Source organism: Cavia porcellus, unplaced genomic scaffold (assembly GCF_034190915.1).
Source record: "Cavia porcellus strain 051 isolate PalLab524CR breed Dunkin Hartley unplaced genomic scaffold, mCavPor4.1 scaffold_13, whole genome shotgun sequence".
In the NCBI taxonomy this organism is placed as follows: domain Eukaryota; kingdom Metazoa; phylum Chordata; class Mammalia; order Rodentia; family Caviidae; genus Cavia; species Cavia porcellus.
In genome coordinates, this window is record NW_026947496.1 from 9,358,612 (window position 1) to 9,643,603 (window position 284,992).

Below are 284,992 nucleotides of genomic sequence, written 5' to 3' on the forward strand. Positions count from 1 at the left end.
TTTTACCTTTGTGTAAGTATTAAAAAATCTTAAACCTTGTTGTTTTGATGACCCTTTTCTTGTAGGAGTAAGGTTCTTACATTTATTACTGACATTTCACTTTTCATAATGAGAAACTGGCCCAGATTAAAAGAGAATGTTAGCATTATTTTGACAAAAACAATTTATCCCATAGAAGCATTTTAACTCAAAATCCATGGACTCTGCAGTCCTATAATTCCTAGTAGTTGGGTTCAAGTTTTAGGTTGAGGCTTGTGTTGAAATCTCAGATCACACGCCTGCACAATTAAAGGTGCAATAAACTGTGAAAATTATTGTGGCTTGCCTATTTAAATTCTCCAACAATTCTGAATTCATAATAACATAGTAACCCAAATGAGATTAGCTTAAACACAAAGTTTGTAATTATACTATAGGCAGGATTCTGGGGGCAAGTTAACGGAAAATCAACCTGTTTATAAGTCTGTATCTGTTCCTAAGTACCGGTGATTAAATTGGCTTAAAAGGCATAGTATAGATCCATTGGCAGAATCCCACTGTAGAAACTTAAAGCAGAGCTATTCTCCTGTGCACAATGATATATGCACAAAACTATCCATTGTGCCAATGTAAGAAAAAAGTATAAACAACCTTAGTGTCCACTGGCAGGGAAGTGGCTAAATAAAACAGGGCACAACTACATGATGGGTGCTGTGTATCCATGCCAGGAGGGAAGCTGTTTCTCCAAGATGCATCGCTGGGCTGGGGTACAGCCTCAGTAGAGATGTGCAAAGTGACACACAGCACTTGCCTATGTGTGCTTACACACCCACACCCTGTTTACACACACATGGCTTAGTGGAGAGCGGGGCAGAACAGCATGAGTAGATGACAAATGAGGAATAAGCTAGAAAAATTTAACATTTGTGCAGTGTATCTCTGCAAGGATGTAGGGAAGGTAACATCTGAGGAGGAAAACTGTCAAGAAACACAAGGGGGAGGGAAACACTTCAGAGATGCGTGCTGTGTGCACGTAGGAACTATTCAGAAAGTTGGAGCTGGATTTGGGGGTGCATTTGTGGAACCCCAGCACTCTGGGAGGGGAGGTGGAGGCAAGGGGACAGGAACTTAGGGAGTCATTGTCTCAAAACATTTTTTTAAAAAAAGGGGAGCAAGGATATAGCTCAATTTGAAGACCCTGTGTTTAATCCCTGCTATCAAAAAGGGGGGGGGGGCCACAAGATTTCTATACATTTAGTGTGCTGGTGAGTAGGTTGTCTTTCAACTAATTAAACATGTACTTACACGCATTGTTGATCCCCTATTCAATTTGCTAAGACTGTCACTGGTTTAACTTTCACCACACCCAGTAAGTGCAGGCTTTGCCTCACCCCCCTCCTTTTTCTAAAGGGAAGCCTTTATCACCACGTGCTGGGACAGTTAGATTTCAGCTGATAACAAAGAACCCAATCAACAGGAAAAGGTAGAGAAAGAAAAGAGGACACGATTAAGACACAAACGTTTATGTGATTTTCGCCATGACAACAGTAGTTCAGAAGTATCTCAAATGTTACATCAATGGCATCAATGTTACAAAAAGAGAAAACAAAGTGACAGGCAACAGTGAAGAGCACCGATAACCAGCGCACACACCTAAGTAGACCATGCTTGCTCCTTCTCTCTAGGGCATTTTCACAGTGAGCCCCCCACCCCCTCGGCTTTCTCCTCCGCTCTCCCTAAGCTGCTGTGCAGGTGACCTCAAGCCTCGTCCTCACCCTCCTCCTCCTCGAACTCCCCCTGTTCATCGGCTGTGGCATCCTGGTACTGCTGGTACTCGGACACCAGGTCGTTCATGTTGCTCTCGGCCTCGGTGAACTCCATCTCGTCCATGCCCTCGCCCGTGTACCAGTGCAGGAAGGCCTTGCGGCGGAACATGGCCGTGAACTGCTCCGAGATGCGCTTAAACAGCTCCTGGATGGCTGTGCTGTTGCCGATGAAGGTGGCTGACATCTTGAGGCCTCGAGGCGGGATGTCGCACACGGCCGTCTTGACGTTGTTGGGGATCCACTCCACGAAGTAGCTGCTGTTCTTGTTCTGCACGTTCAGCATCTGCTCGTCCACCTCCTTCATGGACATGCGGCCACGGAAGATAGCGGCCACCGTCAGGTAGCGGCCGTGGCGTGGGTCACACGCGGCCATCATGTTCTTGGAGTCGAACATCTGCTGGGTGAGCTCGGGCACGGTCAGGGCACGGTACTGCTGGCTGCCCCGGCTGGTGAGGGGTGCGAAGCCTGGCATGAAGAAGTGCAGGCGCGGGAAGGGCACCATGTTCACAGCCAGCTTGCGAAGGTCGGCATTCAGCTGGCCCGGGAAGCGCAGGCAGGTGGTCACCCCACTCATGGTGGCTGACACCAGGTGGTTGAGGTCGCCATAGGTGGGCGTGGTCAGCTTGAGGGTGCGGAAGCAGATGTCATACAGGGCTTCATTGTCGATGCAGTAGGTCTCATCTGTGTTCTCCACCAGCTGGTGCACGGACAGGGTGGCATTGTAGGGCTCCACCACGGTGTCTGACACCTTGGGCGAGGGCATGACGCTGAAGGTGTTCATGATGCGGTCGGGGTACTCCTCTCGGATCTTGCTGATGAGCAGGGTGCCCATGCCCGAGCCGGTGCCGCCCCCCAGCGAGTGGGTGAGCTGGAAGCCCTGGAGACAGTCACAGCTCTCTGACTCCTTCCTCACCACGTCCAGGACCGAGTCCACCAGCTCAGCACCCTCTGTGTAGTGGCCCTTGGCCCAGTTGTTCCCGGCACCACTCTGACCTGCAGAGAGAGAAAAAATTCTTAACTTGCTGTTGATTGGTTTGAATTCCTTCTCAGCTCAAACCCCTTAATAAAGCAGTCAGTGCTCAGATAAAATTATACCTGGTTGTCACCAAGCTTTTGGCTGTTAAGTGATGTGGTCATATGAGTAATTACAAGTCAGGAAGCTTGGGACACCTGGCTACTAGAAGCTGAAAGGCAACCTATGTGTTTTTTTAAGCCTATATTAAATCTCAGTTGCACACAACTGGACATTCTTCATTCTTTCCCTCAGGCAGTCACCCTTCCCCAACCTAAGCAGAAGCTCTGCATACCATCAGGGATGCCAGGTACTCACCGAACACAAAGTTGTCTGGCCTGAAAATCTGGCCGAAGGGTCCAGACCTGACTGAGTCCATCGTGCCGGGTTCCAGGTCCACCAGGATGGCCCGAGGTACATATTTATTACCTGCAGGGAACCGAGCTGCCTTAGAGCCCCAGGCAGTGAGCTCTGCGGAGAAGGGCTTGGTCTCGCCTTTCTTCTTGGAGGCAGTGATGCTGCCCCAGACAAAGAAAATCCATGGCCAGATTTTCAAAGGGCTTGCCTGGCTCTCGGGAAGGCTTTCCCGTGTGGGGGTGTCCAAAACTGGCTAGTCCACCCTGCCCTGGGACACCCCAGGGAAAAGTGGGTAGCAAAAGGAAAGGCGGAGGGGAGGTAAAGGTTGTTACCAGTGGCTTCATTGTAGTACACATTGATTCTCTCCAGCTGCAGGTCACTGTCTCCATGGTAACTGCCGGTGGGGTCGATACCGTGCTCATCACTGATCACCTCCCAGAACTGAGACAGAAAAAGCCTGTATTTAGCCCCAGGGACGCTTCGGATCATAACGAAAAGCCCCCATGCAGTTCTGATAACCCAGCATTTTGGGGACCTTCAAGGGCGGCGTGACCCCAGTCTTGAATCCTGCCAGGTCGTAAAGTGGAAACTGGGCGTCTCCCAGGCGAACAGCTGCAGGCAGTAGGCTGAGGTCGAAGGGGGTTGGGACCAGTGGAAGCCTGGGACTGCGGGCTCCAGCCCTCAGGGTCACAGCCTGCTCGCGCAGCAGCAGGCGGCGGCGCCCCCCAGGGGTCCAGCCCGCGGGGAGGGGCGGCGGGGACGTGGAGCCGGTTTAGATTCCAAGCACGTCCAGCCACAGCGAGACAATCGCTCTCCTCCCTTCCACTGCAGCGCGACTCGGGTTCAAGCCAGTAAAATCAAGTTTTTTCCCGTCCCGGTCCCTCCTTAACCCGGCCGCACAGCCTCCTGGATACCCGCGTGCCTGGTCAAGCGTCCAACAGGGAAGAAAGGGACGGAGGGGCGGCTGGGATTGCACTCGGGCTGCGGCGACAATGAGTGCGACACTCCCCCTCCCGGAGTGGCTCCGAGCCCTGCCCTCTCCCGAGCGCAGAGGACCCGGGAGGTCCGCACCCGGCGAGCCAGGCACTGCGCCGCGCCCGGGACCTCGAGGGGCGCTCTGCACAGCCCCACCCCGCGGCCGCCGCCCCCAAAGGCTCGCCCACCTTGGCGCCGATCTGGTTGCCACACTGGCCAGCTTGGATGTGCACGATCTCGCGCATGGTGCCTCGCTCGTGTCTCCCCCGGCTCGGTTCTCTGTCGGTCTGTCTGTCTTCCCCTCCACACCCACCGCGGGATCACCAGGAACGCGATCGGGAATCGACGGGCTGAGAGCGCCGGGCGCGCGGAACCGGATTTTTATGGAGAGAGGGAGGGGCGTAAGGCTCAGGCCGCGCCCTCAGCCGGAGCCCCCCCAGTCCGGGGCGCGCGAGTGCTGCCCGGCCCGGCTGACGTAATGCTCCGGGCCCAGGGACCGTCCGGTGGGCTGGACTGGGAGCCCGCGGCCAATCAGCGCGGGCGTGAGACTGCGCGCGGGGGGGGGGGCGGTGAGGAGGGGGGCGCCTGGGGGGGAGGGGTGAGCATTGTCCGGGGCTTGGGGGAGGGGCAGCCGGGTTCGGGGACAGTGGACTGGGGGACCGCAGGACGGAGGCAGCTACTGCCGCAGACTCGGGTGGGGACCGAGCTGGCGGTGGCTGGGTCGCAAGTGGGACTGGAGCAGGTGGCGAGACCCCGGGTTGGGGCGGCGCAGGTTTAAGGAGGAAGGGTGATGCCTTCGGCCCCGCCACTGGCCCGCGGCACCTGGCGTCCACCCCGCTCCTTCCGCAGCGCTGGGGCCGTCGACGCCCAACACAGAGTCCTACGACCCAGTGATGAGCCGAGCGCAACCCGCTCGGAGAGGCCCGGGGGCCAGGTCGCCGTCTGACACTGCAGCCTGGGAGCGCCACGTGCTCGCGCCTTTGTCTGCGTCTCGAGCCCCGGGTCCCTCCTTGCAGAGCCAGGGTGGGGCGACCTCAGTGTGGCCTCCGCGGGGCCAGGACACCCCAACCGATTCTCCTGACCGCGCCACCTGCGCTCGGCCTTTGTCCCCGCGAGCGATGGGTGGGCGCGGCTGCTCGCGCGTGGCCGGCGCTGCTGGCCGCGGAGGGTGGGGCCCAGGGGGCGGGGCCGTCGGCGGAACAAAGGGCTCCGGAGGCGTGGGCCACGCTCCCGGGCTCAGGGCTTAAAATCAGTCGGACGCCCCTGCTGAGGGTTCGGTCCCGCGTTCGACCCTCCTCGCCCGCGGTCCCAGACTGCGCTACGGATTGGGGGCGGGGGCGCCTCCAAACTGCAGTGCGGCGAGGAAGAGGCCACCTCGACCCCGCGCGGCCACGCGAGTGTGTGCGCAGACGCGGAGCGCTCGGACCCTCCCCCCACTATCCGGGTTCGAGGACGGAACCGAGCTCTTTGTTGTGGCGAGTGCGCGCGTGTCAGGCGACCCAGCCCACGCGTGTTGAAGGCAAGGAGGGCAAAGGGTGGCGGGAATGCGCGCCGCAGAACCCGTTCCCTAGTTGAACCTCTCTCCCCAGGACCGGCAGTTTGCGGGGTGACATGACCTCTTTTCATCCTCTGGCAAGAGAAGCCGAGTGTCCTAGGGTCCCACTGCGGCGCTGAGCTCGCAGCTGTCGAGTGAGGCCCTCCCAGAGCCATCAGCTAGCTGTCATCGCCTCCTCCCCCACCCCAAGAGGCGAAAGGGGGCGTTTAACTCAGTTCCGATGTACAAAGAGAAGCAGCGAAAACAAAAGCCCAGCCGCCCGCTGATATTTTGGGGGTCCGAGTTCCCCAGGCGGCTTTGGGTGCCAGCCTGGGGTTCGGTTAGGCGTTAAGCGAGGGATCTGCCTCTGCACCCCATTAGCGGGGTTTCAGGCCCTGACTCCCCTAATCCGGATCCTACAGATGGGCAGGCGTTGAGGGTGAGCAATTCCCAAGGTTAAAATGAGGGTGCAGACTGGACTCTGACTGCCAAGCACCCAAGGCCCGGGGGAGATCACCGTGTCCAGCTAACAGGGCTGCAGCAAGTGTCAACCTCGCGGTGGCGGCACCAGTGGGACCCAGCGACGGCCACACCCGCACTGCGAGTGTGGTGGACCCCCGAGGGGCGCCAGTGCCTCACCGTGGGACTCTGCCCTCCCCCTGGGACATGTGAGCCTGCCCCCCTTCACCTAACGGGTTCATTTCTCAGCTCCTGTGGGAGTCAGATCTGCGCTCAGCGCCCGGCGAAAACGCGTGATCCGGATTGCATAGATGAACGGAGCCCTTTCTGTCCTCTGGGGGAGAGATTTGGGATAGAAGGAGACTGGAAATCACTCGTCTAAGGGCGGACGCCGTGGAGATGCAAGCTCTTGGGCCCAAAGTCGCCTGCCTTTCAGGAGCGTTGTCCGGCGTCTTGGGAGCCATCATTCCTAACCATCCTGCGGGGATTAACAGGGTGCGCGTTTCCACCTTTCACGGGTACCCGTTTTGGTCTGAGTGTTGTTGACAACCACGTTTTCCCCTCAAGTCTTTCGGCGATGTTAAAAATCAACCTTATCCTAGGTAATTTGCAGGGGGAGGGCGGCAGTGTTCGCAGTAGGAGCCCCAGCAAATTCTTTTTGTCACGCACAATTTCTTTCAGTCTGAAACACTGTATTTCACACACGAAAATTTGGAAATGGTGCATTTCATGATCTGTTCCATGTAGTGACTTTTAAGAATACACTAACATTTTTAAATTATCCCTTCTAGAGACAGTTCTTGAATACTGCTGTGTAAAGTAAAATTCGACATTATTTTTATGCATCACTGTGACCGAGATGAGCACGAGCCACTAAATTATTAAAATCACCTTCGCTCTGGCAATTTTCAGTTTATTTTCAATGGCGGAGTCTCAGATGATTGTGCCGCTATCTCTAGCACACAAAGAATCATTGTTTTAAGGAACTGAGGGAGTCTCGAAGAAAAGGGGCTTTGTATAAATGCGCAGTAAATTTTGGAAGCCTTTTCTTAATGCCAAGACATTAAGGAAAAGGCTTGAGACATTGATTGCAATTACCAGATACTTAGCTGAAGCCTCCTCCGCCTTACACACACGCAGCCAGCCTATTCACCAGTCGAAGCACAAGCTTGCAACCCCCAACGCCTCCGCCTCGCTGCTCTGAGCTGTCAGCGGTTTCCTAGGCAACCCCCACTTTGCCCGTGAATGAAAAGCAAATAGAGCTGGCGACGGCTGTGCATCCGTCATTATTTCCTTTTTTTTTTTTTTTTTACACATTTCTTAATGCTCTGCAGTTAGGCATATTGGAAAGCAACCAATCCTAACATTTATGTGAAGAAGTCAGCTGGCCGGGGAATGGTGGCCGGGGAAGAGTCGCACATTGTTCCTGTGGGAGGGGTCTCAGCCTTGTTGCTCCCCCACCCCTGGTTTACACCACCACCACCACCACCACCACGCCCTCCTCCTCCTTCCCGCGGGGTGGGGACGCCACATTGCCCGCGAGCTCAAGACCGGAGGCGCTGCTCCCTGGGTGGGAGCCTGGAGGGACCCTGAGCCCGGTGCCCAAAGACTGGAATAAGCGGTGACGGTGCGGGAACACTGGCTTTCTGGGGTGCGGGCTCCTCTTTCTAGGCAGCCTCCCCTCCCCCACTGTGAGAAGCACGCGTGAGGTTCTCGGGCGGGCGGGGAGATTGGCGTCTCACCCGGCCGAGGCAGCCTGCGGGGAAAGCTGAGGCGGAAGGGAGTATTTACATGCAAGCACTCTACCGCGGGCAGCCGGTGGGGCCTTTGAACGTGAGCCCGGGGCGAAGGGGTGAGCGCGCGTGGGAAGACCCAGGGGAGCCTCGGAGAGGTTTTCAGTTGAGGCTGACACACCCGCGAGTGTAAGAATGGTGTCCACGTTAGAAACTCTTCCCCAGCCATCCGCGCGCGGCAGGCAGTGTGCAGCTCGCAGTATCTTTTCGGAGTGCACGCTAGACCTTTGCTTGCCATTTAAATAAAATTACAATGTGTACTCGCGCGCGCGCGCGCGCAGACACACACACACACACACACACACACACACACACACACACAGGCATAGGCACACACCCTGTCTCCTGGCCCCGGGGAGCACTGCTGTCCCCTATCTCCGGAAAGAGGAATGCTTTCGGTTTGAGGCACTCAGCCTGCTTGAGTGTGGCCCCCACCGTTCAGGGTAGGTTTTTAAGGAAATAATGCTTTAAGAGAACCTCTGCGAGAATACTGTCTCTTTCCAAATAGCCCAAAAGGGAAACTTAGCAAAAGGCTTAGCCTCACACAGTTCTATCCAAAAGACCCAAAAGCAGGATTTCAAAGAGCTATTTGGTGACCCAGATTCATACCTGCATTATTCACAATAGCCAAATAGCAGAAGCAATCCAGGCAACCCAGGGTGGATTCACAGATAAACAAATTGTGGTCTCTACTTATGATGAAATTTATTCAGCCTTTTAAAAAAAAGAAATTCAAGGGCTGGGGATTTAGCTCAGCAGCATAAGAATCTGCCTTGCAAGCAGACTATTGTGAGTTCAATCCCCGGTACGGATTAAAAAAAAAAAAATTCAGGTGCATGTACCACATAGATGAAATTGAGGACGTGAGAAGTGAAAACAAAAATCAGTCTCCCAAACACAAATCTCTATAGTTCTACTCACAGGGTACTAGAGGGGTCCAGTACATGGAAACAAAGTAGCACATGGTTGCCAGGGGCTGGCATTTGTGTATGGAGGACTTTCAGTTTTACACGATGGAAACAACCCTGAAGCTAGACAGAGGAGACAGTTGCACAATTCTGTGAACGCACAGATCTGAGGGTGACAGGTTCCCGGAGTCCCCTTCCTCTCCCCATACCAAATCAGCAGGTGTAGCCTTTGCATAGAGTCTGCAAACATCTCCTGTTGATTTTGTGGTCTCTAAATTACTTACAATATTGAATACAATGTAAATGCCATGGAAATGATGGATACTCTGTGTGATTTAGGGCAGGAAGTCTATCCATGTCCAGTACAGATTCTTTTTTTTTTTTTTTTTTTTTTTTGCAATGCTGCAGATGGAACCCAGGGCCTTGTACACATAAGGCAAGTGCTCTACCAATGAGCTGCTCCCTGGTTCCAGCTGCAAACAAAATGTCTTTTGAAGAATTGATCTGTGGTTAGTTGCCTTTTTGGATACGGTCCCTGTGCCAACTCTACTTAATAATATTAACCTGTGAGCACAAAAATGATCACCATAGCAAATTTTACGTTATATATTTTTACGTATTAATACAAAGTAATACATGCAAATGACATTCATCTTTATTAAGGTTTGTTTCTCAATATTTCCTAAATGTGGAAATAAAATTTCATTTTAGTGTTAATCTATTATTGAAGGTTTCTCAGGAAAGAGAGAGAAGGGGGGAGGGAGAGGTCTTTAAGAAGTCAGCACTACCACTTAGTGACCTCCTCTTTCCCTGGCCAATTCATCACTGAAAGTGACATCCGAGGTGTCTACAGTACAGCTGGGGAGTGGCACTTCCCCCAGGTCTCTGCCCATCCTGTGTCACCCAGAATGACCCTCTCCTTTTCCCTGGTGGAGTTCACACATCTGTGACATGGTCCCCTCACTGCTTTAAACAATCCAGAATCTGCTACCCAAGGCTTCCTGCCTGTGGGGCAGCACAGGTTTTGCATTTAATACATGTGAACATTGGTGACCGAGTTTCACCATTACACATCTCGACAGGAAAAGGGGACGCACTTCCTGTGTGTGCCTGTTTATTTGTAAATTTCACCATTTTAATGAGGCTGTGTCTCAAGGCATGATATGCTTAGGATGCGCTGCATCTTTAATGATGTCAGATGCTCATATTTCAAAGACATCTTGCCACAGTGTTTCTTTTCCTTCTGGCCAACATTGCCTTCGTGACCTTAAACTGATCTCAACAAAGAGCCCAGATGAGGACCGGAGTGTCCGTCTCCCGCTTCCTTACTGTTGTGAGTTTGGCTCATTAGTGAGTTTTCACTTGGGGATTTCTTTCCTGTAGACTTGTAGCTGCTTGCTCCGTTGTGAAGTTCGGTGGAACAAAAACTGGGTAATGCGCCAGGTGAACCTGCCGTCTGTTTCTCTTCATAGATTCCCTTTCCAGGAGAAAACTCGATACTCATGTGACTCATAAGCATCCTGTAAAATGCCCCCATCACTCTGAACAGTCATCCTCACCTTCATCACCATCCTCACCAATCATTTCTTTCTTTTTTGGTACTGGAGATCAAACTCACGACCTCACACTTGCCAGGCAAGTGCTTATGCCTCTGAGCTAAATCCTCAGCAAGAATTTCTTAATTTTTTTTTTTGTCTTTTTCATTTTTATTGGTACCAAGGATCGAACTCACGACCGCCTGCTTGCAAGGCAGGTGCTTATGCCACTGAGCTAAATCCCCAGCCCCAAATTTCTTAATTTTTGTATGAAATAAGTAGAATTCTCAAAGTTTCTTTCCACATTGCAAAGGACGCTCTGGCCCGCTCCTGCTGGAGCCCTGCAGCTTAGGTTAGTTACGGCCTTGCAGCCCTTTCCTGCTGGCTCTGACCCCTGAGTGGTGGGAAGTCTGAGCCTCTAGGACTGGAAGGGCCCCAAGTCTCCTGTGTTCAAGGCTTTGTTGGGGCAGGAGTCATGGAGCATTAGGAAGCAGGGCCCTGAAAGGGAGCTGGGGCACAGTGGGGATGCTGGCCTGGAGGGGAGCCTCAGGTGCGGAGCCCACTAGCCCACGATTACTTCCTGGTGACTAACAAGCTCCCACCTCTCATATTGCTCATCCTATAGGGCCATGCGACAAGGACAGAAACCTCCACAGTTAGAAGCCAGAGTAAACCTCCCCTCCTTATAAAAGGATTTGCTTGGCCAAATCACCCGTGGCCAAAAGCTGGCTAACAGCCCCCACGCATCGCCCTTTCCCTCTCCCCCATTGCCTAAAACTAAGCACAAGCAAGCAGGCGCTGCTCTTTGAGTAAATAAAATGCCACAAATACAAGGTGGCTAGAAACAAAAGCAAATGACCAGCATTTCTAACCCAAAGTAGGTTTTCTCTGCAGATTAAGTACAAAGAAACTCTCCTCCTGCCCAGGCCCTGGACCCTGCCCCTTTGGGTACTGTGGGACCTGGAGAAGCTCCCACTCTGAATTAGCTTTGCATTCTTGAGAAGTAGCGGCCCTGGTGCCTCCTCCCTCCCTCCCCCTTCCCTTCCTCTGTCCTACACTCTGTGTCTCTCTTTTCTTCCTTTCTTTCTCTCTTCCCTTCTTTCCCCCTTTACTCCCCAACCTTCCTCCCTTCATTTCTTTTCTCCTGCTGGGGATTGATCCCAGAGCATTGACACTGAGTTATATCCTACCTCTTTTCTTAGGTTACTTTTCATTTTGAGACAGGTCTTGCTACGACTCTAAGGCTGGGCTTGAACCTATGACCCCCTGCCTCAGCCTCCCAGAATGTTGGAATTACAGGCGTGTGCCATCACACTCAGGTTTGCCTCTTCCTTTTTAGTGATTAATTACTTCTCCTCTTAGAAATCACCACAAAAGAAGGAGAAACAGAAATTCAAATCCTAGCTTTCGTGGCACCAACTTCCTGAACCTCGCTTGGGAAATCTAGAAAAAAGATCAAGTCGTTTTTACCTAGGAGATCATGGGTCTTTTAGACTTTTCCAAATCAGTACTCAATGCTAGAAGCTGTAAATTATTTAAAGAAAAATGTCCCACAACATATTGATATCTACTTACATTGCTTTTAATTTTAAAGGAGGACTTAACGAAAGAGAATCAGATCCCAGGAGAAAATCCACTTCTGACTTTGGCCAATAAAGTCAAAGAGCATGTTGAGGGAAGAGTATAAAATAAAGCAAGATAAAACAAGATAAGCTATCAGAAAGCCAGAACTTACTGGAAAATCACATTTTTATAGACAATTTTAGAAAACTTTCAAAAGCAGGAATATCCTGCAATAAGTTAAATGAGTAAAGACAAAGCCTAAAATTCCAATAGACTTAAGGAAACAAAAATAGGTGGCTGGGGATTTAGCACAGCGGCATATGCACCTGTCTTGTAAGCACATGGTCATGAGTCCGATTCCCGGTACTGATTAAAAAAAAAAAAAAAAGAAAGAAAGAAAACAAAAATAACCAAATTGCAGAGGTCATGGAACAGTTACTGCAGAAGGACCACTAGAATAAGAGGTACACCGACCTCATAACAAAATGATGTGAGAAATCTTGGATGGACGAGGAGCGTGGAAACTGGCAGAGAGAAGGAAACTGAGTGTGCATGTGTGTGTACGTGGCTCTGGAGAGTAAACCCAGGGCTCATCCATGCTAAGCTGGGGTAAATGTCCTACCGTTAAGCTACACACACTCAGTCTCCAATTCGAGTGACATTTATATAAAATTCTACTGAACAGATGAAAGAACAAAAGCCAAGCACAGCAAGTGGAGATCCTCAGCGGCCTCTCTGCAGAGAATGGAGAGTTTGGGAAGAGGCAGAGTCAGAGCTGCCATAAACAGGAAAAGCAGTGGCAGAGGCCAGCAGCTCAGAAGAGGTGGAAACAGACACAGAGGAGAGTGAAGAAGCACTGGCTGCGTGCGGGCAGCAGGGAGGTGGCACAAAACCCCCGATGGCTCCTCGCAGTGGAGAGCGAGGGACCTGACCTGCTGTCCTTGCTAGAGTGAGACACAGGGGACACAGTCCAGCCGGGACAGACAGGGACAGTGACTTCAGAGTGCGGCCAGGCTCCCTGCCCTGCCCACTGCACAGGGCGGGACACAGGGCCCTGCCCACCACCCGCGTGGAATATGGGCACAGCTCCCCAAAGGACCTGTGCACAGGAGGCAACTTGACCGGCTCCCCTTGAATGCAGAACAACCCCTGCAACACGAGGTAAATTCCATATACTGATACGTGCAGAGCTGGCTGCAGTATTCCCTTCTCCCTTCATTTGCCTCTAAGCATTGCGAATAAGGCCAAAGCACTGATATGTAATCTCTAAGGCCAATCAGACAGCCTCCTGTTTCCTGCATTCTGCTCTCTGTAAAAGATCCGGGCGCAGTGGGATGGCAGAGCCACTCAGCTCAGAATGTCGGCTGGGTACGAGCCTCAAAGTAAGAGGCTATGAGTCCCCAGGGCACAAAAGTTTATGTATCAGACACTGAAGCAGCAGCCTCCTAAAACTATTCAAAGGCTACCTTCATTGAATTATGCAGACTGATCCTTCTGCTTGTCATTCTCCCTGCATATAACAAAGATGCTTTTCTCCCCACCTGGCTAGCCAGCTCAAGTTACAGTTCCCACCATCTTCCAGGTAGCTCATCCTCATCCTGGAGCCACCCCCTTCTTCACAGGATAATAAACTCTGGGACAGGCCTTGGGCCAGGCCTTGTCCGTATACCCTCCCTTGGATCAGGCTTAGGAGCCTGTAACTCTGGATATGTCTTAGCGTGTTTATTCTTGCCACAGGTTGCATTGGAGGTGGTAGATTGGAATTAACTTGCTGGGAGTCCAATAATGTTTCTATGGGATTATAAACATAACTTCATGAATTGTGAGGAGGACTAAAAAGTGTTACAACACTTGGGTTACAATACTTAATTTTGGGGTTTCAATACTGTGGATGGGCCCAGGCTGGTTCTGGGACATCAGCAGTTGGGTCAGCCTAGGATGTGGATCCTGGAGTGCAGCCCCCAGAACAGGGAACACAGAAGGGAGTGCTCCGGAGAGGGCCTGGACTTCCAGAAATGCCCGCCAGGACCACCTCCCCCAGGGGAGGCCCACGGAGACCTCGCCATGGGGACTTCGGGCTCCCTGCTGTCTCCCACCTCTCCTTCCCACTGTGCTTCTCTTCCACACTTGTGGGTCCTGCACTTCTGAAGCAGGCTTCGTGGGGAAGGAAGGCCACGCCCTCCAGCACTGGGAGAGCTCAAGCTCGGAACTGAGGCTGCTGGCCCTCTGCTCGTGACCTGTGGTTGCTGCTCTTCCCTCCGTCATCTTGGCACCCAGGGACTGTTCTTCTTGTGCTCTGTCAGATGCAAAGTGGCTCCTTGTCTCGTGGCTCCCTCAGGAAGCCTCACAGTCCCCCACTGGATTTCCAGGACGACAGTGGATGGACTTCTGGGATACCCATTATCACGCTGTTATGTAGGAGCAAACCTGGCTGTGGGTTCTCTTTGACTTGCTGTGTTGCTGGTTGATCTCCTCTTATGCTCCTGTTCCAGTGCCATGCACCAAGTTATGCAGTCAGAAGGTCCTCACCAGAGCCAAGCAGAGGCAGAGACTACGCCCTTGGCCCTCCAGAACTGTGGGCTTATGAAACCTCTTCTCTGTATAAAGTACCCAGCCTCGGGTATTTTTTTAGAGCAACATAAAATGGACCAACAGACCTATGCATGAAATCCATTTCCATTTTCCAACATGGAACAGACTAAGATGTGGCCATACTGATGATTTCCTGGGTGGACAGACCTTCTAAGGAGAAGGGGGTAGCCATGGCTCGCCTCCTTCTGGTGAACCAGGCCAAGCATGGTGAAGTCCTGGAAGCCTTGGATACGTCGTCTGCCTACTGGGCACGTCTGGCTTCCATCCTTGCCAGGGGCATCAGGCAGTATGGCATTCATCTCACGAATGCTGGTGGCTGTCAGGTACTGCTGTGGGCATCAGTCAGTTAGCAGTGGGCAAATCAGACCAACTCTCTACCCTTCTGGAGCTAACCATGCAGACACAGTTGTATAGTCGAAAAGCAACAGCTCAGGGCTGCAGTTTCCTGCCCATTAGTGATTTTTTTCCTTATTTCCCCCTTCCTCAGACGTGTTCTTTTCTGTGCTAAACGGAGTGTGCGGTGAGGCTGTGTAGTTAAGTCACAGACAGCTTGGGTGCTACTGCAAGGGAAATGTCTGCTAGCTTATTAGGCAAGGCGGACTCCGCCCCAGGTATCTGAGTGGCACCGCACTTGCAGCAACGACCCCGCCCAGCCCTGATCTTCCTCTCTTCTCCCTTTCTACTGTCTCACTGTGTGTCAGCCTCTCAATCAGGCTGCCAGGTGTAGGAAAATTGCCTGGCTAATTCTAGATTAAAAAGAAGAAAAAGAAAAAGGGAGAGGAAAAGGAAACTCCTGGACTTAGAATTGATCACTGAGGGCTCATCACTGGGATGATCTCTAGGTCCAAAGGTCAAATTGTATTAGCAAATCCAGGCCAACCAGTGCTGGCTTTCCGTAACAAAAACAGCAAAGTTACTCCTTTGCTTGGTAGCTCCACCCAGGGAGAGGTGGAGTCTTTCTGTCCTGTGGGTTCTACCCTCCGGCCCTCCCCTGTGTTCCTGTGCAAACTACCCCGGAAGACCAAGGCCCGCTGATTTGCCCCGGGGATGTTAGGGAGGTATGTGGTCTAGCAGGCCTCGGTTTCTACCCTGACAGTCTGATTTTCAGTCACCGCAGATATGTGCAGGGGAGGGGCTCATCCAAGTTTGCATCCTTGAAAAAAACAAAACAAAACAAACACATTTGCATTCTCGGCCTTTCAGAGGCTTTGGCTTATGGGCTGTTGCCTGAGCTGCCTGCCATGCACTCATCTTGCATTCTTTTCTGGTGGATAGAAGAATGACCAGCTGGTTTTCTTTGGCACCTGCTCCTCCAGAGGAACTGCAAGAAGAGGTGGATCAAACCGCTGCAGTGTCTTTGAACTCCTCCAAGGCTGGCATCGTGGGAGCCTGGGCTGTCATAATGGGGATAGTGGTGACACATCAAAGCCTGCACCCTGAACCCGGCTTTCTGAAGATCCTGGGCATTTTCACGCCCCTTGGCTGCCCCAGTAGTGCATAGAATATATCCAAAACTGGTTGGCTGAGTGGTACTAAACTCTGCTCTTTTCTTTTCTTCCCCTAGTTTTAGTCACGGAGTACCTGCTGAGGCAGAAAGAGAGGAAGGTTATTTCATCAGAGCGGAGGTTCTATTGCTAATTTTTCATTCTCCAGGGGACCTGGGAAAGGGATTTTAAGTGAAAATGGAGCACAGAGGATGAGCCTTTTGTACCTGAAAAGCAGAACTGACTGACCATTCACTAAGGTGGTATTAACTGTATATACCTGGAGCCTAGATTTCATTTTTTAAAAACACCCTCTTCACCTCTTGGTCCCTAGCATGTAACAGTGAGTCTGTTGGGTCTGCGCTGGCTGGATTGCCACCTCATTCCTCTGAGACAGGTTCCCAAAATCCACATCCTGCATCTCTGAGTCACACTAATACCCAAGCTGGCTGGTTTCACTCACAGCAGAGCATGCCTTTATTTTCTATGCTTCCAGATTTTTGCATGGGGCTGCAGGGCCTTAGAGAAGCACTGCTTTGGTGAGCATGCCTGCCGGAGCCTGTGAGGACCATCCCCACCCTTCCCGTCTCTCTTACCAGATATACCAACTGCGCATGCAAGTTCTGTAGCTATGACAGTCCAGATCTTACACACCCTCTGTCCCCACCACCACTCCACCCCTCCTTTGTTTTTAATGATTTCTCTCTGATCTTTAAGCGTCCTTGAGGGGTGAATGTTTTTATTTTCAGTTACTTCAAGTTCTGGTAAGCACACTGCCACCATCTTGGGTGTGGCATGTTGCACACATGAAATGCAAAGCCTCCAACTTGTTTCTACGGGGAGTCAGCAGCTGTATTCTGGGAGCCCTTGAAGCTGGAAGTTGACCACATGTGCAGAGCAGTGGCATGGCCAGGGCATGACCATCCTCAAAACAAAGAGCACCAGGGGCAAGCCAGATTAAGAAGGTGCTACAACCCAGAAAAACATGAAGTCCCTAGACAATCCGGGAGATGGGTTGCTAGGCAGCAGGGTTGAAATTGACATCATCCTTTCCAGGTGTATAAATAAACAAGCCACATTGGTTGAGCATTTCTTTCCTCCCATCAGGAGGATAAGGGCTCCAGCTTTGTCTGGCCTTTATTTTCTCATCCTCCCGTAGTCCTTCACCTCAAGAACCTCAAGGGCCACATAGGTCCCTGCAACTGTAAAGATCACCACATCTCACAAGGAAGCACGAGCTGCGTGCTTGGATCTGGAGACCTCAGCAGCACAGCTACCTGTTTCAGTAAGTGAACCCGAGGCACCTCCTGAGTCTCCTGGTCCTGGTTCTGTTTTCTGGAGTAGCCCAGGAAGCAGGCATGGAGGAGGCAGTGCTAGCCCAGAAACATGGAGACTGGACTGGCGCCTGAATGTCAGGTCTGTGACCAAGGAGCAAATATGCAATGCCCCCAGCCTCAGTTTCCCCGGCCTGATCTTCCAGTTATAGTACAGCTTTTAGGTCTTCAAATATTCAACAGTGATAATCACAGTCTTTGCAAATATTTGATATCTAGGGTCTTGTCATGACCTCCCAAGCTTCTTTGTTCTGCCTGAAATAGTTATTTCTTTGACTTTCTCTCTCATTTGTCTTAAGAATGTATGCATTTCTGCAATGTTTATTTTGAAGGATGATAACTATACCTATCGAAAGAACTCCAGAATTCACTCAAGAAAGGCTGAATATAAGTGAAGGTGCATTTCTCTGCCTTTGCCAGGAACACAAGTGTAAAGTGTGCTTGTAAGTGTATACCTGTGTGTGTATATGAAGGTATATGTGCACATATGTGTACATATATGCATGTATATGATGCATGTCTATATATTATGTGTCAATCAGCTTTCCTTTGCTGTAACAAAATGCCAGAGACAAACAACTTGCAGGAGGAAACGTTTATTTTGGCTCACAGTTTCAGAGGATTCAGTCTATGGTTGGTGAGCTCGTCGCTTTTGGACCTGTGGAGAGGTGATGTGTCATGTGACGGTGCTTGACAGAGGAAACTGCTTATGTATGGTGATCAGGAAGTGAAAGACAAGAAGGGGCTGGGATCCCCCTTTCAAGAGCAGAACGTCTGCTGTAACCTAATTTTCTTAGCGGGCCCCTCTTCTAAAAAGGCTATCATCCACTAAAAGATCCTAGGCTGGTCACCAAGACTTTGACACACACATACCTTTGGAGAAACTTTCAAGATCTCAACTCTATGTGTGTGTATGTGTGTTTGTATGTGTATGTGTTTGTGTGTGTATGTGTGTATGTACATGTACGTGTGTACATGTGTGTATGTACATGTGTGTGTGTGTGCCACAGCAAGCTGCATGTAGTTCTCTGGGGTCCTGTTTCACCTGCAGTTGTGTTTTTGGCTATGAAGTTCCTTCTCCATATTTTCTCTTACGTGTGAGGTGCTCACATTGTCTTTCCTTTTTTTGTCTTTCCTGAGATTGAGCCCAGGGTCCTGATATGCTAAGTGTGTACCCTAACACTGAGCTACACTCCAGACCCCCAATCTTTCTTCTTAATAAGCTGCTGTTACCTTAAGCTGTGTTGCCATAAGTGAATGCAAAGCCTAAGACTGCTGTTTCTGCACATAACTCAATTCCGACCTTAGTCTCTGCTGCTGATTTCTCCTATTTATAGTGATCTCCTCCCACTGTCTCTCCCCCCTCTGGTGTGTGTGTGTATATATATATTTTTTTCTTTTCTTTTTTTTTTTTTAACCTGAATGTCCCTAATGATACCTCCTGATGATACTTTCAGGATCTGTGCTGGCCAGACCCAAGTTCTTCCTGCATCCGTAAGAGGTGTCTGTCCCCCTTTCTTCTGTGTATACTGAGGGTGCACGGGCAGAGGCCACCAGAAGAGGAATCTCAAAACACAGACCACCACCACCCCGGCACCTCTCCCTCGACAGGAAAGAGCACCTGTGTGGATTTTAGGTCTGGAAATGAACCCCTCAGGCTGTCCCTGACTCTGTACCCTGTGGAAGGTCTTCATGCCACCATCTCTGCCACACTGCCAGTTTCACTGTGAAGCCCATGTGGCACTCAGCCTGATGGAGACGGGGCTGAACTCGGGGACCTCGGCTGTGTTGGAAAAGCTCCTATTCACAATGCCCTGAAGTCAAGATGACACCACAGCGGAGGCAGCCGAGGACACCGGCTGCTGGCACCCTCTGTTCCAGAGCAACAGAGCTGCCAACCTTAGAGATCAGACGGTTCTCTTAACTGGCAAAATGTATACTTGGAGAAGTCTTTGAACTGACTCCCAAGGTCCTGCTGGGTTCCCACTCTGGCCTCAGTGTCCCCTTCCTTTGTTTGAAAACCAAATAAATAAGGTTGCCTGGAGAAGCTCTTTGTCTCACCCGCAGGGAATCTGGAATTCTGTTAGAAGATTGTTTTGTTTTGTTTTGTTTTGGTACCAGGGCTAGAACTCACCACCTCTCACTTGACAGGCAGGTACTTATGCCACTGAGCTATATCCTGGCCCCTGTTAGTGGGTTCTTAACTTTCCTGGAGCCCTAAAAATCATGTCACTAGCCTGTTTTATTTAGGCCACTTTCTGTGCAATCTTTAAAAGGTTGTTGGCCTGAGCAGTGCACGGTGACACCCCAGCCACCCACTGAGACAGGGAGAACCTCTGGTCTCTAACACAGATTCCCAGGTGAGGGATCTTGCCTAGTTCCAGCTTCTGGCTGGAGACTCAGAATCTTCAGAGGCTCCTGGATGAGAGCTCTGAGGTGGACCCTGTGATACATGTGGGATGGGGGCGCCCAGGGGAGCCTGTCCTGGGCAAGTGCATTGGGCGGGGTGGGATGCGGGGAGCGGGGAGCTCTCTGACCACCATGGAAAGATTCTATTTCTAATTGTGAGGAGACGCCCTGTCCTTTCGCACGAACTGGACCAGAGGTCATTCAGCTGGTGCCTTCGACAGCTATTAAAGATTCGACCAAGTTTAATGAGCTCTGTTCTCTCTGCCCTCACTCTGATCTCAGCCAGTTAGGTTCGAGTGATTAAGAGCAGGTGACCATTTCCTTCCCATGGTGCAGGGGAAGGCAGCTGGCGAAAAGGAGGATGCAGGTAGTGACTGGGCCCCTTTTTCACCCCATGGGCTTAGAGCCAGACATAGGACAGCATCTGGGAGGCCAGGCTCCTGCAGTCAGCAGACACCTGGGGACACTCGACGTATGCAGAAGTGTCGGGTTGCTGTTGTTCTTGGTGTTGATGTTGTTGGCCTGGAAACCCAGCCCCGTAGGAGGCCCAGAGGGAAGGGGTCAGCAGAGAGGGACACTGGAGAAGTGCCAGGTGAAGAAGTGGGCATGTGGACGTGTCCTCTCTAACCCTAGGAAAAGCCTTAGCTGCCTTCCCCAGACCGCCCTGGACCGCACAAAGGAGCAGAAGAGCAACGGGGAAAGAGCACCGCACTTGGAATCCAGTGACACAATGCATGGTGACACCAAGGGTTGTTCACGTCCCCATTGCACAAACACAAGTATCGCCCAGTTCCCGACGTGTGGCAGTGCCTGGTGCCGCTCACTGTGGTTACAGGATAGGACGGGAAACTATCTTCATCTGTCCCAGTGGCTGTGACAAGGTAGCTCAGGCTGAGTAATTCATAAACCGAATTTATTGCTCACACTCTGAAGGCAGGAAGTCCGAGATCAAGGTGCCGGCAGATTCAGGGCCCAGCGAGGGCTCTGCTCCGCCAGTGCAGCCTTCTGCACTCTTACGTGGTGGACGGAGAGGACAGCTCGGGGGGCCCTAATTCCATTCCAGAGGGAAGAGTCCTGGCCACCTAAGCACCTCCCCGCAGCCCCCCCTACTCCTTCACCTTGGGGGGGTTAGGATTTCAACATATGAATCTGGGGTGATATAAACATTTGAATCATAGCAGAGCCGTGCGGTATTACGCCAAAATGACTGGGGGAATAAATCTGGGAGTCAGAACTGAGAACAGGAATTTGAATTCCACTGCTCTTGAGATTAAGGAAAGTTCAAGGAAGTTCCGGGGCCCCAGTGGGAGCTGAGGATCTTAGATTTTTGTCTCAAGCCACCCAAACACTGGGCCCAGGGCAAGGTCTTATCTGTTCTGACCTTGGTCCTCCCTCACGGGGCTGCTCTGATGGACAGACAGGGTGCACAGGACAGCAGTAGTGGAGGGTATGCTACCACCCATTGGCCGCTCTTCCTGTGCCGAGAAGCCGTGGGTGGTGGTTTTGAGTGTCCAGAGGCTGGCCCCAGGGGGACTCGTGGAAATGAAATGGATTCAGAAGAGTGAACAGCTGTAACACAGAGTCTTTGCTAAGCTGAGGCAGTAAGGTGCCCAGAACCTCAGTAGCCTGATGGGGTTCCTTTGCTGGCCTTCCAGGTTAAGGCTGCCTACTGTTTACAATTTTTAACTGGTGAAATGCGAGGAACTCAACTTTAACCCTTTCTAGGCAAGTAGCCAGGGCCGTCATGCACGTGGACACTGCTGGGCGGCCCTGACCACTGCCCGTCTGCAGGACTTTGTCATTTTCCCAAACTGAAACTCTGTCCCCATGAAACAGCAACTTCCTCCCCCACCCCCAGCCGCCATGCTGCTTCCTGTCTCTCGGGACCTGGCCACTCTGTGTCCCTCTCAGGAGTGAAGTGCTGGGGCATCTGTCTTTCGTGACTGGCTTACTCTCCTTAGCATATTCTCTTCCAGGCCTGTCTGCATCATAACTTCCTTCCTGGGGAGATAAGGCTACTTTTCTGCACCACCCTCCAGGCATTAGAGTGACTGTTTTCCTGGGATCTGGGCAGCTGGGAGCATTGTGGGGTGTTCCTCTACTTTACCACCTTTGTTTCTTTGTCTTTTTCTTGTCTTCTTGAGACAGTGTTTCCCTGTGCAGTTCAGGTTGGCACTGAACTTGTAGCGATCCTCCTGCCTCAGCGTCCCGAGTGCTGCATTTACAGGTGTGCCCCATGCCTAGTTAACCGTCTCCTTCTCTGTAGGAGCCTCCCAACTCACTCCCTGGCTCTGAGCTCAGTCCTGCCACCACCTTCTCCTTGCAGTTCCTGAACTGGCCTGACTCCTCCTCGTCCTCCAGGGGGCCTGGCCCTGCCCCTGCTCCTACAGCCCCATCTGTGCTGGGCAAGCCACCCAAGTCGCTCTGTTTATGTCTTTTAACTCTTCTTTTTCGTCTTTCAGGTTAACAGGATTCACTGTGCCCTGGCACTGACTGGGCACTGGTCACTGCCCAGGTCCACTCACCCTTCTTCCTTCGGGCCCCTCTCCATCCCACCACCAGCAGCCCCTCTTCTCTCTGGCAGATTCTTCATCTGCTTTTATTTTCTAGTCTCCACCTGTGAGTAAAAACATGTATTTGTTGGGGCTGGGGATTTAGCTCAGCGGCATAAGCGCCTGCCTTGCAAGCAGGCAGTCATGAGTTCGATCCCCGGTACCGGGAAAAAGACAAAACAAAACAAAAAAACAAAAAAAACCATGTATTTGTCTCTCTGGGTCTGGCTTTCATCCTCGTTGCTCAAATGACAGGATTTCCGTCTTCCTTATGGCTGAATCACTCTCCGATGTACAGAAGTCCTGCACACGATCCTAACACAGTGAACCCGACAGCCCATCGGCGAGGTCACACACGATGACGGAAGTGGCTTCACCCTAGGGATGCAAAGGTGGCTCAGAACAGCTGTTTCACAGAGATGCTGCTTCAAAGAAATAGGACAGAGGCTGGGAAATCAAAGGACCATCTCAACAGATGCAGAAGAAGCATCTGTGAAACTTGAGCATCGCTTCATAATCACAAGTTAGGTACACAGGGTCACACGCAGTCAAGGCTTCCTGGTTCACCTCACCACATGGTAAATGGGGAAACAGAAAGTGCTGCTTCTGAGGTCCAGGACTGGACAGTGCTGTCCACTCGGCGCTCCTATTCAGCTGTTCTGTTCATTTCCAGCTCTTGTGGTTTTGCATCACTCTATTTGCTTATCCATTCGTCTGCTCCCTCTTTGGACAACTCCAGGTCCTGCATGAAAAGGTAAAAATCTGGTAGGCAACACAGCTATTGGCAGGCGGGTCTCTAGAACCAGGTGTCCTCACTAGAATCAGTGAGCTTGACTGACCTTTAGCGGATGGAGAGATCTTCGGAGAAGTAGTTAGCGCTCATATGTATAAGTGTATGTAAATAGATTTTTTCTTTTTTTGTCTTTTTCTTTTTTATCAGTACTGGGGATTGAACTCATGACTGCCTGCTTTCAAGGCAGGCGCTTATGCCACTGAGCTAAATCCCCAGCCCGATTTTTTCTTTTTTTTTTTTTTGCAGTGCTAAAGATTTAACCCAGAACCTTGTAGTGAGTTACACTTCAAGCCTTTTACTTTTTTTCAATTTTGAGAAAGGGTCTCACTCAATTGCCCAAGCTGGCCTTGAACTTGTGACCCTCCTGACTTACCCTCCCATATCGCCAGAATGATAGGTGTGTGCCTGGTTTGAAAAAGGATTCTCGAGCCCTTTATCAGCTTGGGTTTCCACTCCTCCTGCCTCCCTACCATTCCAGCACAAGCATAAGAGCCACACCTTACAAGTGGCCTGTGTCCCTCAGCGGGTGGCTAAAGACAAGTGGCATTGGTGCACAGTGTAGCACAGCTCTGCTAGGGAGGAGGACACATTTGAGTCATTTGCGGGAAGTGGATGCACCCTGAGACCTTAAGCTAAGTGAGATAAATCATGCGCACCAGGAGGCGATGGAGATGGGCTCTGTGCGCACACCCACTCCCCACGACGACGGCAGTCACTACGGCTGCAAGCATGAACTCATCAAAATAAAAAGCGAAGGCAGATTTGATTTTCTTCAGTGCCAACACCCTTCCCCTGAGACGCACAGGCTGCTGTGCATTTGCATCCTGCGCACCTGCAGGTGCAGTGGACTGGGAAGGGCTGATGGCCGGGCCTTCATGGTCACCACCTGCATCCACAGAGGAGGTGCGTGCTGCAGCCGGGCACCTTGTACCTTCCTGACATCCAGCCTAGAGGGGCGAGTGCAGCCGCTTCCATCAGGGACTGCCCTGCCTGCCCGATGAATGGGCGTCTTGTCCCCAGTCTTTTCGTTTCTTTTTTGGCTTCTCCTGGGCTCTACTTAGATGAAAGCTCCTTTCATCAGCTCTCTCTTTATTCGTTGGCTGAAAGTGCTTATTTTTAGGGTCAGGAAGGAAAAACAAGCGCAGACACCCCCAGCCCTCCCCAAAGCCACATTCTCTCCCCAAAGACCCTCTTTGTGTAAGCTGGGAGTCCGCCCAGCGTGGTGCAGGCCCAGAGACGCCTGGGGCTCAGGGGCCCTGTGTGTGGAGGGTGTGGCGCATCGAGGGGCAGAGATGGGGCCTCCTAGCAGGCTGGATGGTGATGGTGCCAGTGAGGAGGGTGGGAGAGGCTGGGTGGAGCCACCAAGATCTCCTGACAAGGGAAGGTAGGTTGAGGCAGGAGGGGAAGAGCCAGGGATGCAGCTGACTGCCAGCTTGGACACCGGAAGGAAGGACCCAGGGGCGACATTCTGTTCTGGGGCCACGGCAGGGAAGTGGGCTTCATGGGGACCCAGCTTTCATGTGCAGGTGGAGACACAGTATCCTGTGAGTCAAGTGCCACCCGCCTGGTGCAGAAGGGAGGACAGAGACTCAGCTTGGGGATGGCTGGGGAGGGAAACCCCACTGAAGTGAGTTCAGGAGAGAAGGGGGCAGGGGAACAGGGGGCAGCACACAGAACCCCTTTCCCAGGAGTCATGGGTCAGCACCCAGGGATGCAGCTCAATCTGCTCAGACCATCTTGGTCACAGCCACCCTGTTGCCCACCAGGATGAACCAGGCCTCGGAAACAGCTGGCCAGGCCTCTGTGCCAGCCTCGGACCTGGACTGTTTAACTGATGCTTGACATGCTCATAGCTTTTGAGAAAGGCCAGGTCCTTGTCAGCCAGCAGGGTTAGCTTTGTCTCTCTTAACACATAAACCCCTGCCTCTGCCTCGGGGTGCAGGGACCCTCGCCTCACTGCTGCCCAAGACCCTTTCCCGTGCACATGTCCCCAGTAAGGGATACTCTGTGAGACCTTGTGGCTGTCTGCCTGTTTCTTTGGCTTCCTGGCCACCTTAGCGTTATTCACCAAGTCTGAACCAAGAGGGGATGCCCGACTGCCAGTTGGAATAGTGAAGCAGGCAGGTGGCAGTAGACGATGGAGGAGAGGGGGACACGCGGCCTGTGTGATGCCCCTGAGGAGGCGAGGGGGTGGGAACTGCGGTTGTCTTCGGATCGCCCATGCACCTGTTCTCCAAGTGCGCAGGCGCGCGGGGCACTTCATGCGCTCCCGTGCAGGTATGCAGGTGGGTTTGGTGGGAGGAACAGACTCGGAGCAGAATGTAAATTATCATTCACTCTTCAGGGGAGACAAAGACTTAAAATTGTTTGATCCTTGAGGGGTGAACACAGGTCCTGGGGACATTTCTCGGCCCCCCGGTTATTAGGAGTTCTTCATAGAAAATCAAGAGACGCTGTAGGTGGCAGGTTTAATCTCTCAAGTGTCTCCTTGCGTGCGCTTGGCACACTCTTGCTACTGAGCTAGGCTCCGTGTTGTCACTGTGTTACTCTGGCCAGCACTGGGTTGGCTCCCCATATTTGCAAGCCCCTGCTGGTGGCAGTCGCAGGTGATACTACTCACCACTAAGAATGTAATTGATCTTTGCTTCCAGATCAGCGTAGCCAAGGCCCAGGTCTGAGCCAAGACCCAGGCCTGAGCCAAAGCCCAGGCTTGAGGCCTGTGCTCTGCTCCGCTCCTGGAACCTGTCCAGAGGCACTGGCTCTGTCAGCCTGGGCTCCTAACGGAAGCCACAGAACCTCATGTCAAGCGACATTTATGGCATCATCGAGAAGCCAGACTGTCACATCCAGCAGCTGACCTAGCAAGGTTCAATGTTTCCCACAGCTTGGGCTAGTTAGTACACATCCCCAACCCTGCCATTTCACTGAGTTTGATTCTTGTCTTCGAAGCCCAAGGAGATGGTTCTTGAGCAAGCCCTTGATGTCATCGACATCCAAGAAGTCCTTAGGGCTCACTGCGGGCAACGTGAGTGCCCAAGGGGATGGCGCCATTTGTAGATGGTCTTTGTAGAAGCAGAAAGAAAGGTCAGCCCCACGGAGCAGGATTCCTAGCATCTAAGCCCCTGGCCTGGGCTGGGCTGGCTCTGTGGGAGCAAGTGCTTACCGGGCACGCGTGGGACCCTGGGTCCCATCCCCGGGCCTGGGGGGAAGTCAGTCCTTCGACTTTGGATTCCCAGTGAGATTCATGCCAGACAAAGGCTCAGGTCACCCTGCTGGGAGAAAAGGGTCCGCTAACTCAAAACTCCAAGCCCTGCTCACGCTCCCTTTTGAAACTGCTTTTTGCCACCTGGTCCCGGGTAGCTTTGCATCTGTGGGCGTTGGCGTTGTCAGGTAACAGGACCCCGCTCCATCCCAGCAGAGCCTGGAGGAAAGACCAGGGACTCTCGCTGATTCCCAGTGCGGCTTTCAGAAAGCAACGGCCGCCGTGCATCCAGCCCGCTTCCTTCCCACCCGCCACCTGGCGGCTACTTGCGGAATTACATCCGTCGGCTTGGGGCCGAGCCGGAAGGGCTTTCCTTAGCATTCTGCATTCTCACCTGATCTTCAGCGTTAGCTCTGTGAGGCGCCCTAGAGACCATGTGAGCCAGTCCTCTCAGCTTTTTTTTTTTTTTTCTTTTTCCTTTTTTATCGGTACCGGGGGTCGAACCCACGACTGCCTGCTTGCAAGGCAGGCACTTATGCCGCTGAGCTAAATCCCCAGCCCCATTTTTTTTTTGCAGTCCTCTCAGTTTACAGTGAAGGTAATGGAGACGCAGCGTAGGAGCATAGAGCTGGTTAGTGGTGAGGCCACGGCTAGAGCCTAAGCCCCTGATAAGGCTCCTTCGATCCATAGGTCACCATTCGATCAGTATTTCCTTCATGCCTATTGTTATAAACAGGGTCCTAGGTCACACCATCAGCTGCAGATGAAAAACCCTGTCGCTATCCGGGCCTGCAAAAAAGCCATTCCATGAAAGTTCCACCCCAGGGCAGGTCAAACCGAAGGGTAGGAGCAGTCCCGCAGCAGGCTGCAGCCAGGACGGATGCCTGAGGGCCAGGGCAGGGCTAACTTCACCCCACTCATTTCCCAGGCTGGCAAGGGGGTGGGGTGGGGCAGGCCAGGTACAGGGATGCCCAGGGCAAGAACCAGGCGGGGTCTGCCTGCTCTGCAGAGCTCCGCACCCTCAGGACATCAAGCCAGGAGGCGAGCACTAGGGGAACCAGCTTGTGTTTGTAGAGCTGTCCAGGCTAACCACCTGAGAGGAGCTGGTGCAACTGAATTGATTACTTCGCTGCGCGCGCGTGCGCGCACGCGCGCACACACACACACACACACACACACACACACACACACACACACACACAAGCACACGCACATGGGAAGCCGAGGAGAAAAGAAGAGCAGAGGGGTCAGAATGACACAGCAGCAGTCCAGGCCCGAGGAGGGCAAGAGCTGGTTCTGGACAGTGCCAGTCCGGTGCGGGGACGAGCTACGGCCATGCAGGAGCGTCAGCAGGTGGCGCTGTCTGCAGGGAAGAAGACCAGTCCCAAGGGTGCCGGCTGGGAAGACGGAGTGGGGGTCCCTTCACCGCTGTACGCAGTGATCGGACCGTGGGGCGTCCCGGGTGGGCTTCCCAGGACACAGGGCCACACTACAGTCCCCTGCACATGGGTATGTGTGTGTCTCCAAGGAAGCGCTGGCTCGGATTTATACTTCAAGACCACCTGGATGGTCCATTGTTTCCACGCCACGGTTATGCACATGCTGACCCCTCAGTCTGCACATCCAGAGTATACGCAGTTACTGCACGATAATTACATTTAGTAAAGCTTTACAACTCGGCCTGAATGTGAACTGTGTTACTGAATCACTTATCATTACCAAACAACAAAACTGTAGAAAAATACTTAACCTCTGTGCTAGCGCTGTTACTATAAAAAAGCATCTCAGACAATGTGAAATATATATATATATATATATATATATATATATATATATATAAAGAGAAAAGGTTCTAGAGGCCTGAGGCCCAGACCATTCTGCATCCATCGGGCAGTTCTGGTCAGGACCCACAAGGATGGGTGGATGGACACAGCAGGGCTGCAGATCCAGTCGAGGGGCCACATCCTGCGCCACAAGCTGACAGTGATGGTGGGCAAGGCCCTGTTGGGAGCCATTGAAGCTGGAGATTGACCACACATGCAAGGCTGCAGGATGACCATTCCGAGAACAAAGAGCACCTGGGCAAACCACCTGAAGACGCTGCTTCAGCCCAGAGAACACCTGGCCCCAAAACAATCTGAACAGTGGGTTGCTAGGACAACAGGATATCATGTGACATTCAGTTGCTAAAAGGTTTAAATAACTGTCCCTGCAGTGAGGAGCCAGTACCTTCCCTCCCATCAGGAGCATAAGGGCTCCACCTGAATCAGTAGTCACCCAAGCCACCAAAATGGGCGCTGTTGGCCTCCAGCTTTGTCTCTTAGTTTTCTCATCTCTCGCAGTCCTTCACCCCAAGAACCTCAGGAGCTGCTTGGGTTGTGGCAAGGCACGGCCTGCTTCTTCTATAGCGACACTACAAAGCAGTCTGTGGGCCCATTCCTGGGGGCGCCCGGCCCCCTCCCAAAGGACCCCCACCTTCCAAAAGCACCAACTTGAGGGAGCAATACACCATGGAATTGGGGGTCACAAACCACATTAGAATCACAGTAATCAGCTCCACAGAGTTCATTAAGAGGGACCTTTTACAGTTCCGACCGAAAGCCCCTGGATCAGTAGTCATGGAAACCACCAAAATGGGTGCTGTTGGTCCTTCCCATGTCCTCTGCACCCGTGGGCCTCCTGCTCCATGTCCCAAGCCCTCAGAGTACAGGGACCCCGTAGGGCCCAAGGCCTCCGCCCAGGCTGCTTCCAGCACGTCTTAGCACCGGCCTGCGGCCCGCGGCTGAGAAGGCCCGTTCTTATCTGCACTTTGCAGATCAGGAAACTGAGCTTCCGGGGTTAGTCTGAGGTCCTTGTGTTAGATGGAGCTCCCGGGGACCGGAGTCCAGCTCACACAATTTCCTATCACAACTCCCCGTGCTGCTGTGCGCGTGCGTCACTGGCGGCTGAACCCAGGACCTTGGCAGTGAGCTGCAGCCCGTGTCCTTTGAGATAGGGTCCCCCCAGGGAGTGGCTGTCCTGCCTCAGTCTCCGCAGCAGGCCCATCTAGGCCCAAGGCTTCCCTGGGGTTAGGGAAAGGATAGTGGGAAGAGAAGGAGGAAGTCCGATCGGGGAGGTTGTCCTTAGGTTAGGGATCGGGTAGGAAATGAACACAGCCGTGCGAGTTAGCCCAGAACCGCTCCTCTTCTGCAGCGGGGCGCTGGGGAGCGAGGGGACAAGGACGAGGTCTCCCAGAAGTCACCCAAATGGACTTCCTCCCGCGGCCAGAGAAATAAGGACTTTGATGGCCCCGCCCCTGCCTCTGACCCCGCCCACTACGGCCTGGCCCCCGCCCCCGACTTCGTCGTGCAAAGCAAGCGACGGCGCGCTCCTCCGCTCGGCGCTCGCTCGCTCAGGCCTGCCGGCGGCTGAGGCGCACAACATCGGAGACGATTCGGCTTGCGGCCCGGGGTGGCCGGGCGCGGCATGGAGGAGCCACAGCCCGCCGCAGGCGGGGATGTGTCCCTGCACAACTTCAGCGCGAGGCTGTGGGAGCAGCTCGTCCACTTCCACGTCATGCGGCTGACGGACTCGCTCTTCCTGTGGGTGGGGGCCACGCCGCACCTGCGCAACCTCGCCGTGGCCATGTGCAGCCGCTACGTGAGTGCGCGGCGCTGGGGCGGGGCCTGCAGTGGGCGGCCCCTGCAGTGGGCGGGGCCCAGGGGCGGGGCCTGTCGGGGGAGGGACCCCTGGAGCTTGGGGAACCCTACGGCCCCAAGCGCCCTCGGAGCCTGCCCTGCGGGCTGAGCCCCGTGTTCCCTGGGCCGGTGGGGATCCCGGATAGGCACACCGCACCGCTGAATGCTGGCCGGCCCCGTCCCCCGCCCCCAGATTACCTCTTCCTTTCCTGCTGCCTGGAGGCTGGGTTGTGGGATCTGGGGACCTCTCTTCCAGTCACTCACGCTCTGGGGTAGGGGCGGGCTGTCATCAACCCTTAAACTCAGGACAGCTCGGTTTGCCCGCTGTGGCGTGTATATTTCCGTCTCCAGTATGGCCAGCTTCTTCCTGGGTCTGATAACCATCGCATTCTGAGGTAGCCGCGCTCCACGGACTACTGTTGTTTCCCTTATCCTGCAGCGTCCAGCCCACCTCGCTCTGTGATGGTAGCTGCACCTTTCTGGGTTCTGGGTGTTTTTTTCCCATCCAGTAAAGGGAATTGAACCCAGGGGCTTCAGACTGGGCTACATCTCCACTTTTTTTTTTTTTGGTACTGGGGATCTAACTATACGACCTCGTGCTTGCCAGGCACATGCTTATGCTGCTGAGCTAAATCCTCAGCTCCAACATCCCCATTTAGTTTAAAATTAATTTTATATTTTAAAATTGTGAGCCAGCGTCTCCAAATTGCTTAGTTGCCTGAGCTGGGCTCACATTTACAGTCTTCCTGCCTCAGTCTCCTAGAATACTAGGATGAGAGGTGTGGCCTACATGGTCACCGTGCAGGGAACTGATTGTTCTTTCCCCTTCTTTCTTTTACACTTTGTGTGCTCAAAGTCAGTGTGGCTCTAGTTGCTGCTGTCATAGTATGCAGCTCCTCCCTTGCAAATCTGCAACCCTAGGTCAACCCTGGCTTCTGTCTCCCCTTCCAGCCCTCCCCTCCCTCACCCCTGAGTTACCGTCCTGGGGCTTCTGGAACAAAGCTCCATAAACCGGGTGGCTTAAAACAACAAAGCTTTACTTTCCCATGTTCTGGAGGTCAAGCTGTTGGGGGACACCATCCCATGCCCCTGGGCAGCCTCAGGCCACCAGAGTCCCTTGCGGGCCTTGGCTTGTAGATGCATCACTCCTATGTCCGTCTGCATGTCATAGGCCCCATCTTCTCCCTGAGTGTTTGCCTTTGCCGCCTCTTCCTCCTCCTCCTCCTGTTTCTCTGTTTCCCTTTCCTTTTCTCTTTGCCGTGCTGGGAATCAAATCCAGGGTGTCACCTAGATGCTAGCCTAGTGTTCCACTACTGCACTGCACCCCAGCCTGGGTCTTCTTACAAGAACATCGGTCGTACTGGATAAAGCCTGCTCCACTGTGGCTGCAGCTTGTGTCTTAATTACAGCTGCCAGCTGCTTTCCCAGTAAATTCACCTTTGCAGGTTCCAGAGGTCAGGACTTCTCTTATTTAGGGGCCATAATTTAGCACAGCACTGTCTCTGGTCATGTCTCCACGGGGCTGGGCAGATAGTTGTAAGCTTGAGGAGATGAACTGAGAGCCTGCTGTGGAGACTTTCAGGGTCTGTTTGCTTGTGGTCCTCCTTCCTGCCTGTTCACCCCACAGCCGGGCCGCCTCTGCCGCTAGTGTGTAGTGCTGCAGGGAGGTGTCTCAGGAGTGCTTTCCTCAGGCTGCTTGGGAGGTCTGTGCAGGGACTGAGTGAGGCTGCTTGCAGTGTGCACTGCAGCCGGCCAGGCAGGGGGAGCCAGGGTGCGTCCCCCAGGAAAGCCTGGGGAAGGAGACAGCATCGCATCGGGACGGCTAAATATCCTCTCCTCATAGCCTCGGCCCTTTGCATCTTCCCTGTTCTCTGTTCAGTACTTGGTTTTGCTTTTTGGGTGACCAGCAGACAAGTGGGCCTTAGGGGTAGCAGCCCGTCCACACAGCTCTTGTGCTTTGATGGCCGAGTTAGGTGGTTATGAGAGAGGCCTTTTGGCTCCTAAAGCCTAATGCTTTACTCTCTGGCCCATCCCAGGGAAAGTCTGCTGGTCCTTTGTGGAGCACCAGGGTCTGTGATGGTGCCCCCTCCACCCTACTCTTTTGGGACAGAGCTGCAAGGTGCCTAGAGAGACCAGAACTGGATGGCGCCTGGCCCACCTGTTAGAGGGAGGCTGGCCTGGGACCTAGGATCCCCTGACCTAAGTGGAGTGGAGGTGGTACCCTTCTCTGCAGAGCTACTGGGGCTGTGACTGGCTCCTGTCCTTAGGGCAGTAACAAGCTGCTAACAAGCTAACAGGAGAGGGTTTTACATTTCATTCTGCGTAGAAAAGCCCCTCTGGGAAGTTAGACTTGCTTTTTTTCAGGAAGTTTAATATAAACACTGATTCCATTCAGCTAAACGTTAATCTTGGAATCAGTAAACAGAGGGGCTGTGTGTCTTTCACACACCAGAGATGTTTCATTCTGTTTTTTGCTCTCACCTTTTGTAAACCTGAGCGAGTTTGGGAAGTGATGGCCTTGAACCCTCAGGAAACAGGTGCAGGCTCTGCCACACCATATGGCACAAGTAGGTGCACAGGCCACTTGTCCCCACCTGGAGAGGGCCCAGAGCCGCTCTCCCTTAGAAATCAGCACTACCACCAAGGATCCCCAGAGCTCCATTCCCTCTCTGCCTCTTTTTTTTTTTTGTCTTTTTCCTTTTTATCGGTACCAGGAATCGAACTCACGACTGCCTGCTTCCAAGGCAGGCACTTATGCCATTGAGCTAAATCCCCAGCCCCTCCTCTCTGCTTCTTGAAATCTGCTGGGTTGATAGCCAGTAGTCCTGGCTATATCCCAAGTTAGTAAGTGCTCTTCCCCTTTAAGCGAGACTTCTTAATAGCGAGGGAGATTACCTGCAAAGGAGTTGGGGTGAGACTACAGGGGCCCCAGTGTTTACCTCCACCTCCGTCACTCTCCGCCCCTCATTTTATTGTCTCTTCTTTGAAGTGAGATTGGCCAGGCATCAGCTCTTTCAGTTGTTTGGTAGTGGCTGTGCCCTTCTCAAAATCACAGTTGAGTCCTTGCTGACCCACAGGAGCCCAGACAACCTTTGGGGCTGGGGCTGGGGCTGGGCATGCTCACAGGCTGAGATGAGATCGGGGTCCTTCTTTCTGCTGGGGACCAGGACACTAGGCAGCCACACTCTGTCTGCTTCCTCCTTGCTGTGGCCTTCAGGGTCCTGCCGCCTTCCTGACACGAAAGCCCTTTGGGTGAGATCCAACCTAGAACTTGTTAACAGCTCTGCCAGGTCCACCTGCAGATGGCTTCGCCTGGCCCAGCTCCACCGACCTTTGTGTTGTGGGGCTGGCTGGCATCAGCCTTTCAGGATGTGGACAGGTGCGAGCTCTTCCCAGCAGCACCGTCCTCATGGAACCTGCTCCTGCCCGTGCTGCGGAGCCGGGAGCAGCGGGAGCACGGCTGCTTGCACCCAGGTGGGAAGCTACAGCTGCGCTGTTTTCCTTCTAGGACCCCATCCCTGTGTGCACCTCCCTCTTGGGAAACACTTCTGACACAACCTCCACCGGCCTCGCCCAGCGCCTAGGTAGGTAGCCAGGAGGTTGCTGTCCAGTGCGTGGGGCAGGTTGCTTGGGAAGTGAGGAGTCTGTAGTGAGTGCGGAAGGTACACCCCCTGTGTGTTGGGCCAGGGTGACACTGTGCTCTTCCTTCTCACCATCTCAGGGCCAGTGTGCTCCCAGGCACTCCTGTGTCCCCTGGCCGTGTCTGTGAGTCCATGAGCTGACTTCCTTTTTTCTCCTTGTGGAGGGTACAGTGAGTGATGCCCTCATATCACATCTCCACCCTAGTTCTTGTAGGAGGGGGCAGCCTGCAGAGCAGCTGACACGGTGCATCAGGGACTGTCCTGTAATCTCATGGGAGGGTCAGGACCTGGTGGCAAAGCTGTGGCCAGGCCTCTGAGCGTGTGCGGAGTGGGTGTTGAGCAGAAAACATGAGCCCGCAGGCTGCATCCTCTGTGATGCCCAGCACACACTCCTGTGCACACTCAGCTTGCTCAGGTAAGCATGGCACGTCTTCTGCAACCCTCAGCTCTGGGACCCATGTGCATGGACACCCTGTCCCTATCAGTGTGCCCTGGGTCCTCAGTTCTTCAGTTCCAGGGCCAGCACATGCGGGCAATGTGCAGAGGAGCTCGCCTCTCAGTTGTGCTGGGTACTGGACACAGAATTCTGTCTGCCTGATCCCTGCAGAGTAGGAACATCTTTGGAGCCAGGAGTGGTGGCACACGCCTGTAATCCTAGTACAAGGGAGGCTGAGACAGGTGGCTCACAGGGAGTTAGAGGCCAGCCTGAACTACGTACTCCATGGCAGGCACAGCTGTCCCAGGGAGGGCGCTTTGCATGAAGGCCAGGCAGGAGGAGTGTCACCAGCTCCTCAGACCCGGCATGCCCAGACAGTGGAGGTCGGGGAAGGCTGTGTCCTTCCTGGAGGAACTGGCAGCTGCTCCTGCAGCTGGAGTGGGAGAGACCTGACTAGTGCAAGATTTAGTAATTTTTTCTCAGAAGTAATTTTAAGTTCACAGAAATGTTACAAAGAAGACAGAATTCCTGTGGAGCCCTGAATCTACACCTGGCTTTTTTAATCCTTCATTCCCACTCGGGGCTGGTGGCGTCTTCTCTGAACCGCGTGTAAGCCGGCTCGAGACCATCCTGCTTCTGTGCTTCTGAGTGACTGACTCCCTGTATACTTTTTGGCTTTGAAGGGACAGTGCCAGTCTGTGTGTCCACACCTGCTGGTCACAGCCACAGGAAAGCATCCTGCCTTTGGGGGCGGAAAGCTGGGTCACCAGGAGACCCCGGTAGGAAAGGGGGAGGGTCTCATGTAGTGAGCCACGAATTGGAGTTTTATAGAAGAGAAGTTCAGCAGGCTGGAGAGCAGCCAGAGACGGAGGCTGACTGGCCACTTTGTCTGCAGGGCCAGGCAGAGTTCTCAGGATCTAAGAAGGCCACTTGCATTTCTCAGGGCTCTGCCACTGCACTGTGTTCAGATCAAGCAGGGGCTGCCAGGTGACATCCTTCTGTCCCTCTGTCCTGTCTGCTGTGGCCTGGAGGACACTCAGTGCTGCAAAGGGAGTGGTATCCTGCTGTGGGGTCCCCACAGGCAGTGAGAGCGAGTGGGGGAGCACAGACCTCATGCATGCAGGCCTGGTGTGGATGAGTAGACCCTGCAGGGCGGGGCTGGGCCTGGACGAGACAGCAAACCCGCCACCCTGGGGCCAGTCTTCGGGAGGTAGAATTGCAATGGGCTCTGTGGAGCGGGTCCCTCTTGCCACCAAGAGCTGACCAGATGTGCAGCCTGGTGGGGATCACAGCAGCGCTCTGCCAGCCATGCTGCTGTGTGGATCCCTGGGATCCCAGTGCCCCCAGGCTGCCTTCTGCACCTCGGAGGAGGGGATGGGGGTGGGGGGGTGGGGGGTAGGATGGGGGGTGGGTTGGGTGCAGGGGGGACACACGCACCTGTGGCCGCCCTCCTCCCACACCATGATCACGCTGTGTGCTGTGCGCTGGTAGAGGCTCTCCGGGAAGGACTGTGAGCCCCGCTAGGCTGTCCTCTGAGCAGCAGCTGGGCTGCTGGCTGGTGGGCTGGCTGTGGAGAGGGGTGGTCAGGCTGACATACCCACGGCCTCTCCCCTCCTCACACAGGGGACTGCAGCCTGGACAGCTGCACACAGTGCCTGGGGGACCAGGCCTGCCCTTCTGGAAAGGGGGAGAAGGAGCTGGAGCCTGCAGGGCTCTCTGGGTGGGTGGGGGCAGGAGGAGCCCGGCTCTCCTAAGGTATGTGGCCACAGTGTCAGCCCGTCCCTGGTTCCATGTGGACTGTGACCAGGACAGTGGCCAGAGCACTGGGCTGTTCCTGCGGGGGTCTGGTGGCAAGGCCTGAGCTGGCCTGCAGTCATCTCGAAGGTGACTTCATTCCCTGGGAGGGGACCTCAGAGGGTGGAGATGGGCATGGAGATCCCAGTGGCTGCAGACAGTGCTGCTCCTGCTCTGCCTGCCTGGCGGGCAGCGAGTTCTTCCCAATTCTGGGCAGGGGTGACTCAGCCTAGTGTTTGTGGTAGGGCCAGTGTAGTCATCCTTTGTTCTGTTGAAGGGAGCTACTGGTCTCAGGGCCAGGGAATCACACCCATGTGCTGTATGTGTGTGCGCTCCCATCCGTGCACCTGTGTGGGAAGGTACTTGTGTTAAAGCATAGAAATGCAGAATTAAAAAAAACAATTGCTCGGGGAGGGGTGTGGAACTGGCAGAGACGGCTGGTACTCAAGGAGAACTTTAATATTCTAAATACTTCAACATGTTATCAGTGATTTTAAAGAAACAAAAACCCCAAAGTTGAAACCCTGTGTGGAGCAGAGGTTCTTGAACATTATTAGCATTTGGGTCCCTGGCAGGCTGGCTGTCACTGGTTGCTAGCCGAACCCCAACTTTCCGTCCCTGGAAGGTGTGTGGGGCTGGCATGCATGCCAGGTTCTGGCCTTGGGCCTCTGGACCTGCACTCCCGGAGTCTCCCCGGCCAGGCGGGGCTCTGCTCACAGTGCCAGGGCTGTGTACTCTTTTCCAGCCCGGAGGACCCAGAAGCAGGTGTTCGTCAGCTACAACCTGCAGAACACTGACAGCAGCTTCGCCCTGCTCGTGGAAAACAGGATCAAGGAGGAAATGGAGGCTTTTCCGGAGAAGTTCTGAGTGGCAGCAGGAGAATCTGTAACTTATTTAAATAAATGGATTTTTATCCAGCCATCAGGCTGCGTGCCTGTTGTACTTTCCCGGGTTGATGACATGGAAAAGAGCTGCAGGTGGATTTGCTGGGATTAATGAGCAGAGTTGAAAAACCCCAGACTCAAACCGGCCACGACACTGGTACCTGTACATCCCTAGGCAGCGTGACAGTCCCTGGTGTGCTGCCCTGTGTGTGGTACCTGTACATCCCCAGGCAGCGTGACAGTCCCTGGTGTGCTGCCCTGTGTGTGGTACCTGTACATCCCTAGGCAGCGTGACAGTCCCTGGTGTGCTGCCCTGTGTGTGGTACCTGTACATCCCCAGGCAGCGTGACAGTCCCTGGTGTGCTGCCCTGTGTGTGGTACCTGTACATCCCCAGGCAGCGTGACAGTCCCTGGTGTGCTGCCCTGTGTGTGGTACCTGTACATCCCTAGGCAGCGTGACAGTCCCTGGTGTGCTGCCCTGTGTGTGGTACCTGTACATCCCCAGGCAGCGTGACAGTCCCTGGTGTGCTGCCCTGTGTGTGGTACCTGTACATCCCCAGGCAGCGTGACAGTCCCTGGTGTGCTGCCCTGTGTGTGGTACCTGTACATCCCCAGGCAGCGTGACAGTCCCTGGTGTGCTGCCCTGTGTGTGGTACCTGTACATCCCCAGGCAGCGTGACAGTCCCTGGTGTGCCGCCCTGTGTGTGGTACCTGTACATCCCCAGGCAGCGTGACAGTCCCTGGTGTGCCGCCCTGTGTGTGGTACCTGTACATCCCCAGGCAGCGTGACAGTCCCTGGTGTGCCGCCCTGTGTGTGGTACCTGTACATCCCCAGGCAGCGTGACAGTCCCTGGTGTGCCGCCCTGTGTGTGGTACCTGTACATCCCCAGGCAGCGTGACAGTCCCTGGTGTGCCGCCCTGTGTGTGGTACCTGTACATCCCCAGGCAGCGTGACAGTCCCTGGTGTGCCGCCCTGTGTGTGGTACCTGTACATCCCCAGGCAGCGTGACAGTCCCTGGTGTGCCGCCCTGTGTGTGGTACCTGTACATCCCCAGGCAGCGTGACAGTCCCTGGTGTGCCGCCCTGTGTGTGGTACCTGTACATCCCCAGGCAGCGTGACAGTCCCTGGTGTGCCGCCCTGTGTGTGGTACCTGTACATCCCCAGGCAGCGTGACAGTCCCTGGTGTGCCGCCCTGTGTGTGGTACCTGTACATCCCCAGGCAGCGTGACAGTCCCTGGTGTGCCGCCCTGTGTGTGGTACCTGTACATCCCCAGGCAGCGTGACAGTCCCTGGTGTGCCGCCCTGTGTGTGCTACCTGTACATCCCCAGGCAGCGTGACAGTCCCTGGTGTGCCGCCCTGTGTGTGGTACCTGTACATCCCCAGGCAGCGTGACAGTCCCTGGTGTGCCGCCCTGTGTGTGGTACCTGTACATCCCCAGGCAGCGTGACAGTCCCTGGTGTGCCGCCCTGTGTGTGGTACCTGTACATCCCCAGGCAGCGTGACAGTCCCTGGTGTGCCGCCCTGTGTGTGGTACCTGTACATCCCCAGGCAGCGTGACAGTCCCTGGTGTGCCGCCCTGTGTGTGGTACCTGTACATCCCCAGGCAGCGTGACAGTCCCTGGTGTGCTGCCCTGTGTGTGGTACCTGTACATCCCCAGGCAGCGTGACAGTCCCTGGTGTGCTGCCCTGTGTGTGGTACCTGTACATCCCCAGGCAGCGTGACAGTCCCTGGTGTGCCGCCCTGTGTGTGGTACCTGTACATCCCCAGGCAGCGTGACAGTCACTGGTGTGCCGCCCTGTGTGTGGTACCTGTACATCCCCAGGCAGCGTGACAGTCCCTGGTGTGCCGCCCTGTGTGTGGTACCTGTACATCCCCAGGCAGCGTGACAGTCCCTGGTGTGCCGCCCTGTGTGTGGTACCTGTACATCCCCAGGCAGCGTGACAGTCCCTGGTGTGCCTCCCTGTGTGTGGTACCTGTACATCCCCAGGCAGCGTGACAGTCCCTGGTGTGCCGCCCTGTGTGTGGTACCTGTACATCCCCAGGCAGCGTGACAGTCCCTGGTGTGCTGCCCTGTGTGTGGTACCTGTACATCCCCAGGCAGCGTGACAGTCCCTGGTGTGCTGCCCTGTGTGTGGTACCTGTACATCCCCAGGCAGCGTGACAGTCCCTGGTGTGCCGCCCTGTGTGTGGTACCTGTACATCCCCAGGCAGCGTGACAGTCACTGGTGTGCCGCCCTGTGTGTGGTACCTGTACATCCCCAGGCAGCGTGACAGTCCCTGGTGTGCCGCCCTGTGTGTGGTACCTGTACATCCCCAGGCAGCGTGACAGTCCCTGGTGTGCTGCCCTGTGTGTGGTACCTGTACATCCCCAGGCAGCGTGACAGTCCCTGGTGTGCCGCCCTGTGTGTGGTACCTGTACATCCCCAGGCAGCGTGACAGTCCCTGGTGTGCTGCCCTGTGTGTGGTACCTGTACATCCCCAGGCAGCGTGACAGTCCCTGGTGTGCTGCCCTGTGTGTGGTACCTGTACATCCCCAGGCAGCGTGACAGTCCCTGGTGTGCCGCCCTGTGTGTGGTACCTGTACATCCCCAGGCAGCGTGACAGTCCCTGGTGTGCCGCCCTGTGTGTGGTACCTGTACATCCCCAGGCAGCGTGACAGTCCCTGGTGTGCCGCCCTGTGTGTGGTACCTGTACATCCCCAGGCAGCGTGACAGTCCCTGGTGTGCCGCCCTGTGTGTGGTACCTGTACATCCCCAGGCAGCGTGACAGTCCCTGGTGTGCCGCCCTGTGTGTGGTACCTGTACATCCCCAGGCAGCGTGACAGTCCCTGGTGTGCTGCCCTGTGTGTGGTACCTGTACATCCCCAGGCAGCGTGACAGTCCCTGGTGTGCCGCCCTGTGTGTGGTACCTGTACATCCCCAGGCAGCGTGACAGTCCCTGGTGTGCCGCCCTGTGTGTGGTACCTGTACATCCCCAGGCAGCGTGACAGTCCCTGGTGTGCCGCCCTGTGTGTGGTACCTGTACATCCCCAGGCAGCGTGACAGTCCCTGGTGTGCCGCCCTGTGTGTGGTACCTGTACATCCCCAGGCAGCGTGACAGTCCCTGGTGTGCTGCCCTGTGTGTGGTACCTGTACATCCCCAGGCAGCGTGACAGTCCCTGGTGCGCCGCCCTGTGTGTGGTACCTGTACATCCCCAGGCAGCGTGACAGTCCCTGGTGTGCCGCCCTGTGTGTGGTACCTGTACATCCCCAGGTAGCGTGACAGTCCCTGGTGTGCCGCCCTGTGTGTGGTACCTGTACATCCCCAGGCAGCTTGACAGTCCCTGGTTTGCCGCCCTGTGTGTGGTACCTGTACATCCCCAGGCAGCGTGACAGTCCCTGGTGTGCCGCCCTGTGTGTGGTACCTGTACATCCCCAGGCAGCGTGACAGTCCCTGGTGTGCCGCCCTGTGTGTGGTACCTGTACATCCCCAGGCAGCGTGACAGTCCCTGGTGTGCCGCCCTGTGTGTGGTACCTGTACATCCCCAGGCAGCGTGACAGTCCCTGGTGTGCCGCCCTGTGTGTGGTACCTGTACATCCCCAGGCAGCGTGACAGTCCCTGGTGTGCCGCCCTGTGTGTGGTACCTGTACATCCCCAGGCAGCGTGACAGTCCCTGGTGTGCTGCCCTGTGTGTGGTACCTGTACATCCCCAGGCAGCGTGACAGTCCCTGGTGTGCCGCCCTGTGTGTGGTACCTGTACATCCCCAGGCAGCGTGACAGTCCCTGGTGTGCCGCCCTGGGTTGCCGCTGTGTTGCTCAGGCTGCCTCCCACCCCCCGAGTGGGTGTGCTCATCTCACTTGCACGGATTCCCTGCCTGGCTCCTTTCTTCTTGCTGTGCTGTTCCTAAATCCTTCCCCCGGCCCTTCTTTCCTAGTGTGTTCTCTCTAAATTCTTCCCCCATCTATGCCAGTTACTTTGCTTGTTTGGTGACACTTGACACTACTCATGTGGTCAGGTTTCTAGCTTCTTTGGGCTCTTGTTTTCTCATCTACAAGATGGGACTAATTCCTACGTGGCTGGTTATTGCCGGGGTTTATATGTAGAGAGGCTCTGCCCTGGGAATTTAGGCCCTCCTGCAGTCGTACTGCTTTCCTGTGTATGGATCCAGAGGCCTCGGGTCTCTTGCTTTTCCTGTTCTCTCCTCTGCTTCCCTCCTGTCTTCTCTAGTCTCCTGTGCCCAGGTGTCTGCCTTTGGTCATTTTTGTTTAGCCTTTTTCTACCACCCGAGTTCCATTCCTGGCATTTCCCCGGGGAGCCCAGGGTCCAGGGCAACTGAAGGCCTCAGATGCCCCTGTGAGTAGGAAGGGTTGGGCACCACTGGCAACAAACCCTCTAATCCTTGGCATCCCCGGGACCCTTCCGTCACTAGAGGAGGCTCATGAGGGCCCAGTCATTTCTTTATCAAACCAGGGTAGCCAGAGGAGCGTGGCAGAGCTGGCCAGGACTCGGGGCCTACCTAGGAGCTTGCGTGTGTGTGCCTCCCTCCTGGCACACGTCCCACTGCGACCTCTGCTGCCTCAGCCTCGATACTGTGGCTTGGAAAGCACCGTGGATGCCCCTCTGGGAATAGAATAATAAGTGACACAAAATCAGGGCTATGGAGAGAAGAGTTTGGTATAAATACTTTATTAAAGAAATATTGTTTTCTTGTTAAAAAATACTACATTAGAGAAGAGAGTTTTGGGTTATCAGTCTTTGCTCGCAGAATCACAGTGTAAGATACTTATTTCTCGATCTCTCTAGGAACCTTCAGGCCACGGGTTACCACAACATAAATGGGAAAAACAATTCCTCTTCAGTGTGCCGAGTGCTCCGGTGCTCTGAGCGCGGTACTCCATCAACAGTTCCTGCGGAATCCATCTCTGCGGCTGCCTGCCTTTCAAACTAGGGCTCTGGGACGGCCCTCATCCCCCGGGGCAGCAGAGACGCAGCCCTGTACGGAGGTGTGGAAGGGAGTGGACAGGGGGGGTTTTTATTACTTGTCAGCAATGGTAGTGAAATGCCCTTTGTCGGATACCACCAGGTGAGGTAGGGAAGACATTCCAGAGGAAATCTGTTCATGGGGCAGCATTTTTATTTCTGTACATTTACATACGAATTTTCCCCGAAGTACAACAGAGGTGACACCATGCAGACATGTAGCTGTGCGACAGTTCAGAACTCAGAGTAAGCTTGTGCTATGAACGGGTACCGCCAGAGGGACCCTGTCAACGCGGACAGTCACACGGTTCTGAGATGCAGACCCCACCTGACTGGGCCGCAGGAAGGACAGAGGTAGGGACGCATTCCTCGTTAGACAACACACTGCTGCTTCTCCTACACACATGGTACAGTAGAGAGGTGGCCTTCAAAACGAGATAACTGCAACTGGGTCCCCCCGGGCCCCCACCACCTGGGGCTGGGCGGTGTAATGGTCACAGGTCACTGAACGGCACATCCAGCTCAGGGCTTGCCGCTGGGCTGGGAAGTGGCTGTGTGAGGGTGCCACTTCCTTCACCAGGTCTCTTTCTGTGGTCAAACTGACCTACCAGTCCCGTCCTCCTGTTGGAAGCAATTAGGGTCTTAGAAAACAAAAACGCTTAAAGACTTCTTTTTCCTATTGGCCTTGGGTGCTAATTAGGATGTCTGATAAGAATTATTACTGACTTCTGGAAAAGAAAAGAATGAAGAAGTACTCAGTCCCATCTCAGGTGTTCACATTTGTGCATAACTTTTATCAAAAAGGGGGGCACAGGTGCAGGGCTGGGCGAAGAGGGTGGCAGGGAGTCCAGACCTAGGAGTGGGCGGGCCGGGTAGAAAGGGCAAGAGCCTGAGGAGCATCTGATCACAGGACACAGAACCCTGGGGCTCAGCCAGAAGCCTGGTGCTGGGGAGCCAGGGCAGAGGCCCCCTGAACCCGAGGAACCTGTCAGGCCACACGTGGCAGGCCTGGGGGAGCTGCTGCCTCTTCCCAGTGCTCACATAGGGCTCGGCCCCCAGGAAGCACCCTACTGCAGCTGCCCTCCATCAAGAGGCTCAGGTACCTCTGCGGCCAGCGATACCTTGCAGGCTCCTGTGCGCTGCTAGACTTTGGTCCTGAGCCTGGGCCTCAAAGCGAGGTTTCCTCTGATGGCTCGGTCCTGATTGCTGAAGCAGGGAGCTCTGTCTTTGCAGGCCCAAGGTTTTTATCATTGTCCCCAGAGGTGGAGATCAGAGACCCTGGGGCTGAAGCTTGGAAGTGCCCTGCCTCGACCCCACGCTCCTGGTGATTTCAGCTTTCTTTGAAAAGGCTGCATAGACCTGGGAGGCTGATCACAGCTTCTGCAATGTCTTGTCCTGTCCTTTTCAGGGTTTGCTGCTGGGGGGCTGGTGGCCAGCACTCTGGAAAGTGTATAAGGTATTCTGCAAGTTTGGCACGCGAAGGCTGCACGGATCTAACAAAAGGCCTTTGGAAAGGAGTAACAGGAAACACGGAAAGAGGGTGACTCAGATACAGAGCACAGAAGGGCAAGGACAAGCCGGACTGGGAGCAGGTCCTGCCATGTGTCAGGCCAGACACCCGAGGCTTCAGTGACCTGAAACACAACTGCGCGCCTGGGGCCTGTCCAGGCAGCGGCTCCTGTGATGTCTGCACCCGATGTGGAGGAGAGGTGGGTGGGGATAGTGAGAAACACCAGGGCGAACTCAGCCCCTCTCTGGCCCTGTCCTGGGGAAGCCACCTCATTGCCGCCATGGCCCAGGACGACTTGGCTGGAAGAAGGCTCGGTGGAGATGCACAGCAGAGGGCTGAGGTGGGCAGCTGAGTGAGAGGCCGGGGAGCAGGCCTGAGGGGCTGCAGAGCGGTGCCTGCCTGTGCTGAGAAGGCCACTTTCTCAGTGTCCTCTGCAGACACCGGACGGAAACCTTCTGCCTGGGGCAAGATGAGGTACAGATGAGAACCTTGGAGCCTGGTGGGCGGAGCTGAGCTTTGGTGAGTTATTGCTTCTCTCAGTTCATCTTGCTGTGGCTGTGTTGACTAACCCAGGAGGAACCTCACTCCTGCCTGCACCCGCACCCCACCTCTGGCGATCGAGCGACAAGCGGGGGTGACCGAGGGAGACGGGACCGCCAGCCTCTGTGTGTGCTCCGGGGATGCGAGTGTCACCACCGAGCTGGCGGTCTCGGGGTGTGTGCTTGAGATGTGGGTGACGGCCACAGTCCGGGGGAGCAGGGCCTCCCTCCCGAGAGTCGCCTTAGTCTCTGTCAGTTATTTTCCTAGTGTTTCAGTTCAGAAAGTAGCCATGGTTTTCAAGTAGTGCCGGAGACGAAGCGGGCTGGAGAGGGGAAGCTGTCCTGCTGGAGCTAATCTGGGATGGAACTTTAATAAAGTGACAGTCCCAGACCGCAGCCCACCTGTCAGCTGTGTCCAAGCCTAAGCGAACCTGGCGTTGGAGAGCGGTGATCCTTACTGGTCAGCTACGGTTCCTGGTGCAATATGGAAGCTGCCCTCGGACAGCGCCCAGTGTCAAGTACAGAGGATGATTTGGAGGGGAGAGACTAGGCTGGTTTCCATGATGTCCGGAAGCCGAGTTCCCCCAGCATACGGCATGGAAGCTCTTACCTTACACACGGAAGGGAAAACAGACAGACTTTAAAACCACACACAGCCTCTAGCATAGACTGAGCTCATGTGCGCGTCACCGTCTGGAGTTCCGGTCAGGGGAGGCTCCACATGCGTGTCATGTACGTGTGCCACAGGTGGCCACAGCGCCAGGGTCCCCCTCAGGGTGACCGTGCCTCACTCACTGGCATGGGTCCACTTCATGATCAGTGAGAGGAGAGGGGATAAAGTGCTTCTCGTAAAAATGACCAAAATAAATACAAACATTTAATGGCAGAAAAGAAAGTCTTCGAAGGGTTATCTCCGAAGAGTCTGTTCCTCCAACCCATTCCTTGGACTTTTGGAAAAAGAATTTCCCAACACCAGCCAAAAGCCTCGCGATGCATGGGGGCAGCGTCCACAGCAGAGCTAGACTCTGACCCCGGCCGAGCGTCCACCTGGCCCGGCCTGTAAACCTGCACCTGAGCTCCCCACAATGCCTGCAGCCCCAGAGGCTTGAGGGACAGTGGCTCAAGGCTACATGGACTTCATGCCGTTGGCGGTGGCGCCCTCGGGCAGCCCGTCACTGGTCGTGGCCACGTCATGCAGGCCTGAGTAGTCCTTGAGCTCAGCATTGGTGAGCAGGAGCGGCTGCTCCCCCTTCCGGTGCGGCAGCAGCGGCTGGCGTGTGTAGTGCTCCCCGTTGGAGATGTTCTCAGGCAGGTTCTGGTCCCGGCTCTCGGGCAGCAGGAGGATGCAGATGATGCAGATGAGCGTGCAGCAGGCGAAGATGATGTGGTGCAGGAAGTAGCCTTTCTGGTTGTGCAGCTCGATGATGGGTGCTGTGAGCATGCCGAAGCCCGCACTGGCCAGCACCAGCCCCAGTCCGCCGCACCTGCAGGGGAGGCAGAGCACGAGGGTTAGCAGAGTGGTGCCACCAGCATAGCAGTCCAGAGCAGGGCAGATGACCACAGCAGGCCACAGCAGAGCCACTGGAAACATGGCCCCAGATTGCACATATTGCAAACCCGACGCTCACGTTCATTTGTTGGAGGCTGAGCCTTTGGAGAGGGACTGCGGTTAGAGGTGGCCCAGGTGGGTGGGGCTCCGCCAAGGCAGGAAGGGAGGGTCCCAAGGCCGCTGGCCTGCTCTGTATTGCCCAGAGCTGCCCTGCTCTATGTTGACTCTTGGCAGAGTCCCCACCCATGAGACTTCTGTCCCTGATTGCAGACTTCCCAGGAACCGAATAAACTTTACCCAGTGGGTAGCACGCAGTTAGAGCACAGGAAGAGACTGAGACCCTGGGAAGCCCCGCCTCTGCAGCCTCTGCCTGTCTCTGTGTTGCAGGTGGGAGCCCCGAACCACCCTCGCCCATGCCCTCTGTGGATCCTCTCTAGTTCAGCAGCTGCTTTTCTTTATCAACTCAAACTATTGTAAATGGAACAACATCAACAGACAAAGACCTATTTGCCATAAGTAATAAACAGAAAAAAATCCCACAGTGTTATCCAAGTGTGCTATAACCCCAAGGCTTTAAAACAGGGACTGGAGGATGACCAAGAGTTAAGCCACTGAAGACACAAGGACGCTGCAAGTGATGTTCCCTTCATTACAGCTGGACACTGAAGATAGCTATATTTCAAAGACAATGATTTCCTTCTGACCAGGCGACCTGTGTATTTCCTACAGTCGTCATGTGTACCGGAGTGGACTGGCCTGCTCTGAGGGTCATTTCAGGATGGCCTGGAAGTGAGACCACTGCTGACTGAGAGACCCTTGCTGTGCAGTGGCCCTGAGCTATCAAAGGACGGAGCCAGAGCAGGAGGCACTGACCTCCGCTTCTCTGCCAAGGGAAGGAGCCCATCAGCTGTGGCTGATGAGCAGACGCCGGCACTATGCAAGTCCCTGCCAGGCTCAGGTGTTTTGTGGGCACTGAAAAGTGGTGCATTTCTGGGATACTGTGTGTGGGTGTGTGTGTGATGCTCAGATGCCAGGCCAGGGTCGAATAGGCTTTCCTGGAGCCTCACTGAGGGGGACAGGTGACAGTGCTGCTGGCGCCAAGGAGCTGAAGGAAAGTTGCATGTCCAGCCCCAGAACAGAGTGTACAGGGACAGGGACTTCAGTTAGTTTACAGGAGAACTTTATAGCACAGCTGCTGGAGGCTTAGGCACCACTCTGAGTAAAGGGACTTCTGTCCCTGGACTTTCAAGGCAGAGGGGCCGAGGGGAGGGCCCTGCAGTGGGCAGAGGTTTGCTTGTGATTCCAGCTATTGATGAGTCTTCAGCTCCCTTGAGTTGGCTCTTGACTCACAAAACCACTGCCACAAGACTGACACCGAAAGCCAACATACTACCCGGGTGTCTATATGTGGCTACAAACTACCTGAAAAGGAGGCTAAAGTGCTTACAGAGAAACACCACAGATAGAACAAGAACGAGGCTGGAAGAGCTACCTTCCCAATTCAAAACATCCTCTGAAGCCACGTTAATTGGGACAAAGCCGTGCTGCTCTGCCCGCAGACAGATCCACGGAACAGAACGGCGGCTCGGAAACCAGCCTTTACACTTCTGAATGATGTCTGCCAAAAGCAAATTCAGTGGGGGAAGGCTGGTCCTGTCAACAGGCAGCGCTGTGTTGGGATAATCACGTGCAAAAGAAGGAAGCTGGAACTCAAAATGAATGTAGAGCCTGCGAGTGAGAGCTAAAATCACAGCAGTTTTATAAGAAAGCATAAAAGGGAATCTGTGTGGCTCAGGGTCGGCCAGTGCTCTTGGCCACGACCCCAAAAGCAGGATTCAGAAAAGCAAGTTGACTCACTGGACTGCTCTGAAATTACAAATGTCGAGCCGGGGATGTAGCCTGTGCATAAGCTCCTGCCTGGCAAGGGCAAGGTCCTGAGTTCAATTCCTAGTACCAAAAACAAACAAAAACCCCAGAAATGAACAATGTCCACCTTTTAAAGGATACATGCCCCCGGAGGGGAAAAGACAGGACCTGGGCTGGGTGAAAACATTTGCAAAGCAAATAACTGATAAATGGTGTGTATCCAGAATATATAATGGGCTCTAAATAAAAATGATGACAACCTAATTTAAAAAGTGGGCAAGAGAGTGCAACAGACATTTTCCCCAAAGAAACTGAACAAACCACAGATGGCCAACAACACACAGAAAGAAGCACGAGATTATTCCTCATTAGAAAAATGCAAATCGAAACCACAGTTCCACACCACTGCGCACCTGCTAGGAGGAGAACTGTAATGAAAGAGAGAATAAATAGCACACTGAGCACAGCGCAGAGAAACCAGAGCGCCATGCAAGTCTCTGGACTGTACTGCTGGCAGCCTCTTCGGAGAGCAGATCAGCAGTTTCTTAAAAGGCTAAACATCACTTTTTATGTAACTAGCAATGCCACAGTGGAACAGGTGGAGAACACAGCCGTAGTAAACAGACAGGCAAGTGCTTGTCCCTAACAGCCTGTGTGCCTGTGGGCTGGTGAGTGGGTAAAGGAAGGCACGTGGCAGCAGGGAAGATGCAGTCAGCTATGGAAAGGAACAGACGCTGACATCCGCTACACCACGGGTGACTTGTAAGAACAGGCCGAGGGACCCTCTGATGCCATTTGTATGAATGTCAGAAAGGGCGGAGCCGCAGAGATGGGAAGCAGATGAGTAACTGCTCGGGGCTGGGGGTGAGGTCAAGGACTGAATGCAAAGGGCCCCCAAGGGCTTTTTGGAGGTGATGTCACAGAACTAGACGGTGGCCATGGATGCCCTGTGTTATAAACTGATTCTGTCAGTGACCTGTAAGCTTTAAACAATGCATGTGGGGTACATAGTTACAGCTCGAAGATGCTGCGAAGGCAACCCCCAAACTCCCAGCTGGCTCCTGCTGGGACAGGGTCTCACAGTGTCCTGCATCCAGGCAGCCATACTCCCAGGGACTGTCCCCATTGCCCTCTCCACAGCCACTGTGGCTGCTCTGGCCAGGGTTGTGTCCTGCTGTACCTGGGATCTTCTCAGTGAGGCCAAGCAGAGGAGGGTCCCTACCTCACCTCCACCAGCTCACTGGTACTGGGAAGTGGCCCGGTGCTGGGTCAGGCTCGCCCCTGCAGGTGTTCCTGTGGCAGCTGCAGGACACCCTGGCATCACCCCAGGACACTCACTGTGCCTCTCTGTGTCTCTGATTGACTTCAGAGGCTTTCAAGGGCAAGACCAGGGTGGCTCAGTTCCTGTCCCCAGCATCAACCCAGACACAGCCTGAGACCCGGATGCTACCAGAGTGTCACCCGCACTGTGGTCAGGTCGCTGAGAAGGTCCCATGGTTGCTTTTCCTCTTGCACCATCCCCTCTTGTGCCTTGAGTGTGGATTGGGCTCGACTTCAAAGGACAAGTTGGTCACTTCCTGACAGTGTAGCACAGCACAGGCCATGAGATGTCCTCTCTGTGACCCAGCCACGGTGAGTGAGCTTGGGAGCAACCTGCTGGCTGCCATTGGCATGTGGCACATTGTCAAGGTTCATGTGACAAGGACCACAGTGGCCCTGGCCGAAGCCTTCAGGGAGCCAACCCCTCTGTCCATGACCCACAGAGAACTGGGTCCTGCCAGTGTCTGTGGAGTCTGAGGCTCCTTCCGTCCCCAGCCCCAAGCTGGGCACTTGGCAAGGCTGTGCCACTGGCCTGTAGACTCTGTGTGGAAGTTGCACTGGTGACCGCTGGCCCACCAAGGATGCAAATGAGAAGGTGTAGTACCTTTGGGGGCATCTCCCAGATGCCAATCCCGTTTCCAGACAGAAGGTCCAGGATCATGAGCCTCTGATGTCCTTACGCCTTCAAGGGCAGGGAGCATTTTCTATAGCACTGACAGGCACCGCTTATTAATAAATGTTGGATGCTATGGATTACCCTGGCTTCTGAGGTAGGCAGTTCCGGCCACCCGAGCAAACGGGACAGGTTAAATATAGCTGACCACAACCAAGAGCACCGAGGTCATGTCCACTTTTCAGGAGAATCATATGCGCACCTAAAACAGCCTCTCCAGGCTGCTGATAAATTTGCCCTATCAGGAAGCCCTGGGTTGGAGGGAGTGAGGTAATCAGACAGTAACGGGTATATTTGTTCAGTACTGTCGGAACCAGTATGACACCCATTCCTCTGAAAGCTCCCTGGTATCCACCTGCCCTTCCTGGCATTGAGTGTGGGCAGCACCCTTGCTGCATAGGAAGGCGGCGTGTAGACCCTGAGAGGAGACCCCGGGTCTCCTGCCACTATGCCAGAAGTGTGAATGCATGCATGGTGTTCATAAGCCCTGGCAGGTGACATGTTTAGTCTGTGGCTCATTTAGAAAACCCTCTGTGTGCACATGGCACATATATTCATCAGCTCACGTGACAGGGATACAGTCACAGATGTGTAACAGTGTCTCAGCCAGTGACAGCTGGACACCGCTGGACTCCATGAGATTATAACGGAACTGGACGTTCCCATCGCCTGGTGACACTGCAGTCACTGTGATGCCACAGTGTGTCTGTAAGGATGTTGGCAGAAATACCCACCATGCCACCAGGGACAGAGACGGATAACACACAGTTACACATAGGATGCGATGCTTAACGTTGCTGGAGGCTCGTAGACTTACTAAGCTGGACTTGTTAGTGTTAATTTGGAGTGGACTCTGGCTACTTCCAAAAGTTACCTCCAGCACAGTGGGCTGTGTGACAGCAGTGGCAGTTCCATGTATCTGTGGTCCCCTCCTGTCTCACGAGTGACCTAGACCATCCAGGCTTTGTCCTGGAACCCCAGGACGTCCACATGACCATGATGTCATCCAATGACACACTTAGAACACTCCCTGTGGTTAAGTGATGCCTGCGAGCATGATTTCATTTGGTTTTCTACCAGAGTCCTTGAAGCTGGGCATGGCGGCACCTAACATCCCAATACGCAAGGAGGCTGTGGCAGGAGGATTACAAGTCTGAGCCCAGCCCAGGCAGTTTAGGTTCCATCTCAAGATTTAACAAAAAGGGCTGGAGTTCAGCTCAGTACAGCAGGCTTTTGCTCAACCTGAAGTTCAAAAAACAAAAAAAAGTTGGGGGAGGGATCCCTCAAAATCCTGGCATATTAGGACAATTTTGATGGACAAAGAACCTTTACCAAAATGCAGACCGTGGCTAGGCATTTTTGCAGGTTGCCACTAGAGGGCAGGCCACACCGTGCTTCTACTGGAGAGACCCCTGCAGTACCTAGGGTTAGGACAGAAGGTGACAGGGAGGGGCACACTCTCCTCCCTGGTGCTTTAGAAGCGCAATTTGACTATGCCATGTATCTGTGTTTTGCCAGTAACACTATCTGGACAGCATGAAGGTCCGAAAGATGATACGCAGGCAGACTTAGAGTTAAGCTCGGCAGAAGCTTCAGTGCTGGTCCACGCGTGGGCATCACCTGACCTCAACCTTTTCTCTTCTGGTTTCTTCCTGTAGGCTTCTTGCCTTGACATTTGTGTGAAGTCAGGAATGAACATATTTGTGACGATCATTGGAGAAATGTAACTTCCCTGTGTGCAGGCAGTGTCCTTCACTACATGCAGTCCCACCTCGGGGACGCTGGGTGTGGCTCTAGGGCCCCCCTGAACATCAAGGCCCTCAGATGCTCTGGTCCCTCGTATGAGGTCAGGTGGGATTTACACAGAACCTACAGGCACCTTCCTCGGGAGACTTTAAACCTCCTGGTCACTTCGACTGCTACATGTCACATGGTGTCACGTGGAAAATAACAGCCCAAAGGAGGCCCCTGCATGTTCGGGACAAACACCTTTGTCTCCCAGTACTCCCCAATCACAGCCGGCAGACACTGAGGGATGCCTGTCCCCTCCTCTCTCCCTTCCTCACCACCTGACAAGGCAGATGTCATCTGCGTCACCAGGAGGCAGAGATATCAGAGCTGGCTGGGGACTCATGTGTGGCCTCTGGGTCCCACCAGCCCAAGACTGGAGGTCCCAGTCGCCGACATCCGGCTTCCTCTTCCTGTGGTGCCCGCACTGCAGAGCCGTGGGTGTGGGGCACGTGTGGGCCTCTCGTGCCCCTCCCCACTGTTGCTTGTTTTTAAGGCATGCACTTTAAAAGCAGGTTCTAGAAGGCACAGTGAGAGGACAGATGCTGAGCCCAGCTGGAGGCGGGGCCTCTTGGGCTGCACAGGTAGGGAAGAAGTTGGGGAGCCCCCTGCACGGTGGCAAGCAGGGTGGGAGGCAGAAGAACCCAGGGGTGCGCAGGGACTGGGCAGCTGGCACCAGGGCTGTATGAGGAACCATGCAGACAAGCACCTGCGGACCCCTGCTGCGGCCTCCAGGTGGACAGTGGACAGTGGACAGTGCTCCTGTCATGGAAGTGCCACTAGTCGCCTCCAGAGCAATGAAGGATCCCAGGGCCACTTCCACCCACCCCAGGGGGGCGGGAGACATGGGGCTGTCCAATGTGGTATGGAGGATGGGAAACAGTGTCCAGACAGGGCCAGGGCAGCAGGCCATGGTCCCTGTCACCAAAACCTGGACACCATCTCAGAAAGCAGGATTCAACTCCACCTGGTCTCTGTCATCTGGATGATGGATTTTTATAAGCACCTGTGCAGAGAACTTTCTAACTTTGCACACATGTCCAATTGCCTCTGGCAGTTCTGTTTAGTTTTTTGAGACAGGGTCTCACTCTATAGTCCAGGCTGGTCTCAACTTGAGGCAATCCTCCTGCCTCAGCCTTCCAAGTGCTGGGATTGCAGGTGTGTGCTACCACACCCACCTAGATATTTGAGAACTTTTTCCTTTTGGTGGTTGGAGGATTGAACCCAGGGCCTCAGCCATGTTAAACAAATGCTGGGCTACATCCCTGACCCTCTGGCATTTTGGTCTCTGTTACTGTTCTTGCTCAGAAATCTTTCTCTGTTATTAACACAGACAGCACTGTGGAAAAGGCGAGTTTTGCATTAAGGGAATGCTGGCTGTGGACTTCTCTGTGCATAAGCGCAGGGAAAGCTTGTGTCCACCCCAGGGACTCCCACAGGCTGTGGGTGAGAGGAGGCCATGGACACCTTCCAGCCTGGCTGGGCCCCAGGAGTCAGTGCCCTGCCCTTCCGGGTCAGATATCTTTTCAAATTGGTCATCTTGGGAAACTGTTGAATCCCTATCCTGAAATAATCTTTCCAGGTCTGCATGGCAGAGGAAGAGGGTATTTCGTTTCCTTCCAACTGGTTTGCTGCTCGATGTCTGACAATGGGTAAGGGGGCCGACAGCCACTGGAGGTCCATGCTGCCTCCCCGGGGGCAGACACATGCTGGATGGCTGCCAGGGGCCAGCAGGAAACCGGAGCCAAGCCAACCCACCCTGGGCTTGGCTTCAGTGAGAGATGCATCTCTGCTGCATTCTTTTGTAAAGGAAGAGGTTTGCCTGGGTGAAGGCCACAGAGGAAGTCACCAAGTGTCCATGCATCCATACAGCTGCAGGCCTCTAATGAGCTCCTGCCACCTTCTTAAAGTGGCTGGGACAGACTTCTGGGCCCTGAATTGCTTTTTTCTTAAACTTACAATACCTCAGCATTTTCGTTGGGGAATGGGGTAGCTAGGCCACACTTGGATGGTAAAAATGCAAGAGAACAAATTATAACGAGGTCACCTGCAGAGCCTGCCTCCTGGAAACTCGGACAGGACCATGCCTCTCTGGTTCCCCCTTGGGACCCCAGCACCCCCACTTGCTCTTCCGAAAGGCATCATCCTTGCTGTCACTGGATTCCTGGGCTCCCTGCTTGCAGAAGGACCTCATCCCCAGGAGGCACAGCGTCTGCAGTGCTCATAACCCCCACGATGCCGGTCAGCTTCTGCCCCCAGCGAGCGAGACACCAACAGTAAGCCCACGGAACACCTTTTACCCAGCGTGCCTGGGGTCACACGTGTTTTAGATCTGAAATGTTTCAGATTGGAAAATTCTTTTTTTTGTTTTTCTTTTCTCTGGTGCCGGAAATGGAACTCAGAACCTTGTGCTTGCCAGGCAGGGGCTGTGTAGCTGAGTTGCATCCCCAGCACACATGGGAATTCTTGCATATACCTAATGAGCTGTCTCGAAGATGAGACCCAGGTCTACGCACCAAATTAATTTATATCTACGTTTACATGCATGCACCAAAGGTCAGTTTTAATAATTTTGTTCATGAAAAGGAAGTTTCATGGTATAAACTTGTGGGGAAAAAGTTTTAGATTTTGGAGCATTTTTGAGTTCACATTTTTCAGATTAGGAATGTTCAGCCTGCATCAGGGAACCAGCTGACTACAGTTAGGTAATAAACGCGCTTTTAAATAAGCACTTTAAATCACATCGGCCGTGTACCCGGCGCTCTGGGAAGGGGAATTCCCTGTTATGAGTTAAAAAGTGCTGAGCACTCGATGTCCACGACACCCACCTGGAAGCAGGGCTAAGGCAAGCTCCGCCAGGCCCGGTGCCGTGCTACGGGCAGGCGGGACCTGGCTCCTCGTGGCTCTCAGTGGATCTTCTCCCTATCTCTGCGGTCTAGCTCACTGGGCCTCTTGGGGACCGTCCTTTAGATTAGTGACCCTGACTTCTCTGGCCAGTAAGTGACAGGTCCTGGCTACTTTCTTAAGTACTTTTGGGCTGAGGGTCTCACTGTGCCGCTCATTCTGACCTTGAACTTCTGCCTCAGCCTCCCAATGGCTAGGATTACAGGTGCCTGCTTCCTTTCTTCTTTTGAAGTAGCTTTGTTCCCGAGGTCTCTTGGAAGGATTAGGAGCTCTGATTTTGGTAGACGTGCAGGCTGTGAGCAGCTTAGACCCTACTCCTTTCCGGTCACTGCGGGGTTTGTTTCCTGACGGAAGAGCGCCCTGTATCCATGGCGCCTGGCTCAGCGCTCACCTGGCCACCCGCAGGGAGCCGTCCGCTCAGGCCTGGCTCAGAAGCCAGGATGGGCAGAGCTGGCGTGGACTCCTGAGGGCCCCGTCACTCACCTTATCACTGTGGGGGTGATCTCTGCGCAGAAGAACACGCTGAGGCTGCCCACAGCGTGGGAGGCGAACATGCCCACGATGGAGAAGGAGATGGAGAACTTGTCCTTCACGCTGTCACTCATCCCTGGAGACAGGAGAATTGGGGTGAGTGAAGGGGACGGGACTGACCCCCACTTCCTGGCTCGGTGGGACCTACACCTGTCCTGTGAGCCCCTTGCATGCCAAGCATGCCCAGGCTACCAGTGGCCTGCCATCGTGCCCAGGCCAGTAGTGGAGCCCAACAAGGGTGCGTGGCCTCTCCATGCTGTCCTCCGGGCCAGCGAGCCTCAGCCACTCAGCCTCAGGCTTTCCCGCAGAGCCAGGGTGGGGGTCTTGGTCAAAAACACAAATAACTGAAACAGAGGACTTCACAGGCCTGGCAGGAAAGTGCTTAGCCGAACCAGTGCCTGGCACTGGCACTGGAGTCCGGGTGCACAGGCGGCTTCAGTGCAGCGCATGCACTTGGGGGCCACACACCTGGGCCTGGCCGAGCACCCCAGGGTGGGGTGGAGGGGGGTGCACAGCTTGCGGGGGGCTGGCTTGTGCAGCAGCAGCGGGAGGTGCAGCCCAGTGGTTCTGCTGTCCCGGGATGGGGACGGCGAGCCTGAGACAGCACAGCCAGCCAAGCCCAGCACTCCTGGGGCTTCTGCTCCCACCGGGCTCTGTCCCAGGGACCAACCGTGCTGGTGCTGCACTGGCTCCGGGGACAGGGAACGCATGCGTGCCAAGCTGCACAGCACGGGCAACGCGAGTCGCTTTCTCTAGCGGCAAGAGGGGCAGAGAATACAAATGTGAGCTTATAGTGTCCAACCTACGGCCAACTTCAGCTGCAATTCTTGGAGGGCAAAGAAGGGAGAAGAGAGAGGAAACGAAAGCAGTCAGTTTTTCTTTCTGCAAACTCCCATGGGACCGCAGGGCAGACAAGGGTGCGAGGGAATCGGGACTCACCTGAGTCTGGGTGCTGGCTGTATTTCCCGATCACTGGGCAGGGGGGAGGGACAGCGCCCACGGGTGGAAGGATGATGAGAGAGGGAAGAGAAGGAGAAAGGGAGTTAGTGTGGGTGGTGGCTGCGTGTGCCCACTTGACTTGTGGCCAAGCGAGTGCCCAGAGTGTCGGGGTTGGTGCCGAGGCCCGAGCACTGGAGTTCACACTGGGCCAAACAAAGAGCTTCTTTAAGAAGGAGGGCAGAAGCCCTGCAGACCTCAGAGCCTGGGAGATACTGCAGCCCTTCAGGGAAGACGCTCTCGGTCTCGGGGTGAATTTTCTGGCATATAAACTTATCAAGGACCCCCGAAGTGTGTGTTCAAGGCACACAGGCAGCGCAGGGCTGCACACGCCAGGCTCTGTCTCTGCCTCCCCTGAGCTCTGTTCTTCACAGCTCCCTGCATTCTGCCCAGAATTCCTGTGGCATTCCTGCTGTGGGCCACCTGGGGCTAAGGGCTCCCTGCCACATCCATCCTAACCTTGTGAGCTGGGCAAAGGCTCCCTGGAAGGACAGCTATCGAGCGACACAGGGAGATGGACACCATTGTCCATTTCCATGACTGGGTCCAACTGCAAATTGGATCAGTCTCTCAGCAAACATGGGAGGTTCAGGAGTTTGCCTGAGCTGGAAAAATGGCTTTGGAGTTTGAAAAGAGCTCATCTGTCACTGTCTGCACAAGGCTGTTTCTCATGGGCACAGAGGGGCAGGCACGAGGTCTAATCCTGGCAACTGGGGCTTGATCTCCTTGTATCAAAGCGGGCACTCATGGTGTAGATTTCCCCAGTGCCCGAGGCATGAGAAGGTGGCCCAGTGATTAGCTGGCGAGGCCAAAAGCTGCTTGCATGTACAGAGGCTGGCATATTTCATGAGCAGCTACCCTGAGCTTGCTGGAGGGGCTGGTTCGATTATTTCTAACATTTACTGAGACATTCTTGGGTTCAAGGAGAAGTTGCACAATTTGAGAAAATCTATGGAAAGTCAGGACCCCATGTGAAATGTTAAAACCGATTCATTTTCCCCTTAAAGTTGCACAAAGGAAACACGTCATTTGTTCTTTGTCATGTGATGAATCCCATGAGACAGACTATTCCAGTGAAGTCACCTTTACTGGACCCTGCAGGCCTGGTGTGCTGGAAGTCACCATACAGCTGGGAGGCTTTGAGCAGGGCTGCAGGAGGGGAAGGAGGACCCAGGACCCTCGAAGGCACAGCTCAGCGATGCTGGTTTAAGCTCCATCTTTGCCAAAGCTGTTTCTCCAAGCTGTGAATTTTGCCTGCTCAGGCCATGGGATACTTTTCGCGGCTACTGTGCTATAGTTTAGATCTCCAGTGTCCACTGAAGGCCCACGTATTGAACAGATCTCTAGTTATTGAGAGGTAGTGGGAACTTTAAAAGGTAAGGCCTTGTGGGAGGAAGTTAGGTGAGTGAGGGTGCCCTTGAAGGGGACTGTGGGGCGCTGGCCCCTCCTCTCCCACTCTCTTTTGTATCTCAGTCACTGTGAGGTACCACATGCTTCTGCCTTGACATGGGGCCTCTGCCATGGGCCCCAAAGCAATGCCAACTGATCATGGACTGATCCCTGTAACACCATGAGCCAAAGCCAACCTTTCCTCTTTTTTAAGTTACTCAACCCTGGTATTTTGTTACCATTAACAGAAAACAGTGCACCTCCAAACCCGCTTCAGTGGTTCACCAGCTCCCCACCCTGTACCCTCTCACCAATCCCCTCTCTGGTCACTCACGGTTGAGGAGCCCAAGCTGCAGCAGGGAGGCCAGGGCGGTGAGGATCATGAAGAGCAGTAGGCCGCCCCTGCGCCCCAGAAACCTGACCACCACGCACATGGCCAGGCAGGACGCCAGCGCGATACTGGCCATGGTGTAGTAGTCGGTGTAGAAGTTCTCCAGCAGTGGCACCTTCACCTCGTGGCCCATCATGCTCCTTGCAAAGCAGTGGTGGATCCCGTACCCCGTCAGCCTGTGGGGGACACACGGAGTGGGACAGTGGGTGGCGTGCATGGACTCCAGGCTGCCCCATCTCCTGATGACCAGGAAAGGGAGGAGCAACTGAGTGTGTGAGGGAGAAGCACGCTGTCCCCATGCATGAGCCTAGAATGGAGTAAAACGTGACAGAAAAGGCCTTGGAGAAGCATCCACTGTGCACGAACTCAGAGCCAGGGCCACACTGTGGGAACCACCCTTGTACCTGCTTCCCAGGTGAGCAATAGCTAGGGAGTGGATCCCAGCTGGGCAGGGCGGCCTCTGTGATGCCTGCCTCCCCTTGGGGCACTCAGTGTCCTGGAAGCTCGAGAATACATCTAGAGAGCTATTTCTTCTGCCCTTATCTGCTGCTGCTCAACCGTGACAGGCGGCAGTCAGACCAAAGGCAGCCCCAGTGTTGCATGAAGGTCTCGGCTCCTACTCTGCCCCTGCTGCCTCTCACAGCCTGCATCCGGCCCTTTCTTGCCGTCGGTGAGCGTCACTTTGCAGGGAGGCCAGCATCTCCCTTGCCACATGCACAGCCAAGCTGAGGACAGGCATGGAGATGAGCCCAGGGAAGTGGGTGATGTGGGCTCTGCCGGGTGCTCTGGGACGTAGCTGGGTGAGGCACACCTGTGGCCCCAGGAGAACCCATTCCCGGGCCAGCCCTAGGGTGTCCACCCAGAGCTTAAGACGCCTCCATCTCCAAACAATCCCCTCATGCTGTGGGGAAATCCGAGGGCTTTTCATCCGACCTTGAGCATGAACCAAGGTCAAATGTAGCAGACCCTGCCCCCTGCCGTGGGAAGCCCCAGGCTGACCTTCCAGGGGGACCCAGCTCCCCTGAGCAACTGTTTTACCCCAGCAACAGAGCCAACACGGCTGGTCTCCTGAGATCCTGCGTGCTTTTCTCTTCTTCCTGGCCTGCTGAGCTCTCTGGGCTGTCTACCCTTTTTTGTTCTGGGAGAGATGAGAAACTCTGACCACAACAGGTAATTTTAGGATAACTGAGCCAGGGAGATTGATTCCCTCTCCTCTCACAGGAATCCCTAACATGGAAATGCACCATCTTCTTGGTGCCAGTTCTTTTTTTACCTCTAAGTTGGAGAAGCCATTCCCTTCCTGATAGCACCACCAGCCTGGCCAGCGCCTCCTGGGACTGGGCCGCAGCCTGGTGATGGTGCTCAGGGCCACCTGGGCAGGGAGGTGACTGAGGGAGCTGCGCCTGACCTCAACGGAGGGTGGAGAGGCCAGAAGGTGACTGGGTCTTTGCTCTGGTGTTGTTTGGCAGTGAGGCTTTTTGTATCCTGCCAACAGGAAACAATCTGGAACCCCAATATCAAGAACTGATTGGAATACTCTGACGGAAAGGAGTTGGGAGGAAATGGAGGCCCCACTCTTAGGCCTCTACCTGAAAGCAGCCCTGAGACCTTTCACAAAAAACTACAAAGCCTTTCCCTTGGGTGACCTCTGACCCCCTGAAGCTAACCACCCCATGTGACCTCTGACCCTGAGAGAGGGTCTGCCTCAAGCAGCCAGGAAGGCAGGGTTGCTGATCTGAGAGCTGAGGCAGGAAGGACCTTGCGGGTTCACACTGAGGCCCCGGACAGGGGCTTCTAAGAACCCCTGAGTGCAGGAGGCTCGGGGGGCATCTGGGCACGTGCTTGGGGTCAGGGGACCAACCACCCTCTACAGCTACTCTTGTGTGGGGGCCTCGAAGCAGGCTGGGCTGCATGGGGAGAGGCTGCCTTCGTCCTGCCCAAGGCACCTGGGAGCCCCAGCCCTGCTCAGGACAGGAAGCTTTGGGGTGGGGGTGGGGCGGTGGACATCCTCAGCCCCTCCCCCTTCGGACCACAAACAGCTGGCTATGGTGGGCAGTGTCACATTCCCTGTCACCCGTCACAGCCAGTTGGCCCAGGCATGTCTAGCCTGGGTGGAAAAGAGGCGGAGACTCGGCCAAGGCGTCCCGGGACTCACGAGTTCACACACAGGACCACGATGTTCTTCCACAGGTTGCGGGTCCCCACCACCTTCACGATGCACACCTTCCTGGGCCTCCGCGACAGCTCCTTCTCCAGCTCTGCAAGAGACAGGGTGAGGCTAGGCAGCGTGGAGAGGGCGCCGGGGCCAGTGTCTAGGCTCCGGGACTCCCAGGACTCTAACTTCACAGTTCATGGAGCCTGGATGGGCACCCCGGCACCCAGCACAGGGCAGCATGAGTTTCCGTTGCAAACCTTGTTACAGAGTCAGGGCAAGCAGGGCGGACTGAGAAAGTGTCCCGGACCAGAGGCCTCAGGCACAGGGGAGGACCCTGCGCAGCCCACTCACGGGAAACCAGCGCCGCAGTCCCTGGAGTTAGAGTAGCTGTGGTCCCCACTTCTAACCACTGCTGCCAACGTGTGGTGGAAACACTGGATCACGGCCGATCCCTGGGGAGGCTGAGCCGGGTGTTCGGGAGTTCTGCGCTGTCTTGGCAACTTCCCCGTAAGTACGAAATTACCCTCCAGTAAGAAATGTACTATAAATAAAAATGTCCTGCCTCTATCTACCCAGGAAAACTTTAGGGCTTGAAACTTATACAGTCCAACCTCCATGTCTGTAGGATCTGTGTTCTAGATTTCACCAAGCAAGGATCTAAAATACTTGAAAAAAAAAAAACAAAAAAAGGCATCCATACTGAGCATGCGCAGACTTCATCTCACGATTCCCTAAAGCACAGACATCGAGTTAGGCTGGCTAGAACAGACTGAAGTCACGCAGGAGGCTGGGTGCAGGTTCCAGGCAAACACGACACCGCTCACACAAGGCCTCAGGCACCAGCAGATGTTGGGGATCCTCCAACCAATGCTTCACAGCTGTCAGGGGTGAGGGCTGCTGCCTTGAAAGGAGCCCCCCTTGCTCCCCTAGGTATGCACCCCTGAAATACCACCCAGGAGCCCACACTGCTGCTTCTGAGAGCCACTTCTGGTGCGGGATTGCCAAGGTTCTCTCTCCTCTCCTGTCGTATCTGTCACAAACCTCCTTCTTTACAGTTTGAAGAAGAAATACATTGCTTACAAATAGGGGCTGAGGAATTTATTTAAACAATAGTTTCAACTTGTGTCACCACACAGGGCTGGAAGGGAGCGGGGGAAGCCTTTCCTCGGTCAGGAGGAGACCATGATGGGTCCTCCTTCCCAGTTCAAGGCATAGAGGACCAGATCTGTGCATAGTCACAAGAGCTAGAAGGCAGCTGCCCATGCCCAGACCTTCCCCGCCCTAAGCCTCCTGGCCGGTCTCCGTGCTCAGCAGAAACAGGCACATCTGATTCGCAGACACATTAACTCAGTAAATACGGCCAGCAGTCACTGGTGACAGGGCTGGAGGAGACAGTCTGCGAATTGTGCCGCTAGGTGTTTCTGTCATCATCTGAACATCACAGAGTGCCCCACACAAACTCAGGTGGTACTCGGGGTCCCAGGGTAATGCAGAGAAACACAATGGGTGTGGCCGCTATTTTGCAGGGGGCCTTTTCTTTCTGATAAACAATGACACAACCATAATACAGTGAGTGCAGAACCAGGAACACGGTCGTGCATTATCACACGTCATGCGCTGTAGAGTGCAGACTCTCGTACGACTGGCAGTGAAGTGGGCCTGAGGTCTCCAGCCTCACTACAAACGTGAGAACTGTGTCGCGCTGTGACTTTATGACAGCACAGTGTGTGGAGAATTTTCTGCTCCATTACAATTCGACAGTCCCACAGCTGTGTATGTGTTGTGATGTGGCACGTGACTGTGTCTGTAAAGAGCCTGGCCTCTGGTTAACAGATACCTTTAGCCCAACGTCTGGGGTCTTTGTGGTGAGGAAATCATCGGAAATCACCCATGATAGTCACACTTCCTTATCAGGCCGACCTTCTGAGAAGGAAATGAAGGTGAGTGTCCACTGGTCTTTAACATGGCCCGCACTCAACTGCTAGTGCATTACTGTGCACAAAATGCCACATTAGATCTGCAGTAATTACATTACGACCTGGATTATTTGTTTAAGTAACACTAAACCCTAGAGCCCAGTCTAAGGATTTACTGTAGACTCCAGCGGTAACCACATTATTTATTCTAAGTGGAACTCAGTTAACCTTTCTGGGGCTGTCGATGTGTTGTTCCATCAGGCAATACAAAACTTCTGCAGCTCCACATGCGTCCTTATGGGGTGAAATCCACTGCTCTGCGTTCTGAGTAGCATCCGTCACACAGAGGCCCTATGAAGTCTGTGGGTCCGAGAGCCCTGTTTGCCTCTCTCCTTAGCTGATGGAAGCTGGGTGCTTTTCCAAACCCATTACACGTAGAAGTAGACAGAGTGGCACCAGGCACCCAGACGTCCGTCAGATGTGTGTGGCAGACAGCCCTGTCAAGGATTGCCCCTCCTCCCCCCTCCACAGTCTTCAATCTTCTTGATTTAGAGCCATCAGAAAGATTTCAAGTCAAAACACAAGCAGAGCTTGTTAATTTGGACCCACCAGGTGAGCCCAGCCCTGATCCCCTCTGTGTCCTCAGCTTCCTGTGGTCAGTGCCCGAGGTCTGGGCATGGGGAAGGTCTGCCTTGCTGGGCTCTACGCCCCTTGTTAGTCTTGCTGGGAAAGCTGTGCATGTCCTCCAACACCCAGTTACCAAGGTCAATTATGGTCTGAAAATATTAAATGGAAAATTCTAGAAATAATTCATGAGTTACATGTGCCTTTTATTACACTGTGCCATTAAACTGTTCTGTTATTAGTTACTGTTAATCTCTTATTGTGCACCTTTTTCTTGTAACTTGTAGCAATGACAGCTCTTTCTCAGCCTCTTCTTCCTCTGCGGGGCCACCTCTGCCTCCTGAACTCAGCAGTCAGCAGCCATGGTGGCATCACCAGGTGCAAGGCTCAGGATGCCGTGACACCTTCCTACATGTGTCCGCAGGGCAGCACCACTCAACACATAGGTGCTGGGCTCAGGGACACAGGGGTCCGTCCTTAGCCACACAGCATGGACAGCAGCAGCTGCCTGAACCCCTGGAGGGCACCAAGACCTGCACATACTCTGCTCCCCTACCTGTCCATACCTATGAAGTGTAGTTTGGAAGTAAGAGGAGGCGCTGCGGCCACTGCCACAGTCAGGAGGTGCGGCAGAAGCTGGGACAGTGGCCCTAAGCCTTCCTATGGTTAGAAATGGAGAAGGCGTCTCTCTCCCCTCTGGTGTGCATCTCGGGCAGTGGCACTTGGTCCTTTGGAAGTGTACATTCGGAGTTTTACTGTGGGTTATATCATAAATCAGCTCAGCCAGCAGGATTTCAATGTCAGTTCACATCTGTATACCAGCCTGGCATGGAGAAGCTCCACCACTGTCTCAGGACACACAGGCTCCCCCATCCCAGCCCTCTGTCCTGAGGTGTGAAAGTCATGCACCAGAGGGGTCAGATGCCCAGACCTGGGTTCAGATCTGCTTCCTCTCTGTGAGTGCCAGGACACTGGGGTGGTTGATCCTGGCACCTGCTTGTCAAGACTTCGAGAGGCAGGTGAGGGTGAATCCTGGCTCCTTGCAGCTCCCCAGGCAGGGGGAGCCCTGTGTGGGCTGCAAGAGGGTGGTTTGCACTACACAGATCCCAACCCTGCAGCCTGGTATTGGGGCTAGGCTTGCTTTTCCAGCAATGGCTCCCCAAAGAGGGCTCAGTGCAGAAGGACACAGCTGTCCCCAAGAGAAAAAGGGCAGTGTGTCTGTCCCCAGCGTGGCTCTTCTGGTAGGGGTACTTTGGCATTGGGAGTCTGTCTCCTCCCACCCTCTTGGGGCCCCACCCCTATCTGTTAAGTAGGGAGAACCCCTCCCCTGCAGGGGCTCTCATCCCAGGGTTCTTCCTCAGTGGGCTGCAGCCAACAGGGCCACGTGTGGGACCAGCGAGACTTCCATGCCTGCTAAAAATGTACACAGTCCTGGGCAGTGTGACCCAGGACGGGGAGCTGCCATACCTGGGCGCCACATGGGACATGGTGAGAATGACTCTCAGAAGCTCGTCCCAGCACCTAGAGCAATTCTCCATTTGTACCACTGCGACCACCAGACAGACTCAGACTGAAGTTGGCTTTCAAAGAGGGGTGGAGACGGGGAAGATCAGGTTTTCCCTGCGCTTAAACCCATGGTCAGGACTCAGTCACAGAGGCGCTGATATGGTGCTCTACAAGTTCTCTGTGACAGGTGTAGGGGGTGGCAGTGTCAGGGTGAAGGGACAGCTGTGACACTGCAAAACTGAGGGTGGACCTGAACTCCCAGGGACTGGCCAAGGAGGGAGCCAGAGAGGACAGGGCTCTCCCAGGGTGGGTGCTGCAGGGAGAGGGGCGGGAGCCGGCCTGAGGCAGGGCCTATAGAATTGGGGGAGGTTGGGCGGGGTCTCCTTGGCCACCTGGGGGCTGTGGGGATCCATCCCACAGGAGGTTACCGAGAGTTTCAAGCAGGTGTCAATGGGATCGGATGGTGTCTGTTCTGGCTGCAGACAGAGGCTGGCTGAGGGGAAGGGAAGAACAGGTGGGCCATGGGGGGCGGGGAGGGCTGAGTGGACAGGAGGGTGGGGGAGGGGGGAGGGGGGCTGAGCTGGAAAAGCAGGTCTGGCTAGGAGGACCCAGAGCTGCAGATGTGCTGCTCTGGAGAGAGAGTGCTGTCATTAATTCCTCTGCCAGCAGAGTGAGCACAGAGCCAGAGGCAGAAGTGAGGGGCCCCCCAAGGAGGGAGAAAGAGCTATCTGTCTCTCCTCTTAAGTCGCCTGTGTAAGCAACCCCTGGCCCAACCTCCTGCCAAGGAATCTGGACTAGAACTAGAGGCTGGAACCAACAGAACCTGGAAGTCAGAAAGCAGACAAAGCTCACTGCCCTTCTCCAAAACAGGAGGGGAACGATGCAGTGTAACTAGGATTGAGAAAACAAGCTTTCCCCACACCGCTTACCGTGAATGGTGAGTGCAGCGGGGTGTGAAGATTTGGTTAGGGACAGCCCGGAGAGGAGTGGCTTGTGAGACAAGAGCTTTAACGTGCTCTCTAAGGGGATGGAGAAGCTCAGGGGAGCCCTGGGACCCCACGGAGAAGCCTTCATGGAATTCTCCTTCCTTTCCAGGCCTATCTCCAAGATCTCCCTCATTTCTGAGAGCAGCTCATTGAAGCCACTCCGTCTGGACTGAGCGGGTTCAAGTCCCAGCTCAACTACTTAGGAGCTGTGTGACTTCTGGCCACACCACTCAGGCTTTATGTGCCTCAGTTTCCACATTTCCATGGTAGCATCTTCCCAGAGGACAGGTGTAAAGAAACGGGAATTTGTGTAGAGCATTTAGGGTTAACTGTGAGCTAATACTTGCAAATGAGGAAGAGACACATTTCCATGTCAGCACCAAACAAGTATCACCTCATCTGTCATCACTGCCTGGGTTAAAAAAGGACAGATGCCCCTGGAGGGCAGAGCCCTGAGCACTGTGGGAGCCACAGCCTGCACCTGACCCCTGCAGGGCTGAAGTATGTGGCAGAGCCTGGCGGATATGCAGGGCCCAGTGACTCCTAATCGGGTCTGGCTGAGAAGCTTGGCCAGGCGCCACCGGCTTCTGATCCGATTTCCGATTTCCGCAAGTCCTTTTCCCTGCTGGCCCAAGTCCTTTCCTCCGGGAGCTTGGGGCCCGGCCACCCGGGGTTTCTGACTGTGGTCACCGGCCATCCTCTCTGGTGCTCTGCTGGTGACTCTCTTCCTCACTGGCCCCTGACTGTGCGCTTCCCCAGAGCCAGGCTGGTCCCTCGCCTCCTTCTCTGCCCTAGGACAGTGGTGGACACAGCAGGCTGAGGAAGCTGTTGTCAGCACAAGGACTCTGACCATCGTGCGTACTCTCTCAGACAAGGGCTGTGGATCGCTTTCCCTGGGAATTTCACAGCCATGATGTCCACCAGGGCTGAAGGTCACGGTGGGGCAGAGCCTTTGGCTATCAGGGTCAGTGGCTACACACAAGGCTCACACTGGAACCTCTACTCATCTGTGCCCACTCAGATCTCCTAGGTGCTGGTGAGGGCCCACCAGCGTGGATGTGAGCACCTCCCAGTGTCATCCAAGGATTCCCTACTTGGAGCCCCATCTGGACTGTGGTGCCAGTGCCTGATTCTTGACATATCCTCGGACCCAAGCACTGCACAAAGACAGTCTTCTAGTCCTTCCACTCCCTGGCACATGGGTCACGGCGGGAGACAGACTGGGACCGCTCTCCGCTGGCCACTCTTGGGGAAAGACTGGTTGTGGGGCCATTTAGGCCTGAGCCAGGGCTCTGGCAGGTTCCCAGCCCCAGGCCCACACCTGGTGAGGGCCAGCTATGCCTCAGGCTCTGACTTCGCTTCTGGACTCAGATGAATGGCGTGTGTTGAATGCAATCATGAAAGAAGCCGGCACTCAGAAAGCACAGTGAGCTGCGATTCACTCTGAGCCTCAGACCCCGGTGGCCGAAGCTGCCCAGCTCGGAGCAGGGTTACAGGGCGTTGCACAGCCAGCTGGGTCGGCTCTGCCCGGTACTCACCTGGCATCACGCCCTTGATGTCGCTCTCTGGGCTGATGCAGTTCTTCTGCGTGAAGTGCAGGATCAGCTTCTTCGAGGCCTCAAACTGCTGGGTCGCCATCAGCCACCGCAGGGACTCGGGGAAAATCCTGCAAAGACACAGTGGGTGGCTGAGTGTCTTCTGGGGCGTGGGTCTCCACTGCCTGCCATGCGCTCGCCAGCCCAAGAAGGGCAACAGCACCGTGGGCGCGGAAATGCATCCAGCTTTCTCTGCGAAGTGTGAAAAGCAGACCCAGGAAGGCAGCTGGTATGAACAACACCCCACCAACTGTGTCAGGGAATTGGTCTATGGCTTTCGCAACAGCGGCTTGTTTCTTAAAAATACTTTCCTAGCGCTGGGGAGGGACCCGAGGCCTCGAAAGCAAGTGCTGTACCTGAGCTGCACCCCAGCCTCGCCCACCTTTGAGCTCTACAGCACAGAAAGCCACTCCCGGAAGGCTGCCACCTTGGCTGTGTTTTGTCACAAAGCATGAAAACTAATGAAATAACGTTGGGTTTTAAACATTACTCCTATCACAGCCGACCTGGTGTCACCCCTCTCAGGGCTCCCTCGCAGAATCATTTCCATTTGCTGGTGAGGGTCATTTCACCCTGGACAACGCCACAAAGCATTATCAGCAGTGTTACCTTTTTTTTTTTTTTCAAAGATGCAATCTCCTGAGGTGCTCCAGTAGGGGCGGTAGAAACCTAGTCCTTTATTAGGAGTTTATTTTTAAATCTGTGCATAATGACAATATTTACAAGAGAATCAAAGAGAATAATGAGACCGTTTGGCACAGTTTTCTGTAAAAGCCCAAACAGTATTTTAGACTCAGGGTGAAACACTCACTGTTGTAGCCCCGTTGGAAGTTGAGGGTGGCTCTGTACAAAACAGGGAGGCTCCTGGAACTGGGAGCGGTAAGAAATGGAATTTAAAATGAAGGGTGTCACCCCAGCCTGTCCTGGCCCCCACATCCCAGCTCCAGTCATTCTCTTTAGTTGCATCCTAACTAGGAAGTCGTAAGGGGCACTGGTAAAAACCTACCGGGCCAACCTGACACCCGTCAGCCCTGTCCAGAACAGTTTCATTCAATGAATCTAGCAGCTGTAAAAAGTATGAATGGTGCTGTGGTCTCAGATTGGTGACCCCAGCTCACAAATGGAAGAAAGATGATGTAGTGACCTATATTTTAAATTGTAGGCTCTTATTTTTCTCTTTCAATAACCAAAATTAATATTTTACTGGCTCTAATTAAAATTAATTTCAAATAACAACTCAAGCAAACAGAAACAGATATAATATCATTTGGCAGATAATTAAAATTTAGCATTTTATTTCAATTTTTAATTAGTATATGCTTTTGTGATACATAGTAAATATGTTCCTTGTGTGAGAATTGGTTCAAATATTGTATCAAATCTCCTTGGCAGTGAAATGACCTAACAAAAATGTTAACTCCTTGAGGGCTGGGGATTTAGCTTAGCTGTATAAGTGCCTACCTTGCAAGTGTGTGGTCGTGAGTTTGATTCCCAGTACCAATTAAAAAAAATGTCAACTCCCCTTATATATTCTCAACTATATTATTCTGTCTTTCTTGATATATTTGAACAGTGTCTTTTAAATTTTTGTTCAGATGGTCATATGGATCACTAATGTCCATTTTAAATATATATATTTTATAAGACTTTAAAATTTCATGCAGCATTTTAGCTACATCTGTGATTTGATTCTAAACATTTCTTGATTTCCATCAGAATTTTCCTTTCTCAATGGGAGAAATATACAATTTGACATCACTGATTATTTAGCAGCTGGTTTCTGAAGCATTAAAACATGATGAGTGACACACGGCAGTTGTGTCTTTTTAAAACAAACATTATTGACAGTGAGTGTCCTTGAGCACCAACTCCCCAGCGAGGAGTGGGTTCTGAAACATGAAGGCCTTAAACAAGCACCAGGTGGGGAAAGAAGAGGGAAGCTCTGGGCCAGGAACAGGCAGGCAGGAGCCTCTACTGCAGGACCCGCTGCCACCAACCCCAGCCACTTCAACAAGCCCAGAGCCTCCTATGTCCCTTGAGCTGCATGCACCAAGGTGCCATGATTTATGTTCAGATGCCCCCCCCCCCATGCAATCATGGACTCTGCCAAATCTAGCATTTGTGATTGGTTGGTTGTCTAGTGCTTGGATTGGTAGTGTGAGTGCTGTGCCCACCCAGGGGTGGAGCCAGTACACAGTGTAAAGGGGAGAAGGAGGCATGTCTCTCTTTTTGCTGTTTGTGCTTGCTGTTTGAGGCCACCATGAAAGGTTCTGCCTCAGTCATTTCATTTTGCCTTGGAGTTAACTGGATATGGATTGAAACCTTCAACCTGTGAGAAATAAACCTTTCCTTCCTTCGTGTTGTGTGTCAGGTATTTTGTATTAGCAATGAGAGAGAAAGGTAACTAAGACAGGATGACAGAGATGCGCCCCACATGCAGTTTTGGTCCCCGAGTAGGAGCCAAGGAGGCTTACAGAGTGACATATATTTGAATAGCATCAGTCTGTCTTCGCACTGATTCTGTTCAGCCCCACCCACACCCTGCTCTCGTCACTGGAACTCCCTCCCCCCAAGTCTGGGCATTGAACCTGGGGCTTCGGGGCAGAGCGCTGGACCTCCAGGGGAGGTTCTTTTTCTTCCCCAGGGCGCAGAGGTGCAGGCAGAGGCCAGAGCCCTGTGAAGGAGGTTTCCACGGGGCCCAGGGCAACTCTGGGATGCTGCTTGATTCTGAGTGGCCATTCACGCTTTAGCAGAGAATGGACAAAGGACCCTGACAGCAGTGGACACTGTGAGCAGTGACCATGCACAGGTTCTTTCCTAGCAGGGGTCTGAGAATCCCATGGCTTGAGGAACCAGTTTCCACATAGCTGCCTTTGCAGGCAGGCAGCCCTCACGGTGCAAGCACCATGCTCAAGCTCTCACTGGCCTGGTGACTGAGTTGAGCCATTATTAGGCAGTACTGGGGCCATGCACTCTGGCATTGAAAGTTAAATGTTTGGGCTCGAGTTCATTAAGTCTGAGTGAGAGGTTTTTGGAGAACAGCCCTAAGGCGGTCTAGGACCGAGAAGTCAGGAGAACTTCGGGCACTTTCCCTGTTCTACTGGTTTGCTGTGTTCAGTTCACTGCACACTGGACTATTACCACCCCATTTTATAGATGGGGCAACTAAGGCAAAGAGAGCTCATCTGTGTTGCTCAGGACCACACGGAGATTGAAGGGTAGAGTGGCAATTTGAAGCCCCACTGCTTGCCTCAAGGGTCTACCACCTGAGCCTTAGTGAGCCTGGCAAAGCAGCAGCCAAGTACCAAGACGGCTTGAGTGACTGTCCTCTGGGAACTGCTGTCCCAGTCAAGCTTCCTCAAGCTCCCGGAATGCGCTTGTTCACAGGGTGCAAGGAATGCGTAAGTTTTACGACATGGATTTAAATTTACCGCAAGGGTGCACAGAACTCATTGACCCGCCAGCCTGTGAGCAGCCCAGAGAGCCTGGGGTTAGCATGGGGATGGGCAGCGTGATCCCACTGTAGGGGTGGAATGAAGCCTCCCCTGAGAAGTGCCTTCTGCAATAACACCAAGCAGATTGAAAAGCTGCTCAGTGGCCCAGAACCTGGGAGGAACACTGCTGAAGCTCAGAGAAATCAATCATCTTCCACCAAAAGTTACAAAGCACACGGCCCTGAAGGTTGAATCTGTCTGTTACTCTCGCACATGCGTGGCCCCAAGGTGACCTTCCAGGTGGCTTCTGGATCCGAGATGATGAGTCATGACCACAGTGGCTCTCCAGCTGGAGAGCATCACAGCTGGCTGCCAGGAGTGGCCGTGGCCAGGACAGCAGCTCTTTCTGTTGCCCGCGATCACAATGCTTGCATGAGGTGGAGGAACAGAGTGCTAATGAGGGAGTACTTAGCTCAGGAGGAGGAAGTTTTTTCAGAGAGCAAACGTTTGGCTGCACCCATGGAAACGGAACAGGAAGTCCCAGGGCTGGGAATACTTAGTTCTTTACTGTGTGGTGGCACTGCTGTCCCCATCTTCCAGAAGGGGAAGCTCAGCGAGGAAGGCACAAGGACATTACCTAGAGTCACCCAGCTACGAACAGGCAGGGCTGGGATGCAAGCTCTGCTGGTCTGACTTTGGAGATTTTTCAGGCTGGTGACACCTGACTTATCTTGACCTTCGTATCTGACAAGTGACTGCTCCGGGCTGTGGTTCATTGATCCCCAGGGCTCTGCGGGAGGATGTGGGCAAATCTTGCCCTGCAGATCCCCGGGCAGGAAGCTGCGGTGCAGTAAGGACAGGAGCTCTGCTGGATGCAGAGTGGGGGATTATACCATTTCCTGAGCAGGGTCACCCTGGACAAGCAGGAGCAGGCCCTCAGAGTAGAGAGAAAGCCTGGCTCCCCCCAAGAGCACATGCATGATGCTGCCAGGACTCATCTGTCCGCCCATGTGTGGGTCTCATGGAAGAGGTCTGGGGATGGGCTGTCCACAGGCTGAGCAATGGGACACGGAAGGGCCACACCCCACATGTACTGCTCTCTGGATGGGCATCCAGGATGGGCACAGATTGCACACACCGAGTGGCTCCTCCACCCCTCTCACCCCTGCAGGGCTCCTCATGCACCGAAGGCAGAAGCTCTACTGAGCTCTTGAGCAAAACACCTCTAAGGGCCTCTGGTCTCCAGTGAAAGATGCACTGGACCTGGGCCCTTTCCAAATATGTGTTCAGGACACCTAGCTAACCATTCCACAGCCAAGGATGCACAAGGTCTTTCTGTTGTGATCAGTAAGAGTCCTTGCACTGGCCCAGCCGATGGAGGCAGAACTGGACCAGAATGTGGATGAGCTCAACCTTCACCCCTCTCTTCCTGGAATCCCATGGATGTGCGTTTCGGGGCAGGAACACTTTACACCTGATGAGGGGGTGCTCAACATGAGTCAGTATTTGGGGTAGGCGATGGCCAAGGTGCAGGTGGGTCATGATGGGCTGAGCACCTGGGGAGGGCACAGCTCCCTGTAGGTCACCATCCCAGCCACAGAGGTAGGGTGATGCTGGTGAGTTCCAGACGAGGGAACTGGTGTCAGAGAGTTTGGTTAATTCTCAATGAAGCAAATCACAGACAAACTCATTCTCTACTTAAAAAATCAAAACACTGCAGACCACACTGATAGATGTGTGCATCAACAAAAACAGCATGGATGCATAATGGAATCTAATCTAACTCAGAAAGGAAAGAAACTTTGGCACATGGGCTGCAATGGCTTGAAGTTGTCCCTAGATTTCATGTGTTAGAAACTTCATCCTCAAATGCATATGCTGCTTGGAGGAGTGATGTCATTAGTAATAAGATAGAATCAACAGCGTGGGGCTTCCACGAAGGGACTGGTGGCCTTGGAAGAAGAGTGCTGTCTCACCATGTGGCGCTGCCTGCCATGTTGTCACACAGCTGGGAAGCACTCGCTGGATGCCAATCAGGTTCCAGGGCCCCCCAGCTTCCAGCAGCACGAGCTCAGTGAATCTGCACTCTTTGTACATGATCTGTACTCAGGTGTTTCATCATAGCACAGAGAATGGATTAAACTGTACTACAGCATGTATTATAACATAATAGTGAATACAGTAATCCAGTGCTGTGTGTTGCAATCCCTTTTCTAGTCCTCCTCACAATCCAAAAAGTTAGATTTGTAATCTCATTGAGACGTTATTGGAATCCCGGCAAGTTAATTCCAATCTACCACCTCTAGTGCAACCCACAGTGAGAGTAAAGACAGCAAGACATATTCCAAGTTAAGGGCAGCCAAGGGGTCTTACTCTGATCCAAGGCCTAGGTTCAAGGCCTCTCTCAGAGTTTATTATCTTGTGAAGGAAGTGGCTCAAGGATGAGTGACAGGGAAGATCCGACGGGAATTGTGAGTAACTTGAGCTGGCCAGCCAGGTGGGGAGAAAAGCTGCTTTGTAATATGCAAGGAGGTAGGCAGAAAGACCAGTCTGCATAACTAGGATAGCATACTGGGATAGCATTTGAATGAATTTAGGCCTGGTGCTTCAGTTTCTAATGTGTAAACTTTTGTGCCCTGGGGACTAATAGCCTCTTACTTTGAGGCTCGTACCCAGTGGACATTCCCAGAGCTGAGTGCCTCTGCCATCCAGAGAGCACCATGCAGGAAACAGGAGACTGTCTGATTGGCCTTAGAGATTATATACCAGTACTTTGGCCTTTAATTTGCAATTCTTAGAGTCAAATGAAGAGCGAAGGAAACACCACAGTCAGCCCTCCACATATCAGTAATGGCAGTAAGCCTCGACTTAGCTAGTGCTGCTGCGGCTGTTCTGCATTCCAGGGGAGTCGGTCAAGTCATGTCATCCAAGCATGGAAGCCTTTTGGGGCCTTATGCTGAGTGAAATAAACCAGTGACTGAAAGGACAAAGAGAGCATGCAGATCCACAGCACAGAGAGCAGAAGGTGGCTGCCAGGACCGGGTTTAGGGCCAGGGAGTTTAGTGGCACAGTCTCAGTTTTACAGGATGACCATGTTCCGGAAAAGGATGGAGGTGATGATCGCACAGCATGATTGTTGCCACTGGGGGAAAACGGTCCAGCTGGTACACTTCATGTTCTGCATGAGGAGACAAAAGGCCTCTGGCTCTCACCTCCATCCAGCTGGCTCCGTGCTGCTCCTCTCTCACCTCTCCCTGGAGCTCATTCTCGCCCCACTAGCTTTTTAGGGCACCTGCACATGCATATCCAGGTGCTTCCTCTGCTGTGTCTCACTGTCCCCATGCCACTGTGAACATGCATCTCGCTCTCAGAACTGCCCTTCCTTGCAGAGCAGTGCACAGCTGCCCACCCGGCTGTACTGAGGCCTCCCTGGTCCTGCACACATACCAAGGTCTTGGGTGGAAGCGTGATAACTTCCCACGTGTCAGCCAAGGACACTGCAGGTCAGCAAACCCTGCAGTGAGAACCACATCCTCACTCAGCATACACTTGAGCACAGAATCTGAGCGACTGCAAGATTTGGCAGGTCCCTTGCCCTGCGGCTTCAATTAATCTTTAAAAAGCCAAGATCCAGAAGCTAAGCAAAAGGGGCCTCTGACTAAAGAGTACGAAGGTTCCACCATCATTCACTTCAAACCCAGACTTGCTGCCCAGACGACCGCTCAGTATGGACCTGGACCAGTGCATTCCAGGTCACAAACACCCTGGGAAGGCAGCAAGGCCCCTAGTGGGTCAGTGATGGGGACACACAGATGCCCACTCCTCTACACACCCTGGCAACCCCAGAGTATCCCACTGGCAGGATGCAGTGGTGCCTGGAGCCAACGTGACAGCTTGCAGTCGCTCACCAAACAGAGCACAGTGATGCAACAAATTCGGGTGTCAGGTGCAAGTCTCTGGTGGGCACCGGGCCCCGCCATGGGTACAGCCAGTGAACTGAGTCCCATGGTGCCAGTGCCCTGCTTGGGAACTGAATGCAGAGGGAGCCTGCAGCCTGGACATCACCCACACTGACAGCAGGGCTTGCGAAGCAGGAAGAGCAGACTTGACAAAGATCCCGCCGAGGCACAGAACCTCCTGACCTGCCAAGCCCATGGACCCACTCCTTTGCACCCTTCAGCAAATATGAGCAACATGTTATCCAGTGCATAAATATAAATGTCACAGTTTGCATGCTATAATTTTCTATATTTGGCACATAGTGTTCTTTAATAAAGAGAATGAATGCAATTTTCTAAAGAAAAAATACCTCCCCAATATAGCTGCCACCCAGTGTGGGCCCTTAAGAATTAGATGGGCAGCTTTTTGCGTGGAAACCTTTTCCTAAGGGTTTCACGTAAGCGAGGTTAGCCCTTTCTGAAGCTGAACATTCCCCAGGGTTTTGTAATCAACACGCTGCCCCATTTCGCTGGGAGTGAGTACGTGAGTGGAGTAAGCATCGGGTATCTCCTCTGCCTGGGCCTCAGCACACAACCTAGAGCCGCGGGCTGCTGGGCACACATTCCCAGCTCAGCCTCTTTCCCAGGGCGGAGACAGCGGAGGCTCGGGCCTTTCTGGGCTCACAGCTCACAGGTCCCTGGTACATCACACTCGCAGGAGAACTGGTCAGTAGAATCATAGCTAAAACTCAATCCTATGATCTTTTCAGGAAATTGTGAAGTGGTTCATTGTCCCTTGATATTTAAAACTACTGTAATAAATTATATTTGGGTGTAGTCGTGTCCTCTTGTAAACCCAGCACTCTGGGAGGCTGAGGCAGGAGGATCACAAGTTTGAGTCCAGGGTAATCTAGGGACTTAGAGAGAACCTGTCGCACACAAAAATAAATAAATAAAAATAAAAAAGCCAAGGGTGTAGTTCAACGCAAAACTCCAAGTTCCATCCCTAGTCCTGACATCCCACTGGGAGGTTCTGCCACTGACAAGCGCGCTGTCTAGGCTGCCATCGCTCGACATTCACTCTGATGAAATGTTACTCAATGCCCTGGGTAAGAAGCATGTGCATCCTTGTTACTGTTCTAGAATGTTCACTTGAAAGGAAAACACAGAAAGGAAGAGTAACTGCTGCCGCTCTGTTGAATTAGTTGTATCTTCAAGTCACAACTTTGTTCTCCACGATACTTAGTTTTAGGGCAGATGGACACACCTCCTGGTCTGTGACCCAGCGTAACATCGCCCCAGTATAAACGCATCTTGAGCACCTTCACTGGACTGGGCCAAGGCGGAGGCGCCACACTGCGCACCGTGCGGGGCCCAGGGAGCAGCCCTGCTGGGAGACACAGGCTAAGTACGCACCGGTTCCAGCACTGAGCCCCAGCTGCGGCAGGAGCCTCCCCAGCAGGCCTGTGTGGAAGGAGGAGGACAGGAAGGTCCAGGGGGAGGACAGTCTGGAGGGCTTGTGGAGATGACTGACAAGGGTGCTGGTGGACTTCTGAGGTGGTCTGGCCATTGATGCTCTGGGTACGGCCAAGTATCAGGGTGTTTTGAAATTCTGAAGGGAGTCTCAAAAGGAAAAAGATCAATCCATCAAAGGATAGGATTAAATTATGTATGAGTTGGAAAAATATCATAGCTTCTGGTTCAAAGCTTCTGTAAAAATATAAGCTTTGTGAGCCATGGTGTAATCCCAGCACTCAAGAGGCTGAGGCAGGAGGATCACCGCAAGTTCAAGAACAGTTTGGGCTACAAAGCAAGCCAAAGGCCGGCCTGAACTGTATAATGAGACCCTACCTCAAAAAGACAAAAAAAAAAAAAAAAAAAAAAAAAAGGACAAAAAGAAGCAGCTGGACTCTAATATATATGATATCATGCTATCATGTGGGGTTTCTTTTTTTAAATTTTAGCTATGTTTATTACACAAAAAGTAAAATGAGAAGGTCTAATTTAGGGCATAGCAAATGTACAATTTTCTATTAAACTTGGGAATTTAAGCAGAAGGGATAAGTATCCTGCAGTTAAACCTAGATTGGTTCCAAGGATGGTTAAACTCCAGGGACTTCCTAAGGCCAACGGACATCTTGCAGGTCCCTTGGTAGAGCAAGGATTTCTTTCATAAATGACAGTATCCTCCCGCTAATTATTCTGTCCCACAGGCTCAGAACTCCCAGTGTCTTTACAGTCATCATGAACCCGCGCTCCGAAAGCCTTCTGCCACAGAAAAGGTACCGTGGAAACACACCAGGAAGGCTGGGTTTATTCCATCAATATCGTGCCCTTGTAGCAGGACAGTTAAGTTTTGTGTACTTTACTCCTCTGTGCCTCAGTTTCCCCTGGGTGCAGAACAGGGTAGGAGGACTGGCAGTGAGGCTCTGACGCCCTCCACCGAGACTGGGGCTGAGCGTCATGCCCTCCGCAAGGCAAGCACGATGAAATAGTCTCAGGTTGTGTTTGGTTCATGTCAGGCAGATAAACTCAGCACCTGAAATCTCTTTGGGGCTGGCCTTTTTATGATGGACCAACTCTGGATGTTTAACAGTTGAGAAAAATTTTAGAAGTCCTGCCAAAGTCCTGGAATGCACTTAACCAGAAGTCACCTGCAGTCTACAACCTTGAATACAACTATATTAACACGGAACAGATTCTCCCTCCTCTGCTCCTGTTACTAATTCACCCACATACACAGCTCTCAGGCCACATAGGGCACTGAAAAAACAATGCTCCAAGGGGAACGGACTTGGCATTTTTGCAGATGATTACAAACGGTGCGAACTGCAAAGCCATGCGAGCTACAGCAAAGTGGGCAGAAGGAATGGGTTTCCGTCACTTCTGTGTCCACCAGGAGCTCCCCGGGCCCCTCTGCACCCATGGCCTATTGTATGGAGTCCTCTCAACCCTCTCTAGGAACCCTGCCTCTCCTCGAAGCCTGGCCCCTGCAGGGTGACAGAGCCTGCAGCCAGGCAAGGACTCAACGTCTGGGTGGCCCCCTGCTGGCTCTGGAAGGTGTCTTTTTCTGTCACCCCCCCATGCCTGTTCCCTCCATGGAGACCTGCCGTGACCCCTTACCCAACTCTGCTGAGTGTGGCATTCTGACCCCATCCAGGTCTGCCACTCTTGGTCCTGACCAAATGCTTTTCCAGAGTCCCTGAGGCTGGGTGGCTGGGTCCCCTTGGTCTCGCTTCACTCATCTGTGTGGACTCTGGGCTGTGCCAGTGCAGTGACCATGTAGTGCTCAACACCAGTCACCAAAAGCCACTGCCTGACTTCAGTGGGAGGCCAGCAGCCCAGCCCCTCCCCTCCCACACAGCGAATGCCTGCCCAACACACATTGTTCTCCGCCTGGTTTCAAGGTTGCAGTGATCCCCAGGCTGCCTGAAGAGGCCACAGCCTCTGAGGCTCTGGGGCGGTGGGACAGACAGACCAACGCTGGCCGTGGGATGACAGGGACTTGACGCCCTGGTGCAGCATGAGCCTTGGAGGACCACACTTCCTCCTCCCTCAGGCCCTTCTCCGCTCCTCTGTGGAAGGAGCTGGGCTGACCGATGGGTTCCTAAAGCTCTCCACAATCCCTGCACTCAGAAGTTAAAAATGAGGCAGCCTCTCATCCGAGTGCACCCTAAAATTCCACACCATCAGCAAACTCCCCAGCACCAACCCAGAGAACATCCAGACACCTTCTCTCGGTCAGTTTTCACCACTGACACCAATGTGGGCTACTATTTGTACGTCTACTTTTCATCAAAATTACCCACCTACTTTTTTTCTCTGTTTCCAATGTATCTGTCCAAATTAACTGTCCCAGATCTGTAAAGTAACTGCCACCTGGGAGTGTCCCTTTCTCTGACCCCGCTACCTCTTCCCTCCCTCTCCCTCGGCCAGGGCTACCGAATGTCAGGGTAACCACTGCTCTCTACCCACTGTGCACGGAAGCCCACCCTTACTGTCTGTGAGAGGCTTTCCAGGTACTGTGGTATTTGGACCCCTTTTGAAATAAAGCTTTTTAATAGAGGAAGGTGTTATATTTCTCTAGTTAGTTTGAGCAGAAAAAAAATACTGTGGGCTGAAAATTGCGGGATTTCACACACACAGGTACATGGGTTTTATATACATGTACTATTAGAGGGACTTCTGAAACCATTACGCATTAAGAAGCAAAATTAATTCATTCATCTAACCAATTTGCACTGAGCTCCTACTGGGGTAGGCAGTAACACCGCAGTGATCTTAAGAAATGCTTTTATAATTGCAATAGATGTAATAAACAGACAATGCAATAAATCAAAAGCAGACACCGAGAAGTCCTCCTGGGTGGCTCTGTGCCAGCAGCCCGGAGCTTTGGGCCCAGTAGCACTGGGCACTGGGATTGGGCCGGGCAGCGGGTAGTCTGGGCTGGCTCTAGAGACCACCTCAGGACTCAGGCAATGGCTCTGACCTGGCAGCCTGGGCCTTCGGCAAGGCACTGTATCTGTGTGGTCTGGCTAACTTTCCCTCACTGGGGCCTCCGAGGGTCTCCTTTGGGGGCCTGTGGGGGTGGGAGGAGTGAGCTGCTTAGTGCAGCTGGGCTAAGGGTCACCCACTTAGCTGAGGGGCGTGTATGGAGGCAGCAGATCTGTGTGACATCAGCCTGGGTAACAGAGTGAGACCTCATCTCAAAAATCTAAAACAACCAAATTGGCCAGGCGTACTGGTCCCACACATGTAAACCCAGCACTCTGGGAAGCTGAGGCAGGAGGATTGCAAGCTCTAGCCCAGCCTGGGCAACTAAGCAACTGACTAAGACCTTGTCTCAAAACCTGAAATGTGAGGCTGGGGATTTAGCTTAGCAGCATAAGTGCCTGCCTTGCAAGCAGGCAGTTGTGAGTTCGATCCCCAGTACCGATAAAGAGGGAAAAGACAAAAAAAAAAAAAAAAAAAAAAAAAAAAAAAAAAAAAAATCTGAACTGTAGCTCAGTGCAAAGGCCCTGGGTTCATTCTTAAGGGATACAAACAAAAACAAAAACAAGGCCACCAAACCAATCAGCCCCTCACTCTATTACAAAACCCCAAATCAAGTCTTCTCCTAGAAAAAACTCTCATGAAATGTCAAAAAACAACTATTGTTCTAGCTAAAGCATTTCTAACGACATTTAGGAATTAGGATATTATTAGAAACATTAGTAGCTTTTTTTTGTTTTTACACTGGACAGCTCTCTAACCTCAGGTCACTGCAATGTTTTATGATGACGTTTCTCTCGAAACTTAGAAAAATCGAAGTTGTTTTCCTGCAGGTTTCTCCACAGTGGCCTGGGCGCTGCTTTGCCTCCAGCCTGGTGGCCCTGTGACAGTGAGTGCCTTCCGGTTGATCTGTCATCCGGGGAGTGCAGCCCATCTTCCTCCCGGCTCCGCATCATTTCCCATGCGCCTGTGGTCTTCCAACTGCCTTTCCTATGCCCCTAACCAGCATGCAATGGTCAACGGCCTTTTTCTCGCATTTGAATGAAATCCCAGCTGGAGAGGGAGCAGCTGGTCAGAGTCAGAGTAGGCTGTGAGCCTGGCCCACGCTGGCCTCTCGAACTCCAGGGCGCGTGGGCACCGAGGGGGTGGTGGTAGTGGTGGTGCTTGTTAACCTGAGGAATCCGACAGCAGTCAGCAGCATCAGCCACCCTTGGGAGCTTGAGAAACACAAATCCTCAGGCACGGTGCAGAGAATCGCTGACTTTTGCAAAGCAGCTACGAAACACTTTCTGTGCACCTCAAGTGTTTTGGCAAAGCTTTTTCTGACTCTTTGGTTTCCTCATCAAAAAATGAGAATAATCTTGCCAATCACTAGTGCTCACTGCCTGGCAGAGGGGCACTAAGTTACAACTCAGAGGAGACTCTGAGTGCATCGAGGAAGGTGAGTCCAGATGACATCACGGTGTGTGTGTCTCCCTCACAGGAGGCATGAGACCCAAGTTAGAGGTGTGGCGTCCCTCCCTGGCAGAGTGGTCCCAAAGGTCACCCCTGCGGTGCTCACCACATAGTAGCTCAGCTGTCACCAGCACAGGCGGGCTTGGAGGAGGTGTCCACCCAGCAGACACCGGGAGCGAGGCATTGCACGGCCAGCACCTGGAGGAGCCCCCTGCAAGCAGCAGGCAGACACCACACGGGCAACCACTCTGCCGGGGAGGGGGACCTTTCGATCCCACCCTGGAAAACCCATGCCACCCTGCCCCTTCTTCACCTTCCTGGTTTTCCATCCTGAATCTTCCTGGTAATTCAGACCTGGACATCTGCAGCCAGGGCCAGGCTGTGCCATGCACAGGGGCTCCTCACCAAGGGAATAGTCCTGTCCACCCGACACAGGATACAGCCACCCGGAAGGGCCAGTTTTTCCCAGTCTGTACAAGCTGCAAGAATCGATCCATCCAGCCAGCTCGCTCTTCCATCCTCTCTCATCACCTGCCACTTATCTGCCCATCCGCCGGCTGGCAGAGCTGCTCTTAGACCTGCCTTTTCCTGGTGCTCTGGGTCTTGACTTTTCCCCCCATTCATTTGTTTCTTGTGAGCCTGGAGGAATTCCACTTCCCTTTAGATTGGCCCGGAAGCCGCCCACTGTCTCTCAGGGGTAACAAATGCCTCCCCCTCCAGCTCCTGAACAAGCAAGGTTTTGCTGTGCTAAGACAAGGAGGATCTTGGCTTCAGGCAGTGGCGCCCACAGGAGGAATTACAGTTCTGTCTCTTCTGCTCCTGCCTCAGTACAGGGGGCTCCCGCTGGACTGTGGAGCAAGCAAATCCCCTCTTTTCCTTCCTCCTGTCCAGGCAAGAACGGGCTGATGAAGGCTCATGCGTGGCTTCCAGCATCTCTAAGCTCTTCTCAGTGGCCCCTCCAGTGGCTCTGACATCAAAACCCTTCCTTTCCAGGGCTGCCCCTTATCTGTCACCCTCCAGACTAGCGGCAGGACAGGCCTCTGGGCTTCATGTCTCCCTGAGCTACAGGGCTCATAGAGATGGATCCAGCCCAGAGATGACTTCCTCTTTCACTCTCATGTGCCACATGGGGTCCACAGGCATAATTCATCAGGGTCACCTTGCCAATCAGACCTCTGCAGGTGACCCAGCCTGCTACCCCCCACAAGCACCGTGGCATCTCACAAACCAGTGTAAGTCACAGCGGCTGCCTCTGCACCAGCTCTTGCAGCTCTCTTTCCATTCTCCACACTGCAGACAGATCCTCTCAGAGCACGAACCACGGCCCCCACCCCTATGCTTGGACCCTGACGTAAGCCCTTCTGCTCACCACCCCACCTACATTTCTGACTCTCCCTCCCTCTCATCCACGAGGCTCTGGCCATTGGAACCCTCTCCCTACCCTTCCAGGGTACGCCACGTAGAGAGCGGTATTCTCCTGCTCCCCCCGACAGAGCCTCTGTGACTTCCTCTTTCCCATCCTTCAGGTCCCAGCATGAAGGTCACCTCCCCAGAGTGGTCTCTCCTGCCCTCTGTGTTACCGAATCTCCTCCCTGGTGCCGATGACCTGAAAGCATCTTAACTGCCTGGATGTGGTTCCCAGCCTGTGGGCTCCATTCCACATACCCAGCCTGTCATGGAATTTCCGGGGCCATCAGAATAGCTCAAGCACACCTCTAGTATCTGGTGTCTAGAAGACTTCACCCTCCGGGACGGTAACCTCGAGGTCCATAGCACCACATTAACTTCTCCCCCGGGTTGCTCTAGTGTCTACTGATCCTGAGAAGCAGACTCCCCAGGCTACAGTTTCTGGCCTCGCAACCCTTTCCCTGGGGATCTGTGACTTCTGCCTCCCAGCTCATCTTTGGTGAGAACCTGCTCTGTGAATTCTGGCGTGGGCCTTGCAAGGGCCACATGTCAGCCTTAGTGGGCAGCTGGAACTGTTGTTCCAGGCAATATGGGAGCTTGGCTGTAACTGCATAAGAAGCCTGTGTTAGTGCCTTTCCCATTACTATAATGACATGCCCACAGCTGGGTACATTGAAGAGAAAAGAGGCTTATTTATTTCACTTTTGGAGGCTGAAAGTCTTAAGATGGGGTGGCCCCCTTGGTTCAGCAAAAGATGAGAAGCTCATGGCAAACAGCATCACGACAGACAAGACCTCAGGGGAACACAGACAGGCTCTCCAGTCAGCCCTGCTCTCACCCTGCACTTTCCTGGGAACTGGCTCACTCCTGGGAACTGGCTCACTCCGTGAGACAGACAGGTACTCATCATTTCCAGGGTGCTACCCTGAAAGCTGAACCACTTCTCTCAAGATCCTGTGTCCCAAAGGTTCCACTACCATTCAGCGCCACTATAGCAGATACTAAGTCTCTAATACCACAGTGCTTTGGGCCAAGCCACATCCAAACCATAGAAGGCTCGAACCCAAGGAAAGGACTGAACCCAAACTCCTCAGGCTCTTTCTGCTTCAGATACTCGAGCTGCTTGGTGAGTGCTTGGTTAGAATCTTTCTCCAAACCCCTGGGTATTCTTCTTCCTTGTCTTGGAGCTCTGCGCTGTGTTTGCTTAAGTGTCACATTTTATCTGTTTGTTGTGCGTGTGTACAGGGTCTCTGTCTGCTCAGTTGCACCCTGACCAGCACGTCCCTCCTGGCCAATCTCCACATCACTGTCTCCAGAGCCCTGAACACAACCTGCACCTTGGGGTCCTTGCTTGGGCAGCTGCCTTCATGGATCCTGCTGACACCTGTGCTCCATGCCTGTTCTTTAGAGCTGCTCTGAGGCCCCGTGTACTGCTAGGCACCCTGGTCCATGTCATAAATACTTGCTCAATAAAGGAATGCAAGCAGCTTTCAAGATTTTGTCACCAACAACCCATCCCTGTCCCCAGCAGCCTCTGCATCCTGTCCACCTCTCAGCCTGTTGCAGCCAGCCGAAGGCAGACAGTGGCCAGGGAGATGGGGTGGGCACTCGACTGTCCTTACAGCCAACATTGCCGCCCACAGGGCTTTTCCTGGCGCTGGGGCTGAACCCAGAGCCTCAGGCATGGTGGGGAAGCACTCGCTGCTCAGCTGTCTGGATCCCACCACCAGGTTTTAAAATTCACTCTCATGACAGTCTTCTGCACTCAGTAGGAGGTCATAGAACACGAGTAGCCTCAGTCAATATTTAATTTTTATGAGAACTTATTATGGGTCTAACATGTGCTAAGCACCTTAAATAATAACATACCTATAAGGTATAAAATTGTGTTCATCACAACCAGTAGCACAGGTGGCATCAGGTGACAGGCACGAGGGCTTTTCATCTATTCAAGCTTCTCCCACCCCAGCCTTTGGCCCCTGTGACTCTGAGCTGCTGAATCTGAGCCCAAATTGCTTCCTGAACTTGTGAAAGGCCACAGAGCTATGAGGCAGCAGAGTCCCGGGCTCTGCACCGCACACCCAGGCTTCGGTCTTCAGAACCACCTGGTACCCTAGGAACTGTTAGGGTCCACTTCTTACGAAGGTCAGAAATGGGGCCTCAGAGAGGTGTAGAGGAGGGTGCTCAAGATGGTACCGCTGGACCACAGCACGGCGAGGTGATCTTGGGTGTGGTGCCCCGGACATCGTCCACACACAGGCAGGGGCGCCCCATCTCTAGCTAAGGTCCCCTCCCTGGCTCTTCAGAAGTGACCACTCCTTATATTAAATCTGTGCATTTCAAAGACATTTTATGAGGTTGGAATGTGCTTAAGTAAATGGACATCTTGCCTTGACTGTCGTTAAACCTCAATATAGTTCTCAAATTTAAGTAAGAAGTAGAAGGAAACAAAAGCCCCCACCTGCCCCTGCCCTGCAGACCTGGAGCTCGCTGGGAAGCTCCTTCCCTGCTCGCAGGCCACCCAGAGTCCTCTTCTTAGGGACAGGGGAGCAGGCCTGGGGCAAGTGCACTCCTACCCCAACACTCAGGGGACAGCGCAGTGCAGCGCCTGGCAGGAGGTGACCCCTGGGCTGGGACAGAAGCTAAGGGAAGGCAGGAGAGGCTGCCAGAAGCAAGAGGGGCTGACATGGGGCCCAGGTCCTGTCCTAGCAGCATCCTCTGTACTCGGGCTGATGAGCCGGGAGGACGAGCCACTCACCGCGTGTGGCAGGGGGCGGAGCTGTGAGCAAGGGCTCGGTGATTCGGTGCCCTAAGTGCTGGTGCAAGCAAGGCGGGACACACTCAGCGAGGAATGGCAGGATAGGGACCCTTAGAAGACAAAAGGAGGATGCAGCACAGCCTCCTCATCTTGTTCTGCCTCTCAGGCCGGACTGCAGGCAGGAGGCGCCTGGACCCCATCCCAGACCCAGGTCCATGCTGGAGGAGCACCGCCCTCCAGCTGTGGCCAAAAGCCATCTCCAGGTCAGCAGCCCTGCTTCCCAGCCATCACTGGCTCTCAGCTGGCCCGGTGTCCCCAGGACACCCCAAGCAAGAAGCACCCAGCCCTGGCTCCCCGCCTCTCTCGGCAGGCGGATCTACTGCTGCACTGAGAAGGGGAGGCAGGCACCTCCGCTCCCAGGCCCCTGAAAGGAGGCTGTGTTCACAGATGCTCAGGGCTGGTAACATTCACAGCAAGGACACGACGCCCTGCATGTGCCAGGCACGCGGCCTCCCCCAGTGACTAAGTAAGAGCAGCGCAGTGGGGTGTGTACCCCTCACTGTGGATATGGTCCTGTGGGTGGGGGGAGGGCATCACCCGGAAGGGGTTGGGAGGAAAAGAACTACTTACAAAACAGAAAAGATACTCATCCCCTCCTCCCAGCATCTCCAGCGTCAGGAGAGTGGTTTTCAGTCTTGACTGGACAGTAGTCCCATGGTGAAATTTTAAGAATCCAGCTGCCCAGGTCTCATCCTTAGCAGGAGCCGACAAACCCTTGTGGCTTGTGCTACCCCTGTTATATCTTCTCAGCTCCACTACCACGGTGCAAAAGCACACACAGGCCGTGCACGTGTCAGCACACGAACACAGCTACCCTCCAATAAAACTTTATTTATACACACGGAGGGCAGGGCAGATTTAGTCCCTGGGCTGATGTGTGGCTGCCCCTTGGCCAGAGGAGACAGGGAGCTTTTTTTAAAGCACATCTTCAGCATCTCTATATCCACCAACATTTCCTAACCTCCAACCCTCTGGAGACCTTGCAAACCGTTCATAGGGTTTCCTGTGGAAGTACCCACTATGGGTGGGCAGAGCAAGGGCGTATATGAAGCCAGGCGGACCGCGTGGACCACTGCAGTTGGTGGGGGGCGCGTGGGGCTCCTTCCGCTGTTCTGTCTACTTTGGTGTATGCCTCAACCACACAAATGGTTAAAACTGACAGTAAAAAGAGACAGAGAGCTCCCTGCAGGCAACGGCACAGGGGAAGCCAGCTGGGGCACCGGAGGGCACCAGGGCGCGCAGTGGATACTCACGACCAGTAGAGCAGCATGAGGAGGAAGGGGCAGATGATGAGGGCCTGCAGCACCTGCCAGTCCCGGCACAGGGCGGCCAGCCCGGGCATGAGGAACTGGCCCGCCATGGCCACGAAGCTTGCCACCATCGTGATCATGAACCGTTTCCCGGGCGGACACAGCTCTATTCCTGGAAGACAGAAGCGAGAGGCAGACATGAGTGCCCTGCCCGATGGCCCTGTGGGGGCAAGGCAAAACCAAGATCGTGGCTTAAGGTCATAGAGCAGGCTCAGAGGGGCCAAGTTTGGAAACACTGCGGCTGTGGGCACAGGCTTTGCCTGACCTGGTACCTCCTTCCTCTGTCCTTTTTTTTTTGGTCTTTCTTGAGACAGGGTTTCACTATGCAGTTCAGGCTGGCCTTGAGCTTACTTTGTAGCCCAGGCTGGTCTCCAACTCACAACAATCCTCCTGCCTCAGCCTTCTGAGTGCTGGGATTATAGACGTGAGCCACCACACCCGGCTCCTCTGTGCTTTGGATGCTGCTGAGCTCACTGTCCATTCCTTGCTGGCCAGGACACAGCACTGGGGACGCTCTTGCTCTCCCTCCCCACTACACTGTACCGCCCCCCTGAGCCAGACCCCAGGCTCTTTGTGAGTTGCGGGCAGCAGGCTCTACCACGGGACCAAGTCAGGCTGAAGAAGTGGATCAGAGGGCTTCTATGCAAACACAACGAAAACAAACAAACATGCTCAGGTCACGCAGTGGTGACCTAACTAGGACATTCCTTGGCCACACAGGAATCTGCTGCCCACTACTGGGCATCTCTCCCAGGCGGAGGCCGTGCCTGATTCATCTTGGGGAAACAGGGTCCAGCCTCCACAAACACACTGTGCAAGAATCCATTCTCTTACTTTAGACTTGAATAAATAGTTGGTCCCCAAATTTTCATCCAAATGACAACAAACACAGACCTGCTGTACAAATCCCTATACTAATGCTGCTTAAGTGTAGAAAACCCAGCTGGGTTTTACTTGTATCATTTCCCTGTAGAGTATGAACATTTCTTTGCCACGCTGCTACAATGTGCTGTATTCCCCAACTCTTTTTTTAAAGCGTGGTTAAAAGAAAACAGAAAGAAAGCTTTGTGTCCAGTGAGTGCCTCAAGGCTGAGCTTCGCAGCTGGCTGTGTCCAGAGACCCCGGGGGAGGACGGAGGCCAAAGGCCGTGGCGAGCAGGTGGATGACAGGGAGAACAGACAGATTACACTGAAGGATCTTATCAGTCCTGATGAGCACAGGCGCCACGCCCCCTGTCTTCAGGAAAAGATAACACGGTCATGGAAACTCCGCTTGGCCACAAACAGTCACCATCAGAGCTGCTGGTGAGTAGGAAATCAACCTGGTCTCACTGAAAGTAGCTTATAAAAAGGCTTTTTTTTTTTTTTTTTTTGCAACTTAATTAGGAAAATAGGATTAAACAGTCGCCTTCCGGCTATTTGCTGGCAGGCCATTCTTTTCAAGGCCAACAGCCAAGCTCACGGGAGAGATCATTGCTGCCCCCCAAATAATAAAGAAAAAGTCTTTTCAGAAAAGACTAACAGCTCTGGGTTCTAGTTGTCACTTATTAAATGAGTAAGCAGTGGATCTGCCGCCATGGAAACCCGAAATCTGCATTAGCTACAGTAGGTTGAGTGTTTGGAGGCTTGGGGCAGGCAGGTGTCAGAGGAGGAAATGGTGCACCTAACCACCTGTGTCAGCAGCAGCATGTCAGGAAGCGTGACGGCTTCCTGCCACCAAGTTTGCTAGTAGAACAGGTATCACATGTTACTTTCTTTTCATTATTTCCTTTATCTTAGTGATATAGTATGTGTGAGAATATTTAAAACTTCAGCAGACCTCCCCTATTTGTGGTTTTGTCTCCCACCATTTCAGTTATCTGAAGTCAATCAGGATATAAATGAAGTGAATAGAAAGCTCCAGAGTAAACAATCCATAAGCTTTATGCTGCTTATGGCAGTCAGGGCAGTGTGATGAGCCCTTGTGCTCTCTTGCTCTCTGAGGAGTGAATTTGTCCCACGTATCCGTGCTGTATATGCTACCCACCCGTTAGTCACTTAGTAGCCATCTTTGATACCAGGGTGACATTTGTGGTTCCCTGTGCTTGTGTTCAAGTAACCCTTGTTTTACTTGATGATGTTACAACTCAAGAGCAGTGATGCTGGTGATTCAGATATGCCAAAAGGCAGTAAAGTCCTTCCTTTAAATGAGAAGGGGAAAATTCTCAATAATAAAAGAAACAATACTAGATGCTAAGGTTATTAAGATAGATGGCAAGAATACATGTGAGGTTCCTGGCATCCACTGGGGACCCCGGAATGTGTTACCCCACGTATATGGGGCTGGGGCTGGTGTACCATTCTATTCACACAGGCCTCCCCTTGGGATGCCCAACTCCGCACACTGATCTACAGTTACATGATGTCACACAAAGGATCATGAAACAACTCTGCAGACCAGGCCTGAGGTTTGCAGATGACCAGGAAAAGTCGTCCCTTGAAGGGGGCTTCAGTCTCTCCTGGCTGCAAACCAGAGACAGTGGCTGGGACCCATGTCCATGTGACTGCTGTCAGGGATTCCACAGGAGGTGCACCCCAGGCCTCGTGTGTTGGGGTGGGTTCCCAATCAGCAGTGTTCAGAGCTGATGCTCTTTGGAAAGATGAATGGGTCGCCAGAGCTCTAACACCACCGCAGATTAATCCCTGATGAGACTTAAGGGACACTTAGAGCTGAGCCCTGGAGAAGGGGGAGTCCTTGGGGACAATATCTCGTCCCAGGTCCTTCCTCTTGCTCTTTCCCTGTCTTCCTGCCTCCCGACAACGGTGAGGCGAGCAGTTTTGCTCCACCACATTCTTCTGGCAAGATGCTCTGCCTGTGCAGGCCTGTGGCCATGGGACCAGCTGACCATGGACGGAAGCCTCTGGAACAGAACAAAGAATTATCTCCGCATTCTGTCACAGGGGCAGAGAGTGGGCTAACACCACATCAATATGACAATTACTCAGCTGCCACCATCTTTCTCCCCTACCTCTCCTGCCAGGGGTCTGAGAGGTCCCCTAATTTCTCACCACCTCAAGTGGGGTCCACAGCCTGTAGTATCAGCTATGGAAAGGCACAGGGCTGGAGTCCACTCAGTCCCACAGAACCAGCACCTGCCTTTGCAGCCACCCCTGGGCAGCTCACATTTTCCTGGCATGGGAAGCAAGGTTCCCTCCCAGACCTAGCTGAGGGGCAGATGACGAGACCACCCTCTCCCCTCTCCCTGCCTGCACTACTGGGACTCCCAAGAGATGTGGTGTCATCAGGTAGAGAAATGCCTGGTGGCCAGCAGGTATTTATTTTAGCATTCCTGTTCTGGGACAATGGAAAAACACAGTGACTTAAGAAGGGACACAAGTGTGACCATTTGCAGAATTTTTTTTTTTTTTTTTGCCTGAGTCACCAGAAATTCTTTCCAAATTGACAGAAACCAACTATGTTCTGCAAGTGGCTGTAATTTTTGTTTTTAAGAAAGCAATTATGTGGAACTGCAGGCACTTGAGGCTTGCCATTAATCACATGCTCCCTTTGGAGGGTGAGAAACTGGATTTCTGAAGGGGGAGAGAAAGAACGCACCAGTGTGCGAAAGCCTTCGGCCCTGGCACCCATCAGGAGGGGAGGAGCAGTGCAGGGAGGCATGGGTGCTGCCCCCAGCCCTGGGCCCTGCCCCTGCTCCTGGCACCATGCAGAACACTGTCATAGTGGCTCACCCACCTTGGGCGTGGCTCTGGCTGGGGCCCCTGGCTTTGGTCTAGAAAGAAGGGGACCCCTCGTGCATCTGGTGATGTACAGCAGCTGCCGCAGGCAGGTGTCCACGGTGCCCTGGAGGGTTCTGGCTGTGTGCTGTGGCTCGGCACGTCCCACACACAGCTTCTCTGTCAATGGAACCAACCTGAGCTGTCTTAGTAGACTTTCTCTGATAGGCAGCAAGACTCTGACCCTTGATTATGTGAAATGATAAACATCACGAAAAACTGTCCTTGTAGGACACACAACAATCAAATTTAGGGGTCCAGCACACAGTACCTGCACCACTGTGGTCAACAGCCCGGACCCTGGAACCAGTGGTCTTGTGTTTGAATCTCACCCCTGGTACTTGGGACCTTGGCTCTATCATCTAGAGGCTCTGGACCTCAGTTTTCTTAACTGCAAAATGGGATGTGTGAACATTAAACAGCACAGTGCCTGCCCACAGGAAGTCGATATGACAGCTTTCAAAAGACCTTGAAAACTTAGGGGGCCTCCTGGAGGACTAGGGTCTGTTACAGAGGAGAAGAAAAGTAATCTGCAATCTGTCATATGCTTCTTCTGCACGTATTTTATTTCATGGAACTTCCTGTACACCCAGGAGCAATCCACTACTGAAATACACAGCAAGGGGCGGGGGTATGGCTCAGGGCCAGAGCCCCTGCCTGGAATATGTGAGGCCCTGGCTTTGAGTCCCAGCACTGCGAAAAAACAAAACAATTCCTCCCAAAACCAAAAAACCAGAATTGGGTGAATCTAAGAAAATCACATCAAAAATCCCCACGGTTAAACTGCCTTTTCCCCAAGAGCCCTGAAGGACGGGGCTCACACGTGATTCTGAGAAGCCGGGGACTTTGGGAACAAGCGGAGAAGCAGCCCAAGGTTCTGAGGACCCCGTCCAGCTCAGCCACAGCGTTTGGTCATTAACACGAGGGCCATGACCGCGGCAGCCTGAGTGCAGGCTGTGAGGTGGGCGGGGGACCCGGAGGACATTCGACCTCATCAGGAAGCTGCAGCTCTGCGAAGATTGGGATTTTGGAAACTTTCAGATTCTTGCAAATTTCCTGGAGGAAAGCGAAGTCGCACTGCCCAGTGCAGTCCCTTATGGTGATGGAGGAGGAAGCCCAAGCGGAAGGCATCCAGGCCGCTCGCACCAGTGGGGTCCTCAGCTGCCCCTTGGGGGGACGGCCAGGAGGTCAGCTTGAGGTGTCCAGATGACCAGGCTTCTGTCTCCGGCATCCAATCGGACACTATCTGAAGGGCTGGGGTGCAGCTCCACGGGAGGGCTTGCCTAGCACACGAAACCCCAAGGATGCAGAAGCGTCTTTTGGGGAAAGTCGGTTTAACCATAGGGATTTTTCATGTGGTTTTCTTGGATTCATCCAGTTCTGGTTTTTTGGTTTCGAGGGAGTTTTTGTTTTGTTTTCTTTGCAGTGCTGGGACTCAAAAGAAATCCTGGTCCCCCAGGCTGGGCATAGCCTGCGTCCACACTCAGCTGACCGAAGGCTCAGGAGACTCCTAGACCACCTGAGAGGGGCCACCTGACCCAAGGGCAGATCTTAAAACCACAGCCAGGGCTCCTCCTCGAAGGGAAGCACCCCACCCTCGACACAGCTGGCAGCAAGGGGCCATTCTGGATTCGCCCACCCAGTTGCCCACCGGGGACCAGCCCCTCACAGAAAATTGCTTTGTGACAGAGACCAAGATATCCCACAGGCCATGCAGGCCTCCTAGGCCCTCCAGCAAAGCCTTTTCAGAAGCAGCCTCTCGTCTCCCGACAGTAGGGGGACAGTAGGTGACCCTTCTACTCTCCCCGCCCCTCGTGGCAGGCTGGAGCAGTGTCCCCACTTTCCTGAGCACCACCAAGCTCTAAGTCAAAACTTGCAAAAGTCTTTAAATCGAAGGCCTCATAGTGAGCCACATCACCCGCCCTTCTCTTGTTTTGTTGTCTTAGGATTGTGTTGAGTTGCTGTCTAAATTGGAATCCATCTTGTGATTCTCCTGCCTCAGTCTCCCAGACCTGCCTGTTATTAATGTTTCAGGTGAGATCACACCACAGTCCCAGGCATCGGCTCTTGTGTTCATTGTGGGGACAAGAAGGCTGGATAGAGACTTCTCCATCCCATCCACCTTCTCCAGAGCAGAGACCTGAGGGCTAGGACGAGGAGGATTCCGAAGGCCCCTCCCTACACAGTGACCACAAAGAGGCGCTACGGGCAGAATCTCAAACCTCACCCCGTCACAGTGCCAGCTGCAAAGCAGAGCGAGCAGATTTACCCACCACACGGCCTGCTTGAGGTTTTAGAGTTCGGGGCCTCAAAGATGGGTCCCAGTGACTCCATCACCCGGATAAAGCCCTCGGGGACAGGAGGTGGTTTGTCCGGGATACCCAGGGTGCTGGCTGAAGCACAGGGAGGAGCCCCCGAGGAGCCAGGTGAGCCCCGCAGAGGAACACGGGTTCCCAGAGACCCTGAACCACCGTGTTGTACTGTGTCCTCCACTGCGTTCTCCACGGGCTGACACCAGGGCTCGGAGCCTCCCGAGTTCCCTCCTTGTCGCTGTGCTCAGCCTGGGGGGCTTTCAGAAGCTGACTGTTCTGGGAGGAGTGTTCAGGGCCAAACCATGAACTTTTTTTCTTCCCTTGCTGGGAACTGAACCCCGGGCTTTGAGCACACTAGCCAAGTGCTCTACCTCTGTGCTGTGCTGAGCCTTTCTCTTCTTTTGGTTTTTGAATGAGCCTATGTTTGCTGCCCCTGACACATAGTCCATGGCACACGTCAGCACTGCGGCACAGCCAGCCCCGTGCCACCTGCTGGGCAGTGTCCCTGAGACAGCCGTGAAGCTGCTGGCTGAGGGCCCTGCTGCGTATATTCGAACCCACACCCTTGGCACCCCTGGGAGACGACCCAGTGACACACTCAGCTCTGTGCAGCGGTGGCAGGTGGCGAGCTCATCTCTGGTTTTGAGTCTGTGGAATCCGCCTGCCAGGACTCCCAGGCAGAGAACGAGCATGCTTGCCCCGTGGACGCACTCCTACCTACCTGTCCGCTGGCTTCTGACATTATGCCTATTAATGGAAAAAGCCACCCTGAACATCGAGTGAGTCTTAAAAAGTGCACGCCCCATCTTCCTGTAACACACATGAATGGAACTCGGCCCCTGTTCTCCTGAAGCATCTTGTTTGTTTTGCAGTGCTGGGGCGGAACCCAGCACCTCAGGCACACAAGACAGATGCTCTGCAGGGGTGCACCCCAGCCTTGGCGCATGCAGACACCACAGTGCGCACTGGCCGAGGGTGAGGGTCACACATCTCCTTGGAGCTGGTACCTGTCCTTGGCTTCCCTGACTGAGTTCAAGGTGTTTATCTGGGTTGGAGTTGGCGGGTCACAAAGGAATACAGATAGTTGGCTGACAACGTTTAAACCTCGAACCAGGAATTCCCTACGCCAGGCTCTGAAAGTAGTCAACTCTGTGCTTCTGTGTCACTGTCTCTGAAGTAGGTAACTGTGGCACATGCAGCTGAGAAAATATACACAACTCAGCTGAGCTGCCTCTAGGCCATGGTGCCTGGGAGCCAAAAGGCCTGGCACAGCCCCGAGGACGCACAGGGTTTGCTGGGGCCGCTTTTCCTAAAGCACTGTCTGCCTCCGGTTCCCTCCTCTCCTCCTGTGGTATCCCAGGGAAGGAAATGGGGAGCAGAGGGAGACCCTGTTTTTCCAAGTGAGCTGGGGTTGCTGACCACACCACTGGCCCCAACCGGCTCCTGCTGGACCTCATGGTATGGAGCTCCCTGCAACCACCAGAGGCTCCCAGAAGCAGCCGATTGTCCCAGCTGCCTGTGCCCCTCCCCGGCCAGCAGAGCAGACAGTGGGAGTCTTTGTCCCCTCCACCTCTCCCTCCTTCCTGCCACTCAGCAAGCTGTGCCCGGAAGCCAACACACCCCTGGGTAATTACTGTCACAGGCAAGGACTGGGCCCCAGAGGTCCTGGAGACAGACCCCGGGCCACGTGACTGGGGGTTCCTTATTATAGAAAAAGGGGCCCACACTGTGGGCCAGGGCGACCCAAATAGCAAGCAAGGACGAGAGTGGGAAAGGCTGCTATTATCCCGGCGGCTTCCGATCTCCCCTTCCCCACGGAGGACAGTGTCTTTGTTCTTCATTTACAACCTGCCAACCCAAAGGGATGGTCAGAAGATTTTTAAGAGTGGTTTGCATTTTTTCCCCTTCATTACAGAAACAGCAATTAAAAGCCAGGAAATAAAAACCAGGAAAATTGTAAGTATTTCCTACAAATTACACCCCAGTGCCTGCCGACAGGGACATATGACATTTAAATGCTCAGACGCAGAAGGGCTGGGTTAACAACCAGTCAAGCACTGCCGGACCCTCAGTGGGAGGTTCCCTGTGGTAAGTCAGCAAAGCTGCGTGGCTATGGGTTGGCCACTGCACCTGTGAGTCCCTTTCCTGTGGCTTTTACAGCCCTGTCAGCCACAGTCGTGGGTTGGTGGCGCTGTGGGAGTCAGCCTGATACCGAACACAGAACTTCTCAGGGTCCACCTCACAGTCCCACGTTCACATGCTGAAAACACTTTAAGCGCACAGGAACCATAAAACTCAGTGGGAGCCACAAAGTTCAGTTTCCTTTCCAGATATAAATTATTTTCAGCTGTATGTCTTTTCTTTAAAACTGATGTTATGACTCAAAAGGAGGAAGAGGGATTTAAACGCTCCTAATATTTCGGCTCAGCGATCTCTCCTGTTTAAAAACAATGATGTTCAGCAGGACGTGCTTAGGAATTTAAATGAATAACACGTTTAAACTCCAAGATTCGGTGGGAGCACAAGACTCGAAGGAGAGGAGTGACTTCCTGTGCTGGAAGGGCCCGCAGTCGCGGAATCCTTGCGTTTCGGGTGGAGAACACAGCGCAGAAATCACCCCCAGTGCCAAGGTACCGGCTCTCCTCTGCAGCAGCTCCAGCGCTGCCCGTTTACAGGTCAAAGTCACATTCTAGGCCGTGACACACTCGGAGCTGTATCAGCCATCTGAGCGCCCGGGAGCCTCCCAGGACTTTGGGTTTAAAATCCCCAGGACTGTGGCCACACAGAACGGCCCCGGTGACTTCCGGCTCTGGCCCCTAACCTCCGTGCTTATCCGCCCCAACACCAGGGCAAGGAGGTTTCCGGGTCTTTCCGGCCTGCATCACCACTGTTGTTATTTTATGATGTCCAGTAACCAGGAGACTGTGGGCTGGGCTTGGGATGGATAGTCTGCACCTGCACAGGAGTTCACCGGGTCACCCCCGTGTACCCCGAGAGATAGTAACAGTCCAGCCAGGCCCCTCTTTCACAGAACTGCCTAAAATACAGAAGAACAGGTCTCAAGCAAGGCTTTGCCTGTTTCTTCTTCTCTTACCATCCTACTTGCTCTGGCATCGTCCTTTAAAACAACCATTTCTTCTGCAAGTTTACACATCCACAGAGGCGAGAACAGTAGTCATGAGTCCCGGGGTGAGATCGGCTGGGTTTAGGCACTTTCCCCACTTTGCCTTTCTTGGCTCTTTTGTCTTATTTTGCCCTCTCCCTAAGTATTTTAAATCACATTCATGAAATAATATCATTTTACTTTTAAATAAAAATACAGGGCCAGGGATATGGCTCAGCGGCACAGCGCCTGCCTGGCAAGTGCAAGGTCCTGAGTTTGATTCCTGGAACCGGCAACAACAATAACAGTAACAAAAACAACAACAAAAAGCCATTTATCCCTCTTAAAAATGGCATCTTCCTGTGTAAGCTCAGTCCGTTATCACATCTAATGAAATTAACAACGCTTCACTATTATTTAACATTCAATCCAAGTTAGAATTACTCAGTTACTTCAAAAAAGTCTTTTGGGTTTTTTTGGTAAAAGCTGGACCCCAGTGAGACCCGCACGTTATCTGTCTCACACTTTTCACTCAGAGCAGACCCTGCCCGCAGTGCTGCCCCTGGCATGGCTGGGCCACCACCCAGTGGGTTCCCGTTTCCTTCAGTTACTTTCCCATGAGGTCGCGCATCTTCCGAGCCTTCGTAAACCCTCAGCCGGAAGTCTGAGTGGTGGCCTGGTTATGTGTGGCTCATAGCTGTCGGTGAGAGGGTCCCACAGGCGCGGTGTGCCCTACGCTGTCACAGCCCCGCTGGGAGAGCCACTCTGTGTGGATTGTGCCACTCTCTAGGGCTCCCATCCCACTCAACGTACAGGCGAAGTTCTTCCCAGAGTCCTGAAACCTCATGTGATCTCCAGCCCTGCACTGTCCCGTCTTCATTCCCTGCTGCCCCTCTGTCACTCCACTTCAGCCACATGGGCGTCCCTGGGGGTCCTCAGACTCAGCAAAAGTAGCCCTCTCAGTTCAAGTGCCACCTACCGGACCTCCATGTAGAACATGGCAGCTCCGACTTATTTCCCCATGTCTTACAGCATGGGGAAAGTCCCTGGAGAGCAGGGCTTTGCAAGTGTGATTGTAGACTTGCAGAAAGCCTTCATTTGGGAATATGTCAGAAAGGCCAATTCCAGGGCCCTTCTCAGCCTACAGAGTCAGAAACGGGCTGGGCCCAGCACTCTGGGGCGTAAGACACGCGGCCTCACTTAAGAACCTCGGGGGGACCCAACTTTATTGTCCCATCAAGGAGGTGACAGGCACACCGGGAGTCTCATTCTGGAGGTCTGGAGCAGGGACCCAGAATCTGCATTTCTATAAAGTCTCCTGAGAATGACCCTGCTGGTTCAGAGCTGCCTGTGGAAACCATCGCTCCCCACTTCAGGGAGAGTCTTACATGCTTCAGTGCTGAGGTCCCACATTAATTCATCTCTCCACAGCATTAGCATATTACAGCAAAGCAGAGCCGCCTTCGTGCTTGTAACACCTGTTGGCCTACTGCCTTGGAGTAACTAGAATACTTGCTTTTTTGCTATCCAGATATGTGATTTTTTTCCACTGAAAAAATAATTCTTTCAATGTCCAGAGGACAAGGCAAGCAGAGGCATAAAAGACCTGGAGGTCTTCAAAATTCCTCAGCCTGTTTCAGATGAAAGGCACCTCAGAGAATGTGGAGAGCAAACGAGGTCAAGTTTCTGCAGATGAGGAACATTCAGGCTGGTGAGGGTGGAGCCCATAGCCAATGGCCTAGTACTTGCCTCCTGTAAAGACCTTCAGGTCTAATTAGAAAATAAAACTCTGCCAAGGTCACGCAAACATGACTAGGGTCGCAGGCTGACCGTGAGCTGCCGGTCTGCAGCTGCTGATTCTTACTCAACCTGCTCACTTCGTTCAAGGGGCAAATAAGGTCACAAAGTCAGTTGGTAGCAAAAGCAAAAGGTGATTTCCAGGTCTGGGGCTCTCTGGACCTTGTCACATTGCCTTTGGAGAACACACGTCACTTGGATTGCTTTAGGTTTATTTTTAAATGGAGGTTACAATAAAGACAAAACTCAAATTTGATAGGACACATGGTGGTTAAAATTAGCTTCCTCCACCACCAAAATGGGAAAACCCCTTTGTGCTATATTCAACCCAGTAGGCCTTGGCCAACCTAACGGAGGGTCAGATCAGGCCAGCAACTGGAAGCGGGTGTTCATGAAGAAGGTCTGTGGTGAGGGAATGTGCTGGCTGGGAGTTGGCTGGTGTGAGTGTTCTCCCAACCCAAGTGAAATAACATGTCTTCAGAAGTTCCAGAAGGTTCTGAGATAGTGTAAGACAGCACCATGTTGTTTGGGCGCCATCTTGTTTTAGCAGAGCTTTTTGTACTCAGCCTTGGAATGTTTGGTGCATAGGGATGGGGACATGAGACATTTGACACTACTGTGTTCAGCCAAGCCCTACCCTGGGAAGTTAGCATCTCTGCAGGGAATTCTTCTTGCCCATGTGTGCTGCTGTGGAGCAAGGACTGGGCAGAGTACTGGGTTCTCAAGTCCCACCCAGGGGACTCCACAGGTTATATCACGTTCACCCCAGCCATGCCCCGCTGTGTGTACAGTGTGGGTTCAGTAGATAGATGCTGAGTAACACATGTGTGACTTTCAAGTAGTAGATTACTCCCTCCTTTAATCCCCCAGCATTTAAGCCAAATTCCCTCCCAGCTGGACTCCACAGACAGGGTCCTTCGGGGTCCCATGTGGCCTTGAGGGAGCCACTTACCCTCTTAAAACTCTGACGATCTTAAAGATGAGGATTATACATTTCATTGGAAGTCAGGGTTCTTTTTGTCCCCTGGAAGGGCTCCATCTGTCCCTCCACTTCTAAGATACATGAACTTATATAGATGAGCTGCCTGAATCTGGACATTGCTGTAGTATCCTAGAAGTGACTGTTGGGAGTTAGAGAAAATGTCCACAAAGAGATTTGTATCTCAACCCAAAAGTTAAGCAAATGCTTCCCAACAATCCAGGGGCACTAGAACTCAAAACTGCCTGTGATCATCCACTAGGGGGGGCTGGAGGAAGGACACAGTGCCTCCATGTAATACCCATTTTAATTTTACCTGGGTGCTGCAATGGCTTGTTTTTGAACTCACTCATTCATTTGTTCATTAATTCATTCTCGAGACGGGGCATTGTCATGTTGCTCAGACTGGCCCCGAACACCTGGACTGAAGTCATGCTCCTGCCTTAGCCTCTTGAGTAGCTGGGACTACAGGAATGTGCCACTACCTCCAGCCGTCAGTCACTTCTGATGGGAGTTATCACTGTCAAAGACCTTCCCCTAACTCATCCAATGCGCCGCTGAAAGGTTACCCCTCCCTAAGACACAGCTCGGCTCTAGTTAACACTGCTAAAAATGTCAAGTCTGAATTCTGAGAACGTCGTTCATGGTTCTCCAGGACTTCACCCCGGCCCACTTTTCCTGGACAGCTCTTCTTGCTCTCATCATGTAATTCAGTGTTTCAGGCAAAGCAGACGGTTCTGAGCCCTGTGCTCTCCTTTCCTCCAAACCTGCCCTAGCAGGTCTCTCTGTCTCTGCCCATCCAGCCTGTACCCCTGTGTAGTCACCCACTTCCTCCTCCTCCCCCAGGCCTCCTCCTTCTGGACCCCTGTGATGGATAATGAGATTGTCCACTCCATTGGACTGAGAAACACCTAGGAAACAGGTGAAGCATACTTATGCTTCTGGGAGTATCTTTGAAGGTGTTTCCAGAGATAAGAGGCCTTGGGGGGCAGTGAACTGAGAGGAGAGACCCACCCTAAATGTGGGCGGCACCTCCAACGGCCTGGGGCCTGGCTGGAGCCAAAGCAGGAGGAAGAGGAAGCCAGCAGCACCACAGTTCTGGTGGGCTCCGTCCCTGCTGTCCAGTCCCCACAAGGCCAGCAGCTAGAAGCCACGGAACCAGCCGACCATGGATGGGAACCTCAGGAACCATGAGCCAAAATAAACCAACTTTCCCTCCTCTAAGTAGGTTATTCTTAGGTGTGCTGTCACAGCCATACAAAGCTGAGTAGTACAACTCCAGGACCACAGTCTAGAATCCAGACTTATGCCCCCTTCCTAGAACCCTGCAAGGAAAATCAGGCTTCTGGGCTGTGCCCTTCTGAGTGTCCGGCACCAAGTTCCCACTTAGCTGTCACAAGTACTTGCTGAACCAAAACTGCACAACTGTGTGAGGCATAGTTTTCAGGGGGGTGTAAATCAAGGACGTGCTGAAGCTTTTATTGACACATCCACACAGATGCACTAGGCTCTACACCCCAAACACAAACTCACCGAGCTCCTCAGGGCCGCCTGGCCATGCGGAGCTGGCAGCGTCTTCCTTGGAGTCGCCAGCTCCACGTGGCCACTGCTTTCAGTGAGCAGCTGCTGCCCGAGGCCGAGGAAGGTTTACAGAGCTGCTCAGGGAGAGGGTGGGGACCGCAGCTTTATGTACAGAGGGCTGAGAGTGCGGCACTGGGCAGGCTCCCTTTATCTTTATTATTATGAGAACCCAGGAGGGAAGCAGCTGTGATCTTTTAATAATTTTTAGGAGAGAAGATGGTCAGGCAGGGGGGTGGGGAGGGCGGGAGCAGCCAGCCTGTGCCTCAGGTGACCCAGCAGAGGTGTGGCTATTCTTTGCATCCCAACTGAAATCCCCACCTGCCTCCTGCCATTCAGGAGCTCACATCCTTCAGAACAGGGATCCCAATTTTGATAAAAATAAAAGCAGTGCGGTTCCTCCCGCTGTCCTCCTGCTCCCAATGTGATCACCCCTGGACCAGCACACAGGTCTCTGAAGCAGACTGATACTGATGCATCTTCCAAGCTTGTCAGGCTTGGCCACCAAGCCTTCTGGGTTCTGTTCATTTCCCGGGTGCAGCCCTCACCCCGTCTGCCCTGGGGGAGAGCTGTGGACAGTGCGGGGAGGCTGAGCGGCCCTATGCAGATGTGTGGAAATAAAAATGACGGTGTCCACGAGAATCCATCTCCCTCTGCTCTCTGCCCTGCAGGCAGAGGCCCCCCGGCATGAGATGACCCAGAGAACAAGCCATGAAGAATGTGTGTTCTGAAATGAGCCGGACTCTCCACTTTTAGAGTGCCAGCCACCGGAGCCTGATAAGGCTGTTTACCGGCCTCTGGCTCCTGAGGAAATGGTAGTCCTATCTGGAAAAACTGCTCTCGAGAGTTTAGGAAAACGACACAAGGCAGAATGCCTGCATGGCCATATGGTGCCCAGGGAAGAGCACATTCTAGTAACAGTCCAAGGACACAGCCAAAGACCCCGCCATGGGCTGGCCTAGGGCCCCGGGGGATCACCACCATCTCAGTGTCTGAGACAAAAATGCCCCTTTATTTCCTAGCAACTATGACAGAAATGAACATTTGTGAAAGTTTATAATTCTTGCAAAAGTTGGGGACTTTTTGCATAATAATGGCAACTTGCAAAGTGACCTCATTTCTAACCGCAGTGTAAGGGCTTTCTGAGTATCTCTTTGTGGAAAGGAAAAAAAAAGACTTTCAAGATTCCATGTGACAAAGCATGCGACAATTGGCATCACACATTTGTAAAGCAACAGAGTGCAGGCCTCCTGGAAAACAGATGGTGGCGGGGGCACCGGGGAAGGCTAGCCCCAAGATGTGCCAGCAACCCGAGAACTTGGAGACTGTCGCCTGGAGTCTGTGGGTTTCAATGCCACTGGCTTGGGAAGAGAAACACTCAACATTTGGAAAAATAAAAACAGAGGTGGTACAGCGTAGGGTCACGTTTTCACGGGAGTTCCTCCCTGAAGGATCCAGTTGAATGGCGAAGCCCTCTTTTATGTCTCATGGGAAGGAGGGCATTACAGTGCACATGGCAGCTGTGGCGCTGTCTAGCCACTTCGAGGCCCGCTGTGAAGTCAGGAGTCCTATGGCTCCTGCATGCAGAACATGCAACACTCTGTGCGGAGCAAATCCCCACCCTGGCGCCTGGGAGAGGCTGTGCCCCTTCCTGGCATCTCTGAAGCCCTTCTGAGTCCAGTGGAAAGAATGTGTGAGAAAGCATTCCCTCTTGTTATGTCGACATGGAAAATGTTAAACACAAAGGACTCAGATGCCGGAGAAGTTCTGTCAATTGTTGTTGTCCCTAAGATTTTAGTCCCAAAGCTGAACTTTTACACGGTGCAAGAGGTTATTTCAAGGTGAAGGGTTTTTAAAAATTTCTTTCTTTTAATTTTATAAAAGCAAAACAAGTTGTAAAGACACATGTGACCTTCCATTTTGGTCAGATGACTGTCAGCCTCCCTGGAAGATCCTAGGATGGATTAGATTTATTCCGTTCCCACTTGCGGTCCATAACATGAAAACACAGAAAATAAAACCCACAGTATTCTTCCACGTAGGACATAAGGCCACTGTTAATCATTTCTAGGGGTGACATTCAAATGGAAATGCTGTCATACAAAAGCGCCCAGACATCTGCGGGCAAGCGTTCCGTCAGCCCCTCTGATTCACACCGGTCCGCCTCTGACCGAATTTACAGCAAAGAAAGGAGGCAAGAGAGCGAAACCGCAGAACAATCCATTTGTCACCCATCGTGAACACAGGATCCTGGGAGCGGGCAGGGAGGGAAGGCGAAGAAAAGACAGGCTGAGAGCAGCCCCAGCCCTGCCGACACATTTGGTTTTTAAAGTAAAACTTGAGCGGCGTCCTGCTTTAGGCCGAAGAAACATGTACATTCTTTAAAAGAAAGCAGATTTTTGATCCAGGGAAACACAGGCTGTGATGATAGTTGATGAGGGAAAATATGACTTAATGCTTGTAGTGTTTAGGGTCTCACTGACTTTGCAGGTCTAAAGCCTGTAGTCTGTTCATCTACTCAGAGGATTACAGTACACAATGCAGCATCTCTGGGGATCTCCTTCTGCAGGTGGTGGCCACTGTTAATTCCCTATCATCTCGTTTTGAAGTCCTGAATCATGCTCATTGTTTGTTTGGGTTGGGTTTTATTCTGTTCTGTCTTGTTTGCTTTAATTATATCCAATGGCATGGGAAGCTATTTCGCAGATAACAAGATACATTATGATAGCTATTTTGGATTTACTATTGTCTTGTTTTGAAGTCCTGTATTGCATTCATTGTTTTGTTTCTATTGGTTCTGTTCTGTTTTATTAGATTTCACCATGTCTGAAGGTATGAGCAGCTATATTGAGGACAATAAGAGGCACTATGATAACCATTGTTGGTTTCCTATTGTCTTGTTTTGAAATCCTGTGTCCCTTGCATTGTCTTGTTTTGATTGGCTTTGTTCTGCTTTATTTTGCTAAGTTTTATTCTCTTTAAATAAAAGTTTAAAAAAAGAAAGCAGGATTTTAAAAAAAAATCAAAATTTGAATCTCCATATTGCTTTCTCTTTTCCTACACAAAGTCTAGGACCTAAGTTACTAAAAAAAAATTTGATTCATGGATACAAGAAGCAATCTGGCCAGAACAGGTAAGAAAGGAATCCCAGTATAGTAAATCCTAAACATCATTCCTCTGGGGAAATAATAGGGGCTTGCTTTGTGGGTGTGTTTGTGGGGAAACTTATTTGCAGCTATTTTGTTGCATGACAGATCTCTGAATTTCAATTCAAACCCAATATGCTTTGGTATTTTAAATACATGTCTGCTTAACACAATTCTACTCGTTTGAAAAGATATCGTGTGGCCAACATAGTGATGGGTGGGAGGAACATCTCTCTGGTTGCATCAAGGCAGTCACAATATATTAAACTTAAAATAGAAATTCATCATGAAGCACAGCCCCCAAAACTATGAGAGTGAAGTCACCCCGCTGGCCTCCTGCCCCCTCCATATGTACTCTTGCTTTTTCTCTTGTCCTGCACACAAAGGTTGCCAATCTTGATGTCCCTGAAAGAGTGGCTTCACTGACCCCTTTACAGCAAGTTCCCCTGGGACCCTGCGCCCAGATCCACAGAGACAGTTTCAGGATGGCACTCAGGGAGCCAAATTCAACAGGGAGCTGAGGTGGGTTGTGGCATATTAAATCTTAAGGCACCCTTATCATCGAGGACTTGGGTCTGGAGTGTCTCCAGAGCCCGTGTGTTAAAGGCTCGGTCCTGAGGGGGCCCCTGCTGGGAGGCAATGGAGCCTTCAAGAGGTCAGACATAGCAAGAGGCATCCAGGTGCTGAGGGCCTCAAAGGGACTCTGGCCCATGCTTCTTCCTCTCTTTTGTTCTCTGGGCAGGAAGTGAGCGCTCTTCCCCACCATGCGCCCTGCCATAAAAGTGCTCTTTTGCACAGCTCCACAGCCACGGGGCCACGGACTGAACACTCCAAAATTGTGAGCCAAAATAAATGTCTCCTCTCTACATGGTGACTGACGGCACTGTGTCAACATGATGGAAAGCTGATGGAGACACAAAGCAGCCCAAGGAAGACCTTAGAACTGGCAGCTTTATTTACCATCTTAACACAGGGAGCAACTGGACTTTCAAAGGGCAGTAAGTGGTGAGAAATGGCTGAGAAGGGGGAAAGACTGCAAGGGCTGGTGTGCTTGGTTATGGCATGGCCATGTGATTTCTCATTCTTGTATCAACCTAGCTCAGTGGCACTAGTCAGTCTTTTCCCCTGGCAGGGGGCACCTCCTTTAGAGGGGAACTTGTGACGGCTGAATGTCCTCCCACACAAGACCTTATCCTGCGTCTGCTGGTTTGCAAACACCACCAGCTCCAAACAAGCCTGAAGCTGGATTCTTTATCTGCAGGTAGCCACTGCATGTCTGCTTATCCTAAGCACACCCTTGCCAGGTCAGTAACTGTGATGTACGGTGGCACCGAGAGGCTGGTTTCCAAGTGAGCGCAGGACCTCCACACACACTTTCTGACCCGAAGCACAGCGATCCTTTGGGATCATATCGAACAATCCCCACAGTACACCTCCACCCCAATTCCCATCAGTTAAGCACACTGTTAAGCACATCTTTCTTCTTAGGTATCTTTTTTTTAAAGTCAGACTCGCATAACTGATTGCCATGACCAGCCTTCAGTCAGTTAAGCTTATCTGGCAGCTCGGGCTCCAACGTTTGCCGGGACATAATTAAACACACAGCGAGCAGCCAATTGTGTGTGGCCCGCAGGTTGCTCGGGAATTGCCCATCTGCTTCCACGCATAACAACCGTGATGGATGTGCGTGGAGAGCAGCTGGAGGGAGACCCAGCTCATTACTGTCAAAGTCAGTGCCACCGGTGAGCGGCCCCCAACACAGGGGTGGAAGATGCCATCCCCACTGGCAAGGAATGAGCTGGCAGGCACGGGGTGGCAGAAGAAGGATCTTCCAGCCTATAAATATTTAGAATAGTGTTGCTGTCAGTAAATTCTACACTGCACTCATTTCTTCCTAAGTTAGGAAATCTTTTAGGAGGATTTTTGCCCAGGGAATGGTATGTGAATTACAATACACAGCCCAGCCTTTGAAAGCACAAGGGAATGTATCCATTCTCCCAGCTTTTTCTTCTAGCAGGACATTGTCCAATACTGTCGTCACATGTGGCTATTTAAATTTAAACTTAAGTAAAAGGAAATACATTTAAGGCTTTCCGTGATACCAGCCACATATCAAGAGTTCTATTGGAGAGCACTGATCTAGGTTTTGATGTTAAGATGTAAAAACGAAGACATTTTGCCTTCTCAAGCTTGTGGAAATAGGAAGGGAAGCCAAATTTTTTTAAAAAGTTACATAATATTTTACATGTGTTAGTAAAGTACAGAAATAATGAACAGTTTTGTTCCTCCCTGCTCACAGTGGTCAAATATTTACACTTAGGTTGTGATAATAAAGGCCGGGTAATTTAGAATGAAAAGAGGTTTATTTAGCTTATGACTCTGGTGCATGGAAGTCCAAAGGCCAAGGTCTCGGCACCCAGTGAGGGCCACCCTTACTTCACCACAAGGCATGGACCAGTGGGAAGGGCACCGGGCACGTCCAGCAGGGGCCAGGCGCAGGAAGTGGCCTCATTTTATAATAACCTTCATTCTCAAGAACTAACTGGTCTTTGAGAACTGCGTTCATCCGTTCCAAGATGGTACCCATAAGACGAAATCACATTCCATCCCCACTGGTCTCCTATAGATCCATCCCTCCCAGTGCCATCACACTGAGGGCAAAGCCTCCATGAACTTGCAGGAGAGAAACTTGAACCACAGCAATACATCAGATTTTCTTTCTCTTTTCCCTCCTTTTTATAAGTGAAAATAAGAAAGAAAACACAACAGATACAAGAGAAGTCCCTGGGTTCTTTAATGAGTCTAATAATCTCTCTACTGAAAAGTTCACGGGTACAGGTGATACAGCCATGTGGTCACAGCCATGTGGTCACAGACCTGGCCTTTGGAGCCAAGGGAGACCGGCTCCTGAGTTTCCTGGAGAACTAAGAGGCTTCTAGAATGTATGGAATTCAAAGCTAATTTGAATGTACAGAATGATGCAGCAATATACTTTTTCTGGAGGCAGAAACAGAGAGCATGTCTTGAAAGAGCCGGACCCAAACTTGAAACATTAAAGTGAATAAGCATTAGTGATCACCAACTGCTTCATCTTCACATTAAGGTTCTGATCATTGGAGAAATAAGCCACTTGCAAACTATGCACCTCCTGCCTCCTTAAAAAGCAGTAAAGGTGCTTTTGCAGGTCTCAGCTAATATGGGTGATGGTCTCTCAGGAGTATGGGGAGTCCAGGTTGAGGGGACCATCACCCTAACATTGGTGAGAACTGTCATCATTTTTAAGCATCGGGAATCAAGTAGACCCTCATTGTCAATTCCCTTTATGCAAAGAATGTGAATCTTTATTGTTCAATACTCAGACAAAAGATCCAATGCTAAGACAAAAGATCCAATGCTAAGGCTGTAATAAATCTGACCCCTGTCTGGGAGTAAGTGTCTGGTTTTGTCCTCATTCTTTGCATCCTTCCACTGTAGTGTTGCTTCCAAGATAGATAGCTCAACCCTAACAGACTCCTGACAGAGCCCTGGGGGGTGTTTCGGTGGCTACAGAGATCCAAATGGATGAGATAAGTGCAGAGATGCATGTTGAATCTCTCCATTCATCCTGAAAGAACAACTCCCCAAAGGGAAACCACTAATTCCAGGTTGCAAGGGGAGTACTGGTGGCCAATATTTCTAGAAACAGGACAAGAGAAGAGAGAGGAATGTGGGGTATGCACTGATACAGACGGGAGACTGCAAGCTCCTCGGGTCAGATCCTGTGTGATACATTTCTGGTTTTATGAGAGACCATTTCTGCCCAAATAATCATGCAGTAAAAATGGCTTAATGGATGCCAAACATTTTTTGCTGTTTTTGTTTCTGTTTTATATGGACAAACCACGTGCATAGAGCCAAGGCTCTGTCATCGGTGTCTCCTGCTCTCCTGGTGAGGCGGCTGCTGGGGGCTTCCTTGGTATACAGACAGGGCCAAGGGACAGTGAAGTGACACGATGCACATGTCTGGTGTCACAAACTGGCTTGCAGCGTTTCAAACGTCCCAACTTAGGACGCAGGTGACTTGAGCTGGTGCTGTGAAAGTGTCCTCCACTCCGGCTGCTCAGGCGTCCCGTGTAGGACAGGACCCTGACTGTCCCTTCAGGACACTGATGCCAATGTGCCCCAACTGTCCCAGAGTTACAGCCGGACATTTCTGTGTCTCTGCTCTCATGCTTCTGCCATCTCTAAAAGCCAGCACTGCATCCGAGAAACTAAATTCACCCCACCGTCTCCACAGGAAGTCACCCTGCACCTTAACTGCCATGGCTGTGAATGACCTAAATGTCCCTGCAGTCGCCCCAGGTTGACAGTCCTCCCCACTTGGCCTTGGCCCTGGGATCCAGGAGGTTCCTTCTGTCCTACCCACTGCCCCCAGCTTGAGGGGATTCAACCCTTCCATTTGGGCCACCCTGCTTACCAGCTGAACAACTAAGGCCCCCCTTAGATGCCACACCCGTGGGCTGGACTCCCAGGGCCTCCAGCTTCCTTCCAGGTGGGACCTTCAGGGCTGAGGCAGGAGACCAGGGCATGGCAAAGTGGGCAGAAAACTGGGCAAGACTGGCCACAGAGATCTGTCAGTCACAGCCAGAATACAGGCACAGACCAGCCTCCTACCCCTGCACAGGATGGCCTGGCCCAGAATGGGGGTACAAAAGATGGTGGCCGCTAAGCTTGTGGGTCCACGAGCGCTTGCACTGGCCCACCCACCCCGTGCAGGGCATACTTCTCCTCCTGCTTTAGCAGGGCCAGGCTTACCCTGCAGTGCACACACTTCTCTCCCGACCTTTACCTTTCGTCTCCCGTCAGCACCTTTAGTAAGGGCAAGTCCTCTGCATCTTTCATTTGTCTTGTCCACTTCTTTGAACAGGACAAGATGCTGGACGGACCCAGCAACCGGTACCAGGGCTTCCTGCAGTGCCCACCTGACCCTCGCATGCGCCTTCCGGATGGTTTTCTGTCACTTTCCTCATCTCGGTCCTCCTGTGAGAATCACTCTGCCCTCATCAGTACCAGGATAAGTTCTAACCATCCTTTAAGGCTCAGCGGAGCCTAGCCCTGGTGGAACTGTCTTGGGTCAGGACTCCTGCCTGATGCATAGCGTATCTCCCCTCTAGCACTTGAAGAATGATGCGTATTTTCCCTTTTCAAGTTAAACACGAATACACGGTGGGAGATTTCTGAAAATACGTAGTATATATGTGAATCACTACTAATCTAAGCATAGAGCGTTGATTTGTATGTTAGAGCTTTTCCTCCCAATCTTTCAAAGAGTTATTTAAAAATTGGATATTGGATTGATTCTGCTTTACTATTTTATTTCACACATTTCTGCGAGTCATTAAAAATACTGGTCAAAACACGATGTTCCCAGACAGTGTGAAGTCCGGTAGGGGGACCATACCCTTCCTGGATGTACCACTCGCTTCGCCGTGGGTTCCCCCAGAGCCCCCATTTTGTGCAGTCACACAGTCACATCCAGCCATGCAGGACACTGCCCTCCTCACCGCAGGCCTTGTCTCACCCGCTGTGGCCCCCGTGGACCTTACAAAGGTAAGTACCTGTTGCCAGACTGACTTGAGCAACGGGCCTCCAAGTCCAGGTTACACTGAAGCATGCTTGAGACTGCACAACTGCAGTGTGGCATGGAACAATGGACGTCCTGTCCCAACTAAGGGAGGCAGGACTTGGCCAGGACGTGAGCACCAAACGCCCTGGATCTGAGGAGGGACCTCCTGCATCTCCTAGTCTGCTTCTCTTCCTATCTTCCCTCTCCTTGGGCAGCATCTCCTCTCACTCACCACGCAGGAGGGACACCTTGTGACTCTTCTCCAGCCTGCCATCACCCTCCTGATGAGATCCTTCCAGATCCTGGTCACCTTCTCCCCACCGTCTGTGCCCAACCTGTCTCCCCCACTCTGCCCTGGTCTGGGTTATACTGTTCCCTCTTGTCTGGACAGCAGCAGGTTCTGGCCTGGTTCCCTCACCTTCCAACTTCCCAGGTACATTTCAGCCAAAGCACACATTGTGGGATTCAGATCTGACACTACCTCACTTCCTCCAGTCCCCGTGGAAGAAGACTCTCACATTACCTGGGAGACCTCCAGGCCCACCCAGTCTGCTCTGCCCTGACTTTGTCAGACCGTGGCCAAGGGCTCTGCACTCCACAGCTCAGAGGCCAAGTTCCTCCCACGTCCAAAATGTACACTGGTGTCCTGGCCAACATCTTCCTCTCCTTCCCCTGGGCCTCCCGGGGCGGGGTGCATGTGTGCCCTCATCAGGGGTCTTCTCTCCCCTTCCTCGAACTCAGACCTCCTGGCACTCTTCCCTAGCTCTCGAGGTCCTCCTGCATTGCACTGTCCCTGCAAAGGGATGGACATGTCTGCTCATCTTATGCTACACGTCCCCTGCCCTGGATGTATGGCTCTTCTTAGATCTCGTATCACTAATCCTTGGTGTGTACACCTTAGTTGACTCCACGCTGTGGAGGAACGCAGGGGAAGGAGGGATGAGACTGGTTCCTGTGCCGCCTGGAACAGCTTCTACCAATTATGGGGTCCTGACTCTGAACCACAGCCCAAACGCCATCTCCCCGGCTTCCCAGGGCCATCTTCTACAAGCTTCTACGTTCTCTTCTCCCCTCGGCAAGTGTATGCTCTGGCTGAGCACAGCCTTGAGGGACAGCAGCAGTCTGCACTGCACCCGTCTTCTGCTCCTCTGAGTCAGGCCCTGCCTGCTTCCCAGGCTCCCTCTGTGCATCTGAGCGCACGCAATCCTAGGCCCAGGCCCTGGTGACTGAGTGGCGGAACTGCCCTTCTGCACTTTTGAATCCATCTCCGAAGAGTCTATCATGTTCTAGACTCTGTGTGGGGCCTGGTGCCCTGTCCACCCCACCAGCTCCTCAGGCCCTGTGCCTCATTCCTGCCACACCCATGCACCCCAAAGTCCAACCAGGAAGCTGTTCAGGGACAATAAGTCTTCAAGCCTTTTTCCGTGTGCAGAAATAGCCACTAGATTGCACGGGAAACGGTCCTTGATGGCGAGGAGATGCCCCTTTCTCAAAACATTTGCAGGCCAAAAGTCCCCCTATCTCCACAGTCAGGGGCCAGCAGGGACTGAGCAGCAGGACTTCGAAAGCCTTTGTTCCGGAGGAGGGGAGTTCAAGGACACTCTCTTCCCTTCCACCTGTTTGCTTAGCTTTCATCAGAGCCCTGGAAATAGAAGCTGTTCTCTCATGACTGCTTCAGAAAGTAAACAGTTTCTCCCTCTGCGTAAACAAGAAAGCCACAGAGCCTGCTCTGAGCAGGATGATAAGGAAGGGAACCTGGCCTGGTTTTGCCTGGGAGTCAGCAGGCCTTCCCAGGATGGCTGGGAGCTTCCCAGTTCTGCAGGGCTGGAGGGACCTGCTCACCATCTCCATGCAGCACAGAACAGTCGGCCGGAGCCCAGACACCTTCCTCTCTGTGCCCCACACCTGCCTGTCCTTTTCCTACTCCATCTGTCTACAGCTGGTCCAAAACAGGCACCTCAGAGCCCCTGCTCTGTCCCCCATGGACATCCAGCCTCCATGACGCCCACCACCAAAGACAACTCTAAAGCCCTGGACAGCCCTGTAGCCCCCACTTTCTGGAACCTTCTGCAGGATGCGGACTGCTCATGGGACAACCCTTGAAGGCCCTAAATTATAGTGCTGAAGCAAGCCTCTGTTCCTCCTCTCCTATCTCCTCCTCCTCCTCACAGTTCCAAGTTAGGGTAACTGTCACAGCTGGCATAAGGCATTTTTGTCACACTCAAATGCCCTCCTCCCACACACTATTGTGTTTCTGTGTGGTGAAGAATACTGAATACTCAGCCAGCGGAGGGCTTTAAATATTACAGAGTCTGATGAGGCAGAAGAGCGAGGGGAGAGGACAAGCTCGCAGCTATTTAGAAGCAAGCTAAATATAAAGTCAAGAAACGTGTACTTATCGGGCCAGCCCATAAAGCTCCCTAATGTATTAATGATAGGAATGTTCTAGTTACTGCTTCCTTTCTCTGATTACAGATCTGGGAGAAAGGGCTGAGGCCAGAGTCTTGATTCCTGAATTTCATGAAGGAAGGTGACCGCTGACACTTGTTACAGCTCGTATCTAGGAATCTTCCAAAGCCTCGTGGCCAGAGGTAGTGCTTTTTGGAGGCGGCTGGGTCTAGCTTGTGTGATGCTGGGATTAAGGATGCCCACCCTGGGTGTGAATGCCACCTGTCCTTGACAGAACATAAGGGACAGAAAGGGCTGCTTGCTACCTCCTGCCTGTCCTGCTTTGTCATGGACTGTTCTCCTCTGAGAGGCCCCTCTGCCGTGCCACCCTGCCCCGAAACCTCTGCAAGCTGAGCTACAGTAAACTTTTCCTCCTTTAACTTTGGGTGTCAGGTTTTCCATCTCAGCAATGAGAAAGTAACTGAGATGCATCTCTATCCTCCGTTGCTGGCTATGACCATGACACTCCATGGATTCCAAATCTTTGTGTCTCTTGCAATACACCTAAGTCTGGGGGATAGAGAAGACCAGGTTGATACAGTTTTCCAAGGACTGAACAGCATAGTGACATAACACACACACACACACACACACACACACACACACACGCATACACACTCACACACACAGTTTCATGAAACCATACTGAAGCCTTATTATCTCTGATACACTATATTCTATTCTTTTCTTTTTAAAGAATGCAAGACTTGTTACCATTCCGTGGACTTTGCAACCGTTTACCCACCCACAAGTGTGCTGTGAATTATTTAAATGTTGGCTCTGAGGAAGGCTGGGGCATTGTGGCCCTCAGGCCAAATCCTGCCCGCCCACCGCCTTGTTTTTGAAGGACCCACTGCTTGCTCCTCTCCAGCCCATGGAATAAGAATGATTTTGACTTTTTTAAAGGGCTTGAAACAACCAAAAGAAGAGCAGTATTTCTGGCATGAAATGCATGTGAAATTAACAGTTTAGTGAACACAGTCTCAGTTCAGATCAAGGGTGGCTTCCAGCAGCTCCATTAGGGACCTGCCGAGCCCAAAATATTTGCTTTCTGGCCCAACACAGAGAGGCGCGACACAGCTGTTCCGAACCTTTGATAGCTCCAGACTCGGTCATCTGGTCAGTCTGTCAAATTGGCTGTCAGAGTAGGATGTGTTAGTCTTCCGTGGGTTTCTAACAGAACAATCAGTGATGTCAATTAAAAGTGCAAATAGTGGGGCTGGGGATTTAGCTCAACAGCATCTGTCTGGCAAGCATGAGGTCGTGAGTTGGATCACCATACCTCCTCCCCCCAAATGCAAATAGTGATTTTTATAATGAAGAGCCGACTCCTCCAGGGAGGCCAAGTCATCTCCACATCAGAAAAAAGGAATGGGAAGTCCTTGGGGGTAGCCAGGGAGGCCTCCTGCCTTCCCCCTCCCACAAGCAATCAGAGGGCAATGCTGGTATCATCAAAAAGCATTTTAATTTTTAATGACCTTTTCTTATTGAGGCATTTAATTTGTGGTACGAAAGGAAGTTTTTTAAGTCTCTTTTGAAATTACTAACATAATTGTGGGCCTGCATTTCCTCTACAAGAAGTAACGCCAGGCCAGGCCGATTTGAACAAATTCCACTTAAAATTCAAGAAACCAACGTGAGATGGAAAGTACCCTCAGGACGGCCGCAGACGAAGGCCTCACACGGCCAGTGCCAGTGCCGTGTGTATGGAATTACAGGAAAGAAAGCGTGAGCCCGAGAGGCCCCAGCTAGAGTCCCCCGCAGAGCCACAGAGCCTCAGCTTCTGTGAGGCTCACATGGGACGGTGGAAAAGAAAGCTCCCCATTAGCATTCTGGCTGGCTGGCTCTTTGTGGGGTGTAATCGGAGGATGGTGGAAAACGCTGGCGATTTAGCTTCTTGGGTGCAAAGGAGGGTGAAGGGAGAGGGAAAGGGGAAGAAACCTGATCCCATCAGCCAGGGCTGGCAGAAACACAGAGAACTCAGGACCCAGCGGGGCAGGGGGCTGAGCCAGGTCACAGACACAGACCCTGGGCTTTGCCCTGAGGGTGCCAGGTGGTACGCTGCCCGGACCAGCAAGCACTGGACACCGACAGGGTGAGCGGCCACCATGGAGCAGGATGATTGGCCCTTCCCGTCGCTCCTCTGCTACCCTGGAAACCTTCCTCCTGGCCTCTCCTGGCCTGGCCTAGGAACCTGTCATCAGCATCTCCTCCCCTACCCTCCGCCACAACTCACAGCAGGCCTCACGGGGCAGCGGCTCTGCTATTTGCTGTTGCCACGTAGACTCGTTGCTTCCTTGGGGACTGAGCTGGGAGACCCAGAATTCCCATCAGAGGTGTGGGCCCCCAGACCAACAGGACTGGACGGACGAGGCCCCGCTATTCTGTGCTGTGTGGAGGGCTTTGCAGAAACAGATGGAAGGTTGGGGCTGGCAGCGGCCCAAAGTGTCAAGGCCAGAGCTCCCTGGCCCCGCCCCTGTGGCCTGCAAGGGACAGCAGGGCCAAGAGCAAAGCCTACCGAGGGTCCACAGAGCAGAAAGGGAGTTGGTGGCGGGTGGAGGAAGACATGTGTCTCTTGTTCTCCAGCTCTCCTGGGACCTGCCCACACACGCACACGCACACGATAGGCAGACACACACATTCACACACAGTGACACACACACACAAACCTACACACAGAGACCATACACGTTCACAAACAAAGGCACACACAAATGCACACACACAAACATAGACATGCACAGATGGACACAGGGATGGAGACGCATACAGACACTACGCACGTACACATTCTACTCAGTCACAGACACACATCACAGACTCACACGGATGTATAAACACACGCACAAATGGAAGAAAGGAGGGAGAGGGAGGAAGGGGGTGGGGGTAGCGGAAGGAGGAACAGGTGAGCCCCCACTCCAAGTTATAGCTGTAATAAAAATCTATAACCATAGGGAAAGAACCTGCTTTAACGATTTAATTTCTCCAGCCTCTGAGCGCTGTCTCATTCTTGCTTTTCCTCCTGAAAACTTGTTCCTAGACTCAACTGAACCACTGAAAATGGAACCACTTGAGTCCTTAAAATCATGGCCTCCCCTTGTATGAAAACCACCCAGTTTCTTCAGCATTCATGTTGCTTATTAGCAAGAAAACGAACAAACACACAACACAACACATGTGAATGTGAGTGGAAAAGCACGCAGTGAGACTCAGCCCGAGTCACGGCTTGGAAACAACTTGAGGCCAGCATGTGGACGGGCTGGGAGTCGGGCAAGACTGGAGACAGTCACACGCCAGCCACCCTGTTGTGTCAGGCGGCCCACAGGACCTGCCTGTCACTGGCTGCACCCTGGTGATCAGCTGTGCTCCAGCCGAACTCCTGCTGAGGAACAGCCACAGAAAGTCTCACTGGAAGATGAGGGCAGGAAGTAAATATTGTCACTGTGCAAATACTGGCGGGTCCCATAATGCATCCAGAGATGTAAGACTGAGACTCATGAATGCTCTGCCTAATCTAAAATACACACGAGAACTGCCACTTCCCTGTTCCAAAGAATAATCCTTTATTTCTGGAGTTCTTGGAGAAAAGATGGCAGATGGCCCCAAAAGACACAATGGGAATCTTGACCTGGCTGCCTAAATCAAGCCCTCGTTTTCTTGGCATTTGAATAGAAAAAGAGAATCTCTGAGGCTCCTGTACCATGGTCAGAACCCCGAGAACATGCGTGTCCAGCTCTCCCAGGTGCTGGTGTCCCCTGCTCTTTGGTATTTCAGTTTAGATGTCTTCCCGTGTCCCCTCAGCACCAGCCCTGACATTCACCTTCACCCTGTCATACCCACACAGAATAGCACATCCCTAATGCTGGGCTCTACCACACCACACTGCTTGGAGTCAGGGTTTCACTGGGGTTTCCAAGATCGCATCTCCATGAACATCAGGAAAATAATTTCACCGAAAACCAAAGAACTGGGCTACTGGGATTTTCGTCCCCCAAATCAACAAATCGGTCAAATGCTGGCTTCCCGAGGAGACTGGATCCTATTAGCTCTTTCCAGAGCTCTATGTGCCTCCTTTTGTCTCTTGCACTGTTCCCCAAATGGACTCATGTGACTTCTCAAGGGGTCCTTCATCATGCCACCAGCGCCCCTCCACAGGCCAGTATTTCCCAGGACTCAGCTCCGGCCATGAGCATGACACACTAAGGAGCCACATGCAGTCACCTCCAATTCTCAGGCCATTGGTTTTCCAGGTCTCCTCTGGGCAGGGGCTTTGCTCTTCCCTATGAAGACACTTGGCCTGGGTGACTCAATTCTCTGCAGTGGCCCTGGAGTGACAGGGATTTATGCCACATTTCCCACACTGGCAAGCCTCCTTGGGAGACATGAATGGCTCTAGGGATCTTGAGGTTGGTCTTCTTCTCTTGGAGTTGGCATGGCCAAGTCCAGAGCCAAAGGAAAGGCTCAGGGGACCATCTACACCAGACACACACACAGCCTCCTGGATGGCACGATCCACACAGCCGAGAAGACAGGGAAAGAAATTTCTCAATGGCGAATTCAACAAGAGATGCACAGCCACTGAACGGTAAAGGTCCTCTGGTCTTTCCTTGCCTTTTGAGCACTGGTAGGAGGTCAGTGGGCTGAAAAGAAGACCGTTTGAGACACATTCAGGTTTTCCACCCTCTCCCCTCTCCATTTGGTCTTCAGGCCCTATCGCAGTGACCAGCGTTGTGGCCAGACCCACAGTGATATTTGGGACTCTGTGTGCCTCAGTGATAGCCCCCTGTCTTCCTATCCTCAGAGCCCAGCTCCCAGGGGGTGACCAAGCAACCATTCATTAGTAGATGAACCACATACAGAAACTGAGACAGGGTCTCTGAGTGTTAGTGGGGCCCCAGAAAAGTGTTAAGAGTAAGAAAAGGATTTGGAAAATCCAATTATCCACACCCTGTGTGTTACTAAGTTTTCTGTCGCTGTCACAAATGCTTGAGGTGATCAACTTGTAAAGAGAAAAGGTTCGTGAGGGGTCACAGCTTTGGAGGTCTAGTCTGGGACCCACGGGCCTCCTCGGTTTAGGGTTGAGGTGGCACATTATGGAAGGAGTATGTGATGGAGCAAAAACATCTCACTTCCTGGTCAGGATGTGAAAGAGAAAGAGGAGGAGACCAGCGTCCAGCACTGCCCTTTGAGGATACGCTCCCCAGAGACCTACAGACCTCTAGTGAAGCCCCACACCAGGACGGCTCCGCCTCTCCCAAGACTGCCACTTTCTGGATAGTCTTAGCACACAGTCCTTTGGGACACAGCTCAGCCTCACACCGTAGCCCCATCTGTAATTTCTTAACTGATCACCAAAAAAATCAGTGAAGCCTTACAAGGCGGAAGGCACCACGCTGGGCCCCGTGGCCCTGGGATCGGCTCCTGGATGTCCTAACTCAGTGCTGCCTGCACTTGTCCGTCAGTGCTGAAGGCGGCCTCGCGGGTCACGGGTAGCCAGTGTGGCCTGGACAAAGCCCTGCTCTGCGGCACAGGGCGCAGTGCTGACTCTGGACGCCCAGATCTGCCCAGGTGTAGGAAACACGAGGAGGCACTGCTCCTGGGCTTCCAGACACGAGTGCTGCCTCCTAGGAGCATGCTGCCAGCTCATCTCTGTGTCCCCACACTCCACCCTTCCTCAGGAAGGTGACTTCCCCAGGTATTAAAAAACACCCGCCTCCAAACTCTGACCAGCAGCTCTTCGAGTGAAGATGGATAGCAAGGCCGGGCAATCACCAGACTCCTCATCTTCAAACCAAAAGCCAGAAACAAGGGTAGCAGAGGAAACACATGAATGTAGGATGGACAGGGAGATGCCCACGAGATTAAAAAAACAGGAGGAGCTGGAGGTCTAGGTCAACGCCTGTACCCTATTCCGGTAACACAGCAAAACTTCTCTGCTCTAAAACAAACTCAAAATACAGAAACAAGCACAAAAATCTCAAAAACACAAACAGAAAAAACTCCAGCAAATAATTAGACAGAGTATGCATTATGTAATAAAGGCACAAGCCACAGGCAGGAGGTCATCGAGAGGTTACTGTGACGATGAGTTGGGGTTTGATGGGGGCCCCCTCCCCACCATGTCCATCAGCTGGGCCTCTGCTGCGGGCCCTCTCTGTTCACAGCCTTCTATGGTTGGCTTCCAACAGGGAAGAGAGAGGATCGAATTGTTTTCTGGATTGGCTCCCACTGTCCTTTGCGTTTCTGGACGTGTGGGACCAGGGAAACCCCCTTATCACAGCAGACATTACCCAGGTCCTCCTCCTACTCAGGCCAACAGGAAGGAGACTCCCAAAGAGAATTCTGAGCTCAAAAAGAAGGAAGTCCGGCAGGCACACAGCCACCTGTGCACAGTGTCTAAGGGCAAACGGCACAGCGCATGTTCCAGACACCCTGGTGACAGGAGCTGATAAACTCAAACTAATCGAGTCATGGTGACAGGACAGTGGGACAGAGGGTGGGGACACGAGGGACACGCACGGGAGGGTTGGACTGTTCTTGTGGTACCCGGAACTGAACTCAGGATCTTACGCTTGCCAGGCAGGTGCTTGTGCCGCTGAGCTACATCCCCAGCCTGGGCTGTTTGAATAAGGCTTTGTGGGTGAACCTGAGGAGTGGATGTGAATCAAAGAAATCAAAGCGTGCACACTGTCCCCGCAGCGCCTTCCCGTGGCACAGAGGTGGTGGGATTTGGACTCACAGATGCTGCTGGAAACTCTGCAGAGGAAACGGTGGCAGCTGGCAGAATTGGATCCTAAACCAGTGTCTGCGGTCCAGCCTCCTCATTTGCAGGGTTAGAGGGCCACACCCCCAGCCCGGAGGGCAGTGAGCTGGGCCAAGGGGAAGGGGAAACCTCTGCCTGGCAGCTCTCACTTCCTCCCTCACTTCTGAACATGAAGCTGACCCTAAACTTAGCCTCCCCGTCAGCCCCTTGCTGTCTTCTCCATTGTACTGGGCAACCCGTCAGCATCAGGGGCAGGAGTATTTGTTTTCAGGCTGGACACGCTGGCCACGACACCACCTGCATGTGACGTTTCCTCCTGAGCTGGGGTTCTGTGGTAACCTTGTCACCTTGCTTCTCAAGGCCTCCGCAGCAAGCGTGGGCTAGCTGGGATCCCTGCGTTTTGAAGCCCACCTGAGAAATCAACAAGCATCCGTAACGAGGTGCAGCATCGCACTCAAGGCCTTCCAGAGACGTGGAGATGCCTAACCTCGGGAGCCCTCACCGAATCCTATAAATAAAGGTATCAGGTACTAACCCCACTTCCAAGATGGGAAATGCCACCTCCCAAGGGCATATGAGAGTCACAGTGATGCAAGTGACACTTCTGACAGAGAGACAGGTTCTTGGACTCCAACGGGAGCACAGAGAACCTGCTAGCACTCGCCAAGCCCAGCGAGACATCCTGGAGGAGAAAACCAAGACTTACAGAGAGATATGAGAAACAGACACCGTGGGACTTAATACGGTGCCCACTTCACCTTCCCAGAGTCCCAGAAACCCAGTGCATTTCCATGCCAGGGCAATATTTACCACTGTTTTTGGCAAACAAATCTTGCCAACATAGGTCAAGGGTATTATAAAACCCCACCCAGCTCATCATGGCCTCTGCAAATGGTCCAGACAGCTTTCTTAATTTTTAATAGAAAGATCATTTCTTTTATTGATTAGCAAGAGAAAGTCACTTTACACACAGAGTAGGCGCACTTTTTCTGGCTTTCTATCCACTGGAGTCACTGGACTTCAATTGTTAAACTCCATCTACTAAGTTTGTCTCTCGAATACCAACAATATAGGGACAAGCCTGTTGTAAAGGCGAGGTGAGAGCTGACCTTTCTGGTTACCAAAGTCAACACTTGAGTCTGGGCCTGTGTTCTTCCTCAGCACCCCATGCTCATCCCTTGGGTCTGCAGAAAATCACGACAGATGGGGCTGGGGATTTAGCTCAGCGACATAAGCACCTGCCTTGCGAGCAGGCAGTCATGAGTTCGATCTCCGGTACCGATAAGAAAGAAAAAGACAAAAAAAAAAAAAAAAAAAAAAAAAAAAAGAAAAGAAAAAAGAAAATCATGACGGATGATGGAAGCCAGCAGGAAGAGGCATCACGTGTGCACCCAGCTCACTGACTCAGCAAGGACCACACAGTAGTGCCGGGTGAGGGGAGAGCCCCGAGGTGAAAGCCACATCACAGGCCTCGGGGCCACAGACTGATGGAGAAGACACAGGGCTGACAGACAACACGACAGAGGTGTGACCCTTGGCCTGCAGGGGAACCACATCCAGGGGAAGACTCTGCCAGGGGAGCAGCATTTGAATGTGGCCACAGGGGCAAGCAAGTGCAAGGGTCCTGTCCAGGGATGGTGCGAGCAGGGTGGGGAGAGGACGCCCCAGCAGCAGTGACCAGCAGCTGGAAGGGGCCACACAGGAGGTGGGGGAGCTGTTGGGTCCGGAGTCAGGCCTAACTGTGGGGGGGCGGTACAAAGCGGAAACAGTAGAGCTGTTTCTCCAATCCAGCAGTCCCCCTTCTGGGACTCCATCTAAAAGCCCTGAAGTGATAATTCTGATATAACCAACATTTATTAGCTCACTGCTCATTACCTGCACTTGTTGCAAAAGCTAAGACTCAAAAACAACGCAAGGGTCCATTGTTGGATGAACAGCTAACACACACACACACACACACACACACACACACACACACACCACATAGATGAACCCCGAGACTGTGGTGCTCAGTGAAACGGGTCACCATGGAAGAGCAGGTGCCACACAATTCCACCCACATGAGACACCTCACAGTGGGCAGACTCACAGCCTGGAAGGGTGGGAGGGTGGTTGCCAGAGGCTTCCTTCCTTCCTTCCTTCCTTCCTTTTTTTGAGGTACTAGGGGGTGAGTCCAGGACCTTCACACCTATGTGTTCCGGGCTGGGCTTCAACTTGCCATCCTCAAGCCCCCACCTCCCAGGGGGCTGGGATTACGGATGTGCATCACGTCACTGGGCCTCACTGGGTATCTTTTAAAGGGCGATATCATAGATCTCATCTTTGTCAAGGACTGTTCAACTGACACCCTGTCATTGTAAGAGCTCTCACTGGAGACTTAGCCAGCTTATGTCACCTCAAATAGTACCACATGACCAAGTAAGGACCAGGACACCCCAACAAGGGAGGCGTGTGTAATTGGCAGCTGGAGAGATTGCACGGGCTGGGCTGGAGACCCGAGAGCGGTGATCCCATCCCATTTCCCAAACTGGGGTTTAGGGCTACAGACCAACGCTCGGGTGCCAATCCCACTGTCACAGCAGGTAAAGGCTGCAGCGCCTCCCTCTTCCTGGAAGCCAGACTCCAAAGTGCAGTCCTGCCAACAGCGTGCCCTGCACGGTCCAAGAAAAAGCACTCCCTGGGCTACATTCCCAGCGTGCTCCTAGCTGAATCACACCATCAGGGCCAGAAGAAACACAAGAGTGCCTCCATAGATCAGAGGGCATGGGTGCTGTGAGCATTTGTGAAGTGAGAAATGGGTGCCAGTTCCCATACCAGCAGCCAAGGGCCCAGAAACAGCTCCTATCCCGTTTCAGTAGTTATAATCGGAAACAGAAAAACATGACAAACCCAAGTATCACAGAAACATGGAGAAAACTGATCAGAATCAGTCCCGGCAGCGCACAGGAAAGACTCTGCTAGTGGAAAACAATTACCAAGGCTGGGCTGCAGCTCGGTGGTAGAGAGCTTGCCCAGGGTACCCTGGGGCCCATCCTTAATACTGGAAAAAGAAAAAAATCCTAAAGCATACTTTAAAAATTAAATGAGTATCTATTTTAATCAGGAATTGAAACACACACCATGGAAACTTTCCTGACCCAAACGGGCACGAGGGATGGTCATCCTGGGCTCGCTCCGCACGATCAGGACTCATGAGCAAGGCGATGCCCTTGTTGCATCTTTTTAAACAGCAGCACAGGACTAGAACTCACATAGGCAGATACCCCCAACTGTCACCTCCAAAGGGGCATCTCAGGGTGAGGAGAGGAGGAAGGGGGAAGGAGGGAGGTGCACAAGCGTTGGACCCCCAGGACCGGGATGGTCCCGTAATGACAGGGGCAGGAATGGAGGGCGCGAGACAGAAGATCCTGCGGGGAGAGGGGACAGGCCACAATGACACTCGGGGCCAGCATCTGCGGCAGACTCTCTTTGTTTCCGTGCCTGTATGTGAGTGAAATATTAAACAGGCTTAGCCAATTAACAGCCTTTCAAGTCCCGAAGCTCAGAGGCCAAGGAAGCGGGTTCTGCGCCATGTTCCCACTTGACCTCGGGCACTGGGCGGGGAACAGACCCTGGCCTGTGTGCACTCTGCTCACCCTGCTGTCCACCGAGCTGCAGCCCCACCCTGTGTCCACCCCTACAGAGGTGACGTCCCACCCACCCTGTGCCTGAGCCTCTGTGCTCACCAAGACCTTTGTCCCACTGCCTGTGACCTCTGGTGGGTGTCATTCATGGGCTCTCCACGCATGCGTCTGAGGACCCAAGGTGCCGCACCCTCAGACCAGGAAGACCAGGACTCCCAGGACTCAGTGCCCTGTGTGCCACCAGGCCTGCTTGAGACACTGCATCACACTGAAAGAGAATGAGCTGGGGGTGCTGGCCTGGCTCTGCCCCATTCCTGCCCTGTGTGCCCTGGGAGAAGGAAGAGGCAGAGGAGACAAACTGGGGTCTTCCCTGCTGGTTGGGGTGTGTGAGCTAAGATTCTGGATTTGGGGCCTGAGGCTAGTATCTGGTGGCTTTGCATTTCAAAACGCCACTGGAGCTGGGGAGTGGAAAGGGACAGAGGGAGATGGAAAAGACCAGCAGTCCTGGGAACAGTCCCAGACCTGGAGCCACAGGAAAAGAAGGACCAGAGAATAATTGAGGCACAGTGGCCAGTTAATAAACAGCTCCCCGCTGTCTGGGCATGCTGCTTTGACAGGGGCAGGTTCCCTACAGCCCCACCCGGGGATCTGTCCAGGATGTCACTTAGTATTTGCTGAGCCCCCGTCCGGGTGCTGGGATGTTACAATGAGCACGGCCAAGGGCATCCCTGTTCCCGAGTACACACGTCCCCCTCTTACCAGCTCTCTGGCTTGGCAGCGTTAAACCCTGACAGATTAGACCCATAACCATGGAAACCATCCACCCTGGGCTTTCCAGGATAATCCCATTAAAATACCCTTTTCTGTTGTTACTGAGAGTTGGAAACACATTGTTTTCCCCCCTAAATTATTTTTTTAAACAGTAAAAGGAATGATGTAGTCAATAATGCAATCATCCTTATTCTTCAGTCCACTGGAACATCAGAGGCAGAAGGCAGAGAGCAGCCCGAAAACTTTCAGAGTCCAAACAATGTACTCATTTGTCCCTCAAAGATGTATTGGCTTCCTACTCTTTCATTTACTTAACTTCTCTCCGGTTCCTTTAACTGGTCCTAGGAATTACGCATTAATCCAGAAACCACACATCAGGAAATAGCAGAAGGATGATTTCAGGGCTGCCAGGAAAGGTACAAGCGACAATCCCACCACCTTAGGGCCGTGCAGCCTGCGGGCGCCCCCTGGTCTCGGCTTCCCATCTGCTTGGTGCTGGACACCACCTAATTCTCTCTGCTGTTCGGGAGCTGAGTTAACAGGGCCTCGGTGTCCAGCACAGATCCTGAATCAGTAAATAACACTTTAGGACTCCTAGGCCCAGGAGCAGTGTACAGAAACCAATCTGCTCTGAGTTATTTGCTATTCAAGATACTCCATGTGGAACATACAGTCATCCCGCTGTATTCTTGGAGGATCAGTTCCAGGATCTCTCAAGGATCCCAAAATTCCCTCACACAAAATGGCATAGTATGTGCACAGATCCATGTGCCTTAAATCACCTCTAGATGACTCGTAACAGCTTGTACACAGGGGATGCTGTGCAAGTGGCTGTCACTCTCCTTTGTTCATGCAGTAACAAGAAAAAAGGCCCATGTGCATGCTCTGTGCAGGTGCATCTGCTCCAGAGCATTCATTTCCGGTCTGAGCGGAACGCTCAGGTCCCAAAAGCTGACTGTACTTCTCCGGGATCTGTACAGTTGCTGAGGTCGATGAAACTGGCTCCGATTACTCACACGAGCAAAACCCCAGCCTGGCCGCTCAGTCTCAGAAATTCACCTCCTGACATCTCCAGAAGCTGCCACACACCTTGCGGAGCAGGCCCCCAGGACTGGCAGGGGGAGTCTGGTGTGACCAAGAGGCCTCTGTCTCCCTTTAACCTCTCCAAAATGAAAACTTCACTGAGGTTTGCCGGTGTCAGTCCGCCCAAAGAACCCCCTGGCTGTCTTCCAGGAGGAAAGTTTGAGGCCCTGCTCTGGAATCTCAGGCACTGAGCAGATGAGTGGGACTTTGCCTGAAAGAAACCGGCAATCGGTCGGTCATTTCAGGTGGCCCTCGAGGCCCCTGCAGAGGCGCCTCCTGCCTCCACCAGCGCCTCCGTACACACACCTGTGGAGGACAGCAGGGCCTTCTGGGAGCTTTCCGCTCTCCAGGTCACAACTGTCTCAGTAGCAAGAGCACTGGGCTCACAGCCTTCACAAGGTCAGTGCTCCTTTATGAAACAGCCCAGAAATCAAAGTTGCCAGTGGATGAAAGATCAGCCTGGAGTCTTGTCCCCAGCCATCTCCAGATGCCTCTGTTTCTGTATGTCTGGTCTTGGGTTTTAGGGAGCCAGGGGTGATGGCACTGTGCACCCTGCAGGGTGCTCTTTCTAATGCCCCAGGACCAGGCAATGTAATGCCCCCAAGTGACCCTATGGTCATTCTACTCCTTAACAGCCTCTCCTTGTCAGCACAGGCGTGTGGCGCCCCACCAGCACTGTGACTCATCTGGGTATTAAACATTAAAGTTCGGGAGCCAGGCTTTTACTCTTTGGCTTTGCAGCATGTGCTCAACAGTCCTGGGAAGACTGTGTTTCCACCTCACAGATGAGGAAACTGGGCTCAGGGAGGTGAGTACAGTTGACTGAGCATAGCCACGCTCAGTCACATAGCTGAGTGTGGCAGAGGAAGGGCTATGAATGAATCTCAGGTACAGTTTTCCAGTGGTTTCCATGTTGGAGGACACCTTATTTATTTGTTAGCACCAAAAAGATTAGCCACATGAAGCGAAAGGGATTTACCCCTCTCTCCCCACCAGTGCACTTCAAAATGCTGCTGGGAGTCACTCCTGTGCCTTCCCTTTCTTCTGCTTACAACAGGGGAAAAGCCTGGCACCGGGCTCTGCAGTGTGCTCACTGGGGTGGACCATGTCTTCCTGCTGCCACTCTGCAGTCTCAGACTCCTCTAGAAACTGTCTCAGACTCCCAGGCAGCCGAGAGGCCCACCAGCATCACAGGACCTGAGTGCGGTCCAAGTGACTGAGGGCAGAGAGCAAAGGTGGGAGGCGTCCACACCCTACAACCATGTTCCCTGTCTGTCGCTGTGCTGTGCGTCTTGCACATGATCCCAGTGTTGGTGACACTGCAAGTCCATTTTGCCTCAAAACCTTGTCCTTCGAGCTCAACCACATCTGTGCCTTGGCTACAGTCTTAGTTCATTCTCTATTGCTGTGCCAAAACATCCAAGACTAGGTAATTCATAAAAAGTTTATCTGGCTCACGGTTCTGGAGGTCAGGAAGCCCTTGAGCATGGATTTTGCTTGGTGTTAGGCAAGGATTCTCGCTGCATTCTAGCAGGGTAAGGCCATCATGCAGTGAGAGAGCAGGCATGCTAGCTCATCTCCTTTCTAAAGCCACTAGTGCCAACAAGGGGACTTATCCTCATGAGCCCATGTAATGCTAACTATCTCCCAAACACTCTTCCTCTAAATACCATTAATGTAGAATTGAGAGACTCAGTTTCCAACATGTAAGTTTTTGGAGGACACATTCAAACCACAGTGGCTGGCTAGTTCTCAAACTTGGATCAACAGAGGCTTCAGGATATTCATGAATTCTCAAATTTGGATCAATAGAAAATTTAGGATATCCATGAATTCTCTGTAGGTTTACATAAACCTGCACACACATACAATATATGTTCACATGCCCACAAACACACACATGCATGTGAGATATGCATGTTTCCAGGGGAAAGGACCCATAGCGTCATGAAATTCTAGAAAGCATCTCTGACCTCAAAGAATGTAAAAGTATTGCTTCAACAGGAGCTTTCATTTCTGTCAAACTGGCCACATTTGAACGAACATTAAAGTGAGTCAGAATGATTAAAAGCTGGAAAAAAAGTCAAAGATGGATAATTTCATCTGTGAGATTTCAGGGAACTGAAAACAAACCATCGGACACATTAAATTATGCAACAGGGTTCCAACAGAAGGAGGCTCATCCGTATGCCACAGAGGGAGCACTGGAGACGGAAATGATAACTGGGAAAAACTGTCAGGCTCAGAGCCCTGCCCAGCAGGAGAGCAGGGACATGGCAGCAGCAAAGCCTTCTCCAGACAGACGTGCTTGGGAAGAGGGGTTCTCCATGCACCTTATTCAGGCTGCACCCCAGTTGCTATTTTTACTTAAATCTCCTGAAATAAATGTGCATGTGGCCCCAAAAGTCCCAGTATTCCCACTGAGCTGAACCTGCTGATGCACCAGAATTGTTCAGAGCAACGAGCTAATTAAAATTCTATGGTCTTTCCCAGAAACGGCTCTATTTTTAACCTAATTCTGACTGTCACTAGAATGTAAGGTTTACATTTTTTTTAAATGCTTCTCCCTTCTTAATAATCCCATGAAAAATTCAGCTTAGCTGACAATTCCTCCATTCTCCTTCGGGCATTTCTTCTAGAGACAGATGGAGACCTTCCTAGGTAGAAAGGAACTCGGAGCAAAGTGAATCTCTGTGCTCCACCCTTCAAAGCCTCTAATTAAATCTAAAAGGGTCAACACAGTGACACAAAATAGCCTTAAATCACTGTCACCTCCCTGTAATTTTTCTGCAATCCTACATTCAAGGAAGTGTCCACGTCACGTCTTCCTGCAGTTCATGTGGGACTTGCTTATTAAAAGCCACGGCACAAACACGGACTCCAGTTCTCAATCAGAAGCCACGTTTTCTTAAGGGGTCCTGAGCTAACCCACACAAGCTTTTCAACGCAGAGACAGCTCCAATGTTCCAAGATGCCTGTGTACACAAATACTACCGCTCCCATAGTAGAGATAATTTCCACACATTGTCAGGATGATTTCTTTCCTTGTGAAAATTTCTCCGACACGTAAGTACATCTTCATTTTCAAAAGCCAAAAGAGAAACTAAACACACTGTAACCACAATTAATACTTGTTGAGTGCCAAGTTTTTAAGAGAAAGAGGCAAATTATAAGGAAATAAATGCCACTTTATGTAAGAGTCATCAGATCCTCAGAGAACTGGCTGGAGGGGACACTGCTGAGCTTCATGGAACACACACTTCCATTTTAAAAAATGCTTTGGTTGAGAATTTTGCTTTTTCCTGTTTTTCCCCCCCCAAGGATTTTCTTTATAAAGCCAAAAGTGTCTATTCACATCTAGGAGGCAAAACAAAAACCAAACCAAACAAACAAAAAAACCCAAACCAACACACACACACACACACACACACACACACGCACGCACACACACACGCACACACACGCACACACACACACACACATGCATGCATACACACACACACACAACTTTTAAGAATTATGCTTTCTTGGGAAATGACTTGAAGAGAAATTATTAGTACAATTAAAATGCTTAAAATAAGTTTCAAAGAATGTTGAACTTGGTTTCCAGTGAAGGCTGCATCTCCCAGAGGCAGAGAGGGTACAGGGGGCCTTCCAAGGACAGGGAGGTGGCCTAGCTCTTGACTCCAAGTCTACACAGGTGCATGAATAGGAACCGCCTTCAGTCAGAACCCTGAACACTAGCCAAAGCCTCCAGAGGTGCAGGGAGAACACCTCTGGGATAGCTGCAGCCAGCTGTGCGGGGCTGACACTACCAAGCCTCAGGGGCACACAGCGCCCTCTGCGCCCGAGGGGCAGCTCCTTCCTGCACCTCGTGGTTGGCGCAGAAGCTCACCCCAGTCATCCCCTGACCGTGGGCCCATGTGCCCAGGCTGGTCAAACTCTGCATTGAGCAAGTCTTCACTGTGACCTGAGGGCACCTGCCTCCCTAGTAAACACTCAGTGCGGAGAAAATATTGATCGTGGTTCAGTTTTGAACAATCTCTTGCACCCAGCCAGGCTTTCAAGCCGGGACACCATGGGCTCCCTTCTCCGCAGGCCCCTTCCTGCCCACCAGCGGGGCTCCGCTGCAGGCCTTCCCAGGGCAGAAAGGGGAAGAAGACCCAGGGCTCAATTTCTCGGAAAAGCCCACCTGAGATTTATTCACCCCTTCAGCTGCTCCCGGCGGGCCAGCAGTGTGGCCTTGCTCTTCAGAGCCACTTTGCTTTGTTTGCTCTTCAAGGCACACTGCAACAAAAACATGAACTCATGTGACAGCTCTGCAACTGGTCTCCTTGCCGAGCTGAGCAGCATCTCCTCTGGATGTTTACCCGGCACCATGGTAACCAGTTCGACTTGAGATTTCTATTTCAGACTTCACAGAGATTAGAGGAATTCTTTAGCTAATGCTGCCTGAGGACTTTGGAAGAGAAAAAGATGAATGAGAGACTCTTTCTCCTCAGAGAGGCAGAAGTCATGGTGCCAGTGCCTGCACCGGGAGTCAGCAAGATTTCCCCCAAAGCCAATAGCAGTTATTTGGGCTCTGTGTGGGGGCAATGGTTTCTGCTGGAACCACTCACTCAGCCCTCCTGCTGCAGCGCGAAAGCCACCAAAGACCCTGAGAAAATAAATAAGGCTGTGTTCCCCAAAGCCTTGCATTTGGGGACACTGAAACTGAAATTTATTTTCACGCAAAACATTGACCTTTTTGTTGTTTTCAACTGTATTTAATGTTTTTAAAGCCATTCACAATTCGCAGGTCACAAAGACAGGCAGCTGTCACCTTTGGCTTAGACTCCTGGCCAATGTGCTGCACATGGCGCCCTCTCAGCTCTGCGGGTGGTGGTGAGCTGCCTCAGTTTCCCCATCTGTAAAATGGTGATGAGAACTTGTGGGGGTTCCAGGTTTAGAAACCCAAGCAAAGAAAACACCAAGAGGATGTCAGCTGATCACTGTCCTTGGTGATGATCAGGATGACAACACCAGCAGTGGCAGCCACAGCCAACCTTGCTGAACGCTGCAGTGCCAGGCAGGGTACCAAGTACAACGGGCTTCATATGGCATTTTATGTAACCTAAGGGGCCACCGATTTTAAGATGCCTCATTATCAAATGTACCCCTAAGACCCTCTGCAGCTAATTTCTGATACAGAAAAGACCCAAGAGGGGCCCAGATTCACTAAAATATGTCTGTGTGTGCCTTCTTTGACCCTACAACTGTCTCAGAAGGCAAGTAACTCGCTCATCACTGTTTTGCAGATGAGGAAACCAAGGTACTGCCCAGGCGATGCTCAAACAGCTAAGCAGCCCTGCTGCTGAGCGACTGAACCCAGCGAACCTGGGGCGGAGTCTGAGCTCCGCCTCCGAGGCACTTTGCTATGCGGCTCAGGTGGGTCACAGCAGACCTGCGCCAGGCGGGCAGGCACGGCGCTCAGGGCTGCAAGGTGGAGTGGGGATGCGGTAGTAGGTAACGGGAAGTGAAAATGAGGGCTAAAATGACAGGATTCGTTAATGCCAGAGCCTGTGCGTTCCTCCCGACAATGGCGTGTTTTGAAGGCAGATGCTGAGGCTGCAACGCGGGCAGGATGAGGAGGAGAGGAGGAGAAGGCCGGGGAGCGCCTCCTTACCCGTGAGCCTTACTTTCTTGTGTGGAAGGGACACACGTGGGCTGAGGGTCTGAGCACTGGAGAGCAGCCGGGAGCTCTTCCCACACTGCTGTCCTGGTCTGTCCTGTGTCAGGCACGGGCGGCCTCCACCAGGAGCCGCACGCGGGACCACGCATGGTGCAGGGAGCCAGAAGCACGAGGCGGTGTCAGGTGCGAGCCTTGCGAGTGTAGGAGAGGCTGGGCCAAAATTCTCTCCAATTCTGTCTTGTTTCCCCCTCATAACTCTGTTCTCAAATCTTTTTGCCTGCTGTTATTTCTTTCCCAAACATTTACCAAGGATTTAAATATGCGAGAGAGAGAGACAGAGAGACAGACAGACAGACAGAGTTCTCTTCTTCCTGTAAGACTCTGATTGGTCAAAATTGTGGGCAATCTGTCCAATCAGCCAATGTGACCATGAAGAATAAAATTGCCCTTAGTGACCATCCCAGCACCGTTCTTCTCAGTCTTGTGTGGTGGGGGCCCGTGGCTGGCATCTGGGAATCTGTGTTCTGGAAGGTTCCTCCATTCCCTACCTGGTACCAGGTACCAGGCCTACATGGTACACGGTGGATCATGCTGAGCACCTGCTTTCCACCTGGGGGCTTTGCCTATCCTCAATCAAAACCCTGGGGTCTCCAGCGAGCTTCTCTGGCAGACAGCACATCCCGTGTGACTGCTCAGGGAGAGGACTTGGGGAGCTCGCTCTTGGCTTTCTCTGCACTTTGGTCCACCTGCCTCGTCCCTAGTTGATTCTGCTCTGTGTCCTTTCTCTGTAATAAATCATCAACATTTGCAGCACCATCTGCTGTGTGCTGTGAATCCCATGGAGCCTTGGGGACCCCGGATGCAGCTGTGCTCAGCTAAATCCTCCCAGAAACTGTTTTTCTGCAACACAGCTGTGGGAGGCCAAGGGTGGGGTGGGGGAGGAGGATGCTTGATGGAGCTGAATGTCCCCGAGAGGCCCATGTGGTCTAAGCTTGGACCCCTGGGTGGCGCTATTAGGAGGTTCTGTGGGCCATTAGCTGGTGGGCCCTCATGGGAGGCCCCAAGGTCACTGAGGTGTTACTGCAAAGAGGACTTGGGACTCTGCCCACTCCTCTTTCTTTTCTGCTCACTGACAAACTGGTTTTGCTCCACCTCAAGTTCCTGCCACTCTGTGTGGCCAATGGGTTGTAGACCAGAACCCACAAAACTGGGAGCCAAAATAAAGCTTCGCTCCTTGTAAGTTACTTATGTCAGGTACAGAGTTACAGCGGCTATGGAAAGCAGGTGAGTCCATGCACTGATCCTGAATGAAAGGTGGTAGAATCCACGTCCCAGGCTGCCCGTCCTGCCATTCAAGCATTGACCAAACACTAATCACAGGCTCAGGATAGCAGCATTCTTACTTCTCAAAGGCAAGCTCCAAGTGGGAGAGAGAGCAGGCCCTCCCGGTGGCTGGCTGGAACAGCACAGCAGGGTGCTTGAGCTGACCTCCCCCTTCCAAATGTTCCTTCTTATTCAAGCATCTGGCGGCTGAGTTTTAAAGCCTCTGTGGTCAGGTGAAGGCCTGTGCTTTGCACATGGTAAATGGTCAGATGACAGCTGGATGGATGAGGACGATGTTCAGGACTAGATCAGTGTCACTGAGATGTGATGCCAGGTGACAGGGAGCACACGGGCATTAAGGGAGCCTTCAAAGGAAAGTTCCAGGGCCAACATCCTGGAGTCAGCAATGTCTGTGTTCATTTGAGGGAACCAAGAGAAGACTGGGGGGGGGGGGATAAAGATTCTGGGAATCAGTGAAGACTCCTAACTGGAAAGCTGAAGAGTTTGAACACAACAGGAAGCCAGTGAACATGACGAAAGTGTCAGTTTGGGAGGGTGAAATGGGGGACAGAATAGAGGGAGCTCGGAAAGGCTGGCGTCCTGAAGCGAGATGAGGAGCTGAGACACAAATGCCAGAGCTCGAACACAATGATGACTGGCAAAACCGTGTACGGGCCAAAGTCAGCCTCAGAGGTGATTCCAGGGCTGGATCTGCTGCTAAGACAAGCGAGATCCTGGTGACAAGCTCAGACATTCTTCCCGGCCGATCCTTTTAGGCTCTAGTGAATTTAGACTAAAATTGGGGCTGAAAGCTGTGGTTTGAAAGAAGAGGAACTGGAGGGACTCTGGTGTCTGCTTCACAGTGGCGCGAGTCTTAGGGGGTGGTTGAAGAATGCATGTAAAGAATTGGATGAACAATAGTTGCTAATGGTGGCGGTAAAAAGCTCAGAAAGAAAAATTTAAAACATTATTTTGCACAAAAAGTATGCATAAGACAAGGCAGTCATCTCAGAGCTACGAGTAAGACTTGCAATAGGCTACGAGGAAAAAGAAAAATAAGGAGAAAAACTTAAAAAAAAAAATCAGCCCAGGAGAAAAGTGAATCACAGTAGATTTACCTACCCTCGTCATCCTTTAACATTTTCAGCACTCTCAGCTGCAAAACAAACCACCCCTGTCAAAATATTGCTTATAAAACTGCCATTAGGTCTGATGAATTTTCATGATTCTGTCTGAGCTCACTCTGTGTTTTGAAATGCGATATCAGCTACTGACCCTCAGGACGCTAATTGCTTTTTAATATATTCAGTACAGTTACGCATCCAGCTAAGCATTCCTCACCGTGCTGGCCGTGCACTACAGTGAGTTTTATTGCCTGTATCAATACGGGCCAGCGGGAGAGATGGACGCTGTCACGGGGGGCAGGGAGAGGAGTTCTGGGGAGACAGTGCTCAAGCCACTCGGAGCAGATGTAATTTACTGCCTTGTGTACAGTCTCCCTCTCTCTCCCGGGAGGGAATGTAAAACCTGTAAGTGCCCCGCCGTATTGACTACCCAGGGCTGGTACTGCCTGGGACAGGATAAGCAGTTCTGCGATTGGCCCCCTTCCAGCTCATTGTCTTCCTTAGATACCTACACTAGGTCACTCTGGCAAAGACCAATTTCTAGTTAACGGGGCAGAGAGAAGGGATACAGACACAAACACCTATCAACTGTCTCTATACTTATTAAAATATTCCCCATAGAGGAAATCACATTCCTATTCTGTTGACTTGAGCTGGCAAATGAAGAACTTTAATAGCAGAAACAGACTTGTTTGGTGCCATGTAGATTTCGGTTCCATTTCTAGCAGGCATCAGGAAGCCTCTTCTCCGTGTCACCTTTGAATGTTTTATTGACATGTCTACTTCCCCGGGAAAGCATCGCCTTTGGGGTAATGAAGACTGCAGGTTTTATTAAACAATCATGCCAGTAGGAGCACGGCAGGAAGTACCAACGCGGCTTTCAGAACACACAGATTCATTGTGAAATCCGCTCAGAGCGACCTATGTTTAAGGAAAGCCTGAGGGGAGGTTGGACTCTGGCCTCCCTCGCCTGCCTCTCCAGTGCACCAGGCGCTGGCAGCCACTCTTCTGACCACCGAGGGGCCCAGGGCCCTCGGAGGCTAGCTTGGATCACGGAGCAATGTGGACTTCCCCCAGGCTCTCTTCTCCTACCACCTCCCCTCCAGTCTGCCCTCACGCTTCCTGTCCCCCCACCACCACCACCACGCAGCTCCCACTCCAGTCCTGTGTGCCTTCTTGTCCCTTCCCTCAATGCGCACCTTCACCTCTGACCTCATCTGCAGGCAGACTGTCCTCCCTTGTGAAGCCTGTGTCCATTTTCCTCTTCTCCTTAGTTTCCAAGGACTCTCAGCCCTCCTGCACCATCCTTAATTCACTCACTTATCCTACAGGTATTTTGGGGCTTACTAAATATAGTTCAGTGTAGCGTGTCTTGGTTCAGTGTACTGGGGCTCTTGGATCCTCCTCCTTCACTGACCTTGTAGCCCAGCGGGAGGGGGACAGTGAAGCTGAGGTTGTACAGGGTGGAGAGGGACCCAGGCCCTGGGCTTGAGGCTGGGGGGGATGGGGGAGAGATCTGTTTTGATGGCTGAGTGGGTAGAATTTGGATATGCAGACGCCGGGAGGGGATGAATGGAGGTTAGGATGAATGGACGGTCAGGGTCAACAAAAGGGAACGCAGATGGAGTACAGTGGGGAGTACTGCAGGGGGACCCTGGGGGGCCAACTGGGAATCTGCTGGGCCTTTTGTCTCCTCCAGGGCTACTGGATGCACCGAAACCATTAACTGTCTGTCTGTCTGTCTCAGACAAGTAGTAGCAGTGTGGGGGCAGGCGCTACCTACCACCTCTGCGACACTCATGGGACCCAGTGAGCACGAAACTACGCTTCTCCAAGTCTTGCACCACTGATGGCAGCCAAGTAAGCAAATCTGTGCAGGAGCCCCAGAAGGAAGCACAAGCACCTCACACGGGAGTCTCATCTCCTCTGAGCATGTATGCTTCCGAGCTGACTCTGTCCTGGGCTCAGAGACCACCGTGAGAACCACAGGACCCCAGGGGTTTCTGTCACGGAGGACATTCCCCCGAGGAACAAGACACACACCAGGAGTCTGTGGCGTCTGCCAGGCTGGCCAGGCGGCATGGTCATGGAATCTGTTTCCCCGGAAACCGGCAATGACAGCACATACCTAAGACAGTTGTGACTAATCTCTGTGCACCCCTGGTTCCCCTTTTAGCATTTGCTGTGACCCACCGCCCTGGAGACTCTGGGCTCCCCCTCCACCGACCTTGGGTGCTCTCTGTCTTCATTGGGCGCACGCTTGTCAGGTGCCAAGGTCAACTTGGCCCACAGCCCACAAGGCCTGGGCAGTGGGAACCCGGACAGTCCTCACAGCTATCAAAGGTCTGAACACTGGAGAATCCCAAGCTGTGTGTCAGCATTTATTTCTGTGAGCCTGGAGAAGCATTCAAAACCATTTACGAGATGACTGCTGCTGCTGCTGGCATTAACGCTTGGGCAGTAGGCGCCAACTTCCCGGAAGGGACACTGTTTCCTTCCTGGTTGTGACATCCCTGACCTGATGGCTGCAATCTCTGTCCTCACGGGCAGACAGCTCTTTGGGAGATCTGGGCATTGGCCCTCGCTGAGACACCATGTGTCGGGCCTTAGGGATGCCTCTCAGGCTCTGGAAATGTCAGATTGCAGACTACAGTGAGCTGGTGTGGGGTCCGCCTCTCAGCGCTGCCTGAGCAGAGCTGGTGTGGACAGGAGAGCCGGGCAGCCTCCCTGCCAGCCTCCCCGCCACTGTGCTTTCCGCTCCATGTGAGCCTGGCACTCGTAACGGGGAGCTCCCTGAAGCGCCCCTCCTCTGCCTGGCTTGCCTCTGAGACCGAGTCTGTCCACAGCAGCAATTCTAGAATGCACTTCCCTACCAGAGGCTCCCGCCAACAAACAGGTTCTTTCCTCTTGGCAAAATTAGATTCAAGGATTTTTTTCTGTACTTCTGAAGGAAACCATCAAGACGGAAGGGAATAGGACTGTTAAGCGGTAATAACACCAGAAGGAAGAAGGAACCGACAAGGGCTCCTGGGGGGAGACAGGGAGTGTTCCTGTCCGATGTGATAGAGCCTGGGGGGTGAATAAGCAGCTGGTGATGGGTGATGATTCGCACACAGGGTAGGGGAACGCTGACTCCAACTTGGGAGGTGAGAAATGAAGTGGAGAGAGGCTGAGTCCAAAAGGTGTTTAGGAAGAAGAATGTATAAGGAATAGGATAAACCTGAGTAAACATATCCAAGATTTAAAGGTGATTTTAAAACAAAGCTTCTAAAAATATTTTTTAAAATTAGGTTTGATGCCTGTTAAGTGGAAAGTGCTTTGCAGAAAAGAACCCTGTTTAAAGATGATCTATGAGCTCTCAGGAGCATGAAACGCTGGCTGAGAAAGTGCCGAGTGTGTGTCTCCGAGCCAAGGGTGAAATCTGTATCTTGAGTGTGCCCTGGAGCGCCGTCAACGCCAGGCAGCCCTGTGAGGTATAGCATGCGCAGGGCTGGGGGGAGAGGGCTGGGAGGAGAGGCGGGGAGGGGAGAGGAGGGAGGGACAACAACTTCTACTCGGCTTTGTGAAAGAGAGGGGCCTGGGGGTTACAGTGCTGCCATTTTCCTCTCCCCAAACACTAAATCCCTCCCCCAGTCCTCCTCTCGTTTGGCATCCACTTGCACACAAGCTGAAGAGCTAAACCTTGGGAATCGGTGCTTACGGAGAAAGTGGTGCAGTTCAAAGTGGAGTCATTGGAGCTGGATTACTGATGAGGACCAGCCCGCCCCTGTTCCCAGGAGAGCTTCAAAGGTTCCTGCAGCTTTATTCACAGGGAAGATGAATCAAGTGCAGAGGTTTCCTGGCATCAGGGATCTTAGGGGAGCGCTGAGTTAAATCTCGGTGAGGGGGAGAGAAAGAGTGACTATGAGGTTGGATGGGAATGAGTAAGTGCGTGTCAGAGTGGGGAGAGGAGGAAAAGGGAAGGTCAGAGGGAGGGAGCAGGGACAGAGGGGAGGAAGGGAGGGTGGGACGTGACAGGGGAGTCGGGTATGGGATTCTAAGTGATATCTGTTCCAAGACATAATTAACAGAAAGCTGGGGCCTAAGCTGGCGCAGTGCTGACACAGGGGCAAATGCAGCAGGTGGAGCACATTCTGGGAATATTTAGACGACAGTTTCAAACCAGGAGGAATTCACCAACAAACAGGAGCCTGAGGCACCTCTGCCGGCCAGCTGTGGTTTCTGATGTAGTTCGCAGGTCCTGTATAAGGCTTTCCATAAAGAACTGCTTCACACACGGTAATGAGGAGCCCGTAAGCAGAACCCTGCCGGGGCTGGGGACACAGCTCAGGGGCCGGCTCGTGCTCTTGCAAGCGCGAGGTGCTGAGTTCAATCCCCACCAGAGTAGCACACTGCGGGGAACGTGGACTTTGGATGTACCCACGACAGTGTTCTAGACAGCCGAGGGCCCAGCAATGACCTCACCCATGAATCAAACACCTCCTGACACTTTCCAGAAGCCGGCTGTTCAGACACTGGATGGATGTTACAGTTGGGGTTTTAACAGCCCCACAGATGCTATGTGCTGAAGGCCTGACTCCTACCTGTCAGGACACAGAGAGAGGGTGGAACCTAATCAAAGGAAGCGTGTGGTGTGGCCTTGAACGGGATGCTGGGTCCCCAACCTTTCCTCTCCCTCTCTTTCTGCTTCCTGGGGGCCATGAGGTGAGCAGTTTCCTTTGCCACATGCTGCCACCATGATGTCCTGCCCTATCCGAGGTCCCAAGGTAGTGGGGCTAAGTGGCCATGGACAGAAACCCTGAAACAGTTTGCTAAATAAAACCTTTCTTCCTTATAACTTGACCTTCTCAGATATCTTGTCATGGTGACAGAAATCCGACCGATAGAGTAGACTTCATATATACAAAGGCCTGTGACACTGGACTGTACTTTAGGAGCTTCTTATTTGCTCCTATAAAACCCTGCACACCCGAAATGTGGGAGACAACTCCAGTGACTCCCTTTGGATCCAAAACAATTGCTGTGATTTTGAATATTTGGAGACTCATTTCCTTATACCGATATGTGAAAGGCTAGCTAGGATATTTCCTTGTCTTCAGTTGGCTCCTAGTTTTGCAAATAAGGCTAGCTGAGATGCTAATATGCAAAATCTATAGCCATTAGACAGTCCTGTTTCCTCACCTGGTGCTTTCCTGCATACAGGATTGAGCTGGTGAGATGTTAGAGCAAACAGCTCCGGGAATGTCACCTGGGTATGAGCCTCAAGATAAGAGGCTCTGACTCCCCAGGGCACAAGAGTTTGCATATCAGAAACCAAAGCATAGCCCCCAAAACAATTGCACTGTTACCTTAATTGGGTTATGTAAATTGATCCTTTTGCATATCTTTATTTCTGTAAATTACAGAGATGCCATTCTTTTTTTTTTTTTGACTTTTTCCTTTTTATCAGTACCGGGGATTGAACTCATGACTGCCTGCTTGCAAGGCAGGCGCTTATGCCACTGAGCTAAATCCCCAGGCCCAGAGATGCCATCCTTGCACCTGGCCAGCCAGCTCAAGTTACTCAGTAAACCGTGACATCCTGACTATCACTCATCCCTGAGCGACCCCCTTTGTTTCACAAGATAATAAATGCTGGGAAAGGCCTAGGAACGAGGTCTTTGTCCACATATCCTCACAAAGATTGTACTTAGGACCCCTTGGCTGCCCTTAACTTGGCATACACCTTTGTGTTTTTACTCTCGTGGACTGCACTGGTGGTGGTAGATTGGAATTGACTGGCTGGGATTCCAATAACGTCTCAAAGGGATTACAAATATAACTTTTTGGATTGTGAGGTAGACTAAAAAGAAAATTACAATGCTTGGATGACTAAACTCGATTTTGGGGTTTACAATACCGAAACACATGGCTTTTGTGTTTATTATCGGAGCTGAGGATGAACAAGGCCCTCACACATGCTGAACATCACTCTCCTCCCAAGCAAGCTGAACCCCAGGGGGCACTAACATCCTTCTTGCAAGTCCTGGGTCACACTGAGTCATAGAGAAATGGCACACAAGCTGTCCTCTTGCACAGAACAAAGCCACAGTGAATTTGCAAATCAGTCAGGGGCTGCGCTGTAAGCTCCAAGGCTTACGACACTGACCACAGCTCACATCCAGCTCACACTCCTGGCCTGTGGGGGCCACCTGGGGCTCTGCTCATTGCTGACACTAGGGGTGCAGCTGTCTTCCCCAAGCCACTGGCTGATGTGCAAGGCGCCCGGGGGTCTCACACAGGAAATTAACGCTCCAGGTCACAAGGGAAGGGTCTTCCCATACTGTACCCCTGGGCCAGAATTAGTCACATGGACCTAGCCATCTCAGAGGAAATGCTGGAAAAATTCTGTCACCTGGAGCATTAAAAATCACTTCCATCACATCACAGTGACAGCCTGGATACCATTTTCGTGAGCCCTGCGCCCTCGGGGAAGGGGCTCAGGTTCTCCAGTCCTCTCCCTGCATCTCCTTAACAGGGCCCAACAGTGAAGTCCCTGGACTCCAGGCACAGTACTGGCTCTGCCCACAGCACCCCTCTGCAGGAACTGAGGGAGACCCCATTTCAGGGGTTACCCCAGCCATGGGCCACACACATGTAGCAGAGCAATATGTGGCTTTCTCCACTGTATACTCAACTTTTCCCAGGGACCTCACACTGAAAGCTTCTGTCTATTCTGCCAACCACTGGACAAGATCAAGCGCAAGATAGCAGAGCCGGGCTGAGTCACCTCATCGAGGGGTCCCAGCGGCTTCAGTAAAAACACCCAAGCTAAGTATCAGCACCATGAGGTGATGACGTGTTGGTGATGAAGGCACAGTCAGGCACGATGCGCTGAGAACCCTGGTTCTACACTGCCTGGCTCAGGGAGCCCCCTGCAGCACCCTCCACCCCCTGCACTGCGAGACAGGGACAGTCACAGCACCGTGCCATCAGGTCACAGGAGAGCACAAAGGAGCAAGCACCATGCCTGGCAGTGCACAGCAAACTACTGGCTATGGTTCTTTTTCTTATAATCATCTTTAAAACTTTTATTAGTACATATTTGCGGTGCATAAGTATCACACATTGTGGGGCGGTGGTACACACCCATAGCACATCTTAATCCTTTTAACGTCCTCCCTCCAGCTGAAGATCTCCCTCTTATTTGTAAAGCTATCAACCTCCAGCTTCTATTTTTCACTTTGCTCTTTAATTTATTTATGCTTTGGGTTTCACATATAAGAAGAAACCATGCAATATTGGCACTTGTGTGTTTGATTTCTTTCACTGAACATTATGGTGGATCCATTTTCCTATGCAGGACTCGTTTGTCTCTTTCTGACAGAGTAATACTCCACCATGCATAAATACCACACTTCTCTATTCACTCATCTGCTGAGGAACGTGCGGGCCACTCCTAAGACTTAGCTCACAGGAGCGGTGCTGCTGTGAACACGGGCACACATATACCTGGGTAACAGGACATCTGCAGCTCTGAAGGAAAGATCCGTAGGCGGGAACTAGCTGGGTTGAATGGAATTTCCAGTTTTGGTTTTTAGAGGAATCTTCACGCTGCTCTCACAGGGGCTGTACTGCATCCTCAGCAATACTGCAGAAGCGTCCCCTCCCCTGCAGCCTCCAGGCATTTGTCCTTATTTCATTTTTGGTGATAGCCACTCTTTCTAGAGTAAGAAGAAACCTCAGAATTGTTTTAATTTGGATTTGGCCAGTAGGACTGTATATTTTTTCATGTATTTATTAGCTATCTGTACTTCTTCTGAGAAGTGTCTACTCAAGATGTCCATTTTGGGATTGGATTTTTAAATTGAGGGGGGTCTAATCTTTTGAGTTCTTTGTATATTCTAGATGTTAGTCCTCCATCTGAAGAACAGCTGGCACTTTTTTTCCCATTCTGTAGGCTGTTCCTTCATTCTGTTGGCTGTTTGCTGTGCAGCCTTTTAATTTGATGCAATCCCATTTATTGATCCTGGATGTTATTTCTTGTGCAACTGGGGTTCTGCTGAGTGATCCTTGTCTGTGCCTGTATCACCACTGAAGTCCGTCAGCCACGCTCCTCTCAAACAACTTGCTACCACAAGGAGGAAGTCACATCCCTCCCAATTCCACAAGACAGGTGTGTGCATCCCAGTTAGATAACGAGAAGACCAGATTCCCATCTGTCCTCATCTGTCTCATGTCCGAGCTCTTTGCCTGTGTCATTATACCTATGCGTTCGGCACTGTGAACACACGGTGGAACTTAACAGAAGGAAATGACTCGGTCAAGGTCGCTTCTCTTCTACATGCAGAACGCTTCAAAGGTGCTGCTCTGCTCAATCCAACATGAAACTCAAGTGTTTTCCCCAAGGAGATCTCCTGTTTGGTCAACACAGTGACAGAGTTGAGTTATCGACTTTCAGAACTTGCCAGCCAGGCTCAAGCCTCAGATACGGACATGTACCCACTGCTCCGAGCTGGAGAATGAAGTCTGTGTGACTTGCATTGTTTTGTACTGTGAATTAAGTATTCGTGCACTGGTAGAGCATGCAGTTGTGAAGAGACTCCACGGTGACTGTGCAAGGCAATCGCTTCTCTAGAATTCAGAATTTCCTGTTGTGTATCTGCTCTACAATGCTAGGCTTTAACACGTTCCCACGGGCTTGACCCACCGGTGGTGCATGCACAACTGTGCCATGGAGCACTTACACCACTGATGGTACAAACCGACTGAATCGCTTTATCACTGCTCTTTTTACTAATAAAATTAACAGAAAAGCTGATGGATGGGACCGTTATGCATGTACCATTCAAGTTGCCTGGCAGAAACACATATGAACTACAGCCCTGTATTGAATGTGTCAAAGCAATACATTAACTGTAAATGAATACTGTTGTCTTAAGCCAGCCATGGAGGCACACGTGTAATCCCAGCTACTCTGGAAGACTGAGGCAGAAGACCACCAGAACTCTGGGGTGGGAGGCCAGCGCAGACAGTGTGGTAAGATCCTGTCTCAAGAAAACAAATAAATAAAAATGAAACAAAACGCTCTTAACTCTTCAAAAGCATAGATAGATATGCGCATACTATGATGGTCCATATTATGAACACCTTGTAAGTATAAATATATCAATGGGAAAATTGCTTTAAAACACAGCTTCCAGGAGGCACGAACAGAAATGAAGATCCTTAATGCTGCAAAGAAAGCACAACTCAGAACAGGGCAGTGTCTACTGCCCTATCACCCACTAGTTCAAACTTGAATCTTAATTACTAAATAATGACCACATTTGTGTTTTGTTTTTACCACTTGTTGCGGTTGTTTTAAATCAGCAAACACTGTTATTCACTAATGCTTATGATAAGTGAGAGCAGAACCTCAAAGAAAGTCCCCAAACCTACAATCCAACACTTTCACTTCTGGGCCTCTACCCCGAGAACTGGCAGCGGGAATTGGAAGAGATACCTGCATCCCCACATTCATAGCAGCATCCTTCACAGTCGCTGAAACGTGGAAGCCATCCAGGGGTGACAGGGTGAGCAAGACATGCTATTTCCGTTCAGTGGGGTGACTCAGCCGTAACAAGGGAGGGGATTCTGACAGGTGGCACCACCAGGTACCCCGCAGGGTGAAACAAGCGAGTCACAAAGGACGGGTGTGGTAGGGTTCCACGCGCACAGCTCCTCAGAGGCGTGAGAGTCACCAAAATACCAAGCAGAAGCATGGTGGCCAGGGCCAAGGGAGGGCGAGTACCGACGGGGTTCAGAGCTCCCCACTTTACCGCAGAGCTCTGGAGGTGGGGGCAGGGCTGCGGCTCAGCCAATGTGAGTGGTCCTGGACTCCTCGAAAAGGGTTAAAACGGTCAATTTTATAGACTGTGAGTTTTCCACAATCAAATTGAAATGTTCCAGAATCTAGATGCTTTCTGGGGTGGGAGTCGCAGATTCAGAACTAACAAGGCATAGATTCACCTCTTCCCGCCATCAGACCCATCACATCGGTCCCTTAAAATCTGTGGGCTTCCTGAAGTCCTCCAAGGCCACAGTGTGCTGAGCCGAGCGTCAGCCCTGCCTGACAAAGGGCCAGGCAGTCCCTGCCCACTTGCTATGGGCCAGCACTCGGGCCTGCAGCTGGCCCCCACGAGAAACAAAAGCTCCCTGTCCTCAGCATCGACTGCATTCCGCAGCCTCGGTTGCCGGGATGAGACATGTCCTCGAGCTGGAATGCTTCAAGGGGAAATTCGGTCAACTTAGTTTTTTCAGCTCATCTTCTGACAAAGAGCAGCCACAGAATAACCCAGGAGGCTGCCAAGACCAGTAAGGGCCTCAGCTCTGAACTGCGTGGACGCCGCCAGATGCAATGCCTCCACGACGCGGGCCTCGGGTCCCCTCCACACACTTGCCTCTGCTGGTCTGCAAATAAGAGCTATCACTGACTTCTCAAAGCAAACGCTTTTCCACGCATGTGCCAAGTCTTTAATTGCCTGGAAAGACAGGTGTATTAAATGACTCGGCTTGAGGTTAGCTACATGCAGCCCTGGAAGCTCCCTCAGCTCTGACAGCAAAGCATCTGGAGTTCAGAAACCCAAGACAGGAAAGGTGAGAGGCAGAAAGGAGGGGTGCAGGTGCGGGTGGTGCAAGCAGGGACCTGGGAAGGCGGGCAAGTGAAGCTCGCTGTTCCACACACACTGCGCTAAGCCAGCGGCACTGCGACCTCCCCTTCTCTGTCATCTCCAGAAGTTTCCCAGTTTGGAACGAGAGGGAGGGGCTCCCTAAAGCTGCCACCCAGAGGCTCCTGGCTCTTCCAAGGCAGCCTTGTCCTCCATGCCACAGAGGCGGCTGGCACCGCCTGGTCACAGCTGTCCTGCGCTGTGTGCTGGGGGCTCTGAGGCCTCTTGTTCCACTGCAGCAATGCCAGGCATTGTAGGGGACAGCCACAGGCTCAGAGTGGCCTTTGATGACCAATGCTCTTGTTTTATAGATGAAGACAGTGAGATCAAGACCGCTGCGGCCCTGACCATGGGCTACCCAGCCTGCTGGTGTGCAGGAATCGGTGTAGAGGTTTTCCATCTGGGCCACCTTCTTCTCCCTCCAGGGTGCCATTGGAGGGTGCTGGGAGAGTCTGACGCTCGGCCACTGGCCTGGGCCCAGGCCCCTTATGCTTAGGAAAGGAGCTGCTTCCCACACAGGCAGGCACCCAAGGGTGTAGGCCGGCCTCTGTCTCATAATTCCCATTAAAATGACAAAAGTACAACTCGGTCCTAAGCTTCCTCCCCAAATCCACCCGAGGTATTCTGCAAAGTGCCAGCCTTCGTAACCTGTCCTTACAAGTGACAAGGCCACGAAAGACGGAAAGATGGAGGGTCTCTCACAAATTGGGGGAGATTACGGAGATCTGACAACCAGTTGCAATCAAGGGTCCCAGGACAGAAAAAGGACAGACAAGGAAAAGCGGGGGAATGACAAACAAAGCCCTGTGGTCTGGTTAGTAACGCGGTTTCTTAGCTTTGGTCAGCACACCATGACTGCATAAAATACCCACACTAGGGAATGCTGGGCGGACAAGGGGTGTGTGGAAATTCTCTGTGTTACTTTCGCTAGTCTTCTGGAAATTGAAACTAATTTCAAAATAAAATGTGATTAAAAAGTAAATATAGGCCAGACACAGTGGCACATGCCTGCTACACTAGCACTCTGGAGGTCAGACAGGAGAATTGTGAGTTTGAGGCCAGCCTGAAATACACAGTGAGACCCTGTCTCAAGAAACAAAAAACAAACAAAAAAATGTTTAAGGGTATTTGCCTTGCACTCAAAGATTTGCAGAAACTCAGGAACTGTCAGCATCCTTGACTACACTCTCTCAGGATGACAGGAGAGAAGGGCTGAGGGGCAGGTTGCAGGCAGAGAGTCCGGGCTACAGCGGTTCTTTTAGAGGAATTCCCACTGCCCAAAAGAAAAACTCAACACGGCACCTCTGAGCAAACCTTCCTTACCAATTGCCCTAAAATCAAATCAGAGCTGGGTGCCTCCTGTCTGAGCAGACACATCGCTTTTCCAGCTCTCAACGTTGCTTCATTTTGTACGTGATCAAAACGGTTGACTGTCCTGGAAGCAGGGAGAGGACAACGCCTCCCCAGAAACAAAGAAAGGGATTCATTCAGCAAACGAAATGGAATCACCCAATATGCGGATTTGGAATTCGGGGAGTGGGAATCAATAGGATGATGCGAGTGCTGCCATCAGGAGCGCCCCACATATCCCCACCGATCTGTGTGCAGAGTGCAGCCATGCGGGGACCATTCTCAAACACAGAACCACCGCGTGCACCGAGAGGAAGATGGATGCCTCCGTGCACGGTGGCAGGAATGTGAAATGTTGCCAATGGGATAAAAAACTGAACCCGGGGCAGCAGTTCCCGGGTGACCCAGCAACCCAGCTTCTGAGTCTGTACCCAAAAGCATCAAAAGCAACAGCCGAGAAAGGTTTTACACTCGTGTTATCAGGTCAGCTAACATGAGGAAGCAACCCCAGCATCCTGGGAGGAGAGAGTGGACAGATGAGTGGATCTTCAGGTGCAGGGCCAGCTCAAGAGCACTACAGCCAGTGAACCCCATCAGTCTGGAAAGGACGAAAGCGACAGGAGGGCGCTTCTGTGAGACACCTGGGGCCGTGGCAGCATTCCCGGAGATAATGAATGAATGCTGGCTGTTGGCGGCCGAGGGGCACAGTTGTTTAATGGGTCTGAAATGCTGTCTGGATGGGTGGTGGTGACGGCTGTCCACCCCTGGGGACATACTTCCCTCTGCTGCAGGGCAGCTTCAAAAACTGGTTATGAGGGGCTGGGGATTTAGCTCAGCGGCGTAAGAACCTGCCTTGCAAGCAGGCCGTTGTGAGTTCGATCCCTGGTACCAATTGAAAAAAAAAAAGAAAAACAAAAACAAAACTGGTTATGTGGGTCAATTGTGTGTGTTTTCTGGCACAGTTTAAGACCTAAGTATATGCAGAGAACTAGAGGAGGAGGCTGTGGGTGAGCAGGGAAGTCCTCTGAGCTGGGGAGCAGGGAGCAGGAGGGCGTCAGGGTCCTGTGAGAGCCCCTGAGCCTCCCATTTCTGCACATGTCTCACGGCCTCACATCACCACCTTCAGCCTCTTTCTTGCAAGCACCTCTTCCTCCTGCCCCACACAGGTCTGAGCTAGGGGGAGGCGTTAACTCGCACAGCTGGTCTAGAGCCCATGCAGTGGACAGAACAGATTGAGGAGGTGGCCCTTCCAGACTCAGCAAAGAACCACGACCCACACTGCAAAACAGAGCATAAGAAAGGGAGCTGGGGTTTGTAGGCCCACTTGCAGCCAGACTTGAGAGTCACAAGCGCCACAGCAAAGCTGTCTTGGACCACGGTCTTGCTGGGACCAAAGATGTGCTCTCCTTTTTCTTATCTCTTTGCTGAGCTGATATGTCCATCCTCGAAAAATTATGCAGCCTCAAAAAGTAATAACGTCCAAGTCTAGGCTAAAATACCAAAGTGATAACACTACGCTGTGTTTCAAAAACAGGCCCTGATTTTGGATGAAATGAGCAGACTTCCGGCTCAGCATGACCGGGCCGGCTGCCACCATCTGTCCGTTTCTCTCTAATAGCAACCAGCTGTCAGCACAGCCTGGGAGGAAGGAGCTTTCTCCACCATCTCTGGGACTCACAAAACCTCACATCCCATTGCACTGTGGGGCAAAGACATCAGGGGGGAAAAAGGCAGGATTATTTTAAAAGACACCAGTCTTGAAGGATGCAGCAAGATCAATGCACACCCCGCATCCCTCTTCCTGTCTGACACCTGCTTTCGCTTTCTCCCTTTCCAGGGCCCAGTCGAGTCCTAGTCCAGGCCTAACATGTACGGGACAGGAATGCTTCCCCATCTGCCGTGATCTTCTAAGTCCCCAGGGCTGGAGCAGAGATGATGCTCCACGGGGCCTGGAGTTCTGCGTGTGCTCAAGGATCACCTGCAAGTGGACGTGTCATCTATGGAAGAACGTGGCCCAGGGATGAGCTGCTTTGGGGACCCGTCATTCTCAGTCTGGAAAGCTGGATGGCGCTCAGCCCAATGTGCATGAGTTGAACATGAGCGAGACTATGAAACGAGTCCAATTCTGTTTCTTTGGTACATGAAAGTTAGCTTTAGAGGAACTCAGGCCTAACTGTCCTGCTCCCAAGCTGCCAAGCCACCAGCTTGCAGCACACACCAGGAGTCTACCGCTGAGGCTGGCGTCTGCCGTCCCTGAAAGCTCACCAACAGTAGGAGCGACCGGGACAACGGCGGCTGATGACAGCTCCACACTTTCAGGGAATGCAGAGGACACTCTCCGACTCTTTACATTGACCAAACGCTTCTCACACCCACCGAAGCAGCCCTGGCAAGACTCCGCTCAGCCTCCAGTGATGTTAGTCATGCATCAATCTCCCTTGGGCTGGGGGTGTAGCTTGGTGCTGCAGTGCTTGCCTGGCTTGTGAAAGGCGCTGGATTTGATCCCCAGCAACACACACACACACACACACACACACACACACTTCTGTTGTACACCTACTGGAAGCACAGAGCCCAAAGCCTAGCTGTGCCCTTCCTCTCAGCAATTCAATGATATAATCATGAAAATAACAGCAGCGATGCTGGGGGAATGAAATGAAGGACAGCCTAGGGTATCATGGCCACCCACCCTTCCTCCTCACACCGCCCTCTGTGCCATGCGACGTGCACACATACGTTTTCACCAAGTCACCGAGCCTCATTCTGACTGATATCAATTCATCAGCCGATGGCTGTAGGGTTGAGCAAGCAGTTTGCAATCCGATCATACTGGCATCCAGCCCATCCCTCTGGGTCACATGGCTTCTAGGAGATGTTTTAGCATATTGCCTCTATATCTGACAACATCAGCTGTCTGGTTTCTTCACTGTTAATACAGCATGATCGTATGATACGCCAGCACAGAAAGAATGGGAAAATCGAGCTCCCTTTCAGGCCTCACCCTGGTAAGCACAGGTATATCCATTCTGCAATGCTGCCACACAGATGTCCACCATGTCCCATGAAATCTTTACCCAACCAGCACATCTGTGGCCATTTCACGCCTGGGACAAATCTAAGGGCTGGTGATAAGGTGTAGAACAACACCTACAAGCTCCCTGCTGCGTGGTATTTTCTCTGGAGTGGGTGGGGGCCCGTGTGGAGACACAAACACGCAGATAAAGGCAGAGTGGGTCTAAAGAAGTGAGACTAGATGGTCTGACAGAGCCCCACAGGTGTCATCTGAGCAGAGATTGCAGGGACACGATGTGGCCGGGTCTGCAGAGATTGGGATGGGCAATGAGGCAGAAACGAGGTGGGAACCAATGATCTGAGAACAGGGGAGCCCAGGGTTCTTTCTGGCTAAGGCCTGCTGTGGGTCAGCTGGGCCTGGCCCTGCAGGATTGCACGGACCACAGCCAGGAGTCTGGAAAACGCACAATGAGAGCTGAAGGGCGACTGGGCGAAGACCACTGGCTGGCTCCAGGGACCACCTTCCCTTCCTCTTGCAGGCTCCCAGCTCAAAGTGAAGCCACACCCATTGGCAACGTCACTGCCAGGCACAGGCAGGTTCCTGGTCCTGCAGTGGGATGCAGGGGTGGGGCCCAGGACAGGGGAAGGAAGGCTCCTTCCTCCTTGTCTTCCTCCTCCTCCTGACACCCTGCTGGTTATGATGCGTGCACAGGGCTGGATGCCTGCTGCAGTTCAGGACAACTGTTGCGTAGCCTGGGCTGACTGTGTTGATGGTAGAAATCAACTCCCCTTTGTTGCAATCTCTGTTGTTCTGGTCATCAGTGTTCACCAAGAAAGCTGTGGCTTCCAGAGCACAGAGGGCTTAAAGGAGGAGAGAATTAGGTCTGATAAGATAAATGAGCAAACCACTCTGATTAGTTATCTGGCAGAGAAATGCAAAGGCTTTACCTTGAGTTTGTCAAAGGCGGGGAGATCAAGGGATCTCCAGTGATCTGGAGTCTTCCAGTGATCGCATCTTCCAATGATCTGGAAGAACTCCTGAGACCACTTGCCGGTTGAGGGGTGGGGAGAAGAAAGGGAGACTCCCCCACACTGCTTCCTCGAGCCACTGCATGGTCACTGGTTCTAGCTACTGAAATCAGAAGGAACAGCTCTGGGATGTGGGAGGAAGGAGGCTTCTATTTTGGCCTGACTCAATCTGAAATGCCCATTGGACAGTCAAGCGGAACGGGCACCAGGCAGTGGAACAGGGGAGTCTGGAATCAGCAGAGACGTCTCTGGTGACCGGGGGAGTCCGTGGAGTCTGGAGACAATGTCATGCCGTGCGTTTTTAGTGGCACTGACAGGAAGAAAGCAGAGGCAGAAACGCTGGGCACGGCTGGCCCGATCTTCTCAGAGACTCAAAGTGGGGAGTGATCCCAGGTGAGTGTGGTGCTATGGCAGCACGGAAAAGGAGCTGGCGAGGCTGGGACGCTGCTGAGAAACTGAGTCAGGATAAGAGCATATCACTGGCATCTTCGGCAGCAGGGACAGCACGAGTGATGCATCACAAGAGCAACTCCCATGGAGCGGACAGGAATGGACGGAGACTGAGTATGAGCTGTGGGTTTGGGAGCTTTACTGTGGGAGGGGGAAACGAGGCCTCTGTCTCTGGTCCATCTTGTGGCCTGTCCTGCTCTGTCCATTATGGGAGTCACCAGCAGCATGCGGTTACCTCCGAGTCAAACTACTGGAAATGGAGGAAGATGACAGGTGCAGTCCATCCGTGACTCTGGCCACGTGTGCCCAGCACCTGGAGGACAGGGTGGTACAGGGATAGCTCAGTCCCCTACCGCAGCAGTCGCTCAGGCAGCTCTGGCTTCCACACTCCCCTGAGCTCCTCTTCAGAAATCCTGGATCATGGTGGTTTGCTTTGCTCCATGGGGTTATGTGTGAGAGATGAACCAAAAGCCTGTGTTTGCCCGTGTGGGCTGTGGCATGGTCTGGAGACGTCTGTCCTCACCGAAGCTCACGCTGAATGAAGTCTGTTGCCAGGGGAGCAGCAGTGCGAGGCAGGTGTTTCCCAGACAGTGAGGTCATGGGGCCCGGGACTAGGTCCATGAGAGTCCTCATGCACTGGATAGATTACCACACGAGCAAGCTGGCGCCTCCCCTCACTGTCTGGCACAGGTGGTCCTCTTGCAGAAACCTGCTCTGCTGTGCTTTTCTGCCATGTAGCCCTCAGCATGCTGTTGGACTGCTAGAATCAGGAGTCAAAAATCCAACCTCTTTTCTTTATAATGACCCAGACCATGGCCTTTTGTTATAGCAGCAGAAAATGAATTTAGAGTTTTATTTTTGGTTTAAATATCGATATAACAACCATTGTTCTTATTCTTTTGCACAAATTTTTCAGGCTTGTGTCTACATAAGTTGCTCACGTTCACTTTCCACATTTGAAGGGACCAGAGGTCTGCACAACTTATCAAAGGTGGTGATTTGCAAGTCTCGAATTTTTCATTCACTCACCCTCTCAAAAAGACGGGTGGAGATGAGCCTTTCTGTCAGTGGGAGGCAGCCCCAGCCTGCACTTGGCACTGTTCTCTCTTGGGGAGCTCTGTGCAGACACCCAAGCAGCTGCGAGGGAAACCAACTGTGCAAACATTCACTTGCACTGTCACAAGGTGGAGAGGAAACATGCCAAAAAGGAGAGCTTGGAAAGATAGCGGGGAGCCCTGACTCCCTGAAGAGAACATGAGAAAAGACCCCACAGTGACCCCACAAAGGAATGGAAAATAAGAGCCCACGTGCACAGGTCAGGGGACACCACTGTGACGGGCTGAGGACTGCAGAGCAAAGAGGGGGTGTGCATACGTCACATCCCAGGACCACCACATGGACACACGGGCTGGCACGGCGCTCTGCAATTCAATTAAACCCTTTCAAAGAATGGGGTTCCTCTATCAGAGGGTAATGCAACATTGCCCTTTCCCCCAGGGCCAAGCACAGAAAGTATTCAGAAGGGGTCCTCCCTGTGGCCGGCGGGTGCCCTGTGCAGTGAGCTCGTGAAGCCCACAGGCTAACTGGGAAAACTGAGAGAGGACCATCTTTCAGAGACAAAACTTCCAAAAGGACAATGGCCTGGGGAATTTTATTTCTGGTAAATACAAGTCTGGATGATTATGTTAAATCTAACCATTTAACCTAGTGCTACCTTCTTCACTAAAGAGGAAACTCCAGGCTGAGCTTGTCACGGGGCAGAAACCACGCCTGTTCCATGGCAGCCCGCTGGACAAGAAGGCACGACCCCCAGCGGGTCTCCCCTGAAATGCTGGCACCGGCTTCCCCCAGCCTGCAGAGTAAAGAGCAAACATCCTGTGGCAGCCAGGTCCCTCCATGTCCCTCATGTGCCCTGTAATAGGCTGGACAGTCACAGTGAGATCGCAAGAGACACGAAAGCACAGGAGGCAGGTGGAGCCACACCACGCACCCAGGGCAGCCCAGGGGAACAGCAGGGCCACGGAGCTGGGGCTGGACGCCAGGCCTTGATCCTGAAGTGTGGACGGAAGGCTCCGGCCGGCTGTGGTGTGCTCTTAACAGTCTAGAAAGTTCTTACATCTCATGCTTCCTACCAGTGAAAATCTTAGTGTCAACACAGACATGTTTGAGACCACCTGCCCAGCATTGAGGTGGACGTAAGGTTTCAGAGGACGCTCATGTTGGCATCCATGTTTACACTCGCTGAAAGCCGGAAGTCACCACGACTGGCACAGACGCCAAAAAAATGGAGATTTCATGTCTGCACAGCGAGACAGCTGTAACAAATGCCATGGAGCCCAGGTGCTGCGCAGAAGACCGACCGCCAGCACTATGCCCATGCATCCCTGCAAAGGCCAAGATCCTAAGAATAGAAACAGGAAATGCGCAGTAACGAATGGTTCTGCCGTCTAATACCACCAATAGACAGAGGAAGTGCAGCTTTAATTAACGCTTCAATAATGCCACAAATCTAACTTTATTTTCAAGAGGTGCAGACAGGGTGGCAGAGTGACTGAGTGATATTCTGCCACTCAGGAGTGGAGAAACAGATGCGGTGTGAGATTTCCGTGCAGGCAGAACCTTTACATTGTTCCTGTCGTTGTAGAGAGCGAAGTTATGGGAGAAAGCAGTTACTGGGATTCGAATGCCAAAAGATACCAAGTGAGAGACAGGTCAGTCTGCCCTTTCACCCAGGAGGGTGCATGGGCAATCCTGTTTCAGGAGATGACCACCATGCATCTTGCTGAGGTCCTGTATTGGAATCGTGCTGATTTTGAAACGGTATGTTGTTAATACTTTGATATTATTATTCATAAATTATGAATTATTTATGTGTTTTCACAGCTCAGCACTATTTCAGTACCACATTGCAAGTCACAGCAAGAGAATTCCAAGGAGCAGCACAGCAGATACAAACACAGGCATCGTGGAGACTCGAGCTTGAATCCTGCTTCTTCACCTTTTTGAATGGGATCACGGGCAAGTTATGGTGCCTCAACTTCATTCATTAAAATGGGAATAATACAAGTGTTGCCAGCATAGGCTTTTTGCAGTTTAAATAAAATGTAGCACACCGTAGTCCCAACGTACGGTGCACAAATTCAGTGTCAGCTTTTGCTTACCAGTGTCACTAGAAAATTAGACAAGGTCTAAGGATTAGAGGCCTTGGTTTCCTTATTAGTAAAGTCGGTTCATTAATGAGTAGGATATATTTTATATGGTTCGTATGCAATCTAAACGCCCACGACCTTATAACTTTGGGGCCAGAGCCTCGTATCGAAAGCACTGCCAGTTTGACAAATGAAACTGATGTCAGGAAAGAAACAGAAGCTCCAAGTCACCCCAGAACTCCTGCACCGGTTCTCCTCCGTTACATAAAGCTGATAGGAATGAGGAATCACGCCAGGACCTCGAGGCCATGAACCCCTCCCTGGCCCCACCCTGAGGTCCAGGTTTGGTTGGAGAGAGTTCTGAGCTCTTTCCCAGCAGGAAGGCAAAGCGCAAGGCAGCTTTCAAAAGGTCCCGGTGAGGAGGGACACAGGTGTCCTTCACCTTTTAATAAGAGCAGGCAGAGCCAGCTTTGGGTGGACACAAAGCGTCCTTTTCTACAGCAGGAAGTCGGGAAAGATGCCTCTGGGATCTGCCTGCACAAGATACCAGTCTTTGCCCCATGAAGGAGGTTTGAAAGACCTGTGTGATGCTCTGCTCCTGCCTAAACTTTGGTGCGCCTGGCCTCTGGGCTGTCCTCCTCTGTCACATGGGAATGCCATGCAAGGTGGGTTCACACCCCAGCTGGAATGCTTCTTCCTTGCTTCCCAAAATTTTTGAGGTCAGTTCCTACGGGTAGGGCCCACAGCTCCAAAACCGCTGGGACAAATTGGAGCCCTTACTGACCCAGTGAGGCCTTGTTAAATAAAATAAAACAAAACAAAATAATAAAAGAATACATAAAAGGGCTGGGACTATCGTTCCATGCAAAGGGCCTGGGGTCAGTCTCCATCCCCCAGTACTGAAAAACAAAACAACCAACATCTGCCCAGAGATCACCGGAATCTGACTTCCCCAAGACAGAATCTCCAGATAGGCACAGCTCCCTGACTGTGGGGTCCTCACAACCTGGAACGGCTTTGTTGAATGTCAGCATGCTCAGCTCCTATGGGCCTGGACACTGGGGTGGGGTTTGTGCACCCCAAGAGGACACTGCTAAGTGGATGGTAAATTCACAGGTGCACTCGAGACCAGGCCCTGCCTGCCTGTCGCCTTTCCGTGGGTATCTGCTAGGTCTGACTCAGCCTTAGGCCAGCCCCGGAGGCTGGGTCCTGCACACTTTTTCCCTGAATTGCCATTTGAAAAGACAAAGAAAGTACACTCTGTTGTCCAAAGTGAAGCTCCTCCCCCGGCAGCGATCCACACCTATCTGGGAGATCCAGTCTCGCTGTCTACTTGAAAATAGGGTCTGTCAACGTCTCCTCAAGAAGGCAGGCAAAGGACAGTATGTGAGAACATGGTACAGGACAGCTGTCCTGGACATAAGAGCTGGCCTCATGAGCTAACACTGAGAGTGCTTGCTTAGCACTGCAAAATAAAAAAAAAATTTAAAAAGATAAAATACATGCATGCATTTTTTTTTTTTTTTTTTTTGGTCTTTTTGAGACAGGGTCTCCCTATGCAGTTCAGGCTGGCCTGAACTAACTTTAGGCCCATGCTGGTCTCAAACTCGCAACAATCCTCCCAGCTCTACCTCTCAAGTGCCGGGATCACAGGCATGAGCCACCACGCTCTGCTGGTGTGTGTGCATTTTTATAACACACAGGCATCAGTAATGGAGGGAAGAGAAATGGAAGACTTTTAAAAGTACCTGTGAGCCTTGACTATGGCGACCCATGTTCTCGTTCTTCACTACTGTTTCTTAGCTATTAACAGGGTTCTGTGGGTGAAGGGAACCCGGTGGACAGAATGACTCATCCAGGGAGTATTTTTCTAGAGTTTATGGTTATCCCTTCCCACCCCCAAAGTGGTTAAGACTTTAGAAGTACAACGCACGGAGCTCCCACTGCAGGCTGCAGGAGAATGATCTATTGAGCTGGTCACTGGAGAAATAATCGGGAAACAATTCTTGCTTCCCCGAGTCCCTGTCGCGGTTCTTCTCCTCGGCCACCTACGCACTCCAGGAGCTGTCGCAGCCCAAACCCCTCCAGTGCCAAACTTGCTGGGAGCAAAGCAGCCCTGGCTGGAGAAGGCCTTGGGAGAAGAGGAAAGGGCTGACTATCCCAGCAGGCTGGCGACCATCGCAACGCATCCCATCTGGACAAGTGCCCAGCACCTAGGTGCCCGTTCTCATCTCTCTGAAATCTACAGCTTATGGCTGGCGCCTGGATTTACCTTCTTTCAGAGGCAAGGAAATGGGTTTAAAGTAGTGAGGACAGCAAGAAGTTGTGTCCAAGCAGGGGGCTTGGCTCTCAATCCAACGTGGGCTCTGCTGCAGCTTCCCACTGGCTGACACATGACCATGGAGGCACGTGCACGCACACACACACACACACACACACACACACACACACACACAAGTTCACTCACATGTGCATGTTGAGAAAGCGGGTCCACATTGCCTTCCAGCAGGGCAACGAGCATCGCACAGAGATCGTGACTGCACTCTACCACAACTGGGCCACATATGTGACTTTCCTGTCACGGGAACATCGTGTTCAAGGGACTTAAAGAAGACAGTTATGACAGACTTGCCTTCCAACCCACTGACAGTGAGCATTCACTCCTCCCGCCGTTATTTACTTGGGCTGGAGATGTAGCTCAGTGATAGAGTGCTTGCCTAGCAGGTGCAAAGCCTGGGCTCAATCCCCAGGGATAAAAGAAAGAAAAAAAGAAAGAAAGCAAAAAGAAAAGAAAACAGAAAGGAAAAGAAAAAAGAAAACAATTATTTTCTTGCAAAACAGTATAGTTGCATCACTGAATTCTGTACACTGAAAAGTGGTTGAAATGGTAAATTTTGTTATGCATACTTTATAACAATAAAGAAGTAACTTCCTTTCTAAAATACCTGACGTAAGGAAAGGACAGGACTCCCCTGGGGCCGACATCTATTAAAACCTATGCTTGACATAACTCATATGAACCACCATACTGGATTACAGTCGCCTTTGCCACAGTTGCCTGCAGCCTACTAGGCAGCCACCGCTACATCCAAAGCCATCTTCCGACACCCGGCTCCATCTGGCGACACACTGGCCCTGCCTGGGGCCCGGGTCACTAGCATTTCCGACTTGCTGCTGACCTCTTGGCCTGTTCCTCCCTGTCCCTCTCACCCAGTGCCTCTGCACCCATTATTTCTCCCACACTGCCGAGGTCCGGGGCAGATTCAGCTCCCCCAGTTGCCTTTGGCTGCGAGCGTTATGCTGAGGATCAGCAGACCTGCTCCTGAACCTCTGAATAACGAGTCACCTACCAAAGCAGTGCACTCAGCAGCTTCAAACTCCGCAGGATTTGAAATCAGAATGCTTGGGGCAAAGCCTTTGCATCACCTTTTGAGAAAGCTCACAACTATCCACATGCCCTGGCAGAAAACTGCTCACGCCTCTATCTTCCCACTCATGGAAATCTTGGTTGTGGACTCTACCTCCTGGGAATCTCTCCATGCCCACATCCCAGGCCTCTGTTCAGGTTCTTCCGCCTCACCTAATGCTGCAACAGCTCCTGGCTTGTTACCTGGCCTTTTTCCTTGGCCTGTTTGGTGTTTAGCATGGCAGCCTGAGCAAGCTGAACAAAACTTGCATCTAAAACTTTTCCTTTTTTGCTTGTGATTCTTCAGTGGCCTGCCACTGTCATCATAGAGGACAGGATCTTTGTGTATGAAGCCCCATTACCCACGGTATCCACAATATACTAGGGTCCAGTCATATTCTAATGACCCACTATATCCAGAATGCACTAGTTCCCGTCAAATTCTAATGACTCACATTACCCAGGATGCACTAGGGCCCAAATGACTCATAGTACCCAGAATGCACTGGGCTCCAGCTAAGCCCCAGTCATTCACAGTACCCATAAAACACTAGGCTCCAGTCAAACTCTAATGACCTGCAGTACTCAGAATACACTAGGCTCTAGCCAAGTCCTAATCACCCACAGTAGCCAGAGGACATTAGGCTTCAGCCAAATTCTAATGACTCACTGTACCCAGAGTGCACTAGGCCTCAGCCAAACTCTAATGATCCACCCTACCAAGAGTACTCCAGCTCCTCCAGCCTCTGGGAAGGCACTGCAAACAGGGAACACAAAACCCAGGCTCAGAGGAGTCTTTCTGATGCCCTCAGTCCTAGTGAAGCCTGGCCTGCAGCTTTCCTCACAATCTCTGAGGGACCTCGCAGACAGGAAGATGCAGCTGCCTCTGTGACCTCAGCAGCTGGCAGTGCCCAGGGTCTAGTCGGCAATCAAGTTGACAAATTGGCAGGCCCTCAAATGTTTACTGAGCAAGTCAGTGAAGAAGCAAACATTCTGGTGCTTCGCTGTGGGTCATCAAAACAAAACAAGACAAGGCAAGACCAAACCAAGCAAAATTCAGACAACCTGAAGCAGAGTTGCCTGGCATGATCTGAGTGGTACGGTTGCAAACAGCAGAGCTTGGTGCCTCTGCACCATTTCGGGTATATTTCACTCCCAGCTGTTAGCCAAGATCGCATCGCTTCACCCTCGTGGGTCTGGAAAGGTCTACGGTGACCTCACTTCCCAGCATGCACTGGGGTCAGTTCAGAAAGCCTGGAGGGCTTCACTTGCTTCTAGGGTGACTGGCCTATTTCATCTTTCTTTTCTTTTGCAAAAGAAAACACAGTCGGGCCCACATTGCTTGTCTCGTACTTCCAAACTTTTTTTAGTCATCCTGTCTTTGTAGGTGAGAAAAGGAAATTCCAGGGAGTGTCCTAGGATTCCTGGAACTCACCTGCAGGTCCGAAAGGCAAACATATGAGAGGAGCTGGGCCACCAGCAGGCCCCGGCACTAACGGGCTGCCACAACATCCCACATTCCTCGAACTGGAGCTGGCCCACCAGGTGCTTCTACTCACTTGCCCTCCGTGTGATGTAAAAATCTCCAGATGGAGCAGAGGGAGGCCCCGGTGGCAGGCAGTGAGGGCCACTCCTTTGGTGCACCTCCATCTACTCCCTTGCTTTTCCCAGTTTGCCTGCGGGACCAGCACTGGGTTTCGGGCAAAGACAATGACTGCTGGCGGAAACTTAACCCAATCTGATTTCCCAGTCGTGCCCATCTGAACCTGGGTTAAACCAACGTTCTTCAGAAGCTAAAGAAAGAACAAAGCAAACCTAACATGGTTTGTCCAGTGCCTATGGGAAACTCCGACTCATTTCCTCTGTGGAGAAGGCCCAGGTAGCTGGGGCGGAAGGACAGTCCCCTCCCTCACGCAAGGTAAACACTTCCTCTCCAGGGGTCACAGCAAGGTAGCCAAGGCCACTCCTCCCTGCAGCGCCACCTCTGGCCCCTTCAGCTGCAGTGCGCCATTCCACACACAGACACCTCGCTGCAAGCCACTGGGGTCTCTCCGTACTTTGTAAGAAAATTTCTACATAGTGGTGCCACAGAACAACCCCACAGACTGAACTGCAGTCTGAGCTGTCCCAAGATTTTAGCAGCTCACGTGGAAACCTACCGTAACATAGCACAGATTATCGGGCTGCAAGAAAACACAGACCATACCCTGAAAATGTACAGGATAGTAAAGGAAAAAGAAGCCATCGGTCACCAGCACTTCATCGATTCTTCAGTCACTTCACAGAGAGTCTAAACCCACTGGTATCGGGTGTGACAGACAGAACATGCCACCCACCGCAACCTGACATTTGTCTATTTACCAGGAAAGTCAAGCGCTGCTTCTCATTCTGCAGAGCAGTCAGTAACTCAGTCACCTGGGAAACTGCAGGTCACTGCTCATTCTGTGTAAAACTCCACCAGTGACTTAGGCTGTCTGGGTTTAAGGAGAGTCATTAAAAGGAGATCATCTTTAAGAGAAGTTTTCCAAAGAAACTGTTCATTTCTAAACAAAAATTTAGAAAGAAAAGAAAATTCTGTCCATGTGGCTACATTAACTAACGTAGGGTCTCTCTGCCAGCACAAAATATTTATTTATTTATGTCTTTTTCCTTTTTATCGGTACCGAGGATCGAACTCACGACTACCTGCTTGCAAGGCAGGCGCTTATGCTGCTGAGCTAAATCCCCAGCCCCTATTTATTTATTTATTTATTTATTTATTTATTTATTTTTATTTTAAAGAGATTAGGATAAAAGAGGATATAACAAAGCAGATCAGATCAGAACAATGTAAGCAACACAGCACTTCACCACAAGACAATCCGTAATTAACAGTAACTACCATAATGTCTCTTTCTTTGAAATAGTTGAGCATAATAACTTTATATACCATAGTATCAATCATAACAAAACAGTATAAAACCATTCAAGAGAATGAAAACATTACAGGGCATTCAAAACCAAATAGCAGAGAACAAACAATGGCTACTATATTATCTCATTTTCCATAGAAAATTTGTTTATACTATCACACATAATAAAATCCAATAAGATATAATATGCAAGAAATATTTATTGTTCATTGTTTCAGCCTGGGAAAGCATGAACCACGAGGACTGGAGGCTTCTCTGGGTGAAAGATGCATCTTAAACAGTGCAGGTTCCCTCACCTGAGATGTTACAAACCCTCATCAGCCTCGTGTCTGCCGGTGTTAAGAAATGACAATTTCTTTTGTCTTTGCTATGACTTTGCTTTTGTTTATGAAAGTGTGGCCTGTTGCTTCTTTTTCTTGGTCTAGATAAATCAAGTGTTCTACTAAAAGTGTGTGTGAGTGTGACTGTGTGTGTGTGTGTGTGTGTGTGTGTGTGTGTGTGTGTGTGTCCAGCAGTAAAGCAGAAGCCACTGATGAAACCCAAATGACCAACTCATCTCAGGGCCTTGCAAAGCTCTCAGGGGCAGGCGGTAGGACCTGAACCTCGGCCCGGCACAAACTCATGGGGCTCGGCCTCTCCGCCACTGTGCACTCTGTGTAAAGACCGCTGGGTAGATGTCAATAAGCTCTAATTTATGCTCTCATTACACAACCACTTCCCTCTTTGGCAACCCAAAGAAAACAAAAGTTTAAAGGTGGAATATTTAACTGACGATGTACCTAAGAAAAGAACCCAAAGCAGAAAAAATAAAGACCTTAGACGGACTTGCAAATAGAGCAGAAATCTTTCACAAGTCAGCAGCATTTCTGGAAATGGAGGGTCCTCTCTTGTGGTAAGCAACCCGAGAAATCAAAACAGTGAAAACCGTTACTTCCCTGCGTACACTGCCAAGTACCTCCAGGACTAAAACAACAAAAATGTCCAGATCAGTTCAGAGGAAGGCCAGGCCTTTCCAGAAAAGGGATTGCGTGCAATTAAAAACAACCAAACAAAACCTGGTCAAAGGAGGAGAAAAATTGGGGACCAGTACAAATACAACTTCCAAAGAATCAAAGTCCAGAGTTTTAAAGTATTCTTTAGACAAACTACTTTACCCCTGTGTCCCAGCTTATCAACAATTTCCTTTAATTTCCCGGGTTACCTAAACAGACATACTGCTTGTATATAAAATGACAGCAGGCATCCCAACTGGAAATTCAGTCACCTGCCCTGTTGCCTGGGGACATCTCCTTTGCCATCAGCCCCTGCTGTCTTCCAACACTGTCACGGCCACCCCACCCCAGCCCACCTGTTTTGAGCTGTCAGGTTCACACATGAGTCCTTTACATCTGTGGGTGAAAAGTTCTAGCCTCTAGGGAAAATCTGGCCCACTGACTGCTTTTGTAAATAAAGTTTTATTGAAACACAGCCACACTCATTTATTCCCATGTTATTTACAGTGCTTTTGTGCTATAATGGCAGTTGAGTAGCTGCAACAGAGATCATGGGGCCCACAGAGCCTAAAATATTTACTACCAGGGGCTGGGGATTTAGCTCAGTGCCATAAGTGCCTGCCTTGCAAGCAGGCAGTCATGAGTTTGATCCCTGGTACCTATAAAAACGAAAAAGACAAAAAAAATAAAAAATAAAAAATAAAAAATAAAGAAAAGAAAAAAAATATTTACTACCTGGGCCTTTACAGAAAAAAAATGTAGCATTTGGCCAGGTTGTATGACTCTGCCCAGATAAGCAAACTCTTTGCAAAGCTCTGAAGTACAACTTTCTACCATGAAGAGTGTACTAGGTCATAGAATGAAAAAACATCTTTGGCATCAGTTTTTAATAGCAATGGGGTTCATAAGGCCTCGGTGTGACGATTTCATTACACAGGTGAGTACAGCAATCCCGTGCAAGGCTGACATACGGTGAACGCATGCCCAGCCTGGCTTAATTCAGGGACAGGGTCCGTAGGCGGCAAAGGCCAGCCAGCATATGGGCTCTCCTGATCTCCCCTCTCTCTCCTCATTCCTGGCGGATGTGGGGACAGTCTCGGGCACTCTCTTCTGCTGAGTCCTAAAGTGTCCACAAAAGTTTCCCAGTCCTCTGGCAGCCCCAACCAATCCTTAGCACTTGGCATGCAAGACAAAGCAATACAGCATCTTGGCTCTCGGGCAGTCTTCCCGGAGCGTTCCACACTTGTCCTGTCTGCTGTATGCCTGAAGCAGGGGCCACAGCTGTCCCCTCGGGCGGCAGGTCCTGTGAAAGGACCAGACTGCCATCTTTCTGGGATGACCAAAACATGCCAACCTGGCACGGTGGCCATCTGGAGAGGAAAGCCCATAGGGAACTCCTGTCTGCTTCCAGCTGAGAGCCTGTCCCACTGCACAGGCCTGGGGTCAGGGTCACAGAGAGCAGCGTTCAAGCCCAATTCTTGTGTCATTGCTTCAAAGAAACAAAGTCTCAAACATCATCATGTCAACCTTGTCACATGTACATCTTAAAAAGAACTCTCCCAGCGTTCAAAGGGCTCCAAAATAGACACAAAGGAGAAGAAACTGTGATACAGTTAAACGTTGGACTAAAAGAAAAAATTACAAACTATGGAATTCGAAGAATATAATTCTCAGGCCTGTTCTTTTCTTGTGGCTAAAAATCCATGGCATGCATTGCTACACCTCCAGCAACGAAAATGTCTGTTACCTAAAGAAGTCTCTACTATGCAAGGCAATTAGAGCTATTTGTATTTTATCACACCGCAAATTGCTACCAAGTCTATACTCAAATTTTATCAATGTTGTCAAAGGAAGAAAGACCAAATCCAGTTATCACTCAGTGTACCCAAAGATCTTTCCATGTGGTGACCGAAAAGTAAAACACTCGTGATTAAAACACCAACCCTGAAATTCTCCTCTTACAGAATGTAGTTGTCTTCTAGAAAATCAACTACAAATAAATGAAACAAAGCGTATTTGACAGCAGACCTCATTTGCCCAACAACATGACATTCAATGGGTGAAAATGTGCCTCGTCCTTTTTTTTTTTTTTAAGAGCAAATACTACCAAATCATGTCATTTGTTCATGTAGGATTAGCATTTGGAGTTCAATTCCAGACCACCCAGGGGCACATGCACATGTAGAAAATTTGGACTCTATGGCCGTGAGAAGAAGAAACACGAAGCACTGCAGGGCTCGGTCAGATCACACCTGAATGAGCACCTGGTATACCCATCCGGAACTGAGTACACGGATACCCAGTTACGGACTGGGTTTGTGTGTACACAGACTATCAAGAGGAAGATCTGCAGGAAAGCCAAATCCACGTGTGCTCTTGGCCAATCCCACAACTCCAAGCCATTATGCGACCTAACATGACCTCTGTTGCACCCTGAGCCCAAGCTGGAGGCAAAAACTCAATAAATGTTCGGTGGTGTTGCCTAAACATCTTCTTCCAGAACCATCCAGACCGCTAAAGTTTGCGCTTCCAAGACTGCTGCCCCAAACAGCCAGCCTGCGAGGTGTCCCTTCCCGAAGCCCCCAGGCAGGTGTAACGGCTGCCTCCAAGGGACAGGAATGGAGAGTCCTACTTACGTATGGCGTACAAGGTGAGAATTATCCCAGCCAGGCAAAATCCTTCAAAGAACCTGAGTGTGCTGAACATCGTCACGTTCACCGAGAGCGCCACGGTCAGGCCAAAGATCAGAATGAAGATGACGGAGAACAGTAGCACAGGCCGGCGGCCAACCCTGTAGATGGGGACAAAGTGGGGATCATTGTTAAGCAAGGTGGCAGTGGCAGTGCAGAAAGCCAGTATCCAGCAGGTGCTCTGTATACGCTGAGTACGCAGGGGCACAAAGTCTTCATACTCTAGACCCACTGTGCTAGGTCATGGCCTACTGCCGAGGACAGCCAAGGGGACATTTAGCCCAACCCTGGAGCTGAGGGCGCAGAGGTCAAAGAGCACCTAGGTAAAGACTGAGACTTGAACCCAGTTCCTGTTGCTGAGTCTATGTCTGGGTATAAACAGTGGTGAGAAAGCCAGGAGGCCCCCAATCAGTAAGAACTCCCCCAACACAAAGCCAGACATGCCCGGCATAAAACGTCTTGAGACACCGCTGACCTTTGGAACTGGATGGAGAGCCAGACAGGGTGTGGAGCGAGCCAGGCAGCTTTACTTCCGGTGTCCAGGCTGTTGGCTAAGACAGGTACCTGAGCTCACAGGCAGCTGCCAGTGTGTTCAGTTTCATGACAAGCAGTGATTTGTAAGGCTCATATGCTAGGCCGAGTCACCTAATCTGAACTTTAAATAACCGGTGCGGAGCTGCCAGCGTGTGCTGGGTGAAGCAGTCACATAAATTCACGGATTACCCTCTGGGCCAGACGAGGGGACCAGTAGTGGGTGCCATGCTTCTGGGGGGCTGGCAAGGCAGTGGGGTTCAAAGATGGGGAATCACTTGCTCCTCATAGCCCCTTATTAACTTTCTATCTTTTCCTGTATTAACTCATTCAAGATAAAAGTGTGACAATAACTCACTAAACTAAAATGCATCAGTTGGCTGGGACTGCAAGCGTAGCCTCAGAAAGATGGGGCGGAGTGGCTGACATTTGCCAGGAAAGAAAAAAAGGGGTGTAGGGCACAGAAACACACGAGGGACCCTAACTGCCACCAAGGGCAGCTGATGACCTAAGGAGAAGGAAGACGCCCGGAAAAGGGCAGTCTGTGCTCGCCCAAGTCTGGGACTGGAGGGGATGTGCGTGAGCACACTTCAGCATCATTTTAAAGGGGTGGAAATGTTTCAGACTCAGAGCGGGTGACGGCTGTATAATTCTCTAAATATGCTCAAACTCCCTGAGTTGTGGGCTTTAAATAAGTAGGTTTTATGGCATATGAATTATCTCTCAAGGAATCGCTCTTTGTCTCTCTCTCTGTCTCTCTCTCTCTCTCTCTTTCTCAACAGTAATAACCAGCAAGCCAGGGCCTTACTCTAAAGGAGATAAATGCCATTTTAAGAAAATGCAGGAGCAGAAACAACTGGGCAGCTTTTCCTCCAGGACTTTCTAAACTCCTAACCATCTCCGTTAGCCACACTGGTTTTGGGAAATGAAGCCAAGGCTACGAGCTCCATGGCAAAAGCCAAGGACCTGGTGTGGAGATCTCAGCCTTTTCTCCCCCCTCACTTTGCTGTGGCCATGAAGCTCCTACCAGGAAAGGCCTTACCGATGATTTTGTTCATACCTAACTCATTTACAGATATAAATTTACATGATTCCTAAAATGAAACAAAACGAAACAAAACCTGACATCCATTGTTTTTGCCCTTTACCTACCTCATCTGTGAAATGGGCATATGTATCTTACTTTACAGGTTTACTGAGGCATGCATGAAAAGAGATGTCAGCTATTAACACAACACCCAGCCCAAGGTATCTAAATGTTTGCGCTCTCTTCCTTCCTGCATTTCTACATCTCTGACGGTGGCCACAGGTGGTTTGCAGTGTTCTGATACTTTTTAGAAAAGACGCTTGATGTTTTTAATCTTTTTAAAACCATTCTACGTTTCCCCTCTCAAATGGTTGCTGAAATCAGTAAGTAAACCTTATTATCAGGGACTGGAGAGGCGGTGAGGTCTTTGAAGTTGGTGTGCCCGGTTTGAAATCCAAACTCAAAGCACTTCTGGAAGATGGTCTTGGGAAAGATCAAGCTTGAACTAAGGAGCCTTGCATTCCTTTTCCTAAGAGCCAGCTAATGTCTCCCTAGCAGGGCTCTTGTGGAGTGCAGAGGAGTGGGGGACTCAGCAAGCAGTCACTAGAAATTAGAGCCTGGGAGGTTTCGTAGGCCATGGCTCTGCAGAGTGAAACCCACCCAGAGATGACAGAATTCTCTCTCACTCCTTAGCCTGCAAAGCGAGGCTTGATTACTCAGGATCTGTGGTAGGCACAGTAACAGACCCCAAAGGTACTCAAGTCCTAATCTGCAGGTGGGATTAAGATTAAGGACCTGGCGATCAAGGGTTCTGTGGGTGGGCACCTCCCACGGACTGAGGGAACCAGGGAGGGTGCGGTGTGGAGGGGGGATGGAGGGAGGGGCTCGAACCCAGAACACAGCCAGATCCAAAGCTGGGAAAGGCTAGGAAAGGACTGTCTCTAGGGTTGGCGAAAACAGTGCTGCCCCCTGACACCCTGGCTTCGGCCCAGAGAGGCCCCTAATGGGCTTGGGACCCACGAGACTGTCAGATGGTTCATTTGTGTGGCTGAAGCCACCGAGCCTGCAGTAACCTGTGACGGCAGCCACCAGGGGTCTCTACAGGAAGCAGTCACAGCTCCATGAAGTCACTGGCTGAGATTTGAATATTTACAGAGTGATCAAGCCAGAAGAGAACCCTCAAGGGACAAGGTTCAACCTTTCAGCTCTTGGTGGCAAGGAGCCCACAGAGGGGAGCTGCTGGCAGGGCCTTGTTGGGGTGTCGCTTTCCCTGAGAGCCCCTCATCTACCCCGAGGCCCACAGCTCAGGTCCAACACTTGAGGCCAGGAGCTGAACACAGGATCCTTCTGGTGTGAGCGTCATAGCTGCTGCAAAGGCAGGAGCACCGGTGGGCACAGGGGTGCACGCTCTGTGCTCTCCCCACCACCTGCCCACCGTGCTACGTAAGGGTCCCTGATGGTGTCTCAGTTTCCCCAGATGAAGCGTGCACTGGCAACACAGCTTTCAAGAAAGTAGCGCACTACTTAAATGCTCACACACGAGGATGGACACCTCAGAAAGCGGAGCCTCTAACTTTGGTCAGCTTTCCTGTCGCAGCCAGGAGACTGGCTTTCAGCTACGAGGCCTGGAATTCCTTTCCCTGGGCTTGTTTCAAGTAAGAAGTCAAATGCCAGTTAAAAAGAAAATAAAACCCCAAAAAGAAAAAGCCACTTGGAATGCCCACACAGCCACCAGAGCAGAGCTGTCCTCTGGCCCATTCATTCCCTATGGAGCCTGGGAAAGGTGGCTGTAGCTCAGAGCACTGGCAGTGAGGGACTCCAGGTGCTCCCAGAGCAGGACCCCGACTCTCTGGCCTTTTGTCCCTGGTCTGGGTGTGATCGGGAGGCCACTCAGTGTGTACATACAAGAATAAGACATCACAAAATAGCCCTGAGGGCATTTGCACCATCACAGACTGGTTCATAATAAAAGCCAGGACTGACTTTCCTATTAAATCACTTATTTAATAAAGACACTAAAAACTTCACCAAGTCTGCATTGTTCAAGAAGATGATGGCACAGGTCTTATTAGTATATATGGCTGATCTATTTTAATGCAGATTTCTGGGAAACAGTGTCCTTTAGGCCAACATAGCTTATGCTGAAAATTTATGAACTCAAGCCACTTTTGACTGAATAAAATTCTACCTTCTTCTTCTCTCAAAAACCAAAAGTAAGTCAAAAAGCCAAAGGGGCCCTGCTCTAGGTCTCCCAAGGTCACTAGCTGCTTTTCTGTGTCTGTCTGCAGAGCCTGTGTCCCTAGGAAGCGTTTACAAATGATGACTTGGCAGATTCCGAGTACACAGGAAATCACATTATACATTAGTGCAAGGGACTCCCAAACAGACACGGCTGGTGGAAGGAAATTTCCACCACTCCAGAGCGGCCTCGGAACTCTGCTGCTCCCCCCCCTCCACCCTACCCCGCACACCCAGCTCTGGCCCTAGCCAGCCTTCTCAGTTAACCAGGGTACACAGGCTTTGCGGAAACACACAGTCATCAGGTCCAAGATGTGCTGATTCACGGCACAGCAAGCGACAAAAAAAGATTCCACTGAAGAGTGGATGGCGAGATAGTAATGCCAGTCCTCCGTGGCTGGGCAGCCCCCCACACGGTGCAGCTGTCCTCCTGCTGGGGCACGGCCCCATGATGTCTTGTGACCATGGAAAGTCCTAAGGAAAAGCACTGTAGCACTGGGCCCTGGGGCCATGCGGCCTGGGGTCAAGTCCTGACTCCCCAGCTTAAAGCTGGCTGAGCCTGGGTTTATTTACCCCTCTGTGCACCAGCTTCTCAATGAGAAAACAGGGGTAGTGACAGCCCCTACCTAACGGGGTAACTGAGGATGGGACTTGGAAGGTCTGGGATCGTCAGCAAGTGCCCCGATGCTGTGATGTCATTGTCATTGTCATTAATAACTTGCCTACTCTTCCCCCCCATTGCCAACCCATGCTTTGCCCCAGTACCCTCACCTCCTCCCCAACTCTGCCCCTGCCTGCAATGCTGTTATCTTCCAAGGTTTTCCTGCCCATGCTTCTCGGACAGGCATCTCCTGCCCAGGTAAGGACTGTCTCAAAAGCGTGTGACATTCTGAGATGCGAATCAACACTATACCCCCATCCAGATCCTACTGGAGAATGGTCTGTAGCTCCTCTCCTATTTTAACCTTTTTTTGAGACAGGCTTTTTCTGTGTTACTCAGGCTCACCTCAAACTCCTGAGCTCAAGTCAGCTTCTGCCGCAGCCTCCTGCTGGAACTATAGGTCAATATCACCACACCACCTTCACCCGCAAACCCTCAACTTTTGAATGTATCCGGTACATCTGCTGCTCAGTTGCCAGCCCACAGAGCTCTGCCCTGGAGTCCTCAAGCGGTCCCTCCATATCCAATGTCACTACTCAGTTAGGCTGCATTCTGGTTTTGCCAGATTCTAGCAGCTGGAGAACTGCATGCATTTAAAATTTTCACTCCCAAGTGTTCTGTTACATGCAATGGCCAATTCTTTTAGCTCTGTGTGCTCCAGATAGTAGGTGCAGCTTTCAGCTCTGGCCTCAACACCAGGACAGAGAAAAGAGACAGCAAGAGTTCGCTAACACAGGCCACCTCTCTGCAGCCAGAATAAGCATGGCACGGCATCCCAAGACTCTGTAGCTGCATGTCGGTACTCACCAGTCAGCAATGCATCCAGTTATTAGGTAGCCAAAGATTAATCCAACCAGCAGGGAGAACTTAGCGATATGGACCTTCCAGGCATTGTCACACACAAGATCCCACTAGAGAGGGGCAAATAGAAAACAAATCAGACAGACATGTACACAGAGCTGGTCGTACACAATCACAATAGCAGTACAATAACCCTGCAAGGATCACGGCCCTGTCTTCTGGGCTGTGTCACACGGACCATTAAGCATCTTGTCAATGCTTCTGAGAATTCAGTGAGAAAATATCATTTGCCCACAAACGGAAACGCAGTTGTTTTAGCCTGGAATGGAACCACTCAGTCTTGAGGCAATGGGATGTGAAATTCGAGGCTATGTACCCCTTCTGTTCCCAACACCACAAGAAAGAGAGGGACATGGGGACAGCCAGAGATGAGGCACCTCTGGGTCCTGGTGACCAGTGATCTCCCTCTTACCCAGCATAGCTGCCGACCTTCTGCACCGGGCAGGACAGCGACAGGGGGATATGGAAGGGGTTTTGGCATTTTCATTCCACAGTGCTCCCCAAACCACAGTCTTAATGACAAAGGCAAGAGCGAACAGTGAACACTAAAATAGGAACTGGAGCACGCTTGCTTTTCCTTCTGAATGTTCCTTGTGTTTTATGATATAAATTGAACCAGGTTACTTGGAGAGAAAGCCAATCCATGGGTAAATACAACAGCCATCCTATTTTGCACAGTTAAGATGTACTATTTAATACGGAAAATCGAAATAATCCTCCACTTTCTTTCTCCATTTGCAGAGGCAAGAGAGACACCTGTGCGGATACCACTCGGTGACGTGTGGTCCGTCCACCCAGGGCCACACACAGCTCTCTGCTGAATCAGGAGCTCCCACTGGCTGGTGCTCTGAGACTGAGCACCCCACCCTCACACCTCGTGTGTGCCTGCCCTCTGAGTATGGATGCCCTCCTGTGGAGGGAGGAAGTGGCTAAATTTCAGGGGCTTCCGGTTCAGCTCTGGGTAGGAGGGGCCACCAGGCAGGGGTGATGCTTGCACCAGGACTGGGGAGGTGGGGACCCAGAGCGAGAGGTGCACCAGATGCAGGGATAGAGGGGGTTGGGCCCAGGAAGGCTGGGACCTGGCCTGGCTCTGTCTTCCTAGATGTCTCTGCCCCGCCCCCTCTGTCTACTTTGAGGCCCAGAGTGGAATACAGGGGACCCTTATATGCTCAGGTCCCGCCCCTGTCTCCAGACTTCTGAGCAGCCCAGTGGAGCTTCGGACTCTATGGCTGGGGGTCTCTGCTTCACTGGGATGTGGGTGAAGCCAAGGTCGCAGAGCAGAGAAAGGCCCTGTGTCTGGACAGAGTGGGAAGGGGCTGCTCTCGCACTGTCCCCCCTGCTGCTCTGGACTTCTGGCCACACTGAACAGTGCCAGGGGCAGCTGTCCTTTCTAGAGACCTAGAAGAGAGATCAACTCCACCCCATCTGGTTCCAGGAGTCCACACTGCCAAGCTCAGGAAGAAAGGGATCAAGGATTGGGAACACAACAGGCCAGGACAGCTCAGGTTTGTTCCTGTATCCGGGACAAGGGCACTGCTGGACCCGCCCGCAGACCCTTATGGAGAGTTCTGGCAACTCTCTTCCATGACCATTCCAGAGGCCCTCAACACATGCTCCGGAACCACAGGAATCAGGGCATCTGCAGCCCTGGGAAGGAGCGAGAAAAGTGGATTTTCCGACCCCAGCCCGGACCCACTGTGCGGGAACTTGGGGAGAGGCACAAAGCCGTCTGGTTTAGCGAGCCAGCCGGGTGATCCTGCCAACCCGGGGCTGACTTCCCCTGCTTCCAGGGACATCTGCGTGATCCTGCCTCCCTCTCCCTGCCATTGTGAGGACAAAATCCCCAAACCTCCTCACCCTGGATGGAGCAGAAACAACCTACTTCCAAGCACAGGGAGACACTCAGACGTGAGACACGAACCACTGCTGTGTGCTGCTACCGAAAGCCCAAGGATAACGTGCTCCTGGACGCAAGCCCGGATTTTAATAATAAATGGCCTTTGCCATGCAACCTATTGCTAGGTTCGGGAAGGCAGATCCGCCTTAACATGTGCCCTAAGGCGTCATGTGTGCATTCATTCTGTTTGCTGGCTCAGCTGACACAATCCGAGAGAGGGACCCTCACACACCTGTAAGCGAGTCGCACCTGGGTGGGGCTTAGCATCTCCACCGAGACTTCCCACTGATGCGTTAGTTTATTGAGATTAAATAAGCAAAGGAGCACATTACACTTTTATTAAATGGCCGGGAGACACGAGATGTTAATAGAGGCATTCAGGGGAGTGGAGAAAATGGCCAGTACTCTTACAACCTCAGCCACCTGACCACTATTACACTTGGCTTTGGAAAATTGCAACAGTAGAGGACAGCTGATCACATCCTGGAATGGGAAGAAAGGTTGCCTGGGGAGAAGGGCTGGCTGGCACCTCTGAGCTCAGCCTGTGGGCCCCACCCGTGCTGAGTGGTTCGAGCCAGGGAGTTCAGGGCAAGGCGGCCGCCAGGTGTCTCAAGCCCTCTCGATCACAGATGAGAACTGCCAGTGTATCTGAGTCAACTAAGTGCGTGGGAGGCCCCAGCAGGCTATGGGAGATAAGGGTCACTTGTGCCTGGGATCCACCTAAAACGACACCCTTCCAACACCAGCAGCCACCAGAGGTGCATTCCATTTGGCTGGGGGTGGGGTGGGACTAGGGGAATCCACACCGAGCTGGCTCCCTTGTTTGACTTCCACTTGTAGTACTGACAAAAATGCACCAGGAAAATAACATAGGTTCCAGCAGAAAGTTATCTCTCGAAGAACTGCCCTGAAGAATGTCAGAAGTATGAGGAAACCGCGATGACCTGGCTCTCTCAATTACTCCAGATAAGATCAGCAACGGGTCATCCAGGAGGCAAAGGCTCGGTGAATGTTTAGCGTTTAAAGCACACTGACACACAGGTTTAACGCTCTGACAAGTGCAAGACTGAGACGCGGTGTAATGGGTCTGATCTCCAACGTTACCCAGGTCACCCGTCTTTTCCTGCCCCTTTGTCTCTGCTCGTCAAGGCAGTCACCAACTAACAGATTCTAATGTTCCAATCCATACTGACCATAGCGCCCCAGCCCCATGCGCCATGGGTGCCTAGGACAACCAAGTGGCAGGGCTGTGCCAAGCTTTCACCATCACCTGGACTCCAGCCTCAGGCATGCGCTCCTGCAGTGTGGATTGAAAGGCTAAAAATAATACTGCCAGGTGCTCTTGCAGGACGTGTTTCATACACGATTTAGAGTCTGACTTCAAAACAACTCTCAGGGTCAAACCCAGCTCTAGTTGCTGGGCCAACCTGGATTGGAAGAGCGTGGAGAGGGCTGAATGGGCCGTCTATCTCTCTGGTCAGACCTGGCAGAGCTAGCCAACAGTTATGGCAGTGGCTGAGAAAGTAGGATCTTGGAGCCAATGGCTGGGACGGTGATTTCCTAACTCCCAGAAAGCTAGCCGGGACACTGGCAGGCTGGTTCTAGGGCACTGTGCTGGGAATCCATCCAGAGGCCTGGCCTGCAGCTGCCCACCAACGCGGTGCATCCCATTTCCGGGTATTCATTCCCTATCTCTGAAATACCCACGTGTTTCCTGTCATGGGCAAACTGGAAGTCATCCTGGCTAAACTGCTCTGGGGTGGAGCTCTGAGGCACGGGCTAAGTCATCATGGCTGCACTCCTGAACTAACACACAGCCCTCAAGGCCCAGACAGCAATGACAAGTCCTTCTACACCTCATCAGCAGGTTTAACAAGACCAGGAAGCGTCCAAGCCACTGCTGCTTTTCATGACTGAGCCTGGCCCCTCGGTCCTCCCGCTCCCATCAGGGTCACTCCATGCCATGGCCCGGGAAGCCTGGAGCCAGGGCTAAACAGACAGGCAAAGTTCTAGAGGGGTCATCAGTGCTCCCACACCACGTGCTGATTGCTACTAGTCTTAGTAAAAAGGGGAAGAAAACAAAACAAAACCAAAAACAGGCAGAGGCTACAGAAAGTAGGCTAGGCAGTTTTTTTGTACCTATACATTCTAAGGACAGATTACCAGAAATAGAATTCATTTTATTTTAAAAGAATACAAATTGGTTGGCCCACTAGAGTACAGACATATTCATCAAACTAAAGAATTGTATAAAGAAGATGGAAACCAAATGGGGCATAAGCAAAACAGTTTTCAAAAATAATGAAAATAAAATGTAAAACAAAAAAAGTAAACACAACATATTGGAGCAAGGAGATCCCTTGACTGGAGATGGAATTTGTATAGATCAAGCGGTGGCTGGAGCTATCTACAGAAGAGACTGGCAGATTTCATAACGGTTAAATTATTTATTATTAATTTTATTTATTATTTAAACTGCGATGCATTAAAAATGCCATAAGCAGAATTATCAAGACTTCAATCCCTAAAAAGTTAACAAGTATCAACTTAGTTTTTTCTGAAATGTATCATGTCATCAATATAGAGTAATATTTCAACCAGAAATGGGTTAAACATCCAGATAACTGACAAAATAAGAGATATATATGATTTTTTAAAAAAAATCAGGAAATATTCGATTCTGCTAGTAAAAAATCAAATCGTAATAGTTTGGTTTATAAAACAAAATTTTTAAAAATCTGCTAAAGATGCAGGGAGGAGAGGCAGATGTAGACCTGTAAAAGAAGGTGCATGTGCACGCGTGGGCTGTTCTCCCCGAGGGCAGCTGGTATCACCGCACGCTACTCTGTTAGCAGAGTCCGCCCTGCACCCCAGCAAGTCCTGGCTTCGGGATTTTCCTCCAGGGCTGACCACAGAGACCCGCGGAGGTCCCAGGCTGTGTTTCCTGGCTGTGACTTTGCAGGAGCAAGATGTATAATGTTCCTGAAATTTGCTTTCTACAACCAGGAGCTAAGAACACGCCCCATATCCAATGAGCCCTCAGAATAAAACAGCATGGAGTACAAGAGATGGTTGTGTACACAGGGAAAACTAGAAGACTTTCTAAAATGCAAAAAGTGAACTCGAATTATGTACAGGAACTCCACCTAAGAAATGTAAACAGTAGGTACTGCAAACACACACTAATAAATTAAATAAACAATAAATAAATAAGAGGCTGAACTTTGTCTCCCATTGTGTACTTTGACTTTTGTACACCTTCTACAATTACTCTACGAATCCTAAACTGAGAGAAAAGCTCTCAACCGTGACGGTGAGGATAGTCAAAATCACTACAAAACCAAACCAACAGAGGCAGAACTTTTTTCCCTTCTCGGGAGTATGTATTTTTATACAACCTAAAAACCAGGCCTAGAGGAAGCTTATTATGAAAATAGCTGGGTATCAGTGAAAAAATTAACAATGAAATAGAGCCAGGCCAGTGGCACCCAACTGTCCCAGCTACTCCAGAGGCTGAGGCAGGAGGATCACAGGAGCCTGGGAGTTTGGGGCCAGCCTGGGCAACGTGGTGAGGTATTTTTTCTAAATAAGGAAGGAAGGAAGGAAGGAAGGAAGGAAAGGAGGGAGGGAGGGAGGGAAAGAGAGACACAGCGAGAAAGACAGACAAACTGCCTCGGAACAAGCCTTAACAGCCTAAAATTGTTTTCTTATGTTAACACCACTGACTAAAGCAGGAAGTGTTTTCTAGGGAACTGAAGGAAAATTTCCCCAGAAATTTCACCCTTGGAGGAGGACAGCCCCACCCGACCCTGTTCCATTGGCAAACCACGAGGGTTTTGCCCAGAGCAGGGCTAGCGGCTGGCTTCCACCCAGGCACAGTACGTGAGATGAAAGGAGGCACTCAGTTCAGCACTACAAAGAGGATAGCACTACGTAAAATTTCAAAGGCGTCAGTGAAACAAAACTCCTGCCTGAGTCACAAGAATGAGAGAAAGTGGGATCAGCACTTTTTCCCCTTAAAAATGATCTCGCAGCCTCTCCAGGGTCCACGCACCTGCTGTGCTCTGTGGTCCCGTAACTCAGAAGTGGTGAGGGACCCACGCGTGTACACACACACCCATGCGTGTTACAGACCAGAGGGACCCCCTCCACGAGCCAGGCTGCTGCAGGAGCGCACGAGCCACACTCAGCTGCTGCACGGTCGGCAGCCTCCCCTAGCCCTGGCTTTCAGCACTGTGAATCCAGCAGCGTACACGCTCCTGGTACACTGGAAGCTCCCTAGAAATTCACGATACACTGCGCGGTTTGAAAACCTCAGATTACTCTGCTTTTTGCTGCTAAGCTCAGTCTCCCAGTTTTAGGCAGCTCGCCGTCAACAGCAGCCAACAGCGGTGCCAATTAGAGTCAGTGCCCTTGCCAGCTTCCTTAAATGACATAATAAACATCTCTGCTGGGTTCTCTGGGGATTTGTTTTTTGGGGGGTGGGGCTTGGTTTCTCTAGGTTTATTTATTTTTTATTGTTAATTGTCGCTTAAATTGCCCGTCAGCTTTCACTGTTTCCTAACCCATGCCAAAAGAATAATCATGAACCTTTTGAAGGAAATTGTAGCAAGAACTGATTGCAAACTCGTCCAAGCTAATAAACCTACAGCCTGAGTTTCTGGCAGGAAACCTGTTCCAGAGAAACAGTCAGCATTGTGACTCTATGTGGTTCCATTTTTATGACTTAGGAGGTCATTTTAGGTCCATCCTCAGGCGACTCAGCAATCTCATTTCCGTCTGTCTCCCAATGGTTAACTCTCCCACGGCCCGCTCCTCTGGAACCCAGGGCCCAGGCTGTAGTGATGATGCAGGAAGTGGGTTCCATTTAGCAACACGGGCTTCCCTGATTCTCACTCACTTTGGCGCTTTTTAATGGGCTAGAAACAGAAATCTTTCCAGGAGAATTTAGAAAGGAAACCAAAAATCACCACCTGAGCGCAGGCTCCGACAAGGTGACTGTGTGGTCAGGTCTGGGAAAACCATTCAGGGAGTCGTTTTTTCTCTTTTCTTTTCTACTCTTTTACTCTCCTCAAAAACCAATAAGATGTTCATTGCTCTAAGCGGGGGTGTGAGCAGGCGAATGATTTCATTCATTTGATTCCCAGTGTCCTGTGGCATTTGGGAAAGTTGAATAATAGGTAGCAGAGATTATTGATAAGCAATGTCCTTCTATTGACCAAAACCTTAACAATCTTTCCAACATATGTTACTAATGGTCCTCCCAACTGCCTCTAAGAAGGGAAATTTAAAACAAGTCCTGTAAACAGGCCGGTGAAAAAGCCCAGCATGGCAGAGCAGCCTGGAATTCAGCACTCTGGGAGGCTGAGACAGGAGAATTGCCAAGTTTGAACCCAGTCTGGGAAATCCAGCAATGCAGTGAGACCTTGTCTCAAAAATGGAAAAAATAGAAAGGGCTAGGGATGTAGATCAGTGCAAAGGTTCTGGGTTCAGATCCAACTACAGAACAAAAAACCAAGCAAGACCTACTACAGAGAGAAAAGGGAGGTAGGGAGAGATGAGGCAGAGGGAAATTTCCAATCCCACAGAGCCTGAAGCAGCCTGTTAACCCCTGCAGTGAGTAACGCTCAGACCTCCAGCCTACAGTATTCAGTAACCTGAATACTGTTCTCCTAAGAGCACAGACGCGGTGCCCTGTGTTGCTATAGGACTCCTAGCACAGTGCGGTGCATGAGGGACACCGGACCATCACAGTGACACAGAAGGGCTCCCCTTGCCTCTGGGAAGAGGTCTGAAGAGGGCGTTCAGACAGGAGCGTCAGGGACTCCTTGATATGGGAAGAATCTAATGATCAGGTGATCAATCATGGGGAGAATGTGCAGGAAAGTGTACTGGTTACCTTTCTCTCATTGCTGGGACAAAATACCCGCCACGCCAAATGAAGGAAGGGAAATTTTATTTAGCTTACAGTCTGTGGAGGTTTCAGTACATAATCTTGTGGCTCTGAGGCAGGGTGGCAGGGCACAGGGGCAACACTTTAAGGCAGCAGCCAGTAAAAGCGGGGAGTAGTAGTAGCCTCTTCTGCTTCCTCACATTGCCCTTCCAGGCCAGTGTGGCACTCACAAAATCTCCTCGGTGTCCTCTTGCACAGGACAAGACTATTTACAAAGGAAGAACCCTTGCCCTCTGCTGAGTCTCTTAGTCAAACTTCTAAACTGCTCAAGTTGACACAATGTATCAACCATAACAAGAAGGAAACCAGGTGGGCTGAACAGGAGGCCTCCCTGGCTCCCCCTGCCACAGGTGATGGTGCTGCTGTAACTCCACCCTGTGGAGCTCCCCTCACATCCCAGTCATTGCTCTTCTGTCCACAAGCCTGTCTCCCACTGCCTCCCTGTCGTGCTGTGCCAAAGCACCCCAAAGCCCGAGGTCCTTCACCGGAAGTACTCTTCACAGCCCAGCTACCCTACCAAGCCACCATCCCTGTTCCTTCCCAGCCCAACAGAGCACTGTGTATTCCCCATCAGTCAACTTGCGATGCTTGTGCTTCTGTCTTCCAGAGCTGAGAGGAGCACTGTACGCACACCAGGAAGGGATTTACAGTAGGACATTACAAATGGACAGTTGACGACGGTTCCATTCTCCTATCTACCAAGTTTAATGGACTGAACCATGAGGTCTTCTCAGAGTAGGTCAGGGCTCCTGCTGTGTGCTTAATCACAGGTCATGGTCAGGATAAATGCCCAGACTACTACAAAATACGGCATTATAATTGCCTCGGCAGGCCTGTCCTCCACTATAATGGGGCTGCTTAAACTACAGCCCACAGGTCAGATACCACCCTGCGTCTGGTTTCTTAATTTCACTGACACCCAACTGTACTTCAATTAGGTATTATCTATGGTGATTAATGCGCTACAAAGCCAACAGGAAATTGGGTCTATGAGAAGTTTATTTAAAACAATGAAGGAGTCTCTTTCAATAGAACTCATCTATTACATACATTAAGTATTGTTCCAGGGGAAGAAAGGAAGCTGGAATTAGTTTGGAGTTGGCCACATGCAGGGCGCTCCGCTGGCTGCTTGACCTATTCAGTCATCCCAGTGACTTTTTACATGGGCAGTGTCACCACGGTCCATTTTACAGATGGCAAAATCAAGGCTAAAGAGGTGAAGCAACTACTCCAAGATTGAATGCAGATCTCATTAAAATCCAGCTCTCACTAACACATGTGCTCTTCCCCCACCTTGCCCAACGAACTCAGTTCTAATTCAAACACACTAAACCAGTTCTCTGGTGTATATTAATTATTACAGGTAAAACAGTGTCTTGCTAAGTATCAGTACAGCATGTACAAGGAAGCAGACCACTGTGAAAATGAGGCAGGCTTTGGTGTTCCTTCACTGTTACAATGAATAAACAAAAATAAGCCATGTAGTGTCCACGAACAGCAAATATTCAATAAATGGAAGTTTTTAAATATAATAGTAGGTGGAGTTATAGCTCAGAGGTCCAGTGCTTGCCTAGCTTATGTACAGCCTTGGACTCCTAGCACTGCAGATAATCATGATCATGATCAGAGTCAGAATCGGAATACCACAGTATGGGCTGAGTATGCCTTATCTGAAAATGTGAAATCCAAAATGCTCCAAATATCAAAACCAATGCACTGATGTGAAGCCACAAGTGAAAAATTTCATACCTTGCATCAAAACTCAAGTGCACGAAAAATAGTACATACAATTACCTTCAGGCCAGTCTAAGGTAATGAATTTAGCTTTTAGTCTCATCCCGAAGTTGTCTCATGTAGATGCAAATATTTCAGGTCCCAAACCTGAAGTCTAAAATACTCTGGTTCCAAGAATTTCAGATACAGGACACTCAGTCTGTGTCTTATCTTTCCTAGAATTTTTAGCTTTACAGTGCTGGGGAAAGTCATGGTCAACCTCCTCACTGAACCAGGAGAAGAAGAAGCCCAGCAGGACAGCCACTGGCTCGGAACACAGACGCTGTGGCCAGCCAGACAGCCAAGACCAGGTCTCTCCGGTTGCAGTCACGCTATACCCGGCTGCCCAGGTGGAAAGTGTCATTTTCTAACAAGCTGCCCAGGCACTCTCGGGGGTGCAGCTCACACAGCAGACTCACAAGTCTCTTACTGGGGACCTGGATGGTGCCTAACTGAACCATCACAACACCTTCATTCAATGCCCAGGACATTAAAAGAGATCTTAAAAAAGAAAAAAGCACAATTTTAATTAAGATGAACTCTTTGGCTTCCTGCCGAATCAGCCACCTTTTTTATAATATATGAGTCAGAGCACCTGAGACGCTAAGCCAGTTTTTCCATGACGAAGACGGCCAATGCCAACCTGCGAGAACCGAGGGGCACGAACCTGCATCTCACCCAGCCTGTACTCACCCCCGAACTACTCAGCTTAATAAACGCTCAGATCATCACAGGGCAGCACAGTTTTCAAATGTTTACCAGTTTGGATTTGACTGTTATCCTTGGACTGGTTACACAATAAACAAAAACCAGGAGGCTACGAGGACCATGACACAGGCCAAGCCTGGGGTTTGACTGTGATCATGACGGGCAGCCGAGCCTCACGGTGACAGCGGGGACATTAGGCCTCATGAGCCACAGCCCGTCCCAGCTCTGTGTGACATCCACGTGACCCCGGGCAAGTGACTTCATGCTGCGGGGCTGCATTTTGACATCTACAATGTGGGAGGCATAAAATCTACAATATACAGCCGCTCTGAGAGGCAAGAATAGCACCGAGCATGTGCCCCGTGCCCTAACCAGCACAAGCTGATTACTGCTCATTAATTCTGCTCGTCAGTTAGGAAGGCCCTGGAGGGCTGTCTGTTGGTGAGTAAAGCGGGAATCTGAGAGCAATAAAACAACTTCAAAGAGACCTTTGATTCCGAGGCTCAGTTATTCATGGGAGCCTCACCCCTAACGGATCCAAATTAAGGGGTGTTTTACTATTCTGTGTCCCATGTGCTCAGCCAGGACCAGAATAGAAGTGAGAGAGGCAAGTGTAAAAAAATACCCTTCCAGGGAACAGCTGGCCTCACAGCTGGGCAGGCCGGGAAGCAGAACAGGCTCATTCCACACGGGCTGTCGACATTCTTCAGGATGCAACGTCCTTCACACTGACCTCTGGGCAGCACCCCAGGAACAGGGAGGGACGCAGCCTCCTGCCCAGCACCTGTGATCCTCTGTGAGCTACGCTGCTGCCCCCAGCAAAAATGAAAAAGGTGGGTGACTCTCAAAGCCTGACAGCACTATGACTAAGCCCAAGAATGCTTCCATCGTTTCTCCCTGGGACAGCTAATCTCCTACAACATCGTGCTGAGCTGGCAGGGTGACCGCGGGAGGTGACTGTGCAGTGTGGCACCCAGCTGGTCTGGGGCTGGGCCAGAGTGGGAGCCTTCGGGTGCAGCCTTTGGGGCAGGAGAGGAAGCGGGGCGGCCTTGGCCGGGTGGGGGCCTGGGAGGAGACCCCTCTCCTCCCACATAGGTGATGCCTTAGCATCTTGGGCACAAGTGAGCTGAGGGGCAGTTCTCCCTGCAGTGACCTTCAGCCAAAGCTGAGACCATCTCCCTGAAGCTGGATACTGCGCTGGTCCCACAGGAGGTGTGCCCCGGGTACCCCACCAGCTGCAGGTGCACAGGGCAGGGAAAGGAGCAGAGTGCACAGGAGACAGCGGGAACCAAGACAGCAGGGGGCTCTGGGACGGGGACCCTCTGGAGCACAGGGAGCTGCAAATTCGGCCCTGAGCGGCCTCCACTGCAGTCTCTAATCAGTTCCCTGACTTTGCTTCTTAGACATCTTTGTCCCCCATCAACATGGACAGTATGGAGAGCCGTCCGCTGCTGCCACTGGATTTGGGGTTATAGGACTTGGAGGATGTGGACACATGTGACACTCCAGGGACGACTGCAGGGGGTCTCCCTGCTGTATTATATGCAGCTGGAGCCCACATTTGGGATGTCACAGGCTTTGCTTCGTTTAACAAATACCCTAAATCCATCCCAGCCTTTTCGACACTTGGCCACTCTCCATTCCCTACCGATGTCACCAAGCGGCACAGCACAGGGCACTCAGGGGCCCCTGCCACATCCCCTACTTCGCTTTTTTTCTCCCTGGAAGGCAAATGGAATAAATGACCTGCAGAGGAACCCCTTCGGCAGCCACTGCTCCCCGAGAGGCTCCATGGTTAAGGCACTTCTAAGCCCGCGGCCAAAGCCTTGCTGGCTAGAAAGGGTACCTACAGGTGCCATCTAAAGAGGAGACCAAGGCTGGAGAAGCTCGGTGCACAGCAGGTGCCCACCTTGGGCAAGGCCCTGGGCTCCACTGGTAGCACCAGGAAAGAGAGGCAAATAGGAGATCAGTGGTTAGATTAAACAAAGTCCTTGCAGGGCTTCTCAGAGCCTTCCGCAGGTTAATGCGCACCATGAATCCTCAAAGGGGGTGCCGGGATTTTCGTGGTGCAGCCGCCCTGGAAACTCTCCCCCGCCCCCAATTTCCAAGGGTGTGTCTTTGGGCTGTAGGACAGGAGAGATGTTGCCATGTCTACTGTTTGCCCTTATATAGACCCCAAACTGTCAATGAACACATGTGCAAATTTCACACATAGGAATTCTGGGAGAAAATGCCCATTTCCCTTGACAACCCACGTGCGTGTTAGAGAAGGGGTATTCACGCACATGGAAGGATGCTCGTGCTAACTGGAGGGATGACTGTCTATACTCAGTCCGAGACAGTTGAAGTGATCACCCTTCTCTTTCTTCCCCAGAGATCACAACTGCTAACTGGGAAGAGGTGGGCAGACATAGCTCTCTGCAGAGATGATCCATGCAGCGCCACCTGCGGCAGGAAGTGATCGACTGCAGAATCCCACCTCCTCCAGGAGAAATGCGATGGCACACAGCACCCCAGACTAACTCTCTCACGGAAAGTCTCAGCCAGCCCAGGTCTGCTGGGGTGATGTGCTGGCAGGCAATTATTCACCCTGCCCTGCCCTCTAAAATAGTTCCTGGGCCCCCACAAAGCAGAAGCTGGGGCACAGGAAGCTCTCTGCACACCCGCACGTGACAGCAGTATTCACAGCAGCCAAAATGTGGAGGCTACCATGCTTCCATGCTCAGATGAATGGATAGAGCCAAGGCGGCCTATCCATGCAATGGAATGTTATTCAGCCTCTAAAAGCAGGGAATCTTTGCACATGGGACACCAGGCATGAGCATGGGGGACACATGATCAAAGCCAATGAGCTAGAGAATTAAACTGGTCACTCTGATAAATTTCGTGTTATGTATATTTTACCATAATGTGAAAGTTTTTAAGAAAGCAGACGTTCAGAAAGCAAGTGAGTCAGTGTCCAGATTAACTTCAGCACAGAGGCATGGTCTTGGAGGAGCTCCCCAAAAGAGCTCTGAGCCCTCGCTGCCTCACAGTCTGTTCTCAGTCTTGGGGACTATACTGAGGGACTCTCAGGATCCGGCCCTCTCCAGCCAGCACCCTCCCTGCAGGGAGCCCACTGTGGCAGTGAGGCACTCTTTTTCCTCAGGGACACCTATGGGTGGGAGGGCAGAAGGATGCTGCCCAGCAAAGGAAGAGCGGGCAGACTGTCATGCCTCAGCCTTGCACACCATCCTGGGCAGGTCACCCTGAGCCCAGCCAGGCCCTGGAGGGTTCCCTGTGCTGCAGACCAATGACACGGGTGGAATTCAGTGATCACATATCATTCACCTGCTGAACCCCGAACCCGAAGGTAGGAACAGTGCAGAAAGCACTGCCCTTGCTCCAAAGAGCACAAACTCGCTTCGTGATGCCCTGCAGAGCAGTTCCAGACAGGAGCAGCGGAAACCCCAGTGGAACCACTGAGGTCCTCAAGGGGTCCGCTTGGCGTGGATGCTGCCTACTTTCGTGGCTTAAGGCCATGAAACAGGAAGAGGAAACCACCTGGAGGGGGTAAGCAGGGTCCCACAGGGCAGGTTCCACGGAAGCACCCTGGCTCCCCTGTCTGTGAGTTGTCTTCCTGACCAGCAGGGTGGTGTGCCTCCTTGTACCCGTGGTGGGCCGTGTAGTAGCAGGCACAGTGACTATGCTGTCTGGGGTTTCACTCACAGGGCCCCCCAGCAGGTGGGGACATGAGCGCCACATGGCAGGCACATTCAGCAGAAGGCAGTGGCCTTCGTGGCCATGCACCCTGGGAGGGAAACCATTAAGACAAAAATCTGGGTCTGCGGGAACATGTACCATGATGTACTGTCCGTTATTCATTATTCCCCAGCAATGTGGCATGCAGACCCCTCACACACACAGTTTGACACCATCTGCGGCATCGTAAGGAGGCCAGAGAGCTGGGGAGGGTGGTCTTCAGCTGACGGAACCACTTGACCACTGTGACATGAGCAGCCACAGATTCCAGTACCTGTGGGGATTCTGAAACTCGTTTCCTTGGATCCGGAGGGGTGGCTGCCCTGTCACCCTCAGGGAGAGGCAGCTACTGACAAGCTCAGGGCCTCGGCCATCCCGAGGTTGACACTGTGACCGCCTGATCTCCCCATCGGGTCTGACACGGCCAGAACTCAGCTCCGGCCAGAAGGCAAGGAAGGTGGCACTGGGGGAAGGCGGACTGGAGGCGGGCAGGAGGGATTCAGAGAGGCGAGGAGAGCACCTCTGTCAGGCGGTGGCTGTTGGGCTCCTGAGCCAAACCCCACTGCTCCACCTGCCTGTTTCCCTCTGCGCAAAGTCACCCCCATTTGGAACACTTAGGGGATCCCAACTCCTCCTCAGCATCTTCCCGCCTCCAGAAGAACCAGGGAGAGGCTGGGGCCGAGCCCACACCAAGCACGGGCCCCGTAGCTGGGTTCACCACGGATCCAGGCATTCATTCGTTCTTTTCCCTTCCGCTCAGGAAGCAGAGCTCCAGGCCAGGGCCAGGAACAACTTGCTACTTCAAGGCCCGAGAGGCTGGACAAACCTGCCGAAGGGCAGGGGGTCAGTTCAGAGCAAAGGCCACCTTGTCACTATATCAAAAGTAAGCAAGAATCAGGTGCAAGTATGCACACTTAGAATCCCAGCACTCTGGGAGACTGAGGCAGAAAGGCTGCACATTAGAGTCCAGCCCGGGCAACTCAGTGATTTATGGAGATCATGTCTCAGAATAGTTTTTCTTAAAGGAGGCTAATGACGTGGCTCAGTGTGAAGGCTGTGGGTTCAATCCCCGGTACTGAAGAAAACAAATTACATACAACTACTCTCTGAGGAGGGCCCTGGTTGGGGGCAGGGGCATGCACACAGGCACCCCTTTATCCTTTGAGACTTCATGGCCACTGCGCAGTGCCCCAGTCCCTCACAGGTCAGCTACAGACACGCCTTTCAGGGTGTGGGTGTGTCAGGCCCAGCAGTGACGCCCCTGAAATACTCAGCCCTGATTCCCCTTCCTCCTTCCACACTCAGGGCACAGAATCCTCACCTTGTTTGCAACCAGAATGTGCCCTTCCTTGGCTCACCTGTCCCCTCTGCCACCACCTGGGCCCCGCCCACCGCAGCTGCTTCTGTAGAGTTCAAGCAGCCCCTCACCAGTGCCAGGGTGACTGTGTGACACAGAGGACCAGATGGAAGGTTCCTAAAAAGCCGCTAAAGGCCAGTGATGCCATCTTCCTCTTGTCTCCCTGAAAAGGCTCTGCCACGGGTTGAACATGGCCCGACCCCAACAGGACACCCTGGACTGGGTACTGTACAGGCCTGTGCCCCTAGCAGTAGGGAGGCTGAGGCAGGATGATGCCGAATTTCAGATCACCCTGGGCTATATGGCGAGTTCAAGACCAACCTGGACTGTGTTGTGAGACCCTGGCTCAAAAAACAAAACAGAACACCTGCAGGAGTCTAACCCCAGTGCCTGGAACGCAGCTGTATTTGGAGACGTCCTAAGTGTGAAGGTGAAAGCGGGCAGCAGGCCGGGCCCTGGTCCTGTATGACTGGCGGCCTGGAAGAGGAGGCCAGGGATACACACAGAGAGACCACGCGAGGACAGGGAGGAGACGTCTTCTCCAAGAATCAGAGGAGCCAGCCCTGCCAGCTCTTCATCCTGTCCCCTTGATCCACTCGGGGACTGTGGATGTCCACTGTCCAAGGGGCCCAGCCTGTGGTGTCTGTTACGCAGCCCCAGGCAGCTGGCTGAGCATGAGGAAAAATCCAGGAGGGACGGGACAGGGTGGGAGCCCACCTCCAGCTCCCCCCATCTCTACACTCCTGAAACGTCCTGCAGGACTGCTGGAATTTTTTAAAAACCTGGTTTGACCTGGGATTTTCTGCAAGGAGCAACACACAGCACTGGGCTTGACACCCCCCCCCCCCGAGGTTTCACACCCATCAAAAGACTGAAGCGTGAGCCTTCTCCTGCCCCTCTGATCCCAGGGCTCCAGTTCCAGTTATTCCAAACTCACGCCCCGCCCACAATCACCTATCCAAAACCCCATCCAAAGAGAACCAGGGATGTAAATGGGAGCCACAGGGCAGCACATGAGAAATACATTAAATAGAGAAGTCACTGCTTACACTTAAATCACAACCTAATTCTACTGAGATGCATTATCAGCAGACACACAGGAACAAAAGAAATCCACACTCCTAGTCTTGGTGATAGCTTTTTTTTCCTTTGGATAAATTGCGACTTATTGGACTTCCTAGAAAATGACTGCAAATAAATTTCCTAGTAATAATAAAAACCTTCCCTCTGCTCTAGACATGGAGCTGATGAGTCACCATCCACTGACTCTCCAGAAGCACAGAGCTCTGGGTGGTCCCCAGGTAAACACTTTCCCCTGGAGCATCTCGTCTGCTCCCACCGGGTGTGCGTGCCATGGACTCCGTGGACTGCCAGGCAGTAGCTCCGAGAGCCCAGACACGGAGCCCGCGCACCACAGCAAAACCACCTTCCACGTCCACTGACACCCCTTTATGAGGGACACTGAGAAGGACAACACTACGGAGTCCAGGGACAAGTGGGGAGGGACAGACAGAGCCCACTTGGATGGAGTTCCTGGGGCCACTGGGAGGGGGGACCCTGGCTCGTGGAAGGACCCTGACCAGCAGACCCCGCCAACAGGTCCCTGACACACTCGCTTTCACAGGTGAGAAACTGCAGGTGTCCCTCGGCACAGGAAGGAGCTGTCGCCCCAGATCTCCCTGGGAAGTCAACCACTTTGGCTACTCAGCACATGTCACCCTGCTTGTGTGTGTCACTTCAGGTCCCTCAGGAGAAATCCTGTTTCTCACTGCTGGCAACCCCAGAAAGCCACCTCCCTGGAATCCATCACGGACAAGACATCTCTGAGTGAGGTGCTTTGAAAATAAATCCCTTTTTACTTAAATGTCCATTTTCCAGTCATCAGCTTGCTTTAAGGAGAGGCTGGAAGACCCCGTTTGCAAGAGGGCTTTAGGGGGCAGGGGTAGGGTGTGGGGAGACACTGTGGCCTGGTCCTCAGCAATGCTCATTCATAGAAAACAGGCAGGCCAAAGTGCTGCCCTCGGTGAGACAGCGCACTGCTAAACTCAGTTTATACCATCAGCAAGCTCGGCTCCCTTCCCTCACAGAGGCGAGGACCCGGGGCTGCCCGGCGCTCACTCTGGGCACTCACTCTGGGCAGGGCACCACCCCTTCCTTCCTCCCTCCTGCAGCTGCTCACCTGGTGACCATGCTCCCTGGCATGGGCAGAGGCCAGGCTGGCTCAGGGCCTGCAACCCCGGCCCTGGCTCAGGAAACAGCCTCCTCTGCAGCACTGGCCAGGGTGTGCTCCTGCTGGGACCCTGAAGGCCGACTCGGGCTGTGTCCTGTCACTGTAGAGGGGTGAGCAGCACTCCTGGCCTCTTCCTACTAGCTAGCGGGTCCCCTCCCTGCCAGTGACTATGACAGTGCCTCCTCTGTCAAATGCCTGAAGCGGGAGAATCACCCAGAGGGCTTTTTAAACCATGGATGCCAGGGTCCCAGGGGTATTTTTGTAAACACCCATCTGCAGACTCAGAGCAGCCCAGCAGGAGCTCCTGGCTGCTGAGGGGCTGCTCTGGATAAATGACATCATTCTTTCTGTCTGCAACAGCTGAACGAATTTCAGAGTGAGGTTTAAGCTGACTGATGAACCTCTCCACTCCTTTGCAGTTTGGTCACCATGGGACCTCACTGATGACAGCTGCAGTCCCTACCACTGGGCGCCCTTCAGGACGTCTTTCCAGGGAACTACCTGGCTCAGCAGCTGAGGACCCATAACTGGGTCAGGACTGAGTTGGGAGGGGAACACCAAGGGGGCCTGAGGTAGGAGGCAGGGAGGTGGCAGAGGGACAGGATCCAGGTGAAAGGACAGAATGTGTGAAGACACCTCTCCGGCTGGGAAATGGACAGCCGCTGGGACACGGGAAGATGCAGGTAGGGCCCCAAAAGTCCACAGACAGATGCAGCTTGGGCCGAAAGGTGGGAGGGGACCGGAAGCAGGGGAGTTACAAGAGCTGCATGGCTACAACCACCACGATGGGACTTAGGGCCAGGGGCCGGGTAAGATGAGAGGCGACCAGCTGGGAGCCAGCACAAAGGCTCAGCTGCCTAGGGACCAGGCAGGTGCACCCCGGGACCACCCCAGGGAGGGAGGCGCTGAATCTCAGGTTGCGGCCAGAGTGTCTCCTCACCCCTCACATGCTGCTGTCCTGACCCTAGAGCTTGGAATGTGGCTCTGTTTGCAGACAGGGCCTTTAAGAAGGCGTGAACCTAAAATGAGACCAGAGGGTGGGCTCCCCCCAAAGACTGGCTTAGGGGCCAGGTATGGTGCAGCGGCAGAGGGTGTGCTTGGCAAATGCCAGGCAATGCTAGACCCCTGGCACTGGCAGGAGAGGGAAGAGGAGGAGGAAGAAGAGGTGAAGGAAGAGGAAGAGGAAGAGGAAGAGGAGCAGAGGTCAACAGGACTCGGTGTTCATGCAGGACGGTGCCGTGAAAGCGTCTGGAAGCCGAGGGGTGAGGACCCAGGAGAAACCAACCTGCATGGGTAATTTCTGCTCAGAAGTATGAGAGGGTGCCTGCCTGCCCGAGCTACCCACCCTGCGGTACTCACTATGGGAGCCCCAACAACTAACAGAGGGGGAGCGACGGAGTCACAGAGTGTCCTAAGGGACCTGGGTTGCGCCACCCACCAGCTCGGAGACTGCAGCGGTGGCCGGGGATGAGACCCTGAGTTCACTCGCTGTCCCGCTGCACCATGAGCTCCTCCTCCAGGGCCCAGACAATCTCCTGTCCTTCTGTTTCACGTGCTTGCTCCAGGAGAAGAACCAGAAGCAGGTTATCTAAGTGGCTGCTTGGGCAGGGCAGGGGTGAGGTGGAGGGATACAGTGGCACCATAGTTAAAAAGGAGGACATCACTGAGCTTCACGGCAGCCAAGAGGTGCAGGTAGTCTGAGCACCCATCCCTGAATGAGTGGATAAAAGGAGTGGAATACTACCCGGCCCTGAGAAAGGAAATTCTGACCCATGCTACAGCACAAGGAAGTTTGAGGACGCGGAGTCTTCACAGAGACAGAAGCGGCGGGGTGGTTGCCGGGCTATGGCCGGGGCGGAGGAAGGGGTGCTAATATTTACATGGGGACACACGGATGCAAAAGTTCTGGGGATGGATGGATGGAGAGGACGGCTGCACAAACCCACAAATGCCCTGCACACCACTGAGCTGTAGGCTGAGAAGTGGCGAACACCGTCAACTTAATACTAGGTGTATGTTCCCAGAAGTAAACATTTATAAAGAACTCGTAAGACAGAGAGGTGCGCGCCGCTCCATCGAGTGTGCCCATCTGCATGCACACTCGAACAGTGAAGTCACCCTGCGCGCGGTACCCAGTCCATAAAGCGTCTTCTCAATGCCCATCAAGAGCTGTAGTAATCTAATCTGGGAGGAAACACTCCCAGGAAAGCTAGGAAGCAGGCGGCCCGCGGCCCATCCAGAACCCAGTAGGACCCCCGGGAGCCTTGCTGCTGTTTGGGGCTGGAGCTTATTTTTTATAGTGATGCTAAGAAAAACTGGGGTGGCTTCTAGCTCGGAGAATACAACACTGGATCCCCTTTCCCTGGCTTAAAAGAAAAGCCTGATCAACACTTCGCTAGCACTCCGGGGACCTCACATCCCCACCCACCATGAGTCAGCTGTTTGGTGCTCCTCCAGATAAGTAAACTGTTGGACTTGGGGAGCTGAGTCTCCAGGCTGGCTCCGTGGTGCCAGGGACACAAAGGAGGTCAGGGCTCTGTGACGCTGCTTCCTGGCAAAAGCAGACCCTCCCAAGGGGTGCTTTCCCCATTTACAAAAGAAACCCAGAAGGAGACACAAAAGGCAAGGGAGAAGATATAACAGGAACTAGGGAGGCGGCCGGAAAGGCTCAGGGACACCTGCCTTGATCCACGGTGGTGACAACTGGCTTCGCAGCAGGTGACAGGCTTGGGTCACCAGAAGCAGCCCTAGGACCCTGCCTCCAGAAGGCCCCGCACTTGACTCGGGCTCCGCTGTCACTGTCTTGCCATTCCCAATGCTCTTTGACCCAGGGACACTGCATTTTCATTCGGCACCTGCCCTGCAAATATTGTAGGGGATCTTGACTTGGGGGACAGAGGCAGAGGCAACAATTTGCTAAATTGTTTCAGAGCCCGCCCAGGTTCTCCAGGGGACCTGGAGTTAATATCTAAGATCATCTTTAATTATTTCCAGAGAAATAAGCCTGGGAGGCGTACCCCTGCCAATGCTAGGCTAAGTTTAAGTGCCCAGGTAAGTTAGAGACCTTGAGCAACTGAGAGGAAAAAGATCCAGTGTTTAAAGTATTTAATGGCTGCAACACTGACACTCACTTATTCTCAAGAAATTGCCAACCAGGTGGGTCTCACCCTTTCTACCCTCTGGGGAAAAGCCAGGTCCCATGGTTGGCAGAGGTCCCGGAGCCAGGGAAGCACATGCCTGCTCGGGCCATTGCCTCACCCTTCCCCGTGCATGGTGGGCAGCAGCGCTGGGGCTGCACAGAGAGAGGCTGGCCTCTGGTGCTTGGCCAGACACACGAAAGCACCAGACAAGGCTGCCTGGAAGAGGAGTTGAGGTGGCTTTGAGTGAACAGGCTGAGTGCAGATGGGGCCTGAAGGGAGGGACAGAGGAGGAGGACAGGGATGGCAGGGCCAGGGCTTCCGGAAGACCTCATCACTCTGAGCTCAACTCCCACTGCCTGCAGCTTTGCAATACATTTTTCTATTTTGTTCCTATGGTTTGAAACTGGGCTTTGTTACTTGTAACCAAAAGATGCAAATTAACCTGCAGGAGGGTTCTATCACAGCAACCACCAGTGTTAGAGGAAAGCACTTTATGCAGTCCAGGATGATGGCCCTCTTTCTTAGAAAACAGCCCCCACTCCTCTCCAGGCCACTTGCTTGGTGGGAGATTTGCCTTCCTGGGGAGACCACAATAGAGGCCACTCTGAACAAAGGAAACAGCAGATGACTAACCCTCCCCACCCCCAGACCAAAGAGCACTGTGGCCACAGAGGAGGCCTCCTCCCATGATTCCCTGGAACCTCGAGGTGGGAAGGGCAGAGCTGCCTGGGCTGGGGCAGGGGGCATCCCTCCTCCTCCTCTCCCCTCCCCCTCCTCGGCACTCCCTGAGGTGCACAGTTTCACCCTCTGAGCTGTGTTTCCACCCAGCACTGGGAGCCTCACTTGTAAGCCCATTGTGGCTCATTCTCTGCTCAAGGCATGAACTCAGCTCAGTCTCCCGATGGGATGGCTGCACAGAATCAGGGCGGCACCTGCAGACACCCACCCCCTCATCCCTTCCCGTATTGTCTGCGACCCTCTGTGAGCACTGAGTCCTGTGGCTGGTTTTGTTTCAGATCAGAACCCCACAAATCAACCAGAGAACCCCTACAGGGTCCTTGCTCCCCAGACGGCCCTGGACATGACATGGTTCTCCAGGGACGGACATCGAGGTGCTGCTGAGCCCGCTCACTCTCCCAGGAGCATCTCTCAGCTCCTCCATCCAAGTACTGCTTCTCAGATGACTCACCCTCACCCACCGCTGGGAGGGGACGCGCCCACAGTTTCCCAGGTGCCTCCTGTTGGCCAGGTGCCAGGGCCAGGGTGGCTCTGCCCAGGTGTTCTCCACCTGTCCCACCCTGCCGAGGAGGAAGCAGGTAAAGGGACGCACCCGGAGATAAGCCCACGCCTGCCAAACCCACACGCTCATGAGCTCTTTGTTAGAGTCCAGATAGCTCACACATGCGTGGTATTGATCTTGTGGGTCGGTGACCTCTGTGATGGGGACAGACATTATGCCAACTGGGTTATAGTGATGGCTGAGTTCTAACATGAAGGACAAACAAGAACCAAAGGGCCTAAGGATGGAGGGAAAGGTGTTCCAGGGAGACGGGGCCAGGAGCTCAGAGATGTTCCCTACCAGAGCGGGGATGGCAGACGAGGAGCTGGAAAGGCAGGTCCTGTGCAGGCCTGGGAATGCCGGTTTATGTGTTGGGAGGCTTCGCACAGGAAAGTGAAGCAGACAGATTTCCATCTTAATTGAAGTCTCTGGGACCCGTGGTTTTACGAACAGTAAGGTGGCCAGGTATAGTGATGGACACCTGTAATCCCAGCACTTGGGAGGCTGAGGCAGGAGGGTCCTTGCAAGTTTAAGACCAGCCTGCACTACAAAATGAGCTCAAGGCTGGCTTGAGCTGCAGAGTGAGACCCTGTCTCAAAAAGACAAAAAAAAAAAAAAAAATCAGAATTGAACTGGACTGGAAGTCTCAGGCTAGTGGCTTGGGACAAGTTGGTGATGCTCAGCGCAGTCCTAGGCTGTGGAGGAGACAGTAGGGAGCCCAGCACCCGCAGGACACTCTTCCCTCCCCTCCCACCCCTCCTCTGCTCTTGGTAAAGGGAAGGCGGGTGGAGTGGAAGTCACTCTGGCCTCGTGTCCCTCTTGGAACAGGAGGGCGGGAGCACACATGTGAACGCTCCTGAGAGCTAGGGCGCCCATCAGAGTCTGGGGTACAATTCCAGGCTGCCTCGGCCTGGCCCCGAGCTGCCACGGTCCAGTCTGGGTCTGAAGCTCCTGGTGAGAGCATGGACGGGCAGGCTGGGTTTCCCGGACACTGGCCTGGCGGAGGCTTGCGCTTCGGTCCCTCCACCGTCTGAGCTGAGATCTTCAAGACGTCCAGGGCAGGCACCGTGCTCGGGCCCAGGCCCCTTCCAGGGTCGCAGCCCTCAAGAGCACCCCCGCGGGGCTGGGGGTTTAGCTCAGCGGCATAAGCGCCTGCCTTGCAAGCAGGCAGCCATGAGTTCGATCCGTGGTACTGATAAAAACGAAAAAGACCAAAAAAAAAAAAAAAAAAAAAAAAAAAAAAAAAAAAAAGAGCACCCCCGTTCACACCTTAACAGGTTGAAGGCACCTTAACAGGTCTCCGGGACCCTGCCCCCCAGAGGGTCCACCCTCACCACCAGCCCCCTGTACAAAATCAGTATCCAGTACAAGCGTCCACACTGCAGTGGCCCGGACCTTTTCAGAACTAATAATTCTCTCCTACTGGCCGCTCTGCTTACTATTCCTCAGGGGCTTCACCTTGCTCTGAAACTAGGGAAACAGTTCTTTACAGGGCTGATAAGCCATTCTGGCCGCTCCTTCCCTGGCCAACTGCTATCATGGGCTCCTGTGCCACAGGGCCCTTGCCAAGGCTGTTTGCTCCGTGAAAAGCAACCACACCCCCTTGTGTTTGCCTCTCCCTCCCACCACACCCAGCCTGCCCTGTGAGTTAGTTACACACCTGCAGTCCAGCCTGGACTGTCTTTTTAAGTTCCGGCCTCTCATTTCCCTCTTTCCACACTTAGTAGCGAGCTGCTAGATTACTGGGCCTCGAGGCCTCATTGATCTGCAAGGTCCGTGGGAACTTAGTTGCCCCTTCTCTCTTATCCTGATCTGCCCCCCACACAGCACAGTGCCCAGCTCACACAGAGGTTGGCCAGAGGAAAGAAGGAAAAGAGAGAAGACGGGAGAAGAGTCCCAGGGGAGTCGCCCAGGGTGACGTCCACTGGTATGGCAAACGCTCCTCACCAGCTTCCTTCCCATGTGCCAGCTGGCGTGGGGTAAAGACCCCTCTCGGTCCTATCTGAGCTGCCACAAGACTGGACCCAAGTGCGTTCAGTGGCTCGGCATCCACAGCAGCCCAACAGACTGGGCAACCACTGACCAAGCCCCACCAGGACCATCGCTCAGAGTCCAGAGTGTTTTAAAGGACACCAACTTCGGACTCAACGGCCCCTGCATTAAAAGCCAGATGGACTGCAACTTGCAAAAAATGCCAACAAGAGTTTTAAAGCAGCTAGTTCCAACCATCACCTCACCGCCACCAACACCAAAGTGACAACAGCACGCTTTAAAATAAGACAAGGAAGGAGGCAGAGCCCACAGCTCACGAAGAGCGTTGTCTCCAAAGGGGGCAGAGGAAGGGCAGCTGCTCAGCGCCCCACCCCTGCAGTATTGGGGCCGCTGCTGAGTTAAATGTTTGAGACACTGTTTTGGGCGTTGCACTGGTAATGATACCACTTTCCTCATGGCGCAATAGAAGCAAAGCATTAACCCGCCACACCAAAATAAAGAGATAAGGAGATCGTAAAGATTAGGAAAAAACCACAGGACTCTTATTCACCTCCAGGTCTGGGAGTATAGAGCCCTGAATGTAACATAAACTCTGGAAACCAGAAAAGAAAAAGCTAATCCATTTGACCCTCTCCAAGCCAAATGTTTCTGTAAAACATAAACACAAAATCAAAAGACAAACAGTGAACACCCAAAATGATTCATTTACTTTAAATACCCAGTGTATAATTAATACTACAGACACACACACACACACACACACACACACACACACACACAAAGACAGGAAGAGACAACACAGAAAAGGAAATGCCAAAAGCTCAACATTTGCAAGAGGATGGTTTAATCCTCATAAGAGAAGCACAAATTAGAAAAATAATCCAGCTTCATTTCCCACATATCAAATTGGCTAACACTGGAAGGTCTGATGGTTTCCTGGGTCAAGTGGAGTATGGGAAGCAGGAGGACTACACACACGAGTCGTAGAAGTGTAACCTGCTAAAAAGCATCAATTGCTTTGGAGAACACTTGCACAAGTGTTCAGACGGTCAGTCTCCCACTCCTAACAGCTTCCTGCACACACCCACATGTCCATGCATGCCACGATTTTATTGCACTATATGTAATGCGTGCATATTATATATAAGCATGTAGGTTATATGTTAGCATGGACTACATTCCAGCAAAGACTAGAAACAACCACAGTGCCTTCTTAGCAGCTGACTGGCTAAATACATAGAGCCCCGCCTGTGGAAGACTATGCAGACGTAAAAGGAAGAGGCATTCTCTATGCACTGACATGCATTCCTCTGGTTCATAAGTGAAGAAAGTAAAGAATAATGTACGCAGTGTGCCACCGTTTCTAAAAAGAAAACACAAATGCAAATAAAATGTTTTGGCACAGGCATCTAAGAAAGTGGTAACCATAGTGACTTCCAAAGAGGGGACTGGGGAGGGCTGGGGATTTAGCTCAGTGGCACGGATGCCTGCTTGGCAAGCGTGAGGTCGTGAGTTCAATCCCTGGTACGAAAGAAAAAAGGAATGGGCAGAGTCAGCCAGCGAGGCTCCTGTCGCCGAGTGGATCTGAACCACATACGTGCATTATCTGCTATGGTAAAGTTTTGTTTTTAGGAAAACTTTTAAAAAGAGACACACACAAAGATGTCCGCTGTTGTATTACAAACACCAGACAAAGCAATCTAATGGCATCAGGCCAGTATTAGGAAAAGACTTCAAGACATTTTAGTAAATCCACAGATTATCAAACACTGAAAACATCTCTGAGAATGTGAACAAATGCTTTTGATGTGGGGTAGATTCGCAGCAGATTCCATTAAATTTTGATTGAAAATATAAAAATATATGCATGTGTACAGATATCTCAAAAGCGAAAATTAGTTATTAGGTTAGGATAATAGAATTGTGGGCCATTTTTAAAAAAATATTACCATTGCAATGATAGTAATTATTTCTAGTCTTAATTAAATCGTACTGAAGTCACTTTAAATAACTGCTAGAAAAAAAGGATACAAATTACCTCGCAGCATATTAAACAACTGTCAGGATAAAGGTCAGAAATCTTAGCAACCTTACAAGAATAGAAGAAAAACCAGAAGAATGGCAATGAAAAAACAATCTAAACTTCTAATGCAGAAACGGGCCTTGGGTAGGTTAGTAGGCACCAATTACAGGCAATTAGTCAAGAAACCAGTGAGCATCAGAAACTCACAAGGATGCACACTGAACCCTACAGAACAAACTATGCAAATCGTTAAGAGCAACATATTTAAAGTGATGGAATTGCTTTCAAACTTTTCAAAAAGTGAAGCTCTCAGAACTGTGTGAGATTGGGGATCTTCGGTGGAGTGGGAGGAAGAAGCCAAGTGATGGGGGACCCCAGACTCTCCAGCCCTCAGATCCCCAAAACCTCCTTTCTGTGTGATGCGATTCTGCATGGAGGATTCGATGACACCTTCCCAGTTGGAAAGATGACACAGAGGGCCCAGTGAGAGTCCTAAGGAAGCGGAAGGTCTGGCTCCTGCACTGAGCACCGGCCGGTTCAGTGTGTGTCTGCCGTGATCCGGCCCTGTGCTGAGACTGACACTGGGTTATGGCGTTTAATCACAGAAAGTTATTACAAAATGTCTCAAGCGCTATACAAGGCTGCACCAAAAAAGGGGGTAACATTGTTACTATTACTTTGAGGGTATCATACATCTCATTGTGCAAATTCTGGTACAGATAACAAAAATCAAACAGCAAGAGGGAGAGAAATAAAAATTAAAAAGATTCCAACAAAGAGAGACCTACTTATCCCAAAACGACAAAGATAAAGCCCAAGTCAAGGGCATACCCATGCACCCAGGCAGAGAAACCTGTACTTCAGGTTCCTTATGACAAGATGCAGGGGCCTTGGCGACCCTGCCCTTGACAATGCCAGAAGCATGGAGCATCTACAGAAAGCCCTGTAGCATCGACGGCAGGTTCTGGTAGGGGAGGCAAGGTGTATGTCCATGCATCCATCCCAGGAATCAAACCCAGGACCTCGTGCTTGCCAGGCAGGCGCTGTGCCTCTGAGCTCTGTCCCCAGCCCTGGCTCATGTCCTGAAGCTGCGCTTAAGAGATTCAGGCAGCCCGGGGATCGGCCCGGCTTCCTTCGTCACGCAGTGAGTGGCTGAAGTTTGTGGATAGTTTTCAGTCAGGAGAAAAACTATGAAGAACACAATCTGAAGAAAAAAACCTATGGCCCTGAGGAGCGAGCGCTATACATAGGTGGGAGAGAGCTGGGGTCTTATTCACCACAAACGCACGACTTTCTGCAAGGAAGAACCCAGGAGTGGGAAGGCTTCCCACGGTGGAAGGGCCCAGGCCAAGGGCTCAGCGCAGTGACCCAGGAGGAGACAGAGAGCCCTTCTCTGTGGCAGCCAGGGCTTCCCACTGGCCTGGCGGTTTCAGATGTGTGGGTGCTGCGGAGAGCTAAGGAGCCTGCGGGCGGGACCTTCCATCTCCCCAACCCACCTAACACCTAGGGGCAGATAAGGACATACCGCAGCCTGCAGCCTACCCTGTGTCCTGTCCACGGGCTGACAGATCTGTGCCGAGTCATATGGGCACAGCCCACAGCTCATTCATGAGGGACAACAGCATGGTACAGAGTGGACGAGGGGACAAACAAAACTTCTCTGACCCCGAACTGCCATCCAGCAACGGAGGCAAAACCTTCCCCCACTTCTGCTTCCTTCTGCCAACAAGGCTGCCAGGCACCCAAGCCCAGAACTCGAGCATCCATCCTTCCTGCATCTGTGTGCCCGACACAGTATCCCGTGCACACCACCGGCAGTGGAAAAAGTGCCAAAATGTGCTTGAAAAGCTCTTTAAAGCATTTTCCCAAGAACTGATATAAGGACAGACCTTTATTTAGATCCATATTTGTCCGAGGAAATCAATACGACCTTTAGAGTCTTCACGAGCAAACACACCCCTCAATTACCTTTCCAGGCCTGCGCCCCATGCAGGCCAGCCCCTACTTGCTGTCAAACAACCCCAGAGCCACCCCACACACACATCGGCGCTGCCTGGGACCCTCCTAGGCGTTTTAAAACGCGCCCAGCTTTCCAACACAGTCTGTTTTCAAGAACTATTTTTGCTCTCCTTTCCCACAATGCCTGGCAGAGGATGAGGAGGTGTTTCCCGGGGCCCCCAGCGGAGGTGACACACTCCCCCCACCTCCTCACTTCCCAATGGCTCCTGGGGTGACCCCAGGACAAAAGCACTCTCTACACACTCCTTTGATCCATTCTTCTCTCTCTCTGCTCCAGAAAGGTGCTTAAAATCCTTGGAAATGTTGCCAGATCCTGAGTCTGATGGATACACACTGGCATGTAGGCATTGTTCAGAATTTGTCTATGCTGCTAAGCAAAAGAAAGGAAGGAAGGAAGGAAGGAAGGAAGGAATAGAGAGAGAGAGAGAAAGAGAAAGAAAGAAAGAAAGAAAGAAAGAAAGAAAAAGAAAGATTCCTGCTCCTCACAAATGGGACTCGGTCAGGGGAGCACCTTGGGAAAGGTGAGCCCGTGGGGGTGAGGAGGACCCAGCGGGAAAGGTGTCTCCCGTGACCCAGCAGAGCAGCCAGGCGGGGGCAGGGGGTCCCCACAGGGCGACGCAGCGCAGCCGGCCAGGTTGGTAGTAGCGCAGCCGGCCAGGTTGGTACCAGACTGAGACAATGGCGGTGATGATGTAACAGTTTCGTCTTACACATCCATGAGCCACAACTGTTTACTAACACGCTGGGGGAGGGGCGCTGCCGGCACCCTGCCGGTGATCAGATTCCATTCCCACGCGCAGACAAAGCACTGACAGGGGCCCAGAACAGCCCAGGGGTCCGAGTGGGGGATGGCTACACATTCTTCTGCATTGTTTAAACCAAAGCGCTAAAGTGGTTCACAAATCACTGGAGGAGTTGGCATCGCCCCTTCCTGGGCACTGCAGACCCCGAGAACAGCGATTTTGCAGCTCCGCCTTGTGTGCTCTGAGGCCCACACTCCTGTCTCACCAACCTCGGGCTGCAGCCAGTACGGATGTGAGAGCTCTCACAGGGAGCCACCTGGGCTCAGAGGGCACCGTGGACTCCGGGGGACAGCTCGAGGCCGGGGCTCAGCCTCAGGCCAAAGCTGCCGCCCTGCAGAAACAGCTGTGGCCTGGACAGTCCCCCTGTCCTTCCTACACCCTGGCATGCTTACTGAAGTCCTGAGGACACACTAGTGGGAAGGGGCCACTGGGAAGGTGAAGTCAGCGCTCAGGCTCTCTGGAGAGGACTAAACCTGGTGGGCTGGGAGGGGTGCAAGGGAATCTTTAAGAGCCCTTTGCCCTCTGACTGTAACTTCTGTTCTGTAGTGGGCACCTCTCAGACCAAACCCAGTGTGGGATAGCTGAGGTTTGTCAGGAAGGGGAAAGTGTGAGCATAGGGTGTTGTTTGTCATGGACAGATATTTCTTTGTAGGATCCGCGGGGACAGCTAGCCAGGGAGAACACAGCCAGGATCCTGGCTCCCGCCGGGCAGACCTTGAGTGAGTCCGCCAGGGTCAGCTGGTGAGGGGCCAGGGCCTCACCTTCCGGGGGGACCTGCCCTGCCTGCGTGGGGTGACACTAGAGGGCTGGGGGAGGGGCGCGCTTTCCGGAACACTCTGGGACAGGAGTTGTAGATTAGGACAGCTAAAGTGCCCCCTGGGAGGCAGGATGCAGTGTCAGGGCTCCAGCCCAAGTGACCCGTCTGACTGTGGGACAGGAGGGGATGGAATCAATGCGGGATTGGACGCACGTACACACAGACTAGTGCCACTCTGGGGACTCCGGGTCCCCCTCTGGCTCTGCCTGGAACCTCGGTTTTCAGGAGAGGGCAGGAGGGAGAGGAGAGGTGACGGTGGGGGCACAGGGCAGAAGGACAAGGGTGCTCGCTGCCCTCACCTTGCTGACCACGTTCTGGACGAGGCCGGTGCGGATGCCGTAGTCCCACGCGTGACAGTCGCAGTTGGAGGCGTTGTCCCCCTTGTCCGGAGGGGAGGAGAGGGGCGGCGTGTCGCCTCCGTCCACGCCGCTGCTGTTGCTTCCGTTGCCCGTGGCCCCCCAGACTGCAGTGGAGAAGGGAGTGGGCGGGGGGCTGGTCCAGTTGCCCAGGTCGCCCCACCGGCCGGTCACGGTGGCCCCCGCCAGCTCCGAGCCTTTGCCGGCCCCGCGGCACCAGAAGTTGGGCTGGTCCAGGAGGAAGGAGTCTGAGAACTGGCTGAAGCCGATGAACAGCGCGGGGATCCAGGTGAGCAGCACGAGGGTCCGCTGGTAGCTCCCGCCCAGACCCCCGAGGAAGGGCAGCACCGACCCGTCGTAGTCCAGCAACAGGAGGCTCGGGGCGGCCGCGGGCGCGCAGCAGCCCGAGTGCACGCCGCCAGCGCCGGGAGGCAGCGGAGGCAGCGGCTGGATCTCCGCGCGCCCCCCGAGGGGCGCCGAGGCGGCCGCGTCCCCGGGCGGCAGGGAGCCGTTCTCCTCGGCCGCGGGCGGCTGCCGCCCGGGCCCTCCGCCCGCCGCCTCGCGCCGCCGCTCGATGGCCATGGCCCGCGGCGCGCAGGGCGCACGGAGCGCCCCCGACTCGCAGCCTCGCCGCCCGCGCCCCGGTCAGGCGGCCCCCATGGCACCGCGGGGCCCGCGCCGGGCGCCGGGCACAGGCCGGGCCTCAGCCGCCGCCGCTCATGGGCTCCGCAGCCCGGCGCCCGGGCCGAGCCCGCCGCTCCCCGCCGCCGCGCGCCGGGACCGGGAGGAGGAGGTGGAGGAGGAGCCGGCGCCGCGCGCCACCGCGTCCTCGCCGGCGGCCCTGCGGGTGGCAGCGCGCTCCCCGGCGCCGGGATGTGACCGCCAGACTTCGGGCGCCTCCCGGAAGCCGCGATCTGGGGACTCAGCCGCGGAGCCGCCGCGCTGCCCGGCTCGCGAGCAGCCGGCCTTCTCCTGCCGCCGCCGCTGCCGCTGCTGCTGCTCCCGGCCTTCTCCGCCTCCTCCTCCCCGGCCTCCTCCGCCTCCTCCTCCCCGCGCCCGGCCCGCCCTCTCCCCCCGCCGAGGTGGAGGTAACCGCGGCACCTGCTGCGCCCCGCTCGTAAGCGCGAGCGCCCCCTCCAGCCGGGACGCGCCGCTGTCGCCGCCGCCGCAGCCGCCGCAGCCACCCGGGCTCCGCGGGAGGGGGCGGGGAAACCGGGCACCCGGACCTCGGGACGCGCGGGTGCAGTTCGTGCCGGGCCGGCGGAGGAGGACGAGGTGGAGAAGGCGCGGAGCCGGGGCGCTAGTCGGTGGGGTCCTCGCACGCGCCGGGAGCGCGCAGACCAGGTCGCCTCCGGGCTCAGCCGCCACCCCGCGGGGGCTCTGTGATCTCTGCTCGCCCCAGGGGTGCCCGGCTGCTCCGATCTGCTCCGTGCACCCCTCTCCAAGTCCCAAGCCGCAGGGGCTCGGCCTTCCTACACAGCCTACTCCGCGCTCAGATAAGGTTTCATTTTATGTCCAGGAGCGGGGACAGGGAGGCGCATTTACCAATGTCAGGTTGCGGGTCCCCTGCAACGTCCGGTCACCCGCTGCCGCCCAAGCGCCCGCTCTGCATTCGCCATGTCTTCCCCCTGCTCCCCAACGAGCTGCAGAAGCGCAGCGCTAGAAGGCCCTGTCGCCGACCGCAGTTCCATCTGCGCGCTATTCGCGTGAATGGGCATCGCCTCCCCCACCCCGATCGCGAATCCACATTTCCAGTGCTTGTGCACAGGCGCACAAGTCTAAGCTCTCCAAAGACAAACCGCTCCCTCTCGCCCCTGCTGGGGCGCCAACCTTGCCCAGCCGGCGCTGTATAAATAACACCAGCCCTGCGGCAGACGCTGGATTCGCTAATTTCCTCTTGCTCACAGAGCCCACAGCGGTGAGAAACGCGGCACCTTTCACCCTAGCTTCCCCATATGTTTAGACAGTTCATATTCTGAGAAGTTTATTATTGGAAGTCTTAAATGGAGCAATGCATTTCCAGGCTTATTTGGGGCAAAAAAAAAAAAAAAGAAAGAAATGCTTTTGCTTTCCAAAAGAACACACTGTAGGCCGCATGTACTGAAAGTGTGCTTTTGCATATTTGACCATTCGCCCGGGTACCTGCTGGATGATCCAGTAAGAGCAAACTAACCTGCAGTCAGTTTGATGGTGTATGCTAATACTGGCAATGAGGAGAGATCTGTGCTGGAGACTGCCAGGGCCCCGGGCCTGGGGCACCGCAGGCCAGAACTTTCCTCAGAGGTCTGGAAGGGGAGAGGAGATAACAGGCTGACGGGGCCAGGGCTGCTGCAGGCTCCAGACCTCCGAGAAATGAGTCTCAAAACCTCCTATATTTAAAAAGCTGTCGGGAGCAATGTTGCACACTGCTATGTGGTGATGAGTTTTTTCTTCCAACTTGACGTTATTTGTTAGCTTTAGTTTTGATTTCCTTCCTTCCTTCTCATGGGAAGAGCTGATACACGCACAGCACAGAGCACTGTGTTCAGTGAATTGCTAGCTGTTTATTACGTGAGGTGTGATGGAAAACCACAGTGAATATTTAAACATTGTACTGCAGAAGACACGCCGAAGCCCCCTCAGCATCCCTGCTTGCTTTCAAGGTGCTTGCCCCCCTCTTCTTGCAGCTTTCTGGAGCAGCTCTGGAAGCCCTCCTTCCGGAGGGTCTTTCCTGGTGCTACCTGGCTGTCTCCCTGTCCTGAATCCATTCACTGGCTCCCTACACAAGTCATTTTGGCTTTGGAGAGGAGCCGGAAGTCACATGGTGCTATGTTGGGTGAATAAGGTGGACAAGGACTCAGTGTCCGGTTTTTATGAGCCCGCCTTTCTGTTGGGTGACACAGGACAGCCACATTTACCCTATTTTTATCACACTATTTTTGGTCACACTAACTGTCATTTTTCTGCAACTGTTCGGTACCCTCTGCCTTTCTCTAAATGTAAACATAACGTTACTGATTTTATTTCTCCTTCAGCGCTGCTTTCTCCTGAAAGAGGACTTCTCTGTAGTTCACTCTGCCCCTTGTTGGCGTGTTTATAGTTCTCTGCAAAGCAAGCACAGCCCCTGATCTTAGCCGTGGCCGTTCCAATTGGAACATTAGTCATAGCACGCTTTTCAGGGATGGCTTTCCCATCGCCCTGACACTGCAGCCCCAAAATGAAGTGGGGAGGGGTCACCACTCAGCTGTCAGAGCAGAGTGCTGCCCCCAGTGGGTGTGAAGCCAGTACTGGGATTTGACATTACAGGTTCTTCCTTCTCACCCATGGGAAATCATTTAAGAAGACTTTCACTTAAAAGAAGAAAGAATGTGACATGTATATTAATTTCCTTGACTGTAGTAATTAGTTCATTGTGTATGTCTAGCCATCCTGCAAACCTTAAATATATACAATACAAATGAATTAATAGCTTTATAATGAAAATGAAGCTTTATAGGAAAATGAAACAAAGTAAGTTCTGTTTGCCCTTCTGGAGGGGGTATTTGTTCTTTTTTTTTTTTTTTTTTAATTGGTCCCGGGGATCAAACTCATGACCACCTGCTTGCAAGGCAGGTGCTTATGCAGCTGAGCTAAATCCCCAGCCCCTAAAAGGGAGTATTTGTTAATGTGCATTTTGGGGTGGGAGAACCCCTAACCCTGAAGGAAGAGCTTCAATTTGAAGCCAGCATCCTTGTTTAAAAGGTTATAAAGATCCTCAGGGCATCCATGCCCAGGATCTGGATGCGCACTGGAAAATGGTACTCTCCAAAATTTAAGTGGAAAGGAATCATCTTAGGATGCTTGGAGTTAATTCACCGTCAGCTACACTGACCAGGCATTGTAATTAAGTTGTTGATTAGATTAGAGGTTTCCCTGAATCCCTCCAGGGTCCACATGCCCCCAAATGTAGTCGAGAAGATTAAAATGTAACTAATTTAGACAAATGGGCCTTCTGTTTATTAAAACAGGCCACGAGTGACCTCACAGTGCACCTAGAACAAAAGGCGCTAAGAAAGAGAGGCTGATGCTGGGACAGGTGGTGCTGGCGGGCCCCCAGGCCTGTCTAATTTTCTGCACAGGTGGCTTCTGATTTACTTGACTGACTTATTCCTCCCACTTCTAGAATGCAAGCACTGGCGGGCTCGGTCCTTAGCTTTATTCCTGGTAGCCCAGATAGTACCTGTCACTTGTGAGATTCTTAATGCCTGTTTGTTGAATAAATGACTGTGCCCGATTATTATCACTTGATGATGCTATTGGGCAAGATCATAGGGCTGGGTTTACTTTGATTCTTAAGTCGCTAAGCAAGCTTTTCATATTTGTTCAGAGTCACAGTGTGCAGATCAGTCAGCGTGAGAATTCTAGTGAAACTGGTGATTATATATTTCTCTTTCTTCTCCTTTTGTTTCTCTCTCTCTCTTTCTGGCGATACTGGGGATTAAGTCCACAGCTTTTACACTGAGTTACACCCCCTGGCTTACAGATTTTATTGAAAGAGAGCCTCTCTAAATTGCTGCTTCCCAGGCTTGGCTCCAACTTGTGGTCCTCCTGCCTCAGCCTCCCAGAGTATCGTATAAAAGCTATACACCCCCACACAAGGTGGCAGTTACGTTTCTTATTGTAAGTTCTTGGGATTAATGGGTTCTTTCCTGGGGTGAAGCTCTTGCAGGCCTGCAGATGGTAGCTTTCAGACCAAATGCAGCTCACTGACCGTGTGCAAGGGTTCCAGAAAAATCATTGCCGACATTTCAAAATTGAGTAATTGAATTTTTTAAAAACGTGTTTGAGGGCTCTCCTGACACAGTAGAAGCCCAGGCCCTTTTGATGTCCTGTGTTCTGCAGCTTCCTCGGGCAGTGTAAGGGGGTAGGTGTTCTCCAGCCTTTTGGCATCCCCATTTGGCTCCAGAAGGATCTGCACTTGTGACCCTAAGTTTATATTAGTGTGTCCAGTGCCCTGATCTTCACAAAGAAGCTGAGTCATTCTCTTTTCCTTTGAAAGCCTGGTAAATAATCCACTAAAGTACGATTCCCTAAAAACTGAGAAAACAGAGCAGATAAGTGAAAGATACAATACACACTCACCAGCACACTTGAGTAATTTTATTCTGATGATAGCAAGGGAACAAAAGGGTTTTTTGACTTCTAAGATTGATGGGGCTCTAATTTTAAATGTCTGCACAACTCTGTAAGAGTTAATTCCAGGGAACTGGTGTCAAGGTTAATTAACTTTAAATGTACAATACTCCTCATATGAAGTGGATTCCACGCGGGTTTTATTTGAATTACAGATGGATAGGTCACATACTGGAATGTCATGCGTCTTTCTTTTTTGCTTATGGCAGTTTGATTTCCACTTTTCAAATAATTACCTGAGAAGTGATGATTTTCATCTTGGAAGCGGGCACTATGATGAAGTAACTCCAATTCTAGCTGTGTAAACAGCCCCTCGTATTACCTGTGTTATCTGTAGGCTTCTGAAATGTCAATTCTGACTCTTTAATAAGGAACTTGACATTTACAAAACCTATCATAAATGAAAATGAAAAGGCTACTTTCATTCATTGGTGTAAGTAATAAAAATGTCACATAATCTATCCTGAGGAAAGTCACAGTGGTGTCCTGAGAAAAACTATGTACTCTTCCAGGACTCGCCAGATTCTTCCTTCCCCATCCGAAGGCTGCATGACAGTAAATTAGTGAGGAAGAGGAAGCTTCTATACAAAAAGCTGTCACATTGTAAGTTAGGGTTCAATGTCTGAAAAACTTGGTCAAAATTTAATTAATTTAATTTTGAATTCTTTTTTGAGTTAAAAAAATTGGTGTAACAAAATGACCTAGAATGTGATGTTGGCTTATTTACTAAAAACTGTAGTTGTCATCTTGGCTTTAGTATGCTTAATGAGAGGTGGGGAGGGAGAGAGAGAGGGAAAGAGAGACAGAGGGAGAGAGAGCGAGGGAGACGGGGAGAAGATATATTTTCTGCAAAGGTCAAAATTCAGAAATTTAATGTCATTAAAAAAATTCTTTCAACTTAAAAAAGGTCTTAGTGACTTTATCTATATACTTAGGTAGCTCTTGCTACAGAAATGATAAATTTTAAATCAAGATCCTCTTGAAGTGGCCCAAAATGTGGCTGAAAATAATATAGGAACATAGCCAGTTTTTCAGTATGAGTGGCCCTTTATTGGTGCCTAACAGCTGAAAATTTAAGCCAGTCAAAGGTTATCCAGAGTGAGCACAAGGACACACACCTAGAGCCCCAGCTACTCAGGAGGCTGAGGCAGGAGGCTCCAGACTTTGAAGCTAATTGGAGCTACCTTGTAAAGCACTATCTCAAGAAATTCACCTAGAAAATATGTCTTTTAGAAACACCAGTGTGTTAGGAGAAAGCCTGTTTCAGCAGGTGTATTCTGGGTGTCTGATGCCCTCCAGGGAGAATACTGGTCAGTCTCATTCTCCTCTGGGCTTTAGTCATTAAAGAAAATCCAACAGCTTGAGATTCTGCTACAAAGAGAATGAACCCAGCTGTGAGTTTAGACTGAACAGGCTAAGAGCTGGGAAAACTGTTCTTTAAGGAATTTTATTTATCGCTCTTAGGAAGTGGAAATTCCTTCCCGCAGCCTCTGCTACTTTGAGTTTGTGGAAAACATGTTATTTATGAGTTGATTAGTACCATAGCACCAATCGATGCCCTTGGCAGAGACGTCAGCGTCTCAAGCTGTTCTTGGGTAAACAGAATGAGGATGCCTTGGATAAGTGTCTGCTTCCAGGGCTGGACTAAAAAATATGCAAGATGACCCCGGACCCCAAAGCGTTATGTGGTGTTAGACAGCAGGGACACACCACAGGAGGAGGACCGCAAAGGGGCACGGGGTCAGCAGAGATAACCTCTAAAGGCCAAGGTTCAACCAAAATAAAATCCTCTTGTATAACAGCCTGATGTGCAACATGACTGGGTATGAGCCCTTACTGAGGAACTCAATGATTAACAAGTAAATGCACAGTAAATAAGTGATTGACTAAACGGCTACAGAGACAAATCTACACATAAGAAATCCAAATAACTGATGTAAATACTCTGCCTTTCTTGGGGTTTGGATCTTAAATGTACCCCGAAAGTTTATGTATAGAACCTTGGTCCCAGCCAACGGAGCTATTGAGAGGTGGTAGTGGGACATAGTTGGATGAAATACATAACTGGGGTCTCCCCTTGAAGAAAAAATTGGGTCCCTATTTCCTTTTTGTCTCTTTTTTCTTTCCTACTACAAGAAGCAAGCAGCCTCTTGGGTCATGTACCCCAGCCACTGTAGTATTTCACTCCCCATAAGCTTCAGTGTGACTGGGCCACCATGGACTGAAACCCCGAAGCCATGAGCCTGAAGAAATCTTTTTTTTTTTTTTTTAAATACTGATGACATTCATTTTCACAATGATGGAAATCCAAGTAACACAGCAATCAAGGAATAATTTATTACTCCTTTTGCTTGAGCTGCACATAGAGTCTGTCTTGCCGGGAGTACAGTATGGGAAGGGAGGGAGAGAGGGATGAGTGTCAGGTTACAGTAGAAAAGCACGACCTGCGGCAGGTGACCAAGGTCAGCGTGCCCAGCCATAAGCCGTGCTGATAGCAGGAACGCTTGGTATAGTGTGATGCGTGGGGCACTGTGATCCTTCTCCCAGACACACACAGCCCCCTTTAACCCTGAAACACTGGGCAGATCCTATAAAATCCCTGAACAGGGACAGGAATGTAGCTCAGCGGACAGCGCCTGCCTGGCAAGCACAAGGTTGTGAGTACCATTTCCGGTACCAAAAAACCCCTGAACAGTGGGCATGAAGCAGACAGCTTGAGCCTAAGGAGACAGAATGACTAAGTGGATGTGGCGTCCTCTGTAGGCTGCTGGGCAGAAGAAGGACAGCAGGTGAAAATCGAGGACATCCCAGGAAAGCATGGATGTCGCTTAACAATGTGTCAGTATCGGTTCATTAATTGGAACAGATATGCCCGCTCAACCCAAGGCAATCCATAACCTGGATGTGACGGGTGTGGGCGCACTGTATTGTCTCTGCAATATTTTCTGGAAGTCTAAAATTAAAAATGATTAAAATAAAAATGATTTCACACTCTTTCAAGCACTCGTGTTTAGTCTTAAATCAGTAATTTTACTATATATATATTCTGTCTCTGTGGTGACATTTTTAATCAACCAAAGATTTAATAGCTGGGAAACTAAAGTTGATAAGGAAAGAGAAAAAAATACAAATAATTGACAAATAGAGTTTTACAGAAATGACCTTTAAAACTACTGTAGAAGGACCTGGGGATTTAGCTCAGTGGCATAAATGTCTGCCTGGGAAGTATAAAGTTGTGAGTTCGATCCCTGGTACCAAAACAAAATTAAAAAATAAGAAAAATAAAAACTTCTGTGGAAGTTAAAGTACAGCGTCCATAAAATGCCTGGCTGTGCCCCGTGGTCTCCTGTGAACGCAGCAAGGCTCAAGCCCCACCTGAAGAGACGGGGCTGTCACACTAAGAGCTCTTGTATTGTGCCCAGATTTCCATGTTCTCTCAATACACTGAAAATCTGGTTTCCCTTCTAAAAGAGTTAAAGACACCCTGTGATGGAGATCCGTGCACGCAGCATGATTATAGCCATATACTTCACAATCGCTCAGCGTCCTAAGTGGCCTGTGTGCCCAGCAACAGATGACCGGATGGAGAAAGTGTGGCTGCACACGAACCAGTTCAACTCTGCAGTGAGGAAGGATGACTTGGAGTCATTTGTAGAAAAATGGATGCATTTTGAGACCACAATTTTAAATGAAATAAATCAGACACACAGCCTCTCACATAGCCCCTCTTATATGAGAAGCCCAAAGTTCCAATAAAGAGCAAAATAAAAATACAGATAACAGGAAACAGGGAGACCGATATTTTGCAAGAGGGAAAGGGACAGAGAGATGGAGGGAGGGGATATAAGAAGAAAAGAAGGGCCCGGAAAAGAATTAAGACAAGCTGTGTACATGCGGCAGCCCCTGCCCCAGGATGGCAGCAATATATCCTGCAAACAGGTACTGATAAAAACAAAAATTAAAACCAGCAACTGAAAGCAATGCATCGAATCCGGTTTCCCTTTGGTGTCTTTGAGCTGTTCCTCCTGTCTCGTTAACCCCTCAGAGATTCCCTTCTTTAATGCTGACACAGAACCTTCAGGGCAGCTGCAAAACATGTTGTGTACAGTCTGTGTTGAGGGTGGATAATGGAGCAGCGTCGCCTCAGGTTAGGAGTCTTTGACAGAGTCTTTCTATCAGGCCGAAAATGCTGGCAACATAAATCTGGGGACATTCGTCTAAAACTGCATTTTGTAGCATATGACCCTAAAGGGCAGAGCCCTTGACTTAGTCCTCTCTGTAGCCCCGGTGCCTGTCACAGGGCCTGGCACTCCGTAAACATTTGCTGCATGAATGAACGAAGGAAGGACGGGGAGATGGGTGGGGTGCCGCCCAGGGGAGAGGTCCACCAGAAGGGGATAGCTGTCCCCACCTTCTGCCTCTCTGTCTGTCTGTCTGTCTGTCTGTCTGTCTGTTTCTCTCTCTCTCTCTCTCTCTCTCTCTCTCTCTCTCTCTCTCTCTCTTCCATTTCCCCTCCCCCAAACCTGAGCAGCCTCCTCCACCACACACTCATCACCGTCACATTCTGTCCACCACAGGCCTGGAAGCAATAAACCCCGTCTACCAATGGACTGGAACTTCTGAAGCCATGAGCCAGTACATCGCTATTATCCTTGTAAGTTATTTCCATAAACATATGAGTTTAAAAAGGACATTAGGAAAACTAGAGAAACAACACACTTAAAGGAAAACAAGCCCAACCTTACTGAGGTGTAATTTACAAGTGCATGTTGTAACTGTACACCTTGAAGGCACACATACCTGTGTACGCCTGCGTATACATGGTTACAGTGGTAGATACCCGTGAAACCGCGACCCCTGTCCAGAACCAAATGTGTCACTCAACCCAAAACCATTCTACTGTGCTCTTTCTTACCTCATTTCCCCGCTTCACAGCTACCCTAGGCAAATTCTGGTCTGCTTTCTCTCACTACAGATGAGCTTTGTGTTCTGGAATCAGTGGAAACAGGCAGCACATGCCCTGCTGTATCTGGCTTCTTTCATTCAGCTTAGAGCTTAGAGATTTACCTGCATGGCTGCCTGTGTCTGAGTTTTATCCCTTTGTTTTGTAGTATTCTGTTACGTGAATATGTCGCAAGTTGTTAGCTGGGTTAGCCAGCTTTCTGTTCCTGTGACAGAATACCTGAGAAAAATAGCTTTAAAAAGATTTGTTTTGGCTCACGGTCTGGGATGCTTCAGTCCATGGTCAGTGGGATCCATTGCTTTTAGGCCTGCAGTGAGACTGATGCATTAGGGCTGCTAGAGTGGGGCAGAGGCATTGGCTTACCTTATAGCGTAAGGAATGAAGAGAGAGAGGGGAGAGAGAGAGAGAGAGAGACAGAGACAGAGACAGAGACAGAGGACTCAGAGAGAGAATATGTTGGGGACTAGATAGACCTTGCAGGGCATTGATGAATCTGTGGCACTCATGCAACACAGCAGGCTATTTGAGTCACATCACTGAGAACTCTAAAAGTTGTGCCATTCCAGGACATGACCCCAGTCACTACTTCCTCCAGCTAAGACCTAACTCCTAAAGTTTCCACACCTCCCAATAATGTCATCCAATTGTGGATGCATCCATGGGCTAATCTACTAATGAGGTTAGAGTCCTCATAATGCAGGCAACTTCCTATAGGCCCTCATCCCTGATCACTCATGCTCAGGGGACGAGACCTGCCATACATGAAGTCTTGCGGGGTGTTTCAGACATAAACCATAACATTATCCATTCTCCTGTTAATGGACCCATTGGCTATTTCTAGTTTGGGGTGATTATGAATAACGTTCCTGTGAACCCCTATGTCTACTTCTTTGTACAGACACGTGCTTTCATTTCTCTTGGGTAGGTCATGAGAAATAGTTTAGGAATTCGGTGTGACATAACTGCAGCCATCTGGAGCTGTGCTCACTGTCCATGATGCGATAATTCAGGGGATGGTTTTCCTTGCATAGTTCCCCATAATAAATAAATAAAACTAAGGACAGAGGGTACTAGCAGGTTGGTGGAAAAGTGTTTGCTTAGGATGTGTGAGGCTCAGGGCTTGATCCCCAGCACTACAAATGACGAATGAGAAAAATCAACTAAAAAAACAGATCACCCCCAAAGCAAAATACCACCCCAAACCCTCTTTAAAATAGGGCTTTACAACAACCAGACAAGGTGCTGTGAGCATCAGTAATGTACCTGACATTATCTTCAGGGGAATTGTCTCTTGTTGTCTTCAATAGAAGTCGTTCACCTAGCTATTTAGGAGCTTCCTCTCTGACCTGGATCTTGGGGAAGCACTGGCCCTGATACCACACGGCTATCAGGAAGCTCCCAGTCAGTGCCTTCTGGGAATCCTGCATCTGTCTGCCACTTCTTCGGGCTCAGACACCCTGAGGCCAGTTCTCATGTGCTGGGACTGGGTTTTTCTAAAACAAGCAGGTTTGGTGGATTGTACAGTAAGTCATCTCTCTCTCTTTGAAAATGGCACCTTGTATGGAAACCATCTAAAAATATTGTCCTTGGGCTGCCGGAGAAAAGAACTCCCAGTTGGACAGTGCTGTGTCTGAGCTGGCATTACAATAATGCTCCTAATCTTTGACAAGTCTGAGCAAAAGTGAGTATGTGTCAGAGTTTAAATCTGAGTATAGGGGCCAGGAATGTAGCCCATTGGCACAGCGCCTACCTGGCAAGCACAAGGCCCTGAGTTTGATTCCCAGTATAAAACACACACACACACAACAACAACAACAACAACAACAACAATAACAACACAGATCCCAGATCTGTGTCCTCCCTCTGATTGCCACCGGCCGGCTCAGATACCGTTAAAGGTGCCATTCTGGCTCCCAGGCTCTGCTGCTCTGTCTCCTCAAAGTCTTATACATTATAAGCAGAGGCTTGGGGAGCACAGAGTGCTACACTGATATTCATCAGTGGGTTAGTCCACCCTTGGGGTTATAGCTAAATATGCCATTAGGAAGTGACGTCTGGTCAGAAGAGGGGGTCACTGAGACGTGGCCTGGAGGGGTTTATCTCTCTCCCCAGCTCTCTTTTCTCTCGCTGCTTCCTGTCTGCCCTGAGCGGCTGTTCTTCTGTCTTGCCATCCTGCTTTGGAGCTGGTAGATTACCAGCTAAAAACCTGAGCCCAAATAAAACTGTCCCCCTTTAAGCTGTTTGGTATTGGATACTGTGACCGAACAAGGAAAGCGTGACTCAGACACTCTGATTGGCCAGACGGACTCAGCACAAAGATGGTCAAGGCCTAATTCGAGCCACGATGGAAGATGGAAAGAGGAGCAGCAGAATGTCTGTGCACCCAAAGGACGGAGAAGGACGCCCACTGCAGGAGCACTTGCTAGGAATGTGCATAAACTCCAGATTTACATACACAGGCATATAAATGTCGCTCAGCGCACCTAATCTAAGACAGAAAGCAGCTTTAGCTGGCAACAGTCAGAAACAAACCTTCCATTTTTCAGGAGAACTTGGCAAGTAAATCAGAGGGAACTAAGACCCACGAAGATGCCCAGGACTCCTGCTGCTCCTGCGCTCTTTCACTTCAAGCAAGAGTGACAGTGCCCTGTATGGGGCTGCAGGCACGCGACGCCCGTGGCCCACGCAGGGGATGGAGTCTGGGTTTCTCTCAGAGACCTTTTAACTACTTTTGTTAGGAGGAGGAAGCCAAGATACTTTGGCTTCCATCATCCCCAGGGCCAGACTTCCATTCAGAGCACTGCTGTGGGATTCCTGAGCTGATTTGCTTACAGGGCAGGAAGCCTCTGGAAGTTTAGTTTTCCATTAACCTGAACCAAACCGCCCAACTCCATGGCCCGATTTCTTGCACATGAAACCCCATTTCCTGGTGTGCTTCTGCGGATCAGAACCTGGGCCCAGGAGGGTGAAAGTCCCAGGGTCAAAGGAAGACTCGGCAAACCCCGGAGAAGTGGGGCCCAGAGCCCTCGCACAGCCGGTGCAGCCTGCTGCTTGTGTGACCTTGTGTGTGCTTGTGTGACCTTGTGTGAGTCGCATTCCTGTTGCAAGGCTTCTTTTTCTCACCTATGCAAAGGGAATGGCTGTCATCCCCACCCCCTCACTCCCCTTCCCACAGGCTCGGGTGAGGGGCACTGAGATATGTGAACAGCGGGTTCTTAGCCACTGATAGTCTCTGCTTAGGGTCCCTCGTCCAAGATGCTTGGAATCAGAAGTGGTTTGGATCTTGGGTATTGGGGGCGGGAGTTGAAATACTTGCATAAATGTGATATGTTTGGAAGGAGACCCAAGTCTAAACACAAAACTCGCTCAAAATTTTTATATTAACTTTGTACCTTTAGCCTGGTCATTTTATGCAATATTTTTTTTAACCATTTTTTAACATGGAATAAAGTGTAGTGATATGGAATTTTCTTTTCTTTTTCTTTCTTTCTGTTTTTTTAAAATTTTTTAAATTTTTTTATTTTTTTATTGTGGTACCGGAAATTGTGGTGTGGAATTTCCTATTGGTGGTGCCGTGTTTTGGGTTTGCCACGTTCAGATTTTGGATTTTCAAAGTTGCTCACAAAGCATAACAACAATATTGTCATAAAGGCAAAGTTGTGAGTGTATGAGACCCATGTTTATTTTTCAGAATATTTCTATTAATGAACTATTGATTTTGAATTTTATTACATTAACCAATGAGTACTTAGTGGGAAAAACAAGGTATTGAATTTTTAATATTTATTGAATGATTATACAACAGTATCAAACTTTTCAACATTAACTTTTTTTGGGCACAAAATCTAAAGAAATAACAACACAAATAAATTCCTATATGAACTACCCCCCTGATAGCACTCTGCAAAAATCAATCAGACTCACACATGACAACAGGACATTCCTGACACATGCATGGCTTCCACTGACTGCTCACATCTTTTGCTTTCTTGGCCTTTTTGTAGGACATACTTGCCATCTTGCTGGCAGGAATTGCTATTTTGTCAGGAGGGTCTTATCATCTTATACAATGTGTAGTTAACAGGAACATAACATATCAATCAAATAAAGTATTAAATTCATCATATATACTGTGCATTCAGAATAAATAATAACATTTTCACATAAAGCTGTGTACTTGCTTACAAAACCTAAAAGATAACATTGGAAAAAAAAATCTTATGTGAACTCCAATGTAAATACAAACAAAAGTCCACCACAGAAATAATCTTCACTTCGACAGTCACAGCCGAGGCAGTCCCACACACAAGCATCGCTAACACGGAGAGCACATGTGTTTGTTTTCCTGTCCTTTCCTGCAGAGCACAGTTACGTCATTTATGTTTTCCTGTTGTCATTGTAGGACCTTGTGATGCTGTGCCTGCCTGTTCACCTGTCTGTTTTCCAGTGTGCACCACAGTATTTTTCTATAGTCCCCTGGGCAGAAACCTTTTGTTTTTCCTCTGCTGTAAATGGTCTCATATGAGTTCCAATCCCAATCTTCTAAGAAAATCTGTGATATTTTGCACTTGTTATTTTTAGTGCTATTTTATTTTTTTAAATTTTATTTTGAAAAGAACAAAACCAAATGAGAAAGGACACAAAACAGAATCATTCAAAACAAAAGGATGGACACAGCACATGATTAAAACCACAATACAATAGGTGATCTATAATGGTTACTATGATGTCTCTTGTTATCTTTAATAGAATTGTCTATATCATCAGGCATAGTTAAATTGAACATAGCAGTACAGAACAGAACAATATCCATAAAAACAAAACATTGGACACATTGTAGGACTTCAAAAGCAGGTAATAGTCAAATCAGAATGGGTATCCTAGTGAATCTTACCATCTTCAGAGTAGTTGCCTATACTCTCAGACTGGATACTATCAAATGTAACAGATTCAGATAAATTCAGTCAAGACCAGACAGTGATCTAACAAACCAGATTCAAATAAGATCAGTCATAATAAGACAGTGTAAGTAATACAGGGCTTCAGGTTAAGTTAATAAGAAATCAAGGATGATTACTGTAGTATATCCTGCTATTTTTGGAATAGCTTTCTGTGCCCTCAAGTTGAGTACAAGTAGACCGACTGGAACAGAATATAACCAAACTAAACAGAGCAATGAGAACAATGTGGTTTTTAAATCATGATACACTATTAACAATGTCCTTTGCCTTCCTCTTTTAGACAGTTCCTCCCCTTTCACTTTCACAGGGTGCATTGTACATTTTGGATCCCATTAACCCCTGTAGCTTTTAGATTAGGGAGGCAACCCACTATTTACCTAAGTGGTTCTGAAACTTTTTACCCCTGAGCTTGATATTGGGCCGTATTCCTTTACCTACTAAAGCCTCAAGGTTTTCCTTCCTTACAGCTGAGTAGTTCTCCACTGCACAAAAGTGTCATGACTTTCCAATCTATCTGCAGCTGCTGGGTAAGCTGTTCCTATTTCTCTCTGGTTCTCTGTCACATAGGGCATTATTTTCTCATCTTTGACTTCCAGTTCATAAACCCTCTTTCAGGTTGATTCTATTTCCTATGCAGAGCATCTCAATGGACCCTATCTCCTGATCTACTCTGCCTGTGTTTCTTTTTGTTAGTGTATCAAGGCCATCTATGTTAGAGATTATAGCCAACCTTCTCTGCCTCGTCTCTGCCATGCTATTTTTCTGTCATTGGTGGTCTACTTTTCCCCTTCATTCTACTGTCTGCCCCATTCAGTGAGCGCCCTCTGCCACTGTTCCTGAAATCCTGGTGTTTTTTTTTTTTATCTCTCTCTCTCTCTAGAATGTCCTTCAGTATTTTTTGTAGAGTTGGATTAGTGGTCATGAATTCCCCCAGTTCCTCTTTGTCATGGAAGCATCTTGTTTCTCTATTAATTTTTGAGAGATAGTTTTGCAGGATACATCAATCTGGTTTGGAGCTTATTTTCTTCCAGGGCTTGGAATATGTAGCTCCAAGCTCTTCTTGATTTGATTATTTGTGTCGAGAAGTCTGCCATGATTCTGATGGATTTTCTTTATAGGCAATCTGTTTCTTTTCTCTGACAGCTTTTAATATTCTGTTCTTGTATTGAATTTCTGGCATCTTGATTATTACATGCCTGGGTGTAGCTCTGTTTTGGTTGTAGCTGGCTGGAGTTCTGTATGCTTCATATATCTGAATATCATTTCCTTTTCCCATGCTTGGGAAGTTTTCCTTAATTATTTCTGTGAATAGCCTTTGTATTTCCCTTGTGTTTACTCCTGCTTCTTCTCTCACATTTTTTATTCTTAAGTTATAGATCCTCTTGTTGTTTTCTAGCCTTTGTATTTTTATTTCCTATTTCCTTGTTACTTTAAAGAGATCTTTTGTTTCACGATCACACACTGCAAACCTGTTTTCAACTTTTGATAGTCTATCTTTAGTTTCTTTCAAGCATTTCTGCCAGCTTTCAATGGAGTTTTTAATTTCCTGGTAATCTCTTTGAATCTGTTTTGTGTATTCCAGATTTTTAAAATATTCTTCATCGGAGGTTTCCCTCCTTTTTCTGTGCTTCTCTATTCTTCCATCTGTGTCTTCCTGAGAGGTGTTTAGCATTTCATTTATTAATCTTCTTATATCTTGTTTTAGTTGTATTAGTACTTTTGTTTTGAGTTTTTCTATAATGTCATGAAGATATTTCTTTATGTCAGCTGATGCCATGTCCTATATTGCATATCTTAGTTACTTTTTACTCGTTGAGATGAAATACCTGAAGCCAAAGTTGTGAAAGGAAAGGTTTATTTCTTATAGTTTTTGGAGCTTTTAGTCCATGCTCAGTTGGCTCCAAGGCAGGCGAACATGGCTGGGCCGCAGTTCATGGTGGCTGCAAACAGCAAGCAGGAACCAGCAAAGAGCAAGACACATTTCTTCCTGCCATTACATCACATCCTGGCTCCACCCCTTTGTGGGTGGAGCACTGACATCATCAACCCAAGCACTAGACAATGAACCAATCACAAATGCACAATGCAAACTCATGAGGCCTGGGGGCCACAGACATAAACCATGACATTCCACCCCTGGCCCCCAGGACTCATGTACATCCTTTATACAAAAGACATTTAGTCCACCTCCAAGAGTTGCCAAACTCCTAACAATTTCAGCATTGCCAAATAGTCCAAGTCCCAAGTCTCCTCCAAGATCTATGGTAAACTCTTAACTGTAACCCCCTGTACAAATGAAACAAGGTTAAACATTTCTGAAATTTAAAGGCAAAAGATAAACATTACCATTCCAAAAGTTACAAACAGGGAAATATAAAGCGTTGGAAACAAAGCAAGTCTAACATCCAGTAGGACAAACATTAAGTCCTGGAGTTCCATGCTCAGCATCTGAAGCAATCTGGTTGCAAGCTCCAAAAGGCTTGGGTGATTCCACCCCCGTGGCACCTCTGGCGATTTTAACTCCCACAGCTTTTCTCTTAAATCCTCTTTGCTCACTTTTTGCAGCTTTTCTTGGATCATCCATGTTCTTGGCTTTTCCAAACTTCTGGGGTCTCTACTGCACCTTTGGCTTCACATTTACTTCTTCACAAATTGCCCTCTCAGGGGCATACTGCTTGGCCTCCCAGGCCCTTTGTAATTGAGGTGGACGCCGTCTTACCCTCAGAATTCATGCATTTTTCTTGCATTTAAAATCAGCACCTTGTGGATGCTGCCAAGGTCTGCTGCCAGCTGAAGCAGTAGCCAAGCTTTTCTCTCTCTTGGCTGTAGGGGTCAGTTGCCTGGATTGCAGGGCTCTATTTACCTGATTGTGAGGAAAAGCTTCTCTATGTTGCCGCCATTTTGGAACCTCATGTGGCCTCTGTCGCCATTTTGGAGCATGGTGCTCTGCAGCCTTCTCCTCTGAGCAAATTCTTTTCATCTTTGCAGTGAGGCTGCAAAGGGTGGGGACCCATTTCCTGGGGTGCCCCAGGGCCATCTTTTTTATCTTTCTGTTTCCCCTCAACAATCAAAATCTCAACTCTGCCTTTACAATCCACAGCCTTCCTGGAATTTTTTTTTTTTTTTTTGGCCGAACTCACAGCATTATAAATTATCCTGCTGGGCTCTTTGCCCTTGATTTGCAACATAAAGCTGGCTAAAAGCCCCCAACAATAGCCACGCCACAGACTCAATATTTGATTGCTTTTTAATTTCTTTTTTGAGATTAATCAGTCCATTTCCCTTTGTCTCAGTCTCAGGCAAAGTCTATGGGCAGCAGCAAAATGCAGACAAACTTTCTGCCAGCCCATAACATACATCATGGGGAGTCCAACAACCAATGCAGTCCTTCTTCCCAGAAGAAACCTCCCAAACCTGGTCTTTACCATCAGACTTTCTATCAGCCTCTGGTCTCCTGATCTCTGACTAGAATCTCCTCTACAGAACAGCCTAAGCTGCTCCAGCTCTATGCATCCAGGCAACATGTCCGAACCTTTCCAAACTCTGGCCATAAGCCATTTCCAAAACCTCTTGAAAAACATGGCCAGGTATAGTCACAGCAAACAGCCCCACTCCCAGTACCAAATTTTATCTTAGTTACTCTTTACTTGTTGCTGAGACAAAATACCTGAAGCCAAAGGTATTTTGGGAAAGGAAAGGTTTATTTCTTACAGTTTTTGGTGGTTTTAGTCCACACTCAGTTGGCTCCAAGGCAGGCGGGCATGGCTGGGCTGCAGTTTATGGTGGCTGCAAACAGCAAGCAGGAACCAGCAAAGAGCAAGACACACCTTCTTCCTGCCATTACATCACATCCTGGCTCCACCCCTATGTGGGTGGAGCACTGACACTATCAATCCAAGCACTAGACAATGAACCAATCACAAATGCACAATGCAAACTCATGAGGCCTGGGGGCCACAGACATAAACCATGATATTGCATGTTTGCTCCTCTTGATCTCTTCTGTGTTTACGTCTCCTGTGTAGGAGACAACTCCAGTGTCTCCCTTTAAATCCAAAACAATTACTGTAACTTTGAATATTTGGAGACTCATTTCCTTATACTGATACGTAAAAAAGTGGCAGGGTATTTCCTTCTCTTCAATTAACTCTGAGCATGGCAAACTTCAATTAACTCTGAGCATGGCAAACAAGGCTAGCCCAGGTGCTAATGTGCAGTATCACTGATGTGAGACAACTCTGGTGACTCCCTTTGAATCCAAAACAAATGCTGTGACTTTGATTACTTGAGAACTCATTTCCTTATACTGATATGTGAAACGTTGGCTAGCGTATTTCCTTCTCTCCTCAATTGGCTCTAAGCATTGCAAATAAGGCTAGCTGAGGTGTTAATATGCAAAGTCTGGCCATCAGACAGCCCTTCCTCAATAATACTCTCCACATTAAAAGATTGAGCTGGCAAGATGCAGATCAGACTCTGGGGATGTCAACTGGGAAGGAGCCTCAAGATAAGAGGTTATGACTCCCCAGGGCACAAGAGTTTGCATATCAAAAACCGAAGCAACAGCACCCCAAAACATTTCCCCTGCTACCTTAATCAGGTTGTGTAAATTGATCTTCTGCATGTCTTTATCTCTGCAAATTACAGGGATGCCATTCTTACACCTAGCCAGCCAGCCCAAGTTACTCAGCAATCCCCGACATCCTGACTATCACTCATCCCTAGTGACGCCCCCCTTTTCCTCACAAAATAATAAATGCAGGGAGAGGCCTAGGATTGTGGCCTTTGTCCACATGTCCTCACCGGAAATGGACTTGGGTCCCCTTGGGTGCCCTTAACTTGGAATATGTCTTGGTGTTTTTACTCTCGCTGTGGGTTGGGTTGGTGGTGGTAGATTGGAACTGACGGGCTGGAATTCCAATAATGTCTCAATGGGATTACAAATATAACTTTTTGGATTAAAAGGAAAACTAGAAAGAAGATTACAATACTTGGATGACTGAACCTGAATTTTTGGGTTTACAATACTCCTGGACCCATATTCCCTGAGTTGGCAGCTGGACACTTTTTCTTGTTTCTTTCTCTTGTTATGTTTCTAGTTTTTTACAGACAGGTATATAGTGGAGGTCCCAGGCCCTTTCTGTATGGGTTACAGTTACTCTGAAGCGTGCTGGCTAGGGATTGCTGCCCTCTCCAGTTTGTTGTTGATCACTGAGGTACGAGCAGGAGCAGTGCAGGTTGGTTCCTTCCCTCTGAGCTAGTCAACCTCTGGGGGTCTTTCCACATTTCTGGGGGTCTTCACCATATTAATGTGTGCTGCTGGACGGAACTGGTTCAGGACAACTTCAGGGGCAAGTTCGTCCCTGGCTATTAGGTCCCACTCAGGAGCGAGACCCAGTCCAAGCCATTTTCACCAATCTGTTCCTCACCAGGAGCGGCCAACTGAAGTTACTACAGTTCTGAGTTCAGGTCTATCCTTCCGGATTCCAAGAAGTTGCCCAGCCGGTCTCCCCCACCCAGGGGAGGACCAAATTCCAGCACTCACCGAGGGTCAGTGCAGATCTCCATGCTTGCTCGGTTGTCCATTGCAACACATCCTCTCACCAAGGTCCTTGGGTTCACCAACCCCTCCCTTCAGCATGACCACAAGTCAGACCAGCTCTGGTGAGAGCGCCATGATCTCGAGTCTGACCGACTACAGTGAAAGCTCATCTCATTCCAGCCTTCCATCCACGTTTTTCTTGTCTTTTTCCTTAGTTTCTTCCTGGGTTGTGAGAATCCCTTTCCTTTCATCTGGTCTTCTCCTTGCTATTAAATTCTAGCATCTGAGCTGTTTCTCTCAGAGAGGTTCTTTACCTTGCTATTTATCTACCTGCCATCTTGCTGCCCCATCACACTTGGTATTTTCTTAGTGAACTATTGAACTATTTTTGCCACACATGTTTAGGGTTGAGCAAAACATTACCACTGACAATTCATTGTATTTCATGTGACGTCATAATTGCCATATAACTAGTCAACATCTCCTCTGCCTTTGATATTTTTTAGAAAGTTTCCATCTCAGGCTTCCACTTCTTTGAAGTTTCCCTATCAATGTTTCCATTATGGTGCAATGTTGACATCACTACCAGTTGTTTTTCTTTGCTATATACAAAGGCAATGTTATGTATCTGAAGTCCAAAGATTGTACTACAACTCTCTGTTCTGAAATTGCAACATTCATTTGGAATGTCTGCTTTGTTTTTCTGTACAGTTCCTACACTGGTCAACTTGTGCCCCACTAGAAAATGTAACATCAGTTGGAAACTTGTAAACCAATTGTTTAATATCAAATTCTGATTAGTTTAGGAGACAAGAACAAGAATCCTGTTCATGGGTTCATTTGGTTTATTACTATATTAATAAGTACCTGGTTGCTGAGTTCTAGGATAAATTTACAAAGGGAAATATAATGAGTCTTTTCAACTATAAAGGAATACATTTTGGGGGCCATGTTTTGAAACTTTTTTGGGAATATATTGCCTGAAGCTATAGTGACCACAAAATCCTGCAAGATGTCCATCAGTAATCATGTATTTGGAGGGTGTGTAAATTGCTTACCACTCATCCACAAATCCCTCAAACCAGGAGCGGATAGCAACCAGATTGTCAGCTCTTTTTCTTTCTTGGTATGTGATTCGTTACCAAACCTCAGGCAATGTTGAAGGAAACAAATGTCCTCAGCGTCTTTGTTATTCTGGAAACCTGAAGCCCACACCTATCACTTTTCCATAAGTCCTTCACGGTCCTGTGATTCCCAATGGAAACTTCTGGAAGCACTGTCAACCTCTAAATGCTTTCACTTCAGCTGGTGAGTGTCATGGTTAATACATTTTTATATGGCTATTGGTGCATAAAGCACGTCTTACTTGTATTTCAGTGTTTGTGTATTTCACAACACTTTGCAGCATTTCATCTGCTACAATCTCCAACACTGAGTGGTAGTGCTGGCATTCTGTCCAATACAATTTCATCCTGCCAAAATCCCCATTATATTTTCGGACCTAGTACTAACATTGGACTTTCCCATTTGGTTGCATGACCGTTTTGTACCATTTCTACTTGTCAAATACGTACTCACGCTGTTGTTTTCCTCGACATCTGAATCGAGGAGGTCTTCATTCCCTGCATCTGTATCAGTCGATTCTTGCTCCATTTCACTGCCATAAGAACTCTGGCTCACGTGGTCAATGTCAAAGTCATCATCATCTTTCTCATCCATGCATGAATGATCTGATGATTCACTTTTGACCTCCAAAACTTGCAAATCTGGTTTTTCCTGTGCCATTGTTCTAAACTGAGCTACTTCTATGAGAAAAATCTTAAGCTAGCTTTGTAAAAAAAAAAAAGTCGTAGATGAAATTTGGCAATGAGTGTTTCAAGGGTAAAACTCACCTGTTGCTGCTTGGATCTCCTGTGTATACCTTGGCACTCCTCGCTGAGTGGGTGAATGCACAGATGGGTTTTTCCTTTCCCCAGGAGTCACACTCACATTCCATTTATGGTGCTTACAGAACAGAAGAGTGATGTGGGTGTATTTTACCTGCTGTGATGCTCAGCCAAACGTGTGCAAAACTTATTAGATGAAGCAATATGTGGGTAAAAATCCCAGTCCCAGCACACATGCACGCACCTTGCTGTTCATCATACCGAGAGGGTAAACATAAAAATTGTTGCCTGTATCTCCTAGGCACAGCTACTGAGAGACACAATTGGCCACTATTATGCTAAATATACATTTAAAGTAAAAAAGTATGGGACAGGTGGTTGCAACCTAATGTTATGCACAGCTCAACCTATATCCATATATTCAGTGTCACTGAGAGACCAGCAGAAGTGGTCGTTTTGACTCCAGCCACCCAAACTATCTCTATTAAGTTGATGTGATTCTTTGATTCTTCATTACCATCAACTTGAGATCATATTCTAATATCAATCAAATAGAGATGAGAAGCTGGAATACTCCAAGGACATTTCACTCCATTAGCTCTGCTAAATAATTCCACAGTACGGCCAGTAAGACACAGCTTGAATTTGCTGCTGTGGTCCGACTTCCCAGTAGCGAGTGTTTCTTAGTCAAGACCTCAGTATTGTCCTGAATGCCTCCAGCAGGGCTCTGTCTCCTGTGTTATCCACCAGGCCAAGTGGCATCAAGAGTAGAGAACTAGGACTGGCATGTGTGAGGCCCTAGGCTCCATGTCCAACAAACAAACAAAAATTCAAAAAGCACCCCAGAAAAGGCTGTCACAGCTTTTCCATACACGATGCCTCCCGTAAAGCACCCTACACAGCCACAAAGGAAGGGCCATCGCTCCATAGTGGCACTGAGGACACCAAGCTTTGGAGAGTACTTTGGCTGAGGAGAGAGAGCAAAGGCACACCAGCAAACAAGCCCAGTCTGGGAACCAGCACCATGTGTGGGCTGCCACCAAACTGGAAACAGCCAGACCCCAGCCCCTTCTGGCACACGGACTGGCAATACATGAAGTATCACCAATATCACCCCACCATGCATAAGTGACTGGCTTATCGGGAGAAACACAGGCTGTGATGGTAGCTACGGAGGTGAAATGCAGTTGGATGCCTGTGGTGCTTTGAGGTTTCACTAACATTACAGGTCTAGGGCCAGTGGGCTGATCATATGTTCAGAGGATAGCAGTACGCAGTGTGGCATCTAGGGGGATCCCCTTCTGAGGGTTACAGCCATTGTTGATTCCCTATGGTCTTATTTTGGTAGTCCTGTATCATTTCCATTGTTTTATTGGGTTAGGTTTTATTCTCTTTTGTTTGGCTTGATTATGTTAAATCTGATGGCAGGAGCAGCTGTTTCAAAGATAGCAAGCTATATTATGGATTTCCTATAGGATTGTTTTGAAGTCCTTTATTGCATTCATTGTTTTGTTTTTATTGATTCTATTCTATTCTGTTCTGTTTGATTTTTACTGTGTCCAAAGTTATCTGCAGCTATTTTTGAAGACATCCAAAGGCATTATATTAACTAATGTTGATTTCATAATGTTTTGAAGTCCTTTATCTCTTACACTGGTTTGTTTTGATTGATTTTATTCTATTTTATCCTCTTTTTAAAAAAAGAGTAACTTGGCTGAGATTACAGAGCATCAAGACCAAGGTTCAAAACAGAATCTCACATCTGCCTCCTGGCAGTACCCAGGCTCTCACTACAGCAACAAGCCACCTGCCCTCGCAGCAGCGCTCGCAAGGCCGGGAATTCCATTGGCTCTTTCAGAATCCACTGGGTAAATGTGTAGGTCGAACAGAGCTCAGGTATAGTGGGCTGGCTGGCTGCTGTCTATTCCTTTCTCTGTCCTTTTAGCAGCCCAGTGGGCTCCTTTGACCCATGTCTTTGCTTTCAGAACCCGTAACTTGGCTTCTTTCTTCTCTTGGTGACCTAGGAAAAGCCTAATCTGCTTCCCTCCAGGAAATGTTCCCTTCCAGGCCCCAGGACCATCACCCACTGTGCCTTCCCTGGAGACACCTCTGAGCTCATGTCCTCTCCAGGAACCATCTTCCTTGTCAGGGGGATAATTTCCACATTCGCTTGTACTCAGGGAGCAACGTGGAACCCTAGGCTGCAGGGGCCTCTCATCTTGCCTGCCTCCTTCCAGAGCTGGGTTCCGACACGTGCTGCACTAGCTCTGGGGTGTAGAATTCTGCAGTGTCCTCTCCGTTTCCATTATCAGATGCTCAGCTCACCCCACCGCTGCAGGCAGAATTTCCTAGAAGCTCAGGAGCACTACTGTCCCACCCCACCGATGTGTCCCTTTCCTGATCTGAGGCCTCCCAGGGATTTATCATCAGGGTCCAGAGGCATCTGAGGGATGGGGAGTTGATAGCTCTGGGGTCTGGGGGCCCCTTTCTGCAGAGAGAATCCAATAAAGGAGAATCCGAACTCTGTGACATGTAAATCTATTTTGTCTTAGCCTTTTTTTCTACTATGTGTAGTTCATTTTTAAATGATTGCCACGCCATCCACCCAATGAGACTTTTGCACATAGCAACAGATATTTTTACATGAGCAGGCCGGGGCTCCCGTGTCCAAATTTCTCTCCTCTTCAACAGAGGACCATGGACTGATGCATAAAAAGGTACTGCTCCTCTTCCAAGCTTCCCAGCCCTCTCCAGACCTGAACCAAAGGACATTGGCCTGGTCCTTTCAAATATTCTCAGTTCTGAAAATTTGTGGATGCTCTCGGTTTTCCGGAAAGTGACTCAAAGTCAACTGAAGGCAGGGCTAGTGATTAACTGGAGAAATCCCATCTGAGGTTTGAAAGGACTCGTGATTATGAGACCAGACGGGAGAATTTCGTTTGTTGTTCTTAAAGTGGCTCCGGTGGTTGCTGTTTTCCTCAGAACCACAGAAAAAAGAGCACAAACCTAATCCTGGTGACCCACAGTGTGTGACTGGGCCTTTGCTGTGGCTCACTTCCTTCCCGCCCCACCAGTCCCTTTGTGATCTTTGCTGAGCGCTTACCATCCTTCACATTTACTTTCCGAACAGCGACATATCCCAGTCCCAAGAGGAAGACTTTAAATCATGCCTTTCTCCCTTGTCCTCTCCAGTAAGGTACATTTTATGTTTGCTTTGACTGGTCTGGCTTTCTAATGGTAATAAGAGGAAAGGATTAGAAAGCAAAGTCTCACCAGCCTGCTGTTCCTCTAGGCTGGATTTTTGCATTTTATTCTTCCCCTCCCCCACTTCAAAGGGGAAACCTTGGGGGGGGGGCAGTTCCTGCCTAATTAGCTCTCCTGATGTGAGGCCCTGCCAGTCCTGACTCCTGTGGGTCCTGACACCTCTGTTCCTGTGGGTTACTCTTGCTGCTGGGGATGGAACCCAGGGCCTCACAGATCCTAGGCAAGCACCCTACCGCGGAGCTGTACCCCAGGAGCTGTACCTGATCCAGGGAGCTCTTTAGCTCTCCAGATGAACTTGTTAATGAAACTGAGTCCCTCCAAGGAAAATAACCCCGCTTGTTTTTCTGATTACCCAGCCCCAAGCCTGCCAGTTTTGCCTGAGATGTTGAGTCCTCTGCTGTCTCTGGTGGTGTCTACACTGCAATCCAGCCTCCCTGACATTCTCCGCTGTAAACAATCTGGTCTGCATCACACCCAAGTGCGAACTCTCTCTCTAATTAGGGCCTTTGCAGCTTTGCAAACAGTCATTTGTCCTTGGGCCTGGGGCAAGGAAGAGCTGTTCTTGTCATTGGTTTTAACAGCTACTTTAATTAAGGCCCAGTGGTGGCTAAAAGCACAAGACTAGGAAGTGCTTTCTTCAGGACTGAGCTTGCACGGTCATGGACCTTTCCAAAATTAATAACCAGAAAGTGCGATTTGAGTGCTGGCACATAACGAAGCTAAGTGAAGCCCCTGGCCATCGCCTGTAAGTCCCTTGCTCTCTAGGAGAGGAAACCAAGTCCCAGGGAAGTGGAGTCCTTTGACCAACACCCAAGTGTCCATCAGATGCCAGCCTGGAACAAGAGGCCAGTCCTCTGGGTCCCAGTCCGCCGTCCTCCCTGCTGGCCCGGAAACCACACATGTGCAGATCGCTTCAGGATCAACAAGGAAACTATTGAGCCACCATTATGGGGCTACCTCCTCCCATGAATGACGTTTTTGGCAATCATTTTCCAACTTTATCTTTCTAGAAACAAATCGCGTACAGGTATTAAAGTGGGTTTTCTTTGAGAACCTCCCCGAGTTGGTTGCTAAGCTCTCTGAAGGCTCCGCCGTGCATTCTTCAGTTACTACACACTCGGGACTCATGTGCACGGGGATGGAAACAGATGGCGAGTGCTTAAAACACTTTATCCCACAGAAGATACAGTGCCATTAACTGTTAGAGTATTCTGGTGCAAGAGAGAAGCAAAAAGTACAAAACGAACAGGTTTACTGAGGACGTGGACAGGAGCACAGAACCCATGGCGGCTGGGCCGTCTCCTTCGGCCAGATGCAGAGAGGCAGGGGGTTCTATGACCTCTGATGGGAGGTGGGGCATGGGCGGTACTGATGACGTGTGAGGCACCGACTGGAATTCTCTGTGCGAGCAAACAGGAGGAGAGTTGCCATTAGGGCTGAAGAAGAAGCAGGAAGTGGCGAGTGTCCCTGCTTTGGCCATCTGCCATGTTAGACCACCACCATAATTGTACAGTAATTTATTCTAGGGCAAGAAGCTTTCATTAGCCACCCTTAGAATATTTCACGTTGCTTCAAATGCTCTAATCCCATGGTTCTTGCCAATTTTGGAAGCAGCTCTGGCAGTCCTTTTTCTCAAGTGTCTCTGGGAGGTGTGGTGGGCAACAGGGTGACTGCCCCCCTGAGCGCATCCAACAGAAAGGCAGCTCGGAGGGGCACGACACTGTGTCCTCATCTGCCTTCTTCCCAGGGTCTGACTGCAAAGCCGATGACCACAAGAGGCAAAGATACCAAGCTGACTCAGGACATTGACAAGACTGAACCACACCGCTAAGGACACTGATGGAGGAGGACTTCCACAACCACCTCGGACTTCTACTATGGTGAGATTTAAAAGGCGTAAACACTCACAGTGTTTTCCAGTCATACCTTATATAGAGAAAAAGAATCATGCAAAAGAGACAAAATCAGCCATCTCACGAGGGGACGAATAGATTCTCCTGCTAGTTATTTAATTTAGTTAAGCAACCATGGTGAAAGCAAATTCCACTAACAGAATCTTATTTTTTACTTTTTTTGTTTGTTTCTTGAGACTGGGTCTTGCCATACAGTCTAGGCTAGCCTTGAAATTTCAGCAATCCTCCTGCCTCAGCCTCTCAAGTGCTGGGATTACAGGTGCGCACCACCACACCTGGCTTCAATTTTTACTATTATTTTGATGGGTTTCAATTCTTGGAGGCTGGTTAATTTAAAGAGAATCATTGTGAAATGTAGGTGCTGGGGCCCAGGGCCTCACCACACTAGGCAAATAAATACTCTAATAGCCTCAGCCCAATGCAATATTTAAATTAAAAATCCAAAGTAAAAATGTTACTCACCCAGAGTCTCTTTTCATCTCTAGATTCCTAGTGACTGGAATCCCCAAAACAAAGGCAGTTCTGGGATGGCCAGGCAGCTTCTCCGATTGTTCTGTCCTGTTTGTGGTTTTTGTTACTTTTTCAGTCACCCTTGGACCTCAGCACTCAAGAGTCTAGCAGAGATTACCTCTGTCCTCCAGGGGTCAGTTCGAGAAGATCCCAGAGCTCTGCACAAACAGAGCAATAAACAGCCCAGCCTGCTGTCCTGCCTGTGGCCCATGACTCAGTGTGAATCCACGCTTACCCACCGGTGGTGGCTGTGGCACCTGTCAGGGCTCGTGCTGGGGTGGGCTGTGGGGCTGAGCTGAGGGGACAGTTCCGGTTGCCTCCCTTTCTCCTTCAGGCAGTTTGCTAAGACACTAGCTGCACACACAGTAAGAACTGGGCCAAGTTAAAAATGGTGCAAGGACTCATGATGGTCTCGTCATCATACCAAAGTGACCTGCAGTCCAGTGTCTGTGGAGGGAAGGAGAAACTTATTACCGTGCAGAGCTGATGCTTCTACTAAAGGGAGCGAGCCCCTTGCTGAATGGACCTTGGAAAAGGCAAACCAACGGGGGAGGTTTGACCTCAGGACCCAGCCTTCCAGTATCACCAGACCCTAACGCAGGTGGCGCCTCTTCTCTTGAAGCCGTAGGAGGCTGTTCTTTTGGCTTAAACTCCTGCAGTGCACCTTCATGCCAGGCTGCCAGTCACTTCGGAGCCACTCTTGCTACAGTTCCACCTCTCTCCAAGCTGAAGCTGAGCTGTTTAGTTGAACTTCTGAGAAATAAGGATTAGAGCAATACTAACCAAATTATCCAAACAGACTGGTTTCAAGTGGCATGATCAGGAAGTTGTTTGCCTGAATCCCCATACAGAAAAGCTAACCTGATACAACCTGCTGGGAATCCATCAGTTGTTTTCTTTTATTCTGTCTCCCATCTCCGTCTTACAAAAAAAGTAACTTAAGCAACCAATCCTCTTCCTGACTTTGTTTCTGTACATGTTCTTCATTCTTTTCCAGCTATAAAATCAATGTCTTCTGCTCTGCTTATTGGAACATTTTTTCTATTTTATAGAATAAAGTGTTGCCTGATTCTAGAATGACAATAAAGCCAGTCTTATTTTTTTGTACCAGGAATCAAACTCAGGACCTCACATTTGTCAGGCAGATGCTGCACTGCTGAGCTATATCCCGGCTCTGTAGTCTTGTGACCCTAGTTCATTGGCATCTGTTGACTATTATGTTTAAAGCTGTGTGGTAGTTGGATGTTGCTTGTAAATAAAATGAAATATTTCTGCTGTTTTTCTAACCAAGATTCTTTTCACATATTTAAAGAGAGAAAAATCCCACCTCTGTGATCCGCTCTGACCATAAAGTTTCGAATCCAGAGTAACTTCCGGTTGTCTGCACCGCATGCAGAAGCTACTTGTTACATTCAGATCTAAAATGTCCCCTGAAGTCTCCCGTGCTCAGAGAAAGGAAGGTTGGAAGACTGGATAGTAGGGGCACTGAACACACGAGTGGACGGTTCATTGATGAGTTCATAGCTGAATGTGCTGTGGGAGGTAGTTGCTGTTTGGAGCAGGTGGTTCACAGGGCAGGTGTGTGTGTGTGTGTGTGTGTGTGTGTGTGTGTGTGAGAGAGAGAGAGAGAGAGAGAGAGAGAGAGATCTGGAAGAGTGTGTTCCTGTCCCCACCCCTCTCCTCCCTTCCACTCTGTCTCTGCTTCCAGCCCCGAGGTAAACAGCTGTCCTTGCTGTGTCCCTCTGCCGTGATGTTTATGCCTTGGAACCGGTGAACCACGGACTGGAACCTCTGGAACCATGAGCAAAAGTAAACCCTTCCTTTAAATTGTGGGTGTCAGTGTCAATATTTGTTTACCTTAACTTTTGAACTTGACATCCTTGTGTCTACTAGATAAACTTCTGGAATATTGATTTTAAGCTTAGCAAATGTATAGCCTCCACCAATTGTAAAGTGAGGAATGTTATAAGATAATATCTGAAACCTATGGAAGATCTTTCCACGTTTCTGTAGCCTGCCTGCCTGAAACTCCTACTGATGTGACTGGTGAATGCAATAATTTATGACTTTCTTTTTCTGTGACTACAAATTTCATGTATCCTCTTCCACAATGGAGCACATTATTTGGAGTAACTTGACCTGTGTTCCTGGGCCATGGCCACTCATAACTGGCTTATATTTAATTACTTTCTTATTTCCTTTAAAGAAGGCCATTGTTTTAAACAACAGAGCTGACAATTTTGAAATAATCTGCCAATTATGGGTATTTGTCTTGAGAGAAGTTCTATGTCTTCCATTAGGTTTTTAAAAGAAGCCAAGATGACTCAAAAGATTAGGTGTTCCTGCAATGGAGACATTTTAAAATATCAATTTACTAAAATGTGCTGGAAAACAGATAGCTCTTTGCTACACAGTTTTAAGTATGCACTTTAAAAAACCTCATAATCTTTAAGTGAATTTGTTTATTTTAAATTTAGAGCTTAGAAAGATGGTAAGAAATTAATTCCATGTTATTAAAGTACTCCAAATCCAGAACTCTATTCCCTAGATGGATATTTTTAGTGTGGGTGATGGCCTTACCACTGCCTCAAAAATGTGGATTTGCATTCATTCATAAAACATTTACTGAACTTGTGTCACAGGAATAGGATGATTTCCCCCCAGAGGTTAATGAGACTCATAAGGAATTCACAGTCCGCTTCACAGCTGAGGACAATGTTGAACACTTTGATAAAAGTTAGCAGATGTTAGACACAGATACCCCCTGACCTAGAGAGAGGGTCGAAGCAATCCAAGAACAGACAATACCAGAACCACATCCAGGAAGAAAGCGAAGAGCTAGTTAGGTCACCAGGCACCTGGTAGGAGGGATGGGTCACTTTTGTGTGGCATGTTTTGATTTTAATGCACAGGACTCATCTGGGACATTCAACGCAGGCTATGGTGGTGGGTGCTGAGAATCTGTGATTCTAAGAAGCTGCCAGAGGATGCGGCTGCTGGCAGAACCTACTGTGAGAAGCAACAGGAGGAGAAGGGAGGGCAGCGGAAGGAAGGGGAGGGGAGAGGAGGGGAGGAGAGGGGAGGGGAGAGGAGGGGAGGGGAGGGGAGGTTTAAATAGCCACTTAGGGACCTGCAAGTAGTTCAGCATGGCTCAGAAAGGGAGTGATGGTCACTTCCTGCGTTAGTCAGGTTTCTTTTGCTGTAACCAATGCCTCAGATACTCACCCCTAAAGTGGAAAGGTTCATTTTGGCTCGCAGGTATAGATGTTTCAGTCTATGATTGATCGGCCCCATTGCTTTGACTCCCTCATGGCAAGGAACGTGTGGTGGAGCAAAATATCACATAAAGGAAGTGAAAAAGAGGAAGAAGAAAGCCTATGTCCCACCATGCCCTTCAAGACCACACCCCCAATGACCTCACTTCCTCCCTCTAGGCCCTGCCTCTTAAAGGTTCCATCATCTCCCAACTGTGCCAAGCTAGGGACCAAGTCTCTAACACCGGGACCTACGGGGGCATTCCAGATCCAAAAGGTAGTACTTTGTTACAGAAGCCCAGAAGAGTCTCCCTCTGAGATATTCCAAACACAAAAGTTCAGAGATGACAATGATCACATGCCATCCAGATTTCACAAATGCAGGTATTCAGATACATGTGCTGCATGGTTTCCATGGCACCGTGGAAGCTCCTCTTCTATCCCACTCTTCACCCTCTCTGCAGAGGACTATTATTCTGATACTGCTGAACATCTTTCAGCATTCTTATATATTTTCTCATATGTATGTGTGTATAATGAACATTTGGTAGGTTTTTGCTTTCTTTCTTTCATTTTATTTTTTTGGTGCTGGGGATTGAACCCAAAGCCTCGTACTTGCTAATCATGTGCTCCGAGCCACACCCCCAGCCTCAGGTTTAGTATTTTATGCCAATAGAGATTTATCCTGCTGAGCACTTGGAGATATTGCACATTTATTTTAAAACTACATTTTTTGAGTATTTTTTTAAGCAATCTGTTACAACTTTCACATTTAACTACTGGTGAAGATTTAGCTTGTCTCTATTGTTTATTCTCAAAACAATGATTTGCAGGAATTTTGATATATTTGATAACTCATTTTCAATCAGTTACGTGTGCTGCCAATATATTCACCAAGTCTGTGGCTCCTTTTGCTGTGGACATCAGTTTGTCAAATATCTTTCATTACATGGAGACATTAAATTTTAATGAAATCCAATTTGTTGATCTCTTCCTTGTATGGTGTACTCCTGTCTTGTCTAAGAAATCTTAAAGTGTTTTGTAACCCAGAATCTTGCAAATAATAGATATCAGTGGAGCAGAATTAATATTTTGGGGCCACCTTGACTAGATTTTAGGTAACTATTAGTACTATCGTTTCTCTTTAGATAGATGCAGCCTTGTTTCAGCTCTGTTCCTCAAGGACTGGAAAAAAATTCAAATACAAAATGAGATTACTAGAAACTGGTGCAATTTCTTTTTTCTTTTTCCTTTTAGGGTCCTGGAGCTTTTCCCATTCTGAGCACACGCCTTACCTCTGAGCTACAGCCCAGCCCTGTCTATTTTATTTCTTAATCTTCTTCTGGTTCTTATGTGCTCCATCCACTTCTGGGTCTCGACTGTTGAAGACTGGGCTTGTGGCCGCTCGTCTCTCTGGGTCCTTTCCTTGTGCACAGCCTCTATGCGATCCATGCCCTCTTGTCTGCTCCCACCCTTGCGGAATGGACCTCGCGAATCTCCCCAGAGAAGGCACCTGAAGTCCTTTGTGAATCCACACGCCCGGAAACACCCTGGCTCCCCTAGGCAGCTCCGCTTGGTGGTTTCCATCGCTTGTGTAGCAATGACCTTTCCCCTCACGGAGGCCTTGCCTTGGCTTACCTTCCTTTTTCTTTCCCTTTGTAGTAAAGAAGAGTCTTGTTTGCTCCCACTTTTGAAGTCTGGTGATCAAGCAGCACTGGACAGGCTCTGGTGAGGGACCTTGGCTGGCACCACGTGATTGCAATAGTGCCTATCTCTGTCTGTCTGTCTCCTGTCACAGGGTAATTTCAGAGCGTCTTGAGTTTTTGATGGGGAGCACAGGAGTGCAGAGCTCAGTGTCTGGGTGGTAAGTCGCTTTTGTAATGCACTTTCTTTGACCCCTCTTCTGAGGTCTGCAGTTCTCCTCCCCACCCTCTATGCACCCCACCCTTGGGGTCCTGGAGCTTGTTTCTTCCCTTTCTCTGTCAGGGGCTGCTGCTGGCCCACTCTGCTGGGCCTGGCTTCTTCTGTGGGGCTCACGTGCTTCGATCTACAGGGCTCAATATGTTCAGAATGCCTGTGTCTTTTCTATGTTAGATTTCTCATCACTGTGACCTGATACCCACCACCCACAATTTAAAGAGGAGAGACACGATTTGCTCCTGGCTTCCGTCCAAAGCAGAGGCATTGTAGTGGAAGAGGGTAGTGGAGCAAACCTACTTCGTTCATGGCAGTGGGGAAGAGCACCGGAGTGGAAGGGTCCAAGGGCGAGGCACAGACCCCAAGGCCACTGGTCCACAGCCCACGCACACCCCCCTGGCAGTGCGATCCACCAGTCCCAGGAGTGGATCCCAGAGCCAATCAAATTGCAGTTCTGCTTTGATGGTCACATCGCCAAACCAATAGGAACTCACGTGCTTCTTACCCCTCCCTATCACCTGGTAGAGAAGCCCTCTTTATCATCGGCATCTCTTCTCTGCTTACCTCAGGGCTAGTGTGGTTAAAATGGGGTCACGGGTGTGCCGTGCAGATTACTCAGACGTGGTAGATAATGATTTATTTACAAACTACTCGTGACTCAGGCTTGCCACAGAGGTGTCTGTGGTGCTGTCTTTGCGTATCTGCAGCTGTAGCAAGCATGATGCCCGGCTTGTTCAATCACATCCTCAAACTGTTGACTGGCACAGGAACATTTTTCCTTTGAGAGAGCTGGAAGTTTCCCACCCTGACCCACTTTCTAGCTCTCCCTGCTTTTTTTTTTTTTCTTTTTTTGATATAGAGTTTTGCTACGCAGGACCTACCCATATGCCCCCTTAGCATAAACTCAGATGTGCTCCAAAGGGTCTCGCTATGGGTAGCATGATTTTCCCATCACTCAGGAAATCCTAGGGTACTAGAAACTCTGTGCCAGGAACTGGGGACATATTCTTATCACACAACCCCTAGGTACTCCCCTGAACCTGCCCACATCTTATTTGCAGAAGAACCATTTGGGTGTTAGTTGTCTCCTGCGGGGACACTGGTAGGCGCCTCGGCCAACCTCCCTTCCCCATGAGTGTGTGCGCTCTTCGTGGTATTAATACCACATCACAGATGGTGAGCTCTCTGTGTCACGGACTCCTTGGGGCAGAAACACATCCTGTTAAACCCTTTGTCCCCATCATTCCATCCAGGCCTGGCCATGGTAACTATCAATAAGTTTCTGATTTGTTTGCAGTTCTAGGGCTCAAATCCAGGGCCTCATGGATGTTGGACAAGACTTCTGTGCCAAGCTATCACCTCAGCCTGGTTGTCAGTAAGTTTTTAAGTGGTTGTAGCGGTTCCTCCCCAGCACGACTCACGTGGAGGCTGAACTCCTCAATGTGACAGTGGCAGGAGGGGACTTGGTGGGAACAGTGTGGGTCAGGGGGGAAGAAGCCTTAGCAAGAGATGAGGCCATGTCAAGGCAATGATTCTGCCTCCCACAGGAGTAGGTTAGGGAAGGAGAGAGCGGTGTTATAAAGCACCAGTCCCTTCCTCTCTTCTGCATGTCCCCACTTGGCCTCCTGCTTTCCATCTTGCATTGAGGCAGCATGAGGCTCTCAGCAATAGGTCTGCTTGTGGACTTCCAGAACTGTTCCAGGACAGTGACCTGAAATGGACCTTTTTTTTTTAAAGTAAATTATCCAGTTTCCAGTATTCTGTTAGATGGAGGCAATGGACCAGTGAATTATTACACCTTGTGTTCTGTAGATACTGTCCCTGGGTCCTGGGTGTGGAGAGTTCCGCCGTCATCGCTTGGTGCAGTGGGCCACATGCGCCATGTTGGAAACCTTGAATTTCGTCTTGGAATGGACAGAAGGGCCTCCCAGGTACAGAGCATTTCTACCACACCCTGGCCATGCCTCAGGGTCAGCGCCGGTCTCTCTCACAGACTCTGAGGCATCCTTGGGTCATCAGACTTCACAGTCACTCTGGGGTCAGGATGCTCTTTGTTGCTTTTGTCTTTCAGGTTCCAGTGTCCTCTTTGACTTCTCTTCTAGTCCATCCAATACTTCAAGTTTTCAGGGTGTGGACTCCTGGCAGGTGGACTTCTTAGAGATAATAGGAGCTCTGCATACTTCCTCTCAGGAGAGCAAGGAAGCAGAGGTTAGGGCTCCACGGCAGTTGGTTGAGAGCCTAGGGATGTAACTCACCTCATGCTCACCCTGGTTTCTGTCTCCTTCACATGTGGGTGATTATAATGCTGCCTCTTAGCAGGGATCTGAGGAGTAAATGAACACCTAGCGCACGTTGTAAGTGCACGAGGAATGAAACTGCCATCTGCAATCCTCCTTTATAATCTTGCTTTACACGGGGAAAAGTAAGAAGTCAGATTTACATATGCATGAAGGGGTTCTGGAGAGACTTGCTAGAAACTGCTAAACAGGAGATGCATGACTTTTCGATGCATAGATTTTGAAAGTGCAGTTTTCTCATTTGTTTTGAGTTTTGGACCATGTATATCTATTCATATATTTAAAAATTTTTTGAATTGTTGGGAATTGAACCCTTATGCATACCAGGCAACTATTCTACCGCTGGGCCATGGTCCCAGCCTTCTATTATTCCTGTGTTTCTGAGATGGGGTCTTGCTCTAATGGCAAAGCTGGCTCAAACTCTTGGACTCAAGCAATCATCTTGCTTCAGCCTCCTCATTAGCTGCAACTACAGGTACTACTATGATTAAGAACGTAAATATCTCGCCCACAGACCCATATGCTAAAGGCCCTGTTCCCCACTTGTGGCATTGGAGGTGGTGGAATTTTCAGGAGGTGAAAGAAAGTTAGGTCCTTGGCTTCGTGCCCTTGAAGGGGACATTGAAATTCAATCTTTTCCTTTTTCTTTTTGCTTCCTGGCCATGAAATGAGCAGATTTGCCCTCCATCCCACACTGCCACCATGCTGTCCTGTCTTGCTGAAGGCCTCAGAAAGACAGAGCAAGGGCCTATGATCTCTGATCTGTGCGCCAGTATAAACCTTTCCTCCTTTAAGTTGATTGTTACAGGCCCTTTGTCACAGCTGCAGAGAGCTGACCCTCGCAGGGGCCCCTTGCCGCACCCATGTGCATCAGTCTGAGAACACTTTTCTATTTATTATTCACTGGACCTGACAGATTTTGAAATATTTCCCCTATAGATATCTGAGGCTTGCTTGTGTATACACACACATATGCACACTCACACACACACAGACACAGACACACCCCTACACCTGTCTTCCTTCTCACCACATGCAGGTTACAGTAAGTGCTCCCAGGGCCTTGTCTTAAGCCTTAGTGCTCTGTTGAGTTGATCCAGATGAGCAGCGTGGTTCCTGCGTGAGGCTGGACCACACCCTATCCACAGTGTCCTGTTTATGTGAACTTGCGCTTCTCACATTGATGACAATGAAAAACAAATACCAAAGCGGGGCCTGGGTTTCAACTGCCTTGAATACATTACAGCACATTAATTCCACGGGGGTCAAAGCAGTCTGATCAGGCATTTGAAACTCATTTCTCTTACATGGGTCTCTGTAGTGTAGGAGGGCGGTGACAATGACAGTCAACTCTGCCGACCTCGTGTAGGAAGCATCAGAACTCCTGTGGAGGTGAGGGTATTTTTCTGATCCCATAATTAGCTCTCCAAGCGTCCAAACAAAGCATCTCATTCCAGCCTTTGAACGGCTACCTCTTTTTAAAAGCCAGATAATGTATGCGTTTGCAGACACGGAGATGGGAACAGACCAAATGGTGCCCATTCTGATGTCCTTCAGTGATGAGATTTAGGAGAAAAAAATGAAAACAAAGCAGACATCCCTGGCATTTCTGGCTCTGGGTGCTCCACCGCCTCCCTCCTGTTTCATCTACTTAGTCACCCTGCACACACCCTCACCGTGCGGGGGAGTTAACGGAGGTCCTCCAGGAGTCCAGACTTCATTGTCAGGAGAGGGGGTAATTATGATGCAACATGGGAAGCGCTTAACAATGAGAAAATGGTGCTCTGAGACCAGGCAGGACAAGAGCGCGCAAGCCCAGTGGCTTGTAAAGTATCTGAAGATTTGGCTTGGTCTGAATTAAGACACGGAGATCTCGATTTCCTGAGGTGGAATCATGGGTGACCCTTCTTTAGCAGTGCATCTGTGTAAGCCTGCAGGCATTCATTCATCAAACATTGATTGGCGTGAGGCGCTGTGTGCCTCCGTAAATACTGAGGGTCCACAGGATGTTAGCTTTTGGTTTACTTATTAAATAGTGCCTATGGCTTCCGGTGTTATGATTCCAAATCCTGACAACAAATCTGCCTCCCTGGAAGTGTTGGTAGGGGACTAGAAGCCTAGAAAATTGAAAAGGAAGGGTGTACTGATTGAGGCATGGAGCCCCAATAGTCCTGGCTAAGAATCACACATTTCTCTCGTCCACCTGTGCCCTCTGCATGTGCAGGGCACACATCACCGTCCAATCAAGTGTTTATCACACACATTGAGATTGTGCACAGCTGAGAGTCTTTTATAGCACAGTACTTGCTGTTCCTGGCTTTTCTTCTAAAAAGCTCCAAAGGCTAGAGGTGAGTTCAGTGGAAGCGTGCTTGCCTAGCACATGTGAGGCACTAGGTCCCTCCCTGGCACTACAAAATAAAAATAAAAATGGACAAATCCAATGCCTGAAAAACAGAAGCTATCCATTCTCCCTATAACCCAGAACTAACCGCAGGCAAGTGTGAGGCTTGTGCTTAGCAACGGGGTGGGGTGTGATGTCTGGTTGCCTGGTTATGAGAGTGTGTACAAGGCCTGGAGGTTGAGGAGGGCTCCTGTAGCCTGCAGGACACAGATATCTCCACAGTCACGGTTGGATTTGATATTCCTGCAGCTCTGAGAGCAGCTTGTGCTTCCCCCACCACGAGGCTGAAACCCATCCTTAGTCACTGGCTTCCTCGGGAGCCAGGATAGCAGCAGATGTTGCCTGGCATGAAGTCTGGTACCGGTGTTATGAAGTCACAGAGCCCAGGCAGAGGGAGGCAGATGTGTGCCCAGGACTTGGCATGGCATTTCGCGAATGAATGTCGCACGTATTCTTTTTGGGCTTCATTGATGCAAACTGAAGTTGGGCGAAATTTGGTGTCACTTCAGACGGGGTCTTCAAACATTGGCAGATGTAATCTGAATCTCCTTTTGAAGGCTCTGTCTGCGATTGAACCTTAGTTAAGTCCTCACCAAAGGGTGTTCAGAGAGCAGCCAGCCTCAGAGTCAGCCAGGGAGCTTAACCATGCAGACTGGGTTCCCGAACTGGACCCCTTGAACCGAAATTCACAGATGGCTGGAAATCTCCATTTCAAAGGCTCTTCATGGTGAGGATGAAGGAAACATCAGAATCCTTGTGCACCACCAATGTGAATGGAAAATTGAGCAGCTGCTGTGGAAAGCAACATGGTGACTCCTCCAAGAATGAAATACGGGGTTACCATGTGACCCAGCTGTGCCACTCCTGGGTACACACAAGACAACTGAGGGCAGGGGCTTGAGCAGGCATCTGCACTGTGTTCAGAGTAGCATAATTCACAACAGCCACACTGTGGAAGCAACCCGTGTCCGCCAGTGGGTGGACAGATAAACAAAAGGTGGCCTCTGTACACAGCAGAATGTTAAGTAATTCAGTCCTAACACAGAGGGCACCCTTCCCATGCTACAGCATGAAAGCTGTTATACTCATGAAATAAGCCCATCTCCAGACTGTATGATTCTACTTGTATGAGGTTCCTCGTGTCATCAAATTCACAGGGACAGAAAGTAGAATGGAAATCTTGGGGGACAGAAGGAGGGGAGCAGAGAGTTCATGTTCATGGGAATAAGATCTATGTTTTAAAAGATGAAAAAGTCCTAGATGCAGATGGTGGTGAATGTCACACAACCAGGTGATGGTGCTTAATGGCACTGAAAAGTATGCCTACCAATGGTTAAGATGGTAAATTTTACAATTTAAAAATCATGGAAAGAGGGCTGGGGATTTAGCTCAGTGGCATAAGCACCTGCCTGGCAAGCACAAGGTTGGGAGTTTGATTAATGGTACCAAAAAAAAAAAAAAAAAAAAAAACACAAACAAACAAAAAAAAAAAAAACAGTAGTGAGAAAATGAATGAAATAAAATCTTTCCAGGTGATCTTATCCCACTGAAATTTGCCCAAAGCGTTTCTCTTTCTCCTCTCCTGGAGCCCTAAAGCCTCTTTCTTCGTCCTTTGCATCCAACCTGTCACCAAATCTGGTCCTATCCTAGGAACTGTCCTTTCTTCTCCATCCCCGCCTGCTTCTCTTTAGGCTGGCATGGCCTCATATGTGCCGGTCCCTCTGTGGGTGCCATCTCTGCAGCCTCTGATGTTTTCTACTTTGCCTGCTGAACAAGTGGTTCCTCTAGAGTGAAGATTGATGCCTTGTCCATTCAGAGTTTCCACTTTCCAATCAGCTGGCCCCAATCAAGCCAGTTAATCTGGTTGACCAGTAGTCCCAACCCACAGCCTCTGTCTAGGCAGACCCATTCCCTTTGGCCCACTAACACACCATGTATATCCATTGGTCTTTCAGTAATGTTTCCCCTTTTCTGTGCTTCATCTGCTCGGGCCCCAGGGCTGTCTTTTCTCTCTATTCCTGTTCCTAGTCAACTTTCTACGCCTTGACTGCTGTTATCTTCCACATCGAAGTCATCCCACAGGAAAGCACCTTGCTGCTGACCTCAGTGTTATTTTTGCCACCCAAGTGAGGAGGAAATTTGTGTTCTATGCTGGAAATCATGCTTGTTTCTTTTCTACCCCCTGCAGGAGAACCTAGCAGAGTCCTGGACTCCCTGTAAATTATTCAGCAACTACTAGTTGATTAATACAAATAGATTTCAAATTAGGCAGCTGAGCTGAGCAAACATTAGGTTACTAATCAGTTTCCAAAACATAATCTGTGCTCTTTTAAATCTATTTGGGGTGTGCAATCACAGCCCAAGGATGCCTGCAGTGACAAAAATGTGCTAGATCTCCTCATTTGGAGAAAAAAAAGACAGAAAAAGCTGCTTCAGGGTCACTTGAGGGCAATGCTGGGCGCTGGGCAGGCAGAGCTGCGTGGGAAGCAGTTGAAATGTGTGAGACAGTGGTGGTGTTGATGACAAGGACACTTCAGTCCTCTTAGGAAGAAATGCAGCCCTGGAAAGGCAGCTGGGCTCCGAGCCGGGCCGGAGGAAGGCGGAAGGGCTGCGAGTGCCCAGGCTGGCTCCGGGGGAGGAGAGTGAAGGTCAGGGTCAAAGACGCCTCCCCTTTCCTGACCCCTGCACCACTGCCTCCTGCTCTGCTCACCCACTCTCTATAGAGCTGCTCCAATCTCTGAGAGCAAAAGCATCTTAAACATCCCAGGGTGCAGCTCTGGGCAGCGGGGAGAACTTGACTTTCAGGTCCTCGGTGACCGGATGTTTATTCATCAGGTGCTGGCTGGGCTCTGTGCCAGGCATGGGGCTGGGCACTGGAGAGTCCTGGATAAAGATAACGTCGGCTTTACAAGAGTGGACTGAGGGTCACACATCTGTCATGCAGCATGACACCCTGGCAAAGGGGCATCCTGCTTAGGATGTGAAGCTCGTGTGTTGCTGTGGTCCCAGCAGTGGGCTCACGGTTCCACAGGTAGGGGGACCGGGCAAGCAGGAGCCAGGTCCTCGCAGAGTGGAAGGCGGGAGCAGGAGATCGGGTGCCAGAACCACTGAGAGGACCAGAGGGGCTGCGGAGACAGTGACGCCTGGTTTCGTCATGACCAGTCACCTCTTCCTAGACCCGTGCCAGCACCATTGTGGCGGGGACTCTTTCCAGCACGCGAACCTTGGGGAGCCCACACAACCAAACTGTTCAATCGGAGCGTAGTTTGCTTTGGTTCTTCACACTTTCCGTGCGGTATCATCCAAACGGCCTTTTCACCACCCACACAGGAGGCGGCTGTGAGCTCCCTGTCTCTAAGATATGTTTGATGGCTTCCAAGCCCTGGGTCCTGGGAGTGGCCTTGGGGTCTCTATCCCTGCAGGACTAGGGCAGCAGGCCCGTTTCTGTCCAGACAGCCTCATTCTGCCAAGGCTTTGTGGACAGCTAAGAGTATTTCCTGCCTGTGAGGAGCTCAGGGGCTGTGTAAGCCCGGAGCTGATCCTCGCTGTGAGCACTGCTCAGTGCATTCTTGGAAGTGGAGAACATGTCTTTGATCTCTATAAAGGGAATAAGTCTCGGCCCCCTACCCTTTCTGTCAGGGATGTATGAAAGGACCTTATGAAGTATGAAAAGGGCCTCATCCTGTGGTCTGTCCACAGATACTTTCCTGCCGCGGAAACTGATGGCTGAAATTCCCACAATCGGGTCACTTGTTATATGTGCACCTGTTAAAGTATAAATCTATGATCTGTGAGAGGCAGCCGTTGGAGCAGGGGTAGAATCATCTAGGGAGCTTTTGAAAGATGCTGAGGTCCATCGCAGACCAGCCCTTGGTGGTCCTAATGTGCTCTGGAGGCTGAGGACACCTACCTTATGTTTTGGGCTCCACAGAACCACTGGGGACGTTTGGTCCTTCCCGGGCGTCTGGAAGAGTCTTCTTCCTGGAAACTCCACCTGCAAGTCATGGACCAGCACAGCAGCATCTTCCAGACATTGTTTGATCAGCTTAGACCCAGCTGCGACCCCCTGACTCAGACTCTGCGGTGGATAAGATCCCCAGGTAACACAAGGGCCCCTAAAGCTTGATCATGTCAGTGTCTGTCTTGGGCTTCCGCTGATTGTTCAGTGACACAGGTTGAACTGTGCCCTCCTCCCAGTGTGATAAAGTCCTAATCCCCAGTACCTCAGGAAGGGAAAGAAGGTCACAGGATGGGCTTTGATCCACTAGGACTCTGTCCTTATAAGAGAGGAAACAAGTCACACCAACAGGAAGCCAGCCATCTGGAAGTGAGGGACAGAGGCCCGGATAATCCTGTCTCTTGGCACCCTGAGAAGGGGCACCCTCATCAATACTGCTGCGGTTGATAAGGTTTCTCAGCTTGAACTCACACAGGAGTTTAATCTCCAAACTTCTATACTAATGGTATTAAGAGGATGGAAACTTAATCTAACAAGAGTGTTTACAGTTGGGGTCTCCGTGATTAGGTTTAGTTGGACCCTCATGATTAAATTCTGGTGGCTTTATAAGAAGAGAGAGTGACCACATGGAGGTATAGATATTGATAGAGATAGATGTAGATATATTCCTGCTATGACATGGTACAAACAAGGGAGCCCCTTATCAGAGCCCCTGCCATACTATTTTGATTTCACTATCTAGATTTGCTGAACAAACCTCTTTGCTCTATAAAGTAGCCAGTATCAGGTATTTTTACTATAGTAACATCAATTTAATATCAATAAATTAGATTTCTGTCCTTCACAATTGTGAGACAATAAACTTCTGGTGTTTAAACATCCAGCTCATTACAGCAGCCACAGGAAATTAATATGCTCTTGCTGTCTTCTATCTATTTTTCTCCCAGCTCGCCAGAAAAGAACCAGAACAGATCTATCAGTACTGTCAGGCCTGACCCCGCAGAGACACTGTGGCCAGCCGAGAGCCAGTCAGAAGCTGCAACTAATCCTGTTTTCCACAGAAGGTGATGACCAGCTCTCTAGGGAGGTCAAAGCATTTCCTGGGTGGTCATAAGGTCCCTTGATTAGTCTGGAGCACTCGCCATGGCTAACACGCAGGACAGGGCACTGAGGTGTCTATTCACTTCGAGATGAGACTATCTGCGCTGTAGACTTTTGCAACTGATGAGTGGAGCAGAAAGCTTGAGACTCCAGAAACTATGGGGGAGCCTTTTGGGGTTGTCTTAGTCCTTTTTCCATTGCTGGACACAATACCCAATACCTATGACCTAAAGGAAGAGCACTTTGGTTTGGTCCATGATTATGGTCCGTGGTCAGCCTGTTCCAAGGCCCTGGCATGGGCGTGGGCCTGGCTGGAGAAGCTTCTCATGTCTGTTCCTGTTCTGGTAGCTGGGAAGAAGACAGCGAAAGAGGAGCAGAGAATGGGGCCATAACCAGGCCATACCCCCCAGAGAGCCTCCCTCTCTGATCAGGCCCCGCCTCCGATCGGCTAGTGTGCTGGAAGCACCCAGGCTCCTCCAGCAGCCTTTCAAAAGCCCCAGCTTTGGGGGTCAGCTAGGTGGAAATCATAACCCTGGCTGTCTAGTTACACTATCTGCTCATAGTCCAGCTTCTTCAGCCACAGATTGCAAGATCCAGCCCTCTCTTTTCCCAACTCCGAGCCACTTTCAGTATGGAATAAGCTGGCACTGGCTGGAGGTTTGGTCAGGAGACAAGGTAAGGGGCCGCCATGTCCTGCTTGATTGCGTGAAGACAGCAGGCCCTGCATGCCTTGCACAAGCCTCTCTCCCTTTGCGGATTCCTGTATCCTACTGTTCGTCGCCTGCTTCCACTAGCTCTTCCTCCAGACGCTTCTTCTCGGAAAGGCAGGGAGCAGATCTCACTTCATCAGAGCTGAGGAACAGAGGGCTTGGTAGACCCTGCCAGGCCCACGGGGGCACCCTTGTGTTGAGAGAGGCCTCCCTCCAGGGGTGTTTCAGGGAGACGGTATCAGGAAGGACCTGGGATGGCTTGGATGATTTGGGGAGATGAGGATTAGCCCCAGATTGGATGCTGTCAGAAGGGAGGACGGTTGGGGCATCTCAGGAGAGCTCTGTAAAGAGGAGACACCAAGACACAGTGGTGACAGCCGTCACAGCTGTAACAACGTAACAGTCACTGATTTTCACCAAAGGGAGTTTTTTTTTTTAAATTTTATTTAAGGAGAAAAGAAAAAAAAGCAGGGAAAGGGTACAAGTTATACAGATTTACAGAAAAAAAATGAACAGTAGGAAATCACTAGTTAATGGATTACATATTGTCATCTTAGAAATAATTGTTCAAGTCACAAAATTAAAGCTTGTAAAGTGGACATTCCATCAATGATACTGCAAACAGTTCTGTTCATTGATCCAATAAAACTCTGTGATATCATTTTCTATCTTATACACTTAAATATATATGCAGTTATATAGTTTGGAGCACTTTCTTTTCCTCTCTTTTGTATCATGACTATTACACATTTTGGGTTTCATTGCTCCCACGGTTCTTATTACTTTTTTGGAAGAGAGTAAAACCAAATGTGACATAACAGAACAGAATTGGTCAAGTCAAAAGGGTGGACATAATAGATAATGTAAAAAACATAATACAAGGTGATCATCAGTGGTTACCATAATGCCTCCCGCTATCTCTAATAGAATTGCCTATATCGTTAGTTATAATACAATTGAACAAAACAGTAAAGAATAAAACCGACAAAACCAAAACATTGGAGACATTGTAGGTCTTCAAAAGTAGATAAAAGTCAACGAGAATGGGCGTTATAATGAATCTCATTATCTTCACAGCTGATGCCTAAACTTTCTAACCTAATACTATCCAGCAAAACAGTATAGGGGAACATCAGTTAAAAACCAGATGGTGAGAGTAATACAGGGCTTTAAATCAAGGTAATGGAAAGTCAAAGTGGGTTACTATAATATATCCTGCTATTTTTTTCCTTTAATTAAAAGGATAAAGATAAAAAAGTAAATAATGGAGTGGAGATTGAGATAAAAGAGGGCATAACAACGAAACAGCGCAGATCAAAACATAACCATTTAAGCAGAATAGTGTTTCACCACCAGATAATCCTGACCTAAAAGTAGTTACCATATTGTCTCTTTCTTTGAAATCCTTGAGTACAACTTCGTATACTGTAGCATTAAGTATATCAAAACAATGTAAAACCATTTAAGAGAATGACAGCATTACAGAGTATTTAGAATCGACTAACAGAAAATGAACAATGGTTTCTGTATAATCTCCTTGTCTTTAAAAGGTTTTTGCTTATACTATCGTACATAATAAAATCCAATAAGATACAACCTATTTAGACCATTGGAGACAGAAAGACAAAAGCTAGATGAGACTTCAAAACAAGATGAGTTTTGAGGTGATTTCTTCTGCAGGCGATGTGACAGCCTTGGTTTTGTCTGGGCATTGATGAGACTGGAACATCTCGTTCTGTGTCATTTCATGATGGCTTCAGAGTGAGGCTGGCACATGCCCAGTGATGAGGACAGGGTCGTGGCTACTCCCTGTTCTTCACCCTGGCACTCCACTATACCAGTCTGTGGGTTTCGAGCTGATCCCATCTGCCCAGATCTGGGTGGGGGTGGGGGCCTCGGTTTACCTTCTGCAGCAGGTGGGTGTGTGAAGCAGGGCTTTGTTAATGAGCTCCCGGGGCGAGATACTCATTCTTGATTCAGTTAACACCAGCTGATCCTCCTGAGAGTCAGGACCACCTAGGTGCGAGACAGTCCGGCCAGTTCCTAAGATGCCAAGGTGTTTGTTACACCTGTGGTTGTTGGACAGAGAGACACAGAGGGACAGAGAGAGACAGAGATGGAGAAGGAGGAAGCAAAGAAGAGGAAGAGAAGGAAAGGGAGGGGAGGAGGTAAGAAAGGAAGGCAAGATGGAAGGAAAGAAAGAATAAAGAGGGGAAAGAAGGAGAAAAAAGGAAGGAGGGACGGAAAGGAAAAGAAATAAAAAAATCTAGCCCTTCTGCTTCTAAGTATGTCAGGTAATGAGTATCCAACACATACCTATTCCAAATACAAGATGAAGAGGAGAAGAGAGAAAAGACAGAAGTGAAACAGGGGAGACAGAGGACCGACCACAAAGGAGAGAAGCAGAAAGAGGAGGAGCCGTCATCCGTGATGCTGCTGTCTGAGCACCGCGAGCTGTGAGCTGCTCTCCGGCCTCCCATCACCGCAGCCAGCAGCCCGAACCAAACGAGAGCGCGCTTGGGAGGGAAAGTCTTGGTCTGGATCTCAGCATTCCCGCTTTCTTGCTGCGCAAATGACTTAGGGTGCATAATCAATGGGTGGGGACTTCAGTCGTGATTACTCCACAGTGTTGTGAAGACTGAGTTAGGGAGCATTCGCCCTTAGAAAGTCCTGGATCCTAGGAAATGTGGCAAGTGTCATTATTTTCATAGCTTTTGGGTAGAAATGGTGAAAAGTAAGAATTTAACTGCCTGTGTATAAACGCTTTGGACTACAAATTCTCCCTGGGAAATGAAGTTAGTTTTCAAATTGAATGCCGAGGCTCCTGTTCTGAGCTGCATTGCAAGCCTTCCCCTCAGTCGTGGTCCGGTTGTTTAATAAACATCCATCAGCGGTGCCCGGCACCGAGGCAGACTTTATTCTTAACCAGTGTGATCATGAGTTTTCCTCTCATCCCATTTCCCTCCTTCGTGCTCTGTGTTTCGTTTTGTACCCTTCCTCTTCTCTTTTCTCCTTCTTCCCCTGGCCTCTCTTTCCCTTGGCCTCTGCAGTCACAAATGACCTGACTGTTAAAAACAGAAGTGACCTCAGGGGACCACGAGCCCAGTATACTCACACTGCAGATGAGCAGTCCCAGCCCAGCCTGGAACGGGGTTCCCTGGAGGCTGCACCGGGGTGGCAGCAGAGGGACCCAGACAGACAGCTCCCCCCAGAGCACCCTTTCCATTCAACTTCGAAGGTTGCCTTGTGCCTGTGTGTCCCCTACTCGTGACTGAGAAGAAATGTCATTTTTCTGTGTAGAAAAACAGTCAGGAATCATTTTTCTTTCCCTTGAGAGTTTGAGATCAAGCACCTAGTGCTTCTGTGTGGTACAAGTGGTTGTCAGAGGGTGGAAACCAAGTGCATGGCGGCGGGGAGGTGTTCAGTGAGATCCCACTGCGGGGCGTGAGTGTGGGTGTCGCTTCTCCCAGGCCCGCCCTGCTTCATGACTTGGTGAACAGAGCGTTCTTCCAAGCGCCGTCTGTGCAAAACATCCTGCCTGCTCCACCTGGAACCTTCGGTCTGGAAACTGTGGAAAAGAACCAAATGTCAGAGGAGGAAGGAAGGAAGAACAATAATAGCAGCTCTCTGTGGGACAGTGGTTCCCTGTCACACATCCACAGTATCGGTGTCATAGGGCGTGAGACTCAGGTGAAGAAAGGCTGCGTTTTCACTTTTCTTGAACTCAACATTGAGTCTGCTTCAAACCACTGTTCTGCTTAGGGGCAAAAACAGTGCGGTCCCTCTCAGGATGTCTTGGTCATTTTGCATGAAGAACTGTGAACTCAGGCTTGGCTCTTTCGCCCCGAGCATCCTCTGCCTTCTCAGTGACACACACGACATCCAGCTGTTGGGGGAAGGCATGGGCAAGGCCACCTCTCTCGCCCTGCCCCAGACATACTGGGCTGTGGCTTCCCCTGCTCGGCCTCGGGAGTTAGAAGGAGCCTCCCCAGCATCTGAGAACCTCAGGCCACCTCATCAAGCAGGTCTATGCACTAGACTTGAAACCCACTGGGTTCACCAACTTTTTCAGATTTTCCTTTCCAGATCATGTTGAAGGTGGGTAAGCTTGGGACTAACAAAACAATCCAAAGAAATGCATCCCACTTCTGGGAAGCAACTTTAAATCTAAAGGAATTGGCCTCTGCTCCCAATCATTTGCACTGGCATTTCTGTCTTCCTGGGTCTCTGGGTGAGGCTGATGGAAGGTGGACACCCAGTCTCTGAGTGAAGCAGATGCATCAGGGGAACACACAGTAGGGGCAAGAATATCACGGCTCGAAACCATAGAGACTTGGTAGTGTTCTTTACTTCCTTGGATGAGGAGGAAAGGTAGTTTTTTCTGAATGCTCTCTGTCCCCGTGGGCCAGGGGAGGTGGGAAAGGTCTCCAGGCCCTGTGCATGTCCTCTGTTGCTCCCACACATGATGGGTACAGATCTCTCCAAGCTCGACTGTCAGTGTAGTCTGCTGAAAAATGGAGCATAAATGCCCTAGATTTTGAGCTCTCAAATATTTTAAAGCTTCTTTTTTTATTTCTCACCAGACACTGGGTCTGTAAAGAGGAAAGAGGAGAGGGAGCGAGGTGCAGTCTGACCACACCAGGCCTGGCTCCCCTCTCCGACATCTTCACATCTTCTCTGAGTCACTGATCTGGCATGAAGGGCGTGGTGGCCTCCTCAACCGTGGATCCCTTGCTGATGCATCCTTTATGGCAGCAGCATTGTGGCTCTCTCTTCAGATAGCAACTTCCCCAGACTTGCAAGTTTTTACTTTTTGTGAGCCAAAGACCTTTTCTATCAAGACTATCACGTTTTTGCTTTCCTTTTTATTTGAAATTTCTTCTTTAAAAAGTATCAAAGAAATTAATGTACACCATGAAAATCAAATACAATCTCCACAAGCCCAGTGATTTAAAATGGCACCTTTTAACTCATCCAGCATTTATAGCTGTAGGCCTAATAATATAATTTGATGATGGTTTCTTGGTTTTTCCCATTTTAGACATTATCTATGGACTTGCTGTGAATAGAAATATGCATGTGATAGTCCCAGTTCCTCCTCCCACCTCATGCAAATATTGGCTACATCAATAGCCTTCACTCACATAATATCTAGGAACTGTGATTGTGTTCATTCCTCACCCATCTATTTACTCTTTCTCCCTGCTGTATTCATAGTTATCATTTTCGGAGTGAATCATTGTTGTTGGCTAATTTCGTTTGTCCATTCTTTCTAAAATCTTCAACAGAATTGTAAAACTCTGTATATTGTGGTTTACCTACGTGACCAAACACATCAGGTGATAATTTTGCTTTGGGGAATTTTCTCCTAAGATCAATCTCTCTTAAACTCGCAGTTTCCTGTCAGGAGCATGCCAGGTTTCGAATGCCTTTTTTACCCAGGTGATCCCTACTTCTATCTGGTTTCAAATATTCTGTCAAAAGGGTTTCCATCTTCCTCCTCCTTGGTGCAAGTCTTTATGCTGGTGATGCTTTCAATAACTCCCAAGAAAGCATGTGTGCAGAGGTAGAGGTAGGTTTTAAGCCAGGAGAATGCCTTTACCCTGGCCTCCCTCTGGCTAGAGAACAGGCAGGCTGAGACTCACCCCCGCCCCCTGGATCTGTGGCTTCCATTCTGGCTTTTGAGAAGTTCCTTGACATGGCTCGTAGCTAGATGTCTCCCGAGAGCCTCATGTACTCATAACTTGAGCTGTTGGAAGGTGACTGGATTATGGGGTACACCTGACTCACATCTAGGATGTGGGGTCTGGTTGGAAGACTGCGTCCCTTACAGCATGACCTGGAAGGGTTTCCTCTCCTCCTGGCTCCTCCATTCATGTCCTCTGCATCCTGGCCTTCGAGCCCTTCTTCCAGGCTCTTTCTTGGTGGAAGCCACCAACCTCGGACTGCAGTGAGAGCCAAAATAAGCCTCCCTTCCATTCAGTTGTAGGTGTCAGATATTTTGTCCAAGTAACAAAGAAAGTGATTAAATTATCCCTATAAAATATGGATTTTCTTGCCTTTGTAGGTGACCTTTTTTCCTCTTACATGGAGCCATTAGAGTTTTTTCCTCTTAGTGATATTTTAATACTTGAGCGCTTTGTCTAAATGAAGGAAATTCCTATTCATCATGTTGGACATTTTGTGGGCCTTCCTCATTTAGAAAAATCCATATATTTTGTCATCAGATTGTACACTTAAGGCCTATGCACCTGCCAATGTCACATCTCAACAAAATGCTCTTTAAAAGGAAGGAAGGGAGGCTACTTTCTGCATAAAAGCTAGTAGATTCACTCTTTCATATATGTGTTTCTCATGAAGCCATCCATGTTTCTGGAGAGGAGAAGACAGAAGTGACAAGGAATTTGGGAAGGATTTGAGTGTGTGAAGACACCAGACTGATGATTTGAACTTCATCTGTTACCCTTCCCTGGCTTACATAGGCCTAACGGTTGTCCTCTGAGGTAGGAACCATTGTCTCCATCCTATCGATGAAAACATAAAGACTCAGAATATTTAAAGACCTGCGCTAAGATTCCAGGGTTTACTCAGATTTAAAATTGATTTGGTGGTTCTCTGACTCCAAAGCTCACTTTTTTAAATGCAGAAAATGTAACATTTATAAAGATTATACACTCACAGAATCAAACTTACTAACCTGCCTGAACTCAAAGAACTGCACCGGAGTACCTGTGCTGAGTTTGGCTACCAGCCTGTGGGAGGCGGGGCCCAGGAGAGGATATGAGGTACCTTAAAGGGGATGTTGGGACCCCAGCCTGTCCCTTCTCTTGTGCCCAACCACCCACGAGTAGAGAGCTTCCTCTACCACACATTCCTGCCTTGATTGCTGCCATAACATGGACCTAAAAGCAGTGGGCCAACTGACCTTGGACTGAACCTTCCAAAACTGTAAGTCAAAATAAACCTTTCTTCCTCGTAAGCTGATTATCTCAAGTATTTTGTTACAGTGATGAAAAGCTCACAGCACCTCTTTGTCAACTTTCTGAAACCAAAAAAGCTAGAATAAATGATTAACTTCCGAGGAGATCGATGCTCTTACCCCGGCTTGGGCATCACACATCATGTACATGTTTTCCAGCATCACATGGTGCCTTACACATGTGTGCAATTGTTCTGTGTCGATTAAAAAATAAAAATAAATGAAAATGTAAAACCAGAGGGAGACAAAGACACAGCAAACAGGAAGAAAGGCAAAAGTCACCGGTTCTTCTGGGAAACAAGGCTGGACAGAGGAGATGGGATGACTTTGTGTCAGCTTTATTTTCTTTCATTATTTTCTTTTACTACTCATGCTGGGGACTGAACCCAGGGCCACATGCGTGCCACACACAAGCTCTGCCACCGGCTGTGTCCCCAGCACTGGAGTCCTGTTCTTAATCAGGTTCCGGAGAATTTCCTGGGAGTTGTAAGCGAAGCCGGGAGGACAGACAGACCGACAGCTGCCAGAGGAAATGTGGGTGCGTAACCAGGTCAAAGCCCGGACGTGAGCCCGCTTGCTTTTTATTTTCTCTGCCCCCTTAGGAAGGATAATAATCTTCCAGGTAAACTCCAATGCAAATTTAAACACCTCGAAGCCAGGGGAAAGTATTTGAAGGTTTTTTGTTGTTTCCTACATAGAACCCTGCAAAGCTTAGCAATCGGTGGAAACATTTTTAATTAACTAAGAGGGATCTTGCGCTGCTGCGCCCATTCCCACTGGGGTTCTGAGTGTACTGTGCTGCCTCTGTGCTGACCGCATCGCTGTAACCTCGGAAGCAGGTGGAAAATACCCCACTGATGTCTCTGCTGTTTGAAACAGATTTCTCTGGGCGTGACTTGGGACTCCTTAGTATAAATAAGGGAGCTAAAACAGCCAGCCAGGTTTTCACACTTTCCCTAGCGGGCTGCTTGTGATCCTGCCAGCTGATTTCCAGTTAATCCGTTTGGTTTCTAACCTGATGGTGCACAAAGAAACTAAGCATTTTGGTTTCTCTAGTGATGAAGCAGAATACCCGCATCAGTGAAAATCTGCAGAAAATAGAGATAAATATTTCCCTGATGAATGAAATCTCCAATTGGGTTCTTTTCCACAATTAGATTTGGGAGCTTAGCATCCTGGTTTTAGTAACACGGTGATTAATACATTAAGCCAATTAAACTCTAAGTAACTTTTCGCGTGTGTTTGCCTTTTATTTTTTCCCTGAGACACACACACTGAATTAGTCTGAACCAAAGGTGTAATTTATTTGTCTGCAGTCTGAGTCACCAGGCTCCCTTAGGCTACCTCTCCACTCTGTCTTTTTTAATCCCTCTGGAATATTTTTTCAAAACATGTGATTTATTTAGAAACAGGCTTCACAGCACAGTGCAGCCGGTTGCAGGCCTCCTGTTTCAGAATTTGCTCACCTGGCTAAAGACACTTTAACAGTCTGCACATCGCATGTTGCCTCAGCCCTGAACTGGTGGGTAGCAGTGAAGGTCGTTGCTGTGGATGCCTTAGGATGGAAATCAGAAATGACCACACTACCCAAAGCAGGAAGAGAGGAGAGGTTGCCTTCCCGTCCATTCCAAAACTGTCCAGCCTCATGGCAACACAACACGAGATAACAGTGTAGCTTAAATTTTTAAAAAAGTTTTTTTTTAATCATTCATTGGCTTCTGGCCTTTGGCTGAAAGAGAATCAGAGATATTTACCTGCGTGGGCCATATAAGAGCTTCCTGGCCAATGGTGTATCCCACATACACAGTGCTGAATGACACCAGAGCTGAAAGGTCCTTTGTCCTCTGGTGCCACCGTGTGCAGTGCCCCTGTGTGCCTGCAGCGTTGCTGGTGGGAAAGACCCCCTGTGCTGCTGGCTGTTTAAAACCGCAGCACAGAAGCGTTGCATCCAGCATTCTGTGTGGCTCTGAGAGTGGCAGTAACTGTGTTAGGGCTCACGTGCTTACCGTGCTATGCTTTGTCACCATTATTTCCGAGGGAGTCCTTCCACTTCTTAAACGTGTACACAATCCCAGGCAGGTTCCTCCAAGAAACCAGTGTGCAGCTGCAGTACCGGCCAATTCTGTGCCTTGAATCTCCACTTTCTCCACCCTCTACGCTCTCCAGGACCTCTGAGTGAGAAGAGGAGAGAGGGTGCGAGGTGCAGGGAACCTCACAGTGTCTCTTGGGTGCCACCGAGTACAGCCTTCCCCGTCATGACCGCAGGCATCTTCAGTGGCCTCTCCCGGAAACTCCCATCGGGCCATCCCCCGGTGCTGGGCGGAACCTTCTTAGCTCTGTGTCACATCCCTTGGCCAAGTCCCCCAGGCAGAAGGATCACGATGTCCACTTTCTCCACCGTCCATCTGTGCACACTCTGCTGGCCCTGCCTTTGATGAGAAGACAGCTTAGCATTCTCTACGCACCACCAGATTTCTCAGGCCCGGAGGCTTGCGCAGGCAGATTCTGTGCCTCTCCAGTGCTGCAGACTGGCTTCCACTCTGCACACAATCCTAGTGGTTCTCATAAAGGGCCCATCATCTGATCTAAAGAGGAACAGAATCCACCCTTCCATCAAGGTGGGAGGTCAGATGCGCACCTGCCCACAACTCTGTCCTCAGACGTCCTCCCGCAGCTCAGCACCTGGGAAGCCTGAGGAGCAGAAAAAGCCATCCTGCCTCCCTCTGCGGCTTGGCTCTTCTCATAAGAGTATGTTCACTGTGTGTGTGTGTGTGTGTGTGTGTGTGTGTGTGTGTGTGTGGTGCATCGTATTGATTGATTTTTGATCTAGTTTCTGGTTTGGGATAACCAGATAATGAGAAAATAGGAAGAGTGACATTTCAACACGCTGTTACTCCTTCCCTCCTCCATCAGAGCACTTCCACGGTCTTCCATGTGTGCATTTCCCCAATTCTTGGAGTTAAGCAAGCTTCCGTGTTAATTTTGCTTGTATTATTTTCCTATTAAGAAAACCAAGGTGAACAGGACTTAGGGGATTTGGGTGGAGATCATCTAAGACATTATTACTAAGAGACAAGAAGAAATGGAGAAAGGAGAGAAGAGGAGAAGAGAGAAGAGAGGAGAGCAGAAGAGGGGTGGGGAGGAGCATAAAGGAAAGAGGGGAAGGAGAGGAGGAGGCCAACGCCAGCCTAAGCGAGCCAGGCCCCGGGGTTTTCTAGCTCACCCTGCCGGAGCTTTCCTCTCCCACAAGCACAGCCTCCATCCAGGAACCTTCTGTCCATCGTATCTATCGCTTTCAGACTAGCTTTCTGTGGAAAACAAGTCATTTACGGGCACCCTAAAAGCTTATTGATTATCAATGGTCCATTCTGTGCTAGGTACTTAGACAGAGGGGAAAAGAAACATAAATAAGCCCCAAATTTACTTCTGGAGAAAGAAATGGACCAAATACCAATATGGCACCTTCCCAGCCTGGTCATTTCTTACACTCATTAAAATTCAAAAGCAGAAACTCAAGTGTGTCCTGGTGGGAACTTTTCTGCAGGAAGACAGGAAAGAAAGCCACATCCCGAGCTGTGCACACAGCTCATCGAGTCTAGCCCTGTGGAGGGCTCACGATCCTTCAGACCAGTAGCTTGCATTTCTAACGATTCTTAGGCCTCTTAGTCTATCTGCGCTGCTGTAACAAAACACCACAGACCAAGTCATCCGTGAGCAATGAAATGCTATTCCTCACAGTTCAGGAGGCTGGGGAACCCAAGATCAAGATGTCAGCAGGATTGGTGTCTGCTGAGGGTGTCTGCTCCCAAGCCAGTGCCTTGGTGCTGCGTCCCCAGAGGTGAAAGGCTGTATTTCAGCAGGGCAAAAGGGCAGGAGGGCTCCCTGCAACTGCAAGGCAAGTACTAGGATGCCTATCTTATGCATAAGGGTGGCTTCCTCATGGCTTGGTCACTTCCGGAAGGCCACACAGGTTAATCCTGTTGGATTGAGGATTGCTTCCACATGAGTTCTGAAAAGAACCTCAAAATTCAAACCACAGCATCAGATGCTGCAGGCCAGGGACCACTGTCTGAGGACCATCGTAGTTCAGAGCACAGATTCTGAAAGTGAGACCTCCTCCATCCAAATCCTGGCTGTGCCAATAACTGTGTGATCTTGGATGATTACTTCTTGATGAGCCAGTTTCCTCATCTTTAAAATAGCAGTAGTGGTAAGGCCTTGTGGTACTATCCACTTCATAGACTCAGAAGGGAATGAAAAGTTAAAATGAAGAAAACACTAGACTGATGCCCGGTGTATGATAAAGACTAGACAAAGTTGTTATGGTTTGTCTGGATGTCCCCTCAAGGCCTCATGCAGTTATGGGAGGTGGGCTGCTCAGCGGCTACTGAATCCAAAGTTTGTGACTGTCAGGGCCTACTGCTGGGATTAAAGGTGTGAGTATTACACCTGCTCTAGAGTGGATAGCCTGCGTACAATGTAAGGGACAGGAAGAGGCTTCTGTCCTTCTCCCCTGCTTGCTTTTTGTTCTCTTCCATTGCCATGAACTCTTGCCTCAGGGCCGTGTTACTTCCTCTGCTTTGGAGTCAGCTGATATGGACTGAAGCTTCTACAAACTGTGAGCTAAATAAACCTTTTCTGCTCTAAATTTGAGTGTGGGGTATTTTATCTGAACAATAAGTAACCAAGACTAAAGTGTTAGTTAATATATACATGCATTTTTAATGTCTTTATTATTTGCTCTGCAACTCCCATCTTTCCCTGAATAAGCAAAACAGCTCAGCTCAGTGTCTTTTATGTTCACCAGCACTGCTCTCTCAGCTCTGCTAATTATTAGTTCAACTCTTTCCTGAACCTCAGTTTCTTCATCTGTAAAATGGAAGGATTGGTAAGCTGACTTTCAAGACTCCCTTTTATAGTGTATACAAAGTGATCTTTATAGCTTACTGGGAGGCCTCTGAATGTTCCTGGAGTACAAATTATGCCCCTTTCTGTCAAGTGTAAGAAGTTTCCAGGTCCTGCACAATTTGAACAGTGCTGCAGAGCTGACTGCACTTACCTTGATCCTGAGAGGCCCTGTTCTCTTTCAAGTGCATTTCTCAATTCCCTTCCCATGGCTGTGCAGGAAGGAAAGGGAAGGATGTGGGGCCGGGCACTGTGCAAGCGCCTCACACATTCCTCTGACAGCCCCGGGTCGGGTGCATGGTGCTCTCTTCCAGATGGGGACACTGAGCTTAGGAATGCTAAGTCACCTGCCCAGAGTCAGTCAGTTGACAAGTGGTGAGGCTGAGAGCTGAGCTCTGTGATAGGTACCAAGGGCTAAAGAAGCAAAGACACAACCAGATATAAACAAATAAGACTCCAGGGTGCCAGTGGGCTTTGGGTTGCCGTGATGAAAATACCTGAAAACATCATTGTAATGCAGAAGACATTTATCTTGGCTCACGGTTGGAGGTTTCAGTTCATGATCACTGTACTATCACGGTGGAGAAAAGCTGTTGACCTCATGGCAGCCAGGAAGCAGAGAGAGAGAGAGAGAGAGAGAGAGAGAGAGATGGGGGGAGGCCGGAAAGGGAGGGACCACAGACCAGACCTAGTGCCAAGGTCAGTCCCCATGCTCCCCTCTTCAACTAGGAACCACATGGTGATTTCCATCTCTTCCCAAGAATGGCATCAGATTACGAGCCCTCGTCATCAAGGGGTCAATTCATGGGTGAAATTAGAGCCATTGTGATCCTTCACACCTTCTGAAACCTCTGCCCTCGAGCACTTGAGACTTTTGAGAGGCATTTTAGATATAATGCATAATGCCAGAATACCCTAGAGGGGCCGATGGACAGCAGGCACCCCTGGGTGTTCAGCACAATTCTCCCAGGATCATCGAAGTTTCATTTTTCTCTGGTGGTCTTGGGAGGGGTCACTGTCCTCCCAAGACCCTGTGAAAGGGCTTCCTGCAGAAAGAGGAGCCCTGAGCTCTGCTAACCATGCTCCTCTCTCTGCCCAATCCTGGAGGATGAAATTAGAAGGCGCCTAATTCCCTTTCCCAGTGAGGAGGCCTCAGGTGACTGTCCCTCATCTACACCCTAAAGCTTCGCAGGGTGACAAGGGCTCCAGCTGTCCCTCGCTGTGCTCCCCTCCACCACTCCTGTGCTCACCTGTGCTCCCTAACCACACCACCCCTCGGAGATGCTCCCAGGCTCGCACCTCATGCAGGACCATCAGGCCCACGGAGCTCTCCTCTCTCCCCACACCACACTGAGCAGCCTGCAGGTCATCCCTTAGCTGGGTACACATCTGTCCCTGCACCATTGCCTCTTCTCAGCTGAACTCACAAAACTTCAAAAGACAATGGAGATTACACAAGAGTTGGTAGGGATATAGCTCAGCAGCACCCTGTGCTTAGCCGGCATATGCAGCACCCTGGGTTCCATCCCTGGCACACTAAATAAATAACCAGAAACAGAAGCCTACATGAGACCCTCAGGATGGGCCCTTCCCCCTTGTGACTGTCATCCTTACACTGCCAGCCATGGGGCAGGATCCCCTGGGGTCGTTTGTGGGAAGATGGGCGCACCTTGACACCAACACGTCACCCGAAATAAATCAGAAGCTTAAACATCGCGGTTTCTCTTGTACAAAAAACTCAGCGTATAAATAAATTAAAGAGCAAACTAAAAGATGGGTAATGGGAAGCACGGAGATAGGTCACTTGCAAAAGAGGAGGGGACCAAAGGAGGAGGGACGGGCGAAGGAGAGGACAAAGGGAGAATTGAGACAGCTATGTGCGGGCACCAGCTCCCCGTGAGCGCTGTGATCACAGCAAGCTGCCAACGGGGACCAACAGTTTACAAAAAGGAGGGGTCAGCACACAGACACATGGCAGAGGCCCTGTGAGGACACGGGGAGAGGACAGCCACCTGCAAGCCACAGAGAGAGGCCTCTGCCTGTGCTTTGCTCTGGAAACTTCAGATCCAGAATGGGAGAAAGTGAAGTTCCCATCTCTCATGCTTTGATATGGTGGCTTAAGGGATCTCTCCTCTCCCGCTCTCTCCTTCTCTCTCTCCTCCTCCTCTCTTTCTGTCTCTCTCTTCCACTCTCTCTCTCTCTCTCTCTCCCCCTCTTTTATTTTGCAATATTTGTACATTCGTGATGCGATGTAGTGGGGGCAAGTCCCAAATCTGAACAGAAAATTCGTTTGCACTTTGTATAGATCTTATGGCCACAGGTCATTAGAGGCAGTATTTTTACTGTACCTGTGTCTTGAGCGTAACCATTTGTGTGAGGTCAAGCGTGGAATTTTCCACTGTGGTGTTGTCACGTCGGTGCTCAAACTATTTTAGATGTGGGAATGGTTGGGATTTCAGAGTTTCAGGATAGGGATGATCACCCTTTCATCTTACCCTCTTGTTGTTCAACGGTTGGCCTGTAGCAGGTCCCACCCATGGAGAAACCCTACAGCTCCCCGCCACCCGCTATGCTCCAGCCTCCACTGGCTTCCCTTACTGCTTTTCTTCCGTGCCCCTCCCTCGCATTTCGATATGCAAACACAAGCAGATGTGAACACCTATTCCTACCCCGGCCCTTCTCACCCCCAGTGGGCGGAACCAATCACTTCACACTTGGCACTCCCTGCTTTTGCTTAGTGATGGGCCTGGAGATATTTTCTCAGGTCTCAGGTCATCATTTTCCATATGATTCCAGGGCATTCCACCCTGTGTGGGAACCTCAGGTTTAGCTAGCTGGTTCTTTCGCTATGGTCCTTGGGTCCCTCCCAAGTTTTTAGTATAATCTTATTATACCTCAGCTCATACTTGTCAGATCCAATCCTAGGACTGGGGTTGTTGGGATGAAGGGAAAACATTTGAAATGATAACTGCTGCTCTCAGCGGGGCTGTCACCATTTTGCAGTCCCACTAAGAAAGACTGGCGGTGCCAGCTCCCCTGGTGTCTAGCCAACAGAGCATTCTGTCAAGCTTCTGGAATTTTACCAATTTGTTCAAGAGAAAATTGTGTCCTAGCATAGTTTAAATTTTTTATGTCTTTGATTATGAATGCTTGCAAGTATTTTGGAGCATTTATAGTTCTGATTCTCTCAACCGTTCATGAACTTTTGTCCATTTGCTATTGATCTTGTGGTCTTTCTATTTTTTGTCTCTGGGAACTCTTCATGTACTTTGGAGAAAAGCACTTTTCCATGTCATGAGCTACAAATATTTCCCCTCTTTTGTCTTTTTTTTTCTTTTGCTTTGTGTCGTGCTTTGGTTTGTTTCCTAGCTACACTTGAAAAAAAACATTTTATTCTTGAGTTTTAGACCTTGGGACATAGTTAGATAAGTTATTCTACTGCAAGGTGGCTGTCAGTCAGAGTCCCAGTGGAAATCAAAATGCACACTCAACTTAGTATAATTTAAGAGGGGCTTATACACAAGGGAACTCATTACACAAACCCTACAAAGATTTTTACAGGGTGTGGGGGCTTTCAGGGGGCCCCCAGGAGGCTGCACAACACTGGCATCAGCATTCCTAGGCTCAAGGGTGGGTGACAACAGTGATTGCAGCCCGCAGCCCGAGGAGACAGCTCTGAGGACCAGGCTGGCTGGAGCATAGCACCGAGGCTCCCAGCAGAACGGTCACCCGCAGGACTCCAGGAAAGAAGTGTCTTCCTTCGTTTTCCTTGTTTTCTCCCGAGCCTTGTGATGATGATGACGCTTGCTGGCACAATGTAGGGTGCACTTTTGGGGAACGAATGAGGCAGAGAAGGTCCGAGCCTTGCCAGGGGTGAAGAAGTGCGTCCATGCTCTCTGAGAGGGCTGGCATCGTGTTACCTTTTTTTGCAGTTAAAACTCTGATCCATTATTCTGATCTTGGCACAGTGGGTAGCATGGCTCCAACCTTTTTTCTTTTTCCATAATGTCCATCGCCTGTTATCCCAAAGTTTATCTTCAGTTCTGATGAATGTTTACCACATGTTCCTATCCATGTGCACGTGTGGGTACATGGCTGGACTTTGTGTTCTCTCTCATTGGGTTGTCTACTCATGTGCCACTCTGCATCAATCTCCAGGGTCTAATGATGAGTTTTAACAACCGGGGAGACCAGTTGTTTTCATTCCTCTTTTATTTTAGAGATTTCTCAGTGATTGTGATTGTTTGCTGATTTTAAATACATCTGCTTGTCTACTTCTGAAGGTAGAAAACTTATTAGGAAACACAGGTAAACTGTTAAATTTATACATTTATTTAGAGCATCACTGACTTTTTTAAAGATAATGATTTGCAAATAAACTTAACACTTCGCTTCCTCAGAGGAAAAAAATTATCATTGGAGGCAACGGAGACCAAGTGGCTTTGGCCAGCTCCTCAGGGGACACATGGACAGGGCGTCATCTCCTTCCGAGGGTTTCCACTAGGATGATGAGGCCTAAGTCTAATCATGGGAAAAGGTTACAAAAAATCAAATTGGAGGACATTTCCCCCCAAAGAAAAAACTGGCTATTACTCTTTTTATTTTAAAGAGGGTAAAATTAAACAGAAGAAAACAGATCATAAGAAAACAATTTAAGAAACACAGATTTCAAAGCAAGACCACCGGAGATCTTCACTGTCTATCATATTGTCTCTTGTTTTCTTCCAAATAGTTGTCCATATTGTCATACACAGTGAATTCATGCTGAACAAAATAGGACTAAACTGATCAGAACAGGTTGATGAAGGCATTTTAGTTTTTCAAGACCAGACAATAGGGAAGTCAACAATGGCTGCCATATTGTCTCTCATTCTCTTCAAAATAGCTGTCCATACCTTCACATATGTTGAAATTAAACAAAAGAAAACAGACTAACATCACTCTGGACACAGAATAATAGTATTGCTAGATTTTATATCATGACACTATGGAATTAGCACTGGATATCTTTGTATCTGTTTTTCTTCTTGGTATGTGTTCATTACATCCTACATTATATACTATTCTTGTAAACTGTTTAGAAGTTCTACATATGTGTGAATCACTACATGTATACCTATTCTTTCTGTATTAGAGGGAAAAACAAATCAAAACAAGATGACAAAACAAATTCCTAGAAAAACAAGAAGCAAAAAAAAAACAAAAAACCACAATACTAGGTGATCTACAGTAGTTACTATGATGTCTCTTGTTAGTTTCAATAGAATTGTCTATATTATCAGGCATCATATAATTAAACATAGCACTATCTAGCAATATTAACAAAAACAAAACATTGGACACATTATAGGACTTCAAAAGCAGTTAATAATCAAACCAGAATGGGTATCCTATTGCATCTTGTCATCTTCAGAGTAGTTGCCTTTACTCTCAGACTTGATACTATCAAGCATACCAAATTCGAATAAAATCAGTCAAGACAAAACAGCAATCTAACAAACCAGATTCAAATAAGATCAGCCATAGTAAGACAGTGTAAGTAATACAGGGATTCAGGTTAAGTTAATAGGGAATTAAGGATAGTTACCATAGTACATCTTGCTATTTTTGGGATAGCTGTCTGTGCCCTCAACTCTAGTAAGAGCAGACCGACTGGAACAGAATAAAATCAAACTAAACAGACCAATAAGACTAATGTACCTTTTAAATCCTGATACACTATTAACAATGTCTTCTGCCTTCCTTTTTTAGACAATTACTCCCCTTTCCCTTTCTCAGGGTACTTTGTACATTTTGGGTCCCACTAACTCCTTTAGTTTTTAGATTATGGTGGCAACCTGCTGTTTACCTAAGTGGTTCTGAACCTTTTTATCCCTGAACTTGATCTTGGGCTGTATTCCTTTACCTACTACAGCCTCAAGGTTTTCCTTCCTTATAGCTGAGTAGCTCTTCACTGCACAAAAGTGCCATGACTTTCCAACCTATCTGCAGCTGCTGGATGAGCTGTCCCTATTTCTCTCTGGTTCCCTGTCACATAGAGCATCGTTTTCTCGTCTTTGACTTTCAGTTCATCAACCCTCTTTCAGGTTAATTATATTTCCTATTCAGAGCATCTCGATGGATCCTATCTCCTGATCTACTCTGCCTGTGTTTCTTTTCATTAGTGTATCATGGCCATCTGTGTTAGAGATTATAGCCAGTCTTCCCTGGCTCATCTCTGCTATCCTATTTTTCTGCTATTATTTTTCTACTTTTCTCCTTAATTCCACTGTCTGCCCTGTTCATTGAAGTCTCTCTGCCACTCTTGCTGGAATTCTGGTGATTTTTTTTTCTCTCTCTAAAATGTCCTTCAGTATTTTTTGTAGGGTTGGATTGGTGGTCATGAACTCTCCTAGGTCCTCTTTGTCATGGAAGCATCTTGTTTCTCTATTAATTTTGAGAGATAGTTTTTCAGGGTACATCAATCTGGGTTGTAGGTTATTTTCTTTCAGGGTTTGGAATACTTAGCCCTAAGCTCTTCTTGATTTGATACTTTATGGTGAAAAGTCTGTCATTAGTTTGATGGATTTTCCTTTTTAGGTGATCTGTTTCTTTTCTCCAACAGCTTTTAATATTCTATTCTTGTGATGAATTTCTGGGATCTTGATTATTATATGTCTGGGTATAGCTCTGCTTTGGTTGTAGCTTGCTGGAGTTCTGCATGCCTTACATATCAGAATATCATTTTCTTTTCCTATGCTTGGGAAGTTTTCCTTAATTATTTCTGTGAAAAGCCTTTGTGTTTACTTCTGCTTCTTTGCTCATGTTTTTTATTCTTAAGTTATAGACCCTCTTGTCATCTTCTAGCTTTTGTATCGTTACTGCCTGGTTCCTGTTAGTTAAGAGATCTTTCCTTTCATGATCACACATTGCAAATCTGTCTTCAAGTTTTGAAAGTCTAACTTTAGTTTTATGTCAAGGAATTTTGCCAGCTTTCAATGGAGTTTTTCTTTCTTTTTCTTTTTCCTCAGTCTCTTCCTGTGTCATGAGAATCCCTCTCCTTTCATCTGGTCTTCTTCGTGGTGTTAAATTCTAGCGTCTGGATTGTTTTTCTCAGAGAGGCTCTCTACCCTGCTACCTATCAATCCGCCATCTTACTGGAGAACGAGACTGGCTAGAACTCTTAAAAAACCATCCGTATCTTTAAGGACAATGGAAAGTTGAAGACCTGTTGTAGATTAAGAAACATGAAGGAGACATGACAACGGGGCAGTGCTGTTTGGATCTTAGGTCAGGGTAAAAAATATCTGTAGAGGGTGAAAATGGGGCAGTTGATAAAAACTGAATGTGCACTGTAGATTAAATTGTGCCAGTATATCACATCAAATTGTTGCGTTTGACCACTGTACTGAGGTTACATAAAAGATTGTCCTTGTTTTTACAAAATTCCTACTGAAATACGAGTAAGAGGCATGGGGCCCTCTACTAACTTTCAAATTGTCCTGGAAAAGCAAACTATGTGTAAAGTAAAGGCAGTTAATAACTGATAACCTGGGTGAAGAATATATAGAAATTCTTAGTAATATTCTCCCAACTTTTGTAAATTTAAAATTATTCAAAAGTGAATAAGAAGTTAAATTTGTTTTCATAAGTAGATAGGGAGAAGAATGAAATTCTTACTTTTAGCCACTTAAACTGGATTCTGCCTTGTAACAAATTAGTCAGAAACCCGGGAGGAAATCATTCCTTTAATCCCGACCAGTCAATCTTATTTTCACGCCCAATAATTACTCTTCACCACTTCGGTTAAGACACACAGCCATGTACATGTGCAGACACACACACACACATACACACACACACACACACACACACACACACACACACACATGCATGAGCCTTCCGTCTGCAGCAGGACCCATCAGTCTTTGCTGGGCACTTACTGTGGGCTGAGGAGAGACCCAGCAGACATGTGATGGGGCAGCGTTTGCTCCTGGGCCTCGGGTTTGCCTGGGGTCAGTGACCAGAGGATGACATTTGGTCTTGGTTTTCAAAGCTCAGAGAGGGTCTCTTTGAGCTTTTCTTTGAGTAGACCCCACAATAATAGCAACACTGCAGCTGCCACCCCATCCCCTCTGTGGAAGGCCAGCTGCTCACAGGGCACCAGAGGACTATTGTTCGCTCAGAGCACCTTGCTAGGGGAGCTCTGACTGTTTTCCTCTGACGCCTGTGGAAAGTGGCCCAGCCCTCCTCAGTTATACAGGCAATGCTGTGCCCACTGCACCCAGAGTTCAAGTGCACCTTGAGGATGGGCATGGAGGTGGCCGCCAGCAGAACGACAGGCTTCCAGCCACCATCTGACTGTGAGAATCACTCCAGGAACAGACTTCTCTTCTCTTCAAGGGTGGCCTGTGGCCCCAGGGAGCTGGTGCCCTGGGCAGCCAGGAGCAGAAGGGCACACTCCTGAATTGTGCATGCCCCAGGAAAGCGCCCACAAAGGCATGCTGGGGTTGTGGAGGAAGACACGGAATCCCTGACAAAAGGAAACAGGTCCTGCTGTTCAAACAAATGCAGGAGCAGCCAGCGGTGGGAGCCTGCAGGCAGGGCAGGAATGTGGCGGAGCTGCAGGGTGAGCCAGGACCATGAGTGGGAGGAGAGGAGGGGCTCCCGCCTGGCCGAGCAGACCCCAGCCAAGGATGAGTCGACTCCTGCAGTTCCCCACCGCTCTGCTGTGTGTTCTGTGCTACTCGTGTGTGAGAGAGAGACATGGACGGATGGGCAGACAGACAGAGAGATGGAGACGGATAGAGGCTCATGCTCTTAGCTAACAATGCCAGGATTCTGATAGATTTCTGCAGTGCTCCTGGTGCTCCCGGGAGGAGGCCCTGTGTGTGGCTCCATCTTCTCATGCTTGAGTGCCTGCCAGGAACCCCATTTGTCTCTTCTGAAACACATGATGAAATTTGAATCCCGATGCAAAGGTGCCCCGAGGTGGAGGGATCTCGGAGTGGGATTAGGTCATGAGCACCACCTCATCAGTGAGTTAACGTTTTTCTTGGGAGGCTGGGTGGGTCTCTGGAGACTGAGTTAGTTACCTGGAACTTGAGTTGTTATACAGACAGCCAGGCACCTCTTCACCCTCCTGGACACACACGTGCTCCTCTTGTTTGTGCCACTGGCTTTTCTGTTGTTCCACTATGAGCCAAGGCTAAAGCACCATGTGACCCTTGCCATCTGTGATCACCCCATGCTGGATTTTCCAGCTTCTAAACTTGAGCCCAAATGAACTTCTTTTCTTTATAGAGTGCACATCCTAAGGTACCTTGTTATAGCAACAGAAAACAGACAAAGACATTAGCAATGCCCTGGCATCACTGCACTTTGCTTCTGATGATCAGCTTATGTCTCAATAGTATTTAGGTGACAAGATCCAATCTGCTTTGGCCTGCAGGATTCTCAAGTGTCTGAGAGCCCTTGGCAGTGGCACCAGCACTAACTTACTGGGGAAGGAGCCTGAAAGTCTGTGCTGGATCCTTCGACACAGGACACACTTTAAGGAGGGGCAGTTTACTCCTTTGCAGCACAGGTTGGGAGCTGCCTTTTTCCAGGTGCGCTGTCCCCACCCCTGAGCCCCTTTCTCCAGGAGAGTGCTGGCATCTGTCACTGGCTCACAGGTTCTGGCCTCAGGGCCTGATTCTGGGGAGCCTGACTTAAGATGACCCCTAACTCAGTCCTAGAGCTGTAACCAGGAAGACAGAAAGGACTTACTGTCCCAGAACTTTGCCTGGAAGACTGTCTGATGGGGTTGGAAAGAATCCTTGGAATTCACTTGTGAGAGGGAGGCTTTCCCACCTGGAGGTCAGTGACAGTGACAGTTTCTAAGGAACGCACATCCAGTCCACCTACCTGTGGGCTCTCTTGTTTTCTATGAGGATCGGTACACTGGGGGCCTGTGGAGAACTGCTATGGGCAGTGGTATTGTTTGTGCCTCGGAGAGGGGAGGAGATGGAGCAGAGCTGGAGGCGGCCCTCCACTCCTCCTCTAACTAGAAATGTTAAGGACCTCTGGACCTCCGTGTGGGTCTTTCTGCTGTGGGCCCCAGGAGTTAGGGGACTACATTTAGGGGCTAGTAGCTGCATACTCTCCACCTGCCAACCCTGTCTTCAGAAAGTCTGAGGTTTGCATGTCATGAGAAGGTTAACAGGATAAATTACATCCAGCTAATGGATCTAACAAATACAAAAGGATGTGGCTGAGCTAATTCTGCAGCAGAGGACAATCACCAGATTTCTGAATCAGTCATCTGTGTAGACACACTTCCCTGGGCTAAGTGTGAGCCTGCTGGCAGGAGACGAGGGTAATCAGATTTGACCAGCTCAAGTGATGAACTAGGGTCGGGGGAACATGAAAGGAGCAGAGCCTGCCCTGAGCTGGGATGAGCTTCTTGTGCAGCAGGGGCTTCGGACGTGTGTCCTGACAGACAGACGTGTGAGGAGGCAGACTCCGGGCCTGCTCAGTATTAAAGACAGAAAGTGCTGGGGAGGGCGGGATCCACCTCAGCGGAGTGGCGATGGTGAGGAGGAGCTGAGTTTTCACTGGAGCTCAAAGGTAGGGGTGCCGGTGCAGTGGCTTGGCGTGTTGGGGTGTAAAAGCCGGTACGCCATAGGGCTGCTCTGAGCATTAACCGAGATGATGCAAAGTGTTGGGAAGACAATGAAGAAAACATCAACCTATGGTGTGTGCTAAGAGCAGGGAAGAGCAGCTGCCTGGAAAAGGAACACGCTGTGAATTGTATACAAATGTGCACACACCGCTGCATACTACCTTAGTGAACAATAATGTACCATTATATTACATAAAATGTGTGTAAGCTACCAATGTGTTACATGAAGCTATAGTATAAAATATATAAGATATAGTAACATATTATCAAATAATTTCTTCTTATTAATACATATTAAAGGTTATAGAACTTTGTATATTGTTATCAAATATCAGTAGAGCATATATACATGTACTGTGTTATTGATTTATGTAGTTATAATTACGGTACCATATGTGCAGAGCAAAGAGGGGCTGGGGCTCTGCCAGGAAGGGGTCTCACGGAAGCCCCCTGGGAGGCTGAGACTGCTGGAACAAGGGGGGAGTAGGTAGGTGAGGTGTTCCGGGCTGACTGGTGCCCGAGAGAGAGGGTTCAGATGAAAAGACAGCTCGCTGGGGTCAGGGCAGGGAGTCGACCGCACAATGCAGCAGGGGACCCACGGGTGAGGCTGGGGTGCAGCGATGCGGGGAGGCATGGCCGAGGGCTTCAGCACCAACTTCCAAGCCCTGAGTGAGAGAGGACATGGCAGGAAGCAGGGCCACCACACAAAGCTGGGGTGCTAGGCGTGTCCCTGTCATGCTGGTGACCCAAACCGCAATGTCCTTGGATCCGAGAATCCTGGAGCAGGGGGTGGGGCATGTGGATACGAAGAGCAGGGCAGGTCTCTGTCACGCTAGGGAGGCAACAGAGCGGGGCATTGATGACGCAAGGTTCTGGGGCAGGGGCAGGAAGAAAGTGTCATCATGGTAGGGAGGGTACATGTCTGGGGGAAAGGCGGGCTTCTCCTTTAGCAAAGCTAGCATTAGCATTTGAAAATTGGCTAAGCTTGTTCTCCTGGTGTAAGACTTCGGATTTATAAACTCAACTGGACTTAGGAAAATAGGCTGAGAATTTGTCACCAGTGCCTTGAGTTGCACACACAGGCCGTGTGCATGCACAGAGATGTCTCACACCACTCTAACAGTCGTCTTCTGAGAGCTCTTGGGAGTGATCGGGACGATGGCTGGGACACACAGGGAGGCCTCCACGACTCCGAAACAGCACGGATGTTTAAACGATTGCAGGTCCTGAAAGGAAGGGCTGACTGTGGAAGAGAAGCCCTCCCTTCCCCGGAGCAGTTAGCAGGCTGGCAGAGCAGGGATTCCTACCCATCCTGCAAGCCTGGCAGGTGGCCGTGCAGGGTCTCAGCTCTGACGGCCACAGCCTTGTGATTTCTGTCTTAAAGATGGAGCCTGGGATGCCTCCTCTTTTTCTATCTCTAATTTTTACTTGCTGCCTAAGGGCGCATGAAAACAGCCCATCCACTTTCTGAAAGCCCCTCGCCCCGCTGCAGCAGGAGGGACCCCACTTTCTCCCTAGAGTTTGTGGGGCAGCATTTTCTGAAACCCCAACCTTCACACTGATTAAGCCAGTTGTGTGACAGCATACAGCAGATCCCCCCCAGATGTCACCCCACTGCCCCGTTCCAGCTACTGTTCATCATCTCCCTCTGCTCTCTGCTGGGACCACCCAGGGCAGCAGACACGGGTGCCAAGCAAGAGCCCCCCGTTCCACAGAGATTTCCAGGAGTGCAGAACCACATTCCTCGATGACCTGAGGAAATCTCCCCTTGCAAGGCTGTTTTTTCTCTGTTCTCTGTCACTGAGCTGTAACTGGGAGGCATTGAGAGAGCCCCACCCCTGTAGTCCCCAAGGAACTGTCCAGCGGGAGACACTGCTTCGTTTTCCTGCACCAGCCCTGGCCTTCCCCATAGAGTCTGGCTGTGCTGCCACCCTTCCTCATCACTGCATGATGAACTCCCAGAGCCAGACCTTTGCAGAGCCACATAGTGGGGAAGCTGAGATGGCAGTACATCAGCAGGTCGTAGTGTGCAGAGGTGAGGGAACCCTGGACCAGAATCCTGGACCGGGACCCAGCTGATTTCGGTGCCTTCAAGACCCATCGTCCTTGGAGAGAGAGCAAGTTGAAGGCAGAGATCTCTGGGTTCCAGTGCATTAGCCAGCTTTCTGTTACTGTAACAAGTAGTCATCAGCTTAGAAATAGCACAGGTTGGTTTTGATTTCCAGATTTGGAGGTTTCAGTTCAGGATCAGCTCTGCCCCTCTGAGCCTTTGGTGAAGCAATGGGACTGCGCTCACCTCAAGGCTGGGAGGTGAAGGACAGGCAGTGGGGGCCCCTGGGTCACACTTCAAGGATACATCCGAGTGCACCACCTCTTCCCAGCAGCACCTCTGACACAGGGCTCTGGGGGACCAGCTCTGAACCTGTCACTTGTCAGGCAGGAAGGAATCTGAGTGTTTTTTCCACTCCCCTATTCTTCTTAGGTTGCAGAATGGGGTAATCAACCAAAGCTGGACTTGAAGACCCCATCCTGGGTGGTGGCTGTTTGGGGGCACATAGGGGCTCTAGAATGGCTCTTTGGTGGTTTCTTCTTGGCACTTCCAAGGGACCACACCATCCTGCGCCCCTTTGCTCATTGGCCTGCAGTCCCCCAAGAGCCTCTCCATGACTCTCAGTGTGACAAGGCATGGGGGACTCACGTGACATTCAGAGATGCAGTGAGAAGAGATGGACTGAACTGGAGCTGAGGAATCCACTGTGGCCCTTCCTGGGCAGAGGTAGAGCTTAGCCAGCAATGGACTCCAGGATGAGTCAGCAGAGGAGGGTAAACAGGGCCCTAGGGTCTGAGTCCCAGACCCAGCGGATTATTGGTTGCCCAAGGCTGCAGGGAGGGCAGGGGCAGGGGCAGGGGCAGGGAGAGACACGCACACCCCAAGGATGCCCGGGCAGAGGCGTGAGCCAGGCTCTTGGCTCTGACTTGATGCATAGTGTTCTTTTTTTGTAAATCCTGAGTCACTGTTGATCTCTTCCAAATAGACTGGAGGTGAGCCGGGAGGGGAGGGAGGCCGGGGAGGAGTCCAGCCGATGGTGGCCGTCAGCAGCAGCATTTGTTTATTCCTGAGCAGGCCCAGTTTAGCGGCCACCTCAGTGACCCCTGGCGAGGAGGAGCAGCACCCATGGCTTCTTACCACGGGTCTCACGGTACAAGGAGGAAACTGGCACAGGGAACGTGACATTCCAAGGCAAGCTCTACACAGGAGGAAGGAAAGGATTCTTGTTGTCCTCCTGCACAGAGTGAGCTCATCTGAAGACGGCTCTGCCCTCTCCCACTTGGCTAGGTCTGAAATTAATCTTCCAGAGTTAGATGCTGAGGGCGAGGGAGAAATCAAAACTGCAGTCCCTGAATACTGAGCATCAGGTGACAGGAATGGGTGCGTCTGTCCCTTTTTGCTCCACATTATCTGGTACGCACTGCACAATTAGCAACCCAATAATCCAACTTAGCAAACATTTAGGAAGCAGCGACTGTACCCAGCCTGCTGCCAGCTGCTGGAGCTCCCAGTGTCACCAGCTCCTGCCCATTTTATCTCTCACTCTCACTGTGTATTTTCTGTCTCTTTCAACTTCCTGATGATTCTGATGGTTATCAGGAGGAAATCTCTATTACAGGCACGCAATTGAACAAGCTTGTGAGTAGGCACTCAAAGAACAAGGAATCTCATTTCAAAAATAAAATTATTGAGCAAAAGTAAATTGAAGTTGTGAAATCTTAAAGAAGTGTTTCTTGGCCATGAAGGAGATTATTTGTCTGAGAACAGAAACAGAGATCAGAGCTAACGTTAGTAGACTGGCGTTTTTATGTATGTCCGAGCACACATACACAGCTGGTATATGTCTTAACTTCAAACAGGATCAGGCATCTCCTTCCAAAGTGAGAGGAGGGTACTGGCATCCTATGCTGTCTCCGTTTCCCTTCCTCTCTCATTCTCATAGGTCCTTGTCCTGTGCTGAATGAGTCCATCAGAAGTCATGTTCAAATTCTGATCCCTGGGTGCCTATGAACTTGACTTACTTGGAAACAGCATCTTTGCAGGAGTCCTCAAGTTAAGAAAGGATGGGCCCTAAACTACTGACTGTCATCTTTGTTAAAAAAGGGAGATTTGGGGGGCTGGGATTTAGCTCAGTGGTGTAAGTGCCTGCCTGGCAAGCATGAGGTTATAAGTTCAGTCCCCGGCTCCAAAAAAACAGAAAAAAGTGTGTGTGGGTGTGTGTGGGGGGGGTGGTGGCGAGATTTGGATGCAGTTACAGAGAGGAAAGAAAAACAGAGAGGAAAGAAAAAGATAGAAACGGGGGTTGGAGGGGGCAGCACCTGCAACCTGGGTGCCATGCACCCTGGGAAAGAGGCCAAGACCTGTATCCCCTGAAGACTCCAGGGGGACCCAACCCTGTCAACGCCTTCCGCAGTTGCGGTTTCGGCCTCCGGAACCGCAAAGGAAATAAAATCCAGTTCTTTCAAGCCGCCCGGTTCCTGGTGCTTTGTTTAGGCAGTGTTCTGAAAAACCACGGTCAGGTTCACACGGTTTACAGTATTCGCAGTCTGCTGGGCATCATCGCCCTCCTTGGTGCACCGCGTAGGCGTACATCCCGGTAGGTCCATCGGGCCTTGCCTATTTCTTCGGGTCTGCACAGTATTTGGTCTCCTCTTCCCCCACCTTCCTCTCCTAACCCTGGTGAGTCCCTCCCTCCCTCCGTGCCCCCCTTCCTCCCTCCCTGCCCCCCTTCCTCTCTTTCTCAGCTCTTTCATCTCCGCTGCCCAGTAGCTCTCCGCAGACAGCCTGCTCCCTCACGGGAGAGGGAGTCCTGACATTCGCTTTCCTTGCCGACACCGAGTCATCGTCTTCCAGGAACAGCCTGAAGCCTGTTTCCTGTCCTCTTGTCTGTGACAACTGCACAGGCAGAGGGAGGAATTTACTTGATGTGATCTGGTATCTTGGCTGGACCTTCTGGACTTCCTTTCACAAAAGGACATTTATTAAATATCCAGTACCTAGACCCCCTCGCCCAGCTGAAGGGCACGTCCCATTCCGTGGGGAGGCAGCCGATGGCTCCCCTTGGGCGGTGCCAGTTCTGGGGACCTCTGTCCACGCACCGTCCCTTCCATTTCCCTCTCACAACAGACCCCCCTGCTGCTTGGGTCAGAAGAGGAGGAGAGCGAGCTCCTCTTCCACCAGTGCGGCTGCTGGGGCCCGGAGGGGTGGGCTGGAGACCCAGCTGTGTCTCTTCCAAGTCCCAGGTTTCTTAGAGTCTGGTTTTTTTCCTTGGTTGTTGTACTCTTTTCTTCCTTGGTTACTACTGGAAGCTTTTTTTCCTTTTGTCTGTTTAACTTTTTTTCTTACTTTTATTGAAAATTGGTTAAAAATTCTATAAATTTTAACTCACAAGTTTTCTACTAAAAAAAGTGTGTGAATGTGATATTTATTTGGAACATAATAGACCATGGAGATCACCTGGATGGATGGCCGAATGAATACACGGTGACTCAGGCCCCAAACTCCGACCCTGCTGTCATAGAAAGGCGTGAGGGAAGAAGGACCACCACAGGTGACTTCCTGCCAAGAGGCCGCGCATCTGGATTCTCCCGGGAAACAGAGCTAGCAGGACATATGCAAAACGTGGAGAGATCCACCGTGAGTTCTTGGCTCCCGTGACTGAGAAGCTGAGGAGGCGCCCACCATCTGATCTTCATTAGGTGGGGACCCAGTAAAGTTGGTGGGACCCCACTCAGCCTGGGGTCTGACTACGGGAGGTGATAGCACAAACCCTAAGTCCCAGGGCGGAGAAGCAAGGCCAGCTCCACCAGTCAGGCAGTGAGAGACCACCGCCGCCTTCTGCCTTCCTGTTCCATCTGGTCCTCATGTCCTCGGCTGGTTGGAAGGAGCTCAAGCTCATGCTGAGGGCGGTCAGCTTTCCTTGATCCAGTGACTCAAACACCGATTGCGTTGGGAAACATTCTCATTCACACACCCCAGATAAGCGTTAACAGTATCTGGGCATCTCTTGGTCCAGTGGAATGACACGAGGTGAACCACCTGGTGAATATTAAACATAGTAATGAAGAATGCACATCCTGGGTCAGGCAGTTGGGACTTTGGCTCTGCTATTTACACCTGTGTGCCCGGAATTCAGTTGTTGAACTTCTCTGTGCTGTAGTTTCCTTCTCGTGAGATGGAAATGAAGCCAACTACCGAAGGGTTCACTGTGAGGATGAAAGGTGCCAGTGCGGTCGTGAGCTTCAGTACTGTGACTGTAGAATCCTCGAGATGGAAGCTGTGGCGGGAACAATCCCATTCTACCCCCAGCAACGAACTCCTTAACCATAGGGATCCAGCCTGAGGAAGTGAGTTTTGCCATGGTGTATACATCCTAGGGGGCCCGTGGACCACCTGGCTGGTCCAGGCCAGTCACTCACAAGGCCTCTCTGTGCAATCCAGAGACTCTGCCTGTGTCGTAGAGCAGATTGTTGTACAGTAAATTTGCTTCTTAATAAGTAGGAGGACATTCTAAAGTAGTGTTAATGATATAAACAGTAACGTAGTCACTGATTATTACAGTTTAGATTTCAAAAAGTCTCTTGAAAGGCTCCTGGGCTCAGGGATGGAACATTTGGAAAGCCATTGATCATGGGCACTTCTTTATCACAGGTTAATCTTTTGATGAGTTAGAGGTGTGTGTAATATTAGAAGGGGAGCTACTTGGAGGAAGTAGCTCACTAGGGGTGGGTTTTGAAGGGTGTTTCGTGTCCCCAGCCCTGTCTCTATTTTGAGATCACCAGCTGTAAGCCAGCTCTCTCCCACCATCCCTTTGCACCAAGGTATTTCTTTCGTCCTCAGAGTGAGGCAACCTTAGACTGAGACTTCTGAAACCTGAGCCAAAACAAACCTCTCCTACTTTAAATTGTGTGTGTCAGGTATTTTGTTCCATACACGGAAAGCTGATGCATATAGTTATTATTATGGAGCACTGTTCTCTACACAGTTGTGCATGCTGTATTTCTACATGACTGATAGTGCAATAGGTCTGTTGACACCAGCATCACCACAATGAGTGAGCAATGCACTGCAGTGTGGCATCACAAGGGCTATGGTGTCACTAGGCAATGGGGAATCTCCAGCTCTACTGTTAGCATATGAGACCATCATTGTGGAGGTTGTCCATTGGTGGCCAGAGTGCCCTTTGTGGTACCCAGCTGATGAGATGCAGCCTGGGAAATCTCAGGCTACCTCAAAGGAGCAAGTAGAATAATGAGCTTCATGGATGGCGCCCTGAGTAGAAATACAGGATATAAAGACAGATGACAGATCAGACTCTAGATAGAGCCAGGCAACTACACAAAATTTGTGACAAATGGAGTGGTCAGGACTGGCGGGTGACGCCCAGGGAGGCATCTAGAACAGGGTCTGATTTCAGCTGGGGCTTTCACCTTTCCCCCCTGGTGAACTGCTGTATTGATCCCAGGGGGCTGACTTCATATTCTTTGATTTATTCATTAGTTCTATTTTCTTGTCTTACTAAATTGCCTTTTGGGAGGAAAATTTTAAAAATCCAGTCAGGCGAGTGCAGTGGGAGCCCTGAGTCCTGCCACTGTCAATACTCACTGTGACTTATTCATTGCCAACAAAGTCCTGAGCCCCGAGCTCTCTGACAGCCACTCCCAGCCTCTCCTCACACAGCCTCATGATGCAGTGTAACGGTGTTCTTGTTCCTCTCTGGGTCTACCTGAGGGAAACAGAGGCACAAGAGTGACACTGCTTACCAAGAGACATTGACAGCTGAACAACCTGATGGCTTAGCCTGGGCAGGAATCACCCTGGGACTCGGAGTCCTGAGGCTGCATGGCCTTCGAGCAGCTTCATCTAAGTGAAGAGCAGGACCTGTCGGCTGCGAGTGGCTACTCAGCAGAGCCCTTTGGGTGGCTATGGGCTCCAGATGTGATTCGTGGCCAGGATAGCAGTTACTCACGAATATAAGTTTCCAAGGAAACAGCTTTGACTTAGCCTTCATGCCCTGGTCCTAGGTCGCACCTTCCGCTTGTCAGGAGGGGACTGATGGGCACAGAAGTCCTGTTGTGTCTGCTGCATTGTGAGGTCAGGGAGAGCAGACTCAGCTTGGTACCTTTCGCAGCTCCTGTGATTCTATTTTGAATGCGCTCGGTGCTTAATACATACAATTGTTTAACCAACTTGGATCAATTCATTCATATTCAAAGGGTAATGGTTGGATAGCACTGAACATATTCCAAATCCATTTCAAAGGCAATTCTGAAAGGAGATTGTTTTAACCAGGGCATTAAATAAATGGACAATGGCTGTTATTAAGGCTGAATATAGCAAAGGTTTATCCTGCTGTGACATCATAGTCTGATGGATTTCAAGGTGACTTCTCCCAACAGTGACTTAGGCCTGGGCTGCTTCTGTCTCTGCACCAAGTACAGCAATTCCTGGAGGAGTTCACCTTCCCAGTCAAATATAGTGATCAAAGTTATAACTTCAATGGAAACTTCAGCAATTCCCCCCACCTCCCTTACGTGAGATTTCACTTTCTGAGGCTTCCGTTGCCTAAAGTCAGCCTTGGTCCTAAAACTTTAAATGAAAAATCCTAGAAGCAAGCAATAAGTGTTAAACTGTGCACTGTTGTAAGCACCAGGAAACCTTGTGCCATTCTGGTCCACTCCGCCTGGGAGGTTATTCATCCTTTCATCTAGTGTTATCCACGTCCTAGACACTACCCATCCATCAGTCACCTGGCAGTTGTTATGGCTTAGATCTAAAATGCTCCCCGAAAGCCTGGTGTGTTTGGAGGGTGATTGGGTCATGATGTGCTACGCTCACCAATAGATGCCTTCACTGATGACCTCATAGCTATGTGTGCTGGTAGGAGGGGCCTCCTGGGTGGAAGTGCATCCTGGTCCACTCTTGCCTCCAGCTCTCCCGTCTCTCTGCTTCCTGACTGCCATGGATTGAGCACTGTTTCCCCCCCCCACAAGTTCCTTTGCCGTTCTGTTTTGGTCTTGGAGCTGGGCTGCCACTGTGAACTTAAACAAACCTAGCCTCTTTAAGTTATGAGCAGCAGGTGTTTTGTCCCAGTGATGGGAGTGGAAAGTGAGTAATCCCCTTGGTAACCGTGGTGTAAGCGGGCTTGTGTTAGCTAAGCCTTACATAGCAGCCTAATGTGGCATCGCAGTGCTTACATGTTCACATCATTCACCTCCTTGGACACTCTGCACAGCTCTGTGTCATTTCCTATCTTGAGTCCAGTACAATGAGAGGGATTATAAGGACTCTAGTGATGATTTAAGGTATTAAGAGGCTGCATGTAAGTTACATGCAAACACAATGCCATTCTATACGGGAATTTACACATTTTTGGATTTTGGCATACATTGGGTTCTGGACCTAATCTCCCCGCTCTGAGGGATTATTACAGCTAGAATGTTTGGCAGGAGAAGAGGGAGCAGCTGGAAAGAAAGCCAGTAGGTGCCCAATGCAGAAGACCTCACATGCGGAGTGGTCAGTACCCGGGCTGTCCTGTGCCCTGCAGAAGCCCTGCTCTTCCTGGGAGAAATGTTTCTAGTTTGGGTTCCTGCCAAGGCAGGGCCTGAGCTGGGCTTTGGAACTGGTCCCAGGATGCATAAGTCAAGGGCAGGGGCATCAGTGCAGGGAATCAGGGACCTCCCATGCGGGTATATGAGATGCACGCAGTATGTGCCGAGCAAGAATCTCGTGTACCTGAACAAGACCAGCTGCACCAGCATCTGGCCTGGTGTGACCTCACCATGGCAGAAGGCAAGAGGTGACCACCTGAGCTGTGGTCACAGGGCATCTGCTGCATGACACACGAGCTCTGACCCAGATACCTGGTCCCCATCCTACCTCCCCATCCAGCTGGCCCTGGAGTCGCTCTTCAGCTGCCCTGCCTGCTGCAGGAAGCCCCTGCTTGTCCTTGCTGTCCCACCACCTGTCCTTGGTCACGTCGTTCCCAACACAGAGCAGCACTGGCCTCTGTGTCCCCGTTTCAGCACAGTTTGTCCTGAAGGCCAGCGATTCCCACAAAGCTGGTGGTGCAGAAGGCCACTGCCACCCCTCATTCTCAAGCCATGCTCAGTGCCACCTGGCTCAGCCTAAGTGAGTGGAACCCCCTTGCGTGGTAGTGAACAACAAAGGAATTGTGCACAGCTGCATGGACCCGGACTTTGCCTCAGCATCTCTTTCCAAAAGTGCATTGTTTTCAGAAGCTCTGGGCTGCTTGCTCTGTGATAAGGTCCCTTTCTACAGGTCACTGTGTCACCTCCCCTAAGACTTTCAATTTCAGTTGCTTGCTGAATTCCCTTAGTTGTTGGTTCCCCATTCGCTAAGGACTTCAACCACTAGTGCGCTTCACACCCTGCTGAGCAAAGCTGGGCTCGAAAGAGCAGCTCTGCAGTATAACTGCCACCCTGGGAGGGTGCTCTCACCAAGTGACCCCCCTTTGATGGATGGGACTGTGATGACGTCCAGGCCCTGTGGGTTTGAGGCAGCTGGGAAGAAGCATCTCACTATGCACAGAACCCGCTGCCCCTCACCCACGACCTGCACAGAAGCTGGCTGCCTTGTTACCAAGTGGAGAAGAGGAGCACGGGACCGGAGGGCAGAACCGGGCCCCGCAGTGACTGCCCCGCCTATAGCCCAGGTCTGAGACCAGGGCCTCTCAAGCTAGGATCGTCTGGGGCAGGCTCCACCTAGGGCTTTGCAGGAACTTGCAAACTGGCTGAGAATGTCAGTACTTTCGTTTAAAATCTTTCCAGGAGAAATTTAAGGCTCATGCTGAAAACACTTCTGTGCTATTCTCTTTCTTCCTGCAAAATCTGAGCTAAGTCATCCAGCTGACCTCCCTCCTGGGAATAAATGTGCTGCTGCTGGAAGCCAGGACGTCACAGACCCAGCTCTGCTATCTGCCAGCCCTCTTCCCGGACACCGCTGCCTCAAAGCTGGCCCAGGCCTTCCCAGACCGTGCAGACAATGGGCAGTACACATTCTCACTCACACTGATGTGCATTCACTCAGGTCGCCACAAAGGCCAGGTGCTGTCTCAGTTTGAAGGTGAAGAGAGACAGCCCCACCCCCCGATGCTCACTCTTGAGGGTCAGGAGCAGAACACAGCACAGCGGGATGAGTGCTGGAAGAGAAGGGGTTGCATTTCTCGGGCAGGGGCACAGAGGAGCAGCACTACCTGGGTAAATCAGGCCAAGAAAGAGACATAGAGAAGGTTTTCTCTGGGTCTTGAAGCCTAAGTGAGAATTTTCCAGTGGAGGAAAATGGGCATGAGGAGGAAATGGGCAGGGCAGGAAGAATAAAGTGAGGGTTAGAGGCACTGTGCTTATTCCTGTGTCTGTGACTGCCAGATGGAGTTAAAGAGAGGGAGAGGAGACATCAGAGGGAGACGCAGGGAGAGCCTGGAGCTCAGTTGGAGCCCACTGCTGTGGTGGCCTCAGGATGCTGCCTCCAGGGCTCCTGCTGGCTGAGTTAATTGTTGCCAGAGACAAGATTACACTAAAGGAAAGGCTTAGTTTAAGCAAACGTGCATCCTCCACCTCCTGAACAATTACAGAAATCAGCTTCACTCCTCGGATGAGATTTGAAGAACAAAAGATTCTGCCTACAGTGTCTTTCTTCCCCACCAACTGATACAAGGCAAAAAACGTCATCATCTGAGGGCCATCCCGTGGGATCATGAAGGCCCTTTGATCTTCTGCCTTCCTTACTAAGAATGCAAACACCCTGGTCTGCTGACTGTGTATGATTTCCTGGTCACTCAGGAGAGTAGCTTTTCATGCACACTTGGACATTCATGGTTCCTCTCCTGAGTGATGTTGTTCCATGCTGTCCCTAATTTGTCTTTTTCTTTCTTTTTTGGTGGTGGTGTGGGGGTAGAGGGTACCAGGGATTGAAGTTACAACCTCGAGCTTGCTAGGCAGCATTTACACCGCTGAGCTAAATCCCCAGCCTCTGTTCCTGGTTTTCTTATTGAGTTACTTCGTATTGATTTGCATTTGTCTTGCTGCCCCAGCTGTACTCTTGACAAATATCTTCCCCATTTGATTCGTCTTTTTATGAGCACCGGAGAGATTTCACTGGCATCTTTCTTTGCTAATGGTTGGCTTGAGGTAATAGGGCCGCTTTTGTGTCTGCCAGATGGTCAAAAGCTAGGTTAGGACCCCATAGAGTCTCTGGCCTTGTGCAATTTGATAATGTCTCAGTTTCCAAGGTGTGTCATAGGAGTATGTGTGACACTCACAGGCACTTCAAGGGTAAGACACATGGCACTGGTGTGGCGTGGCCCAGCCTCTTCGATTGCTGTTTGGCCAGGACCCCAGCAGCTTGCCAAGGGAACATGCATGCTTCCTAACTGCCTAACCTTGTCTTATTCCCATTGGCTTTCCGGGTGCCTTTAATATTCTGATTCCTTGATACTTGATGGGAAAGATTCATTGCAAACAACAGAATGGGAGGAAGGGGCAGGGAAAGGTCCACCACCTGGTTCTCAGTGACAGAGTAAAAAGGAATAAGAAGTGTGTGCTACTTCACGATAATGGTTGTGTGCCATGTATTTTCACTATATAGAAATGATCAGTGTTCCATGAAGAAGCCATGGATAACCCATTTTATTATACAGGGTGTACGTGTATTGAAATATCACACAACTTTCCATACATAGGCACGATTTTTGTTTTTAGGTATCAGTTAAAAAATGAGAAAGAATTAGAACATGTTGATAAATAGAAAATAGGCAAATAGTAAAACAAAGAAAGTGTTCTGAGCAGAACTAGTCGCCTCTTTGAAATTAGCCCATTTGCTTGTGCTGTGTAGACAGGATGGCAGAGAGGTGGTGCACTGGGGGAAATCCACTGTCTGGTGGGATGCTGGGGACCAGAGCAAGGATGATGAGAGCAAGGTGGGGACAGGTGTGTATGTTAGGAGAGGGAACAGCTGAGCCCTGCTCTCCAATGTCCATGGCCTGTCCACTGTCCAAATGAGGAATACTGAGGAGCCACGACTGTGGCAGGAAGTTAAGCCCCAACCCAAGCCAAATGACTGTGGGAATGTGGGGTGAAGGAGGTGGTACCCTGAGGGATGAATGAAGTCAGACTTCCTGCTAAGGGAAGCAGCCACAGAGAGTGTCACAGGACAGAGTCGGGGATTTTCCAAAGCTGACACAAAAACCTAAACCCGCCCTCCCCACACGGTAAGTTTGCAGGTCCACTGACTCCTCTTGTGGGAAAGAGTTTGCATCAGTGATAGAAACGGGAAGGGTTTGATTAGGCAGAAACTCCAAAGTACACAAAGAAATAGGGAGCAGGTCCATGCGAGAGAGGGGTGCTTATCTCCTGGAACTGGGGTCATTTATGCTTCTCTCAAGGGTTGGGAGCCCAGGCAAAGGTGACCTAGATTCAGCAGGGTACTGGCCTGTTCTACAGAGATGGGCCCAGTTTTGTTTTGTTGTTTTCAAGACAAGTAATTTAAACATACTTGGAATCTCTCAACTGGTCATTTATCTTAAGGTCAGGTTTCTGTTCTTTACGTTCTCAACTAAACCAGTTTATTTCAGGGTTCCTGAGGCCTTTTGGATGTGATGTGTGGGGAAGAAAAGGAGTGTAAACCTAACCAAGGGGACAGTGGTGACCTGGTGGTGATCAGGGTCTCCTCGGTGGCTTTTCCTAGGTACCGAAAATTGCAGCCTTCCTAAAGGTCCTCATCTCCTTCCTACCCTTTGTTTCTTCTGTCTGACCTAAGGAGCAGGTACCCAGAACACAGGTGAACATCCAGCTCTTATGGGGGCAAGCGGACCCCCAAAGAAAGAGGGTGAGTGCCCAGCGGTCACGTTCTTCCAGAGAAGCCAGCAGCTTGACCAAGTCTTCTCCCTTGGAGACTTGCTTTCATTCTGTGGAGATGATTCCTACGTGCTTGCGATAATATCCGTTTCCTCAAGTTTCATAATTGAGACTTAGATTCGGTTAACCACGCCCCAAGCTGTGATTGACAGGTGCATCTCGGAAAAGCAGGAGCCACGGAGCCTTCAAGACCTTAGGACTTCCGCTCAGAAGCTCTCATGGCCCGAGTCCTACATCTCCAGTGGGGCTCAGAAGCCCAGTGCTTGCAGTGTGAGCACTTCAATCCTTGAGTTAGGCTCTGGCTCTTTGCCAAAAGAAAGCAAGCTATTGATTGGCTGATGAGCGAGGAGGCACTGCGGGGGAGGGGCTATCCTTGCTCTTGGTCGCTGGTGGCAAAGGCCTTGTTATGCCTTGTATCTGGCCTCCTTTACTTTGCAATTGTACAAATCGTAGGCCCTGATGGCAATTGGCCCCTCTGTACCCAACTCCAGAGCAGACTGGTGGATGTGCCCTGGTGGATAGTTCCTTCTCTGCTCTTGCATTGTGGATGAGGCACTTCTGAGGCACGCACGGCCATGCTGCTGTCCCTGGAGGTTGCTGCTCACCAGCTGACAACAGAACTACTGCTTTTTTATTTATTATAAATACAAATTATGTATATTATACGGTGCAGTGTGTACAACATAATGTTTTAATTTTCGCAGTCATTGTGGGATAGCTAAGGCAGCCTCATTAGCATATGCACTGTCTCACATATTTTTGTGGTGAGAATATTTAAATCCCTTGGAAGCTTTTACATACACAGTGGACTGTTATCACTGGTAGGTCAGCTGCAGAGGAAGTCTTTTGAATACATTCCCCTTATCTCACTGAGCCCTTGTACCCTTTGATTCGCATCTCTCCGGAAATCACCCTTCCACTCTGCTCCTATCCATTCAGATTCTCCAGATGAGTAAGATCGCGTGGTGATCGTCTTTCTGCTTCTTTATACGGCTGTCATGTGGCCTCTTTGGGAGGAACACTTGCTTTTTAAGGAAATGTTATGCAGCCCCATCTGGTCCACTTTCTCCACTGAATTCTCCTTCTGCACAGAGGTCTGGTTTTGGAGGAGCAGCTCAGCCTTATGAGCCTGCCCGCTAGGTATTGCTGACCAGGACCCGTCCCCTGAGGGCTTCAGAGAGCACTCAGCTGGAATGGTCACTGTGCCTCAGGTGCCAGGCAGAGCAAGCCCAAGAATGGCTGGGATTTGAGTTCCCTTTGCCCTTCCTCCTGATCCACAGGCTTCTTGTCATTGAGAGAAGAGCAAAGGCACCTTCCTGGCCAGCCAGGCACTTTCCTACCTTGCTCATTCGCTAGGGCTGCCCTACCCAGTACGGGAAATGGAGTGAATCACTTGATGAGAATCAGGACCCACCTTCAACCCTTGGCTTAGAAATGTCCTCCTCCAAGAGATCCTAGTTAATCACTTTGAAGTCCTGCCTTCCACAAAATGGTGGGACACAATTTGGCCAAGTCCTCAGCTGCTTCATACCTACTCCAGTTTCCAGGAATGTGTTCTTCGCTTTCCATTGAGACCTGTGGATCTAGAGCTCTGTGGCTGGATCTCAGATTTCCACTGAGCTCTGGATCTCTGTTGCTGTGACAAAACAGCTGAGAAAATCAAAGGAGGAAAGCTGGATTCTGGCTCACGATTTTGAAGTTTCAGTCAGTGGTCACTTGGCCAGTTGGTTCTGGGGCTGTGGAAAGGCAGAAGATCATGTTAGGGAGCAGGAGGTAGAGGGAAACTGCTCACCTCACAGTAGCCAGGAAGCAGATGGAGAGAGAAAGGGCCAAAACCCCATGGAGCCTTCCAGAACATCCTTTTGGGCAACTTCCTCAAAGTAGACCTCACCTCTCACATCACCACCACTGTCCAATGGCCCATTAAGTTATGAATTCACCAATGGATTGAAACAGTGATGTAGTCAGTGCCCTCAGCATCCAATTATTTTCCAAAGGCACCTCCTCTGACGCTAGCCACTGTGGGGATTGAGCCTGTATCATGCGAGCTACTGGGGGACATTTCAGATCCAAAACATGACAGGACTACACCAGAAGCACTTTTATGTTCATATTTCTGTTCATGACAACATTTATCTTCTTTAAGGTACTGAAACTAATTGTCTTTAAAATTCATGTTTTTAAAAAAATTTTGTTTGGTACTGGGGATCAAACTATGATCCCCTACTTGTGCTTGTTAGGCAGGCACTTACACTAGTGTGCTAAATCTCCAGCCCTAAAATTTATATTTTTTAAGGTAATCTACGTAGACTTTTTAGATATGCATCTCAGAACACTTCCAATTTCTACCCACCTCCCAGTTCCAAAGCTGCCCCCACTGTAAGTATTTGTTATAGATGCACCCCACTCGTGGTAGTAAAATACATGTTAGTGAGTTAGGGCCTCCTTAAATACCACAGACCGGGTGGCTTAAGCAGTAGAAATTTCTTACTGTTCTGCAGGTCAGAGTCTGAGACGAAGGTGACGGGCTGGGCTGGTTCCCTGGAGGCTTCTCTCCTCCCCTTGTACATAGCTGCCTTCCTGTGTCCACACAGGGTCTTGCCTCTGCGTGTCTGTGTCCTGTCACCTCCACTTGTAGGGACAGTTGTCATAGAGGATGCTTAGTACCTCATTTTGCCCTCATTACATTTTAAAGACCCCATCTTCAAATACAGTCATGTCCTGAGCTATTGGCAGTCAGGACTTCAACATGAATTTTGGGGGCCCGGTTTGGCCACCACGGTAAAACCATCTTGGAACTAGGTGCTACTCTGGTTCCCTCCTCATACCACTGTCTGTGTTTGTTCCCAGAAAGCTCTTGGGAAGGAGACAGGCTGGGCTGGGTCCCCAAGAGTGTAGGTGTAAAACCCTGATGATTCCCTCCCAGCCCAGTCCCGGGAGGAGTCGGACTTGTGCTATTATGGACTCATGATTGTTGTTCCCTAAAAACTAAAATCTCCAGAGATGCTGCCCCTGGTACCCACTGCATGATAAAGGGGAGTAGAAGGAGTTTGAAACCCACTGGTTTGGTTCTCAGCTCTGCCTCTTAGAAGGTAGCCTGCAATGTTTGCCAAACTACCCTGTGTTTCTCACCCTCGGTGTTACTGTGCATGATGGTTAATTTCAGTGCTAACGTGACTGGGCCACAGGGTGCTCAGACATTTTGTAAACTATTCTGGGTCTGTGTGTACGAGAGGGTGTTTCTGGATGAGATGGGCATTTGAATTGGTAGATGGAGGAAAGTCAAATGTCCCTCTCACTGTGGAGGGCCTCACCTGTTAAACACCTGAATAGAACACGGAGTTGACCCCTGAGATTGCGGGATCCCACCTTCCTGTCTCTGAACTGATGAAGCATCCACATTTTCTTCCTGTCCGAGGGAATTGAGACATGGGTCTCAAGTGCTGATCTTTGGACTGGGACTTCTCACATTATTTCTCCTGGGTCTCCAGGTTGCTGATCATCCTTGCAGATCATGGGGCTTCTCAGCCTTCGTTATTGTACAAAACAATCTCTTACTGTCTCATTCTGTCTATCTATCTATCTATCTATCTATCTATCTATCTATCTATCTATCATCTTTCTGTTTTCTATTTGTCTAAATATTACCTATCTACTCATTTATCTAAACATTATCTACCCATTCATTCATATATTTATCTATTCTAGCTATCTGTCTATCACCATCATCATCATCATCATCATCATCATCATCATCATCATCTGTTTATCTGTCATCTATCACCCATCAACCTCCTCTTGGTTCTGTTCTCTAGAGAACCCTGACTAATATATTATCCTTCTAAATGGAACAGTGGGAGAAAATATCCATCCCAACAATTCCCCATAGGTCTTATAATGAAGTGCAGGTATTCTGAGCCCATGCCGTGCTATTCCAACGGTAATCATGATCATTAGCATTGTCAACAATGACCTTCAAATTGCTCAGCTCCATGGTTATTTTCAGTCGCGGTCTTAGAAACCAGCAGCACTGGACAGAGTGAATCATTTTCCTTTGCAAACCCCACCTACCTCACTGGGTGCCACATTCTCCACTGTATCCCTTTCCCTCTGCCTACTCCTTCCTGGTCCATTGGTTGCTTCCTCTTAATTTCCTGGGTCTGTATGTATTGGGGTGCCTCAAGTGCTGTCCTTGGGGTTCTTTGTGTCCTCCTCTGTACTCCTTTGGGGATCTCAGCATGTCTTCTAGATGTGAATGTTGTAACTCCCTACAGACCAGACTGAGAAGGAAGTCTGTGTGCAGACACAGGATAGCTCTGGGGACCCGCATCTGCTACACATTGAATTAGGACTGGAGACTCGGGACAGAGCTGGACTGCCATGTCACTGGAACTCTAACTGGCATGGTTCTTTGCAATCATCACTCTTGGAGAGAAGACACTGGGCTCTTCTGTGACAGTCCTTGTTTGTGGCCTCCAAGGAGAGGTATGATAAGACTGTCACTGTCTCTGGCAGAGAGGTCAAGCCCATCTGGAAAGGGACTCAACTGAGAGTCATCTGCTGTCACAGTCTTGGGTCTGGATAAATCAGTCCTTTATCCTCAAGGGGATCAGATAGAGAAAGGTTAGGAATTTGAATGTAGGAAAATCAATTCCTGCCGTCCAAAGGCAAAGTATGGACATGATTCTGGCTCCACAGCAGCCACAGCTTGAGAGCCTTCAAGAGCTACATAAATTTCTTGTGTATACTCAGAGGCGTGGAAGCTTGACGAAGGCACAGAAGATAAACCAAGCAGCACTGGGTTTGTCCCACTCCCATAAACACTGGCAGCTGATGCTTCTCTGTCTTGTCAGGTCCCCATTCCATCTGCAGACACCACATTTATTTGGTTGAAATTTATAGTCTTCATTTTGTTTTATTTAAAAAGAATTAGGTGCTCATAGCATCTTCCCTGACTCTTTGCAGCGAAGACTTATGGTGGCAATTAGATTTTGGAGATGTTGATGGATGTTGTGCTCTATCCCTCCCTTCTCGAGTGCAGCCCTAAGAAAAGCCCACTGGGGTTTTGTCACAGCCCCATGATTCAATCCCCCTGCCCAAAGCTGGAGAAAGAAGTCCCCTTCCCAATCTGTAACCATATTATCTAATCTGAGCAGTCACTCAGAAATGAAGGCCACATTCATTCAGCTGCACACAAAGTGCTGGGAAGGGCTGCTTTCAACTCTTATACTACTGGTATGAACATAGTGCTCAGTGCAAACAATTTCTTTGATGATTATTATAATCCTGGAAGAAAAGCCAAGCTGTCATTTCTAGTGTAAAGGATCAAACATTAAAGCACAGTTCCCCAATTTTGTGACCGAGTCCTCAAATCCCTGGGAGACTGTATATGTCAGATGGGGGGGAAGTAGGTCAGACGCTGGACCCACTTTACAGTGCACCATCCAGCTCTGTTGGGAGAGGGTTTCATACATGGGAGAGTCTTTATGTGTGCTTGTTACCTTCACCACTGTTTTTATCAGATACAATCTGTTGAAAATACACATTAAAAACAACCTTCAAGGTGGATATTGAAGGATTAAACAGTGTGCTTCTTAGCTTTATTATTTGGATGTTCCAAAAATAAATGCTGTCTCTGTCCCTGTCCCCAGAAGCTGCCAAGCCTTCCAGAGACCACCAAAGATCCTGCCAACTTCTAAAAGCAGGGAGCAGACCCTGCTCCTCTGAGTGGGAGGCAGGAAGCTGTATTTCCAGCGGTGTGATACTGAAGACCGGCAGCCTGCCCATCAGAGATCCAAGTTGTAACATGAAGGGAAGGATGGATCCATTTAGGTTTAGAAGTGACAGTTGGGGGACAGTTATCATGGTCTGAGTTCTGAGGTCAGCATTACAGGTTGAACTCCCAACATGCACCTCCCTCCTTCTGTAGTTAGCCAACTTTACCAGAGCACCGAGGCACCGCTGAGGACCTCACAGAGGGCCCACCACTGGGAATGAATTGAGCTTCTTTTTTTCTTTTTTGTGGAAAATCAGTTCTGGTGCTTGGCAACCTGGTTGAGCTCTGTTATTTCCTAGCTGTCAAAACTTAGGTGCATTAATAAATTTCCCTGTGATTCTGTGTGTTAGAACTCCATCAACATGTAAGTAGAAAAGGTTTATTTTGGCTTAAGGTATTGGAGGTTCCAGTCCATGGTCCGTGGGGCTCATTATTTTGGGGATGGCGGTGGGGCAGTTTATGTGTAGTAAGTGCAATGTTCTCTTCATCACCAGGAAGCATACAGGTAAAGAGGAAGGGACCTAGGTCCCACAGTCCCCTTAAGATCACGCCCCCAATGACCTAAACAACTCCCATAAGGTACTAAAGGTCCCACTATCTCTCAATAATATCCCCTCTGGGGACAAAGCCTTTAAACACCCTGAATGTTTAGGGACATTTAAGACCCAAACACAGGCCTCAGTCTCCTCCTTTCTTATATAGAATAGCAGGGATTCCTAGCTTGGAGGCTGTGTCAGTGTTTATTGAGTTTATGGATGCAGGATACTTAGGGATTGGTTTAGGCAAGGAGTGTGCAGAATTGGCTCTGATTAGTATTTCCCTCTTACCTGAGGAAGGGTTTTTAAACAATAGTTGTGGAATAAGAATATGCTCTTGAACTGATAGGTTATCTTAATCACATTTGCTACGTGAGATTTTATACAGTATTGTCAAAAATGGAACACTTGACCTCTGCTGCCCTGGGAAGGTAATATAAATTATCCAGTGATATTTCAGAAGCCAGTCTATGCAGAGATTTCTAGTTTAAGTGCACTTAGGAGATCAAGTGGCTCAAACTAACTTTCCCTCTGGTCACAGTGGTGGCAGGAGAGCTGGATTTCACACACACTGGACAACCAAGTGCGAATGAGGAGATCACTTCCTTACTCCAAGCCTTGGTTTTCACTTCATATGAGATCCCATTTCAAAAACCGAAGCAAGAAAAATGTTCCTAATTCTTACAGCAGTCTTGTGTGTGGTTATCGGTGTAAGCCCAGATTTTCAGAGGGAATAAATTGTGTCATAACTTTCTATATCTCATCTTCCTAAGGGCTAGCTCTTGTCTTTGGAACAGTGTCTGCAGAATGCATACCATGAAACTCAGAAGAGCACCTAGGCATAAACAAAAGCTGAATAAATCAGTGTATATTAAAGAAACTCAATAAAGCATTTAGGGATGGAGTTGTCCTAGATATATCTATAATGTGTAGTTGGTAATGTGACTCTTCAGAGGTCTCTATTCAGTTCTGAAACAAAGAGTCAAAGACCCCACGTGCCAGATGGTCTCCAGGCTTTGCTTCAGGTTGTATTAAAGGTCTTGGGCCTAGCAGCTAAGAATTTAGCAAGGGTAGGAACACGAGTCCTAGCTCAGGACACACACTTGGTTGCTCAGTGGTCACATCCACATGGAAGCAGAAGGTACAGTCCCAGCCGGGTGTGTGTTTCAGTTTACTGGCGAGGAGGGAGACCTGCACCAACTCCTAACTGTGCTGGCTGGAATGTGGCCGCCAGTCCTTTGTCCTGCTCTCTGTGTACACATTTGCTTCTGGTGTGACCTGGAGAAACATGGACACTTCAGCTGCTAGGGATGGATGCTTTCTCCTTGATCTACTTCTGATTCCCACATTCAGTGACTGCTTCCAGAGAACTATGCTAACTGAGGAGCACCAGGATCACACACCACTGCCCAGCAGGGCATGGAGCCCAAACGGGAATGCTGCACAGGTGAGACCGGGATGGGACCCGGTCAGCCAGGAGATGGGCAGTTCTGGTGGACATGTGCAGCCTGGATGCAACACTGTTTGATCTCTGCTATTGCTGGTCAACATTTTCGGGAAGTAAAGTATACAAACTACGGACCAAGGATCTAGGGCAAGGCAGGAATCTACCGGCTGGTACCAGAGGGGAATCACTCGGTTTGAGACAGTTCCCATCAGAGGAAGGTGCAAACATGCTTCCGTCCTCCACCCACAGGAGCGGCTCTCATGTCATCCTGCAGTGCTCTATTCCTTCCCTCCTGGGTGTGACAGGGCAGGGGATTTTGAGGTTCTGGGAGTTTGGGGAATAATAGATCTGTGTCAAGCCCTGCTTCACTGTCTAATAGCTATGTGTGGGTGGGGAAGATACTTAACTTCTGTGAACATCACTGTTTTAACTGAAAAAAGAGACTGGTAGCATGCACTCTGTTGGGAGTTAAATTTGATTAAGAGATACTTCAATAAGGCTGTTAAATAAAGAAAACAAATAAAATTCACTTTACAAACATTAAGTTGTGCTGTGTGGCAGTGCCTACCTAGCTGGTGCCTTGGGCCTAGCAGATGCTGAATGAGTGTTGCCTTCTCCCCTTTCTTTCCTCTTCACATGCGTGCTCTGTCTGCCACTTCTCCTGGAGAACAGCAGGACTCCTCAGTCAGCAAGCTCACTCTCACCTGCAGGGTCCCGGGGATTTCCAAGTCCAGTGGTGGAGGGTGCATGGGTCTAAGTTGAAACAAAACTTGCAAAAGTTGTCCAAGGAAGAGCCTGGAGGAGGATGGGGGAGGAGAGATGAGCAGGAGGCTGAGGGCGGTCTGTTTGTTTGGTTCTGTCCTTCACCCTAAACTTCTGTTAAAATAAGACATCTTACAAAACTGGATGATTGCCAGCAGCAAAGCCTGGGGCAGAGCCCACGCACAAGACTCTGGGTTTGATTTCCAGTACAAAAAAAAAATAATTGGAAGCCCCTGAAATTGACCCTAAAATGCAATGTACATAGTGCTGGACCCAGCAACCCCCACACCCCTGCTGAAGCTAATGCCTGCTTTTCCACTTTGATCGCAGGGGAAGAGGATGGCGTTCTCTGGGGCAGGATGTAGGAAATGTGTGTCTTGTATGCAGAGTGTGCTTGGCTCAATGAGAGGCTCACACACTGGGATTCTGAGGAGCAGCAGAAGCACATCTCCTGCCCATACCTGCTGTGGCGGGGGAGAGTTTGCTGGTGCCACTTGATCTGGTCTATGGCTGGCATCACGAGGTACCAGACTGGGTGGCTTCAGGGACAGAACTTACTTTCCACAGTGTGGAAACTGGAGGTCTGAGATCAAGGCTTGGGCTGGACGGATCTCTCTCGACAGATCTCTGCTTGGCTGGTGGACAGCATCTTCTCCCTGTGTCCATGCGTGGTTCCGCTCTGTGTGTGTCTGTGTCGTGGTCTCCTCTTCGGATGAGGACACAGTTGTATTGTATCAGGGTCCATCCCAAAGGCCTCACCTCACCTTAATGACCTTCTTACAACCCTGCATCCATGTACAGTCATAGGGCAAGGTTCTGGGGGTAGGACTGCACCATGTGAATTTCAAGGGGACACAACTCAGCCCTTAGCACTGTGGAAATCTCTCGGTCAGCTCCCTAATATCAGCCCTCTCTCCATCTTTCTCTCTTTCATCTCCCATCCTCCTCCTCATCGTCATCACCATCATGTATTTGTCTATATCTGCTATCTATACACTGATCTACGTACCTCTCCATCAGCGTGCTCCCTGCTTTCCACGTCGCTTGTGGAAGGAAGTCACAGGGTTTCCTCACTTAATTTTCTTAACCCTGAGATACACATACCCTTCTCGCTTTAATTTGAGGAAGTGGAGATCATCACCCCAAGTAACGATTAACCGAGTGGCAGAGCTGGGGTTTGAACCTGTGTAATATAGAGCTAGACTCCACCTTATAAGC

At 50.5% G+C, this 284,992-nt stretch overlaps 3 protein-coding genes and 7 long non-coding RNA genes across 15 annotated transcripts in view; 6 read left to right on the plus strand and 4 right to left on the minus strand.

Annotated features, from left to right (window-relative positions):
• The window catches only part of LOC134478472 (uncharacterized), a 4,727-nt gene extending 2,831 nt beyond the window's left edge, over positions 1–1,896 (plus strand). The window contains exon 3 of the long non-coding RNA XR_010051091.1: positions 1,665–1,896. This is a non-coding gene — a long non-coding RNA (uncharacterized LOC134478472). The remainder of the gene's footprint in view (positions 1–1,664) is intronic.
• Positions 1,487–4,537, minus strand: LOC100712735 (tubulin beta-2B chain). Its single transcript, XM_003468811.5, has 4 exons — positions 4,338–4,537; positions 3,507–3,615; positions 3,136–3,246; positions 1,487–2,798 (listed from the first exon to the last, which is right to left on the minus strand). Exons 1-4 carry the CDS (start codon positions 4,392–4,394, stop codon positions 1,738–1,740), a joined length of 1,338 nt encoding a protein of 445 aa, XP_003468859.1. The 5' UTR covers positions 4,395–4,537; the 3' UTR covers positions 1,487–1,737.
• Positions 4,538–15,724: 11,187 nt separating this feature from the next.
• Positions 15,725–19,398, plus strand: LOC111756468 (uncharacterized). Its single transcript, XR_002790947.2, has 3 exons — positions 15,725–17,302; positions 17,684–17,794; positions 18,809–19,398. It is a non-coding gene; the product is annotated as an uncharacterized LOC111756468 (long non-coding RNA).
• A 10,222-nt stretch (positions 19,399–29,620) lies between these two features.
• Positions 29,621–36,776, plus strand: Psmg4 (proteasome assembly chaperone 4). Of its 2 annotated transcripts, XM_003468812.5 has the most exons (3): positions 29,632–29,946; positions 33,493–33,568; positions 36,601–36,776. In XM_003468812.5, the coding sequence occupies exons 1-3, from the start codon at positions 29,773–29,775 to the stop codon at positions 36,720–36,722; spliced, it is 372 nt and encodes a 123-aa protein (XP_003468860.1). In that variant the 5' UTR covers positions 29,632–29,772; the 3' UTR covers positions 36,723–36,776. The 2 variants fall into 2 exon arrangements, with proteins under 2 accessions (XP_005003316.1, XP_003468860.1); XM_005003259.4 differs by lacking the exon at positions 33,493–33,568 and having other exon boundaries at positions 29,621–29,946.
• A 4,616-nt stretch (positions 36,777–41,392) lies between these two features.
• Positions 41,393–195,696, minus strand: Slc22a23 (solute carrier family 22 member 23). 3 transcript variants are annotated; one of them, XM_003468816.4, is made up of 11 exons: positions 194,920–195,696; positions 164,835–164,938; positions 159,517–159,671; positions 84,737–84,905; positions 65,884–66,011; positions 59,314–59,416; positions 57,102–57,334; positions 55,322–55,354; positions 55,185–55,208; positions 54,335–54,458; positions 41,393–45,235 (listed from the first exon to the last, which is right to left on the minus strand). In XM_003468816.4, exons 1-11 carry the CDS (start codon positions 195,556–195,558, stop codon positions 44,878–44,880), a joined length of 2,070 nt encoding a protein of 689 aa, XP_003468864.2. In that variant the 5' UTR covers positions 195,559–195,696; the 3' UTR covers positions 41,393–44,877. The 3 variants fall into 3 exon arrangements, with proteins under 3 accessions (XP_003468864.2, XP_063115880.1, XP_063115881.1); XM_063259810.1 differs by lacking the exon at positions 55,185–55,208; XM_063259811.1 differs by lacking the exon at positions 41,393–45,235 and having other exon boundaries at positions 54,334–54,458; positions 55,189–55,208.
• LOC134478474 (uncharacterized) lies at positions 137,635–146,139 on the minus strand. The gene is made up of 2 exons (XR_010051096.1): positions 139,377–146,139; positions 137,635–138,918 (listed from the first exon to the last, which is right to left on the minus strand). It is a non-coding gene; the product is annotated as an uncharacterized LOC134478474 (long non-coding RNA).
• Positions 146,227–149,560, plus strand: LOC134478473 (uncharacterized). The gene is made up of 2 exons (XR_010051095.1): positions 146,227–146,364; positions 149,305–149,560. It is a non-coding gene; the product is annotated as an uncharacterized LOC134478473 (long non-coding RNA).
• On the plus strand, positions 175,412–178,101 carry LOC106027481 (uncharacterized). 2 transcript variants are annotated; one of them, XR_001201080.2, is made up of 3 exons: positions 175,498–175,660; positions 175,853–176,052; positions 177,594–178,101. It is a non-coding gene; the product is annotated as an uncharacterized LOC106027481 (long non-coding RNA). The 2 variants fall into 2 exon arrangements; XR_010051094.1 differs by having other exon boundaries at positions 175,412–176,052.
• Positions 195,697–208,842: 13,146 nt separating the features above from the next.
• Positions 208,843–226,519, minus strand: LOC111756476 (uncharacterized). 2 transcript variants are annotated; one of them, XR_010051097.1, is made up of 3 exons: positions 226,392–226,519; positions 223,119–223,613; positions 208,843–222,143 (listed from the first exon to the last, which is right to left on the minus strand). It is a non-coding gene; the product is annotated as an uncharacterized LOC111756476 (long non-coding RNA). The 2 variants fall into 2 exon arrangements; XR_002790957.2 differs by having other exon boundaries at positions 223,119–223,919; positions 226,392–226,513.
• Positions 226,520–235,986: 9,467 nt separating this feature from the next.
• LOC134478475 (uncharacterized) lies at positions 235,987–241,729 on the plus strand. The gene is made up of 2 exons (XR_010051098.1): positions 235,987–237,135; positions 237,941–241,729. It is a non-coding gene; the product is annotated as an uncharacterized LOC134478475 (long non-coding RNA).
• The last annotated feature ends 43,263 nt before the right edge of the window (positions 241,730–284,992 follow it).

Coding starts and splice junctions, on each gene's coding strand:
- Slc22a23 (XM_003468816.4), bottom strand. CDS start 195,558: ATGGCCATCGAGCGGCGGCGCGAGGCGGCGGGCGGAGGGCCCGGGCGG. Junction 57,335..59,313: donor GTGGTCCTGTGTGTGAACTC/GTGAGTCCCGGG, acceptor TGTCCCCCACAG/GCTGACGGGGTACGGGATCC. Junction 54,459..55,184: donor GCAGCTGAAGTTGGCCGTAG/GTTGGACACTAT, acceptor TCCTGTCTCCAG/GGATGAGTGACAGCGTGAAG.
- LOC100712735 (XM_003468811.5), bottom strand. CDS start 4,394: ATGCGCGAGATCGTGCACATCCAAGCTGGCCAGTGTGGCAACCAGATC. Junction 3,247..3,506: donor GTACTACAATGAAGCCACTG/GTAACAACCTTT, acceptor GGTTCCCTGCAG/GTAATAAATATGTACCTCGG. Junction 2,799..3,135: donor GCCAGACAACTTTGTGTTCG/GTGAGTACCTGG, acceptor CTCTCTCTGCAG/GTCAGAGTGGTGCCGGGAAC.
- Psmg4 (XM_003468812.5), top strand. CDS start 29,773: ATGGAGGAGCCACAGCCCGCCGCAGGCGGGGATGTGTCCCTGCACAAC. Junction 29,947..33,492: donor TGGCCATGTGCAGCCGCTAC/GTGAGTGCGCGG, acceptor TTTTCCTTCTAG/GACCCCATCCCTGTGTGCAC. Junction 33,569..36,600: donor CGGCCTCGCCCAGCGCCTAG/GTAGGTAGCCAG, acceptor ACTCTTTTCCAG/CCCGGAGGACCCAGAAGCAG.